We start from the raw sequence: 280,680 nt of genomic DNA, 5'->3' as shown, positions 1-280,680 counted from the left end.
CGGAGGCCGCTGACCGCGGTGACCGGGGGGCTGGGACGTTGCCACATCTGTGCCAGGCCATCGGAGGCGGCCACAGGGTCAGAGGTGCCCTGCCGCGGGGTCCAGGGTTCAGCATGGATGTCATGGGCCTCTGCCCTGCCAAGCCCTAGAGGTCCCAGGACCTCCACATGTTCCCCACACCAGTGTGGCCAGAGGAATGGCCTAGTCCGCCTGCTCTTCCATCCACCCAACAGCCAGCCCCTCTGTGCCAGACAGCGAGCCGGTGCCTGCCCTCGGGGGGCTCCTGGTTGGCGGCCCCCGAATGCCAGCAGCCTTTATCCCCCCAAAGGGATCCGTGCCCCCCCAAAGACGGTTAACAATCACAGCCTATGGGGCAAGTGCTCCCTCAGGGCAGGGCCAGGACAGCTGTCCACTACGGCCTCCTCGGGGCCTGGCTGGAGCCTGGCTCATGGGGACACCAGTGAACGCCGGCTGGATGTGTCGATGAGTGAATGAATGAAGTCAAAGCGATGACTCAGTGATAAGTACCACTGAGGGGGCAGCAAGAGCTATGGAAACATGAGGAGGAGCCCCTCCTAAACTGGGAGGAGGGCTGAGGAAACAGTCAAGGGAGGCTCCCTGGAGGAGGCGGCATCTAGTTAGGCCAGTGGACGAGGAACAGGAGGAGCGGATGTGTCAGGCTCAGCGTGCAGCCTGTGCAGAGCTGCCGAAGGGGAGCCACCGTGGCAGGTCTGGCTGCAGTAAACCATCTTTTATGTGGGGAGCCCGGGGTGGATGCGCCCCTGGGGCCTGGACAGGTGTGGAGAGAGAGGCCTGGAGCGAGTTGGGGGACAGTGTGTCCCCATCCCTGCAGGTTCAGGCTAAGGCAGTGACGTTCAACCTTGTTCATCTTCACAGCACACATAAACTAATTATTAAAATTCCGCGGCATACAAAAAAAATACTTTTTGCTGATCTGACAAAAAATAGGTACAATTTTGATTGATTTACACACACACACACACACACAATGGTACAGTAATTGATTGATTTACACACACACACACACAATGGTACAGTAATTGATTGATTTACACACACACACACACACACACACACACACAATGGAACAATAATTACCTATCCTTTTTGCTCCAAAGTGACTTTTTAAAAAAATCAGGTGCCTATACTTGTATGTAAGGATTTCTGGTACCAAAAATTAACCAGTCACACACAAACTTATTATTCGACGTGACCAATAGAGGCAACTCTATTATATGACCTACACATGTGTGGGTCAAGGCAGGGCATTCACACCGACAGCTACTGTTGTGTTGGCTTGTGGTCTTTTTTTTTTTTTTTTTTTTGACAATCTAAGGGGAAAAGGTCAGTGCCCCTGACTGGCCAGGCATTGCATGTTTAGGGGATTCTTGCGGCACCCCGGCTGAAAATCGCTGGGCTACGGAATTCTCTCCCTCATCTCGCCAATAGCGCGGGTGGCTTCCTGGGGGTCTGCGTGCCACGGGCCCGGGCCAGGCCGGCAGCACGCTCAGGAGTCCTGCGGCGTTTGCGTTTGCGTTTGTGGCAAAGAGGCGGTCTGCGCTCCCACATTTTCTCACAGTGAGCTCTGTTGTGTGATGCGAGAGGACGCACTCTACGTCACTAAGCAAGCAGGCAAGCTGTCAGTTACAGCTGTGAGGTGCACCCCAACGTCAGAGATGTTAAAATGTGGAAAAAAGAGAGAAGGTGCGCCCGGCACCAGCCACACACAGGAATAGCACTTTCGGTGGGAAATAAAAAACCAGGCGCTTCCCGCTGCTCCGTGCCCGCTGACCAGGAGGCAGTAAAAGCCACTGGTATTCCCTGCCCACGCCCATCGCGCCAGGAGCGGGCCAGGCGCCTCGTGCACTAACTCATTTAAAGATGCACCGAGTCCAGAGAGTTGAAAATGTGGGGAAATTTAGTCTTTAGGGGGCAGGAGGCTGGGGGTCTAGTCTGAGCTCTGCTTCTAATGTGCTGTGTGACCCTGGGCAAGCCCCTGGCCCTCTCTGGTCTCCGTTCACCCATGTGTCAGATGCTCAGTGGCTTTCTCCAAGCTCCCTTTGGGCCGTGACAGACTGGGTCCAGTGAGTCTGGGTTTGCCACTGTGTCTCGGTGCTGCCAGCTGCACTTGGGGCCCAGCTTCCTGTGTGGCCAGCGCCCCCGGCGTCCAGAGCCCAGTTCGAGTTCTTCCCTGGCCCGCCGCCTCCGTCCTGTTCCTGGTCTGGGAGTCACAGCTGCCCTGTCGCCCCAGCCCTGGCCTCTTGAGAAGGAGGGAGGCCTTTCCCCCCTGAGCGGTTCTCTGCCCCGGGGTGTTTGTTCTGTTTATCCTGCTGGGGGCCTGCTCTGTGGAGAGCAGACCCCGAGGGCTCGCTGGGGAGGACGGTCCTGCCCTGAGCCGGCTGAGTGGGGCAGGGCAGGGCAGGGCCAGCGACAGGGCAGGGTCACCCTCTGCTTTGGTGTCCCTGTTCTGCCTCGGTTTCCCTCTCCATCCTCTCCAGCTCTGTGTCCCGGCGTCTCTCGCTCTCGCTCCGTCTTTGGGGTGGCCCTTCTCTGTCTCTCGTCTCTCTCTGTGACTCCCTTCCCTGAGAAGGGCCCTCCCTGAGCCGGGTCCTCACAGGGCGAAGCTACAGGCCTGGGTCTGCCCTGATGCTGCCTCTTCTGTCTCCTGTCTGTCTGTCTGTCTGTCTGTCCGTCCGTCCGTCCGTGCCTGTGTCCGTGTGCCTGGCTGCAGCGGCCGAGCTGTGGCTACGTGCTGTGCACGGTGCTGCTCTCCCTGGCCGTGCTGCTGGCCGTGGCCGTCACCGGGGCCGTGCTCTTCCTGAATCACACACACACGCCCGGCACGGCCCTCCCGCCCGTGGTCAGCACGGGGCCGGCGGGTGCCAACGGCGCCCTGGTCACCGTGGAGAGAGCCGACAGCTCGCGCCTCAGCATCCTCATCGACCCCCGCTGTCCCGACCTTGCCGACGGCTTCGCCCGCCTGGAGGGCGCCCAGGCCTCCGTGCTGCAGGCGCTGACTAAGCGCCAGGCCGAGCCCCCGCTGGTGGGCGAACAGGACCGGGAGCTGCTGGACACGCTGGCTGACCAGCTGCCCCGGCTGCTGGCCCGGGCCTCGGAGCTGCAGGCGGAGTGCGCGGGGCTGCGGAAGAGCCATGGTGCCCTGGGCCAGGGCCTCGGTGCCCTGCAGAGCGAGCAGGCCCACCTCCTCCAGGTAAGGGGCAGGGTCCCAGCTTGGTGGGAGGATGGGGTTATTGCTACTGTGTGCCAGCCAGCCCTGTGCTGGGCACAGGATGCCCTTGGCCGCACTGATTCCCCCAGTGCCCTGGGACCAGGGGCGGTGGTATTCCTGCAGACGGGCAGACGAGGCTCAGAGGGGTTTGCCTCTTGTCCACGGCCACACAGCGGTCTCGGATGTTCGTGTGGCACCCCTGGCACCCAGCAGTCAGGGCTTCTGGGGCCTCCCAGGGGCTCAGTGCAGGTAAGATGCTAGGAGGCTGATCATGACCTTCAGCAGCCAATTGAGGTTCAAGGTCAGTGGCAAGCCCTCTTCCGGTGCTGCCACATGGCCAGAGAGAGAGCGGCACTCACTCCCCAGATCTACCCCATTCACTGCCCAGCTGTCCAGGGAAGGAGGGACCAGTGAGGGGCCCAGCAGCCCCTCAGCCTGCCCACCACACCCCGAGCCAAGCCAGGCCCCAGGCAGCACCGACCGGGTAGAGCTGGGGGAAGAGTTTCCAATGCTGACCGCCTGGAGCTCAGCAGGAACTCCCCGCCTCGGACTGGGGTTTAGGGGCCTCTCATTGGTCTCCCACCTCTTTCATTGGGAAAAACAGGCCCAGAATGGGGCAGGGGTGCCCCCAGGTACAGTGGCCAGGCCAGTCCTGGCCTCTGACCTCCTGGCACCTGGCCCAGCCTCCGCCTGCACCCCGTCGCCCTGTGACTCAGGTCCTTAGAGACTAGGAGACAAGCCCCGCCGCTGACAACAGCCCCAGCCCCTTCCGGACACGGGGAGGGGAGGAGCAGGCGCGCGGTCACCCCACGGCACCCAAGCAGTGGCTCTCTTCCTCCCCCGAGGCTGCAGCTGGAGGAATCACAGTCCTCGTCACCCTGTCTGGGTGACTGAGGGGAAGGCGGCTTCCCTCCCGGGTGAGGGGTGGGGCGCTCAGCTGCCACGACAGCCCTCTGCACATCCCTGCCCCATCAGCAGGGCTCCGGGGACCTCCAGAATTCCGGGTGATCTGGCCCCCCACCTTGCTCTCCATGAGGCTTGGCCCCTGGTCAGCCAGGCCTGGCCCACAAACGCCTCACCTTCGGGCCGGGGTGGAGGCTGGGGACGGGCCTGAGGTGTCCCGCCCACCTGAGAGGCCAGGGTGCTCCTGCGAGACTGATGGCTTTCCTGGGCCCAGGCGGGCTCTGGCCCCTCTGACATGCCCTTCTCGAAGCCACGTTTAATGTGACGCATCTCCCGGGACGCGGGTGGTCGCAGAGAGCGGTGTCCTACAGAGCACGTCGCCTGGCTGCTAGCTCCTCTCCACGCTGCCAGGACCTCAGCCGGTCAGCCCGCACCAGGTTTCTCAAAGCAGTGCCCACGGCCCCCTCAGAGCCGCTGGTGAAAAGGCACATCCGGGACCGCACCCCAAACTCCCAGGTCCCCACGGCCCAGACGCACCAGGGGACACGCGCACACGACTGAGGCCCCTGGCCCGGGAGGTTCGGCTCTCAGGGTCAAGTCCCCGCTGTGGGGCCTTGGGCATGTCAGGTGCCCGCCCAGTGGGTCTCCTCACCTGTAAGATGGGGTAACACAGTCCTCACCTGGGAGGGCGCCAGAGCCCCTGACCCCTGACCCTGCACATCAGCATCGTTACGGTTACGGCGGAAATCTCTGAAGTTGCAGCCACGGGAGCCCTGACTGAAAGCCCCTTTACACAGTCCTGACGGACCCCGCGAGCTAGTTCCGCCCGTGTGCTAACAGGCAGGAGGCAGGGACCGTGGCCCCATTCTAGGGAGGGGCAGACTGAGGCTCCGCCTGACGAGTGCCTCGTCTAAGGGCTGCCGGCAACTCTGATTTCACTGCCGCCAAAAGCTGCCGAGTCCTCCTTAACGCAGCTCGGCCAGCAGGGACCGACTTTCCCCATTAATTCGGGGCATGTTTATATGTACGTTTTAACTTTAATCATTTTCTGGTCTAAACCGAGGGCTTCCCTGCCTTTGGCAAGAGTGGGTCGTGCCTGAGTTTCTCATGAGTTTGCATCGTCTGAGACACATGGGCAGAGCCCTAGGGACGTAACCAATGAGCCGGTGATCTCTGCCCCCCACACCCCTGCTCTCCACCCCCACCCCCGGGGCTGCCCGCATCGCTCTGCGGTTCTGCCAGGAGCCAGCCGTCTACGCTAGCACCCGGGGAGAGACCCGCCAGCAGGAGAAACCTGGCCCGCAGCCCCGCCTGCCCATCCCCGTTGTCCCCCCAGGCCTCGGCCCTCAATCCCCTGCTCAACGAGGAAACTGACAGCAAATAAGAGCTTTGCAGGCCCAGCTTCCGGACAAGCTGGGATCACGCTCAGTAAACTGCCGGCCAGTGTCCTCCTATTTCCCTTCCTCCGACGGCTGTTACCTGGCAGGTGACAGGCTCCTCCCCGCTGGCTGGCTGCTGCCCGGGCCCTGCAGCCTCCTGGAGCCCGGGGTGGGCAGGCGACAGACCCCAGACCCTTCTCGCAGCAGGCCCGGCTGAGGCCCCCGACCTCGGTCGTGGGAAGTGAGGAGCATACCGAGAACACCCGCTGAGCCTCAGGCCCCGACACAGGCTGCCACGAACCCGGAGACACGGGTCCCATTACTCCGCTCACGGGGGGAAGCTGAAGTCGGGGAGGGTGGGCTGCACTCCCAGGTCCTGAGTCAAAACCCAGACTCAGCCCCGGAGCCTCGGCCCAGCCTCTGCCCTCACCCTGGGCCCCGCACAGTGACGGGGACGGGGCCTGAGGTCATTCTCGATCGGGGGCCTCTCCTCCTGGACCTGTTTCCCCACTTGTAACAAGAAGAGGACAACTCCAGTCCTCCCTCCTGGCAGCTGTGGGTGAGGGGAGGTGCTGGACATCGGAGAGCCTGAAGTCACAGCAGGGCTAGTGGGGGATGTTGGGGGGGAGTCCAGGGTCCCCCCTATTGTGTGCGGATCCAGCCCTCTGCCTTCCAGGCCTTGCGGAGATCAGAGGAGAAGTGGGGTGAGGGAATTTGGGGACCTGGAAGGTGCCTGAAGAATTCACGTAAGAGGTGCCCAGTCCTGAGTCCCCTGCTGTGGGCCCCACACTGGGCGGGCATTCCCACAGTCATCACGGTCCCGGTCCCGTAGCGGCTGGGCCAGGGAGGCCTTGTTAGCCGGTTTCAGGGCTCGGTGCCGTCAGTCCCAGTCGCACAGCTGGGAAACGGGAGAGTCGGGGTCTGAGCCCAGCTCTGCCCGAGGCCAGGTGCTGCCTCCACAGGCTTCATTCAGCCCCGGCCGCCTGGGAGGGGCCAGGTGTCGTGCCTTTGCCCCCTCTGATCCCCGCCCCCGTGCCCCACAGCTTGTCTCCGAGAGCCAAGGCCACATGGCGCACCTGGTGAACTTGGTCAGTGACGTCCTGGATGCCCTGCACAGGGACCGGGGGCTGAGCCGGCCCCGAGTCAAGGCCGACCTTCAGAGGGCGCCTGCCCGGGGGTCGCGGCCCCGGGGCTGTGCCAACGGTGAGTGGGGTGAGGGGCCGCCTTCCTTGGGTGACCTGGTGCCCAGCTCTGTCCCCCCCACATCATCCCCCACTGGCCGCACGGATAAGGAAACAGGCTCCATTTGCCAAGGACGTCCTGCTGCCGGCAGCACCGGGAGCCCCAGCCGCACCCCCTGCTGAGCCGTCCCCCAGCCCCACCAGGGGCCCGTTGTGCCCATTTTCCGGATGAGGAAAGCGAGGCTCAGAGGTTGCTCACTCACCCAAACCCACCCAGGGAGTGGCCGAGCCAAGGTCTGACCCCGAGGCGGGGTTCTGGAGCCCAAGGGACACCAGGGGGACAGACAAGGCGAGGCCCCAGGACAGAGGGGCGGGCGGGGGCCCTGGCGGCGGCCAGCCGCCCTGACGGCTCCCCGTCTCAGGCTCTCGGCCCCGCGACTGCCTGGACGTCCTCCTGAGCGGGCGGCAGGAGGACGGCGTGTACTCCGTGTTCCCCACGCACGACCCCGCCGGCTTCCAGGTCTACTGCGACATGCGCACGGACGGCGGCGGCTGGACGGTGAGTGGCCGGCTTCCTGACGGGCCCTGGGGTGACCAAGGCCCTGGACCCCGGCGCTCTGGCCTCCCACCCAGTGCCTTCCGGCCCCTCGGCCCTGCCTGTGCTCTCACCAAGGGGCTCCCCCCCATGACACCTGTGCGTGGAGGCGGTGAGACGACCTCGGAGCTGCTGGGCAGACGACAGACCCCTTACCTGTCAGCGGGTCCCAGAGAGAGGGTGGGGCTGGGTCCCGGGGACCCTGTTGCTGACGGGAGTCCAGGGCGATGTGTGTGGACGCTGACCTTCCTTCGCGTCATCCTCGCGCGCGGAGGAGATTAAAGGGGACGCGGCTGCTGGGAGCAGAGACTGGGGTTCCCTGGCCAGGAGCCGTCTGCCCTCCCCGTGCCTCTGGGTCCTGCCTGGGTGGGACACGATGAAGGGTCTGGACGGGTGGGGGGCGGGGCGGGGCGGGGCAAGGCCGTGGCTGTCGCCAGGGGCGGGAGCGTGGCCGTTGCCCCAGGAGCTCACGCACAGGCCGGGCGTGGCTCTGCTGCCGTGGGGTCGCGGGCAGGTTTCCTGTTCTCTGAGCTTCCGTTTCCTCGGCTGTGAAGTGGGGACACCCGCCTGCCTCACTGCGAGGCCTTACCCTCGAGCAGCCAGAGGCTGATGAAGCAGAAAGGGGTGGGCTGGAGGGAGGCCGGGCCAGGCAACCAGCTGGCGCCCCCCCCCCCCCCCCCCCGCTTCCCCGCCAGGAACAGAGCCCCAGGCCCCGCCAGGCCACCGGGTGGAACCCCGCTGCCTCGGGTGCCATGTGGGGGGGCATTAGGCACCTGAGGGAGCGCGCCGAAGCTCCCCGCAGGCCCAGACAGACGGACGGACGGACCGGCGCCTCCTCGGGCTCCGGGGAGAGATTTACCAGCTGAGAGCGCTTTTGTTTTCCTAACTCAGAGCGTCTGAGTTATGGTGTTTGCCTCTGGGACCCTCAGCGGGACGAGCCGCACCAGCTACCAGCCAGAGCCCGAAAATCAGAGTTAAGGTCAGGACAGACTTAATGAAAGACCAGACGCTGCCGCCGTCTTCACTCCCTGCACTGAGCCAGTCCCGGGCGGGCACTCAGGATGGGCGGAGGGGCAGTTCCTGGGCCGGAGGGGCAGTTCCTGGACTGGCTTCGGGGCCTCAGAGGGGAGGGGATGGGGCGGGCCTCGGCCTCCCACTCAGACACCCGGATGGCCCGGGAGAGAGGCTCAGCTCCGCTGAGAAATGCTTTGGCGCCAATAAACGTTAATATCCATTTGGGCTTCCGTCAAAAACACCCTTTCCCAGGTCCCTCTGGGCATCTGTCGGGATCGCCCCCTGCGGAAGTGCTCAGAGCCCACTGCTGGTGGGAGGGGGCTGGCTGCCCCCCATCAGGTTCCGTGTCCAGCAGCCGAGCCTGGAGGTGCTCCCGGGGGTGGGGTGGGGGCAGGGCGCTGGGGTGGACGCCAACCAAGCTGCTCCCTGGAGCCGGGCAGCGAGGGGGGAATGACCGCTGGCCGCCTCAGGGGCGCCTCACGGTGTATGTGCCATGGCCCTGCCCGCCCTTCCAGCCCCTCCAGCCCCTCCAGCCCCGGGCAGCCGGCCAGCGGCCTCAGAGAGGGCGAGGGCTTTGTCCAAGGGCACCCAGCAAATGAGCAGCCAGCCGGGCACACCCAGGCCTGAGCCACTGCCAGGGGGCCAGCAGGAGCTCCTGGCCTGGGGGGGCTGGACACCCCGCTGCGGGGCTGGGGGCAGGGGGAGCCCAGAGGAGACCTCCTGGGGCGGCCAGGCGAGGCCCCGGTGCGGAGGGATGGGGCGGGCACAGCGTCCCAGGCGAAGGGAGCATGCGTGGGGGCCAGCAGGGCGTTGGGGGGCTTGTGCTGGGACCATGGTGACCCGCTCGGCTGGGGTATGGAGCTTCTGGAGATGAGGCGGGGAGGCAAGGTGGGGGGGGGTAGTGTGGGCTGCGCTGGCGCTGGAGGGTGAGGAGGTGGGCTTTCTCCTGAGGGTGGGAGGGAGGTCCCAGGGCGGGGGGCTGAGAGGCGCGCTGGGTGTGGGAGCAGTTCCAGGAGCGTGAATTCCGTGGGCCCGGCATCCCTGCCGCAGAGTGGGAGCCGCCGCGTGGGAAGGAGGCCGGGCATGGCTCCGTGGGGTGCGAGGGCCACAGGGGCAGATAGACACGCCTCAAGGTGGCCTTTCAGCCGACGTGGCCGCTGCTCTGGCTGAGTCCCAGCCTCCTCTCCACGCTCACGGAGGCCCCCGTGGCCCCGGCCACACACGGTCACGCTGAGCATCAAGGCCCCGTCTGCACCTGGCGTGAGCACCCATCCCCAGCCCTGCCCCAAAAATGGAGGGGGGACGGCAGGAAGGACCCCCCCACCCCGCTAACCTGTGACCCTGGGCTCGGGCCTCCCTCGCTGGGCCCAGCTCAGCCACCACGTCCTTCGGGAGGCCTCCCGACCGCTCGTCCACCCTCCTGCTCCTTGGCACCCGCCACATGTGTCTCCTGTCTGGGCCTGGCCAGGTTTGGGCGCCGCGGCAGCCACCCATCATCTGTTGGCCGCTGTAGCTCAGGGCTCCACGGGGTCCTTGCTGGCTGTCCGCGCTCTCTAAGCCAGTGATGGCAAACCTTCTGAGCTCGGCGTGCCAGCATTTTGAAAAACCCTAACTTAACTCCGGTGCCGTGTCACATATAGAAATTTTTTGATATTTGCAACCACAGTAAAACAAAGACTTCTATTTTTGGTATTTATTTTATATATTTCAATGCCATTTAACAAAGAAAAATCAACCAAAAAAATGAGTTCGCATGTCACCTCTGACACGCGTGTCATAGGTTCGCCATCATTGCTCTAAGTTCTTGCCAAATGAGTGACCCCTGGCATCTCTCGGCAGCGTGACTTCACCTCTCTAAGCCTCGCTCTTCCCGTCTGTTAAATGGGGGTGGCATAGCGCGGCTCACGGTGGGGAGACACAGAGTCCTCTGCAGGCTGCTCACCTGTGAGGGGCCGGAGCGGGGGTGACCAGGGACGTGCGCCGCCTGCAGTGCCCTTGAGGGGAAGATGCGAATAAGTAGAGGCGAAATCTCCTCACTTGGAAGGTGGTGCACGGGACTAGGCTGGTTTCCAGCTCCCCTCCCGCCGCCGTGTGGCGTCCCCTCCTCACTGGCCAGCAGGGTGGCCTGTTGTCTGGCTCAGCCTCCTCGCAGGCCTGGGAGCCCAGTGGCCGGGCCCAGGGCCTGGGCAGGTCTGGGTGGTTGGAAGGCACAGCCTGCCCTCAAGGAGGTCTGCCTGTCGGGCGCTGCCACCCGGGCCCGATTGCTATGCCCTCGTCTTTGCAAGATGACCAGCCGGGGTCCCAGAAATCATCTGGGTCCAGCCTAGCACCTCCCACTGCATCTCAGCCCCTGCGGGGTCCCCAGCGCCAGAACCCAGGGGCCCAAACCCCGTTCTGACGGTGACCGCGCTCTGCAGGCATTTTATGCTGTGCGAGGCCGTCGCTCAGAGCCCCCCGGATGGCTCCATGGAGGGAGAAGCCCTCCCTGCCCCTCCCTCCGAGCCCCATTCCCTTCTGCCTGAGCTGCCCGGGCGGCGGGAGGCAAATCCTTCCTGGGCTTAGGAAACATCAAAGGAGCCACCAGCCAGTCCAGCCGGCAGTGGGATCAGCTCGGGGAGAGATGAGCTGCTCCTGGCCGCCCCAGCGGTGCTGGCCGGGCCCCAGCCTGAGCCCCCAGGGCTGCGGCCAGTCCTCCTCGTCCCGGAGGCTGTGGCCCAGGGAACCTGCTGTGACAGCAGGGGCCCCTGTGTCCCCCAGATGCACCTGCACATGCTCCGGGGAGTCTGGGAGCCTGACCATGGCCGTGACAACACCCCCACCTGCCCTTGACCGACCTGCCTCTGCCCAGAGCAGTTGGGGTATTTCAGACTTTGAAGGTCGCTGGGGTGGTGCCCGCGGAGGCTTGGCGGTGCCTCGCGCTTGGTAAGTGGCAGCGGAGCGGTGTGCGCCAGGCGCTGGCTGCCAAGCCTGGGAAGCGTGACAGGGAGCCAAGCCCAGGGCGGCCATTTTCAGTCAAAACCAAGGCAGGGCGGACTCCGCTTGGCAGCTGGTTCTGAAGGGGAGGGAGGAGATGTTGGTTAGACCTACTGTGTGCCGCCTGCATCCCTGCAGGGCAACAAAGGGGTCGCTAATGGTGCATAGAGAGGGAAGCTGAGGCTCAGAGGGTTGTGACTTCTCTGAGGTCACGCATCCTGGGAGGGGCAGAGCTGGGGTTTGGGCAAGGCCCGCAGGTGTCCAGGCAGGACTGAAGCAGCAGCTGCGTCCCAGGAACGCGGGCAGAGCCTCCCCAGGGGCCGCCTTTGAAGGGCTGCATTCGCTCGCGCATCTGCGGTCTTTGTTCTTTAGAAACGAGAATCCGCCTCTGCCACAGCCCCCCCACTTCCCCCCAGAATCAGAGGCTGGTGGCCGCCACAGCGACACCCCAACACAGTGCTGCCAGGACTTGGTTTCCACAGGTGGCTTCATCAGAGTCGAGGAAAAATCCCGACGCTGCCTCCTGAGGACCCTCCTGAGGTGGCAGGGACCCCTCTCCCAGTCTCCTAGGGTTTGGACCCGCCCAGTGCCCACCCATTGGGCCTCAGCAACTCCAACCGCCTGCCCAGATCTGCTCATCAGCCTTTCAGCTGAGCACCTCCTCCTCCAGGAAGCCCTCCTGGATCCCTCCCAACCCCAGTGGATGGCTCGTCCTCCTCTGCGCTCCCAGCAAATTCAGTCACAGTTGTTACCATGATGGGACACTGTGTATCAGCCAGCACAGCCTACCATCACCAGACCCTGGTGAGCAGGGGCTGCTGCATCCCCACTTTACAGGTGAGGAAAGTGAGGCACAAAGATGGGAACCCGCCACGACCCAGGTGGCTCTACCTGAACCGCTGGCTTGTGCGTCCATGGCTCCTGTACTCTGAGTTGTCGGAGGGCCAGGGTCACCCCTATGAGCCCAGGGACACCGCATGGGGCCGGGAAGGCAGCCCTCTCACAAGCCGGGACTTAGATGGCCACACTGCGCGCCCGTTAACTGGAGTCTGGATAGAAACTGGGCCTCCCCGGCCAGCCCAGGTCGGGGAGGGAGCAGCTAAACGTGCAGCCGGGCTGGCCCGGTTCTGAGATGAGGGCCAGGTGGGCTCACAGGTGGGGGAGCAATGTTCCATCCCCTCGACCACGGGCACCCCTCGGTCTGTACTTGTGCACCTTCAGCCCCCTCTTCTGGCCTCAGTGGGTCCAGCACCCCAGCCTCGAGGCACCCCAACCCTGCAGAGGTCACCTCACCTCTCCAAACCTTCGTTTTCTTACCTGCCTGATGGGAAATGGGAGCACGAACCCCCTCCCGGCCTGAGGTGAGGAGGGCTGTGGGCCCTGCCCGTGCGGGGTGACCCCAGAACCAGGCTCCTGCGCGCTGGCCGCCGCCGCCTGCTCTGGGCACCGAGGGAACCAGGTGAGGAAGGGACCCCGCAGGTGAGGAAGGCCCCGGACCTGGGGAGGTGAGCCGGCTCCCCGGAGCCTGTGTGACAAACAGGGACGGCCAGCTCCGTCCTCCCGCCGCCCAGCCAGTCCTCCCTCGGAAACCGGCAGCACCATCTGCAGGAGCACGTGGCTCCCTTGGCTGAGTCCCCTCGGCGGCGGCGGCACTTGGAAGGCGCCGGGCGGCTGGCTCCAGAGGCTCCGCACCACGGAAACCCGCTGTCTGTCACGTGTGGCACCTGCCACGGGGCCGCGGCGGCCCCAGCGTCTCTCCGTCCGTCGCTTCGCAGCCGGACTCAACGGAGGTGCCCCAGGGGCTGAGCCGATGAATATTTTGCCTCAAAATGAATAACTAATTATTTAGTTCCCCTACATTTCCCCCCTCTTTTTCTGAAGCAGGATCCATGTCCTGTGGGCAGCGGGGGAGGGGGAGGGGACCCGGTTCTTCGCCCGCCTCCCTCTCTGTCCTGCCTCTGTGGCTGACCCTTGCCCCGCGCTGCAGGCCTTGGCCTGGTGACGGCCTGCCACCCAGTGTCCCTGAGACTGAAGCCACAGCTGCAGTCCGCCCTGCGCTTTGAGTAACCTCCCCGCCCACCTGGGAGCCCGGGACCAGCAGGCGCCTGGGCGCTTGGCACTGGCCGGCTCCAGGGCGAGGCCGGGGCCCCGAGTCTGAGAGCCCGGCCCGGCCCGCTGCTCGGCCACTGATTGCGCCCAGGGAGGAGGACAGCCTGCGGCAACGGGCGGCAACGGGTCGGGGTGCGTTGGCCGGCGGTGAGATCCATGTGACGGGCTGTGACCAGCATGACTTTTTCAGTCGGAGTGGAATAGAGTAAAACAGGATGGAAAACACCGGAGCCGTCCCTCCCAGGAGGGCAGGTGCCACCCAGGAAGCTCCCGTTTCGGCAGCAGCTCCAGGGAACGTGTGTCACATGCAAAGCGCACGCCCCGGGTCAGCACGCCGAGCGGCTTCTGCAATTCCTACTTCCTAACAGGAAACAACAACAATGGCAATAATAATACCAGCCGCTGTGCCTTTAACTCCTAGCTGAGGCCTTGGGGGGGCGGGCTTCTCAGTGGGTGAGGCAGTGAGGCCAGAGGGGACAAATGCCTCACTCCGGCCACACCGCGGGGAAAGGCGGCCAGCAGCCTGTCCCTCCTCCAGGGCCGCCTGGAGTCCCTCCCTCCTCACCCCTCCGATCAGTCCTGCTTCCTGCCTGGGGGTCCCCAGAGCCCAGGCTTCTCCCCTGTTCCTCTGCCCCAAGGGCCCTGGGGGGGAAGGGCCCTGACTCAGTTTCCCCAGCCGGCACCTGGTGCAGAGGTGCTCGGTGGGACATTTGAGTGAATGGCAGGGGCCTGGGGCAGCTCAGGGATGAGAGGGTACAGGGCCCAGCTCTGGGAGGAAGAACGAGGGAGGCAGAGGGGAGGAGAGGAGACCCTGCCAGGGCGGGCTGCTGTCTCCAGTGGCATTTTCCTAGGACCGATGTGCCAGGGCCTGAGCTTTCCCTCAGTGAACGGCCACAGCCTGTGCGGGAGGTGCTGTTAGGATCCCATTCTACAGATGAGGAAATTGAGGCTCCGGAGGGGAGTAACTCCCTGGTGCTCTGGAGCCCAGGTCCGGAACCAAGGCCCATCCCTCCTTTCAGATACCACCACCACCCCGCCCCCACCACACACACACAAGCAGGCTGCCTTCTCCTCTTAGGGGAACGGGGCGGGGGAGCCCCTGAGCTGCTGCCTGGATTAGGCCTTGCAGCGCGGGGCGGCGTGCTCAGGGTAGCAAGTCTGCAGCTGTCAATACCCGTCCACGCCTCTCAGATCCCGGGAGCCTGGTGGGCTTCCTTCTGCAGAGCAGGCCCCTCTGACCACGTTCACACGTCAGGGCTGGGCCAGGTTTCAGGCCCTGGAGAAAGAAAAAGATAAAGGGGCGTCCCCTCCCTCCCGCTGCCTGAGGTCAGAGCTGCCCAAATGCTGAGACTGAAGGTCCCCAGGGACAGACAGGAGCGGCGGGGTACACCCGCACCCGGCGGCTCCGTTCCTGTGACGGGAACCAGGCTGCTTAGCAATGAAACTGGCAGGTCGCAGGCTCCGCAGCCAAACCTCACCCCTCAGACGGCCCAGGTGGAGGGGTCGGCGGCCGGGCTGCGGCCTCAGCAAACGAGGAGCGAAGGCTTGTTGGACAGAAACGTGGGTGCGGGAGGGCCTGTCGGCGGATCTGTGCGCACTCGGGCGGCTCCGGCCGGGACCAGCCTGGTACTTATTTCAAAGCAATTTAACCGATGGGACTCGCGACTCCCAAACCAGGAATGTTATTACACGAGGAACAGAAGCCGCCGGCTGCTCACCGGGCACTGAGTCAGCCCTGCGGCTGCGGACCCCCCACCCTCCCCGAGGTGCTGGGGGCTCTCGGTTCCCCAGGCCCCCGCGGAACCCTCCCTGCCCGGGGCGTGGGGGGCGGGTGGGGACGGCAGAGGAGGTTTAAGAGCAGGAGCTCTGGAGGCCAAGCCTGTGTGTGTGTGTGTGTGTGTGTGTGTGTGTGTAGACGGGTGAGAGGACAGGAGGGGCAGGGACAGGAGGGGCGGGGACAGGAGGGGCAGTGGACATCAGGGGCAGGGACAGGAGAGGCGGGGACAGGAGGGGGGACAGGAGGGGCGGGGACAGCAGGGGCAGGGGACAGACCTGGGGCCAGGGCGGGTGGCGCCAGCGCTCCATCCCCACCTCCCGTTGCAGGTGTTCCAGCGGCGCGCAGACGGCTCGGTGAACTTCTTCCGCGGCTGGGAGGCCTACCGGGACGGCTTCGGCAGGCTCACCGGGGAGCACTGGCTAGGTGAGCCCCGCCGCCCGCCGCAGGGGCCCTCCCCCCAGAGCAGCCAGCGGGTGGGTGCGCCAGGCCTGGCCCCCCATGGCCATCACCCGCCTCGCACGGCTGGCTCCCAAAGCTTAGGTTCACGTTGTTACTACTGTTACTCTCTACCTTCAAACTCACTCAGTACTTAAATTTTGAGTGTCTAACATACTTGAATTCTAAAGAATAACATCCATTTAAAGCTCAGAACTGAGTCCCTATATATCTGGGGGCGGTTGTGGCTCCAGGTGAGATTTTTAAAAATTCTTACATGTTTGTATTGATTCTAGAGAGAGAGGAAGGGAGAGGGAGAGAGAGAAACATGGATGGGCTGCCTCCTGCAGGCCCCCACCTGGGGATCAGCCCCGAAACCAGGCCTGTGCCCTGACCAGGAATCGAACCCAACCCTTTGGGGCAGGACCCCCCCGGCAGGGTGGTTTGGGTGTTTTTTGAGCTATAATTCACGGGGTCAAAGTGCACAGGTCAGCAGCTTGTATGTACTCACAGGGTTGTGAGCCAACACCACCATCCAATTCCAACCAGACCCCCGGACCCCCGAGCAGTCGCCCCCATGGGTACTGGCACATAGTAACATGCACACGCGGCATTGGGACAGCACGGCCCGTCCTTGGCATGACCTCCCTCTCGCCCCCACAGCACACCTGCCCCGCCCCGCCTCCCGCACGGGCATCTGGGAACCTCCCCAGCGAGGCTGGGGCGGCCGGGCAGGAGGGGAGGAGGTGGCAGCAAAGGTGTGCGGCAGGTGTGAGGGGTGGCTGGTGGGTGGGGTCCAGGTGTGTGCCCGCTCCCCTGCGTGTGCTGGGTGGTGATTTAAGCTGCCATTTGCTTCATGTCTGTTTCCTTCGACCTCGCTCCCCGCCCCCTGCTGTGCCCTGGCAGCACACAGGCACCCCGCAGGGGAGGCCAGGCACCCGGGGTGGACTTCACGGCCGGTCCCCACTCAGACGCACCCCCTCTGTGCCCGGCCTGGCACCTCACCCCCCCCAGGAGTGGGTGAGGAAACTGAGTGAGGCTCAGTGACACGAAGTGTGTGTGGGGTGTGGGGGGCGGTTGGGGACCTGCACAGGATCCACGTGCTGGAGCCCCCCAGGCTCTGAATGTACCCTGAACTGAATGAATGAAAGCAGGGGCAGGATAGGGATTGGGGAGAGAAGCTTCTAGGTGGGGAGACCTTCCCCCTGCCCCCCCGAGGTGGGTGTGTACAGGGAGAGGGTGGCCAGTTGGAAACCCTGCTGTCACATCACTACCCCCCCCCTCCCCAGGAAAGGCAGGCAGGAGGGATGAACCGTCATGGGTGCTGGCCACTGGCAAGGTGTTTAGCTAAAGGGCCTTTTCATCAGGAGGTAACCAGACGGGCAGGGAGCACCTTGAGTGCGTGAGTGGCAGGGAGAGGGCGGCGGGCGGCCTGAGATCGCAGGGTGGGCACAGGAGAGCTCGGGGCAAGGGGGGGGGGGGCAGAGAGGGGGCAGGAGGAGCTGGGCCAGGTGGTGTGAGTGTGGGGGGGTACAAAGCCAGGCCTGGAGGCGGCAGGAGACAGACACCCCTTCTTCCTCTCCATTCATTGAGCGCCTACTGTGTACGGAGCCCCAGCTCCCTGGTCGTCCCCTTCTGTCACCAGCCACATGCGCTTAGCTGCTGGTTCTCCCTGGTTCTCTCTGGGGGTCACCTCCCAAGCCCCCCCCCCCCACTCCGCATTCTCTCCCCCACTCCAGGGCTCAAGAGGCTCCACGCGCTGACGGCCCAGGCGGCCTACGAGCTGCACGTGGACCTGGAGGACTTCGACAACGGCACGGCCTACGCCCACTACCGCAGCTTCGGGGTGGGCCTGCTCTCCGTGGACCCCGAGGAGGACGGGTACCCGCTCACCGTGGCCGACTACTCGGGCACGGCAGGTAGGGCTCCAGCTGCGGGGGGCGCGGCAGCCCACCCGCCTCCCGGTCCTGCAGGCAAGGCTCCCCCCTCCCCGCCCCCCGCGTCCCAGCTGGTCCGCATCCAGCTGGAGTGCTCCCTGTGCAGACCAGGGGCACCTGGGGTGTGGGCCCCGCTGGCCTCCAGAGCGAGGCGCCCGGTCCTCGGGGCTGGGTCCTCCCCTGAGGCAGAGGCGAGAGAGCGGGAAGGGCGTGTGAGGAGGGACGGGGGGGGGGGGGGGACCCCAGGGTGGCGCCAGGGGCTCCTGGGAGCTGCATGGACACCGCGTGTGAACTGGGGCACGTGTGGACGTGTGTGCACGCGCGCGCGCGCCAGGGGGTGCACCGTGCCCACGGGCCCTGAGCGCGCCCTGTGCCGCAGGGGACTCCCTCCTGAAGCACAGCGGCATGCGCTTCACCACCAAGGACCGCGACAGCGACCACTCGGACAACAACTGCGCCGCCTTCTACCGCGGCGCCTGGTGGTACCGCAACTGCCACACGTCCAACCTCAACGGGCAGTACCTGCGCGGCGCGCACGCCTCCTACGCCGACGGCGTCGAGTGGTCGTCCTGGACCGGCTGGCAGTACTCGCTCAAGTTCTCCGAGATGAAGATCCGGCCGGTCCGGGAGGACCGCTAGCCCCGCCCCGCCCACCTCCCCGCCCGCACCGCCCCCTCCATCCCCCACCCGCCCCCTCCATCCCCCACCCGCCCCCTCCATCCCCCACCCGCCCCCTCCATCCCCCACCCGCCCCGGTCCTGGGTCCTGGGTCCTGGGTCCTGCTCTGTAGTCGCCCGCCCGCCCCGGCTGAGCGCACTGCCTTGGGGTGGACCAGGCCGCCCCCGACACACAGCCCCCTGGGGGTGAGACTGCACATCACCTGCACCCCGTCCCTTCACCCCAGTTTGCCTCTGATGCAGGGCGGGCAAACGGCCCACAGTTCCACCTGCCCAGACTCTGGCTGCTGGGCTGTCTGTCTTCTCCGCCCGGAGTTCGCACCCGCTCCCGGCAGCCCCTCCGCTTTGCCAGTCCAAGCACCCAGCGTTTGGGGGCACAGGGAGGAGGGGACGGCGCCCCTGGAGCGCCCCCCCCCTCACCCCCCCCCCCCCCCCGCAGCAGAGGAATGCTCGGATCTGACCGGTTCGGAGCCAGCCGCCGCTGGTCCTCCCGACCCCCTCCCTCGTTTCCATGGTGCCTGGAGATCCCCCCCCCCCCCAGGAGCCCTGGGGAGCAGCTGGTGCTGAGGGTGCCCATGGCCACCTGTTGGCAGCCACCCACCGCGCCCCAGGCCAGGCTCTGGCTCAGCGCCTGCCAGTACTCATGCCCCAAGATGCTGAGGCCGGTGCCCTGAAGTCCCCACCCAGCCACCCCATGTCCCCTCAGGCCTGGGGGGTCCCCAGTGCCCTTGGCTGCTGTGCCCAGCCTCTTGCCCTTCTGGGAGCCCTGCCCCACTCCCTTCTGCTGGTGGAAGGAGGGGGCAGGTCCCAAACCACTGGTCTGGGCAAGGATGGGCAGGGGCTGTACCTCCCCCAACTTCCAGGGACTCCAGGATCCTGACTCCCGAGGGCCTGGCCTGGAGGGTGGAGGCTGGACTTGGAGGAGTTGGGTGGCTGTTTGCCCTTCCGGCCAGAGACTGCCTTCGCGGGGGGAGGCCGCCCCCTGCTGGTGACTGTTCACGCTGCCACCTCGGGTCAGCAAAGGTTTGTTGGATGGACATCTGCTGCCGCCAAGGCCCACCCTGGTGCTGGCCAAGACCAAGTCCCACCTCTTGGCACTCAGCTCAAAGCAGAGACGGCCGCGAAACGGGCTTATAGCCGGTGTGGCCACTGACAGCAGCTCAGAGACAGGCAGGACGGGGATGGGGGCTCTGAGGACCACACTCGACCTGAAGCGAACCCTCTGCTGCCCCCTTCCCATCCTCTGGATATAGAGAGCCAGCTCCGCCCACCACCACGGGCTGCGGGACCTCCAGCCAAGGAGCAGCGGGGGGGAGGGTGGGGGGGGTGGGGGGGGACCCCGAGGGCTCGAGCTGGGAGCCCCTCCCCAGCAGCCGCCAGCCTCGCAGAGCCAGCCGCTGTGTGCAGAGTGCCAGGTGCTTTCTGATCTGCCATCAAACAAACGCCTGGTGAGTGATGTTCCGGAGGCTCGGGCTCGCCAGGGCCTGGCGGAGGAACTGACGTGCCACAGCTCGGCCTGGCAGAGGGACGGGTGAGGGCGGCCAGCCTGGAGACACCCACCCTCCCTGCTCAAGAGCACCAGCCCCGCTCGCAGCCCAGGCCTGGCATCACCAGGGAACGTGGCCTGGCCAAACGCTGGCTGAACGGGCATGAAGCCCATCGTGGTGGGGACAGCAGGCCAGCGCCCCCCTTTCCAGAGGGCACCCCTACAAGGCTGTGCTGAGCACAGGCGGGCCCTGCGCACCCACTTGGCCAGCAGGCTGCCGTGAGCGAGGCAGGCCAGGGCCCAGGCCTGGAGGAGCCCACGCAGTGTCGTCAGCGGGTGGCCACACAGGAGTGACCACAGGGAAACAGACGCTGGGAGAGCCAGTGGAGGGGGCAGCTCCCCCAGGACCTGAGGGTGACAGACAGACAGACGTGTGCAGATCACCCAGGACTGTGGTCGCCGCGCTAGAACCCCAGTCTGATGGTGGGGAGCCTGTGGCCCTGCTGTCCCCTGTCACCTGCCCCGTGCCTTCCTCCTTCGATGAGAGGAGCTACAGGAAAGGGGTGTCCACACTGGGCTCTGGAGGCAGTGCACACCCCAGATTCTGTAAGCTCCTCCGCGAGCACAGACAGGCTCTGGGGAATCGCCAGTGGCCTCGGGCCTCGCCTCCCGAACTCCGGATGCACCGGAGTCAAACCAGAGGCCACCAGCTGGGCTGAGCTCCGAGTCCCAAGGGTGGACAGACCCGGGTTCCACCCTGACGTCCGCAGCGGTCAGCAGGCGACAAGGACAGCGCTGCGAGCGGTTCTCACGTTGCGTCTGCAGCCGCGTGTAAATAGGTTTTACGTTTGTTTGGGGGAAGAAGTGGTATCGCCAGTGTCCACCCTTCCTGGCCCCCCACCTGCACTGCCTCCCTCAGCGCCCAGGCCTCTGGCTGCCTGGCTGGGCCAGAGACCCGGGAGCCGGGAGGCCTGTCCCCCGGATTCGGAGGACTGGCGAGGAGTGTCCGCAGGAACTGCCGGTTGCATCCGCTGTGCCGGGGGATGTGAGCGAGGCCCGCAAGCTGTCCTGTGGAGTTTGAGGAGCCACGTGCGGGCAGGAGGACACGTCAGGGGACACACTGACCCCAGAACAAAGGACACTACGTCCTGGTCCAAGTGGCCAAGGCACCGGGGCCTCCATTTCTTCATCTGCTGCAGGGAGAGGGCTGTTCCCAATCGCCAGGGGGCCAGGCAGCTGGCAGGACCCACAAACCTGGGGCTGAGCTCTGACTTGGTGGGACTTGGGGGGTGGGCAGCGAGGGCCCTGGGCTGGCTCTGACCACAAGGTGGCTGGGTGGGTGGGAGGGAGCCTGAGGGCCGGCAGAGCTGCCGATGGATGAAGCCTGGTGTGCAGCCAGACGAAGCCAGTCTGGGCCGAGCGCACTTGGCGTTGTGTGTCCCCGTCTTCAGTAAAGTCTTGTGGTGACCTGGCTCGGGCCTCGCCTCTGAGCCAGCTCGGCGCCCACACAGGAGCACGAGGTGGGTCCGGCACAGCGTGGACCCCAGGGGCTGGGCTGCGGGGTGACCCGGGCTGCTCTACCTGTGCATCCCATCAGGGTCCCCAGGGTGACAGATGATCCCTGTGGGTCCCTTGTGGCTGGGGCTGGAGTCCTGAGGAGCTGCGAGTCCTAAGAACAGCCCCTAATGGCTATTTATTCATAAATCAATTTGAGGCTTAAAGACAAAACAGTGCCCTGAGCTTATTTAATAAAAGCCAGGACTTCCCGAGTGCCTGCGCAGGAGGCCCCGAGTGGGTCCAGGCCCCGGGCCGCCCGCGCACCCAGTGTGTGTCTGCTCGTCCCTGCGTGGCAGGAGCACGAGGCCCCTCCAGTGTCCTCGGCCACAGGCACACGGTCCCGCCCGCTCAGGCAGCTCCGTGTCGGGCCCACAGAACACCTGGGGAAGAGCCAGGCCACGGGCAGTGACCGCGGCGACCATGGCCGCCTGCCTCTCCACAGGCCACACGGGCCCCAGGTGACAGCCTTGCCCAGCTCGGTCCCTTCCCGGTGGCCGTACCCCCGTCAGGGTGCTGCTCCGGCTCGGTTCGCGGGGCCACCTGGGAAGATGCAGTGATTCGGTCACAGGTCTTCAGGGCTGACGGGGTGCGTGTGGTTTAGCCACACACAGTGCCAAACACAGACGGGAGGGGTGCCCATGACAGGGGGAGCCAGCACCCCTGGAAGGCCGGGCCCACAGAGGGCACCGTCCAGGCTCCTGAACCCCAGCAGCCGCCACCTCCCCTGCCTCCCCGTAGCTCACCACCCTCCGGGTGTGGGCAGCACTGTTACCCCGTCAGGGAGAAGCGGAGGCTCAGAGAGTGACCGGAGTTGCTGGGGCCACAGCTGGTGGGGGCTGGGCAGGCGTGGACCCAGTTCGCGGCGCGCGTGTGGGGCTGAGAGTGGGGGCGATCTGAGAGCTGAGTGGGGCCGGGGCTTGGCAGCACCGGGCTGTCACCCGCCAGGCCCTGACCTGGCCCAGTCTCAGCCCACACTTTCCGAGGTGAGGACAGCTGTGGGTCAGTGTGGGCCTCCTAGACCCTCCTCCGATGGCTTCCCAGGAGCCCCCTCTCCCAATGCCGCAGCGCCCCCTGTGCCCTGAGCCCCGAAGCGCCTGGGCTGCAGAAGCCGGCCTGAAAGGCGACGTCCTGAGACCCAGCTGCAGGCGACGCCCCCCCCTCCCTCCACCCCCCGCCCCTGCTGGAGGCCCTGAGTCTCGGGGTGGTAGAAAGTGTCACAGTTGCCACCCCCCAGCTACTTGAGTGGGGAGCTAATTCCCGAGGGGGGGGGGACCCCGGAGGCTCTGAGGAGCAGGAAGTGCACGGGAAAACCCTCTTGGGCCCGGTGCTCTGGGGGGACCTGGGAAACCCGCAGCTGTGACGTTTGGCACCAAATCCGACTTGGCTCCAGACACCTCCACCGGGTGGAGGCTGGGGCTGGGCTGAGGAATCAGGGGGCCACATGGGGGCCTCCGCATGTCTCCCCCAAACTGGCCCCCACCCCAAACCTGTGCCCAACACTCGGGACTTTCAGAGGCCACATCCCAGAGTTCCTGTTCCCAGTCCCAGTCCTGAAAGGGACCCCGGACGAGCGGCTGTTCTCACAGCAGAGCCTCGTCCTGAGCCCCTGGGTCTCACAGCCCAGGGAGCTTTCTCCTGTGCAGGGAGGTGCCCTCGGGTCTGACCCCACAGCTCCCCTCCTCCCCTCCGCAGCTGTCCCGAAGACTCTGAAGAGCACAGCTGGGGGAACTGAGGCCCAGAGAGGGCAAGTGTCTGGCCCAAGGCCTCACAGCGAGTTAGGGCCTCACCCATCTTTAACCAGCACCCAATGTCATGACCAACCAGCGCTAAGTATGCAGATCAAGTGACGGCCCCGCCCCAACCCCTCCGTGCACATACACACGCACACGTGGATGCACACACCGGGCCAGCCCCTCAGAGCAGCCCCTCCGGCCTAAAGGTGCAGGCGCTGAGCCAGGCACGGGGTGATGGGAGGGCTCGCCCGGGCTGGGGCTCCGGGCCCCTTGCGCTGCCTCTCATGGGGCTCCCACTTCTGGCTCGGCCTCTGGGCACCGACGCCTCAGGGCCTCCAGAGCCAGTGACCTATGGCTCCCAGCAACTCTCACCTAACAAGTGAGAGGCCATCTTGGTTCACAAGGGCCTGGATTCCTGAGCCCAGGGAGCGGCACAGGCCAGGCAGCTGGTGTGTGAGGCGTAGTTTCTCAGAAAGGTGAGCAGCCCTGACCAAGGCGGGGTGCTGGGGTCATTAAGGTGGGCACCGACGCCGCCTGCAGGGGACTCCAGGGCCTGTGCCCTGACTCAGTTAATGCTGCTGCCCACTCCCCGCCTGTTATGGGGCAACCCGTAAGAGACGACCACCAGAGCCAAAGGGTAGAATTTAGGAGCCTTGATTAGCTGGCCAGTGACTACAGTTACAGCTCCCCGCCGGAGCAAGGACCGAACTGCAGCCCCGACCAGATGTAGAAGTGAGCTTTTATTCACAAAAACCACAAAACGGTTGGCTAAACACACACAAAGTTCGTCACTCCATTTCTCAACACAGGTCACAGACTCATACCTTTGAAAGGCCACAGGTTACAGATTCATACCTTTGAAAGGTCACAGACTCATACCTTTGAAAGGTCACAGGCTCATACCTTTGAAAGGTCACAGGTCACAGGCTCATACCTTTGAAAGGTCACAGGCTCATACCTTTGAAAGGTCACAGGTCACAGGCTCATACCTTTGAAAGGTCACAGGTCACAGGCTCGTACCTTAGAAAGGTTAGGCTCCTCACCCCTGGCTAAACCGTAACCTGCTTGTAAAAAATGTTAAGAGGGAGCTGTGGTCTTTGCCACAGAGCCAGAGACGGCGATGACCTAATTTAACTGTAACCTTCTATTGTTCCTAAGGCCTGGGGCGTTTATTACATTCCCTACTGGTCTTTACGGGAATCAAATCCTCGATTCAGCGTCCTCCTCTAAGATTCTGGAGTATTGGGTGTGTAAAACGATCAACTTTACAGCCTGTATTCGATTTTGTATGAAACTGAGGAGGCATTTGGCGATGCAGGGGCCAAAAAGGAGACCTAGCCACAGGAGGACTACCGGGCGCTAGGGGCGACAGGAGGGTGGTCAGCCAAGGGGCCCAGGAGGAAAGGTTTCCATACCGGTTGCCCTCCGCCCGCTGGGCCTCCTCCCGATCTGCCAGTCTTTTCCGGAGCTGACTGAGACTTTCTCTAATGGCCCCTGAGTGGTTGGTGTCAAAAACAGCAGGTTTCTCCTAAGGCGAGACATAGTCCACCTTGCTTTAAGAACAGAAGGTCCAGCCCTCTTCTGTTCTGAAGGACCACTGAGTTGACAGAAACATTACCTGGAACCCTCAGGTCTTGAGACAATTGTGCAGTCCTGGTTCCCAGGTACAGAGGAATTTTCTTTCTAAAAGCAGTAAGATCACAATCAATGGGATGTTCACATTACAATCAATAAGGCATTCAATCGAATGGGATGATTTATATAATTCAGAAAATCAAAATAACTTTTCTATGGTTAAGCCAAACAGCAGGGTTAGAGTTAAATTACAGTTTCTACCTGAGATGATTGCTACCATACTTCATTCCCCACTGGTTTTATGTACACGAGTCAAATCTTGGACTCATCCTTATTAGTTAGGGAATTGTACTGCCCCCCTAACTACAAGTAGTTTGACTGAATTAATTTTTCTAAACTGCCTGCGTGGCACATTTTAGTTCTATTCACTCACCCCACGTCTTTTAGGGGCATTCTCTATTCTGTTCCTGCTCTCCTGTCCCCTAGCACATCTAGCCCCACTTGGCCCTGGACTTTCTCACTGGCTAGTAAAAATGTTCTTACATTTATCAAGTCCCCTAGTGCCACGGTCCCCGTCAGTACTGTCCTCACTGAAGTCCAGTTCCCCTCCTGCGGGCGTCGAGCCTCCTCCTGGCCTGCGTGGAGCTCAGGCTAGGGATCTCATGGGTGAGGCCGCTGGCTGCCGGGATCCAGGCCGCTTCCTGGTGCAGGAGCTGGGAGTGGTGTAGCCAGGTCTGGATGCCGTCAACAGGGTGACATTGTATAATCCTTTCCAAGTTGGGGTGAGTCCTTGGGTAGTGAACTTCTTTGCCCACACCGAGTCCCCAGGCTGGAAAGGATGTAAGGGTCCGAGGTGGGCACCGGCAGGGCGTCTCACACAAGCTTATGGGTGGCTCTCTGGGTATACTGCAGAGCCTGCAAGGACTTGAGCAAGGAATGGTTATGACTTTTAGCTTTCAATTCCTCCCCTAACTTTGGGCAGGATCGGGGGAGGTCTACCAAACATGATTTCAAAAGGAGAGAACCCCTCCCGGTTGGGGGTACACCTGGCCTGTAAGTGGGCAAAGGGCAGGAGGTTGGTCCCGTTTTCACCGGTTTCTGGGATAAATTTACATAAAGTCCTTTTAGAGTCCTGTTCAAACCTGCCCTGAATCTGTGGCTGGTATGCACAATGGAGTTTCCAATTCATGCCTAAGACCTGAGCCATACTTTGCTACCAAGGAGTGGCTGTTATCTGATCCTATGGCTGCTGGTAGCCCAAATCTAGGTAACATCTCCTGGAGTAATTTCTTGGCCATTATAGAGGCAGTTTCTGTCCTGGTGGATAGGGTTCAACCCATCCCGAGAAGGAGTCCATACTTATACCTCCCAATGCTCTCCTGGAGAGTTTTCCTGGGTCCGAATTCCCAGGGGGACCCCCCTACCTTGCTTAGCATTTACCTGTACACAGACAGTACATCTGGTGACTATGCTTTTAATTATCTTATCTAAGCTTTGTATATAGTACCTGCCTCTCAGACGTTCAGAAGTCTTGGTGACGCCTCGGTGGGTAGCCTGGTGTAACTGGGCAACTAAAGTCCGACCTAGAGCCTCTGGGACCAGCAGTCTGCCATCTGGTGGAGTCCACCACCCGTTTGGTCCTCTGGTAGCTTGCTTCTGTTCTGCCAATTCCTCCTCGTGTAAAGGCCCCACTGGTTTTTGGGCGGCTTCCTTGGCAGCTTGGTCTGCAGCTGGTTTCCTTGGGTGGTCTAGGGTGACTACCACCGCCCACTGTATACCAGATTTCATCCTGTACATAACTGCTCCCATCTTGTACATAACAGTACCTTGTCTGGTGATAATAGCGGGACATCTGACAAGTCTGGGCGAGCTGTCTGTACTGCGTCTGTTACCTCTATGCAGTCATGGATGGGCTCCTCCGAATCATCATCTGGGAACAGGCTAGCAGGGTTGATGGCCAGTGTCTTATGGAATCGGATGCAGGGCTGGTCCAGGAGAAGAGCTTGGTACTGGGTGACTCTGGTGTTTGAAATCCATCTCTCCGGAGCATCTCGAAGAAGGGCTTCCACAGCATGGGGTGTTGTCAGGGCTAGTTCCTAGCCCCAAATCAGCTTATCTGCCCCCTTTTCCAGCAATGCTGTGGTGGCCACTGCCCGAAGGCACGTCTCTTAGACAGATAGGCCACAGGTCTCTTCCAGGGACCTAGAGTCTGGGTGAGAACCCCTTTGGCAATGCCCCTTACCTCACTCACGTAGAGGTGGAAGGGCTTCCTGACGTCTGGCAAGGCTAGGGCAGGTGCTGAGACGAGAGCCTTCTTTAGCTCCTCAAAAGCCCGTTGTTCCACTGCGGTTCAGTTTAGCAGCTGCATTCCCCAAGTACTTGAGTATAAAGGTTTAGCAATCTCCGCGAACCCCGGTATCCACAGGTGGCAGTATCCAACTGCCCCTAAGAATTCCCGAACCTGCTTCTTGGTTGTAGGCATGGGGATCCGTAAGATTGCCTCTATTCGACTGAGGGAGAGGGTCCGTCTGCCTTTGCTAATGTTGTACCCCAGGTACGTGACATCAGAGGAGCACAACTGTGCCCTCTTCGCTGAACCCCGGGAGCCTAATGCTTGTAAGGTGCCTAACAGGCCCCAGTGGCTTGTGGACGATTTTCCTCAGTATCTGCTGCCAGCAGAAGATCACCTACATACTGGAGTAGGGTACATTCTGGATTCTCCTGCCTAAAGGCAAGTCGGTCCGAGCTCAAGGCTTTATCAAAAAGGCAATTACAACCCCAGTGAGCAGAGGGCTCGGGAGATGGGAGCTGGATAGGTGGAGGCAGCTCCCATGAGTGGAGGTGCTCCCGCCACGGGGGGAGCCTGGGGGGAAAGCATTGTCATCTGGCAGTCCTTTTCTCTCTGCTCCCCCTGGAAAAAGCGCTTGCCTCCAGCCAGCGACGGTGGCATGGTGGGGGCCAGCGGCCCTTATGCTGGCCAGGGAAAACATGCCCTGCATATTACGAAGCGCTCCTGTGGCAGTGGGTTGGGTACCAGGCCCCTGCCATCGTACCAGTCCCCTGTGGCAGAGCAGCGATCAGACCTCTCCCAAGGAGTGCACTGGAAGGGGATATCAGCCCCTCCTCTGCTAGCAACAACAGGTACCGAACCCTTTCAGTACATTTGACCAGCTTTATTCCCGCCCACCCTTACAGATTCCAGGGCCCATTGTCTTCCTTTAACCAGCAAGCCAAATGACACTGGCCTGTATTATTTCCTATTGTGAGTTAGAGGAAGACAATCCCTGTGGAGGTAAATGACTCTTAGTCGACCTGGAAAAGAAGGCAGAGGATGACAAGGGTGCAGGGGAATTTTACTAAAAGCCTGGAGGGTCTCCTGAAAGAAAAGATCCTTAATTCAGCACAGGCAGGGGGCGGGGCCCATAAAAATCTCTCTGCCCTGAGGAGCTGTGAGCCCACCCCTGAATGTCCCAATCAGACTAGAAAAGCCACAAATACCTTTAAATCTACCCCAGAATCCCAAATTCTCAACCCAACACAGCAAAATCACAGAGCAAATCCAAGTCCCTAGTAAACAAACATAGACAGAAATTCTTACGAGTTAGGCGGGCCCACTCCACCTCTGACAGAGAGCAAGCACCCTTGGGAAAAGAACCCAGAGGCCGCTCGGGGCGTTTTGCTACCAGTCAGAGCACTCCGCCCTAAATTACATGTGTGTTGTTGTGTGTTTTCTCTCTCGCAGACTTCCATACTTACATGAACAAATCATTATACCCAGGTAGACATACAAACATCAAATAAACATCTGCACTTACACCCTTTCAGTGAACAAGTACTCTTACAGCCTTGGGATCTTGAGCAGATAACAGGAACACTGCCCAAGTCCCCTGATGGGGGCCTGACAAGAACAGATGTGGGGCCTCCCTTTCCCACATCCCAGGACAGGATTCTTGACCCATGTCTCGTCCAGAGAGAAACGGTCCTCATACTGAACAAAGAAAACAAGACTAAATAGACACGACAACTAGATACATCCCCCATTAACAACTTTGAATCACCACGGAAACTCAGGAGATGTTTAGAAGGGTTTTTTTTAAAAAAAAGAAAATAAAACAAAACAGAAACAAACATAAAAACAATTTTACATCGGCGCATGCCACATTTACACCACAAAATACCAACAAATCAGTTTCAGTTGTGCAGAGATACAGAACAAGTCCCTGAACAGAGGCAGTAGAAAACCCCCTAGGAACGCTTCTCTTTTACCTTTTTTAAAAGACAGGTCAGACTCGAACCCTTAGCCGGTCTGAGTTTTGACTTCCCTCCTGGAAGTCCCAGAGACGGTGAATAACATCTAGAAGCCATTCCTCCAGATACAGGACAAGTCCCTTAGAGATCCTTGATAACCAAGATCAGTAATCCATTCACACAATCCCTGACCCATTTTGACAAAGACAACAAAGAACAAAGACAAAACAAACCAGACAAATGCAACCAAAGGTTGCCCAGACCAGGACCCCCAGACGCCGTTGCGTCCGGGCAGTCGGACTCCGAGGTTCTGCTGCGTCCAGCCCTCTTTTGAGTACTAAAGGGAACGTTCCACAACCAGAAACCAGAAACCAGATTCTCACCTCCCCACTGGAGGTCCAGGTGGCTCGCTCTTTCGGATCACAATTTAGAGGAAAACACTCTTTTTCCCTGGAACCTGGGCCAGAGACCGGAGGTTCCTTTACTGGGGCAGCCACTGGCAACAAGGCTGGATTTTTAACTCGCTGGGGCCTCCAAATGTTATTGGGCAACCCGTAAGAGACGACCACCAGAGCCAAAGGGTAGAATTTAGGAGCTTTGATTAACTGGCCAGCGACTGCAGTTACAGCTCCCCGCCGGAGCAAGGACTGAACTGCAGCCCCGACCAGATGTAGAAGTGAGCTTTTATTCACAAAAACCACAAAAACGGTTGGCTAAACACACACAAAGTTCGTCGCTCCATTTCTCAACACAGGTCACAGGCTCATACCTTTGAAAGGTCACAGACTCATACCTTTGAAAGGTCACAGGTTACAGACTCATACCTTTGAAAGGTCACAGGCTCATACCTTAGAAAGGTTAGGCTCCTCACCCCTGGCTAAGCCATGACCTGCTTGTAAAAAATGTTAAGAGGGAGCTGTGGTCTTTGCCACAGAGCCAGAGACGGCGATGACCTAATTTAACTGTAACCTTCTATTGTTCCTAAGCCCTGGGGCGTTTATTACACGCCAACGAGGAGGCTCTTCACCACATCTGTGTCAGTCTTTCGTCAATGCAGCGGACACTGCCCGCCTCTCCCCGCCATCAGCGATCCCAATGGAATCCCAGGGCCAGGAATGTGCGGCAATCAGGGCGCGGGCGGCCGTCACGAGCGCAGGCGGAAGTCCCGCAGAGCTACATAAAGCAGGGAGGCCCAGGCACACCTGCACCAGAGCCCGCAGCCTCCAGGGAGCAGCCCGCAGCGGTGAGTACAGCCTCTGCTCCCACAGGAGCCCCTTGGGCCAGGCAGGGGGACAGCCCTCACCCTGCAGCCAGAGCTCACACTCGCCCGCCCGGGCTCCCACCCCAGGCCCCTCCAGCCACACCCTGGAAGTTGGGACCCAATTTCGAGCGTCCCAACCTTCCATCAGGTTCTTAAAAGGGTCCATGACCCCAAAAGCTGAGAAGGGCCACTTCCTTCTGTGCATTGAGGGGTCCCCCTTCCGGCGGCCCAGGCCATCCCCCAGCGGATCCATCCACCATTCAGGGCGCCTCCAGTTCAAGCAGCTGCAGCAGTGCTTCCTGTAGGAGGGGCACCTGTGGGAAGCAGGGTCACCCAGGCCCAGGGGAGGGGCTCCCTGAAGCTGGCCTGAGGCGGCTCCAGCCCCAGGCTGCTTTGGGACTTCTGTAAGGCTTGCTCACACAGTTCACTCGGGATGTCTTGGAGGGAACCGCCTGGAGAGAGCCCTGGAAGCCGGGTGTCCTCTCCCATCCAGCTCTTTATTCCAGCCTCGGTTCTCAGAGGGCCAGCCAACCTGACTCCCACGGTCATTACCGAAAAGGCTTCCTTTGCGAGGGACCCAGCAATCACGGCTGAGGCAGGAGCATGTCTGGAAGTTCTAATCCGGGTTCAAACCCCCCTCGTATCACCACCCATGTAGCAATTCCTGAGCCAAGCCCAGTTAGGCATGGGCTTGCCCCCACCCCCACCCCCGCTGTCACAGTAAAGCTGTGAGATTGGGGCCAGTCACTGGTGTGGGCCTGCTGCCTCCCTGAAAAGGGATAAGGAAAACCATGAGGGAGGTGGCAAGGGCAGACTGAGCCGTGGACAGAAAGCAATGCCCACAGGCCACGAGTCAGGAGCCTTTCACTTTCTGTGTGACCTGGCACAATCTCCTAGCCCCGTGGTCGGCAATCTCAGCTCGCGAGCCACATGCAGCTCTTTGGCCCCTTGAGTGTGGCTCTTCCACAAAATACCACGTGTGGGTGCGCACGTACAGTGCGATTGAAACTTCGTGGCCCATGCTCAGAAGTCGGTATTTTGTGGAAGAGCCACACTCAAGGGGCCAAAGAGCTACATGTGGCTCGCGAGCCGTGGTTTGCCGACCACTGGCCTAGCCTTTCTGACTGTTTTCTTGGTGGGAAAATGGAAATAACAGTGCCTAAAAGTGAGGTTTATTGTGAAGATGAAGTGGGGACCGCCGGTGCCCCAGCCACGCTCCTCTCCGGGCGGGTGTCTGAGTTAGACGCTCCTCTCCGGGTGGGTGTCTGAGTTAGACCAGGTTCATCAAATCCGCTTCCTGCTTTTGGGAGCAACTGGTTTCCAAGGGAGAGACATTAGCAGCGTCCCAGCTGAACAGTTTCACGGGACCCATTTATTTCCAAGTTGGAACCGAGAGGTTGTGCTATAAACTTGCTGCTCCGAGGCTGAGAGGATATGGCTCAAGAGTCAATACTTACAATGAGAGAAGAACGAACCCAAATTCGCACAGCTCTCCCGGGCTGCCTGTGTGCTGCTGGGAGCCACTCCGCGCGGTGGGATTAGACCTCCACGGTTACTGCCGCCAAACCCAGAGATGGCAGGAGAGGGAGACCAGCTAGCTGGGGCAACCAGCGCCTACACCTGCTATGGAATACAAGCCCGGTCCCCCGGCGCAGTGACACTTCTTCCCGCTGCGTGCAAGCTGGGCCCCGCTGAGCCCCCAGCTTACGCCTCTGATGGCTGCCCGGGCCCTGGGAAGTAGCTGACCAGTGCTGTGCGGGGTCCACGGGAGCAGCCTGTAACTTTTCCCTCTTTCCTCTGGGCCAGATGGTGCGCCTTCACTTGCTGTCCTGCCTCCTCCTCCTGCCGCTGGCCGCCTGCTTTCCTCTCCTGGACAGAGAAGCGCCCATGGACACCACGGGGGGCACTGGAGGCGGAATGAGCTGGGCCGACCTGGCGGGGGGACACGCAGCCCCCTTCCCGTGGGGGTCCTCGCAGTGGCCGAGAGCTCCACACCCACAAGCCCGGCTCGTCGTGGCCAAGGAGCTGCAGATGTCGGGCCGAGCGCGTGCCGACTTCAGGCTCCGGTTCAGGAGGCAGGATGACGGCCGTGGGGTCGCCGGCTTCCTCCAGGCTGATGGCGAGAAGGCTAATAGCCCGTTAGGGACGCTGGCCGACGAGTTCAGCGGCTACGGCAAGAAGAAAGGCGGCTTCAGCTTCCGCTTCGGCCGGCGGTGAAGGGCCCGGGGCAGCCTGCCCAGGGTTTCCCCTCGGCCCCCTCCCCGCCTCAAAGAGCCTGCAAAGGGGTGGTGTCACTGTAATAAATGATTAGCTGGAGGCCTGGTTAGGTGGTGCTTTTGATTTCCAACTTTGCTGAAGCAAAAACCCGCGTCGTGTCCAAAAGGAGGTGACCAAAAGCAAGCTGCCCCCTGCGGCGGTTCTCAGGGCCCTCGGGCCCTGCTGGTCGTGAACTTGCACAGGCAGCTGGCTGCGCGGGCTGCGAGCTGCAGGTAGGAAGGCTGATCAGTGGGGCAATCAAAGCTTTAACAGTCTCCATGGTGATGTCTGGAGCGGACATCCAAGTGCAATGGCGGATGAGTGCATTCCACTGGGCCGAGTATGGCTCTGAAAGTTAGAAATGAGAATCTTGTTCTTCACCCCATTAACACACGTTCCCTCCGGCAAGAATCCTGCTGCGGTGCCGCGACGCCCTTCCGGACCAGCTGCCCCCTCCCTCCTGATGACCGCCCTGCTCGGTGGCACCGCCTTTGTCCAGTCTCTCGTGGGAGACGGACAAGAAATACGTTTCTGCTGCAGCAAGGCTGCATTGCAAAGGCTCCGAATATGAAATGTGGCGTGTGCACCTTTTGAAATAAAAGCTGTAACAACTGCAAACGCTAAGGGAAAGCTTGCCTGCCTCTCGCCTCGAGGTCCTCTGTGCCCTGGGCACTTGGCCTTCCTGGGCTGCCAGTGCCTGCACTTTGGGGAGATGGCAGCTGCACACCTCCAGCACCCCCTAATTGGCTGCTGGTAAATGCCTGTGGTCAGAGGGAGAGGGGAACACACGCGGTGCACTTCCTCCTGCACTCGGCTGCCCCTCCCTGGCCTCCTCCAAGCGGGGAGCACTCTGAAAGCCAGCTCTCTGCCCGGGAAGCCTGCTCCGCTGGAGGGGCTGCAGCTTGGGGCGAGGTGGGGCATCGCTACTAACGCAGCTCTGGTGTTTCTCCCCCCCCCGCCACCCCCCCCCCCACACACACACACCTGTCTTGTCAGACTCCGCAGTCTGACGCTTCTCACTCCCTGGCTGCTTCAACCGCTGAGAAGACCTGTATTGATGTTACCATGACAACATCTCCCTTCCTCTTTGGGAGCTGCTGCTTGCCCCTGTTCGCAACTGAATAATTTTCCATTGAGCTGTCACAATTAATTGGTGGATTTTTATTGGCCTTTTAGGACCACGCTGGGCTGGACCCAGCTTGGCACCGTGGCGCATTTCGCCGTGTTTTCCAGCCTATTAGCGACTTACATTCCCCAGCAGCCGCGCTCCGTCCTTGGCAGCTAGAGAGCGACTTCACTGAGTTCGCCGAGTGGGGCAAACTGGGTGGTACAATGGGATGGGCTAGGCTGCGGCCAGCGGCCTCCCCCTGGCGCGCATGCTCCTCCAGGTGCCCTGGGGCTCCGGGCGGCTGAGGGACCAGACCGAGCGTGGGAGGCACATGGTCCTCTCACCTCCACCACGTCCACGGAGGGGGCGATCCAGGGCTCCTGCTGCTAACGTAATGGTCCGATGGGGATGGAACACACACCCCCCACCTTCGCCGCCCGGGCCTCTGTCTGCTGGTAACAGAGGCAGACACTCAGGCCTCACCCACAGAGGACAAACCTCAAAACAAGCCGCGTGTCCATAAAGGACAGCTTCGCGCTCAGATCCTGTCCTAGGGTGGCAGCTGGGACAAGCACCATGGCAGCCCAGCCGTCTCACCGTGGGTGCGCGTTCCCACCTGGCCAAAGCGGGGGTGGGAGACGGCAACCTGGATCACCATTAGCTCATGCACACACCCACACGGGACCCAGGGAGCGTGCTCCCGAGACCAGGTCAGACAGACCAAGGGCCAACGGCGGCAGGGGCCCCTGGCCGGCCCTCACTTGCCGATTCCCACCCGAGAACCTGGAAACGCGCACCTTAAAAGAAGAGGCATTATTAGCCGTGGAGTCACCAAGGCTGCGACGCTCCTGTGGGATCAGAGGAACCTCCACGAGGAGAGCAGAGGTGAAGGGAGAGGCGGCCTTCAAGGCTATGGGTGTCCTGTCACTAGGCTCCCACCCTTAAACAGGAATCAACAACAGGGCTACCCTTCCCAGGTGCCAGGACATCCGCGCCCAATAACCCTGAAAATCAGCACAACCCAGCTGCTAAAGGCACTCGCCCGTCAAATCCACTCCCGATCTGTGTGGCTAAATCTCCTCTCTCACCCAGCCCACTCGACCCCACGGGCTCTGTGGAGGTTTGGGGCCTCCCACGCTACTCCCGCGCCCGCCACTCTCTCCTTGGTGGGGAAGGTTCCTCTCCAGACGGACAGGCTCCTGGCCAACAGCTCTGGAAGCAGAGTGGCTCCCCTCCAGCGCAGGCTCCCCGAGCAGTTGGCATCGCTCACCAAGTTTACTTAAAACACAAAAAAGTCTTCATCTTGGGTGTAGGTCTAAAGGTCTTTATTTAGCTACAAACCTGCATGGGGAATATTTCCGTCTATGTTTTCCCATGTGTTTGAAATATTAATTAAACTGCTTAAGAGAAGAGGCTCCTGGGGGCAGGAAGCCATCAGGCAGCTGCTGCAGTGGACAAGGGGCCGCTGCGTCCCAACTGGCCCCAGTGCCCAAGACGCTGCCTGACACGTTCCACCCAGATGGGGCGCTGTGACCCTCCGAGCGGGGAGCTGGAGCCCCACCCTCGAGGCTGGGTGAGCACCAGGGATGAGGGCCGGCTCGGACAGGGACAGTGGTCGGTCAGGCTTGTCCCACTGAGTGTCTTCTGGGCCAAGACACCTGGAAACTGATCTCCCAGAGCACCCGATTTGGGAACGGCTCCTATAAAACACCTTGACACCCAAGAACTCGAGGGAGCTAATTCGTAACGCTTCTCTGCCACGCGGGAGGGAGGGAGGGAGGGAGGGAGGGAGGAGCTGGCCCCGGAGCACAGGTCTCTGCCAGTCGTGCAGTGGCCACCTGCCCCGCCAGAACGTCAGTCCCGCACAGCAGCGCTAGGCCGGCTAGGCCGCACGTGCTGGGTGACCCCGGGTGAGCTCCTCGCATCCCTGAGCCGCAGCTTCCTCACCCATCAGAGGAGCCCGGCCACAGAGCCTCCCTCACCAGACACGGGCGTGAGGGCTGCACGTGGGAACGGAGGGCACATCTGTAAGCTGCTGGGGTGCTCACGTGAGCGGGGATGTTGAGAAAGCTCCCACTGAAACATAGCACCTGGAGAATGGGCTCCAACTGGCAGTGTCCAGCCTGAGGGACTTTCACCAGGGGACACCCCGGCGGCCAGCACCACTCCAAGCAGAGCACCGTCTGCTCCCAGAGCTGCCTGTGCTCGAGCCTGGCATGACCCTCCCCTCAGGTTACCCTCCACCCTGACACCACACCCCACCCGCAGATGAGCCGCGCCCACCGAAGCGACGAAAGCTCCGGCATCACCAGTGCGCGTGGCTACCCCTGCTCAGCATTACGTTTGTGGTGTGGCAGTGCCGAGTTCAGTCTCATTGTTCCAGAACATTCCACTACATGAACACCATGTGCCTATCCTAATTGACGCTGTAGGCTTTTTCGTGGTAACAATGGCAACAGCGTTGGCCCTACGGGCAGGGTTGGCCCTTGGGTCCTCCTTGGTCCTGGACTTCGAGGGCAGAACTCACAATTACCTGTGAACTGTTGTGTGCGCACACATGCGCCTTTCTCTGGGGCTAGGGTCAGTGTGCATTAAGCTCTCAAGGGGTTCTGTGACCCAAACAAGCTCAGACCCAAGTTTAAGTTCAGGTGATTACAAGGAAGAATCTTATTTGGGAGAAGGGTCTTACAACACACTGTCAAAGAGGCTGCTGTGTCAATTCCGCGACCAGTCCACGTCCCACACACAGGCTGTCGTTTCAACCATTCCACCCTCTCTCAGACCTGAGAGCTGTCATTCATGCCCGTGGAGAAGCTGGACTTAGGCGAGCGGGTGCCCAGTGATGGTTCAACCACTACAGACTCTGCAGCCTGGACTCAGCCTTCTCCTCGGTGAAGTGAGGGGAGACCTGACCTCGGCTTGCGCAGGCGCAGGTGGCTTCCTGCAAACCCATCCCAGGCAGCGTCTTCACCTCTACCACGTGGCGCGCACCCTTCCTGCGCCCCAGGCCTCGGGGGGAGGAGGTTCACGCATCGCTGTGCCTTATGAGCAGGATCCGCACCCCCGACAAGCCTGCTGGCTTAATAAGTATCATTACCACAGGGCGCCGCTCACTTCCCCGACTCCACTTCCTGGCTGTCAGCGGGTGTCAGATGGAGACCCAGATGAGAGCAGTCAGCCCCTGGCTGGGGGCTGGGAGAGGCCAAGGCAGGGCCCAGGGTGGTATTTCCATGCCCTCGCAGGCAGCAGGCCCTGCTTGTCCTCATACACACAAAGCAATGGCGCCTGGCGTGGGGAACACAGCGAGGGGTGTCTCGGGGCTGAGGGCAGCGGCAGAAAGTGAGCTCAAAGGCGAAGGGAGAGAGCACCCGCGGAGGGATGAACTCTCTCAGGCCAGCGAGGAACTGGGACGTGACACCTCCCATTTCCATGATGCTGGCCTGACAGTGGGCTCAGCCCTCGGGCTGGTCTTCCTTGCCATGCCAGTCAGCAGTGGCCCGAAGAGCACCACTGCCAAGAGCTGGGCTGCTGGCAAGGAAGTGTCAAGGGCACAGGAAGGGCTGGACACGAGGGCAGGGCAAGTGCCTGAGAACGGCCGGCCGAGGTGACACAGGCCGCAGGATCCTGCCATTGTTCTGCCCCATAAAACCCAACACGGGGCCTCCAGCCCCTCCAGAAAGCAAGGGCGCCCTCCCTCCGACCCACACCACAGCTCTGGACAACAGGAAAGATTACAGACCAAAGCAATCCGCTCACATTCTAATGTAAACATTTATTTAAAAAATACTACGGAGGAGAGATGTGGATTCAAAAAACAAAGTCATATACAGAAACAAAATGTACTGGACCAAAAACAAGAGAGAGAGAGAGACCATAGGCATTGGGGCAGAGAGGGGAGTGGAAAACTATTTACACGTCATTTATAAAAGAGCAAGTCTACAAGAGTGTAATACCAACGTATAAATGCAAAATATAGTGGCACGTCACGTGAAGAGGCGGCCAGTGCCTCGCAGAAACGGGAGGCTAGGGGCCGGGGGCCGGTTTGCTTTGTCTGCAAGGCCGCTGGCGGTGTGCTAGCACCTCCCTCAGGCTGTGCAGAACAGCAGTCTGAGGGGGCAAAGAGGTGATGCGCTGTGAGAACAGGATCAAACAATCCAGAGAAATAAAATACAGGTTCGGGTGATTAGTGTGAAAACAGGGCCTGTGTGAGGTCACGGGCAGGTGTGGGGCGCAGAGGGTGGGTTTCTCCTGGTTTCTCCAAGGGCTGCTTCTGGGCCTGGAGTGAGACCCAGCAGGTACCTGCCCACGCCTCAGTAGCTGCTCTGGGTCACTGTCAAGGAGGCGTGGGCCCCTGCCCCGAGCCTGGTCCTGGGCAGCGCAGGGGGAGATTACACCACACCGGCTCTTCGAGACACTCTAGGGTTTCATTTCTTTGTGGTTTTCTTCATCCCTGATGGCTAAGTGTTGCTTGTGGTCATTAAATAAGACATTTGCCCACGAGGGTGCAGCCAACACGAGTGGGGCTTTGGTGGCCCGGGCCTGCTCCTCCTGTCTGTGTGCTGGTGCCCACGTCTGTATTGGCTGTGCTGAGAGCAGAGCTTTGAAACGCTTCAAGAACCCCAGAAAACTGAAGGCTGGCTTGTCACAAAGGAGAAAGTCCTGTAAGAATCTACTTTGTCTTAGGGGAGTACAAGGGAGGGAATGGAGATCCGTCAGAAATCAAGATCAAGCGCCTTTTCCGGGCACCTGCAAGTTCAAAGGGAAGGTAACACTGGGCCACCAAAGACCTGCCTAGGCCGGGGCCGGGCCATCTCAGCACCAGTGTTCGTACCAGCCAGCCCTCCGCCCCGCCCCACCCCTGCGTGCTGGACAGCAACCCTGCTCCCCGCAGGCCTGGGCTTTCCATCCAGAATGAGCAGTGTCACAGAGAACTGGGACTGGGCTCGCGGGCACGCGGCAGGATGACAGGACAGTCCCCCTCCTTCCTGCGACCCAGAGGCTGGCTTGTGCTAGCACCTGTTTCACCCCCCAGGCAAGAGCTGTCCTTCACGGGAGGAAATGGGGAGGCCCAGCCCCGGCAGAGCTTCCCAGGATGCAGAGCTGGAACATGTCTGGAGCACAGGAGGTGTGAGGAGGATGAGGGTACAGGCTCCCTCCACCAGGTGAGTGAAGGCCACAGTTCCCAAGGCCTGGTGACACAGCTCCCGTTCGGGGCACTTCTTGTTGGGAAAGACGGAGGCGAAGGCATAGCCAGAGGAAATCCCCCAGAAAGACAGACAGAGAGGAAGCGCGCACCCACCTTCACAGCTGGCCGGAGGGCAGGCCTGACGCCCCGTGGGGAGGGGCTGGTGTGCCGACTGCAGTCCACCAGGCGGAACCCACAGACAGAACTGACAGAGGCTCAGAGAGCGGGCTGAGGAGGAGGAAAGTGCAGGGGGCAGTTGGTGCACAGTGTAGGTAGTAGGGCGGTACACTCCATGGTGGCCCCCAGCTCCGGGGCCAAGGTCCCAGCTCAGTCCGGTATCAGCCACCGTCATGGGCACGGGAGCCCTCACACACTGCAGGCGGCTCTGGCCGGCCTGACGCTGGCTTCTGCTACCTCTGTACGATGTCACTGATCTCTTTCACGGAGCTGAGGAGTTTGCTGAAGTCCTGAGTGGCCGCCGGGCCACTCCCTGCGGTTGCCGGGCAGATCTGAAGCTCCCGGAGGTTGTTCTCCAGCTTGTTGATGGCCTCGCGGAAAGCGAATTTGTTCCTCATTTGCTGGATGGAGTCCACGTAGCTCACGCAGAACGTGTAGAGGTTTTTGCCGGCTTCTAGCACGGCGCTGTGGCTGGCCATCTGCTCCGAGTTCTTGGAGATGGCGAGGCACAGGGCCTCGGTGCTGTCCAGGACCACACCCTTGGTGATGGTGCCACTGGCGATGCGCTCGGGAGGCTGGCGGGTTTTCCGAAGAGACACACGGGTCGATATGAGAGGGATGAAGGCGGTGGAGGACAGCTGGTCCCCTGCCAGGGCGGAGGATGCTGATGGCAAAGTGGAGGGAGTGGGGACTGGGCTGGTCGGGGTCCCCGCTGGCTTGGTGGATGACTGAGGCTTTGGCATGGACAGGAGCACAGGCTTTTTGACGCCCTCCCCCAGCTGGCTGGGTTTGGCAGCGTCACTGTTTACAGCATCCACAACCACAGCCGTGGATTTTGCTTTTCCGCTGGCGCCGGCCTCCCCAGCTGCTTCCTGGCTCAGGCTCGGAGAGGGCCTCCCGGCTTTCCCAACAGAGGCTGGAAGTGGGGGTGGCGGGGCAGGCTTGAGCTTGGACAACTTCCCTTTGTCTCTCCCTGGGGACTCGGAGGAGGGCTTGTGCCTCCTCATTCGAGATTCCTCTGCGGGGGCCTTGCTGGTCCCTCCAGATGCACCTGGTCCTGCTCTGCTGGTGGCGGGCACTGGCTCAGCTGTGGCAGGGGTCCCCAAGGCACTGGACTTCCCGGCCTCGTCCTTGTGGGGCAAACCAGAGGAAGGAACCACCACCACCTGCCTACGGAGAAGTTTTGGAGTCAGACTGGGAGGGCTGGAGCCCGGGCTGGACTCCGCTGTGTCTTTGAAAACCTCATCAGCCAACTCCTCCATCTTCTTCACCAGCCTTGGTGGGGGCGTCACCGTGCCTCTGGCCACCTGGTCAGACCTGGTCTCACTCGCCCGCTTCCGAGGCAGAGCTGGCTTCTCGCTTTTGTGCCCTCCGAAAGTGGACGAGTCAAACTGTCTTCCCGTGGACTGCAGGTCCCGAGGCAGCGTGACCGACCTCCACTCTGTGTCCTTGGCCCCGTGGGGCACGCAGGAGGCAGAGCAAGACCTCAGGAAGCGCTTGCTGGCGCTGCTGCCACTCTCCTCTTCACTGGCGGCTAGTCGGCTGCTGGTCAGCGTGCTGGACTTCTTCCACAGGTGGGGAGACCGGAAGCCTGCGCCTCCCGACTCCCGGAAGGCTCCATTGGGGACACCAGCCCCACTGCTGGGCTTTGGGGACTTGGCTGGCTCGGCTGTGTCCGAGGGTGTGACAGCAGGCGCCCCGTTGCTGACTTCACGGCCCTCTTCCTCTCCGGCCCCCTTGCGCTCTGGCTGGCCGTCCATCTCCCGGAAGGAGCTGCTGCGTTTGGGAGGGGTTGGGGCCGTTTTCTTCTTCTTCTTGATCAAGGCGCTAAACAAATTGGTCTTTTTGTCTTTGGGGAGAAGGCGTTCATCTTCATTTAGGCAACCATCCTGGGGACCTCGTTCTTTTCGAGGGAGCAATGGAGACACAGCAGGCTCGTGGTCCAGAGGATCTGAAACACATGGGGAAGGTTCGACAAGTCCGAACTAAAGACCCCTGAGCGGCAAGACCCCTCGAGCGAGCCTCCTACTCTCTAAGAGGCCTGGGCTCTGGGCTCAGAAAGGCCTGGGCAAGCTACTTCTTGTTGCTCACCCTCAGCTTTCTCATCTGTAGAACAGAGGATGTGCCCTGGCTGGCATTCTCAGTGGTTAGAGCATCAGCCTGCACACCCAAGGGTTGCAGGTTCGATTCTGGTCAAGGGCACATACCTGGGTTGCAGGTTTGAACCCCGGCCCCAGTCGGGGTGCATGTGGGAGGCAACCAATCAATGTGTCTCTCTCACATAGATGTTTCTTTCTCTCCCTCTCCTTCCCTCTTCAGAATCAATAAAAATATTTAAAATACACACACACAAAAAAAAAACACACAAAAAACACGGGAATCATGGTTCTATAGGTCCTGCTGTGGCAACACATCCCCTATTGCCAGCTCGCCCCGTCCCTTCCCACTTCGTGTGTGACCCATCAGAGCAGATGCTGGCCCACCTCTGGCACTTTGGTTCCACGGTCTGCAGGAGGACCCAGGCTTCTAGGGTTGGGGGGCAGGGGGACAACTGCTATATCAGAGCAGCCTGGCTCCAAATAGAGCCTGGCACACAGGAGGCACCAGACCCAGCCCCTGACCATATTGACAATCCTCCTGAACCACTCCCACCTCCCTCTCACTTCTCAGAGACCAGACAGGACAGGATGCTCGCTCGGGGCCACAGCTGTGAGTACATGAAACGGTGGCTTCTTCCTCAGGTTTCATCCGCATCCCTGCCTGCTTGACTGGACCGACTGCTGAAGCCAATGCTCGATGGCTCACGGGGGGTGGGGGAGGGGTGCTTCCGGGGGAGATGACTAACGTGGGATTTGCCTGCCCTTCTGTGCGGGTCCCACTCACTGCTTCCCATGTGCCACGCTGGCCCTGGGCCTCGGTGGGGAGGGGCAGGGACATACCAGGCTCTCCCGGGCCCTTGGCGTGGGGCGCCTCAGGCAGGTCGGTGGCGTCTCTGTGTTCCGCGGCTCTCCTGGAGGTCCGTGTCTTGGTGGGCAGCTCTGGGGCCTGCAGCAACGTGCCCGCAACCCCTCGCACGCCCTTCTTCCCCAGCTCCTTTTCCACTTCTAAGAAACACCAAGAACACAACACACACACACACACACACACACACACACACACACACACACCAGCAGCCATCAGGACGGTGTCACTGTCGGTGTGCTGGTTTTCTTTTTAAAATAACAGTGGTCATCTACACACGTTTACAGAAAAGAGATACAAATGATAAGGAAACACTTATAGTTTGCAGAATTCTGCATGGCTACGAAGGACAGAGCTCCACACTCAACACTTCTGTCCAGCTTTCTGGTCTCAGATAACTTGTTGGCCCGCGCACTTCTCCCTGGAAGTGAACTAAAGGACCAGGGCTGGAGTCCCCTACAACCATCCCTCCTACCCCAACCTTCCACCCAGGCAGGCCCCCCAGGACGGGCACTTTACCATCTGATATGCTGGACTCCTGAAACATTGTTTCAAAGGCTTGGTGGATTTCAGCAAAGGAGGGCCGGTCAGAGGGGTTCCACTGCCAACCTGGACAGATGAGACCGAGTCAGACCACCCAAGAGGCCTTGCTAACAATAACAAGTGTGTGGTTAGCAATTCTGAAGGAAAAGTCTAGAATGGAAAGAAGCATTCCACTCCTGCTACCCACCTTTTAGTGTGACAAGTTAAGTGATGAAGGCCATTGTGTCCTATTAGACATTAAGAATTTAAAAAGACTAGACACTAGCAGGAATATAGATTGTAAAACCCCAGAGAGATGTTGACAGCTGGAACTGCTTTTACAAATATTTGTCTCCCAACCCCACTCTAGCAAGTGCACAGATTTACTAAGCCAAATAGGTCGTCTTCGTCTTTACCCTTACTTCACCATTATCAAAGCCCCAAATCCTCATTAGTAAACAAATGCTAGCCAACGAGATTAAAGGAGGATGAAGGACTGATCAAGGTGAGGATGTAGCCTGGTGGGAGTATAAGTTGGTACAACTTTTTCTGAAAAACAATTTGGCAAAATCTGTCAAAACTTAAAATGCACATAGCCCTTTGAGCCAACAGTTCAACTTTTAGCAATCCCAGTACAATGCAGGTGTGTGGAGGTACTCACTCCCGCCTTGCTTATGGCAAAATCCTAAACAAATGTGTAATTAAATGTTCATGAAAAGAGCAATGAATAAATCACCTAATGGGATGCTAAACAGTTATAGATAAAATTAAGTGGGGAGGAGAGACATTTCCAAACTATGGACATGGAAAGATTTGTCTGTTACACAGCTAAGTGCAAAGAAAGTTGCAGGAATGGTTTTATATATATACTAAAACCAACCAGATAAATGTCTCCTGGAGTATCTACCTACTACTACAGATGTGTGAAGGTAGGCCCAGGAGTTGGTATTTATTAAAAAGAAATCCAAGTATGCATCAATCCCAATTTTGTATTAAAAAATGAAAAAACCCTCATACATAAAAGGATAGAGAAAAACTGAGAGGAAAAAAAAGTGCAAAAATATGTATCAAATTCGTTCATTCACTGCTTTACATACACACTCCCACAGTGGAATGCTTTACAAAGCCCACATGTAATCTTTGGAACTGGCAGGGGAAGGCTCACATGCTCGCATGAGTTCGTAGACCTTCTCTGGGCAGCCTTCCGGACGCTCCATGCGGTAGTCTTTCTCTAGCAGCTCATACACCTGGGACAGGTCAATTCCCGGGTAGGGCGACATGCCGTAGGTAGCAATCTCCCAAAGCAATACTCCAAATGCTAGGGAAAAAAGAATAAGAAAGGTTATTTGAAATGTGCAGAATTTAAGTATTCTGCATTTAAAATTGGTTTCCTGTGTAGAAGACAGAAGCTACGCTTTCAGAAACAGGCCAGGCACTGACATTTTACCAGGCTCTTAATTACTAACAGCCCAGGACAGAATGAAACTTTCAGTTCACTCACCCCCACAGACCAGAACACGCTGAAGGGGAGAAGAGGGCTGCACTGAGGAGCCCCTCCAGGGTCTTGTAGGTAACATGACCATCTTGCTGGGACATGTGTGGAAGGAATCCAGGGCTAGATGTCAGGAAGCCATGTCTACTCCTAACTCTGTGACCAACTAGTTATGTGCTTAAGGCAGGCTGCCTCCCCTTTCTGGAGTATGAGATATTGCTAAGGTCCCTTCCAACTCTTCACAAGAATCTTACAAAATCTTTGCCCGCCAACATGGCTCAGTGGTTGAGTATCAACCTATGAACCAGGAGGTCAAGGTTCGATTCCCGGTCAGGGTACATGCCCAGGTATGGGCTCGATTCCTAGTGTGGGGCATGCAGGAGGCAGCCGATCAGTGATTCTCTCTCATCATGTTTCTTTCTCTCCCTCTCCCTTCCTGTCTGAAATCAATAAAAATATATTCAAAATCTTTGAAAGTTTTGCAGGCCCTTAGTACAGCCTTGACATTCCTAATCCCATTAAAGGAAGCAGAACTGACTCCTCCCTAGAGAAATGGATGGCTCAGGTCTAGGGCAGGGAATGAAGGGGAAACATCACAGGTGCTATCGAAAGCTACAAGGGTCTTGTCAAAGGGACTAGGAGCACTGTGAATTTCCCACCAGCAAAGATGAGACAGCCTGAGTATCAACAAGGAAAATAACTGTGAACCCGCAACCCAGTTACTTGCCCTTGACAGGAATCGAACCCGAGACCTTCGGTGCGCAGGCCAACGCTCTAACCACTGAGGGACGGTGGTCAGGGCAAAAAGTATGACTTTTATGATTTAATGGGAAAGTTGTACACTAACTGGATATTTGATAATATTTGGAAATTACTGTCAATTTTTGGAGGGGGACATTGTAGTTATGAGGCTGAAAATGCCATCTTTAAGAGGCTCACACTGAAATACTTATGGACAAAGTAATATGATGCCTGGAATTTGATTCAAAATAAGGTGTTGGTGGAGTGGGCGGGGCACAGAGGATGCAAGAGCAGCATGAGGTGGTGACCAGCAGGCCGGGTGATGGGGCAACGGCGCTCATCAGGCAGCTCTGTCTTCTTTAGGGTATGCTTACAATTTGCCAGAAGAAGTTCTTTAAAAAAGTAAAAATACAATACTCTCACGAGGCTTTAGAGGGTAACAGCCTATTGAAAGCCCAAACCAAACTACAGAGCATTCCCTGCAGGGCTGGCTAGGTGCCCCGAAAAACCAAGCGGCAAACTTAGAATGAAGATAAAGGGTAAGTTAACCTAAATTATTTTGGAAGAAAAAGCTCATTCTAACTTCATTTTGGAGAGAGAACAGGAAAAAACGACTTTTAAATAAAAAAGAAACAAGCAAAAAAGAGAATTAAATAATGGGGGAGGGAAAGGTAAAAGAGCAAGAAAGAGACAATGAAAAAGCAAGAGAAAAACAAAACGAACAAAACAGGAAAGCAGCCACACCCTGGGCGGGCGAGGAGGGAGCGGAGGGCCCTTACCCCAGACGTCGGACTTGATGGAGAATTTGTTGTAGGCCAAGCTTTCAGGCGCGGTCCACTTGATCGGGAATTTGGCCCCGGCGTGGGCTGTGTAGGTGTCCCCTGTCATTAACCTGCTCAGGCCGAAATCAGCCACCTTCACCAAGTGGTTTTCCCCTACCAGGCAGTTCCGGGCAGCAAGGTCTCTGGGAAAGAGAAGAGTTCATCCATGAGAGGTGCTGGCTTGCCTTCCAGCCTCACAAATACACCACCGACAATGGAAAAAGGGAGTCCGGTCCCCAGGAAACTTACACTAACTTCCGCCAGGGAGCAGTGCCTGGCCCTCAGAACCACCTGGGGTCCCAACATGGGGAGAGGCTGCAGGGGGCACTGGAGCGGCCCCGGCCCTGCGGCCTGGAGCAAGGTAATTACGCTGCGACTCAAGTTACCTTCTTCATAAATGAAAAGGATAATCACAGCGCCTACTTCTTAGGGTTGTTGTGAGTGATAATTCATTACTATGTAAAGTGCTTCCACTGGTGCCTAGAGAATGGTCAGTGTCACCTAAAGCGTCTGTCTGGCTGTCTCTGCTCTATGCCAGGAACAAAACCAAAGGCCGGTCCTCAGCCGGGAGAAACGGATAGCCGAGTGAGTCTCCGCTTGTACTCTCCAGACTTGGAGGACAGAATCAAATAAAGCCCGCAGCATCCTTCACCCAGATTGTGTTTTCTACTTTCCTCTTTCTTCCTGATGCTTATCCAATGCTTCCTGAAACTTCTCTCCCGTTCAATCGGCTTCCTCTTGCCTCCTGATTCTACCAGGGAGTTAGGAGTCTAATCTTTGGTTCAAGGACATTAGCGATAAAATCACAGGCAAACAGGAATGGAGCAATGAGACGAGGCAGCAGCTACAGCCATGGCTGCACAGGACAGCGTCATCAGCAGCATCAGAGGGAAATTAAATACAGAAGAGTTGTGCCTAGCAGGATTTTGGGAAAGGACTTTAAGTTTGCCTGAATGAAGAGGGAATGGACCTTGCTGTGCAAGGCAAACCAGAAGTCAGGAAATCTCAATTTGCAGCCTCAGAGGGTTCACATTCTTGAGTGACAAGCGCATCTGAATCAGGGTCTCGTGGAGCATAGAAAATCCGTCGTACAAGGAAGCGCAGCACTTCACACATGCTCCTCTTGTCCCTCACTGTGAAATCTCCTGTGCGGGTTTCGTACTCGTTAATTGGGTAGGAAAGGTCACCACGGTGGCATGGAGAGCATCCTGCATAAAAGACTCCGGCAAAGCCCATCAGCTCTGTCCTGCACTGGCTGTCACTTTGCTAGGAAGCCATTTCCACCACCAAAGAATGCGAAGACCAAGATAATTGTGGCACACTTGAAGGTCAAAACACTCCAGGCTTTAAAACAGTAAAGGCGCTTCATTTAGAACCACAGACACACAATTCTGACAATTGTGGAAACACTGCTGACCCAGATGACAGCAACTTAAGTGGAGAATGAAATGATAATAGAGCAGGGAGGGGGAAAACCAACCCCACGCAGAAACAAAACCCACGCACTGGCTATTACCGCCAATGTGTGTACAAGCAATGCCCGCTGCCTCAGGAAGAGGCCATTAGGACGCACGTCCGGCTTGAGGAACAACGAGCATCCACTTCAGAGGGAGCTGCGACTGCTCGGAAGGACGCCTTTTATGAATCATTTAATCTTCTAGTTAGCTCAAAACGGTTCCAAAGTGAGGTGTTTCTTAGGCCTGGCCTTCCGCCGGGTGTGTCAGGACTCAGTGTTTGCCTTTGTTTCAAGGTCTACTGTGTTGCCAGCCAGAAGAGGCTGGGCTTTTCTAGAAGGATGCCTGCCCCCCCCCCCTCACTCCCTGGCTCTGGGGGGAGGCTGCCTGGCCCCCGCTCACTCCCTGGCTCTGGGGGGAGGCTGCCTGACCCCCCGCTCACGCCCTGGCTGGGGGGAGGCTGCCCGGCCCCCGCTCACGCCCTGGCTGGGGGGAGGCTGCCCGCCCCGCTCACTCCCTGGCTCTGGGGGGAGGCTGCTGGAGGGGAGGCTGCCCGGCGCCTACCTGTGGAGGAAGTTCCTCTTCTCCAGGTACTCCATGGCGGACGAGATCTGCGTGGCCATGTACAGCAGCACCACGGCCGTCACCTCCTGGCGGTTACACTCTCTCAGGTAGTCCAGCAGGTTCCCATAGGTCATGAACTCAGTGATTATATAGAACGGGGGCTCCCGGGTGCAGACCCCTGGCAACAAGACATTGAGGGCTTCAGGGTGCTGCTCTACTCCCCGCTGAACGAGGGTCAGAAAGGACTGGCACTGAAGGAAAACGCTTCCGAAACGGATGCTGACTCTGCTGCAGCTTCTAACATGACTTGAGGCCGTGCTGCTGGGGGGGGGGGGGGGGGGGGCGTGCTCATGCTCTTGTCTCCCTCCCAAGCCAATGAACTCACAGGAAGAGGCTATCAGTGAGCTCAGAAGCAAAGCCAGGCCCACATCCAACAGCCTAAATCGTTGTTAGTTTACCCTCAATGGTTATGTCTGATGGCTATGTCTACTTACAGAATCACTTCAGTGGAGAAACGTTAAAAATTCTTAAGTTTTGCCAGACCAGTGTGGCTCAGTGGTAGAGCATCAACCTATGAACCAGGAGGTCACGGTTTGATTCCGGACAGGGCACATGCCCAGGTTTCAGGCTAGATCCCCAAAAGGGGGCGTGCAGGAGGCAGCCAAGCAATGATTCTTATTATTGATGATTCTATCTCTCTCTCCTTCTCCACTCCTCTCTGACATCAATACAAACATACTTCAAAAAAAATTCTTAAGTTTCAGAAGCCAATTTGAGATTTGAATGCTTTTAGGTATCAATTTAAAGCAATAACATTCTCTCTTTCACAAACCCCCCGACACACACAATCCCACAAAGGCCTCCTTTACCAATGGCTGAATGCTGGCAGGGAACAGATGTCCAAACCAAACTCTCGCCAGCCACTCACCTCTGCTCTAACGGCACCTGCACCACCCCGAGGGTTTATCGCGCGCACTCACCAAGTAACTGTACCAGATTCGGGTGCTTGATCTCTTTCATCACTGCGGCTTCTTTCAAGAACTCTTCCACCTCCATGGTGTCCTCCTGCAGGAAAAAAAGTGGTGAAATGATCTCCGCAAGGAACGTGTCTGAGTGGGAAGGTGCGGCGTGAATGGTCAGTACGAGCTGGAGCTTCGATGAACAATCCCCTGGCCAGTCAGTTTCAACCCCACACTGCTCTGGACAGGTTCCACCGCTGCTGCTGATCCCCTCAACAGCACCAAGAAGTCCCCGCCTCGGTGCTGAACTTCTGGATTCCCCCAGGGCAGCACATCTGGGCTGGCCTGTTTATGTTGGTGACTTGCTTCTGGTGGCACAGGCCATATTTGTCTCCATCACCTCGTGGAGTTTGTGGGGGTAAGGGAGATGTGTACAGGCAAATGCCACAAACGTGGTACTAGTTCCCTAAGGAACGGCGAGTTTTCAAGGGGTCCTAACATGCATAATGTAAAAAAAAAAAAAAGAATCTGAAATGTGTCTTTGATTTAAGAGAAGAGACCCTGGTGATACAAAAGGTGCCGGGTTACCAAAGAAGAACGATGTCTCAAAATACGGCAGAAACAGAGCACGTGACGCTGTGAAAGAATGCGGTGTCGTGGGCTCTTAATGAAGCAGCCACCGCTCTGCCAGGTCCATTACTCAGATTCCAAAACCATCCTCAGGGCAGCAAGCTCGCAGCATCCGAATGCCGAGGGGAGACAGACATCAGCAAATGCCCAGAGCAAACGTAAGACACTTCTGCATTTCCTCACATATTCTGAGTCTAGGCTGGCGATTTTCAACCGGTGTGCTGCAAGAATTCTTAAAACATGCAATACCTGACTATTTAGTCAAGGGCACAGACCTCTATTCCCTTAGACTGTCAAATAAAAAAATGACAAACAACAACCAATACAAAAATAGCTGTCTGGTGTGAATGAATCAAAATTATACCTTTTTTGGGTCAGATTGGCAGAAAAATATGCTTTTTGGTGTGCTGAATTCAGTAATCTGGTTATGTGTGAGATGGAAAGGGTTGAAATCGCTGCTCTGAGCTGCAGTGCGGAGCGCTGCGGCGCCTGGCCCTGTGGTAGACCCTATTGGACCAGAGCCTTGTTGTGGCTTCTGTCCGGTAAACCTCTTTTTCACTTAAAGAACCCACTGTCTACAACACAGGAAGCAGGTGGCGGTAAAGGACATGGTCTGTTTGCTGTGAGAACCTGGCTATAAAGGCAATGACGCCACCCTCCCAGTTTCAACATGGAGTGTGAGTTTTACTGAAGAGAAAGCGTGCGTGGGAGATGGGGGTGACTTCTTGAAAACTAGATTCCTCCTGCCCCTTCGGGAGACCAAGATCTGATGCCATCCTCACCTGACTGCACATTCCTGAGGGCAGACTTCCAGAGGACAGCCGGCCTCTCAGCGCTCCCTTGCTTTGGGTCTACTGTGTTCACAAGTGAAGCGTGGCCGATGAGTTATGTGCCAGCCCATTATCACTGTGCTTAATTAGGGCCGTGAGAATGAAACTCCGAAACAACTTATTGCTCTTTAAGAATGGCGAGCTGCTCTAAATGTCAATTAAACATGGTTGGTAGTCTCTGTGTCAAGCTATCTGGGGAAAGGGACTCATCCCTGCTGCCACCCCATTAGCTGTTTAATTCTTCCGAGTCCTCTCTACTCCTTAACATGCTCAGCCGACCGTGCTGTTCTGGGCGTGAAGTGCTCTGATTTACCCGCTGACAGGCTCATGGCAAAGAGCGAATGCCTGCCAGAACCGGAGACTCAATGCTGCTCATGTAGGACCAGGGTCTTTAAGAATCTTGCTTGGCCAACAATATGTTCAAAAAGTAGCTCTCCCATGAAGTTTTCTAGACACGCAGAGTTTTTTATTTTAAAATGCCATGTAAAAAACCACGCACAGGGAAAATAATTTCAGAGACATCACTTGCTCTTATAGCTACTGGCTTGTCTCTAAAAGAACCATGTTCTAGATCCTGAGACTTGGGCATGAACAAAAGAACAACACAACTTCCAAAGGCTGTATTGTTCCCTCCTCTCTGCCAGCCTTTCTCTCTTCATTCACTCAAACACACGCTTGCACCTGTGTGGACAGTACACGTCAATCCCGGGCTGTTTTCCTTTCAGGACAGTCAGTGTGAACCTGTCTCCCTCTGCTGGTTCACCTGCTTCAACTCCATGGAAACTGCTAACGCACACTGCATGACGCTATGGTAAGGTGACCTGTCCCTGATGCTATCCTGCCACATTTACATTCCTTCAATTCCATTAAAAACTTCCCACCATGTTTCTGAAGAGAATTCTTCCATTTATATAGTAAAATAAAACTTGCTCAGATTAATTAGGGTGAATTTCAGGCTCATCTGTTAGGGAGGAGGGTCACCCGGCCTCTCTTCACAAGGACTGCTGGCCCGGCCCAGGTGCGCGTGAACTTTTGGTTAAGAGACGCTGGCGAGTTCTGCCGACCAGGCTCTGCCTCTGTGGACCCATGACAAGTGACTTACAGACAGATCCCACGGAGGCCAGCACGCACTGCCGTGTTCGCGTCTACAGGAGGAGAGAACAGCAGCGTCCTCTCATGCAGTGCCCCGTGCAGTGCCCAGGCCGCGGTCAGCACTCCGCCAGCGGAACGCTCATTACTATGAAAACAGCTGGCCTCCACTCCTGAGAAGGAGACTGAATACACTGCTTGTCTCTACGACGGGCTGGCTCTTTAACCCTGTTTCTGTCTTTCTCACAGGTACATTCTCCCAGACTCACCCTCTCTCAGGTACGTTCTAACCGCTTCATCTGTGTGCTCACTGGCTCACCTCCATGAGTGCGTATTCTACGTCATTAAAAATAAGTTTTAAAAATGGCTCCACGTCCTGCTGCTGCAGCTTTTAGGGCGCTCACTGCTTCCCTGAGTGAGGACCCCGGCCCTGGCCCAGGGCTTCTTTCTGTCTGAGATCCGTTTCCACATATTTCTGGCGCGTTAGGTGAGCAGGGTGACAACCACAGGGAGGACCATCCTTCACCCATCAGGTGGACTGGGGTCAACACGTTTAAAACGCTGGCAGGCTGGGGCAGGCGGCTCTATGAGGAAGGTGGGGCACAAAGCAGATAGGGGACTTGAAGCCCAAGCGAACACCCACAGGAAAGCACCTCACAGAGGAAGCCCAGGGCGCTGGTCCCCACAGGCTGCCGCCGCATCCAGGCTAGCTCGCAGCCAGGAGAGACGCCGCCCAGGCCCAGTGCGCACGGCAACAGTGGGCGCCGCTGCGCGGCCTCTCCAGGTGCACGGCCCCTGGAGAAGCCAGAGAGCCACTGCGAGGACTGTCCTGTGTTAGTGCTGCCGGAGAGCCCTTCCTCCCGCTCGTTCCTGGAGCTCTCCAATAGAACCGATTTCCTGGGGGGAAATGACACACATACAACCCAACACACTGAGCTGGTGAGGGGACAGGAGGCCCGCGCATCCTCAACACCGCCGGCAGCGTGCAAAAGAGCGTGCTCCTTGGGAGCCCCTGGGAGTAGGTCACCACCGTAAATGCACGTGGCCCTCGATCCAGTGGTTCTACTCGAGCTGACCCAGCAGGCCGTTCAGCCGCATGTGCAAACAGGAAGCATGTGTGGCACTACTTGTAACAGTCAAGTCCTGGAAAGAACACAAATGCCCGCCGAGATCGGTACGTCCTGAAACACAGCCACACAAGGCGACAACCTGACGTGCATGACAAGGAACAGCCGTCAAGTTACGAGAAGTCGACACAGAAGGTGCGGGGCAGCGTCTACAGCATGCCGCCACATGGCTGAAAATCATGCACACGCGGACTATTTCTGGAAAGACACAAAAATCAAGGAGGAGGCTGTGCATACCTTACCTGTTTGAAAAATAGGTAAAGAACTGGGTACAATTTTAAGTCAACATATAACAACATTATGTTCCACTATTTTAATGGTAAATTAGTTAGCTTATGATTCAATCATAACATCCGAACTAGACTAACAGCAGTCTTTTCCAAATTCTATAACTTACACAACTGTTTCACAGGAAAAAACTGACTTCCAAACTAACTTGGAACACAACTCCTGTGAAACTTGGGGCTTTTTGTACCTGACAATTGGTCCTCTTAGGCACATCCTGCCATTAACAAGGGTAAAGTCAAGCCTATGACCTACTGAATATTGTCAAAATTCAAACTAGTAGTTCCCCATCAGTAAGCCTTCTCTGTATTTCCAGTTTCCCACCCATAGGGGTCAACCTAGTACCTCCTTTTTTTCTCCTGCTTTCTTCTGGTCTTCCTTATGCCTGAAGGTATAGGGGCCAAGGTTCAGTGAGGAGTCATGGTTAAATGTAGGGCCTTGCTCCCCCTGCGGGTTGTGCCCTTTGAGGGGCCAACAATACAACAACACATCCCTGGCAGGACAGGGATGAGGGAAGAGACTGACTTAGGGGCCCACTGGGGTCTGGCACGAAGAGGCACTGAGCGGAGGACCACCTGGTTGAGGGCGGCAAGGTTTTCCAAGGAGTCTTGAAGAGAAAGGCAGATCATGGCTACCGTCTATGAGGGAAGTGAATGGGGAGAGGGAAAGGTGATTTTTAAGATGCATAACCGTGGTTTATGTATGTATTTTGTGGTATATGGAGAATAAGAGCCTGAGTGCCAACATCGTCATCACTGGGCTTGGAAGCAGGATGTCTGGGTTTCAAGCCCGGCTCTGCCCCTCCTGACTGTGTGATCCAGCCCAGTTACTTAAACTCCCTCTGCTTCAGTTTTTTCAATCTTTAAATGGTGGAAATAGTACTACCCTTTTCTTAAAGTTGTTGTAAGGTTTAACTGAGATGATATATGCAAGGCACTCGGAACTCTTCCAGGCACGTGGTAAGAGCTCAGTAAATGTCAGCCAGCACTGCCACTTAGAGTCCACTCCAAGTCCTCAACTTCTACAGTGGAGATAAATGCTCGAAGTACTGACACTAATCTTATCTGATAAGTGGGGGACATAGAGATGTTTTATGCAGTGTGAGGGGGAGGGAGGGACCATTTATTTAGTCACTTAGTACCATGTTTTGGGTTAACATCCCTCAAGATAATGATGCATTTTCCTTTCCCCAAATGGCTACCACTGGGATGACTGCTCACAGAACTCCATGCAACTGGATCCTGTACCTTGGGACCATAAGTTAATAAGGCTCTTGGGGAAAATCATTAAAAGCATATAATAAAGTTTAAAAATAAGTCATTAGACAAGCACATTCCAGATCATTCTGATTGACTGGCATAAGAAACTACCAGCACCACCGAGTTACAGAAGTCCCTCCTCTGAAACCCTCTCTTCCGCTGCTCAGAAACCACCAGCACAGCACCAGCTGGGCTTCCCTCACATTTCAAGTTGCAGGCGTGCTACCTCTTTTTAAAGTTTTCACGCAAGCCTTGCCTGGACTGAAATCCAGCGTATTTTGTACTTTTAGTCTTCCTTGTTTCATTCTGCAAATCCTGGCAAATGTGTGGGTGACACCCTGGCTTTTAACAGGTCAAGGCCCAGTGTCCCTGGCCCAAGTCCGCAACTGAGTGCTAAATGGAGGTGCTGCAGCACAAGCACACACCCCTTTCTGTGCTCCCTGGTCTGTAAGCGGCAGGGCAATGGCTGTTTAGTTCTTTCTAGGGCTCACCAATGTCGCCATCTCTGTGAAACACAAATCCTATCGTCCTACTCCTGTGCATCAAGCCCTTCAAGGGGCCCCACTGCCTCCAGGATAGTAGCCCAGCTCCTCAGCCGGGTTCGAGCCCCCTGGCTGTGCCCTCTCTGCCCTCCACCTGTCTCTCCTGACCTTTGCTCCCTTGGCCAGGGCTTGCACCTCCACTATGGCCCCAGCTCCCGATTCCCTCCATGCTTCCTCCCCGCCAAGCAGAGCTCACTCCTGTGAAGTGACACAGTGCCACGCTCATACCTTACGTGGTCCTTGTCACACTCACTACGATTACTGATATACTTGCTCATTTCTCCTACTAACTAGATTGCCTACTACTAACTAGACCATCCTAACTACCTAGACTAGCCTGAAGTGAAGACCTCTGTCTAATTCATTTCACAACCCCAGTGTTAAGCGCAGGGTCTGGCAAACAAAAGTAAGGAACTCATAAATGCTTATTAAATTTTAAAAATCCCACCTGGAAAATACACAGGAGTCCACAAGGTGACCCTGAACCACACCACCACCACCCCACACCCAAATGTCAGTCTCGGCCCCAGGACAGATCTCAGGGGTCACACTGAATAGTGTCAGGAAGCTCTTTTGGCTGCTAGGCCTAAAGAATGTGACCTTTTTTCTAAAGCATCGCTTTTTATTAATCAGAAATCGTCATTTCCACCTTCCTGTGCCTCTGAGTGAGGCTATCAGGAGAGTGCCGGAGTCCCTGAAAGGCGAGTGCTTGGGCTGCACAGTCTCGCTGCGTGCGCCTGACGGCCGTTTGAGGAGCATACACATAGTGGGTCCATTTTCTCAGCAGTGGATGTTTCAGTTCTTTTCCTTTCCTTTAGCTGCAAAAGGGGCTGACTCTCAGTTTCTGTGCACACGTCCGCCCGCGTAGTCGGAGTTCACTTAAAACAAGTGAAAATCATGCAGGTCAACACTAGGGGACACTCTCGCCATAGGTAAAGCGCGGATCACACAGGGAAGAAGGCTGCAAGTTAAACTTCCTTCCCTGGGCATCCTAAAGATTTCCAAAAGGAAAACAGCTGCCTGGAAACGCCACAGATTTCACATTAGCAGAGAGGATGAAAGTCACAGATAACAAGAAAGAAGGGGGCGGGGCAGGTGATCCACGTTAGTAAGAAGCCTTAATGCAGTGGTTCTCAACCTTCTGGCCCTTTAAATACAGTTCCTCATGTTGCGACCCAACCATAAAATTATTTTCGTTGCTACTTCGTACCTGTCATGTTGTTACTGTTATGAATCATCATGTAAATATCTGATCTGCAGGATGGTCTTAGGCGACCCCTGTGAAAGGGTTGTTCGACCGCCAAAGGGGTCGTGACCCACAGGTTGAGAACCGCTGCCTTAATGTGTCCTTAATTCCGTAAGTCCGGACACACAATAAAGAGAACTAGAACCTGCTTAGAAACAAATAGCACTTGCTTTTCAAAGCTGCCAACAAAAACCCACAGAAATGTCAAATGCATTTTGGTTAAATCTCCTTTCAAAACTAGGTTTTTATTTCCTTCCTTCCTTCCCTTAACTCTCAATAGGAAGTGATTCAAATGCCACACAAACAGAACGGAAACCCACGGCTTTAAAAGACTCTGGCCATCGAATGAAAAAAACTTCTCCAAATGACTCATCTTTTTACACCAAAAACCACAGCCCTTCTCAGCCCTCACCATATGTGGAAACACACTGAGATTATGAGCGTGACTCAAAGTGCAAAGAAACAGATAACAGACTCACGCGTCAACTCCTCGGCACCCACGGACCCCTCAGCCCTGTGTGCAGCCGGCAGCCCCCTGGAAAGGGCCCCTCCGCACACCTGCAGACAACGCGCCGTCTCTCTGAGCCCCGCGGAGGAGGCTCTCGGCCTCCCAGCCCGCGGCCCCAGCCTACCTTCAAGGTCTTCACGGCCACCGTGAGGCTGTATTTCTTCCACACGCCTTCGTACACCTCCCCGTACTGGCCTCCTCCCAGCTTGTGCTTCATGGTGATGTCTGTGCGCTCCATTTCCCACTTGTCGTAGTTGGGGGACACGCCGTACACGGTGGGCTTGTTGCGCTTGGGGGCTGGGTAGTGGAGAGTGGTGATGAGCCCGTCTGCCACAGTGGAGTGATGATGAACCAACTCGGCCAAGGTGTTGAAGCGGCTCTCTGAGGACACGTAGAGCTGAGGAAAAGAGCCCACAGAATAAATACAAACTCCGCTCCAGCAAACCGGCTTTGTGAGCCTTAATGTATGCACAGCAAACCCGCAGATAATGGGCTCTCCACAGAGGACCAAGAGCTACCCAGGCTATCACGTGCATGACAATTCCGGCTAACGCAGAATGATGCAATAAGATGCCCCCGGGCCACTGCATCCGCTTCCTGAGTGAAACCCTCCACCTGCCTACCTTCACTAGCACATGCCTGGTTCTCTTGCCATCCTGAGCCCAGTGTAAACGTCCAAACATTCTTCCCTGAGCACCAGACCTAAAGTCACCACCCAGCACTACCACATCCCCTGTCTTACTCCTCTGCACCACACTCACCACTGACTGATAATTCTGTTTTATCGGCTTGTTGATGGTCTGTCTCCACTTACTAGAATGCCAGCTACATGAGAGCAAAGCCCTAAAATTTTTATCCATTTTTATCCTGTAGCCCCAATGTTGAGAACAAGAATGAGCACCTAATAGGTACTTGATAATAGTTGTTGATTATAGTAGTGAAGGATAGAACTTTAAAAGTATTGATTAGAAAATATTTAAAAACTAGAGGTTCGGTGCACGAATTCATGCATGGGTGGGGTCCGGCCAGCCTGCCCTGATGGGGACCCATCTGGCCAGGGGAGGAAATGGGGGAGGTTGGCTGGCTGGCTCCACCCCCTGGTTGAACTGCCGAACTCCCGGTTGAGGGGACAATTTGCATATTAGCCTTATTATATAGGATAATTATGCTTATTAAAACCTATCATTATTACCTATAATTATATAAGTATCTAGAACTAAACAGTGATCAGAGATGAAAATTACTGAACAAAGCATAAATGTCCTCTCATTCCTACTTCCTGGATTTGGGCCGAGTAAGAAGCATCAGAGGCCCAGCCCCGCGAGGCCCAGCCCCGGGCCCCGTGGGGTGCTGGTCAGCGCGCCTCAGGAGAGCCAGGCCGCGGAGGGCCGCACGGGCTTTTCCACACAGGAAGTCAGGCGGCTTTCAGACACCAGTGCACGCGAGTCCCTCTCTGAGATGTGCAGCGGTGAGCAGCTGTGCAGGGAACCCGCCACCAGGAGTTCTCATCTAGACACAAGAGATGGGGGAGGCAAAGGAAGGAGGCAGAGGGCCACGTGGATGGCGACAGCTGTCTTTTTCTTCTCTCTGCTTCAGTGATGTGGTGAGGGAATCAATTCCACATTAAAATCCCCACAGAACATGTGGACTCCAGGCACACAACTGAATCTACTGGCTCACCCAGGCCAGCCCACCATCCTGAAGAAGGCAGAGAGAATACTCAAAATCACGACTAGGTGTTCGTAAGACTTGCTCAAATTGCAAAGGTGTGGGAGGGAGGACTGAAGACTTGGAACAGAGATGATGCCTGGGGCAGGAGAGAGAAAGAGGAGCAGGACCAGTCGGCTGTGGCTGTAACCTCTGGTTACTTCAAGGAAGGAAAGGGAAGGAAAGGCTTGAGCACACAGGGCAAGGCCAAGGCCTTGGCTGCTGGTTACGGTCGCTCCACTCCTTTCGGATGTTGTGATACCAGAGAAAGTGCTTTAAAGGAAGGAAATGACAAATACACAAGCTGATCCCTTCCATCACCCTCAACAGGATATTAAATAAGATTCATCAACAAGGAGATTTTCTCTTTTTGCTGCTTAGAGAGGTAACGTAAACGAAGTGTTAAAACTCAGGCAAACCAATGGCAAACTTTAGCTTACAGGTTTATAATTTACAATCTTTGGGTAGCAACCCCACAAAGATAAAATTCTGAGCAACTCAGGAATTATCCAGAAAGACTCCACAGGTCTGGGGAGCTTGTCCCTCTGCGAGATGGTGCCTCGAATGGCAGGACCTTGGAGGGTAAGGAGGCGGCCCACCAGAAGCCCCACTGTTATGCCTGAGAGCACCTCGAAGTGACCTGCTCTAGGGACATGCCGTGTGACACGCTCAGACGCCTGAACAGATCAGTGCTGCCGGGGCTGGGGAGCGCAGTCCGCCTGCTGAGCCTCCCCTCAGCCTGCACAGCACCATCAGTGTTAGTCCCGACCCAAGTGCAGGTCACAGACCCAATGGGACGTGGGGACAGCTCTTAAAGCCCCACCCCTCTCTGGAAAAGTCTGCCAGGCGTGCAAATACTTTACTTCAGGTTGCGAGGCTCCACGCCCTCCTCTCTCGGCTTAGCTCAGCGTACAGTGCCCTCCCTACCAAGCAATGGTGAGAAGAGAGCGCGCCGTTCGAGAAGGCACTCCCTGGACTCAGAGCACCCCCACCTTGGACATCACTGGCACAGCACAGGCAGGTCACCTGGGGCCCGGCTCATTACCTCTCTCTCCGCCTCGGCTCAAAAGGAGTGCTCCCCAACCCGAAGATCACACTCCCTCAATTGCCAGAATGCTAATGGCTCCCGAAGCCCTAGTTCATGTATAATTTGTTCTTGGTGTCATTTGATTCCCTCACAGGCTCCTTGGTTAGACATTTCAGAGTTATGGGAGCTTTCAATGACTGGACAAACTTCACCCTTTTCAATAATTAAATTTACAGACCCTGTGACTCAGTTCATCTTTCAACATAAAATTTATATACCGACACTTATCAAGTATTAAAATTATTCTTCCTTAAATGCACTGCACAGCCATCTTCTAACAGTCAAGAAGTCTGATGGCTTCCTTCTGATTAGTTCTAGTTTTTTAGCAGCTTTTGCTAGTGACCCGAGTAATCTCCATCAGGAATTCATGGCATGTTCAGAGAAGGGAAATTAGCATTATGAATGGCACGTCACTATGCTATGCAGCCGGTTACATAAACCTCTGGGTGCTCAGCCAGGGCTAGGCTTCTTCCGGATCATCAGGAACCCGACAGACAGGGCTTGTCAAAGAAACTCAACGGGAACGGCTTTCCTCCTGACAGCCGTCTCCCAGGCTTATCAGAGCTTAGACTCGCGTACCCTTGCGGCGCCTGACCCTGGAGTCCCACCGTAGGTGTCCTGTTCACAGGCTCTCGGCCAGGAGCGCCCTTCCCCTGAGAGCCTCTCGCGGGCAGTGTTAATAATTCAGCAGTGCTCAGCATCGCTCCCAGGCTCCTCCAAAAGGGAAGGCCAGCCAGGTTCAGCAGGCTTCTCACCAAGAGGCCTGCACCTGCCAAGCCTCTGTCAAGGGACATAAATCTTAAAATTCTAGAAATTACATATTGGCCCATCCTGCCACCTCCGCTAAAGCGTGAGCCCAAATTCCACTCCTGTCACCCTGCACCTGCCACTCCAGCAGGCTGAGAAAATAAGTGTCATTGGGCATCTCTTCAAAGAAAAGACTCCATCAAGGGCTGTAAGAAATTGGGGAACCTGACAGGGCACCTCACAGAACTAACGTGAAGACACAACCAGAAGCACTAAGGAGGATTTGGAGGGGGTGGTGAATAAAAATCAGTGTCTAATTCCACATCGTTGGCAGAGGATCACAAATTCTGAGGAAGCATGGAAGAATGACATCCCAGGCCCAGGAGATCTGAAGATTTTGAAGCTGTCAAGACTAAGGAAACAGCAGTGACTCAGTCTGGTGGGGGCCTTTCAAGAGTCTAGCTCTAAGTCCCCTGGCCCTGGGCGCTGGGCCGAGCTGGTGGCCCTGGGCTGCCTGGCTGCGACTGCTGCGGAGAGCTCAGCACACGGAGAGGCAAATCGGAGCCAAGAGGGTGGAGACGGAAGAAACCCTCTGGAGTCTTACAGAAGAATCTTTGAAATTCAGTTGTTTTCTGAAGATCAAGATTAAACTTATTCAGCCCCAGCCTGTCCCTCCTACCAACCTTCCATGTTCTTCTTGGAAATCCAGAAAGGACTGCAGCAACGCTCTGCGCGAGCAGCGTTGTCAGTGCCTAGCCACAGTCGGGCACTGCGAAACCTCCCTCCCTGTTCTGATGCTGCTCCACGCATTCCAGGAGCAGGACCCCACCCAACACAGCCCCCAGGTGCAGCCCTCAGAGCGGAGCCTCTGCAGATGGCTGCCCAATACCCTGGGAGCCAAGATGCCTCCAGGTGCAAACAGCTAAAGGGAGGTCTTTGTCAGGGAGGGAGAAGGGCCAGAGGCCGAGGCCTTTGATGAGCTGCCCAGTGGTGGGTAGTGCCTGATCAAATGAGTGTCCTGTGCTGCACCTGCAGTGAAAGGAACCCCTGGCGCACACCAGCTTTTAGAACAGCGGTTCTCAACCTGTGGGTCACGACCCCTTTGGGGGTAGAACGACCCTTTCACAGGGGTCGCTTAAGACCATCGGAAAACACATATATAAGTACATGTTGTTTTTGTGATTAATCACTATGCTTTAATTATGTTCAATTTGTAACAATGAAAATACACCCTGCATATCAGATATTTACATGACGATTCATAACAGTAGCAAAATTACAGTTATGAAGTAGCAACGAAGATAATGTTATGGTTGGGGGTCACCACAACATGAGGAACTGTATTAAAGGGTCGCGGCATCAGGAAGGTTGAGAACCACTGTTCTAGACGGAGGGCTGTCTTCATCGGCTGACTCTCAGAGTCTGCAAGTCATGCATCCTACACGTAGGCCTTGCTCTCTCCCTTTGAATTGTCAAACTAGATCATGCCTGCCTGCATCTGCCAGCAAGGGTGCTGACTAAACATCCAGGGAGAAGAGACCACTGCCCTGTTCAATACAAACCTCAACGGATGACCATGCAGCATGGCCTGCCTTGGATGAACAGCACAGATGGGAAGCAACGTGTCAGTTGCAAGAAATCACCTCCTTTAGGTGCACTCTGCTGTTCTAACTCATTAAAAAGGCACCCGTGTGGTCTGAAGGCAAGGTTTCCAAGGGCCTACATCTGTAGAATGGAAGGTCCTAGCTCCACATCTGGGACAAGTCCCGAAAAACAAGCTGATGAGACTGATCTCGTCGCACATCAACAGCGACTATGCTGTCTGCCACACAAACCACAGTGCTGGCACAAAGATGTCTGCCGGGATGAAAAGCATCAGAAACTGGCAGCAGGACTTTGGTCAAAGGACTTTAACACATGCGAAAAGTACAGGTAGAAAAATTAAATATGCATATATATGTATACACTATATGCATTTGTATGGATGGTACAAATGAACATTTGAGAATAATCATAAAAATGCTAAAAAGATTAAGAAGAGGGGACTAGCTCTACCAGACATTAAAACATTATAAAGCACTACAAAGTAAAAGTCTGGTATTGGCACATGTACAGAAAGACCAATGGAAGAAGAGAGATCAACAGACCTAAATATATATGTAAATTTGGTGTATTTCAGAAATGTAGGAAAAGATGCATTTAGTAAAAGGCATAGGAATCATTCAAAATGTGACACTTGCATATTAAATGTAACAAGATACCAGCTTTACCAATCAGAGAGATGTTTTTACACGTGTGCTGCTGAGGAGGGTGAGGAAAAACATGTTCTCTTATACCCTGCTGGTAAGAAAGCACATTTGTACAATCTCCACAGAAGGTAAGTGGGTGATATCCACACAAATGTATATATACATTCCCTTCCACCAGTTCTAGCAACAACTTGCATATGCTCCACTGTACACAAAGTAGTACGTGCAGTGTTTTTCCAAACTGCAAGGCATGACCCACTAGGGAGTCTATGGAATCAATTTAGTAGATTATGACCAGAATTTAAGAAAAAAAGAAACAGAAGCATACAAAATATCAGAGTGCATTACATATATTAGGAGTAAGCAGGGTTTCATGAGTATGTTACAAATGTATTTGGTAGTGATTTTACAGCAAGCCAAGTTTTTTTTTAAAGGTTTAAAAGCCACCTTATAAGAAAATCCTATCCTATATAATAAAAGCCTAATATGCAAACCGACTGAACGGTAGACCGACAGGTTGCTATGAGGTGCACTGACCACCAGGGGGCAGATGCTCAATGCAGGAGCTGACCCAGCCCGCGGGGTCCAGGCCGGCCAAGGTGGGTGCCAGCGAGGGCCCCCCCAATTGCCCCTCCAGTCACCCTACAGATGGGCCCTGATCGCTGGCCAGGCCTAAGGACCCTACCCATGCTCAAATTTCGTGCATCAGGCCTCTAATTATTTATAATAGCACTAGTGGCCCAGTGCATGGATTCGTGCACATTGAAAGGAAATTAATTAGAAGAAATATTTTAATATCGCTATTCGCCCTTTCTCTATAATAGAAGTGTCAACCAAATTCATGATGGACAATGACAGATCGAAACACACATGTGCGATTGGTGCCAGCAAGTGCTTTATATGTATCGCACTTGCGTGAGTCAACTTAGCCTTTTCTAGATATGGAATAAACTTGCTTAATTAGACCTGCTTTCTGATGTAGCTAAACTTTTTCCACCCAGTGAAGCACCCCAACTTGTCTTTCAGGTAATTGTCAGCAACACAGCAGTAAGTATCAACACAAAGCAGATTATTATTGTAGATCACGCAGGGAGAACAAAGTGTAGAATATTTAACTGCAGCAGCGTTTGACTATATTCTGCACAGTGAGAAAACCTAAAGTCATTTTCAAGGTCCACCATTTCTTAATTCTTTTCAGTCAGGTCAAATTTCTAAACTTTCTAAATCTCTGTTTTCCAGCTAATGAAAAGAAAATAGGATTTTACCAAGTCTCCTACCTACCTACTCCAGCACTTCTGTGAGGATCAAATGAGATGAGGCACGGGAAAATGCTTCACAGACATTTGGTTAAAGTGTAAAATGTTTGCACCTGGCTATAAAGCAAGTCATGTTCCTGGGCTGAAGAAACTGCAGGGAGGCTAGTCGTTGCTAGAGAGAGGAAGCCGGGCGCTGCTACGTGATGTCATTACCCGGCTCCCACAGTGACCGTTTTCGGGCTGGGCTGGGCTGTGGGCCGCATTTTGTGCCATGGGGTCTTGGCAGCATCAGCTGCGATTTGGTGGGTTGTCGCTCCTGAGTGGTGGTGGTGCCTGTGTCCCACTTGGGGGAAGCCAGGTGTTGTTTTGTGGGTGCCAGGTCTGCATTGCCAGTGCACCGATGCGCACTGACCACCAGTGTGCAGACGCTCAATGCCGGAGCTGCGGTGATGCGAACTGGCCATTTACAAAGAAATGGCACCACGGACCTGGCGCGGACAAAGCAACACTCGGCTTCCCCCAAGTGGGACACAGGCCCTGCCACCACCCAGGAGTGACAGCCCACCAAGTAAATCACAGCCAACACTGCCGAGACCCCACAGAGACCCCACGGCGTAAAATTTGGCCCACAGCCCAGCCCAGCCCGAAAACGGTCGCTATGGGAGCTGGGTAATGATGTCACGTAGCAGCGCCCGGCTTCCTCTCTCCAGCAACGACTAGCCTCCCTGCAGTTTCTTCAGCCCAGGAACATGACTTGCTTTATAGCCAGGTGCAAACATTTTACACTTTAACCAAATGTCTGTGAAGCATTTTCCCGTGCCTCATCTCATTTGATCCTCACAGAAGTGCTGGAGTAGGTAGGTAGGAGACTTGGTAAAATCCTATTTTCTTTTCATTAGCTGGAAAACAGAGATTTAGAAAGTTTAGAAATTTGACCTGACTGAAAAGAATTAAGAAATGGTGGACCTTGAAAATGACTTTAGGTTTTCTCACTGTGCAGAATATAGTCAAACGCTGCTGCAGTTAAATATTCTACACTTTGTTCTCCCTGCGTGATCTACAATAATAATCTGCTTTGTGTTGATACTTACTGCTGTGTTGCTGACAATTACCTGAAAGACAAGTTGGGGTGCTTCACTGGGTGGAAAAAGTTTAGCTACATCAGAAAGCAGGTCTAATTAAGCAAGTTTATTCCATATCTATAAAAGGCTAAGTTGACTCACGCAAGTGCGATACATATAAAGCACTTGCTGGCACCAATCGCACATGAGTGTTTCGATCTGTCATTGTCCATCATGAATTTGGTTGACACTTCTATTATAGAGAAAGGGCAAATAGCGATATTAAAATATTTCTTCTAATTAATTTCCTTTCAATGAGCATGAATCTGTGCACCAGGCCACTAGTATATAGATAAGATTGAAAACAACCTAAACATCCACCAGCAGGGACTACTTAAATATATGATGGTCCATCCATGCTAGTAATCATTAATAAGGATGAAGCAGCTCTAAAATGTGCTGCCATAAACAATCTCCAAAACATATTATCAGGTGGGAAAAGCAAGATGCAGAACACCGTGCAATATGCATGGTTTGTTTTATTTTTCAAATGTAAACATACATACATCAGGTAACTCTGGAAGGAACTGGTTACAGTGTTTGCCTCTGGGTAGGGTACTAAATTAGGAGACAAAATTACTTTTCATTGTAATTCATTTTGTTCAAACCATGTGCATGTATTACATATAATTAAAGAATACATACACCATCTGGACCCACCCCCACAATTCATCTATCTACCCTCAACAACTGAGCAAACAGTGGAGTTGCAGCCTAATTCCATCAATTAATCTTGGGCAAGAAATGTCATCCCTCTGACCATCCATTCATAATGCAAAAATGCAGATTACAGCAATATCTGTCCTGAAGATTGACTACGAGATGAAATGCCCCAGCACACAGCAGGAACTGCTGAGTGTTCATCCTCCCTTCCCTTTGTGGGCTCTTAAACCCTTTGTATGAAGATGACAAAACCATCTAGTATGTCAACCTCTTTACAAAACCAGTCTGGGTTTGCAAATCTACGGTATGTGATCCCGTTTTTGTATAAAAACTTTGTCTATACACAAACATGATTTTATCCATAGACAGAAGGCTATGGACCAGACTTATTTTGGGGAGGTGCTATTAAGGTGGCTTTTGACTTTTAAAATATCCATCTTTATCTAATCTTTCCTCAGTGAGGATAAATTACCATCATAAGAGATTTGTTACAAAGAGGAGTCTTAATGTAAGAGGTATGTACGAAATCCAACAGATATTCCACTTATCTTATGAAACTGCTAACAACAAAAGTCCAGCAAGAAAATTAGAGAACCACACCAGTCCTTATAATATCATGTGATTGGTCCTCAATAGAGGGTCTTTCATAAGAGGCTAATAAATTGATACCTACTGTTTACTTGAAAGCTTCTTCAAACACCTTCTTGGTTGAGTTTTGTTGCAATAACTATCAACCCAGCCATCAGGACACCTCTGGGTTCTCCTGGCCAAAGAATAACCCCCTCACCTGCCCATCAGCTCCCCTGGCCGGGCCCCTACCTTGCCATCAGAAGCAGTGTTGATCCTGTAGTGGTACACCCTGCCTTCGTATCTCAGCGAGATGGACCTCTGCCCCGGGCTGCTCTCGCTCTCCCGCACCAGGAAGCTGCCGTTGATCCCACTGCTCAGCAGGTACTCAGCAGCGTTGCGGGACACGGGCCCATGATACCAGGAGTGTTTCTCCAGGCTGTTGACGGGTGTGATGTAGTTGCTTGGGACCCACCCTTGGCCATTTTTGGTTTGGGCTTCACACCATTCCCCATTGTGATTGTAGCCTAAAACCCGGAGCTTCTCACCTTAGAAGAAAAGAAGCAAATCAGACACATCAGCTTCACAGGCTAATTCGCGCATTCTCACTTAGTCTTGTATGATTACTAAAAATCTCCAAATTCCTAAATACCTACTTCATTTCAACAAGTCCACATAAATGGATGCATTTTAAGTGTATAAGAGTACATTTTATATGAAGCTTCCTGTTTGTACTGAAAGCCAAGATAAATGTATAGCCTCAGTTTTTAGAGATCTATTATGTTTTGTTTACTCAAGTGCCTTAATACAAGAAGCTTTTTAGGAAAAAAATACCTTTTCTTTAAAAAAAAAAGTGTTTTGCCCAGTTGGTGTGACTCAGCAGTTAAGCATCAACCAGGAACCAAGAGGTCACTGGTTCAATTCCAGGTCAGGACACATAAAAGGCTTTCAGGCTCAATCGCCAGCAGGGGACTTGCAGGAGGCAGCCGATCCAAGATGCTCTCTCATCACTGATGTTTCTTTCTCTCTCTATCCCTCTCCCTTCCTCTCTGAAATCAATAAAAACTTTTTTTAAGTGTTTTTCTGGGTCTGGTATCTTTTTCAGGATAGAAGAAGGAAAGCTCTGTTTTGTGAAGGACAACTGCACAGGAACTCCTCTCACGAGAAGTGACTATTTTGGGGATCTCTGCATTCCAAACTTTAAATCTGCTCTTTTAATCAGCAAAGGGGTGAACAATCAAGCCACAACTTCACCCAATTTCTGGCTCTTGCAACTACCACCTCTGCCCACAGCCCTTTTACCTTTAGTGATACTTAGAGTGTTATCCCCACTGGCCACAAAATCATACAGTGCAACAAAAAGGTTGGGGTCATTTTCACTGGGACCAGCGAGGAGGTTTTCCTTAGAGTTCCAACGAGCTGCTTCGCTCAGACCTTGGGGCTCGAAGTCAGATGCTACTGGCCTTTGGAGGGCTTCTGAAAGAGAAATAGGGAATAGAAGAAATTTTAAAAAATAATTAGGGAAAATAATTTTATTCTCATGAGCAAAAAATTCTGTTATTTCCAAAATTATACATTCCTAATTTATTTTGTTTAACGCCTGTGCACTTTACATATGAAAAGAAAGGTGGTGTAAAGAATGGACTCTTCTTTTCCCAAATCTTGCGAAAAACACTACGTATTTGCACTCCAAGGTGGTGTTCCCAAATAGTGTAAGCCATTTAAATGCACCAATTCAAAGTGAACTGGAAATAATCCATCCTCGTAAGTCTGCCTCTGCTTATGTTATAATATGGAGGGGAAGTTTCTTGCCTTAAAACATTCTTAAATTTAAAAACATATGCACATCATTTAAAAACCAAATATTACAGAAGGGTTTATAATGAAAAACAAGTATTTTCCATCCACTCTCCTTCACACCTGGAGGCAACAGCTCTTTTTTTGGCCATCATTTCCATCTCTCTACACATAAGCTGTATAACCCTGCGCCCCTCCCCCATCTCTCCTGTGCTATCCACTACTGGTTACCTTTGTATTTTCAGTAACAGACTTGCACATTTCTTTTTCTGCCAGCTGGAGACCTATCTCTCAACTATCTGCTTCATAACCTATGTTAACATCCTCGCCTTCCTTCCAGCTTTCCTCACTCTGTGCTCACTCTCCAAAAGGGCCTTCTTTCCTCTTTCTTTTACCTTGTGAAAGCTGGCTGTCTTCTATTCTGTAATAATAAAATCTTCCTTGTTTTGTCTATAGGTAGATTCTAAAGGTTGGAAACCAATAAACATCTTTTAATAATTTACGATTAGTCACTACAGGGTCAAATAATTCATTGTTTTCTCCTGAAGTTTTTTTCTGCCTTTCTTTTTCTTGAACTACACTCAGCCGCTCTAGAACTTCTCTGTGATGATGACAAACATGCACAAGGGTTCTTTGAAACCAGCAAATCTACTCCAAGTGGACCTTAACAGCTGTAAGGATATTATGGAATGAAATATGAGCACTCATTTCAGGAAACTACAATAAGAAATCAAACTAAAAAAAGGGGGGGGGGGCGGATTCTAATTTGAAAGAATGAAAGGATCTACCACATACTTAAGCCAAACCCAAATGGTAACAAAACAAACCTGTTTTAACTTTCTCTCTTTATGGAATTAGAGGACACCCAAATATCTTTTCTTGGGCAATAACACCCATCTAGAGAATAGGCCTGCCCTAGATGGTTTGGCTCGATGGATAGAGCATCAGCCTGCAGACTTGAATTCAGGGTCCTGGGTTCAATTCCACTCAAGGTCACATACCTCCGTTGCAGGCTCAATCCTGGCCCCAGTTAGGGAATGTGCAGGAGGCAACCAATCGATGTGTCTCTCTCATATTGATGTTTCTTTCTCTGCCTCTCCCCCTCCCTTCCACACTTTCTAAAAATCAATAGAAAAATATCCCCAAGTGAGGATTAAGAACAACAAAAAAAAGGAATAGGCCTGATTCTTCAGCGTTCACTTAAAAACAAAACAAAAAACCCACTGGAGGCAACCAGGACTAAGGGACTAAGCTAAACTTCCAGAAACATGACTGGAGAACTTTCAAAAATGGGCATTCTTTAAAAACTCTCTGGAATAACCCAACAGAACATAGATAATGAAGATCTTTCAATTCTAGCTTTTGTATACTGACTGAAGTAAACTTCAGGAATCGTTTTTCTAAAAGAATGCATCCCAAATTATGTCATTACTATGCTTGGTAATTTTATCTTATGAATCACAGGGACACAGATAATTTAAAGGAGGGTCTAATAACACTGCCACCCCCTAAAATGTGGAAAAGGCTTAGTGATGTGTTAGGCCCTGCTCTCTGAGTATTTAAACTGGCTCTAAAGCAGCGGTTCTCAACCTGTGGGTCGCGACCCCTTTGGCGGTTGAACGACCCTTTCACAGGGGTCGCCTGAGACCATCCTGCATATCAGATATTTACATTATGATTCATAACCGTAGCAACATTACAGTTATGAAGTAGCAACAAAAATAATTTTATGGTTGGGTCACAACATGAGGAACTGTATTTAAAGGGCCAGAAGGTTGAGAACCACTGCTCCAAAGTGTATTTAGTGCCGTCGTGATGAGGGATTGATCAATTAACAATAACAAAAAAAAAGCTCATTAAAGCAGGGAATTATTATTTTTTATTAAAATACTAGAGGCCTGATGCACGAAGATTCGTGCAAGAATGGGCCTTCCTTCCCCTGGCTGCTGGTACCGCCTTCACTCCGGCCAGGAGCTGCCTTTCTGCCTTCGTTAGGCCCCAGAGCCGCCTTTCTGCCTTCGTTAGGGCCCGGAGCAGCCTTTCTGCCTTCGTTAGGGCCCGGAGCCGCCTTTCTGCCTTCGTTAGGGCCAGGAGCTGCCTTTCCGCCTTTCCACCTTCCCACACTGCCTAGAAACCCGGAGCAGCTGGGGCAGTGTGGACGCCTGCCCTGGCCGCTTGGCGTCTGTGTATGCAAATTAACCTGCCATCTTTGTTGGGTTAATTTGCATGTTCACTCCTGATTGGCTGGTGGGCATTGTGAAGGTACGGTCAGTTTGCATCTTTCTCTTTTATTAGTGTAGATGTGACCTCCTCCCCCTACTGGAATATGCATTGGTTTGCTGGTCTTGGCTATAGGGCCAAGGACTAACCTTTTGGTGTGGCTATGCACTCAGAGCTGGCTGTTGTCTTCTTCTGTAAGTCCTACCTGTAATGCACTCTCATCTCCAGATCACTTTCCTGCAGGTGGAGGGAGAACTCAGAGCCATTTGCTATGGAATCCAGTACATCCCCTCCAATTATGCACAGGTGCCTTACTCACCTCACCTCTAGCCCAGTAGCAATTTTTAAAAAGTGACCTGCCTTTACTGAGTCTGTCTAAAGCATTCATTTTCATAGAAAGAATTATCTTTTCACATTGGATTTCATTGGTTTCATATTAACCAAGTAATTAAAACAACAAGAATATCTAAAAAAAAACCAACAAAACAGATTCAGAAAGAAACACAACTGGCTTTGCTGTGGCTGCAACTCCAGGGGGCAGGGGCAGTGCTCACAGCAGACATGAGGTGTGGCAGCCCTGTACCTGAGCCATGGCAAGGGTAGTTGAGCCCGAGTCAGTTAAGTGGGAGCAAGTCAAAAGAGCATCTACGATCGTTACATTAAATAAAACTACTAGACAAAGGATGATTCTTCACATAAAAGAACTTTTGCATATCAAAAAACAAGACAAATCCCTCCACTATGGAAAAATAGACCAAAACCGTGAATAAGCAACCAATGGACTCAGACAGTAGGGGGTGAGGGCATGTGCTGGGGGGTGGGAGTGGCTGGGGAGAGGTCAATGGCGGAAAAAGAGACTTATGTAATACAGTGGGGCCTTGATTTACAAGTGTCCCGACTAACGAGTTTTGCAAGATATAAGCCATCTCTTGGCCGATTTTTTGCTTTGAGTTGCGAGCTAAAATTCGGGTTACGAGCCAGCTTCAGATACCCCACTGCTAGTTGGCACAGCGAACGTCACAGTGAACGCCACAACATCAGCCCAGCATCACGTGTCATTGTAATTGTGAAAATTGATTTGACATACGAGTAATTTGAGTTAAGAGCTCCGTCACGGGACAAATTAAACTTGTAAGTCAAGGCCCCACTGTACTTGAAACAATAAAGAATTTAAATTTTTAAAAAACCAAACATGAATAAGCAATTCACAGAAAACTTATATTACCATTAAAATGGAAAGCAGATTAACCTTCTAGTAATCAAAGAGATACAAATTCTCCATTAAATTGGCAGGTACATTTTCTTGAGGCTAATAGTGTGAGACTTCAATGAAATGGGCACTCTCATACTATGCTTGTACTTGGTGTAGAAACTGCTGTAATATTTTAGAAGGCCAACTGGAAATATGAACCGAGTCTTTTAAAAATTCCATAACCTTTGCCCTACCTCTAGGAATTTATACTACAAGAGCCACACAATGATCTGTATAGAGTGATTTTTAAATAGCGAAACATAAAGGTACAAAATATTTACCAACACAAGATAAGCTAGTTTGTGGTCCCATCCATAAAACAAAATCCTATATAATAAAACACTAATATGTCAAGTGTCTGTTTGCCCATTCAACCAATCAAAACATAGTATGCTAATGATATGCTAAGGCTGCTCAACTGCCCACTATGACGTGCACTGACCACCAGGGGGCAGACAGTCGACTGGTCGATCAGTCACTATGACATGCATTGACCACCAGGGGGCACATGCTCCAACTGGGAGGTTAGCTTGCTGGGGACTGAGCGAGATGGAGCCCTCCTGCCGGCCCAGCCCCCACCCATGCACAAAATCATGCACTGGGCCTCTAGTATACTCATAAAGCTGTTCAAAATACTTTTGGAGAAAACAGAGAAAAGTCCAGAAGGAACTACACCAAAATGTGAACAGTATGTTAACTCAGGGTGGTATGTTAACAGTACCATTAAAAGTAGTTAAAAAGTGGTTAATTTAGGGTAGGTAAGATTACAAACATTTAGAATTTTCTTTAATTTTTTCCTGTATTTTGACATATTTCTCAGAATGAATGTGGATTGTTTTTATCATCAAAAACAATTACAAAAATAGGAAAAAATTTATAAACGGAAGCCAGCCGGTGCTTATATAACTGATAATCTAACATTAAAAAGTACACGGGGGAGGAGGGCATCTTCTCAAGTTGTCCTTAAAAAGTATTTGCTCCTTTCCCTCGGTGTCCCACCCCGTGGCCATGAGTGTACAAGCTTAACCTTGGCAGACCAGGCCCATACAGGAAATTAAACCAAAGTCATGAATACAGTAATGCTTTTCTTTTCAAATGCCATTTGACCTCTTCTATCAAGCATTCTGCAGCATCTGGATTTGATCAAAGAACGTTACATAATCAGGGGAAGTGGCCTGGAAAACACCTGGAATAGGCAGAAGGCAGATACCCAGGGGTGACCATCGGTTTAAAGTATGGGTTAAAGAGGGACTGTCCCGAACATGGAGACAGATGCTGGGAATTCCATGTGAAGGGATGAGGCCTTTGTCAGGAAGGAAAGGGCCTCCCACTGTTTTTTTTTTTTTTATTCAACAGGATGTGAGGAAATCCAAGGCAGTCTCTCCATTTTCCTCTCCAGTTCTTGCTCCATTCCACAAATTAATGGCCAAAGCCCAAAGGGAAGTATTGCTCATGCATGCCTCTGGACCGAGACACTGAAGCGTAGCCACAGTCCAACCCCAAAACCTTCCAGTCAATTCCCAATCCAGGCTGATGTCAAAATTGACTCACAATGTACAAATGCCAAATTCCTTGCTCCATTTCATAGTGAACTATGCTCGTCAACCTTAAAAATGATTACAGCTTACAAGGCCAAAGTTGCAGAATGTACTTAAAGCTTCCTTGCTTAATACATGAACTTTCTGACAGTCTCACTGTCAGGAAGTTAAATCCCTAAAGAAGCCTGTCACCTTCATTAAAAAAAGATGCCCAAAACAGCACCCCTCCTCCATCCTTCCAATGGATCTTTTGGCTATTGTTAAAATCTCAGGAAATAAAAGTTTAGCATCTGCTATTATTCTTGATTTTGTGTGTGTGTGTGTGTGTGAACATTTTCTGCAGCATCCTTTCTGGGTCATATTTATTTTAAATATATTTATATTTGTATCATCAAAAGTGCCTCACATCCCATTTAGAAGTCTACTGTTATTTCACCATAGTGTTAATGAAAAGGTTTCCATCACCAACAAAACTCAGGAAAAGTAATTAATAGGCCATTTTAAGCACAAGAATTATGACATCTACAAACCTCTAGAAAGCTAGGGTTCCAATTATGAGAATATCAAACGTTTGGAAATGCCACAAAATTCACTGGACCTGTGCATGATTAACTTAGTATTCTAAGAAAATGGGTTGGGTCTTTACAGTACAATTTAGATAGTTTGATACAAAAGAATCCTTTCTTAAAGTTGTGAGTCACTGATCAAAAATGTTTACAAAAGATTCCCTGATATGGCATATCTGGTCTAGACTTCCAGGGGCTGTGCTGCTGAACCCGCCGCTGGCAAGCAGAAGGAAACGCTCTCCCCAGCGCCTGGCAGGGGAGACTTCACCTCCAGGAAAAACCTCCCTGGGAAGCTTTCCGCCTTCCTGTTGACACTGTGCCCAAGGCCAGGGTTCCCTCTGCAATTCCCTAAGCCAGTGGTTCTCAACCTTCCGAATGCCGCGACCCTTTAATACAGTTCCTCATGTTGTGGTGTTGAACATAAAGCATAGTGATTAATCACAAAAACAGTATGTAATTATGTATGTGTTTTCCGATGGTCTTAGGCGACCCCCAGGTTGAGAACCGCTGCCCTAAGCAGTGTTTCCTGAACAGAGGGCACTTCACCATTTCAGAGCTGGGGAGGGGCGAGAGGGCCGGTGTGTCAGATGCGATAAGCATTCCCTTTACTTTTAGTCACGTGCAATGATTTACCCATGCTGCTTTATTCCTAGTTCCTTTGTGGGCCCTTCACTATTATCCTCCAGTTCAAGGAATCTCTGTAATTTAAAAATCTATAAAACAGACCCTTCAAAAAAGAGGGAAGGCTTCGTGTTTTATTTCCTACTCTGTTCCAACTGATGAGATCATGCTCAGACTATTCTCAAGTCAGTTTGTAACCGTCTCATACATCTTTTTATGAGTTTAGAGGAAAAGTATTGTTTCCCACAATTTGAACTTGATGAAAGTAATTTTATCTACAGTCTACATGGCCCTTTATTTTGTCATTTACACCCTCAGCCAGAGCAGTTAAAATTATTTTAAAAACAAGTTTATTAGCTAAATACAGCTTTGGCATTAACTTCAATCTGAAAAGAATGTCCCAGCTCCCCCAAATACCGTGTCAGCAGCTGGAGAGCAGGGGTATGGCACAGTGGTAATGATGCAAGGAATCATGCGTGGCCCTGCTCCAGGGGGAGAAACACGGTTGATAGATATGCACAGGCCTTAAAGCAAAAGTCCAATAAGAGGACAGTGCTGCCCTGTGGATGGATGTATAAGAACACAGACACTGAGGGCCAGGAGCTGCGAGGGGCTGAGGAGGAGGTGACCCAGAACAAGACCGTGCCCAGCAAGGGACAGGAGTCACAGGGACCCAAGGCCAGCCTGACCCACCAAGGCCACTAAGGTCTTTATCTGTGCTGTGCAGTGGACCCTGTGGTGAGGCCCAAGGACTCCTCCTCAGAATAAAGTTTGCAAATGCATAAAATAAGTATGAAGAATTGCAAAGGAAAACAACTATATTGAAACAGTCCCCAAACCTTTTTTAAAATGTGTGATAGTGCTTTTTATGAATGCACTTGGTATATGCTTCTTTATTAACATATTAATGCTTTTTATTAACACATTAAATAACAAGATCCAGTGGTAACTACTGTCATTTCAAAGTAGTGATGAGTGTGAGTAATGATCAAAACTGTTACATGATGGGAAAATATCTGATTTCTACTGGTGACAAAATCACAAGTACTGCTAATATTGCTGTAGTTTATCTTGTAAGTTCTTAAAAAATACAATACTGATTTTCAATTAGAGGTTAGTAAAATAAAGTTTTAATGTTTTCCCATCCAAGAACAAGATCCCCTGAATTCTATCCCAGAACCCACGGGCCTCCCCGGCTGCCAACTCCAGCACTTCAGATTTGGTTCCGTGTAACCCCTGTGATCTGACAGGGAGAGGGGTCAAGAAAGAAGGCTGCTACAAATTAGTGAGAAGTCCAAATGAGACTATTTTCTTTTCTAAATAATGCAGTTTTATCACGTTATAGGCAAAAAGTTAGTTTCCTAGAGAAATCTCCTTTAAAAAGCAAGAAGTTAAAAAAAAAAAAATAATCAAGTCATTTAACTTAGCCTAAGGCTTAAATATTTTCCCTGGAATCTTTTTACAATGTAATGTCCCTAGCCAGTCAATTTTAGAAATTAAAATTCTCTGTCCTAACCTATTCACAGTCTACATGTTAACTTTTCTGAAGATAAACAGTCCCTATAATCCCCTCCCCCTCCACCAAAATTGGAAAAAAAAAAGGAATTTTGTATCACCTTTTAAGAATCTGTTGCAAAGAAGTCTACAATTACTGGAAATGGAGCACAAAGACCTATGTAAAATGAGGACCACCATCTTCAAAACACTGAACACCTGTCATTTGTGCCCGCTTCTCTCCCGCTCATCCCATCTAGTTCACACCCACATCCTGGCCACTTTTCCTCCTAATCTCTTTAGTCAGTCCTGTCCTCCCCCTACCCCACCATACCCGCGGTCTGGTTCCCCTCTGACCCTGCCCATACCAGAAGGGTCCTTCTAAATGGCAAATCTGACCAAATCACTCTGTCAAAATCCCATCCAGATGTCGGGGTGGCGGCCCTGCCTGTCAATCATCAGTCACCATTCACTACAAGTGCACCTATGGCCACCTAAGCACAGGTGCCTGGCCAGGCAGCGGGCAGCTTGCAGATGAAGTGGGAGGCACTGCTCCTAGCATGTAACGGGTCCTCACAGCGTGTTACGGTTGTTCTTGGTGCCACCACTGCAGAAGCCCGAGCTCCTAAAGCGGGCACACAGGCCCTTGGGGTCCGGTCAGGGACCATCTTCTCCAATGACCCCTACTTTCCACTCCAGCCCCCCAAATGCCTTGCAGTTTCCCCCAAGCAAACCCTGTTTCTGCCGCATCTGTGTGCACTTTGACAAGGGCTCTATACTTTCCCTGGAATTCATCCTCCCGACCTCACTGCCTCTATACACCTCTGATTTGTCCTTCCTCCCCCTCCCGCCTCAAACTCAGGTTTACTTACCCTTCACCTCACGTGGAATCTGGTGTCTGTTCCTATTACCGCCCTAAGGACTCCGTGTCCCTTGCAGTATCATCAGCCCAGGCTCAGGGGTGGGCAGGCCTTGTTCAAACCTCAGCCCACCACATCTGGGAGATGTTCATTTCTGAGCCTCGGCGACTCAAATGCACAATAGGACAACGGTATGGACCTAGTCCAGCCGTGGGCAAACTACGGCCCACGGGCCGGATCCGGCCACTTGAAATGAATAAAACTATTGAAAAAAAAGACCGTACCCTTTTATGTAATCATGTTTACTTTGAATTTATATTAGTTCACACAAACACTCCATCCATACTTTTGTTCCGGCCCTCCGGTCCAGTTTAAGAACCCATTGTGGCCCTCGAGTCAAAAAGTTTGCCCACCCCTGGTCTAGTCCCTGGTCGGGCTGTCGGGAGGGCTCAATGCACACTCATGCAGACAATTTTTGTATGGATGTCAGGTGTGGTACCTGGCACTAGGGCACTACAGGGCAATTACTCCTTCTCTTGTTACTGTCACCACAAACATCAGCTCCTTTTGGGCAGAGACCAAGCATTTTCAGAGTCCTAGGCACTGCCCCGCGTTTATTTAAATTACCTCCTACTCAGAACACCTGCATTTGCTGGCCTTTAGCAACAAGGTAAAACACTGCCTTACGCCTTAAGAGTGCACCTTCACTCCCCGATAACCTCTAACAGAACAGAGATAATAGATAGTAAAGATGAGAAGCACATGAACCCTGGCCAGGAAAGCCTTCGTGAAGATTTAGGAAATGCAGTATTTGTTAATGGAATGTAAAGCGTGGCCAGGCTCCTAAATTACACCTTGGTGTGACACAAGTCCACTTCTCGATGCTTCCTAACGGGCGGACAACATGGTGAGAGGCACTCTCCACGCACGCTGTGTTTGTGGGGAGAAAAGCTGCACGGGCTGGAAAACAGCTGTCTCCGGCCACAGGCCGCCTGCGACCGACGAAAGACTCTGCTCTGCCTGCCAGACCCGAGCCGGTTTGAAAGCACTCACTTCTCATCTCCTGCTCTCCTTTAAGCATCATCCAGGACCCCTGCGTCAGTTCAGACCCCAGTCACTGAAGCAGAGGGTTACCCAATGGCAGGCAACTTTCCCAGAATGTCCCATTAGCCATTATTATTTCTATTGCTAACCTGAGTAGCTGAACGTGAACGGAAAACGATTCTTTTGGCTCCTAAAAGCAATGGCTAATTCTATTCATGGCCTGCCTTTAGATTCAATTTTCAGGTACTCAATGAACAATGCTATTAGCCAAATTTGAGGACTGGTAAGAATTAGGTCTCTAAAGAGAAATTAAGAGTAATGAGGTTAAAGTTTATGCAACGAAATGCAATACAATGGGTGATAGGTATTGATCCCTTAGTGAGGACCAGCACTGTGCCACGCACTTTATGTGCACTAAATCTGAGCTACCTTCTCCCGCAAACTCCATTATTACTGCACTTGAGGGCAGGAAACAGAAGCAGAGAGAGAAGGTACTCCCCTCACCCTCCCTCCAGGGATCCTACTCAGCTGCCAGCCCTGCCGCTCGCTCATGATCTTGCTTTTTCTTCCTCTCAGGCCACCCTCCCTCTGTCCCAGTCCCCTCTCTCTGTCTTCCTTCCCTCTCGTCTTGGTTTCCCTTTCCCGTCCCAGCCTACTGTCTGTCTCCCAGTCTGTCTGTATCGCCCCCTCTGTCTCTACCTCCCTTTCCTGCTCCTCCCCCCCCCCTTCCCTCTCTAATTCCCACCTGTTTCTCCTCGGCCTCATCTGTCTGTCTTCCCTATCACCACCACCCAACACAGAGAGGATAACAAATCACCTACAGTGTGGGTTAGGAAAGGACTTGAAAAGCAATTGTGGAGAACTCTTACTATCTGAGGACAAAGTTAGACTCTCAAAAGTCAGTAACTAGCAAAGCTATTCAAAGGCTTTGGAACTGTAACTTCACTAGGAAAGAAAACAAGATGGACCAAAAGTTGGTAATATTACAGCTGGGTAATAAGTACCAGGGAGTTCATTATGTTGTCTGCTTTTGTCATAGGTTTAAAACTTTCCACTGTAAAAAAAAGTGAAAAAGAAAGACTAACTTAAGCATTTGTTTTAGAATTGTTCTGTGTTCTATTACAATCCACCATTACAGAAGAAAGTTATATTCTTCCGATGTCCCATTTGATCTTTAGTTCTTGTTACATATATTTTCCCAGTTTTAAGGTATAATGATACTGTATAAGTTAAAGGTTAATAATCTGATATATGTATATATTGTGAAAGGATTATCATAAGTTAACATCCATTACCACACATAGCTATAACTTTTTTCTTGGAAGGAGAAACTTTATAAAGATCTATTCTTTGCAACTTTCAAATATACAATACAGTATTTGTTAACCATAATCATCACATTGTACAATATTGTTATATATTTTTAAAGCCTAACCATTGACAATTTTCCCTGTTTCTGTTTCGGATCAGTGTTTAATTACACTGGCAAAATTACTTTTGCAACAAAGTAGTAAGCAATATGAGATTTTTAGCTTTCACATGTTTGGAGCTATGAACATACTCCCTCTGGAGAGAAGAAAGAAGATGCCAACCATGAACCAACAGGATTTTTTCTTCCACAATTAACATTTTCACCATGGGAATAAGATAGAATCAGAGGAAGGGAAGATACTTTTCCTTAAAACCAAGGACAGGAAATATTAATTATATGCATCAAAACAAACTTGGAAAAATTTTGTTTTGTTAACAAGAAAAACTATCGGGGGGAAAAAAGAAAGAGAAACTATGGATGAGTTCAACTCAATTCTATCATACTTCAGCCACTAGAAAAACTGGCAACACCAACATTTCAGACTAAGTAATTGTTTAAAATAACAACATCTAACATATGCTAACATCTTGCTCCGTGCCCCGCTCTGTGCTCAACAATTTAAATGAAATCTCTCATGTGAATCTACCAACTCAACAAGACAGGGACTACTCACAGCCCGTTTTAGAAATGAGAACACCCAGGCTCAGAAAGCAATGTGCCCAAGATCCCTGGGCAACATGGGTGGCATCTGGGTCCACGCTGGCCGGCTCCAGAGCTGCGGGCCTCACATAGGAATGGGACCTTAGCATACACATCCAGGCCAGAGAACTCTGGACCTAAGGACATCTCCAAGGAACCTCGTACCGGTAAATACATATATTAAGCATTTTATTCGTTTCAAAACTTTCACCTGAATCATCTCATATGTTCTCAAAACGATCCTCTAAGGTGAGCTGGACAGAGGGTGCTTGTTCTGTCTTAGAGGTAATGGACCAGAAAAGCTGAGAGAAGTCGGACAAAAGCCGGATCTCCTGACTCCAAATTCAAAAGTGTTTCTAACCAAAGTGAGTGGGCCCTTCTTCCTTCTCTTCTCTGAAGACCTCGGGGCACTGGTACGAGAATTAGTGAGGATGCCAATGAAGTGCTTGGTGCCAAGGCCTGTCCCATCAGAAATGCTCCACGATTTTAACACAACCCCAAGTGAAATGGACCGACTGGCGATCCGGCTCCAGAAGGAGCCTCAGATTTTCTTTGTTACTAAACAAGAGAAGTAGTTGATGAGCTCAGGAGCGAGTGTTTAGAAAGAGTACAAGCATCTCTGAGGCAGAAGTACTAAAAGTGTCTGTGTGGCTGGACCACATAAAGCACACGCCAGAAAGTGAACTGCTGACAAGAAGCGTAAAAGAGGGCCCTTAAAATAAAATTTGAAAGTTCAACAAGAGTTCACTTCACACACATTCGTTTTTTATTCCACCACACGGAACTTACAGGTCCCTGTACAACATCCATGCACAATGTATACAAATACAAACATATGAACAAGTAAAAATAAACTGGAGGAAAGGTGAATTCAAATGGCTAATGTTCATGTTTTCTTTCACATCTCTAGAGGTGAGGAATAACAGAAAGTTCAGTGAAGTAGACCGAAGATTATAAAGATAAACATGAGCATGGTAAATCGATGCAGCTATAAAGATACTTTCACAAAGTTGATGAACAAAATTCAAATGCTATAAATGCTTACGTATGCAAAAATGTTTCTAGAACAACGGTCGCCAACCGGTGGTCCGTGAGGTGTGAAAGGTTGGCGACCACTGTTCTAGGAGGACACACAAGAAACTCCCGAGTGCCTCTGGGTAGGGAAACTGCACAGGAGACAGAATCACTGTTCACTAAATACCCTTTTAGAATTCGTTATCATGTACAGTTATTTTTTTAAATGTTTTTATTGATTTCAGAGAGGAATCAATATGGCTAAAGGTAAGCATTCTTATCAGTATCAGGTTTCCAGAAGAGAAAGAAAGAATACCCCCTTTTGAGGCATTAGTGTTTCTGAAGATACCATTTTAACATCCACGGAGAGTTCCAAAGAAGATAAACAGTCATAGTCCATAAAGCAGAGTAGCTAAACTGGGCTCTTTGGGGATAGACAGCACAGGTTCAAATCCCAGCACCACCACTTGCTAGCTCTGTTACCTTAGACTAGTTTCCTAATCTTTCGGTGCCTCGGTTTCCTCATCAATAAAATGGAAATAACCACAAGGCCATCATGAGAAGTAAGCAAATGAAATCACAGAATGTTGAAACAGTGGTTGGCACACAGTAAGCATTTAATAATTGCTTTGACAGCTAGGCCCGAATAGCAAAGTCGATGCACGATCAAGTTTTACAGCTGACCCTTCTTTGATAGGATGGAAAACTTGACCATATTTACTTCGCTCCATGACGTGTGATGACTGGGCCCCAGTGGCTGTCAATAAGCACTGATTGATTGATTTAGATGTCAGTAAAAACAGAAAGGCTGGATGACTTACCCAGATGTTGGCAATTATTCTTCCCAAGAGACTAATAGCACATCCAGTCCTTAAGAAAGGACCACTGACGTTTGTTAAATTCTCTAAACTACAAAATAATAATTTCATTTACTTTCCCCAATAAAACATAACAATGACATCAGGTAAACTCAGTAACAATAAAGAATTCCTATAGTGATAGCTTTCCAGATAAAGCCTTAACCTAAAGCAGTCTGTTGTACCAGAATCCTTTTTTTTTTTTTAGTCTTGAGAGCCAACATTATTTCAAGACATAGTAAGTCACTTTAGATTCCCCCTCCCCCGAAAAAAAAATTAAACCAGCCAGGTACTACTAAATCTTCCCGCCCCCCCCCTCCCCGAAAACAAAACAGTTGTGACCTAAACTTTTCCTCCAGCTCTGCAGTTACAAAAGTCCATTCATCTACTCAGCCTTAGGCATCCATCTGCAAAATGGAGATGATAATGCCTGACACTAACTCGTTACAGATGTAAATGAGAATGTGTTCAGAATTTTGAGCAACTTGGAAAACAAGCCACGTATTAACTGAAGCTGATTTTGGCTGTTCAGATAAGAACTTTTAGGGGACAAATAAACCATCTCTCTCCTAATGTTAGATTCTGTGAGCCCCCTTCAGCTGGGTGGGCCTTCTCTCGGGCCCCAAATCCCAGAGAGGGAAAGGCACCCATGGACGCCTACTGTGGCAAAATGGCAAACAGGTTTTGCCTATATCACTGGCGTTTATGGTTTGAGCTACACATATGATTCTAGGCAGGCCCTCAAATCAAAAAGTGAAAAGAAAAACAGTTTAGACAATTAATGAGGCCTCTGTTTATTTCTCCTTCATTTAAAAAAGAAAAACATTACAACTTCCTGGCACTATAGTAGAAATCCTACTTGTTCTAAAATGAGCTGTACATCTCTATTCCTATTTTAAGCCCTCAATGAAACTGATGGAGAAATGCAAGCAGGATTACTTCTCTTAAGTACAATCAGCCTTTTCAGCTGAAAGCAAAAAGCCTGGGAGGACAGTACCAAAAGCAGATGAATTTCAGATCCATCTTGAAGCTATCAAATGATAACCGCGCATCCTCAATTCACTTTTTCTCAGACGTCACCTTACTAGGACGGAAAATGAAAGGCAAGTAACAGGAAAGGGGGGAGGGGAGGGTTAGATAAGAAAAAGAGCAGAACGGAAAGAAGGCAGAAGTGAGCGGCTCTTGGCTCTCAGCTTTTTTGAAGCGACCTAACGTGGTTCCTCCGCCCTCGCCCCAGACACTCTGGACTCATCCACATGCCTTCTTAGCACTCGCTGTGATCGCTCTTTGCTCCATGGAAAAGGGAGAGAATGCGTGTCTAAGGCTTCCTCGTGGCCTGTTTGGGGTAGGGACGGGGAGTGGAAAGAGCGCTTGAAATTCTGTATCCATAAATGGTAGAGCGCGTTCTCTTTGTAGTACACGATACCTAATGAAAATCCTATCTTTCACAAACACAGGGCGACCTTTTTGACACATAATTTCCAGTTAACGGTGGAAATTCCACAACGTGGGCCGTCCAGGCCCGCAGAGTTCGCTTTCTCAAACTTTTTCGGGTCGAAGCCCGCAGTCGGGGGGGCCCCCTCGACACCGCCATCCCAACGCGGGCTCCCCAGGGGCCAGAGTCCGGCCCCTTCCCCCTCGGCTGGCGCCGCCGCGCAGGGGCTGCGAGAGGAGGAAACAGAAAAGGGGGGACGGAGAGGGAGAGAAAGGGAGAGGGAGAGGGAGAGAAAAGGAGAGGGAGAGGGAAAGGGAGGGACGGAGAGGGGGAGCGGAGGGAGCGCAGGCGGGAAAGGCCTGGGAAGGCCGGGCGGCGGCCCGCGGCCCCCTCGCCCACCCCCGCCGCGGGCCCGGGCTCACCTTCCAGGTAGCAGCTGGAGGACGAGGAGAGCCCCTTCTTGGACTTGCAGCCCACCAGCTTCAAGCAGATCTCCAACATCTTCGTGTGCGGAGCCGTGAGGGCCGGCGCCCCCTTCCCTTCCGCGGCGCGGCTCAGGCTCGGCTCGCCCCCCTGGCTCCGTGCGCCCTCCCGGGCCCCCGCGGCCCCGCCATGCGGCCTCCCCGCCGCCCCGCGCGCCCGCCCGTGGCCGCGGCCGGGTCTCGTCTCCGCGCAGGACGCGCCTGTTAACAAAGGGCCCCGAGCCCGGCCCGCGAGGCCCGCCCCCGCCTCCTGAACGGCCTTAACCCCCTCCGCGCCGCGCCGGGACCCTCTCTAGGCGATGGCCAGGCCCAGGCCGTCCTGCACCATCACCGCGGCCCAAAACCAATCCCACTTCTGAATCAACAGCATTTCTTACACGCAGAGCGTTTACGCACATGCGATCCTAACACCCCAAGAAAGGAACAGCTGCGCCAGCTGCTCTGTAGACCGCAGGTGCTCCGCGCCACTTGGGAAACCATGAGAAGTTCCCAACCTGCACTGCTCAGGCCACTGTGCTCCGGGCCCTGGCAAACCCGATGTCCCCACAACGCTGGTGAATAATGCAAATTCCTTTGGAATTACCAACACTGGTCTCATTTCTATTCAGTGAGCTTACTGTGATTAAGGCTAAACTCAATGGGTGGGTAAGGAATGAATAATCAAGAGATCTGGAAGCCACATAACAGCTACAAGTGTGCAACACATTTGTCAAATCAGACATTCAGGCGAGGAGACGGTTGGCAGAATGAAGAGACGTGCGAGTTCACATTCAAACATAATCTCTGGTTATCCGTAAGGGGCTGAGGTCTCCACACCGAGAACTCTTCAGAGGCAGGGCCTGAGCCCTTCTTTGCCTCATTTTCTTCAACAGAGAACTTTCCCCTTGTTTGTCAGGTGTCATGGCACCATTGTTTAAAACCCATTTCATTGCCGTGTTGGGCTCAAATCTGTGTATAACTCAGGACTGATAATAGACAATGTCATAACATAATAATCACAAGAGTGTGTAACTTGGCATAAAACCAGAAATCCAGGTCAACAGGAAACAATAAGGTCCCCAATCATACCAAATAATTTAATAAAAATCAGATAAATATCAGTAACAATAGAAAACAAAATTTAACAATAGTATCAAAGCAACAGGCAGAAAAACTAAGTTAGTCCAGTCCTGGCTGGTGTGGCTCAGTTGGCTGGGCATCATCCTGTGCACCAAAAAGTTGCTGGTTTGATTCCAGGCCAGGGCACATGCCCAGGTTGTAGGCTCGATCCCTGGTGGAAATCATGCAGGAAGCAGCTGATCAATGTTATGCTTTCACATGTTTGTCTCTTTCCCTCTCTCTAAAAATCAAAAACTATTCTTTAAAAAAACAAAACACCTAAGTTAGTCCATATCTTAGAGCACATGAATAATAAGCACTAACATGTATTACCCTGGTCAGGTAGCTCCGTTGGTTAGAGCATCGTCCTGATATGCCAAGGCTGCAGGTTCCATCCCAGATCAGAGCACATACAAGAATCAACCAATGAACGCAAAAGTAAGTGGAACAACAAATTGATGTTTCTCTCTCTCCCTTCCTCTCTCTCTCTCTCTCAAATCAATACACACACACACACACACACACACACACACGAGTGGCCAGATTATTATGACCACCTGACGTTTGTAGGCAAATTAGTCGTACACTGCATCGTATGGGATATGGAAGCCAAAGCTCTGTTCGAACACCTTTGCTGTCTGTAGTTACCAAGATAAAACGTCTCCAACTCGCACAGGAACACAAGGATTGGACAGTTGAGCATTGGGAAAAAGTCATGTGGTCCGATGAATCACATTTCCAGTTGCATCATGCAGATGGCAGAGTGAGAATTTGGCGGAAACAGCATGAAAGCATGCACCCCGCATGCATGAGTACAACCCTTCAAGCTGGTGGGGGCAGTGTTATGGTTTGGGGCATGTTTTCCTGGCATGATTTGGGCCCTTTAATTTGTGTGGAACAATGTCTGAATAGCACAGCATACCTAAGTATCATTGCTGATCAACTTCATCCTATCATGTTGATGGCGTATCCCAATGGAGACGGCTTCTTCCAACAAGACAATGTGCCATGCCATGGTGCTCGTATTGTGCAGGAGTGGTTCCAAGAACATGAGGGAGACTTTACCTTGCTTAGGTGGCCCCCACAATCACCAGATCTCAATCCAATTGAGCACTTGTGGGACGAAGTTAAAAGAGCCATCAGGCAGCTGGTTCCACAACCATCAAATCTCATAGAACTGGACAGTGCTATTCATCAGGCATGGTGTCAGATTCCTCGCATCACCTTTCAACATCTCATGGAATCAATGCCAAGAAGAATCGCTATAGTATTGAAGGCAAAAGGTGGCTCAACGAAATACTGATGGGGTGGTCATAATAATCTGGCCACTCAGTGTACACACACACACACACACCCCTAACATGTACTGAGATCTCACTATGTGTCGGAGTCTTGTGAAAAGCATGGTCTGTCCACACTACTACACTGCATTTGCACAATGGTCCTGTAAGGAAAACAGTATTATTACCCCAATTCTTGGAGCTCAGAGAAGTCAAGCACTTTGCCAAAGGTCCTACATATGGAAACAGGCAGAGCTGGACTCCACGCAGGTCCACCTGGATCCAAGGATCAGGCTCCTGACCAGTAAATTAATACACAGCCACATCTGACCAAGAATAGATTATAAGTAGATTAAAGCTTTGAATATCTATACCTTTGCTTAAATAACTAAGGTTGACATATGTTTCAGAGGAAGCCTTAGTTAAGAGATCCTAGCCCTAGTTGGTTTGGCTCAGTGGATAGAGCATCGGCCTGCGGACTGAAGGGTCCCAGGTTCGATTCCAGTCAAGGGTACATGCCTGGGTTGCAGGCTCGATCCCCAGTAGGGAGCGTGCAGGAGGCAACCTATCAATGACTCTCTCTCATCATTGATGTTTCTATCTCTCTCTCCCTCTTCCTTTCTCTCTGAAATCAATAAAAATATATTTTAAAAAAAAGAGAGCAAGAGAGAGATCCTGGCTATGGTGGTCAGCCCCAGAGACAAAGCTGGATTCATTTGTTTTACTTTCCGGCCTACAGGGTAATGACCAAAGCATGGGTATCTTCAGTACACCAGGAATGGCTAAGAAGATCTTCATTTAGGTCTGCCATGAATAACACATAAAATTCAAGATGTGACTGGATGTGACTAGTGTATATCACAGGGGTTCTCAGCAAAGGCATCATTAACTTTACAAATTCTCATCAATGTACAAAATGTTTTTACTGTAATAGAGTGAACCTGCGGTTAGTGTTGGAGTGCCAGGTCAGGCCTCATGAGTAGCTAAGAAGGCCCAGTCCCCTGGAGACACAGGGCTACAGGGCTACAAGGTAACAAGTACAGTGCCTGTGGATGCTATCTAGACTCCGGGCGACACTGTCTCACTAGAGAGCCTTCAGGAAATGACTGCTGACTTGGTTAGTGTTGTCTTAAACCTTTCAACCTCCAAGTGTAAAGTCAAAAATAAAATTCAAAAGGGTGACACCAGTTTAAACAAGCTGAAAAATACAATAATCTGTTTGGTGCTATTCTGGAAAGTTCAAGAGCTTTGGACCAGACTATGATAAACCTGTCATTATAGAGCATTTCATATTTAAAAGGCTACATATTCAAATTGGCAAGTAATGCCAAGAATTATATATACATTAGTGGGTATTTTTGCAATTCTAACTATACCCTTGAATACTATCAGTTAATACAGACCCAGATATTTGTTTGCATGTTCTGTGCTTTATATTGGGATGTAAATTTATTTTAAAAAGCTAATGACTATTACTAATATTCTGCTCTTAAGTCTAAAATGACTTTATCCTCTTAAAATGAGTAATGCTTGCCCTAACCGGTTTGGCTCAGTGGATAAGAGCGTTGGCCTGCAGACTGAAGGGTCCCAGGTTCAGTTTTGGTCAAGGGCATGTACCTTGGTTGCGGGCACATCTCCAGCAGAGGATGTGCAGAAGGCAGCTGATCCATGTTTCTCACCGATGTTTCTAACTCTCTGTAAAAAATGTCCCTTCCTCTCTGTAAAAAATCAATAAAATATATTTTTTAAAAATGAGTAATGCTTGCTTACAAACTGTGTCTAAAACTGAATTAGCAGCAACGAATATTGAAACTATCACCAAACTGTACACCACCATATCAAACCTGTACTATCCTTTCCAGATCCAGTGTTGATCCTTATGAAACTCACTTGCAAGATACAAAAGGCATTCTGTTACAAGCAAGTAGAGCCTGTCTTCTTACTATGCTGAAGAAAGGCCCAAGGATTCCCTCCAAGCCAGTGGTTCTCAACCTAATGCCACGACCCTTTAATACAGTTCCTCATGTTGTAGTGACCCCCAATATCATTGTTACAAATTGAACATAATTAAAGCATAGTGATTCATCACAAAAACAATATGTAATTATATATGTGTTTCCCGATGGTCTTAGGCGACCCCTGTGAAAGGGTCGTTCGACCCCCAAAAGGGTCGCAACCCACAGGTTGAGAACCGCTGCTCTAAGCACTCTTAAGCCTCAAAGGTATTAACTTAAAAAAAAAAATAAAGAAAAACAACAACAAAGAAATAAAAAAGACTGTGACCTACTTAACCTGTTTGTCATGCTGCATTCCGTTTGGGGAAGGATAGACATTTACTGTGCACCTAATGTGTCCCGGCACAAGCCTCACAGCAATCCTGTAAATACTGTATAATGTCATTTCATTTCACAGGTAAGGAAACTGGGAAAGGAGGGGAAGAGAGAGGAAATATTCTTGTCCAAACATACAAAGCTAGGAAGTAGTAAGGTCCAAAGTCTTTGAATTTTCCAAAATGGCACATAATTTGCAATTTAAGTGAAAAGTGGACAATATGTGTAAAGCCAGAGAATGAAAAAGAAATTGGAAGAATAAGTCTTTAAAAAAAATAGTTCTGGGAATCAGAACTAATAAGAATATTTTAAAACACATAAAGAATAGAAGAACGAAAAAATAAAGGTCCTTAATTAGATTAAAGTATGTAATAGAGCATGTTTCCAAAAGTACGGTGCAGGGGTAGCTTACTTAGAACCACCTGTGGTACCTGCCGAACAGGCAGACTTACCAGCAGTGCGCACTAGGCCTCCAGCACCAGAGTATGTGGGACGCACGGCATGAGCTGCGTGGGTGCTGAAGTTTGAAAAACCACCGTTTTAGAAGAGGAAAGATTTGCTTCTTATTTTCACTGGGAATAGACAAATATCAATGGATATTTCTACAATTTACTCATTTGAAAGCAATTTCTGAATTTAAGAAAGGTACAACTCTAGAAAAAGTTGCCAAAAGGGTACTCTTTTCTGAAGAGTATTTTAGGATAAACAAAAAATTGAATTTTTTAAAAGTTTGGAATTCAGTCCTAGTTTTAAGGGGTGGGGGAGGAGACGGGCGGTGAAGGGAAGGAGGAAGACAGGTCGCCAAGAAGGAAGAGGCAGGATGCGGCAGGCGTGGAAGGCGGGTAGGTCAATCTGATGTGGGGCCTGGTGTGGGACCCTTAGGACCAGATAATCCCAGATCTGACCGACCCTTTTACTGTTTCCAGCCCAGCCAATAATTTTAGTGGGAAAGGGCAAAAAACTTGAAGTATGTGCATGCTATTTCACATGACATGCCAACAAACCCACTTCCTTTGATTCTGCAAACACTGTCCAGTGAGAGCCTGCGAGGTTCCCTAGCTTTCTGGGTCCCCTGTGTGTCCAACTGAAAGAGAATGCCGCTTAGAAAAGCACATCAAGCCCTAACCGGTTTGGCTCAGTGGATAGAGCGTCGGCCTGCGGACTGAAGGGTCCCAGGTTCGATTCCAGTCAAGGGCATGTACCTTGGTTGTGGGCACATCCCCTGTTGGAGGGTGTGCAGGACGCAGCTGATCGATGTTTCTCTCTCATCGATGTTTCTGACTCTCTATCACTCTCCCTTCCTCTCTGTAAAAAAATCAATAAAATACATTTTTTTAAAAAAAAGCACATCAGTCACACCCACGTTTGCCACTAGTGGATAAGGACACATTCATCTCTACGTCTCACACATTTTCAGTGAGATGGCACCGTTTACCAGCCACGTGTCACAAGGCCCGATGACTCTAGCTGGGCACTCACTGTGGTGGTGTGGGCAAGTGACGACGCTCAGCTCAGTTTTTCATCTGTAAAATTGGGGTGGGGTGGTAACACGAGTAGCTATGTCACAGGGTTATGAGGGTTAGAAATAATGTATGGAAAGTGCTCAATAAACAGGAGCTATTTGTTATTTCCAAATGAGGGCTCTTAGTATGGCAGGTAATGGATTGTGTTCCTGCCTAAGTCTTACTGGGACTAAGTTAAGAGCTAAAATTAACAAATGTGATGTGTGAAAATGGTTCAGAAAGTACAGTCCGAGGGAGTGGAAGCAGTCTGGAGGTTTTCCAAGGGAAGAGGAAAGCAGTTCATTTTATTAAGGGAAAGAAGTATTAGCTATGGGCAGGAGTACCAACTAAAACCGAAATGCCACAGAGTCTTACTTTTTAATCCTAAAGCCAAGGTTTTGCAACCATGCTTTACGGCAAATCACAAACTCCTCACCCCACATCCTTACTGGGGCTATTTCAGGCCCAGGACGGGATGTGCAGACTGCACGCAGGACCGTCTTTCAAATAACACTGACTGTTCGTTAGTGCCCTGGTTACTCCCACGGCTACGATTCTCACTGACCTATCTTTGAGTAAATCCACTTTCTAGAAAATATCATTATAGTAAGACTCCACTATATTATTATAATTAACAAGTTAACATGACTATTAAACAATTTTCCTCCAGGAGGAAACTAGTATTATTGATTATTTTTAACTTTTTATATTTTTTAATTTTTATTTTTTTAATCGAAGTAATATATACACATGGATAAAAGGCAAATAGTGCTAAAAGTCTTATAATAAAAACAGCAGCCCCTGTTTCTTATTGTCCATGTTTTTGTCTTTATATTCTGCTTTCTAAGATAGGCTATTTTCCAAGTCTTCTGTTGAATTTAAAATTTTGGCTATAATGTTTTCAGTATTAACGAGTTCATTCTTGTTCGGATTGTTATTGTTTTTAGCAACATACTCTTGTTTGATGTTTGCAACCTCTCTCTCTCTGAGGACTAGCAAAGAAAGGTTCTGAATTCTTCTGCTTCCTACACTGTCTTTATTTCCACCAAGTTGTTTTTCCTGTGACGTTGTTTTACCCTTTATCTATCACGTTAGAGACTTTTCTCTAACGTTTAAAGAAATGTGGCTGTCCATTTATTATGTACAAGTGAGGAACTAAACAGTAAGCATGAAATGGGCATGACAACTGGTGGGCTTTAATGATGGGAGGTGGTGAGCTATCCACTAAAAGAATCCCCAAATGGGCTTTTCTCTAGAGCCATTCAATTTGGTTTTCTACCCCCAACAAGAATCTTTACATCTCCTATAGTCCAGGCCCTGGCTAGCCGGAAATGTGAGAGGGCTGAGAATCGCACTATCCAGTGGGCAGCCTTTAAAAAAAAAACCTTCTCTTGCCCACCTCACTGTTTTCAGCCCAATAGCTTACCTGCACCCCTGCTGGGGGTGCATGCCCTGGTCCAGAGACTTTAGAGGGCAATTTATCAATATAAAATCTCTAGTCTCATGGAGGTGGGAAGGGAGGTGATCTGGCTGTACAGGGCTGGGGAGGGGTGTGGAAAATCTCAACATCCCTTTTACAGACTTTTAATTGGTCCTTTTGATTTCAATTACAGGCCTCACCACCCCCCGCTTTCTATGGTACTAATGCCTCTAATTTCTGATTTTTCCCCTTAGGTTCTTATAAGCAAACAGGCTCACTTCTAACCAATGTCTCTCTCAGAAGATGTTGGACTTCATCTTCCTCAATTCTGCTAAGTCTAGCACCATGCTTTTGACTGCCATTTTCTAAAAATGTATCCACCTCTCTTATCCATTTATCCTTTTGAATTCTTTTAGTCCTTATATATTTTCACTTTTAAAAAATCTTTTTACTGTAATTTTAGTGCAGCTGGGAGGGAATAGTGATAAAGACAGGTCTGTAATCTTTAATAATTTTAAATAAAAATCTACTTTGTCCATTTACAGATGAGATAGCTGAAGCACAGGCAGGTTAAATAACGTGCACAAAAGTCTCAGAGCAAGTTAATGGCAGCATCAGGAATAGAACCCAGATTTCCAAACTCCCTTGTTAGATATTTTTTCATTATATGACACCCACTAGTTACCCATACTTAAGACCAGTTTTAGGACATGCGAGTGAAAAACATTTTTTTTAATCCTCACCTGATGATATTTGGGCGGGGGGGGGGGGGAGGGGACAAACATCAATGTGAGAGGGAAACATGGATTAGTTGCCTCATGAATGCGCGACCAGGAATCAAACCTGAAACCTAGGCATGTGCCCTGACCAGGAATCAAACCCACAACCCTTTGGTGCACAGGCAATACCCTAACCATTGAGACACACCAGCCGGGGCAAGAGAGTGAAAAACTATTTAAAATTTGTTGTAAACTATAGGTCTCAAATCTTAACAATGTTGTGAAGAAACAACCAAACCCCAAATTCTTAAATCCAGTCACACAGCTTAGTTAAGCTATAAACATATATTATGGAACAAAAATCGTTTGGGATATTCTTATTAAATTCTAAGTACTTGAATTCAACTTAAAGACATTTTGCATGTTTTCATGAATTGTTTTTGTCCCTTTACTTGGGTTAACTTTTAAAAAAAATGCCACAGAATTTTATTTTAAATCACAAAAATCTTATTTTGTTTGCTTTTAATCTGAATATTAAATAAAGATTAAGATATCTACAAAAGAAACAAAAATAGCAAGTTGCAATAATCCTAAAGACCTCTTACTATCTTTATAAGAGGATAACCTTGAGTACACTTTAATATAAACGATTAAAATATAAACAATTAATAAAGGCACTGGTTATTTATAAGCAATACACTCATTTTCAAACACTGGCACTGTTTTGGGCGTTTATGGTTTTGTTAACTTTGAACTGGGAAACCAATGGTTAATTTTTTTCCTCTCTTTCTCTAAGACTAAAAGAATCTGCGAGAGCAGCAGACCAGGCCTGGGAGATCACATTACTCTGGGGGTGGGGGAAGAAGGCAGCTGGAGGGGAGTGTAGAGAGAAGGCCCAGAAGGGAAAGAAAACAAGTTGTCTGAACCTCCCCACAGGGGGAGGCCAGCGGGGATCAGGAGGTTCTGGGGGAGCCCGTGTTTACCCACCGCACCTCTGGGGCAGCTGAAATGGGCTGCACAAGAACGGATTCCCCCCGCCCTTAAGAGCCTCTCAGCAGACTAGAGCTAGAAACCTAGAAATTACTGCTTGTTTCTTCAAAACATTTAGTACCAATTTCTGTTGTCAAGGTTTTAAACACACAGAGAACAAGTGGATCCAGACAGTTTCTTGCCTACACTTATTAGAAATCCCTGCTGCCCTTAGAGCAATGACAACTCTAAATGCTCTTTTCGCTCTATAGCGCAGATCTGGCATGTTAATGCAGAAGTTCATATGGACCAGAGGAGAATGGCTACAGTTAACTGCTCAGTGAGGGGCTGTGGTGACATCAGGAGGAAACAGCCGCTTGAAAAGAAAACTACAAAACAAAGAGTTCTGCTTTCAAAGTCCACCTGGCAGGAGCTGTCCTCTTATTTGCCACCCTTCCTACCAGCTGGTATATAAAAATCTATATTCAGTATAGCAACTCCAAAATCAGATTTAATCACTAAGTTATTTTCAAATTCCCTGAGCAGTAATAATTTATACTTATGACTACTTCACCATGAAGAACATTCTAGTGTGATTCTAAAGACAATAGTAAAAGTAACTCTTCAATAAGGCTTAGGCCAATAACGGCCTATCAACTAGTCTTTCTTTAATGAAAAATGAATGAGAATCCCACACAGACTGGTTACAGGAGCCCCCCACATCTGTTCTCTTCTCTTACCCTCAACCTTAAGTTTTAGGCCTTAACCCCTAAGTTTCAGATGGACACATTGCCTCAAAATAAAGAACACATTTTCCAGACTCTCTTACATCAGGGCATTACCACATGACTAAGTTTAACCAATAGTGTGTGAGTAGAAATGATACTTGAACTTCGGTGTCAACTTCTTAAAAGGAATGGGCTCCCTCACTATGGAAAACAGTATGGAAGGTCCTCAAAAAATGACAAATGGAAATGCCTTATGACTCAGCGATTCCACTTCTGGATATGTATCCAAAGAAACCCCAAACACTAGTTCAAAAGAACACATGCACCCCTATGTTCACTGCAGCGTTATTTACAGTAGCCAAGATACAGCAACCCAAGTGCCTATCAAGAGATGAGTGGATAAAAAAAGCTGTGGTACATACATACAATGGAATATTACTCAGCCATAAAAAAAGAATGAAATCTTACCAATTACGACAGCATGGATGGACCTAGAGGGTATTATGCTAAGTGAAATAAGTCAGAGAGAGAAAGGCAAACACTACATGATTTCACTTATATGTAAAGTCTAAAGAACAAAATAAGCAAACAAACAAAACTGAAACAGACTCACAGACACAAAGGAGGAGGAGGGAGTTGAGGGGCCGTGTGAGAAGGGAGCATTAAGAACTACAAATTGGTAGGTACAGAAGAGTCACGGGTATGCAAAGCACAGCACAGGAAATATAGTCAATAATACTGTAATAACTGTGTATGGTGCCAGGAAGGGTATTGGAAATATCAGGGAGAACACTTTGTAAAGAATATGACTGTATTAACCACTATGCTATACACCTGAAACTAATGTAAGACAATATTGAATGTAAACTCTAATTGAAAACTAAGATTTTAAATTAAAAAAAAAAAAGGAATGGGATCCCTCTCCTCTTTTCTACTTCCCACTGCTTGCAAGGGGTCAGGACAACTGGAATGGCCTTTTGGATCCTGAAGCAGAATTGCATCTTAAAGAATAACAGGATATAAGGTGTTTCACCCTGTGGAGTCCCCACACACATCCAGGTTGGCTAATGTCAGCCAGTTATAGGAGAGAGAAATAAACATCTAGCTTGTAATTCACTGGCAATCAGGATCTGTATTATCACTATTTAGTCTTAATGGTAATAATATTAAAAGACCAGTTCTAACTCGCAAAAAATATAAGAATTCTCCAAATCAACTGTTTCTATTGTTTATCTATGAAAAACTGTTAATTGCAGAACAAGTATATGAAACAGTTCTATAAGCTTTAGAAAATGACAAAATGGTTTAAATAATCCATGTGAAACACATAGCCCAGTGTCCAACTCACAACACACAAATAATACAAACTATTTTTGCTATTGCCCCTTCCCCTTTCCACAGTCTACGGTGCTGATATGAGGAAAATTAAAAACCCATGTGCTCTATCATATTCCTGGTAAAGAACTTATATCCAGAATAGAGAGAGCTCTTACCACTCAATAATAAGACAGTACACAAACCAACTTAAAATTTTTGAATTGACATGTCACCAAATAAGAAATATGAATGGCTAACAAGCACATAAAAAATTGTTCAGCATATTAGTTATTCAAGAAATAGAAACTAAACCACAGTGAGATGCCACTTCACAGCCACGTGAATAACTACAATTAAAAAAGACAGATAAAACCATGTGTTGGTGAGAATGTGGAGAGCTTACTACCAGACCCAGCAGTTCCACTCCTAGGAATCTACCCTAAAGAAATGAAAACATGTACAAGCACCATCCTACATAATAAAAGGCTAATATGCAAATTGACTGAACAGCAGAATGACCAGTCATTCCACACAGGAGCCGCCCTTTGGTGGTCATTGTACTCCCACAGGGGGAGCACTGCTCAGCCAGAAGCCAGGCTCACAGCTGGCGAGCATAGCGGCTGTGGCGGGAGCCTCTCCCACCTCCACAGCAGCGCTAAGGATGTCCAACTGCGGGCTTAGGCCCGTTCCCCACAGGAAGCAGGCCTAAGCCATCAGTTGGACATCTCCCGAGGGCTCCCGGACTATGAGAGGGCGCAGGCCAGGCTGAGGGACTCCCGCCCAAGTGCACGAATTTCACGCACCGGGCCTCTAGTTATTCATAAGGACCAAAAATTGGAAACAATCCAAATGTCCATCAATTGGTGAATGGATAAACAAAATGTATTTCCAAAGAATGGAATAATATTAAACAATAAAAAGGAACACAGTACTGACATGTGCAACAATTTAGATAAACCTCAAAAACATGCTGTGAAGTGAAAGAAGCCAGTTACAAAAGAGCACATGTTATATGATTCCACTCATGAAATGTGCAGAAAAGGCAAATCTATAAAGATGGACAGTAGATGAGTGGCTACCTGGGGTTGGGGGTGGGATTGACTGCAAAGGGGATCTTCATTAGATGACAGAAATGTCCTAGAACTGATTGTGGTGACCTGCTAAAGAAGTGAAAATCAGCCCTGGTTGGGTGGCCCAGTGAGTTGGAACATCATCCCGTACACCAAAAAGCTGTGGGTTCAATTCCAGGTTAGGGCACACACCTAGGTTGTGGATTCGATCCCCAGTCAGGGCGTGTACAAGAGGCAACCAACCGATGTTTCTCTCTCACATCGATGTCTCTCTCTCTCTCTCTCTCCCTCTCCTTCTCTTTCCTTCTCCCTCCCTCTCCCTCTCCTCTCTCTAAAATTAATAAAAATATTAAAAAGAAAAAGAAAATGAAATGAAAATCAAAGAGGGAAAAAAAGGAGAGAAAAAGAGGGATAAAAGGAAAAGGCACCAGCTCTTATCTCTGAAGCAGTGTTTAAACTTGAGAATAGGTCCATGGCTCCTGCCAACAGAGATTTGCACCTGGAATCACAAATGCAATAGTCCTGGAAGTAAAAGAGTATCTTGTGTTATTTTATTGCCAAAATATGCCTATGTGGAAAATGCCTGAAATAACTGTCAAACACAAAAAAATAAAGGTCTTGGCAACAAAGACTTAAATGTTATCAAGCATGCTATTGAAGGCTGTGTATTCACCACCCAATACTTAATAAATATGGAATTAAAGATGTAAAGCACTCAGAACAGTGCCTGACATAGTTAAGAGTAATGTACATGGCTTGCTATTATCATCATACTGCACTCCGTGTGAAAAGTGTTCACGGATTCATTTATTCATTCGCTCATTAACTTTCTACTAAACATCTACTATGTGTCAGGTTATATGATGTGCAAAAGAGTTGATAAAGCACAGATGGGCATGGTCTCCATGCTAAGAGAGCTTACAGTCAGGAAGGGAGAGACAGTAAACAAAGTATCACTTTAATTAGTGTATGATTTATAAACTAAGTTCTCCAAAGACAAAAATAAATCCTATGACAATATGACGAACTTTCTGTTAAAAAGTTCTTAATGAGTTGCATATATGCTTTATAAATTCCTATTTTTAAAAGGTTCTCTCATTAAAATTTTTAAAATAAAAATACAAATTTGTTTTAGAAAAGTCAGAGTACCTTATTTTGTATTTTCATCCAGTTTTTTTCTGAATTTAATTTTAATATTGTGGCATCATACCTAAAATTAAAATGTACTAGTATATTCCATTTGAAAATATACTAATTATGTAATTAGCTCAGTCCTTGCTTTTTGTTAAAAATTTTTCATGTTAAAAAAAAATTTTTTTCATGTTTACAAAGTGAAAAGTACTCATTCCCTAATTTATCTGTTTTGTCAGTGGAGATTTCTGCACGAGTCCCTTAAAGGGGGATATACCTAAACAACAAAGGAATTTGGTCAATTTTGCAAAATAAAGGTACCAAACTAAATCAGTAAGGTACTGAATAAGAACCAACCTATTATATCTGGATTCAACACTATTCATAAATGCAACAACTTAAACAGAATTTTTGAATCTGTTGTGCTCATGCACTCATGATATCGTTGGGAACACATTTTTAAAAATAAAGGCAAAGGAACAGCTACAAGGAACAGACTATTCTGAAACCATTTCCAGGAACAGGGTTTGTTTAAACAAAACGTATTAAGTGAAACCAGCTGCATTAAGGGTTGATGCCATCTGAGGTGGAATTCTAAAACCACCCACTTTATAATAAGAAATTCTCAGTGGCCAACTAGCCATAGAATAGCGCAGCAATGAGCAGTGCACCAGTGAACAGAAGGCCCGCAGTGCAAAACAGGTGCTCGGAAGAAACCCGTGCCTCACCACTCTTCAAACACAGTGTTTAAGAAATGTGAAGGGAGTTACTCTTTTTCTTTTTTTTAATTGATTTTTTAAATATATTTTTATTGATTTCAGAGAGGAAGGGAGAGGGAGAGATAGAAACATCAATGATAAGAGAGAATCATTGACTGGCTGCCTCCTGCACACCCCCTACTGGGGATCAAGTTCGAAACCCGAGCATGTGCCCTTGACTGAAATCAAACCCGGGACCCTTTAGTCTGCAGGCCGACCCTCTTATCCACTGAGCCAAACCAGCTAGGGCTTTTTATTGATTTTTTTGAGAGAAAGGAAGAGGAAGAGAGAAAGAGAAACAGCAATGTGAGAGTGTAACATCAATCTTCTGCCTCCTGCATGCCCATACCAAGGATCGAGCCCGCAACCCGGGCATGTGCCCTGACTGGGAACTGAACCAGCAAGTTTTTGGTGCACTAGACGACACCCAACCAAGTGAGCCACAGCAGCCAGGGTGGGAGTTCCCCTTTTGAGGGCACCAGGAAAAGGGGACCTGAAGTCAGGAATAATCAGCATATTCTGCCAGAGGGCCAGCTGGTGCTGCTTTCATGCAAACTAATGGTCTAACACAGCGGTGGGCAAACTACAGCCCATGGGCCGGATCTGGCCCATTTGAAATGAATAAAAGTAAACCTTACCCTTTTATGTAATGATGTTTACTTTGAATTTATATTAGTTCACACAAACACTCCATCCATGCTTTTGTTCCGGCCCTCCGGTCCAGTTTAAGAACCCATTGTGGCCCTCCAGTCAAAAAGTTTGCCCACCCCTGGCTTAGTGGATAGAGCATCAGCCTGTGGACTGAAGTGTCCCGGGTTTGATTCCCATCAAGGGTGCATGCCCGGGTTGCAGGCTAGATCCCCAGTAGGGGGCATGCAGGAGGCAGCCGATCAGTGATTCTCTCTCATCCCTGATGTTTCTCTCTCTCTCTCTCTCTCTCTCTCTCTCTCTCTCTCCCTCCCTCCCTCCCTCTGAAATCAATAAAAATATTTAAAAAAAACAACAGAGCCCTAACCGTAACTAAGTTGTCATTATTTAACATCATTTTCCTTAACTTACAAAAAAAGCCTGCTTGCTTCTTTGAAGACTTCCTAGTGGCAACATATCCGGGACCCTTGGTGAAGTCATGTGACCTAGTCAGGAACAATCACCCATTTTGAAAATGTTTCCCAATGATCACCAGCACTGCCAGTATGACTGTAATCAAAACAATACAATTGAGAAACTCAGCCATTAATCATTTTATTTTGGAAACCAATTAGGGGATGATGAAAGAAGAAAAAACAGTGATTCATTTATTTTGATGCAATCTGGCCTTCAAAAGATAGAACAGGCCAGGAAATACACATATTTTTATATTCTAAGGTATCTTAAACTTAGCCTCAAAAAAAAATCTTTCCAAGCTCACTAAATGAACAAAATAAATCAGCTAGTTTAAGAACTTGACATGAAAAAAAAGAACTTGACTATGACATATTCTAACTTTTGGAGTTAAGCTTGCAGGTAAAAAAAAAAAAAAATGACTGGAGGGCAGTCACAAACTTTGCAATTTGAAGCACCTAAATCAACAAGATAGCAATGCACCATGATCCCATGTCACCCGCAGGATAATGATGGCTTAGTTTTGAAACTTCACTCATTAGCTGGGTTTGCTGCCTCTTTTAAGAGCAGGCAAAGCCCAGTACTAAAATTCAACTCAAAGGATGCATTTCACAATACAGCTTCTATGAACTCAATTTGTTTCTCAGAAGAAATAGTCCAAAAGTTCTAAACTGCAATGAGAGGATAATATCAACAATGTCTTGAAGAGTACAAAGGGCAATCCATTTACAGGAAAGTCCAATTAGCCTGGAGACTAGTTAATAAGTAGAGCTTTACAATACTTACGAAGAGCATTTCCATCCAGGAAGTATGCCTTGGTGTTCACTTCTGAGGCAAGTCCTACATTTTCACCAGAAAATGTCATTGCTTGCCCTCGCTGGTTTGGCTCAGTGGATAGGCATTGGCCTGCGGACTAAAGGGTCCCAGGTTTGATTCTGGCCAAGGGCACCGGCCCGGGTTATGAGCTCGATCCCCAGTAGGGGGCGTGCAAGAGGCAGCCAATCAATGATTCTCTCTCATCATTGATGTTTCCATCTCTCTCTCCCTCTCCCTTCTCTAAAATCAATAAAACTATACATTTTTTAAAGTGAAAAATTCTCAAAAAAGAAAAGAAAACATTATTGCTTAAACTCAGTCTTGACAACCTTTGGAAATTTGCAAGTCAAGGTATATCTTTCTGGTCCCGTTTTATTACCAGAACAAATCTGTGTGAACTGGCAAAGTAAAGGATACAATCTCTAAAGCAGGCGAGCTGATTGCCCAGCTACCTGGCTCACATGGGGCAGGCAACCACAAGCTCTACCTCATCTTGTCAGTTCTCTGGAGTTTACATTAAAGAGGCCGAAAAGATACACCATCATTTTATTTTTATTTTTAATGATTTCAGAGAAGAAGGGAGAGGGGGAGAGAGATAGAAACATCAATAATGAGAATCATTGATCGGCTGCCTCCTGCACGCCCCCTACTGGGGATCGAGCCCGCAACCCAGGCATGTGCTCTTGACTGGAATCGAACCTGGGACCCTTCAGTCCGCAGGCTGATGCCCTATCCACTGAGCCAAACCAGCTAGGGCTACACCATCATTTTAATATTTTAAACTCCGCAGGAGTCTTTAGCTCTATGACGAACTTCATAGGCTATCTAGTTCATCCTAAATTCTTTGAATGATTCCAGTTTAAAATGTTACTGAGACTTGGGAAATTTTGAATATGGATCCCATGTTATACAATGTTATTGGGCTAATGCTCATTTTCTTATCCGCGCTGATAGTGCTGTGGTGGTGTAAGAGAATGTCCCTGTTCTTGGCTGTTGTGAGCCTACAGCCAATTTCTAGGAGGTTTGGCAGAAGGAAAGTATTTGTATGTAAAGCGAGAGATGGAGAGTAGAAGTGTTAAAAGTTGATGAATCTAGATGAGGGATATACTAGTGATTCTTTGCACTGTTTTTTCAACTTTTTATACGTTTAAAATTTTTCACTAAAAAATAAAGAAAAGAAAATAATAATGAATGCTCTTGACAAGTACAATCTCTCTTCCTCAATATCCTCAGGGAATGAAATTCCATGACTTCTCATGAAGCCAACACAGCTGTGCAGCATCTTTAGGGACAGCCACGACCACCGCTGCCACAGCTGAGAGGTACGAAGACTCTGGACAGGCACTTCGCTAAGAGCTTTAGTTCAGTATCTCCTCAAATCCTCTCAGAAATCCCAGGCGGTGGGGGTGTGTGCTGCCACCATTGGTATTCACAGGAGTCAGAGCCAAAGCTTGAGGTAGGGGACAGCCAGGATTTAAACGTGGGTAGACAAACTCTGGAGCCCACAGTCTTTACATGACCAGTCTTTAAACTTGGGTCAGGACTCATTCTTGGTCATGACATCCACTAGTAAGTCACTGCAAGTATTTTCCAAAAATGAGTTAAAATAGAAAACATCACTGTGCTCCATAATAAGGGTATGTGTTAATTCACAGGCTTTTTTCAGACTGTCTTTACACACACACACACACACACACACACACACACACACACACACGGGGGTCACAGTAGAGTATATACTCATGCACGTCACACATGTTAAAGCCATTCTGAATTATTCTATATTGCCTCCTCCTCTTTCATTTCCTGCCCAGAAGCCTCACTATTTAGTAGGACACTACAGAAAGAAAAAAAAAAAAGCAATAAGCAATACAGATTTAGATGGTTAAGGGGAAAATTCCACTGGGAATTCTCTAATCTCAAAATAATATACTTTTGGTACACACTAACAGATAATAATGCAGCTGGCAAATCTGCTAATATAAAAGACATTTTCAAGTAAGAATCTGGATATCCCCTTGCTGTTTGTTAACCTGTAATTCTATTAAAAGATATCCATTTAAAAATCAGGCTGAAATAGTATATATGGTCAATGGTTAAAATTAAATGAAAAGATTCTTCTCTGATTATTCTTCTCCATTAAAAATCCCATGCATGTAAATATGACTGAAGGTCAAGAAAGACCAAGAAAAGCCATAGTGACATTTTTTGAGAAGTCCAAAAACAGCTGGGGGCGGCAACATGGATGGCAAGTGCGTGCTGGAGAATTATTTTAATAAGTGCCCCCAAACCAAACACCTAACTGTATGTCCTATTTTAAAAGGTTAAATAGGAAAAGTGAAGGACAACAATCATTCCACATGCGTTTAAGGTCCACCATTAAAGAGGGTTGTCTGTGAATTAATCTTCATATTACCAAATGAAATCATAGGAAGAAAGTACTATGTCTTTAAAACCACAGCTATTTTTCATCCCAAGTTTCTGTTTGAGGCCATTACTGCTCCCGTGGGACTGCGTTGACTCATTGCATCTTCAGAATGACGCAAGTGAGCTTCTCTGCACAACTTCAAAACAGACTGTGACTATATCCAGGCAAAGGCTGCCTTCGAAGCCAAAAGATCAGTCAGGTACCCATTCACAGAATCGCTAGGACCAGGGAGGTAACGCGAATGTTCTCCTCACCTTTGATCGCATCATGGTCTGCTCACTTTTTCCAACTGGTAATATAGGTTGACCATTTTTTCACAATCTTTTCTTAACTTGCTCATCTCTTAGAACTTCATATCCACCTTCTCTGCCCACTCAGAGTCCAACCTACCTTCTGGACTTACTTGGTCGTGTAAGTAAGTAAGAAATCTAGTTCCAGTTTCTCCAGTGCTGAATATCCCACACATCTAGAGTTCCCTCCTCTAATCTTTTTATTGAAAAATGGGAAACCTCCCCATGTTCTCCTACCCCATTTTCAGAAATAATTCTGTATTTCTCCCAGTCCTAATACAGATAACATCCAATGGCTCACCTAAATCCGTCCCCCTGTGCACCCACCAAAGATGGTGAGCATGAGTGGATAACTGATGGATGGGCAAAGGCAGACCATCCACCCAGTCATTCAAAGTGAACAGCATCAGCCCATGGCATGTGCCAGGCTCAATGCAGGCACTGCAGACAGAGCAGACTGACCAAGACAGACAGCTCTTCCCTGCATGGAGCCCACAGTCTAGTGGAGGAGGGAGGCTTTAAATACCTACCACACTAACAGACTTTACCATAACTATAAAAGGTGCCAGCAGGGATGAATACAGACCAAGGATGAATACTGACCAACACTGGAAAGGTCTCTGTGAGAGTGACATGTAAGATGAGACAGGAGGATGAGCCCTGTCAACCAAGGAGAGGAAAGCATGAGATATGGGAAGTGGAGGGAACTATTCACTTAAAAATGGCAGGTGAGGTCTAAAGCAAGAAGTATTGATAGGGAGTGAGCAAAATTCCAAAACGGAAGCTACAAGGTTTCCCCCAGACCACCACCAACATGATAAAAGCAAACAAGGCTATACAGACCTGCATGACCTGAAACCAGGTAACTTCAGTGTTACCTGATCCATTCCATTTCCAAAAGGCCCCACAGCTTCCCTCCTACCAGGTAAAAGGGACAGCCAAAAACCACAGGATGAGCCAACATAAACTGTGTTTGCTTTCTTAAAAGTAGCTTACATTTGCTGCTGACCATTCTCAGCGTTCCTCTGAGAATACAGACATTAAAAAAGGCACCGAGGTGTCAGGAGGCAGAGTGGGCTCTATTAATACAAAAAGCAGAGCTGCTGGAAAAGATTATAAAAAACCTCTACCCATCAAGCTAAATGTCAGTTTGCTAGTAGTATCTCTCAAGATCAAGTGCAACTTCACCTTATTTCTATTTTATCTTTACCAAGCAAGACATTAGTCACCTAAAGGCATCAAGAGTATGACACTGTCTTAAACCCAAAGTGCCCTGGCCAGGTGGCTCAGGATTGGAGCATTGTCCCATGCACCAAAAGGCTGCAGGTTCCATTCCCGGTCAGGGTACACACCTAAGTTTAAGATGCAGTTTGTTTTAGGTTCATCTCAGATCAGAGCATGTATGGGAGACAACTGACCCATGTCTGTCTGTCTCTCAAAAAAAAAAAAAAATCAATAAAACATATCTTTAGGTGAGGAATTAAAAAACACAAAGTAACTCCCCACATAATACTACTTACATGGTATATATATATAGTTTTTCTTGAAGTGGCCATGTTTGCCTAGTTGAGGCAGTTCATTGTCAAATGCACCATCACATGCCCACTTCTCTATATAAATGTATAAGCTGCCCCTCCCCAAGCATAAAAGGTTAAACAGTATAAGGGCCTTTCATGACTTACTGTTGGGGACTAAAGTCTTTAATATGTCTCGAGACTTTAGAGACTTCGTTTGAGAGGTGAAATTTACTGCACTAGGCTATAAGTCAGCAAGCTCTAACAAAGTAAAAATGGTGGAGGACAGCAAAGAGCAAAGAAGGATGGAATTTTTATAGTAAACAACTTTGCCATTATGAATAATGGCTGTTACTAAAATGTGCTGCTGCTTTTCCAGTATCTCTCTCTTTCTCCCTCTGTTGCTCTTTGTTACCATGACTACCATTTGAATCATTTTAACAAACTGCATACATATCTCCAGTGCTGTTACTGCCACTCCATCACTCCAGATGGCATTCATTCATCTGGTAGCTGCAGCCGTGGGCAAACTACGGCCCACGGGCCAGATCCGGCCCATTTGAAATGAATAAAACTAAAAAAAAACTAAAAAAAAAAAAGACCGTACCCTTTTATGTAATGATGTTTACTTTGAATTTATATTAGTTCACACAAACACTCCATCCATGCTTTTGTTCCGGCCCTCTGGTCCAGTTTAAGAACCCATTGTGGCCCTGAGTCAAAAAGTTTGCCCACCCCTGTGCTAAGGCCAAAGGCCATTCTCACATGACACAGGGGGCTGTTTCTCAAACAAGTAATTAGAAATCAAGTCTTATATTTGTTTTTTAAAAGTCATAGTTCTCATCAATATATGCTAATACTAAAATCTTGCTTAATCATAATTCTCAATTAACTAGAAAGGTTTTTTTTTCCTATTTCTCACAAACCTTTTTTTTTGAGAAAATGACAAATTTTCAAAATGCAAGAAACTTTTAAAAAAATTCTAAATAAGCTCTAGGTAATACTTAGGAGTTGATATATACTTGGCTTAATGGCCTGTTTTCTTAAGTCTGCAGTAACCCACCATCATCAGAGGTATTAAAATAATGACTGGGTTTCTGGAACAAGGGGGAGACTGAGCACATGTGCTATACCCTCTCCTTCCTGTGACCCCTTTCAATTACAATAAAGGAATAAAAAGTCTACCCAGGACAATGAAGAAAAGAGAAAGGGGGCTGTCATCAGATAAGAAATTTCAACAAGCGTTTGGAATCTGGAAGCGGAGGGGCAATTGCACTGAGGAGAGTCTTGGAAGAGCAGCGACAGAGGGAGCCCATCTGCCAGGAACGGAGGGGGCGAGTGAGCCACGGGGTAAAAACTGAGGAGTATAAATTTGTCTGTGAAATGGCAGAGAGCCGAACACACACCTGACCCCACTCCACACCCAGACACTTACCGTGGTAAGGAGGGGCCTTTCCTACAGAAATACAGGAACGTCTGGGAAAAACGAAGGCAGCATGTTGCTGCCCCAATGGTAAAGCCTTGGAGAGGGTTTCTTGATTCCCCTACTCATTCTTCCAGAAATGTAGCAATCCATAATCCCACCCACATACACAGAACTCCCAATCAGCCTTCCTATTCCACTTGCTTAAATATGGACAACCAGGATCACCAGACTTTGGAGGAAAGCCTAGAGCATCACAAAAAATGACCAAGACAAACAGATTAACCCTGAAGGAAACAGATAATTCAGGAAACTAGATACAATTGAGAGAGAGAGAGAGAGAGAGAAAGAGAACCTACCCACAACTTCTAATTCATAGCCTCAGAGACACCATAAAGATTATCTGTCTCAGAAATCAAGAATGTGGTTTGATATGAAAAATATATTTTAAATAAGAGGTTCAGTAGTTAAAATATGACTGCCAAATAAAAATTAATAAAAAATGAATGAAAAATAGTTAAGAAAAGTCTTCAGAACCTGTCTCTCCTTCCTGCACCTACTACTCCTTTCAACAGCCATATTTTGGGTAGGGTGGAAATCGGCCTCATTAACTCTGGCTCTTCATATGCCCAAATGTTCGCTCTCATTTCCCCCACCAAATGCTACTCCTATATTTCTCCCTGACCAGCCACCGTTGTAAGGCACAATCTCTCCTCTCAACCACTGTCATTCTGCTCGCCTATATCATTAATGTGAACCAAATAATGCCGAACACTTGAATGTTTGGGTGTTTCATCTTCTTGATTCGATTCCTGAAAATGCGTATCATGTTTGACTCTTCAATAGCTCTAGCACAATGCCTTGTCTGAATAAACAATAAAAACCTGTAAATAAATCAATGAACATATACAGGAGTAAAAATTATTAAGGGAAATTAGTAAGATGAGAGATAGTTCCTCTCCCTCCAAAGGTGCACAAGGGTCACCCAGCCTGATAATAATTTAGTTATTCAGCCCTAACCGGTTTGGCTCAGTAGATAGAGCATCAGCCTGCGGACTCAAGGGTCCCAGGTTCGATTCAGGTCAAGGGCATGTACCTTGGTTGCAGGCACATTCCCAGTAGGGGGTGTGCAGAAGGCAGCTGATCGATGTTTCTCTCTCATCGATGTTTCTAGCTCTCTATCCCTCTCCCTTCCTCTCTGTAAAAAATCAATAAAATATATTTTAAAAAATTTTTAAAAAAATTTAGTTATTCTGATAAAATAACCTAAATCCAGCCAGTCACAGCAATAACTGCTTGGAGGTATCCATTTCAAATCAGTAAGGCAGGTATGCTTTGCATCAAGAGAACCACAAAATGTTAAAATTGTACTTCCTATAGTAATTATCAGGCAACATATGTTTAAAACATTTGTGAAGAAGTGTCTATGATGTTCTCTTTACAGGTATATTTTTCCCTGTTAAGCATACAAGCTTCTGAATGACAATATCTAGACGATTTTAAAAATAAAGCATAAGTTAATATACAATGAATATGTCATAGTGCTTAAGAAAGAACAAATATTCCTATATTCTGACATCTGCATAACTTACTGAGCCAATAGAATGAAAGCACTTGATTTCCTTATTTGTCCAAACCTCGAAGCACAATTGTATAGAATATAAATTGGCACTCTAGCTGCCTCTACTCAATTCCATGTCTAAAACTCAATGTGGACCTATCATCTTTTGTTCCTTTTTTTTAAGAGTGCCACCTTGTGGTGAATGTTTTTAGTACACTTTCAACATAGATACCAATAGCATGTGTTATATACAGCATCACCCCTTCTTGGTGGTTTCGCTTTCTGTAGTTTCAGTTACCTGTGGTCAACCACAGTCTGAAAATATTAAATGGAAAATCCAGAAATAAACAATTAATAAGTTCTAAACTGTACATCATTCTGAGTAGCGTGATGAAACCTCAAGCCCTCCCGCTTCATCCTGCCCCGAGATGTGAACCATCCCTTTGTCCAGCATCTCAATGCTCTATACACTGGTTGCCCCTCAGTCACTTAGCAGCCATCTAGGTTATCAGATCAACTGTTGAGGAATTGCAGTGCCCGTGTTCAAGTTACTCTTATTGTACTTACTAATGACCCTAAAGTGCAGGAGTAAAGATGGTGGCGACCCAGATATGCCAATGAGAAGTTATAAAGTGCTTGTGTTCAGTGAAAAGGTAAAAGTTCTCAACTTAAGAGTATTGCACAGAATGGTGGCCACAATTAATTTTGTCGTTCCTTGTTAATGAACATTTAATTGCTCTATGTTAGGTTTTTCACAGAGGTGCTCATTTAATTCTCCCAATGACCTATGGAGTGGGTCTATTATAGATAAGTCCCCAAGGCTTGGAAAGACTCACTAATTTGTTCCTTCAGCAAACACTGCACTGCCAGGAACACAATACCCCCCAGGTCAGAAAACCATGGCCATCTTACCTCTCACTGCCTTTCTCCGCTGGCTATAACAAGCAACAATCCCCTTGACCAGTGCAAGTTGACACTGACTTGAGGAGGGCTGTGGGGGCTGCAGAGGAGCTCTCAGCCCTGACAGTAGGCAGGTGGTCTCAGGTAAAAGCTTCCTATTTCTGCCACTTGGTGCTGCCTCGCCTCCATTCCCATGAGGCTGAGGTCCCCACTGGCTCTAGTGTAGGAAGGCTTCGCTCATGCCAGTGAGTCGTCCATAAGCTCCACATCACTCCTAAAGGCCAGGTCACGCCAAGCCTCCCATGAAGTTGTAGACTTAGCAAAGCATGGATTAATTTATATGCTCACAAATGTGGCAACCAAGTAAATCCCGCCACCAGTCTTTCCATCAAGAAGGAAACAGAAAAAGAGGAAGCTAACTCTCAGATGGGACTGGGCAGTTGTACACATGAATTAAATGTACAGGGAGGGTTCTCCCATTTAAAAAGATGCTCCTGAGGAGAGCAGCAGCCACTCAGCTCCAGCAGACAGCTGGCATGTGAAAATCAGGGTTTTGGAGGTACAACCTCCTAGTTTAAAATGTTATTATGGAAATTAAAAATATGTATCTCAAAGTAGAGAGAGCAGTTTAAGGACCCCAAGAACCCCCATGTGCCACCCCACCTGGTCTACTCAGAGCCGATCGGCTTTCCCTACATTCCCACTCACTCCTCCTGCCCAGATTATTCTGAAGCAAATATCTGATACTAGAGGCCAGATGCATGAAACTCATGCACAGGTAGGGTCCCTAGGCCTGGCCGGCGATCAGAGCCTTCTGGCTGCTGGCCAGGGCCTTCCTTCATTTTGCGCCACCCCCTGGTGGTCAGCGCACGTCATAGCGAGCAATCGAACTCCTGGTCTCCCGGTCAGACTCCGGAGGGGACACTTTGCATACTAGCCTTTTATATATATATATAGATTACAGCATTTCATTTGGAAATATTTCAATATGACTCTAAAAGATAAAAACTATTTTCTTTTTTAATTGGTTTTCTAGAGGGAGAGAAGAAGGGAAAGAGAGAGAAACATCGATTTGCTGCCATGTTTATGCATGCATTGGCTGCTTCTTGTATATGCCCTGACCAGAGACCAAACCCTCAACCTTGGTGCATCAGGATGATGCTCTAATTAACTCAGCTACCCAGACAGGGCTGTAAGACTAACTTTTAAAAATAATGACTCTTTTGGTTATCACATCTAAAAAAAATTAACAATTGCCGAAACCGGTTTGGCTCAGTGGATAGAGCGTCAGCCTGCGGACGGAAGGGTCCCGGGTTCGATTCCGGTCAAGGGCATGTACCTGGGTTGCGGGCACATCCCCAGTGGGAGATGTGCAGGAGGCAGCTGATCGATGTTTCTCTCTCATCGATGTTTCTAGCTCTCTATCTCTCTCCCTTCCTCTCTGTAAAAAATCAATAAAATATATTTTTTTAAAAAATAAAAAAAATAAAAAAATTAACAATAAATCTTAAATATCATCCAATATTCAGTCAGTTCAAAGTTCTCCAATCAGCTCATAAATGAACTTCCCCAATTTTTCTAGTTTGTGTGGAATCAGATCTTAATAAGTTCCACACATTGCAATTATGTCTCCTTTAATTTACAAATTCCACTTATTTTTTTTCAATTTACCCATTAATGAAGCCAAGTTATTTGTTCTACAGAGTTCCCCTCGGCCTAAATTTTGATGACTGAGTAATTTGTTAGGAGCTACATTTTAATGTTTCCCTCTGTCTGAAACTTTCTTTGCTCAAATACAGATGACCATTTCTGTTTAAAAGAGATGCCTCTGTGTGTGTGTGTGTGTGCGCGCGTGCGCACTCTCAGTTTTGAAAGTTGTGCTGTGGCTGGTTTGAGAAATCAAATGCGTTTCTTTCTCATACAACCTGAAGCTGTTCCAGAACTAAAAGGTAATATTCCCATCGGGGGTCAGACTCCCCAGGACATTCCGAGGCCAGGTGAGCCTTCAGAACAGGGGTGGGGAACCTTTTGCTGCCAAGGGCCATTTGAATATTTTTAACATCATTCGGTGGGCCATACAAAATTATCAACTTAAAACTCAGCCTGCTATATTTGATTAAACATGTAATTAACACATCCCTGATGCCTTGGCAGGCCCAGACCAAATGATTGCACAGGCCTTATACAGCCTGTGGGCATGACGTTCCCCACCCTGCTTTAGAAGAAGGAGATCACTGAGGGGCTCTTGGGCTCCAGGAGGAGAGCAAACAACTATATCCATAAACACATGCGGTGATTGCAGGTGGCATGTGCTGTGGAGAAATCACAAGGGGAAGAGATACAGAAGTGGTGCTGGCGTGGGTACTCTGGACTGGATGTCAGGGAAGGACTTTCCTAAAAGGTGCCACGGGAGCTGGGGCCTGCATGGTGTGAATGAGCCAGGCACAGAAGATGTGGTATAAGAGTGCCCCACAGAGGCAGGGCAGAGCCTGGGGCAGGCACTAACAGGGAAAAGCACCCCAGTAAACAAAGGGAGTGATGGGAAGTGAAGTACGAGAGGAAAACCAGGCTCAGACCATGCGGGGCCACAGGCTGTGGAGAGAAGCTGGGAATTCTATTCTAACTGAGATGGGCACCGGCTGGAAGGAACCTGGGCAGGGAAAAGGGTGATGTCGATGCCTGAGGAAAGGTTTCTCAGGGCAGCCGGAGAGCAGACTGACAGGAACAGACCAGGCTGGGAGGCGGGGAGTCTCTCAGGACAGAGACGGCCATGCACAGGCAGAGAGGGCCAGGCGGTTGACTTACTCTGGGATTTATTCTGGAGCGTTTGCTGCTAGATCAGATGTGGGGAGTGAGGGGAAGGGAGGAATCCAGGAGAACACCTGGAGGGGGTGGCAGGGCATCTGAGAAGATGATGCCATGGTCACAGGCTAAGCCACCAAGAACAGGACAGGACTGGATGTGAAGACCAGGTTTAGTGAGATCCCATTAACTTGGGGGAAAAGCCTTTGAAAGCACCTGTGCTTCTCCATCTTGCTAACCACAGGGGACATTCTCCTCTGTGCCCTCGTGAGCAACATCTAACACAGCACCGGGTGAGCCACCTACGCGACACTCCGGTTTCCTGTCAGAAGGGCCACATTCACTGCGCTTTTCCCATTCTTTTCTCAGGGTCCTACTCAGAAGTCTGTCTACCATCACCCTTTCTCTCCCTGCGCCCACAGTCAGGCCTCTGTCCTGCCTGGCTAGACCCACTTTCCATGTTGTGGTCGCGTGGGTTGCTCTGGTTGTTCAGCATGACGGGGAGCAAGCTGGCAGAGGCGCTGGGGGAGGCCAAGTGTGCTTGGTATGTGTCTGTGGAATGCCACGGCCGCATTCCTCAGAGCGACCAACGCAAGCCATGGCCCCAGGGTCCTCCCAGTCGGAAGCTCTGGGCAGCAGTCTCTCCACCACCCTGGGAACCGTGTCGTGGGCGACGACCTGCACCCACTTGGTCTCCATGCTGCCAAATACAATCTGATGAACTCACCCATTGCTGGGGACCCCTCGGAAGGAGAGCAGTTCACCAAGCCTGCTGGCGAACGCATTCTCCACCACAGCACCGCTACCACCGACTGGCGCGCCTGGTCAGTGCCAGGACTGGGAAAACCTGTTGACTCTTATGCCCCAACAGATTTGTGTAACTTGCAAAAATGTCAGCATTTGTTGAAATATTAAACCTGTGGCATAAAGAAGAAAGCCAAAGGGGCTCAGGGGGGCCTAACAGACAGATTAGAAACACGGGGTCTGTGGGGTTGAATTTCGTCTCTAGGCCACCAAATAACTGGATTTCCTCCCTTATAAAAGCTAAATAAAGACTGATCTGTTATTGTCAGAGCACAAGTAACTGATCTAATTAGATACTCCTTCCAGAGGGGCAGTTAGAAATATGTTCAAAGGCTTTTAACAGGACCTATTCTTTTGATGCAGAAATCCCACGTGTAGGAATTTATCCTAAGGAAATAATAAGAACGTACAAAAATGGATCACAAAGATGATTCTGGGGAGAAAAACGTCGAACCACTTAGTGTCCAGCAATAGAGGGCCAGGGGACTGAACCATGGCGTATCCGCATCTGTCACATGGACTCAGTGTCCACCCTGCTACATTTTTGCATGGCGCTCCCTCCTCCTGTAAGACTCCACAGAAGTGGGTGAGCAGCACCCAGGTGCCCCCCAGCTGGGTGCCGATAGCACTATCATAACTGCATCAAAGCCTCCCCTTGCACCTCTGACCCCTTGAGAAGCTGAAAAGGCTTTGAACTTCCTCACCAAAAAAAAACCCATAAAACAAAAACCATGGGAAGCCCCTTTTGCTTTCTTCTCTATGCCACAGGTTTACTGTTTTAACAAACGCTGAAATTTTTGCAAGTTACACAAAGCTGCTGGGGCATGAGAGCCGGCCGGTTTTCCCAATCCTGGCACTGACCGAACGAATCCATCGCTGGTAGTGGTGTCGTGGTGGAAAAAACGTTCGGGACGGCCTAGAAAGTCTGAAGAGAAGCGTATCAGTCACATTTAACAATAAAAAATCACCCTGCAAAGTCACGTTCATCAGAACAAGCATCTGATCCTGCTAAATAAAAGGAAGACACACGTGAAACAAGAGAGGCACGGCCCCTGAAGGGAGAGGAAGTCTGCCACCCGTGAGAAGGCAGTACCAGGGCTGGTCTGGACCAGAAGACCCAGGTCCATGCCCCCGTGGGAAAGAAGTAAAACAACTTGGAGAAGAGTTCTGGGAAGCCTGTGGCACACGAACCCCACTTCACAGGATGAATGCACTCCCGAGACCTTGGCTCCTGCTTTCCTGTGGTTTCTGGGTAAGCCCGGCTATATTCCCCTACGGGCACAGTGACGACCGCTTCCTGGCCCCTGCCCCCTCACTGCTTCCCTCGCTGCCACTCCTGCTCCAGCCAGCTGCCTGCCCACTCGGGACCTTCGCGGTCACTGCTCCTTTGCCTGGAATGTTCTTAACTTCTCCAAAGCCTGCTTGTAGTCCAGTCTTCTCAGCATCAATGTCCCCTCCCTGGAGAAGCCTTTCCCGCCGTCTTCCTGCCCCCTTTCTGCTAGGTTCATTTTCCCCTTGTGCTGTGGGAGGAGGTGGTATAAGTGTAATGACAACACAATCCCAACTAAGATATTTGAGTGCTTACTATGTACGAGAACTTTTTTGCATTCACTTATATGTATTATCTCATTTAATCCTCATTATAAACCAAGGATGTGTTACCACTTTGACGCTGCAGCCAGCATAGTAGCCAGCATCCAAAACGGCCCCCAGGGATTTCCACCTGCCTGTGCAGTCCCCTCCCTCACTGACCTGCATAACTACTAGGACACTGCAGACATGACGGTGTCCTTAGGATTTCTGCAGCCAGGTCACAAGACACTGAATGTAGCCTCTGCCTTGTGGTGGTCTCTTAGATTCTTGTTCTGGGGACACTCAAGCAACCGGTGGAGATGTCTGTGTGGCAAGGAACCAAGGCCTCCTGCCAACAGCCAGCACCGCCTTGCCAGCCCGGTGACTGAGCCACCCTTTGGTGGATCCTCCAACCCAGTCAAGCGGTCAGATGACTGCAGCCCCAGTCCACATCTAGGCTGCAGTCTCAGTGGAGACCACAAGCCAGAACCCCCCGGCTAAGCCACTTCTGAATTCCTGGCCCACAGACACTGTGAGGTAATACATATTCGCTGTTTTAAGCAACTACATTTTGAGGCAATTTGTCATACAGAAATAGATAACTAACACCGGTGGGAAACTGACTGAGAATGTAAGTAACGAGCTCACCGAAGTTTTTGAATCCTGCCTGCCAGTCTGACTCTAGAGTCTGAGTTCTTTTTTTTTTTTTTTTTTTTTTTAATATATTTTATTGATTTTTTACAGAGAGGAAGGGAGAGAGATAGAGAGTTAGAAACATCAATGAGAGAGAAACATCGATCAGCTGCCTCCTGCACATCTCCCACTGGGGATGTGCCCGCAACCCAGGTACATGCCCTTGACCGGAATCGAACCTGGGACCTTTCAGTCTGCAGGCCGATGCTCTATCCACTGAGCCAAACCGGTTTCGGCAAGAGTCTGAGTTCTTGACTATTACAGCATGCAACCTCCTCCACAGAAGATGAATGCCCCCAACAGACCTCACAAAGGCAAGAATCATCGTCTGGTTTAAGCTGTAACCTCCCCAAACACTCGTACAATACACCTGCCATAGTGCAGACATTTTGTCAAAAGAATGAATAAATGAAGCAAATGTAAGAAAAAGAATTTCAAAAATGTTAAGAGTGAATGGTGAGATTATAAGTGACATGTTCTATTCTATACTTTGCTAAATTTTTAAAATTTTCTACAAAGTATATGTGTAATGGGGTTTGCCTTATGTGAATTCAATTTGAACTGGAGCCTGAATGAAAAGAGTCAGTTATCCAAATGTCCCAGGGCAGAGGAACTAGAAAGCAGTGCAAAGGCCCTGTGGTTAAAACAGATTTGTCATATTTAAGGAATAGAAAGCTAGGCCAACGTGGCTGTGAGGGGCTGCTGGGGACATAGGCCAGACCTCAGTTAGGCATCTGGCTTTTAGTTACAGTGAAATAAGAAGCTACTGCAGGGCTGTAAGGAGAGGAGCAATATGATCTCATTTGCATTCCTAAAAGATTATTCAGGTTTCTGTATGAAAAAGAAGTTATAAAGCAGAAAGACTGAAAGCAGGACTATTAGTAAGGAGGGTACTGCATAAATCCAGAGGAAGTGATGGATTCGATGAGATGATTCCTATAAAGTGCCTGGCACACTATGCACCCAACAACCGCAAATTGTTTTCTTTGTAAATACTCAAGTTTGAAAATCATCCTAAACATATACAATCACTATGAACTATAAAATTCACACAACACAAAATAAAAAATTACCATCGACATTCAGCGGCATGGAAACATGTGTACAATCTGTTGTAAGGTGAGCTTTTTAAAGCAATGAACAGAAACTGCTTATCTAATATGAACCCTTCTGTGTAAGTGGGGTGTGGCTATAAGCAGAGAAATAAATCTGAAAGGTTGCCACAAAATAAACAGTAGTTATCTCTAAGTAGTGGGATTGTGGTGATTTATACTACTTTCTTCAGTATCCCTTACCATACACTTCTGAATTTTCTTTTTGAATAATGAGCATTTAGCTCTTTTACGGAGATAAATATAAAATTTCATTTGTGGGAAAAAATTAACTTTTACATTACTAAAAAAAAAAAAAATTAAAGAAATGGCTGGATAGTCCACTAAATGAAGACTTAACCTATTTCAGAGGAAACAGAATATTAACAGAGTGAGTCTCCTGATCATACTGCAGCAGCGTTTGTGAGGTGATGTGGAAGAAAGGCCCTCATGCTTGGTAACGGTAAATGGATTCTCACTGCATAATGCCTAACAATGAATTTTAAAAGAGGAGGGGGGTTTAAAACAGGATATTTCGGCAATTCTTGATCTTGTTCTCCTAGTCCTAATAATGCTTCAAAAGAGAGACCTTTCCTTCACAAAGAAAAGAAAAAAGGCTGTGAGAGGCTTCAGGGCAGGGAAGGACTGGCAGGTTAGAGAAAGGGCAGATGCCACCCTCCCATCCAGAAGTCAATTAGCAGATCTGAATGATCTGTAAAAGATCATGAATGGTTATAAAAGGGGAGGGAAATAAATTTAGCTCCCCCAAATTTTGTGAGAAATTTTCTTCCTTAAAAAGTACAGAAGCAGTATAAGGACTTTTTACCCTAACGTTTAAGCAGAAAAGTCATTTCCTAGTTTTTACAAGGATCAGTTAGTTATACAGCCACTTAGAGAAGATCACAGTATTTCCTGCTTCCCAGAGTCCCTGATATTTGTAAGACTTGGAAGGATCTATATGTTAAGAGAACAGAAAGAAATGCAGGAACACAGACCTCTTGTTACAGGACAGGGGTTTTTATTACAAACCCCGGAGGAACAGGAATCGTAATTGATAACAACAGTCCAGTTCTTATAAGTCCCCACAGTAAAGGGCTGACTTTAAGGAGGGACAAGACCAAACACTGCTACTGTCCATCCTTGGTGCAGCGAAATGACATCCTGTGGGCAAAGATATAACAAACTTAACCCCAATCACTCAGTGACCAAGCGTAAAGTGACACCAGGTTAAATCTTTGAAACTAAACACAGCGTGGCCTGGGGGTGAGCATTCTGAGGTTGACAGGAGCTTGGGCGCCAATCCTGTCCACCACTGACACAAGCCAGTTTGTATGAGAAGTGTGGCTAGGAATGCAGGCCCTGTGGGGCTATATGGGAGGCTTAAGCAAAGAGACTGATTGCAAACCCCTAGGAGAATCCCAGACACACAACATCCACTCAACAATTACAGTAAATGGCTGGTATCCTGGGAAACAGGAGAGCCTGCAAGGTGTGCAGCTGCCCCCAGGCCTCCTCAGCCCTGGAGAACCTTTGCAAAGTGTCTTATCAGTCTTCCTCCACTCTGATGAACAAGATAATGCCCTTGCCTTCCAAATCCAATGAAATAGGTATGATTTTGGCTGAGATAACTACTAGATCTCTATAGTTAGAAAAGCTACTATTAGATCTCTATAGTTAGTAAAGCTACTACTACATCTCTATAGTTAGAAAAGCTACTACTACATCTCTATAGCTGGAAAAGCTACTACTACATCTCTACTAGTATAGTTAGAAAAGCTAGTAAAGACTGAGTCAGAACCCCATCCCAGGTCTGTCTTTCGTAGCCGCTCTGTAAATCGAGCACACAGCACAGCATCCCGCTCAGAAGCACTTAATATAAGTCAGCAGAACATCTAAGCGATATTGCAACAGCCCTTCAAGGAAGGCACTATTAGTCCCATTTTACAGTTGAAGGAACTGAGGTAAAACTCCTGAGGGAAAGAGACAGTGCTTGGGGGTGGGACAGGCGGGTTGCCTTGGTGGGGCCATAGCTTATTAGCTTTCTCAGAACCTTAATCAAGCTCCTGCAGTTTTTTGCATGAAGTTTAGCTTCTCAACAGGAAAGCGGGGCCTGTGCACTTCCCACCATCTGGCGTTCTCCTGCAGGACCAAGCCCTTCCCAGATGGGCTGGTCCCAGAGCCTGTCTTAGGACAGCTTGTTCTGTGTTCTGAGCGTGTACACGTGAGGCAGCCTCAGTTTCTTCATCTCTAAAGCATGCTCCTCAAAGGGCTCCAGGCTGCCTTCTCGCAGAATAAAGTGATCTGAGTCCCCCTTTGCACCCAGTGTTCAGAGCTGCCCTCATCCCCGGCAGGCAGCACCAGGGAAGCCAGCTCTGCCCAGGCTGAGGGCCTGGAGGACTCCAAACGCCCAATTCCACAACCATGTGCACAAGGCAAGAAGGAGCTTTGTTGCCGAAGCCGGTTTGGCTCAGTGGATGGAGTGTCGGCCTGCGGACTGAAAGGTCCCAGGTTCGATTCCGGTCAAGCGCATGTACCTGGGTTGTGGGCACATCCCCAGTAGGGGGTGTGCAGAAGGCAGCTGATCGATGTTTCTCTCTCATCGATGTTTCTAACTCTCTATCTCTCTCCCTTCCTCTCTGTAAAAAATCAATAAAATATATTTAAAAAAAAAAAAAAAAGAAGGAGCTTTGTTTTCACTCCCTGTTAAAACACTCCCAGACACACACACCTCAAAACCTTCTCGCAATCATGTCAAAGTGGATTCAAATCCGTTACCACATAGCAGAACCGCAGGCAGCCACTGCTGACGCTGCAAAGGCCAGCAGCAGACTGGCACCGTGTACAAAAGTTTATTTTAGTTTCTTTTAGACATCCGAAGATAACTCTAACTTGGCAAGTAGCAACAACAGAAACAGCAACTTTCCTCTCAACTCCCACAGCCCTTACTTTTTTTCTTTTTTGGCAAAACACTATCGGGTTGCCTTAGACACTGTCAAGATGATCCCAAAGGCGAAGAGAAAATGCTAGAGTAAAATGTATCTCTATGGCTTAGAAAAGAAAAGCGCCCATTTATAGCATGGCTGAAAAACAGCTGATCAAGGCACCAATGTTATTGTGTTGGAAGATGTAAAATGTTTTAAAAGTCGGGAAGAATTAAGTGACCTACTGAACTAATTTGAAATCTAAAGATTGTTGCAATAGCATGTAAGAAACCCGAGGCAAATGTCTATCCTTCATTTGACCAATCAATCATTCATTAAAATACCCACCCAAATGCAGAAAGCCGGGGAAGCAGTTCTCTCCAGGAGAACTGCATGGGAAAAAGCCTCAGTGCTAACTCAGTTTGTCAAAAGTCACAGCGCAAGGAAGTGAGAAACCACGAAGCCTCCCAAATTCAGCTGCTTTTCTAAGGCAGTGTAACTTGGGAAGCAGGCTACGGCAGGAAACCAATGTGTATGTGTTGACCTTTGCACTGCTAGACCTGTTCTTCTTTGTAAGAAAAGTGGTTGCCCCTTTTCTCACAGAGACGTGCTTCTGTGAAATACTGATTTACATAATGCGACAACTGCAATCCTTACAAGTCGTTTGTTTAATGAATGAGAAGTGTAATCACTTTTCTGAGTTCTGACAAAAACTTATCCATGATACTGAAGAGCGCTCTTCCTGCACAATGAAGCTCCTGACAGGCACAGGTCCTGGCAAGTGTCCTTGCCCTCAGTCACTACCTTCAGAGCTAGAGCACACCTCTAAGACGGAGGTCGCAGACCAGGGAGGGCTCTGGGAGACCAGAGAGAGCAGCATTCAAGCAGAGGCCCCTGGAGCGGGGTCTGCACACACTACCATTACCCCACAATCCCCACAAACCCCGGGAAAGGAGCATTAGGCCTGCGGCAAGGTCTCGAGAAAACAGGGCTTTGGTTATGCCAAGATGGGGAAACGGGAGCTGATCAAAAGGGCTTCCTAACTGACACATTATTACACTTGATCTTAGCCAAAAGGCCGAGAATTGATCTAACTGACACATTATTACAGCTAACACATCACACACCTTAGGTGTGAACAGGAAAGCTACATGAAGAGGTGTGTCCTGCTGAACCCACAGGAAATAACCCCTACCAGGCAGTTATTCTGATCATTACAGTGGATTCTCTCTAGAGACCTAAACTTCCAAGTCACCGTGAGAAGCATGAATGACATGCAAATAAGTGATAAGTGAGGGACACAAAAATACAAACCACTGGGGGAAAGGGTAAATGGAGACTGACAGCCCAATCCCATTACTAAAGCACCAGAACCACAAGCTTCACCTTCTGCGTAAGGAACAACCACAAAGAATCGCCCTACTTCTGTGAATGTCACTCCCACTTCCAGTCATCAGACTGAAGTTCATGGAACCATCTTTACCTCCTCCCCGTCTCTGCCAAGTCTAGTCACTCCCATATCCAAGATGGCTTTTGGTGTCATCTCCCTTTCTTCAAGCTCTCCTCACCTCCTATTTAAACATCTTCCCTTCTACTCCCAATCTAAACTCAAACTACAGATTAATTTTGCTAAATCATAGCTCTGATCCTTAATGAGTTCCTTCAACAAATATTTACTGAGCATCTACTACGTGCCAAGAACTGTTCTAAGTGCTGGGGATACTTTCAAAGTGCAATCATCCCCCTGGGAATTATCTTAACTCCCAATGCCCACCAAACAGCTTCAAAATCTTGGGCTTAGTACTCCAGGTCATCTCTAAATAGCCCAAACATGCCTTTCTTGCCATAATCCGTGGACTCCCCTGAATATCCCAGCCCAAGTATTCCTAAAGTACCCTCTCTCCTAGGTAATAACCCCCTGAACCCTCCCTCGTGCATTCAATAAAGGCACTTAGAAAAGGAAGAGTCCCGAGAGCATTAGAAGAGACCCCCAGAGTTGGATCCCATCCTTCTATCTTGCCTCCTCTTGAATATCCTCAATGACAGATCAATCACTGCCTTCCCAGACACCCGTCCTGCTGCTTCATCGCTCTCATGGTCTGCAAGCTCTTTTCACACGGAGCCCAACAGGCCTTATTTTGTGACTTCCACCCACTAGTCCTAATTCTGCCATCCAAAGCAGTGCAGTGAGACCGCTTCCCTTTTACATATGCTAGCTCTTTAACTATTTTCAGAGGGCTAACACATCTTCCCTTAGTCTCCTCTTCAAGCTAAAAACATCACCCAGTTTTTTAACCATTCACTATTCATTCATTCATTAATATTACCGAACATGTACTATGTGACAGGCACAGCACAACCTCTAAAGACATTTCAGAGGAAGTAACAGAGACACAAGTATTTAAAAATGTAATAAATACTACAGTGAGAAGCACAAGACACAGTGGGAATAGAGGAAGTGACATCCTCTTAAGTTTAATAAGGTTATCACACATAGGCGTTACCAGGGGGTATTCTTAACAGAGGCAGCAGCACAACAAAATGTTCATGTTGCCACCTTCTTCTAAAGAATGAATGAATGAAACTGCTAGTTACTGGTTATTCTGAGCTAGCCAGTATAGTAGGCAGTTAATATGCATGCATTCTATACTTCACCCTCATAACAACCCCAGGAGGTAAGCACCAATATCCCCATTTTAAAGATGAGAAAGCTAAGGCTTACAGAAGTGAAATAACATGTCCAAGATCTCATACCAAGTAAGTAGCGGAGACAGGATTCAAACCCAGGTCTGCCTGATTTCAGAATCTGAGTGCTTCATCACTAAACTATCTGGGCAATGGTGTTTGCCCTCTGTTCGATCATTGTCCCTTTGAGAATCTAATGGAAGCATTGGCTCCTTTCAAAGGAGAATGTTCTCATGCACATTCACAAAGGGTACATAAAACTCCAGGAGTCAAAGACTCACTAAATTCTATGCTGCATCTTACTGCCAGGGTAAGAACCTGTGATGAGAAGGTGGATGATGCTTGGTATCCACTCCATCCTCCTCCTGGCGTCCTTGCCAGTATACTGCAGGGCTGGGAAGTGAAAAACGCCTCACCGCTTTCTTAGCAGCTAGGGTCTGGGCATGCTTTAGGTTTCACCAACTGGATACAATCACATGAGATTTGGAAAGCAGATGAGAAGCAGAGCACACTTCTGCTGCTGCCAGAGGCAAGTCCTGCTGTGGCAGCCACTGGCTTTCTGGGGTGGAATTAGAGGTCCTGTGTCAGGCATTAGCTTCATGGGTATTAAGTGGCAGCAGGGAGGACGTCTATTTTGCTCTGGAGCCAGGAACATAATGTTCTTGACTGTAGCAATGGTTCTAGAGCTGGCAACTTCCCAATGACCAAGAGGCTACAGCTTCTTTGGTGGCCCAGGTCTGTGGAGTGGCCTTGGGAATCATTCATGATTTGACCTAGCACCCTCTACCTCCTAATAACTCTGTTGTTATATAATACTCTACAATAAATCCCTTCCCATTAAAACTAGCTATACAGCAGGAAATCTTCGTTCTAGATTTTTGTTGTTGTTGTTAATCCTCATCCGGGAATACTTTTTACATTGATTTTAGAGAGAGTAGAGGGAGGTGGGTAAGAGGAAGGGAGGGAGGAAGAGAAACATCGAAATGAGAGAGAGACATCAATTGGTTGCTTCCTGCATGTGCCCTGACCTGGGGCCGGGGATCGAACTTACAACCCAGGTATGTGCTCAGATAATTATTAATCTCGGCATTCATGTAATTAACCCTCATAACTCTACAAGAATTCAAGTAATAAATGATACTATGTTAGACTTAATCAAGGACCAAAAAAGAATTCTGCATAATTTATTACTATAAATCACTGCTTCAAGACAAAATAAATGGTTAGTGCTTAAAATCTAATCTAAAAGATGGCTAAATGTCCCTAAAAGTGACCTACAGCAACATTAACCAGTGCGAACTGCAGCCTGACAGCAGACAAAAAGATACATCGTATCATGCGTGGGGTCATCGGTCATGGTGGTGGGGCTTGTTAAAGATTTTTCATTTAAAAAGATCATTTAAAAGAGAATCGGCATGATATGGATTTTTTATTACTCATTATAAAGCTCTATAACCGTCACTTCTTAAATTAGAATCAAGAATATCATTAACTCAAGCAAAACTTTATGAAGAAATTAAAGGAGATAAAATGGAATAAAAGAGATTTATAATGTGTACTACACTGTATAACAATGCTGTTAGAAATATTCTACTGTAAAAGAGTAATGTTCTTTTTTAGCTATGATTCAGTTCATTCTTTTCTTCCTCATACTAATGAAGGTAATAAAAAAGGAAACTTACACGCATAATGTTTTCATGTGACAGGATGGTCAAAATCATCAGCCAGCAGGGAAATGTAAATTAAACACAATGTGGTGCCCACCAGACCAGTTAAAATAAAAAATACTGATAATATTAAGTTCTGGCAAGGATACCTTAATTCTGGCTTGCAAGGGTGCTGGTAGGGATGTAAATGACAGTCACTCTACAGAACAGCTGGGCAGCTTCTTATAAAATTAAATGTAAACTTATCATCTGACCCAGTAGTAACATGCCTAGGTCTTTACCCAAGTGTGGTAAGCTGAAAAGGCCCTCCCAAAGACATATTCACCCCACTCGCTGGAACTGGTGATGCTACCTTATACGGCAAAAAGGGGTCTTTGCAGGTGTGCTTAAGTTAAGGATCTTGAGATAAAAAGATTATCCTGGTAGGCCCTATAATCACAAGTGTCCTTATAAGAGGGAGGGAGATTTGACTACAAAACAGAAGAAGAGTAACAATGGAAGTGAGAGGTTGGAGGGATTAGAGCAGTGGTTTCCAACCTTTTTTTGTCCATGCCCCACCCTAAGCATCTCTAAAATCCTGATGCCCCGCCCCCACCCTGTGACAAAAAGTGAGCTCCTATTCACATGGAGGAAGCCTAAACGGCCATTAACTGGGTCTAAGCAAGCTTCCAAAGAAGATGGCAGCCATGAAAGAGAAAAAACAAAAGAACGAAAGAACAGTTGAAGTACTGAGGAAGAAATCACTAAGAAACTGTTAAAAAATAATATGAAGTGATATGAAAAAATAGCAAATAAAGTTTCAAAACAATGGAGAACTGAAATGCATAAATATGTCACAATACATATTTTTTTAAATATATTTTATTGATTTTTTACAGAGAGGAAGGGAGAGGGATAGAGAGCTAGAAACATCGATGAGAGAGAAACATCGATCAGCTGCCTCCTGCACACCCCCTACTGGGAATGTGCCCGCATCAAGGTACATGCCTTTGACCGGAATTGAACCCGGGACCTTTCAGTCCGCAGGCCGACGCTCCACCCACTCAGCCAAACCAGTTAGGGCCACAATACATATTTATATACTGTATATGAGGCCCCTAGAACCATAAAAAATGCAAAAAAAATTCAGTTAACTCATTCTTGAATTATCCCCCCTTCAAAATCAAATCCTCCCTATGGAGCGGGTGCCCACATTGGGAACCACTGGATTAGAGGAAGGGGTCACAGGCCAAGGAATGCTGGTGGCCTCTGGAGGGAGCGAGGTCCTGCTGACACCACGACTTTCCCCAGTGATACTAATTTCAGGCTTCTGGCTTTTAGTGCAGTGAAAAATAAATTTCTATTGTTTTAAGCGATCCACTTTGTGGTAATTTCTTACAGCAAACATAGAAAACTAATATGCTAAGTGAATTGAAAATTTATGTTCACACAAAATGATACACAAAGATTTACAACAACTCTTTCATAATCATCAATAACTGGAAATAATCCAATGTCCTTCAATAGATAAATGAATAGTCCTGGTTGGGTAACTCAGCTGGTTAGAGCCTTGTCCTGATGCACCAAGGTTGCGGGTTCAATACTTAACCAATGAATGCATAAAAAGGTGGAACAGCAAAACTCTCTCTCTCTCTCTCTCTCTCTCTCTCTCTCTCTCTCTCTCTCTCTCTCTCTCCCTTCTGCTCTCTAAACACGATTAAAAAGATAAGAATTTAAAAAAATAATAACCCGGTTAAATGACGTAAGAAGGAAGACCAAAAGCAAGAGCTGGAAAACCAATCACCAAATAACTAGCACAGCATAAGATTTACTTTAAATTCCTTTAACTGACAGATTCCCAGAAAGTCATGAGGAGAATTATCCATCATACAACATAAAGGAAAAGTAATGCAAATAGTCTGGTGGAACAGTAACCTTAGGCTTTTGTCCGTACAGTGAATCCTTCCTTCTGACCAGGGAAAATTGAAAGTTTGCTTTACTGTGTAATTCTAGATTGGACTGATGGCGACACACACATAAACCTCAGAACTTACCTCTAGCAAACTAACCTCAATGTATTACAAACTGTGCTTCACAGATTCACACAGGTTCATAAAGGAAACCTATGCAGACTCTAACAAAAGAGCCTAAACAATGAAGTGTGCAGTAGATTTAAAGATTAGATAACTTCACCCTAAAGACACAGTAAATTACAGGAGGAAAGAGGAGTCTGGTCAGAGGCTGCTGCCTCTCTCAGCACCAACAGCCTGAAGGCCCAGACAAGGAAACCCTCAGGGACATCATCAGAAGTGCTGAGTTCATGCCCCAGGGATGGAAAGATCTCTACAGCTCAGGTCCTCCAACCACCTTATAGAAAGTAGTTTAAAAAAAAAAAAAAGTGTTGACAGTTCAAGCAAGTTTCTCTGGAATTTTTTTGAACAGTTGCATTCCAGTGTCATCATATGTTCAGATATAACCCACAGGTTTTATGGATAATCCTTAATTATCAACACTGTACAACCTTATGGCAGGTAAACTGCTCATCTCAATGGTATTACTACTAGAATTTATTTCTGAATTGTCCTCTGGTTTAATTCTTTTCAGCCTGCTTATTACTGACAGGTATATTATTCTAGAATTGTAAACAATAATAGCAGCAATGATTATTTTTTGTTAAGGGGGCTAACCACGTGGCAGGCACTGTAAAACACATTTTATTCGTTATTTAATTCCCTCATCAATTGTACAATCAAAGGAAGCACTAAGATTGCCATCTTGCAAATCAGGAACCAGGGACGCAGAGGGTAAAAAGACGTGCTGTACTCCCCATACCTAGCGAAGTGTGTGCAGAGGATGTGTTCAGCCAGTATCTACTAAGTTAATGCCGGTCACACTGCTAGGAAGTGGTAAGCTGGGATCTGAATTCAGATAAAACCATGATTCACCCCTGTCTTCTGTTTGACTAGGAGATAGACCCAGAGGAGGAAACTGTCAAGGGACAAAAGAACTCCTCTACAGCCTGGGAAGATTTGGTTTACCATACACTGTCACGCTGTCAAGGCTTACTTGTCCAGGTCCTCTTTATTTATTTGATCTTCAATTTGCTGGGAGTACGTTCTACTCTTTTAAAAATAGGATTTTAGCCACAAACAAGTAGAAATTTAAAAATCAATTCTGGAGTTCCATGAGATCAAAAATGTCAAATTTCAACAGTGATAAACATTTTTCCACATGCATTTCAAAGAATAAGCGCTCAGGTCTGTTATCAAAGAATCAAGGCTGAAATCTAGAATTTTAGAATTAGAAACCAAAATGTGGAAGTCATTTCCCCTCGCTCCGGGAGTGAAAAGGAAAATTTCCTATCAGAAGCCATATAAGTCGAAGGAAGGGAGGGAGAACAGGAGGTATGGAGAGCTGTGCTATTGTTTGTGTGATATTTTTTTCCTTCTACAGAAAACTGCAAACCTAGCGGCAGGGTGCTCCATTAGGCAGGCAGCACAACACCGCCAAGGCACCACATAATGAGGCTCCAAGGAAGGGACAGTACCCTTCTCACCACCTTACCTTGTCCTTGCCCACTTTGTCTCCATAAAATCAAAAACATTCAACTCCCAAACTTCAAACACAACTTTCCCATATGCATGTGCATATGTGTGTGTGTGTGCGTGTGTGTGTGTAATTTGCTTGCTCAAAATTTTTTTAGGAATAAGGATACAAAAATATTGTTTCTGTACATAATGGGAACTACCAGAGGGTTTCAAAAGACAGACTGCATTGTAGAGCAATGCAGCCAGAAGGCCTTCATCAGCCCTGATCACTGCCCAGGCCTACAGACCCTACCCATGCACAAATTTTGTGCACCAGGCCTCTAGTTACTCATAATATCATGTTATAACTTTTTAAATTACTTTTCTTTTGATTTTTAGAGAGAGAGGGAGAGAAAAAACAAACATGGATTTGTTGTTCCACTTATTTATGCATTCACTGATTAATTCTTGTATGTGTCCTGACTGGGGATCAAACCCACAACCTGGGTGTATCAGAATGATGCTCTAACCAACTGAGCTACCTGGCCAGGGCATGTTTTAACATTTTTATGTTAAGATAAAAATGCATTCATCTTTGTCCTCAGAAATCACCTCATCCCAGCAGCTACCTCAATTATGCTTCTCAAACAAAATAAACTCTCCAGATGTACTAATAATGATGAATTCTTAATTTTCCTTTTTCCTTGTTAAAAATACCTACAATTGTTGTTGTATTAAATAACTTAATATATTAAAAGTGATTGGACCCTGGCTGGTATGGCTCAGTCAGTTGGGCATTATCCCACACACAAAACAGGTGCCAGTTAGATTCCTGATCAGGGCACACGCCAGGGTTCAAGGCTCGATCTGCAGTAGGGGGCATGCAGGAAGCAGCCGATCGCTATTTCATTATCACATCAATGTGTTCTTCTCTCTCTCTAAAAGTCACCTTTAAAATCTGGACTAGTGCCTGAATACAGAAAGCACTAACAATGTTACCTGTGGTTATTACCAGCCTAGATAAGGAAAGGCAATTGAAAGGAAACACTATCATGACACTTCTTTCCCCTTAGGCAATGTTCTTTCTTAGGTAGGAGGTTCTTTGCATTGGGACTTATTTTTTTGTTTTCTTCCTAATCCACCATCATTCCTCAAGGATGGACAGGTTCTGAGGTCAAAGCTATTTGAACAGTGGCCACAGCAGGCTTCAAGGAAGACTCGAACTGAGTTTTTCACCACTCTGCTCCCTGGGCAGCAAGAACCAGCACTGGCATTCAGTAGCTCTGCCTCTGGCTTCCTAGCAATGCAGTCTGCAGCAATAAAAGCGCCCTAAGCCACAGGTCCTGTGTTCTCTAAACATGGCCTGGGGCTTAGCACATTAACTTGAGGTGCCAAGTGCAGGAACAAGCCAAAATCTAGGAGAAGCAGGAGGGCTGGTACTGGCCAATCCAGTCCATCGCCAGAAGAGGCAGCAGCAATGACTAGGACACACTATCTCAGGACTGTCCTTCAAGGCAATATAAAGACCTTATTATCTCTAACAACTGATGCTATCACAAGGTCACCCAACAATATACCTTGGGGATATGATTGTTCACTGTGGTAGGAAGAAGTAAGGTTATCTTCAGAAAACAGGATTTTGCCAATTTTACAAAAAAAAAAAAATGTGTGAAAGTGGTATGAAACTAAAGAGCCAAACACAGATAAAAAGAATTGGTAATATCAGCCCTAACCGGTTTGGCTCAGCAGATAGAGTGTTGGCCTGCGGACTCAAGGGTCCCAGGTTTGATTGCGGTCAAGGGCATGTACCTTGGTTGTGGGCACATCCCCAGTGTGTAGAGGGGGGGGTGTGCAGGAGGCAGCTGATCGATGTTTCTTCGATGTTTCTGACTCTGTCCCTCTCCCTTCCTCTCTGTAAAAATCAATATAATGTATTAAAAAAAAAGAATTGGTAATGTCATTTGCCAATGGAAGCTGCCATTTTTCTTTCAAAAAATGGGAGGTAGAAAAAACTGATTAGGTTAAAATGTATTACTTTTTCGATAAAAACTGGTGGTGCAAGTAATAATCAATTCAAATCGAAATGGCTTAAACAACAAGGGAAATGCATCATGTCACCTAATTCAAAGTCCATAGGGGAGGTGGCTGCAGCAGCCCCAGCATTTCCGCTCCAGCCTGAGGCCAGCTGCCCTCATGGCTTCCGTTGGCCTCCAGAAGCAAAGACCCCCAAGCCCAACACAAGAAAAAAGGCCTATGCCTAGCCTGTGTGGCTCCGTGGATAGAGCTGAAAGGTCCCAGGTTCTATTCCAGTCAAGGGCACATGCCCAGGTTGTGGGCTTGATCCCCAGTAGGGGGCTTGCAGGAGGCAGTCGATCAATGATTCTCTCTCATCATGAATATATCTCTCTCTCCCTCTCCCTTCCTCTCTGAAATAAAAAAAAATATTAAAAAGAAAAGTAAAAAAGGCCTAGATTTCCGTCAGACTGAAGCAGTCTAGGATGCCTATGACTGGCTCACGCCAGTGATGCTCAATCCAGGCTGCCTGTTAGAATAACCGGGAAAGTTAAAAAAAAAAAAGATACAAAAACAAAACAAGGAGACACTTGCAGACCTTATGGTCAGAGTGCTCTCCCTCTGCAACAGGCCCTCCCCTCCTTGCGATCTTCCTTTTGAATGAAGTCACTCCTTACTAAACAACAAAACACTGAAGCACAGGCATCTCCCCAGACCAGTTAAGTCGCTCCCTGGGAGTAGGACCTGAAGTACAGCCAGGGCTGAAAACGACCTCCTCAGGACACCTCGAGAGGCTGGGGTGGGTCGTTCCTTGTGAGACACAGGGGTGAAGGGCCATTACCCTGCACAGGTGCCTATTTAAGTATCTGGCACACAAAGAACCCGGAGAGATGGTTCACAAAAAGATAAATATATGTGTTCCTTCAAAATATTAAAAATGCTCAACCTCATTCATAAGAGAGCTACTAATCAGAACCATACTAAGATGTTATTTCTTATCAGATTGGTAAAAGTCCCAAAGTTTGACAACACACTCTCTTGGCTAGGCTCTTGTGCATTACTAGCAATGGGAGTATAACCTAGTACAAGACAGGAGGGAACTTGGAGTAATATCTACCAACCAGTATCCATATCAATATCTGCTACTATTAGTCTACAAAGTCACATCTACCTACTCATAAAAATTACAAATGCATTAACCCTTTAGCCCAGCATTCCCACTTGTAGCAAGCTCTCCCACACCTAAACTTGCACAAGTTAAAATGACAGATATGCCGGAACCGGTTTGGCTCAGTGGATAGAGCGTCGGCCTGTGGACTGAAAGGTCCCAGGTTCGATTTCCGGTCAAGGGCATGTGCCTTGGTTGCGGGCACATCTCCGGTGGGGGGTGTGCAGGAGGCAGCTGATCGAAGTTTCTCTCTCATTGATGTTTCTAACTCTCTATCCCTCTCCCTTCCTCTCTGTAAAAAATCAATAAAATATATTTTTTTAAAAATGACATATATAAGGTTATTCTTGCAGCACTGTAACAGCTCAAAAATGTCCAGAAAGAAGGGACTAGTTGAAAAATTAATGACACTTGCAATATAGTGGGGTACAATGCAGCCATAAGAAAAACTAAGATACCCATATTCCCATATGGGAGATCCTGAGGATATATTGAAAGACAAAAAAAAGTAAAGTACAGAACAGTATATATCGTATGCTATCTTTTATATAATAAATGCATAACTGCTTGTATTAGCAAAAAAAAACAACAACCACACACACACAAAAAAAACCCACGCTGGAATGCTGAAAAAACAACCATCTCCAAACACCCAAACACCAACGAATAAGAATATTCAATAGACTATCAAAAACATGATGAGTTCCAGGGCAGCATGGCTCAGTGGTTGAGTGTCAACCTATGAAACAGGAGGTCACAGTTCGATTCCCAGTCATAGGGCATGCAGGAGGCAGCCAATCAATGATTTTCTCTCATCACTGATGTTTCTATCTCTCTCTCCTTTTCCCTTCCTCTCTCTGAAATCAATAAAAACAGTCTACGGCCATACCACCCTAAATGCGCCCAATCTCGTCTAAAATCAATAAAAACATATATATATATATGGAGAGAGAGAGCCACACCATGCAGACTGACCTTCAAATTTCCCTCTGCCACTACATGGACATCTTTCAGTATTAGTACTTTACAGTATGTCGATACATATCCTTATGTGCCCTCTTTATAAAGTCTCTATAGCAGCAGTTCTCAAACTTTTTTAAATATATTTTTATTGATTTCAGAGAGGAAGGGAGAGGGAGAGAGAGAGAGAAACATCAATGATGAGAGAGAATCACGGGTCGGCTGCCTATTGCATGCTCCCTACTGGGGATTGAGCCCGCAACCCTGGCATATGCCCTTGACCGGAATTGAACCTGGGAACATTCAGTCAGCAGGCCGATGCTCTATCCACTGAGCCAAACCAGCTAGGGCAAACTTTTTTTTCTCAAGGCCTCTTTGATACTCTGGAAAATTATTGAGGACCCTGAAGAGTTTTTGTTTATATAGCTTATATAGCTTATTTATATAGCTTATCATTATTTACCATACTAGAAGTTTAAACTGAAAAATTGTAATTATTCATTTAAAAATAAATGTTTTTGTTATAACTGGAAAATAACTGTTTCAACCTACTTTTAGATAACTATAGATGTTCTTTGAAACTACACCAAAACTTGGTAACTGGTAGTTTCCTAAGGTTAGCTGTAATGTAGAATCTAAAACTGTATCAATGAACTTTTGTATTCTGTTACATAAAAATTCATTGGTTCATCTTGCACCTTGAATGAATCTTTTACCTGTAATTTTATAATATCACATGTTGATCATTTAGAAAAGAGTGATTCACTGAATTATGTAGATCTTCCAAATAACACATTTCATTATAAGATTAGAGGCCCGGTGCACGAATTTGTACACCAGTGAGGTCCCTCAGCCTGGCCTGCGGGATTGAGCCAAAACTGGCTCTCCGACATCCCCTGAGAGGTCCCGGATTATGAGAGGGCGCAGGCCAGGCCAAGGGACCCCACCAGTGCACGAATGGGGCCCAGGGAGGGACGTGGGATGTTAGCCAGCCAGGGAGGGACCTCGGGAGGGCTCCAGGGCGTGTCTGGCCCATCTCATTCAGTCCTAATCAGCTGGACCCCAGCAGCAAGCTAATCTACCAGTCGGAGCACCTGCCCCCTGGTGGTCAGTGCATGTCATAGCAACTGGTCAACCAGTCGACTGTCTGCCCCCTGGTGGTTAGTGCACATCACAGCAAGCGGTTGAGCGGTCTTAGCATATCATTAGCATATTACACTTTGATTGGTTGAACAGCCATCGGTCAACCAGACACTTAGCATATTAGGTTTTTATTATATAGGAGGATATCAAAATAGCACATTTATAAATATTACCACCAATCTCTACAAAATAAGATTATTTCCATGGCGGGGGAGGGGGGGGGACGACACATATGTAATACTCTAAGCAATAAAACAAAATTAAAATTTAAAAAAGTAAAAAAAAAAAAAAAAAAGATTATTTCCACAATCTATTTTTTGCTGGAAAGCTAAAATTTTATCTTTGACAACAGATACTACCAGTTGTTTTCTTTGAAAGATTCCTTTATATGTTAACTCTGAATAAACCATTGTCTGTCAGTCGTAGTTTTCCATCATAGTTTCAAGTAAAAGTGATAGTCCATGATATAAGCACTAGTTCAGCTTCCTACTCAAACAACTGCCCCAGTGCTCTGCCTAGAGATAATCAATACACAACAGAAAAGTGCTATGCATTCTTACCATTTCATCCCATAGGATATTAAACACATACACACAAGGGTCAAGAGTTAATAAAATTAATAGTTTTTGCTACTTCACCAAGGACATTCTTAAGTGAAAGCCCTTTTTTTTAACTATGGGTGCATAGCATGCATACATCGCTACCAGTATACTAGTAGTTAGGTACCACAGCCTTGATTCATGCATTATTTTTGCACCATTCATGCAAAGAGTACAAATAACATCTTGGTATTGCATTAATATGCAAACAGTTTTAACCCCGGACCCCCAAAGGGGTATGTCAGGAACATCTAGGGGACTACACTGTTCTATACCAGGATAGCTTCCCAAGAGTGAGATTTTACTGGGTCACTGCTATGTACATTTTAAATTCTAAGTCTGGTCAAAGCTCTCCTGAAATCTGAACCAATTTTCCTATTTCACTAGCAATTTAAAATGTAAATAATTCACTTTACAAATGCTGAATTTGGGAAGCACCAGAACATATTACCATATTTGCCTGTCTAAAACCAATGCTAAAATATAACCAAATGTTTTAAGGCAAAGTAAAATCCAAGTACCCAGAACATTCAGATGAGGTGGATATTCTCAACTGTCAAATGCAAGTTCACTGAACAGAGACCTTTGTTTATTGTAGTCATCTATTGTTAAGAGGTATTTATGCTTGAATATTAAAGTTTATGTCGCTTGCACACATCTTTGCTTATAGAATTGGTGGGCTCAACCAATATCTATAATAATAAAAGCGTAATATGTTAATTAGACCGGACATCCTTCCAGATGTCCTTCCGGACGAAGCTGGGGCTGTGAGGGAAGCCTGGGTCCCAGGTGCCTGCAGGGGGGCCGGAGGGAAGCCCAGGTCCAGGGTGCAGGGCGGGAAGGGGGGGGGGGGGTTGGTAAGGAAGGCCTACTCTTGCACAAATTTCATGCATTATATAAAATTAGTTTTAATACAAAGTACCCAGTCTGAAAAATGTCAGGCTGCAAGTGTACAAAGAGGACCCTAATTAATTGGTTCGTGGTCCACTCATTACAAACATCTTCTAAGCTGACCCTTACTTAAAACTTCACGCAGAATTACTAGAAGTGAACAGTGTAACATGTACTGTCAGAACTCAATGCCAACTATGTCCATGAAAATGTCAAAGACCACTTTTTTGCCCCAAATGTCATCTGAAGCAGGGAGAGTGGAGGAGGAACTCTCGCTGCATCCATGGGAAAGGATTACCCCGGTATAGAGTAAAACAACGGGAGCCGGGTAACCATTCACATGCAATGCTGCTTCCCTGCCTGGTTCTCCCACAGCAGCTCCGGAGTGAGCACTTGTGACTGAAAAGGGCAAGAATATGGGTGCCAACGGGGACCCGCGGTTCTGCCGCTTTGGGGGGAGGACTGACAAACGCTCTCTGTGGATACAGTGGCACAGGCTCTGTGCACCTGCGGGGACCGGCCCAGCCGCAGGTTGGAGCAGAATCGTGGGCGGCGGATCCTGGGAAAGCGCTGAAGTCCAACCTCCTCAGGAAACTGGGAGAGTGAAATGGCTTGTCCAAGGTCAACCGACAGCCGGTGAGAGTCAGACAAGAAATAAGCAACTCAAAAACACCAACCAACCAACCACCGAATAGTGACGAACCGTCACCACGCAACTTTTTCTTCTGCAGAGAAACCAAGAAAGCTGCAGCAACAAGTTTTGGGGAGAAAGGGAAGGAGCCAACACCGGCGCCGTGGCTCCCGGCCCTCGTGCCTGCCTCCCCCCAGCTGTACACCGAGGGGAACGGCCCGGAGCGCGGGGCAAGCACTCACCATGCTCCACGAACACATTGCAGGGCGGGCCCCCGTGCCGGGAGGACTCCTTCTTCCCTGCGACCTTGATGAAGTGCAGGGCAGGCAAGCTCGGCCTCCGCTGGTCCCCAAGCACTTTTCCAGGCTGCTGCCCCATAAAGCCAGGACGGGGCCCCTTTCCGGAGGAGGGTCCACCACCTTGCAGACTGGCCCGGGCGCGGGCCGAGGACAACGGCCCACGTCCACGTGGGACTTCACAGCCACCGCCTGTCCGCGGGCCGGGAACTGAGGGCAGTCGCGGGGGGACCCCTTCCCTCACCCCGCGAGGGAGCCGGCCCGGCCGCCTTCTGGCTGACACGTGTCAGCAGGGGGTCCGCCTATCTTCGCGGTTTGTCAATCCGAAGTCATGGCAATGCCCCCCCAAAAAAGTTTCCTGGCCGTTCAGTGCCTTTGTACTGGCTGAAGAGCCGACGTCTTTCCAGGAGAAACACCTACACCAGGAAGATTCGCCGGAGACGCGGGAAAAGGGTCGGTGACACCCCGAGTCGTCGCGATGGTTCCCACACATCAAGGAAATGTCCACCGTCTTTGGAGGCGTCCCCGGAACTTTCCCCGTGGAAGTCACCCACCCGCTCGGTTCTTCTTCATTTTCCGACCAATTTCCTGACCAACCAGCTGCCGCGGCGGCTTGCCGACCCTGCTCCCCGGAAAAGGGCCCGCACGGGGCGCCCCGACTTCAGCGAGCGCGCGCCCCCGGCTCCGCGGAGGAGGAAGGCATGGCCGGCAGCTCCTAAGTCCGCTTTTTAAACGGCCGGTGAAACGAGTCCAGACTTCTCCTCCGCATGGAAGTTTGGGGCAGGGCTGGGACGAGGGGCGCCGTCGGTGACATTGGGAGAAGTCAGGGCATGAAGAGGCTCCCGGGAGCAACCTGGGGGAGGGGAGGCCCCCTGACAGCAGGGAGGGGGTTTTAATGGGGGGAGGGGGAGACGGGGGGCTCCGAGGCCAAACTTGGGGCTGCGAGTCGGACGGTCCGGCGCAGGGGCGGCTCGAGGTGAGAGGGAGGCTGCCGGTCGCGGCGCGGGCGGCTTACTCGGGCGACGCTCCTCCGCGTCGGGAAGCCGGGCGCCCCAGGTCCAGGGGGAAGAGACCACCCCCGGGGTCCCAGAGCCGGCGCAGGGCGGTGAGGGACCAAAGACTCTCGGGGCTCCGCAGCGGGGAGGCGGCGAAGGGGGGAGGAGGCCCGGCCGCCTCGGCTGCCCCGAGCCCGGGGGTCTCTGCCCGAGACACCCCCTCCCCCGGCCCCGGACGTTGCCGCAGCCGCCGGGCAGTCACATCCCCCGAGCTCCGCCGCGGGGCCCAGCCGTCCCCCGCAGGTAGGGGCCGTGGACAACGGCGGTGCTCCTCAGCCGCAGGACCTGGGAACCGGCTCCAGCTCCGGCGCTGCTCAGGAACGGACACTGACCCCCGCGGCCGCCATGATGGATTACGAGCCGCTCCACAACGAGGCCAGGCCCCGCCTCCGGCCCCGCCCCCAGCGGCGTCCGGCGCGCGCCTCGCGGGGACCGGGACCCTCCTGGCGCCGTTTTCGCGGCGCCGCCGCACCTTCCGGCTCTGTTCTTCTTGCCCACCAGAGCCCGCCCCGGCCCAACCTTTGAAATAGGATTTTTCTGAGGGCAAGATGAGTAGTAAGGAAGCACCCGCCTCCCCTGCCCCACCATTGGTCCCCGAGAATCCGGGTCATGTCTCCCTCCTGCGTCCTATTGGCCGATAAGGGCAATAAAGCTAGAGCTCCCAGCCAACCGTTTTCGGCGCAGCCCGCAGGGCATGTCGGGAGTTGTGGTCCGTAGCTTTCCCCCCTTGTCCGCGTGCACCCGCGACTTCTTGCCCTCTGCCCAGGCTCCTGAGTTTCGGTCCCACCCTCCTGGGAGCGGGTGGACTCTAGGCGGTCTCGCTTGGGGCTGACCAACGTCTACCCTGCGCGGGTTGCGAGACCCGCGAGGAGCCAAAGCAAGGAGAAAACTACGGTTTGGATTTTCCAAGAACCGGAGTTGAATTACTTCCTTGAGGCTCTTTAAGGGAGAAAATTTGGCTCGCTCCTGGAAACCAAGGTTTTTGGTGCCCACTCCCCAATCCTAAATTTCCACCTTTCCATCCCCAAGAAGCATAAATATGAGAACTAGAGAAAAATAAATGTCTGGAAAGCATCCGACATATTGCTAGAGAATTCTGTTTCTTTGGGGCATCAGGAGGCTAAGCCAGGCGCAATCATAGATGCTGAGCGGAACCTTGACGATAAAACCTCATTTCACAGGTGTACATGTATTCACATGAAAACATCCACTGTGTAAAGCCAAGGAATTGTACGGACTGTTGGCTACCAGGCCTACAGAGCTGACCAATGACCCAGACACAAACCCACACCTGTCAGAACCCATGTTCTGCAACTAAAAAGCACCCTGGTTCCCTACCCTTTACTCTCCATGTCTCCCAAAGTGCACCTGGCCAGGATATACCCATTTCTAATAGGATCCACTCACCGCAGCGCCTACTCTACACCAGGCACTGCTATGCTTTTCATACACAGTATTATCTCATTTAATCCTCACTAGAGCCCGATGAGGCATGAACTAGTCCCCGTTAAACAGCTGGGAAGAGCTTCAGAAACGTGACTTACTCAAGGTCACTTGCTTAGTATGTGACAAAGTCACGATTTGAGTCCAGTTGATGTTGCTCCAAAACCCATGGTTTTCTACTGTGCCACTCAGTATCAAATAACTGTTGGCCTAATTAGACACTGATTTTTTAATAAGTTGCTACTAATATTAGGGGAAAACCACAGCCAAATTATAGGTCTTATACATTATCTTGTTATATATTTTGGAAATATTTCTGTTGGATTGGGAAATGTTTTACATAGGCTTCAAGAGTCACCTGGAGGAAGTGAATATGAAGCACATGAAAGAAAATTTGTGCACAGATTCAGAGCTGGAATTTATATTCAGATGTTAACTGGTTTATCTTTGCTCTGTCACAAAACAATCTGGCTGACAAACTTGGTCCTGGCTTATAGATCACTCTTAAAACTTCAAGACCTGTATTCCTTTATTTACCCATTATCTCATCCTGAGTAGTACCACCCTAATTTTTCTTTTTGGAGACTTGCTTTCTTTCTTTTTTTTTTTTTAATATATTTTATTGATTTTTTTACAGAGAGGAAGGGAGAGAGATAGAGAGCTAGAAACATCGACAAGAGAGAAACATCGATCAGCTGCCTCCTGCACATCTCCCACTGGGGATATGCCCGCAACCCAGGTACACGCCCTTGACCAGAATCGAACCCGGGACCCTTCAGTCTGCAGGTCGACACTCTATCCACTGAGCCAAACCGGTTTCGGCAACTTGCTTTCTTTTTATTTCTATTCATGTTTTCACAATTTCCTGCTCATCTTCATTCTCTAGTTTAAAATTGGACAATCAGGTAACTCTTTTTAACACACACTTCTTGAACTAACAATTCATTCAGGACGCACATTTATTGAGCCCCTGTGTATCAAGCACTGTTCTAGGGGCTAAGATACAATACAGGAGGGTAGAGGAGAGATGACAACTCATCCCTGTTCTCCAAGAGCACACTTGGAGGGAATGACAGGAAATAAGCAAAATGAGTAACAATCCAAAGTATGTCTTAATGCTGGAATAAAATTTCTAGACCCATTCCTTTCACAATCAGTCCAGCCCATTCTCTGGATTGCTCTGACACCTCTCTAGAGCTTAAAGCTATTCCTCATTCAGTTGTTAATGGGCTTAATCCAGTCTTCTAACTCCCTGAATCGCTTTTTTCACTTTTAGGTGGAGTCATAACTGCCAACTTTACAAGGTTATCAGGAGGATCAAATGAGATCTTGGTTTTCCACAAAGATTGAAATTATGCTTTATTAAAGTCAGTATAGAGGTCAGCTGTACTTAACCAAAACACTTATCCCAAATCTCCATTTCCTACTTTAACCATTTTCTAATTTTAGGTGAGCCCCAAGCCCAGGCTATATTTTTAGAGATTGACTATACTTTTTCACTCTGTGTATAACACTGTAGAATATTTTTGAGGACTTAAAACTAGAATCCAGAGCCCAGGTAATCCTGACAGATCCACCAAGTTGCTAAAGGGTTTCAGTACCATTATAATTCATCTATCCAGTGGTCGGCAAACTGCAGCTCGCGAGTCACATTGAGGCTCTCTGGCCCCTTGAGTGTGGCTCTTCCACAAAATACCGACTTCTGCGCATGGGCCACAAAGTTCAATCGCACTGTACATGTGCGCCCACACGTGGTATTTTGTGGAAGAGCCACATTCAAGGGGCCAAAGAGCCGCAGTTTTGCCGACCACTGATCTATCCTATTCCATTCAGTTTATTCCATTTCTTCTGCCCGCTGGAATAGTACATTTAACAAGGGCGCCCTCTAGTGGGCCACAGGAAATAACTACTAAACCGCGCTTTTAGCCTTCTGTTATTTCTACTTTGTAGGTACCACCCTTCAGCAGATACTGAATGAACAGCACAGGTAGGCAGCTTGAGAGAGAGAATTGAGGATAACTTTCAACAAACTTACATATGGCCCTGGTTAAAACCAAACCAGGGACTCGGGTTCCCATCTTTTCTTATTCCCTTCTCTCAAGAGGCATATGGCCTGGCCTGCGTTCTCAAAAATTCTATAGGCTGTTGCAAATCTCAAAGTTGCAACAACCTATAGAATATTCAGTTGTCTGCAAACTCCTCAAAACAACTGATACACTTGGAATGAAAAAGAATAAGATTTTTTAAAAAGCTATTGAGTATTATATACGAGAAATATACCCTTTATGCCTGGCTGATGTGGCTCTGTGATTGTCGACCTATGAACCAGGAAGTAACTGTTCAATTCCCCGTCAAGGCACTTGCCCAGACTGTGGGCTCAATCCCCAGTAGGGGGTGTGCAGGAGGCAGCCTATCAATGATTCTCTCTCATTATTGATGTTTCTATCTCCCCTATCCCTTCCTCTCTGAAAATAAAAAAAATTAATTTTATATAATATATATAAAATATTTATATATCGGATCATATATGTGTGTATGTGTGTGTGTGTGTATACACACACATATACACACCTCTTAATTCAAAAACAGCCAAATTGTATTTCAAAATTGTCAAAAACAGTATTCCATGTTACTACCATTGAAACTATCCAAGGTTTAAATTTTACTAGGTGAGCCAAGTAGAGTAGTTAGGGCCTCTGGCAGAATTTATATCTGCTATGCCCTCCTTCAACTGTACTCAGTTCTCAAGTATTACAAAAAACACAAGAACAGAAAGTGCCTTTAAACCATTTTTTTGACATCAGACAAACCAATGCACAGGAATTCTGGCATTTCTTAGTAACTCGGCATCTTGCCCTGGCCAGTGTGGCTCATTGGTGATCTCTAAAGCTGGGAGATCACCTCTCGATCAGTAAGGGAGACAGGCTGCTGGGGGATGCTGGACACCAACAGGTGGCAGGTCCCATGCCCAGTCAGGACACATACCCAGGTTGGGGCAAATGTGGGAGGCAACAGATCGACATTTCTCTCTCACATCAGTATTCTATCCCCCTTCCTCTCTAAAAATCAATTTTTTTAAAAAAAAGTTAATGCATTGCTACTTTAATTATATAGGAGGAACATCCAAAATATTCATTCTATTATCGATAATTCAACTTCTTACAAATCACCCTCAATGGCAGGACAGAGTAAGGCAGCCTGGTGTGGATGCACTTGAATCTATCACTAGAAGGAACATGCGAAGGGAAGATTCCAACCCAGCAAAAGGCTGCTTGGTTAAGTTTATTCTTCCGACTGCTGGGTTAACCTTACCAACTACATTCAATGTTGTACTTGTGCTGCAGAGGGAGTGGGAGCGGAAGCCAAAACAGACAATTTAGGGTCAAGGAGCCATTTTTGTTGTTGTTGCTGCTTTATTGATTTTAGAGAGAGGGATAGACAGAAACATTGATGAGAGAGGGAGACATCAATCGGCTGCCTCCTGCACGCCCCCTACTGAGGATCAAACCTGCAACCTGGACATGTGCCCTGACCAGGAATCGAACCAGGGACCTCTTGGTTCATGGGTCGATGCTCAACCACTGAGCCATACAGCCAAGCTATAAAGGCAATTTCTTGATGCACTGTGCTTTGTGAAGTGATGTTTAAGTAGAAAAGGAAAGATTCTTCGTATTATTCCAGATGGAAGCCCACTTGGAACACTGCGTACTTTTGAAGATGCAAAACCAGCCAAGTGCTGGGATGTGCAAGCGGCCCAAGCGGCCAGCAGCGCAGTTCGCCTCGCCCAGGTCGGGCCTTCGAACAGAAGAAAGCAGGCCTGTGGTGGAGGCAGCCCAGTGTAGGTCCCTGATGAGGTTCGGAGCCACACACGGAACTACAACTCAGATTCTTCACTTTCAAGAGCTGCTCTGTCAGGCACAGTCCTGTCCTTCAGACACTTCGCCTAGCCCTCCTGTTCTAAAAGTCTCTGACGCGTTTCCATCACAATCTCTTCCATTATTTCTGGCTTTAAGATGTCTTTAATCTGAAAAAGAAAGGAAAAAGTATTTATTCAGAAAAGAAACCAATCACAGCAGACCATCAAATCAGGCCAAATGCAGAAAGCAAGCATGGTTAACATAAGCCTTCCATCTTTCTTTCTATGTTTCATTTACCAGAGGCTAAGTAATACCGGCTATGATCTGCTAGAAAACTCTCTGGGATACAGTTGACAAGAATAAGATAGGTTTCCAGCACTCACTAAAGAGAGAGCTGAAATCGGAATGGGCAAGATGAAGTCCAGGGGTTGCTGTCTTACCTTCATGCCCCAAACCCTTATACTGACACTACACACTGAGACTATTACAAGTATCTTGGGGAAAGAGCTCCCAGACGCTCATTAAGGCTGTCCACCCGATCGGTTCACACTGCTGGACACAGCAAAGGCATCTGGGGGATGTGCTTGCCATCACCGAGTAAACGCTGGAGCCAATGGATAAATATGCAATACCTGCTCCCAGACCAGTGAGGAGAAGGGAAGCTCTGGGAGGAGTACCTGATGTGGAAGGGATGCCTCATAGCAATACAGGATGCTGGTATCATACAGCATCATCCTCTGAGTTACCAGCGAGACGATACAGTTCCGAAGCCGGGAGATCACCTCTCGATCGGTAAGGGAGACAGGCTGCCGGCGGATGCAAAGGGAAAGGGGAGGGAAATAGAAACAGGACCAAAATAAGTGAACGGTCACAGCAAACCATAGAAATTGTTTATAACTCAGTTATCACTCTGGGACTCCAAACCAATCAAATGGCTAACTCCAAGCAGGATTCACAAAAATGGCTCCTTGCCCTGCCCAGTGTGGCTCAGTTGGTTGGCAAATCATCCCATACAACGAAAGGTCGCTGGTTCTATTCCTGCTAAAGGCGAGTACAGGAAGAACCTATCGATGTTTCTCTCTTTCTCTCTCTCTTTCTCCCTCCTCCGTCCCCCTCCCCTCCCTAAAATCATTTTTAAAGCATATCCTCAGGCAAGGATTTAAAAAAGGATGGCTTCTTCAGTGGCTCTTCATTCAGCGACTACCCTACCACTGTGCCATCTGTTGCGGACCTCATCTCTTCAGAAAGAGGGCAATACAATGTTCACGAAACACTTCACACTAACAGACGACAGCAATAATAGAGCTAAACACAGCAAGCCCCACCCGCCGCAGCAGCAGAAGGGAGACCAAGTGCCACTCCACCCCCGCGGCTGCTGTGGTGTTCACGCACCTCCAGGTTTGCAACGAAGCCCCCTGCATCTTCTTCTTTGTGCTCAGGTGTAGGGTAGATCCAGATGAAGCCATTGTTACCCAGAATCACCGAGGCACCACAAGGCAAGTCATGGAAGTGAGTCTTCTGCCGCTTCACCAGGGAGGGGGAAACCTGGACCAATACACCCTGACCTAGCTAGAGAAATACATCACAGATCAGGTCACTGTGGATCATCAGTGAGGCGGAGGAAAAGCAGGTTACAGAACGCATGTCCCAGTTACAGTGGAATCAGGGTCCTTCTTGTTAGTAGCTTGTGGCTGGTCACCCATCCGCACACACACAGTGATTATTCAGAGAACACTTCTAGGTGCACAGGTTGCTGACATATCCCGAGAGAAGGTGACTTTCAATATCCTTCTCTGCCACTGTCCCACTCTAAGCTAGGGCTGGGGCGCTGGCTGTTAGAGAAGCTGGAGCCAGTGAGGACCTGGCTCGAGTCTCTTGTAGGCCAAGAAGCCCTGTTCTGCTGCACCCCGACCCCGACCACCTATCTCGCCCACAAGATGTGTAACACTGGGCCTAGGGGACCGACCAAGGGCGCACATCCACCCCTGGTTCTGATAGGACAGCCCAAATCCCACACCCGGCTGAGGGAGGGTCAGCAGTACCCAGGCCCAAAAGGTCAGCGCATGCAGGGCAACCATTTCACCTCCTACTTGAAGGACATGAACATGGTTGGCTGTAGCCACTCCATTAAGGGAAGGAAATGAAAAGGTTCATTCCGATAAAGCCAAGACACTAACAAGTTATAATTTGTTTTGGGAAGTATGCTGTCATTTTAAAAAATAGCCTCAATAATGTAACCTCATAGAAGCAAAGCAGTAAAACTTCATTTAGAGGCTCAAGTGAACAATCGTTCCTAGCGATAATATCCATTTTATTGATTAGACATTTGTCCGAGTTGGACAGTCCTGTTTCGTCAGTCCGAGACTTTCCTTTGTGCCACGGCTGCCTCTCAGCCCTGGCCCAATGCAGAGCTGCAGCGCCCAGGGGGAGGGAGCAGACAGCAGGGCCTCAGGGTCCTCGGTCATAGGGGCTCCTGCCAGAACAATCTCGTCAGTAAAAAAAGGTAAGAATTGTCATTCACCACAACGCTACTGACCCATGGCTGTGTGAGGCAATCACTAGGGGGACGCCAGCCTGGGGCCCTAACTTCTGGGGTTCTTCAGGTCAGAATCCCAGAGAGCGCCGAGGATTCAGAAATGGACCTGAAGTCTCGGTCAGCAAACAGGACCAGCAAGGGCCCAGCTTACCTTTCCGTATTTCAGGCTCCTCGTGTGCAGGGAAACAGCTCCGTCAGAGAACACTGCCTGCACCTCAGCCTGGCCAGGGCGATGAAGGAACACACATTCTTCATGCCATCTGCATCCCGTGTCTATGCCCGCACCGCCCCCCATCCTTTCCTCCCACCCAACTGTCCCGCGTGGCAGTCCTGGGCCGGGAGGACATCGCTGTGACCCAACCTCTCCCTCTTACTTGTCATGAGTATCTTGCTATGAACAACTTTTCCTACTCCCTGGGATAAAAGCTAATGTCATTAAGAAAATGTGAGTAAGCTTAAAGCACAGGCCACCATTAGCTATAAGCAGTGACTTAGCCGCCCAGATGTGAACAAGAGCTGCAGAGCCCGCCTGCGTGAATACTGGAGCAGGGCTGCGGCAGAGCCCCTGACACTCCATCTGGGACTCAGATGTGTCTCCTGTGGGAAACACAGTTTAAGCCCCACTTCCCAGCCCCACAGAAGCACAGAGGCTGCAGTGCACGGTGCAGGATACACTGATGAGGTCCCCTTCCTGCAAGAAACCTCTCATGGCCAGCTCATCCTCTGCCGATCTTCTCCTCTGAAACACACACAGGCAGGACGTTACTAAGTCAGCTCCTACAGAGGGGCCTCTCTGCTTCCTTTTCCTCACTCGCTTCGAGATCTCCGAAAGCAGTCACAGCACCCAAACACCCACGTAGGTCACCCGTGCCCCTCAAGGAGACGAGAGAGACAACCACTTACAACCTTCCACGGCTCTTCTCCTTCTCCCTCCTCTGAAAGTATTCAAGCTCCGGACATGATATTCAGAACCCTCCGAATACAGCCCAGCCTCCTTTCCCAGCGACCTGCCCCGGCAGCCCTGCTCGCTCCAGCAGGAACCGACCGCCTCCAGCCTGTGTCTTTGCTCACACATTCCCCTTCCTCTCAGATATCCTGAGTTCATCCTGAAATTCTACCCATCCTTCAAGGACCCACTCTAGTGCCCACTTTCCTACGCATTTCCTTCACTGAAATCAATCCTCTTTCTGTACAACCCACACTGGCTTGTGCTTCGGCTGCCAGTATTTGGATGTCATCGCACTCCCCTGGTGGTCTGTAAGCTTTCAGGACTCAATCATGCCTCCTTTGTCCTGCACTCTCCACAGAACCCAGCACAGGGCGGAGGGAAAGGGAAACCATGGCATTTTACAAAAGGCTGCAGTTGCCTGGAGTAACCCAATGCCACCCAATTCCTGGAATCAAATCTAAACGCAAAACACACTTTTCAAGAAACACTTCTGTGCAAAGCTGATGTTCCCAGAAGGAAAACGGTTAGCACCAAGCCTGAGCGCTGCCTTTTCCAACTCTCTTTTGGGGGTTCCTCCCCATGGACACTCCGGATCCTACTACACCCCAACTGCTGCCTATGTGGGGAGGCCTGGGCCAAGTGAAAAGCCTGCGTGTACATCGGGCAGCAAACTTCACAGCAGACCAGGGGTCCTCAAACTTTTTAAACAGGGCCAGTTCACTGTCCCTCAGATCGTTGGAGGGCCGGACTATAGTTTAAAAAAAAACTATGAACCAATTCCTATGAACACTGCACATATCTTATTTTGAAGTAAAAAAACAAAACGGGAACAAATACAATATTTGTATTTGCATGTGGCCCGCGGGCCGTAGTTTGAGGACCCCTGCAGCAGACCAACAGGAGTAAACGGGGCCACCTCAAGGTAAAGCAGAGTCCTCTGGTGGAGCAAAAGACCAGAGCTCCCGGCAGCAGAGTACACAGGCCCAGCTGCGGCCCCTCACCAGCTCTCCTCCTGGAAGGTTCATGGATGACAGAAGCAAGACTGAATCCAGCCTGGAGTTCGTCTCCACCTTCCACCTCTTCTGTTGAACCTAGAAACAGAAAGAAATTCCACGCCTGGACACATACTCCAGGGCCAAGACCTCACAACATGAGTGACCAATAATCCCCCAAATAACAAGCCACCTGTTTACGTCTCAGGTCACAAGCAAGGGCCAAACACAGTGACTGCTTCGTTCAGGTAACTGCACACAGAATGCCCGTCCCGCTCGTTAAGTCACCAGGGTGCTTTTACTACGAAAAGACCAAGATGACAGCGACTTTACCTCTGTGATCCTCCCCACTACGATGTCACCCACTTCACCATTGTATCTGAAAGATAAAACAAATGGTGATCCATCAGTGGACTTGAGTACAAAGCCAGGCACTACTTGAGATTTCAGTTAGACAGGACGAGGGCCTCGAGTCGGTCCCACATTTAGTGACTTCCAACACCTATGCTGCTGGGACTTATTCTCGGGCACTGGTCACTTCCAACATTCCTAGGAGACACAGTCTTCGTTAACTATTCTCAAGCAAACATTTACTACAAGCAGTTCATGAAGCCTGAACCTCTATTTTGTCACCTACATGACAATGATAATGGGATATTTTATCATGGAATACCTTCCGGTGGGCTACGGAACACAGGCGGGTTCTGCATCAGCCAAGGGAGGAGAGAGGAGAGTGAGACCGCACACCCCCCAAACCCGTCTACCCACTGTCTCCCCCACCCACTGGCTGCCCGTCCCGGCCTCTTTGCTAGCTCTTCACTCCAATCCCAGTGACATGCTGAAGGCTCCGTCCCTGGGCCTTCTCTTTCCAGCCCACACTCACCCCTTTGTGAGCTCATCCAACCTAAAGGCACGGGACTGTACCATTCCCCTGAATTCCAGACTCCCCAGCACCTCTAGTAGGCATGACTAATAGGCATTTTCAAATGTAACAGACCTAAAACAAAGCTTCCCAGCAGTCACCCTCCTCCATGACAAACTGATCCCCTCCCAGTGTCACCATCTCAGTAAATGACAACTCATCCTCCAGCTGCTCAAGCCAAAAACCTTAGGATCTTAAGAGGAGTTCTTGAAAGATAGAAATCTCAATATCAGTGTCTCTGTCTCTCTCGGACAAGTCCAGCAAATCCTGGCTCTACCTTCAAAATACACACAGAAAATAAAGGGCATCCCACTTGGAAAGGAAGAAGCAAAGCTATCTTTACTCACAGACATGGTCTCATATTTAAAAAACAACAACACTGAAAAATAAAATATCCAACACCCTTTCATGATAAAAACACCCAGGACACAAAATACATACAGAATTAATCACTCTCCACTTCTACTGCTACCACCTTAGTCCAAGCCACCATCACTTCAGCTGGTAAGCCCCAGCTATCTCTGCAAGCCTGTCCCTGTCCCCCTTCAATCTCCCCACAGCAGCCGGAGTGATTTCATCAAAACAGAAGTCAGATCATGTCCTTCTTCTGCTCCACCCCCTCCAGGGGCTTCCTGGATTACACAAGTGAAGTCAAAATGCTTTTCAGGGCTGCAGGGCAGGCCAACCACCAGCTCAGCTCCTACTCTCTCTTGCTCACTGTTCCAACCCCAGTGGTCTCCCTTCTGGGCGGGGCTGGCCTACACTGAGCCCTGGGCTGAGTACTTTACATGCACCTTTTCAATGGGCTCTAATAAAAACCGTAGGAGCGCCCTGGCTGGTTTGGCTCAGTGGATAGAGCGCCAGCCTGTGGACTGAAGGGTCCCGGGTTTGATTCCAGCCAAGGGCACACGCCTGAGTTGCAGGCTCGATCCCCAGTAGGGGGTGTGCAGGAGGCAGCCGATCAATGATTCCCTCATCACTGATGTTTCTCTCTCCCCCTTTCCCTTCCTCTCTGAAATCAATAAAAATACATTTAAAAAAACCCACAAAAAAAACGCAGGTGCTAGGTTGTGATCTTACCCTCCTTTTACAGAGGAGGTAGCAAAGGTTTGGAAAGGCCAGGCACTGTGGGGGAATCTTCGAAGCCCGCACTTTCCTAGCCACCTATGCATGTTCCAAATCGCAGACCCCCAGAATGACAGGGCAGGCGGGTGAGGGGGGGGGGGGCAGAAAAGGCCTGGCTGTGCAAGGTGGGCGCCACAAGACAGAGAATACACACCTTTTGTTCTCACCTGGTTTTCAAAGCTTTCACACAGATCAACTTGTTTACTCTTTCCACAGAACCAGCCACAGAGGCAATCAGTTTCTCTTCCCCCATGTAAGTCCCATGGCCCCTGTTGCAAGAAGAAGACATCGAGGATACCAGGGTCACACCTGAGATGCGCTCTCCCGTCAGGAACAATGTATTCCCCCAGCTAACAGGCTCCTCCCCGCTCGGAGACCGGCTTTTGTGCGACTGCTCTCTCTGCCTAGCACACTTCCTCCTCTAGAGAGCTCCGTGGACATGCCCCTCACCTCACTCAGGTCTACACACACGGCGCTTTTTCCATCAGGCCTAGCTGACTGCCCCCGTTAAAATCGTCCCCTACCCCACGGCTACCAGCCCACCATATTCCCAACCACACGCCACTTCGTCTGCTCAACTTTTCATTTTTTTCCCCCACTGGATTCACCACCAAACATCCTGAATAACTTGTTTGTTGTGCTTATGGTTTATCATGTCTCTCCCGGTTAGAATATAAACTCCACCACCAGATTTCTCAGGATCCAATAAGCTCAAACTAAAAGGTGAATGGGCAATTCTGTAAATGCTGTACCCTTCTTAGATGTGCAGGTGCACTTCTCCCCAGAAAATAAAAGGGGAAACACCATTAGTGTTTATCTACGATGGTGGTATCATGGTGGGCTTTGCTTCTTCACATAAGGATCTTATTTAATCCTCGTTACCCTATCAAATAGTTACTGTTATTAGCACTATTTTCCAGATGAGGAAACCGACTTTTGGAGAGGAGGTACAATTCATGGGGTGGCAGGACTGGAACCCACACTGTCGGACTCCAGGGCCTCCCCTCTTAACGACGACATACTGCACTGCGCTCAGCTTCGAAGGGGTACCCTTGGGTGCCTGTAGCACAATACACGTGTTTGCCCTCAGCCCAAACAAGTGCTGATTCCGAAATGGTGCACCTGGGTAGGAGATGACGCCAAATCAGGAGTCCGCTGTCCCCACTAAGAGGCCCCTGCTCCGAACCCTCCCCGTTTTCCAGGTCTCCGGCGAGGAAGGCTCAGAGAATTGGGCCTCAGGCCGAGGAACCAAGACCCATGGCCAGCAGAGGACGGGAGAGAAGGGCCCCAAGGGTCTGGGACAAACGCACACGGGGACACACAGGATGCGGGGAGCAGCAGCCCAAGGCCTTGTAAAGCGGGGATGCTCGTGAGATGCATTCGGGGTTCCGAGGGCGCTTCATCACCGGGGACAGGGGCCCAGGTTGTGGCCAGCGGGCCACGTGCAGAGCCCAGCAACCGCCCTTCGTGGCCCCGAGCCCCCAGGTCCCCACGCACCGCATGAAGCCCGTGTCCGTGGTGATGGTGTCCCCCGGCACCACCAGATGTTTCTTAGTCTCGCGGCCCAGGCTCTCGCTAAGAGGCTTGCGAGGGACCGGGAGCCTCATCTCCATCGCCATCTTGGCGCCAATGAATTGCGCAGGCGCGACCGGGCCGAGAGCCACGAGATCTCGTTCCGCAATTCCCGGCCGACGCTCGGGGAGGGGGCGGGGCCTCGGAGCAGCAGCCAATGGGAACGCGTGCTCTGGCGTCCATGATCACTATTGGCAACAGTTAGGCTCACATTAAGGGAAGGAGGGAGCAGCATCGCCATTTTTACTACGGGAAGCCTGCACCTGGGTAATAAAAGCTCATGTACGGTGTTGGACTTCTTGCCAAAACGGCCTCGCAGTCATCGTCCAGTTTATGGTTTTCCAGGGTCAGAGATAATTGAGAAATGGCCCTCTGAGTTTCCTTCCAGCTCATTGTGTGAATGAGCGCAGGAGGACCACACTATGGACGGAAAGAAGAGCCCGCTTTCGTGCTGCTCCTACTAGTAGTGCCGCCAGAATTCCACATCACAGCCGCCCCGTGGGGCTGGCTCAGCACCCACCATCATCTTCACCCCCGAACGGTGCTCTGGGTGCCGCTTCGTTCTTTCATGGCGACTTTTGAATGAGCTGATTTACTCTAACACTTCTTTTGTAAAAACAAGAAACTGAGAAAACATTCAAACCTTGCAAGGCAGGTACATTTGGTAGGCAAGTGGGCACATAATGCGAAGATCTTCGCTGATATTTCCTCAGACCTGAATTGAGTGCTCTCTGTGTTCTAAGGATTCAGTGGTGGAGAGAGAGATACGTGTGTGTGGCTCTGTCTTCAAGTCCTGTTTAACAGGAGCACTTCCCCCTCCATTCTCCCCACCCTCTACCCTTCCCCCTCACCCTTGCCCTGCGCGGTTTATAGCATTCACACCAAACGTCAGGGAATTGGAGATGATCATTCTTCAGGCACATGGACCCTAAAGAGGATTGAATGAAATAAGTTGCATCAGTCCTGTGCACTGTGTTCACAAAATCAGGCTTGCTGCCTCCTGAAGACCCATAGACTAATTGTTTGCTAAATCTCTAAAGAGACAGCATTTTTTTCACCTAAGCAAAGCTCATGACTGCGAGTGTGAGAAGGGTCCACCTGTTGAGTCCAGCCTCGACCATAAGAGGGCGGTAGTGTCCTTTGAGCGGCTAGGGAGGTAGGCCTGGGAGTTCCAGTTGGCCAAGGAAGGGGTATAGTCTTCACATTATTCAGTTTCATCCTCGGAGGGATAGACATAACCTTAATCCCTCCCATTCTCACAGCACTCGCATTTACAGAGCCTGACACGATGGCATTATGGATACTGTTCAGTCTGTTTTGGCAGCTATAACAAAATACCCTCGGCTGAGTGGCTTATAAACAACAGAAATTTACTCCTGACAGTTTGGGAGTTTGAGAAGTCCAAGATCAAGACATTGGCAGATTGGGTATCTGGTGAGGGTTCGCTTCCTGGTTCATAGATAGCTGTCTTTTCACTGTGTCCTCACTTGGCTTGAGGAGTGAGGGAAGGCTCTGGGGTCTGTGTTATAGACACTAATGGAATTCATGAGGGCTCTTTCCACCTTTTCCTCTTGCTCCTCCGCCTCCTAATTGACCGCACTGCTTCCCCGTGTGGCCCTGTGTGCTATGCCCTGCCTCCAGATTCTAGGGAATTGTGAGTATTGCAAATTTTTCATGACCAGATTCCTGCCGGCTCATCCTTGTACCTCCAGCAGGGGGAAATGTCTGCAGCTGACTTATTATATGCATTTAGACTGCAATTACAGCCTACTGACACCAGGTGGGTTCTGGTTCCTGTGATCTGTAGGGTTGGGGTGGGGGAGAGCGCTTAATGCTACGTCACCCATTTGGTTAGATGCCTGGGTGGGGGCTGCAGTGGGAGGATGGTAATGCCAGGGGCCACCAGAGGCATCAGAAACCTGGGGGTGAGGTATCAAAGCAAAGGCAAGGTTTGTGATGGGAGCGGGAGGAGGAGAACCAAGGGTGACTTCCCCCACGGCCCCCCTGGAAGGAAACCCCAGATGGGATATGCAAATGAATACATTAAATGTACATTTCTGCCCATGCCTCTGCCTGCTAGGGTGCAGTCCCCAAAGTACGGGGATCTTTGGGAGTACACACCTGAAACTCCAAAGGGGGGTGTCCTGTGTGAGCCAGTGTGCATTCAGCGTCTACAGTTGCGTGTGTATATGTGCGCACGCGTGTGGCTAGATGAGGATGTCAGTAGCCTAAAAGGGTGACACCCTCACGGCTGGCGTGTGCTGGAACACAGGTGTGAACTCACTGCCCGGCGTCATACGCCCCTGGAGGGAGGAGCCAAGGCCTGGCCCTGCATGGATGGCCTCTCTCCTCTTTGGTCCTCCTCAAGGAAGCTCTGAAGTGGGTGTCTGAGCATTTGGGAATTCTATGCATTGGGAGGGCACTTGGTGTCCATCTTGGTCTCCCCCCACTGGCTGCTTGAATTCCTTCAAGTTGTCCATGAACATGGGGGCAAGGGGTGGAGGGAAAGTAAGTAAAAATGTTGGGGAAGTGACAAAGTGGGACCCTATATTTGAGAGTCAGCTGGAAAGTGGGAGTCAGCCCAGCTCCTCCTGAGGTGTCCTAGAATCTGGAGGCAGGTTGCTTTGCCTGTGGGAGTTGACACCCCATTTGCGACAGGAAGATTCTTCCTTATAGATGGCACAATGGACAACTCCTCCCACCCCCTCTCCAGCTTCCAGGCACTCTCCATATTTCCTTTTCATGTAGACAAAAGCGTCAGCCCATTCAGATGCTAAGTGATAAATGCTCCAAGTAATTTTTATTTTAGAATACAAGAGAGGTACAAATGTATTTACAGTTATACATATACAATCAAATAATATATACCACAGTTTTTGTAAATATCATTTTAGGTAAATATTTACAAAGTTAAAGTGACCATTTTCTGGAAGTAGAACACAGTTTCTTGAAAACTCTATACATTTTATACTTTTCATTAATATTATTATAGTTTCTTTATCTTACAAAACGCCCTACGGAAATACTGGTAAGTGCCTGGAAGGTGGGAGAGATGACACCAGAGGGCGCTCAGGGCCGAACTCGGGGAAACTTGGGACAGAGCAAGGGAGAGCGTGGGCAGCAGGGTGGACCCCCACCCCACGCACACCCCCACTCCGCGCAGACAGCCAGTCTGTCCCTCCTCCTGCTGGAGTGTGGCGAGGACGGGCAGGAAAACTTCCCTTTCCCAACCATGATGTCAGAGCTGAAGGGGAGGGGGCCTCGGCCCAATTCTCTCATTTTATAAATGGAGGAAGGGGAAACAGGCCCAAAGAGGGGCAGAGTCTTTCCCGGGTCCCACAGTGGATTTCCGTTTGCCTGCACCCTCCGCATTGCCAAGTACTCGTGCCTCATCCATCCTCTGGGAGCCGCGTAGGGGTTGGAGAAGGAAGGTGGCCTGAAAGTGACCGGCCCCGCAAGGGCAGTGCGGGTCTCTGTGGGCCTCCTCGGGCTGCCACGCTCTCAAGTGACTGCGGACACTGAAGACAACAGCCCCAAGAGGCAGGATGGGGAGACAGCTGGGCGAGCGCCAGCCACACTGGGACAGGGGGTCGCTCTCCTTCCATTGCCAGCACACCGTTCTCGGTGGGGGAGGTGGAGGTCCCTTCCCCGCTTGGGGCCCTCGGAGACCTGCAGTCCCTTCTCCTGCCACCCACGAGGGGGATGCCAGCTTGGACGCCCGGCTCGATAGGAGGAGGGACACTGGGGAGTTAGGGCTTGGGGACCACCCACCCCAACGGGAGGCGGCCGAGCCGCTGCAACCCATGGGCGGCCCCGGGAAAGGAACGTCGTCCCCAGGGTCCTCATCTGAAAAACGGGCGAAAAGTGTACGCCCGGGGCTCACTGTTGGCGCGCACCGACACTGCGGGGTCCCCCGGCCGCTTCCGGCCCGGAGATTCAGTCCGAAGGGCCCGCAGCTGGGCGCGGGGGCGCTGCTGGCGGGAAGGCGGGGGGGGGGGGGCGGGGGAGGGCGGACACCACGGCCGGCAGGTGGGGGCGCGGGCGGGTGCGGGCGGCGCTCACAGCACCACGGCCGGCAGGTGGTGCGCGTGGGGTGCGGGCGGCGCTCACAGCACCATGGCCGGCAGGTGGGGGTGCGGGCGGCGCTCACAGCACCATGGCCGGCAGGTGGGGGTGCGGGCGGCGCTCACAGCACCATGGCCGGCAGGTGGGGGTGCGGGCGGCGCTCACAGCACCATGGCCGGCAGGTGGGGCGCGTGGGGTGCGGGCGGCGCTCACAGCACCATGGCCGGCAGGTGGGGGTGCGGGCGGCGCTCACAGCACCATGGCCGGCAGGTGGGGGTGCGGGCGGCGCTCACAGCACCATGGCCGGCAGGTGGGGCGCGTGGGGTGCGGGCGGCGCTCACAGCACCACGGCCGGCAGGTGGGGGCGCGGGCGGCGCTCACAGCACCACGGCCGGCAGGTGGGGCGCGTGGGGTGCGGGCGGCGCTCACAGCACCATGGCCGGCAGGTGGTGCGCGGCGGCGGCGGCGGCGGCGAGCGCGGGCGCGTGCGGGTGCGGCGCGGGCAGGGCGGGCGAGTGCGCCTGCAGCGCGGCGCTGGGCGGCCGGTGGCGCGCGCTCTTCTGGTGGGCACGCAGGCCGGCCAGCTGCGAGTAGGCGCTCTGGCACACCTGGCACTTGTAGGGGCGCTCGCCCGTGTGCAGGCGCACGTGGTTCCGCAGCGTGGACGACTGGCTGAAGCGGCGGTTGCAGAAGCGGCACACGAACGGCTTGTCCAGCGTGTGGATGCGCATGTGCGAGCGCAGGTTGCTGCGCGAGTTGAAGCCGCGGTGGCAGATGACGCAGCGCATGCGGCCTGCGGTGCCCGCCGCCGAGTCCGCCGGGTGGAAGTCCTCTGGCCGCGAGCGGCGGGAGGGAGAGCGGGGTCCCGGGGGAGGGGGGGGGTGGCGGGGGGGAGGGCGGGGGCAGAGAGAGCAGCCTCGTTAGAACCGCGCGGCCAAAGCCCAACACCCACGCTCCCCACGCACGTGGTCCTCCCGGGATCTGCCCACCTTAATCCCCCGACGGTTCTCGGGCAACTGCTGGGGAGCGCTGGCAGGGGGATGGGAGGGGTAGCAAGGGCCCTGGCTTAGGGGCCATGCAGGAGCTGGACTCCACGCCACGCTGTGAGATTCGGAGACTTGGCCTCACCAAACCTCAACTTTCTCACCTGTAAAATGGGAGCCTACTACACCTCAGGGGGGCTCTGCAGGACCAGAGGGGACGGTCACCAAAGCTGAAGGCTAGTGAATGCACTCTGCTGAGCACTACCTGCCGGAGCCGCGCATGGAAAGTGCCGCTCACGGTAGCCTTCCATAAGCGGAAGTAACTATTATAACCCGCCCCCCCACCTCCCCAAGAAAAACTCCTTTCATTTATTATCCCCGCAAACATTTACTGATGCCTACTATGTGCCAGGGAACTGCGCTCACTTTCCTCACCTCAAACGGAGGTAATGATAGCATCACCGCCATGAGCCTGCTGTAAGGACTAGAGAAAGTTCTGTTTGCAAACAGCTGCAGAGTAAGGGCTCAGTGAGCATAGTTCATGAGCCTCAGATTCATCCTCCAGAAATAAGGGTAATCAGATTTCACAAGGATTTTCTGAGGACCCGAGTGGGATAAAGGTTTAGCCCAATACTTGGCACAAAATAGATCAGCGACCCTCCAACACACGGAGGCAATGCCCCACCTCCATTCCACAGGTTTACACGGGGCACCAGCGGCAGAGCAGGGAAGGCACAGAGCCTCAGGGCCGGAGGCGGCTTAGAGATCATCTTACCCAACCTTCCTTTAAAGATGGGGAAACTGAGTCACAGGGCCATTCCCAAGATTGCACAGCAGACCTGGAACCTCATCCAGGCTCCCTCGGCCTGGCCGCTGGCTCATCCTGCCAAGCCAGGCTGCCTGTGGTGGGCCCTCCCCCATCACCTGCCCCTACTCTGTTCTGGCCAGAAAGCAGAAGGACTGCCTCTCACTCCTGCCTGGGCCCAGGTGGTGGCTCCAGAGGCATCGGCCTCCTTGAACCAGTAGGTCCCCTGTGCTCAGTGGTGCTGGAGGTTGAGCCGGGTGCCTCCCCACCACACACACACACACGCACACACACGCATGCACACACGCATACACACACTGGGCTCATGGAGAGTACCTACCGTGCTTGTTCTTTTTCTGCTCCTCCTCCAACCCGGGCACTCCGGGGATCCCCAGGAAGGTGTTGTGCGAGTTCCCGTACCACACCAGCAGCTCCTGGTCAGGAGGGATCATCTGCAGAGAAGGAGGCCAGGGGAGGTCAGGGAGGCAGTGGCCTGTGTGTGTGTGTGTGTGTGTGTGTGAGAGAGAGAGAGAGAGAGAGAGAGAGAGGCAGAACTCTGCACACCACCTCACAGCCAGGAGGCATCTGTCCTGGCACTTGCCATGGAGATGTGTCTCCAGTGGGTCCTGTTCCACAGGCCATCCCCAACAAGCTGCAGGGTCACGGAGACCCTGGGGTGCTCTGCTCCCCTCTTTCTGCCCAGGCTTCCCGCCATTTGCTGGGAACAGCGCTGCCTCCCAGACTCCCAAGCGCTCCCAAGCGGATGGCAACAGAACCGCAGCCTCACAGCGAGCAGAAGTGACAGCCACCCAAAGTGAGAAGACTTTCTGTTTCTTACGTGGGGGGGTGGGGGAGCAGTCAGCCAGCCCTCAAGTCTGCAGGGCAGAGCCGGATGCTCCCAAGGAGCCTGCGTTGCAGGGCGCCCCCTGGCACTTGGCTACCCCCTGCCCGATAATGCTCTCGTCTGGAAACAGCTCTCATCCAAAGCACCCCAGGCAGCACCACACCACAGGCCATCCTCCCCCATCACAGGGCTCTGTATGGCTCCATGCACGAAAGGACCTCCCGGATTCTTTCCACCTGAGGAAATACTGGGCCCTGGGCCTTACACAATCCACTGCGCGTGCCCTGGGCCTCTGGCACAGAACGCCAGAGACAGTGCAGGGCTCCGCTGCTCCCTGGGGAGGACCTGCCCCTGGGCGTGGCCGTCAGGAGGGAGGACTTGCAGTGATCATCCAGGGAGCTGTGGGAGGCCTGCTCCTGCGTGGAGCTGACCATATGCACACTCTCCGGGTCATCTCAAGGGGCCACCAGTACCCCTGCCGAGCGGGGAGCCGTCAGGCCCAAATGAGAGAGGCGCGGCCCATCACCCTCCTGAGGCCTGCACCCCAGAAGAGCTGGCTTTGGCACCCACCCCGGGGGCACTCTGATCTGCCCAGAGAAAATGGACACCCCAGGCCACAGCTGGTTTTTTTCCTGGTGGGTCCTCTTTTTTTAAAAAAATGTTTTTATTGATTTTTTTTTTTTATAGCAAAAGGAAAGGAGAAAGAGAAACAGATACTGGTTGCCTCCCTCATGCACTCAGCCAGGGATCAAGCCTGCACCCTGGGCATGTGCTCTGATCCGGAATCGAACCGGTGACCTTCTGGTGCATGTGGGACGACACTCAACCAACTGAGCCACACCAGCCAGGGCCCTGGCCTTTTAGTGACGCAAAAGATCCGATGGGATTCCATGTAGGGGTGTCTGGTATCAGCCGGGCAGGGCCCTCCCGTGGCTTCTGTGGTCACAGCGAAGGCCCACCCCTTCCCTGCGGTTCTGGCCCGCAGGCCCCCTCCATACTGCAAACCTACTGTCTCGCACACCTTCTTCCTCTGGTCAGAGCCAGGAAGACTCTCAGGCATCACAGCCGGCTCTGTTCCTTCCCCAGAAGCAGAGGGACCAGGGAGCGGCAGGTGGGAGAAGGAACGTGCAGTGCGAGGCGGCCCAGTGACTGAATCCTCCTGAGACGCAGCCAGGGGTCACCGTAGCCAGGGGTCACCGTGCCCCTCTCCCCCGGCCACAGGGCCCAGAGCACGTGGCCTTGGGCCTCAGGGAAAGCAAGGGCTGAGAACAGGCAGAGGGTGGCGCCAGCTCAGAGGGACGGGGCTGGATATGGGGCAGGGGTCCCTCAAACTTTTTAAACGGGGCCAGTTCACTGTCCCTCAGACCGTTGGAGGGCCGGACTATAGTTTAAAAAAAAAACTATGAACCAATTCCTATGCACACTGCACATACCTTATTTGGAAGTAAAAAAAGAAAACAAAAAAAGGGAACAAATACAATGTTTGTATTTGCATGTGGCCCGCGGGCCGTAGTTTGAGGACCCCTGATATGGAGGAACCGAGTGCAGTCAGAACCCACGGAAAAGTGGGCGGTGCCTCAAAGAAAGCAGGAACCACCGGGAAAGTTCTGGAGGCCTCTGGTCATTCACAGCCGTGGCCACTGAGCAGGGGCCAGCAGGTCAGACCCAGAGGCCCTGCTGGGAAAGGGGCGGCGAAGAGAGGGGTTTGGCGAGCCCTTTAGAAAACAGGAGGATGGAAGTAAAATACTTCAAATGAACTCACTGTGAAAGCAGCCACTCTCCACGAGACAGCGCACATGGGACCTCCGTCATGAGGGCCCTGGGTGACCTTACATAAGTCACTTTGCCTCAAATGAGGGAACTGGGGTGTCTGAGGTCCCCCAACTTTAGGACTCTGGCTGGAAGCCACCTGCAACATTGCCCCAACCCCTGGCTGCAGTCCTCAGATGTACTGACATGTATCCATCCTGGATTTTCTAAAGCAACCGGCCCCCCGCAGACGGTCTCAATCTGCCTCTGCCTCTGTCTCTTTCCTTCAGGAGACGCACGGCACAGGCTTCCAGCTCAGTCAGGTTGGGGTCCACCTGGGCTCCCCACGTGCTGACCACCTGGCCTTGGGCCAGTCTCTGGGCCTCGGTTCCCTCCACCATAACGCGGGGCAGCAACACTGCCCGGGCCTCACTGGGTGCTTGTCGGGGTGCAGAGGAGCCAGGCACACAACGCTCTTTACGCGATCGATACACAGGAGAGCTTGCTATGACCCCCCCCCCGCCCCCCCCTCCAGAGCTTGCCAACCTCTCAGAGAAGCTGGCAGTGATCTCAGGCGCGGGGGAGTCCCCCAGTCGCCGCCGCCGCAGAGCTGGCGGTGTGGTGCGGGCCGCCGGCACCTGGCACCGTTAAAGCCCAGCGTGACCGTGGCTTTGCTTTCACTGTCTGACAAGAGCATCGGCTGGGCCCCCACTACTTCCCACAAACAAGGGGTGAGAGGTTCAGCAAGCCCCCCCCCTTCCCTCCCTCCCCCGTGATGGCGCCCTGAGCCCTGAGCTGCAGCAGCTCCACCTCCAGACTAAGTCAGCACTGGCCTTTTTAATTGACGATAAGAATTACTAATTAAGCATAACAACAACAAGAAGGGTGACGATGACTGAGGAGCCAAGAACTCTGAGACTGCACAAAATTTGAAAATTAGTATTCCAGAGCTTCAACATTAACTGTTTCAATACAATGCTCAGTCGTTTATTTACTAACGTTTTTTAAATGGACAAAAATTGGCCCTGGCCGCTGTGGCTCGGCTGGTTGCAGCATGGTCCCGTGAACCATACAGGATCGATGTTTCTCTCTCTTTCTCTAAAATCAATCTTTAAAATGTACTAAAGGTCATTTTACTAAAATTAATTATAAGATTAAAATAGTGATGCGCACATCCATGCAAACAGATATTTTTGTTCTAAGTGCTTTATAGTTTACTAAAATTTTACTTTTGTTGGATAAAAAAAAAAAAAGAGTGATGCAGACCCACGGACAAAAATGTGTAGACGCGTAAAAGGGTAGAGAATGAGCAGCCAGTCTCTCTCCCACGCTGGGGGCCAGGCACTACACCGGGTTTCTGCGCAGTGAAGGGCCTGTCATTTTGAGACAATTAACGAAGCTGATTCAGGTTCCTGGGGAGCAACGTGATGGGCAGAGTGACTTCCATTTTCTACATGACGCATCTAATTTTTTAAAAAATGAGCCGCTCTCGTACTATTTTGATACAAAAAAATATTTTTTTAAAGAAAGAAAATCCATTAGGAAGAACCTACTGGAATTGAGAATGACGCACATCCCCGCCAGCAAGAAGCCAGCAGCCCTCTGAGCCCCACCGGGGAAGGCAGCCTGGCCTGCACCGACGCCAAGCCTTCTGAGCCCTGGGTCTGGACCTCGCAGCCTCTTCCTGAGATCCTGGTCCTATTGTCTGGAGCCCCCCCGAGCTCCCACCAGCTGCCACCTAAGAGCAAAGACCAGCCATAGTCCCCTGCAGGCCCCCTCATCCCCTCACTAGCACTGTTTCTTTAAGGCCAACCCTTCAGCCTGGCCCAGCCAGGCTCTCCCTGGGGCTCAGAACCAGAATCAGCTGCTCCTTCACTTTCCTGGGAGCAGGGACTGGCTCGGGACATGCGATCAACCACACAGTTTCCAGAGCAACTGAGTCCCACACCCGTCACCCAGACTGGAGGGGAGGGCGGAATATCAGTGCCCGAGTCTTCCATGGACAAATTACACCATCTCTCAGCGCCTGCTTCTTAACCTTCTCGATCAGCCCACAAGTTTTGTCCTGCCCCATTTCCATTTCTGAATTTTTATAAATGGAAGTGATAGGGTTTGGGGTTTGTTTTCCTAATACAAATCCACGCCACACCATTGAACATGCTCCCAGGGGCTCCGCGGCCCTCCCTTCCCCAGGCGGTGCAGCAGCCCCGTCTAGAAGGATCTCGGTGACATCTGGGCGGATATCAATTTCCATTGTACCACAGATGTCCTGACACACCAATTAATAGAGTTCCAGCAAATAGATATTGGCCAGGGAGGCCCCGTGGTGGCCAAAGGCTCGGCTCTGGGGTCGGACAGGCCTGGACTCAAATCACAGCCCAGCAACCTCCCTCAATCTCCCTGAACCCTAGTTTCATCGTCATTAAAATGGGGAGAGTGATGGAGAGCACCTCACAGGGTGGAGAGGATTCTATTTCTAAAAGGTTGCTAAGCCTTAGCAAGGCGCCGCCGGCACGGGGTAAGGGCCCACATGGGTGGCAGGGTCATTAATGCTGCTCATTAATAAGCAGAGCCCCTTACCTGCACCCACCGATGAACAGGGTCGAAGGAAAACCGACCTTATCCCCACGGGGCCAAAGAAAGGAGAGATGGGGCTATGGGCTCCGGGGGGGGGGGGGGGGCGGGGGGGGGAGCTCAACTCCCTGAAATGAGAAGGAAAGTAGCAAAAAGACAAGCCCACATTTCAGGGCCAGTAATGTGTCAAAAACCAGGGTGGGGAAAAAACTGGGAATTTTCTCCCTCGTTCCCAATTCCAAAAAACACCACTATCTCTTATTCCTACATCCTTTTCTTTTTTTTTTTTAAAAAAAATATATTTTTATTAATTTTTTACAGAGAGGAAGGGAGAGAGATAGAGAGTCAGAAACATCGATGAGAGAGAAACATCGATCAGCTGCCTCCTGCACACCCCCCACCAGGGATGTGCCCGCAACCCAGGTACATGCCCTTGACCGGAATCGAACCTGGGACCTTTCAGTCCACAAGCCGACGCTCTATCCACTGAGCCAAACCGGTTTCGGCCCTACATCCTTTTCTTGTGCTGAGTTTTGGAGTCAAAGGTCTTGCTTGGGGCGGGGGTGGGGGGTGGGGGGGGAGGTGTTTTCCTGGGAGAACTGGGTCCATGTGTCCCCATTTCAACTGAGCCCCCCTCACCTACAGAAAGAAGCACTCAGTCAACACTGAGCTCCCACTTGCTATGTATGGGCTGGGAACTTTCTAGAAGTGTCATTTTAGGCACCTGAGGCTATAGTAAATTCCTCCTGCTTGCAATGAGCAAGGAGGGTGGGTGCCCCAGGGGTAACATGCCAGTAGATAAGCCAGATGCAAAACAGGCCTGGGCGCTCTCCACTGACTGGCGGCCTTGACACTCCCACCCTCCTCTCCTGTGGAGGGCTGAAAATTGTGGAGCAGCAGTAGTATATCCCACTTACTGAATAAAGATCTTCCTTCTTATTTTTATTTTTTATTTTTGGCAAGTAATGGGTTACTGTTATGAAATATAAATAGTTCCGAGTGACAGAAAGATTAAGAAAACCGATCACGCAGGGGGCTCTCTCCTGGGCTCACTTGCACACGGGCCCAGAACAAAGGGCCGCCTCTCCCGGGGCGCCTGGGGAGAGGTCTGGGTGCACCCGTTGCTTCCGGTGGAGCCTAGGAGGGCGGTGTGAGCTGCGGCCTTGGACCTGCTGCCCGATGGTCACACACACCCACACACGCACTTGGCCTGGTAGGTGGAATCTGACATTACAACACAATTTGAGAAAATTGTCACCACGGAAAAATGTGCCCAACTTCACTTAGTAAAAAATAAAGTGAGTTGGCCCTGGCTGCGTTGCTCAGTTGGTTGGAGCGTCGTCCTGATACGCCAAGGTTTCAGGTTCGATCCCCAGTCAGGGCACTTACAAGTAAGTGGAACAACAAATTAATCTCTCTCTTTCTCTAAAAAACCAAGTAAAAAGCCAAACCTAATAAAAATAAAATGGGTGATGCTTTGTGTTTCCTTGCCCCTCCCTCAAAAGGCCCGTCTTCGTACACGTGCTACTCGACGAAGTTAGAGCATTCCTGGCCACACGGGCTCTCTAGCTACCAATATCATAAATGATCAGACTTTTCCTAATCTTTTACCAACTTAAACTCCTGATCAAATGTGGATGACTTTTTCAAACTCTCATAAACCAGGTCCCTCCTTGGAGAGTTCTTCGGCCGCCGGCCCTCTGACCCTGAACGTCTGTATAAATGTCTATTAACATGCGTGTCCCGGCTCCGTTCAGCTTCCAGCCGCAGGAGAGATGGTGCACAGCGAGATGAAACCTAGCCCCTTTGCCCCCATCCCCCGCTGTCTGCCCGAGCCTTCTGCCAAAACCACCAGGCGTCCCTGTTGGTCTCCTCTGTGCGTGTGCGTGTCTGCGTGGGAGGGATGGGGTGGGTGTGGGTCCCCAGGCTCATCTGAATGGGGATGGCTGGGTAGCCGTGTACACATGTGAGGGGGTGTGTGAGGCTGAGAGGGGTGAGGATCTGGAAGGGTGCTCTCTATCAGAAGTGGGGTTCGGCCACCCCTGAGGCCGATTCCAGGATGTCTGCTCTCACAGGTGTTAGCCCAGCTGGATGGTCACAAGAACCACCTCTGTCCTGGGCCTGGCCACCTCCATCCTCCGTCACACTGCCTCACACTGTCCCACCTCACCTGAACCCCAGTCTAGGAATGCTCACCTTCCTTATCTCCCAGGGTCCCCCCCACACACCTCAGCTGGGGCCCAATCCCCGGCCACACCAGGCAAATACCATTCTGTGGTCATCCCTAGGAGATTTCTAAGGCCTAGTTACTCAGGGACAATCGGACCTCAATTCCAGAAGCTTCTAGGCCCCAATGCCCCTTGGGCCTTGGGCGGACTTGGGGATCTGAGTCCCCGGGAGAAAAGGGAGCTAGGGTAACAAGAAGTCACTCCCAGGCTCTGGCGAGGCTCCTTCAGACCACCCTAAAACTCAGCCCAGCCCAGCCCCACCCACGGGGCACCGTGCCTCTCCCCACCTGCAAGCAGAAGCAGGGGGTCCGGAAAAGTGGGGGGCAGACAACCCCATTACCCTGAACAGCGCTCCCTGACAACCTGCAGCCTGCCGCCGGGAGGCCAAACAGCATGCCCCGTCCTGGGCCAGATGCTGAGTGAATTTCCTTCCAGGGGACACTGCCCAGGAAGGTCCCGACAGGGTGGTCCTCCTTGGCCACCACCCCTCAGCTGGCCATCAGCTCCTGCCCAAACACTGTGAGCTTGTCTGCCTCTGCCCGAGCCTCTCTCCCATCTTCTTGAACCTTCTCATGCCCTGGGCCTGGCTTAGCACCCCTTTCCCCCCCCCCCCCAGGAGCATGGGAAGTGATATTTACCTGTCTGCTATCGCCCCCTTTCTCTCCTGAGAAGCTTCGCCCACCGCAGGCATTAGTGTAAACATCGCCCCCATGCCCTGTAAGCGATGCCCTGTAAGCACTCCTGAGCCTGCCTGCCACCGACTGAGATCCAGTTCCCATGTCTGTAAACTGCAGCAATGGCAGAGCCTCCCTTGTGGATTAAATACGTGAGGATTAAATGGGATAATGCGGTACAGCGGCTGGGAGAAGCCTGACACCCGGGGCGACCGGTATGTGACAGCTGAGACTCGATCGTGACCCACATGTCATCAGTGTCCCACGCAGGCAGGAGGAGGGACAACACACGGCTAAACCGCTGGCTGCAGACACAACCCCCTCTCCCACCCGGACGCTTTCCCCGGGCTGCCTTCCTCTGTCCGGCTCTCCGTATTGCTATGGCTTCTGAACCCCAGGACACCCTCAGCAGCTGCCCAGGGGCCTCCCTGTTGAGGTGCTCATGACATTCACAATGGCATCAAAAGTCCCGTCCTGCCCTAACCGGTTTGGCTCAGTGGAGAGAGCTTCGACCTGCAGACTGAAGGGTCCCAGGTTCGATTCCGGTCAAGGGCATGTACCTTGGTTGCGGGCATATCCCCAGTAAGGGGGTGTGCAGGAGGCAGCTGATCCATGTTTCTTTCTCTATCCTTCTCCCTTCCTCTCTGTAAAAATATCAATAAAATGTATTTAAAAAAATAAATAAATAAAAGTCCTGTCCTTTCTGATCTGATCTGCGGCAGCAAGGTGCCTGGAGGTCGTGCTCCTGAAGACCATGATGCATGGGCCTCAGCCCCACAGCCTGGGCAGGGCTGCGGTCAGGGCCCCTCCCTCCAGAGCAGACCTCAAACACAGCTGCCCTGCACCCCGCACCCAGCTGCTCCCGCTGCTCCCTCCACGGCAGCACACACACACACACACACACACACACGCACGCGCGCACCTCGATGGCCTTGTAGAAGATGCTGGTGCCAATCTGGACGACCTCCAGGTTCTGCTCCTGCTCGTTACGTGCGCACTTGATGTAGGTCATCCAGCTGCGGTGGTCCTCCTGGCTGGCGTCGATAAAGTAGCGCACTGTGCCGTCCTCATTGAACACCTGGGCACAGGGAGTCAGGGACCAGGTGAGGCAGGGCTCTGCCAGGTGTGCCACCTGTGTCCAGGCCCTGGCTCCATGCCAGGCACTCTCTCTCCATCCTCACAGCAGCCCAGGAAGGGGGCACAGCTCTTACTGTCTCCGTTTTCCCGCTGAGAAAAGAGACGCTCAGCCTGGCACAGCGACTTGCCTGGGGCCCGCTGGCTAGGAGTGGCCAACAGGGAGTCTGAGGCCCCACAGGCTCCTTCCTGCTGCCGTGTGCTCCCCATCCCCAGTAGAGAAGGGTCTCCAAGGGATCACCGATGAGACAAAGCAGCACACAGCGAGCTCTCCGGGAATGGAGAGGTTTCCCCAAAGCCGGAGGGGGCTGGCCACAGCACAGAGGGCACACAGGAGCCCAGAGAGGTAAGGCTGGCTCCCTGTGGCGCCTGGCCCAGCCTAAGCCTCTTTGGGAGAGCAGCCAGGGATACTCAGAGCTCAACCTGGACCCCAACTTCCTAACCCAGCAACAAGGAGAGAAAGTAACCAGGGGCTTGGGCCTCCAGGCGCGGGAGGAGGTGAGGTTAGGAGGGGCGAGGGGGAATGCAGGTGGCGAGGAGAAGGCTCCCAGATCGCCATGGGCCCTGCGCAAGCCACACAGCCTCCCGGCTCTCAGTGTGCCGTCTTCTGTGAAGTGAGCCAACAGCAGGCATGCTCCATAGGTTTGACCAGAGGAAAGAGGATCAGATTTGGGGGGAAGAGGGGAAGCGTACTGGGGCAGGTTGTGGGGATCCAGCAGCATAGGGTCCTGCCTTGAGGAATGGCCGTCCCTCCCCACAAGGGCAGAAGCAGCTGCGGGGCGTTGGAGGTGCCCCCCCACCCCCCACCCCCCACCCTGACCCCGAGCCTACCTCCCACATGAGGTTGTTGTTCTTGCAGATGTCTACGTGCTCCGGGGCGATGAGGCGGCCGGTGAAGGGGCCCATCTCGGTGCCAGCCTTGATCCACGTCTTGGAGAAGATGCCGAGGCCCTCGCCAGGGATGGAGCTCTGCGCGATGATCACCTCCGCCGGCAGCACCAGGCTGGACAGCTTCTGCACCTCTGGAGCCGCAGGGGCGCGGGCAGGGTCAGCGCCCAGGAGCCCTTCCCGCCGCCCTGACCAACCCCAACCGCCCGGGTGACTCCCGCGTGTGCAGAGGGACTGCGGCTGTGGGGGCTCCGTGCGCTGTTTGCAACCCTGGAACCCCCAGTGGCCTTGAAAGCTGTGCTTTGGGTTTATTTCTAGTTTGTTTGTTTGTTTAGTCTCTCCGCGCTCCGCGAATTCTCAAAGCACCCGTCATTTCCCCTGCCCTCGCCCGGTAAAGTTTAAGAACGACTTAACCGACCGTAGTGAGTGGTTTCACACTTGGGTAAACTGAAGCCAGCTCCTTTGAGGAGGTGATGGCCACGACGACACTGCTGGCCCAAGTCCGGTTTTGTGTTCTTCCACCCGCCCTGTCTCCCACGGAGCTCACCGCACTGCCAGCTCATAGCGCTTCGCTCCGAGGCGCCAGCACGGTGGCCCCAGGGTGCGGCCAGGGGTCTGACTCCTGCCCGGTGCGTGCGGGAGGCCCCTTTCCCGGGGCGGGCTGGCAGCACTGGGAACAGACCTCGGACTGCGGGGCCAAGGGGGCCCAAGAGAACGCGGGATGCGCCGCTCCCTGCGTGACCCCGGGCGCGCCGGTGTCCCTCTACGCATCCATCCAGAATCGGGGGCGCCGGGAAGGGCGGCTCCCCAACCCAGGCGAGCCCTGCAGTCGCCATTCTGGGTCTGGAAGAGCGGGGCGGCCCGCAGTCCCTGGGGGTCCCCCGGCCGCAGAGCCTGGCAGCCGATGTGGGAACGGAGAGGCGCACAGGAGCGGCCTCCATGTCTTACAAGATTCCCCTCTAAGCTACCTGGGAAAATGCCCGGCCAGCCGGCGGCTGAAAGGGGGGTTAAACGGTGTCCGTTGCAGCGCGGCGGCAATTTGTCACGCTGTTAACGTGAGCGCATTCACCCGGCTCCATTCGCAAGAAATGGCTAATTCTAAATTCATTAGCCCTGGAAGAATGCTGTAGCAGTAAATTGTAGCTCAATGCGGAGGGGACTTGTTTAAAAGGGGCCGAGGAATTCCCCTTACAAAGAGGGGGGATTAGATGGTTGACATAGCGTGAATGGCGGTGGAATTAGTCTGCACGGTAAATTAAGAGAGGAACAGAGACCGTCCGGGGGAAGGGAGGGCGCGCGCGGGGATGCCAGCGCCGGGAGGGATTGTTCGCGGGGTGATGAATGAGGAGCGAGAACTTGAGACATCTTAAAGAAAAGAAACTTTCCTCGCTCCCTTCTCCCCCTGGCTCCCGGCGAGGCCTTCTCCCCCCGCCCGTCCGCCCCCCGCCCCCGCGCCGGCCCCCGCCGCCTTTTAAAGTTCTCGGTTTAAGTGGGAACTTGAGCGGGTCAAGCCCAAGTTAACCAAATGAATTTAAAACCCCTTCTTCTTGAGTCAAGTGCTATTACACGCCGAGTAAGGCTGTAGATGCCAGGAGCCCGCCGGCTCAAGGGGGCGAGGGGCGGGCCGGGGAGCGCGGGGGGCCGCCGGCTCCGCAGCCTCGGCGCCGCGATCCTGCTCCCGACCCTTCCCGGGGCCGCGGGGTGGGGAGCTGTCCGCCGCCCGCTCGCTCCCGCCCGGGCTGGGCTGCTCGCGTCCGGGCTCGGCTTCTGGGAAACCGAGGCACGCGGAGCAGCTGGGCCGCTCAGGTCCCCGCCGCCGCCCGCGCGTCGCCGGGGAGGAATCTGTCCGCCCGGAGGAGGGGACGCGGCCGCCCGACGGCGAGACTCACCGCCGGAGAAGGACTGCGCCAGGACCTCGGCGGTGAAGGCCGTCTTGGGGCTGGCGTGGTGGCTCTTGTCCTCGAAGAGCTGCTCGCCCAGCACGTTGCGCCAGCGGCCGTACAGGAAGCTGTGCAGGATGTCGGAGGTGATGACCTCGGCCAGCGCGAGCCCCGGACCCTTCAGCCCCGTCTTGAGCACCAGGGCCTCCGCCGGGAGCACGGAGCCCATCATGGGCGGCCCAGGGCTCGCCGGCGCCGGGGACGGACGGCCGGGCAGACGCGAAGATGTGTCGGGCGAGAGGGGAGCGGAGGAGCGAGAGGAGAGGGCTGGGGGGCAGAAGGAGAAGGCAGAGGAGCCGGGAAGGAGGAGGCTGCAGGAGGGAGGCGAGGGGGTGGCGGGGAGGACGGGGAACGAGGGGGAGCAAGGCGGAGAGGAAGGGAGACGGGGAAAGCAGCGGAGACGCCAGAGGCGGCGCGGAGGGCGGCAGAGACGGGCTGGAAGCGAAGGCGGGCGGGTGCGGGCGGGTGCGGGTGGGTGCGGGTGGGAGGCGGGTGGCTGTAGAGAATCGGCGGCGGCCAGCGGCTCTCGGACGTGCGCTTGCCTCGCGCACACGGGCCCGGTCGGTCTTCGCCTTGGCAAAGCCTCAGCGCCTTTATAAGATTCCCAGTGACCCTCCTAATTGGTTATTAATGACGCCCTGACGTCGGAGGACAGACTTGTTGGACCCGGCCGGCTCGAGGAGCCTTCGCCACCACAGCTCCCCATTCGCTCCTCCCGCCCCTCCCCGGCCCTTCCTCCCCCGCCCTCCTCTTCCTCCTCCTCTCCCCTTGGGAAGCCGGGCGGGGAGGGAGGCTCCGCTCGCCTCCGAGAGAGGAGGGGATGGAGCTGGGGAGGGGGCTCAGCGAAGTTCAGTTTGCTTGGACCCCAGAGACTCTACTGGGTGGGAGGAGACGCTGGCCTCGGGCAGGGCCGGGCTCGCCCATTGTCCCAGGCCCGGACAGGCCCCAAGCTCCTGGGCCCGACCTTGGGCTCTGGGCACCACGTCCTGGACTGTGTAGTCGCCCCAGAACCCGCAGGCCCAGCGCGCAGATGGATCTGCCTGAGCGCTTCGCTTCAAACGGGCGCTCCAATCCCTCTTCTTGCTGCTCACAGTCGGTGTGAAACCATCCCTGGGCGAAGAGGGCTGCTTGATGGGCTGCAGGCGCTGTCCGGGCTGGGCCGTGACGGACACGGATGGGCGCGGGGCTCCTGGCCGTGGGGGGGCGGGGGACAGACCGAAATCCGCACTAGCCACGGGTGGCTCGGAAAAGGCTTTCCAGCCGGATACAGGGGAGGTGCGGGAGGAAAGGGTTTCCGGACCGTACTGAGTGGGAGCAGCCGTGCCCGCCCGGAGCGATGTCCTCCCAAACGGCAGGCAGTCCCTGGCCAGCCCCCGAGGGCTCGGGGCTCCATACTCAGGCCTCCTGGCTCCTCCGCTCAGTTGCGATCTTGGGAAACCCGTTGCCCTCCGGCACTCCTTCCTTCTTGCCTTCCACCTCTCTTTCTCCTGCAACCTCCATCTTCTCCCTTTCCTCCCTCCTCCTCTGCCCCCACCCTGCCCGGAGACCTTCTGCTCTGAGGCTCCGAGGCACCTGAGCGCCAGCGCAGCCTCTCTCTTGGCCTCTCTCGGGGACGGGAGCTGCTGAGCCCACAGCCAAGGCGGGAAGGCCACGGCTTCCTGCAGGGTCTGCTGACTCCTGGGGTTAGTTTCAGGTCCCCAACTCCAGTGCCAGACAAGGGAGGGAGGCATGGGGACACCTCCCCCAACCTGCAGAGCTCCTCAGCGCCTCTCCCCACCCACATTATGTCAGATTCCGTTAACAGCATCGGGTTAGCTGGAGGAAGCCGACGCCCCAGGCTTCTCCGCAGGGTGGGAACTCGGTGGAGAGGCAGGGGGACAGGCCTTCCCACCAGGCCTGGTTGTCCTCAGGCTCCTTGGCAAAGAGGCCCCTCCACCATGGGGGTCCGGCCTTTACTAAGCCATCCTCACACCTGGCAGCTCTGCATGCTGGGTTCTGGCCAGTGATCTCTGACGTCCCAGGTCGCATCCGCGGGGAGGCCAGGACGTGGGCAAACCTCCGGCTTTCAGACCGGGGTCCAGAGCCGCCCGGAGGCTGATGCCTGGGAGGTTGCACCGGGCAGAAGGCGCGACCTTCGGGCCTACGCCAGCAGAGGGCAGCGCTGCGGAGGAGAGAGCGCAGCCCCCGAGTCAGGCTCCCTTCTAGACGCCTCCAGCGAGTCGCAGTGGCTCTGGCTCGAGCCGAGGGCGCTGGCACGGGAGTCTCACCGGCGCCAAGGACTTGGCTTCTGTGAAGACTTGGTAGAGGAGGCAATGCGCCCGAGGAGGAGGAGACTACATCGGGGAGCGCCGCCAGGGGCCACGGGCGCAGCTCCCAAGCCCCGCAGCCACCCTCAGCGCCTCGGGGAGACCAAGGCGATGAGGACCCGGCCCTTCTCCGCTCTGGGCTACAGTGTCCCGGTGCGTGCAGTTGTTTGGGCTGCTCTTTGCGAACGGAGGTTTCTTTCGCCTTGTCTGTCTTTGGGTCAGGTGACTCCTTCTGCAAGCCCTGAGGATTGTGCCAATTCCAGACCACACCCCGCTAAGGAAAGTCCTCTGGCGGGCAACATTTGGATCCTAACCCCGCCTAGGGGTCAGAAGGTGAAAGGATCGAGGTCTCCGACCGCCAGGGAGCCCTATTCCTTTTGCGGAGACCCACAAATCCAGGGAGCGGTGTTGGGGGTTGGGTGGACGCGGCGCCCAGAATAGCCATCCAGCTCGAGCGCCCGCCCGCTAGCCCCACGGGTCTCCACGGTGAGCTCACATTTTGTGCTCCTGGTCTGGCCGCAGACCCACCTGGATCGCGCTCCAGGAGGGAGTCCTATAGGGAGCTGCCCAGTCTCGGGGCCCCTTGAAACTGGGGAGCCAAGAAGCTTGCGTTTTCACCTCCCCTGGCTGAGACTGCCAGGGAGAGCACCGCACCTTCAGGGGGTTCTCCGCGGACGAACCCCGCGGTTTTCCACGGAGCCCAGTGTGCGGGCACGAAAGCCCCCTCCGCTAGCCCGGGCCAGGCCACAGCTCGCAGGCCCGCCCCGCCCCCGCGCCCCGCGGGCCGCTGCTCCGCGATCTCTTTAATATTCATGGGCGTTAATAGAGAGGCCCCCAGTATATCGGTCCTTTGTGGGCAGCTCGTAGGGCTTGAATAGGCTCCGGCCCCTTTCTTCGGTGCCGTTTCCCGAGGGGCCGGGCCAGGAGTGAATGGCCCCGCTTCCCGCCCCGCGCCCCCACCCCCTTGCAGAGAGAACATCTTTATCCCGCAGCCGCCGCCCGGGCCCCCATTCATGCGGCCCGGGCTCCGGGCAGAACGAATCAATCGGCCGCGGCTCTTCGGAGGTCATCCTCATGGCCTGTCTCTCCCTTCTCGCCGAGCCCACGGGAGTGGCGGGAGGCTGAGGCAGGCTGGCGGGCCTACAGATTAGGGGGCACGGGGCTGGGGCGCAGGGCAGCACCGGGCAGGTTGAGAGGAACTCGGGGTCCCGCGGCCCCCCGGGCGGGTGGTTTCTACCTGTTGCCCCGCGCAGGGAGGAGCACGGAGAGAACCAGGGCCGCGCCTAAGCCCCTAGCGCCGTCCTGCCCCCTCTCCAGGCAGCGGTGCGCGCCCCTTCGGCTGAGGGGCCGCACCCCAGAGGCCGGGCGCACAGCGAGGGGCCCCCAGGCCCCGCGGCCAGACCCGCAGGGCACTTCCGTCCCCGCCCGTGCGCCCAGGCCTGGGTCGCGCTGCAGTGGGGTGTCTGGAGGGCACCCTGGCGGAGGGGGTGCGCGTCGGTCAGGCGGCCGAAGCCCACAGGTCCCCGCTCCTCCGCCCCGCCGGCCCTGCGAGGCGCAGAAAGGAGCCATTGTCCGCGGGGAAACACGTTTTTGGGGGCCGAGTGAAAGCCCGTCTTTCTTTTGAACTTTAGAAGAGGCTTCTGCCCTCGCCCTCGGAGGGAGAGATTTGTCCCCCCCGCACCGGCCCGCTCGCCGCCTCCTCCCGAAACATCTGCCGGGGAAAATCCACCCTGGAGGGCAGATCGCGCTCCTCTAAGCCCCGCGAACTCATTAAAAAGATATTAGCGGTGGGGGCGGCTCCCGCGCGGGCATCGATCGGCCGGAATGAGCCCGAGGGGGGAAAGGCGAAGAATGTGGATGCACCGCGCCCCGACCCCGACCCTGGTCCCCGCCGCTGCGCCCCAGCCTTGCGCGTCCTTGCGTCCCATCGTCCGGCTGCTTGGGGCTCCCCAGCCCCTTCCCGGTCCTCCCCTCTCCCGGGGCGCCCCCTCCCCTCCTCGCCCGCCGGCGGGGCCCAGTCTCCCCTCTCCCTTTCCTCCTCGGCGCGCTGGCCGCACCGTCGCGCTCTCCACTTGGCGTCTCTCCCTGTTCCTGCTTCTCACCCTCCTCCCCGGGAGCCCTCCTCGCCGGCCGGCCCCGCGCAGGCTGTCTCGCGTCCCCCCAGCTCCCTGCTCCCGTTTCCCTCGCCGCCCGGGGCTCGGTCTCTCCGGCCCCGTTCCCGGCCTGGCCCGGGGAAGTTTCCTCCCGCCCGGGTCCCGTGTGCTCTCCCTGCCCCCGTCCTCGCAGGCCGGGTCTGGGCGTCAGGGCGCCCACAAAGGCTTGTACAAAGGCTCGACGGCTGCGCCGGTGCGGTGGGCGCGGGCCGCCACGACGGCTTCAATGGACGCGGCCTGCGCGGGGCTGCAGCGCACGGGGAGAGGCGGCGGCACCGCGAACCGGGACAGCGCCCCCCCCCCCCCATCAGCAGCCTCCGAGGCCCGAGACAAAGGCGCGCCCTGGGGCGCCACGTCGGGTTCCTGGGCGCGGAGCCGGCTCCGTGTCGGGCAGGTGACGGGCACGCGAGTCTCGCTGGGCGCCGGGCCTCCCGGAATCTCCCCCACCCCGTCGCCCGCGCCGGGTCCCCAGGCTCCGGGATGCCAGCGCCAACGTCCCGGCAGATCAATGCGGCGGGACGGAGGGAGAGCGGCTCAGGGAGGCTCAGCAGCCAGGGGAGACGCGGCTTCCGGAAGCAGAGGGGGCGGGGAGTGGGAGACTGAGGCAGAGAGAGGCCGCGGGGTGGGGGGGGGGCGGGGGGGTGTGTCCACATGAAAGTCATGGTCTGAGGTGCAGCCACAAGCACGCGGGGGGCGGGGGGGGGGTGCAGCGTTGAGAGACAGGGGTTCCTAGAGACCTGTGGAGGCTTTTGAAGTTACAGAGTTGGCCAGGAGGCAGGGAGCCAGAGGGAGGAATGGGGGCGCTTCAGGCACAGAGATTGGGAGGTGGGGGGAGGTGGTGGTGGGGGGAGGAGTGGGGAGAAAGCATGCAGGAGGGTGAAGAGAGAAGGAGTTTGGGGGGTAGGGGAGTGAAGGGTGGCGCCCCTCCCTGCCCCCTTTTCTTCGGGCCTCAGCCTTCCTGTGAGTCTCCGAGCCCCTTCCTTCTCCAGAGGCCCTTCCCACCCCACAGTCACCTGGTCTCCTCGCCATCCCCACTGCCCGGCCTTCCTGCCCCAGCCCTGCTCCTGCCCATCCATCCCCACTGCCCGGCCTTCCTGCCCCAGCCCTGCTCCTGCCCATCCATCCCCACTGCCCGGCCTTCCTGCCCCAGCCCTGCTCCTGCCCATCCGTCCACCTGCCCGGCCTTCCTGCCCCAGCCCTGCTCCTGCCCATCCGTCCACCTGCCCGGCCTTCCTGCCCCAGCCCTGCTCCTGCCCATCCGTCCACCTGCCCGTGTCCCAGAGCGGGGAGGAGGTTGCACAGGGAGTGGCAGCCTAGTTCTGGACTCAGCCCCTGCTCCGTCCACACCATCACCGCTTCTCAGGGAGTCCTGGAGGCTCGGACTGTTTCCCTGTTCAACAAACACTTACTGAGCACCTACTGTGTGTCAGGCCCTGTACAAGGCCCTGGGGGCACCAGACCCAGTCCTTGCCCTCTCAGGCCAGCTTCCAGAAGTGCAGGCCTGGTCCTGGTGGGGCTAGAGGGGGTGGCAGCCTCTCTGAGGGCTCTGTGAAGTGGAAACAGTAGCCTTGCCTGTCGCATGAAGCCTGATGTGCCCGGTGAGTACGCTCATTCTGAAGGGACACCCGTGGCTGTCATTCCTATCGCTGCCTCCTCTCCACTTGGCCCCACATGTAAAGGTCCCCTGATCCCTTCAGGAGACACCCCCGGGGCCCAGGGCAGTCCGATCCTGCCCTAGCCAGTTTTGCTCAGTGGATAGAGGGTTGGCCTGCAGACCAAAGGGTCCCGGGTTCGATTCCAGTCAAGGGCACATACCTGGGTTGCAGGTTCCTCCCTGGCCTGGGTCCTGGTCGGGCTCATGCAGGAGGCAACCAATTGATGTGTTTCTCTCACATCGATGTTTCTCTCTGTCTCTTCCTCTCTCTTCCACTCTCCCTAAAAATCAATGGAAAAATATTCTCGGGTAAGGATTTAAAAATAAAATGAATAATAATAATGATAAATTTTTAAAAAATGAGTCCAATCCCGGCTCCAGTAGGTACTGCTGGAAGCCAAGGCACCCATTCCCCTTCTCGGAGCCTCAGTTTCTTTATCTGCAAAATGGGGATAATGATAGAACCTCCATTGGGAGGGATGTCATAAGGAAAAGAAACAATAAAGCATGAAAAACTCATAGAACAGTGAATGTACTTGGAATATGGAAAATATGAGCAGGTCATTACATTTAAGAAGTAACACATGACCATGCTTGGAAATTTGTGAAATATGAAAGTATGAAGGAAGGTAGGTACCAAATATTGCTTACAAAGGGATATTGAAAAGCAAAACCATATGCGAAGGAAGCTGACCAGTATGCTAAAGAGAGTGTGGTCCGTGTCTTACAAAGAGTGGTTGGAAAGGAAAAAAAAACAACTATTATTATTATTATTATCAACATTTGCTAGGCACTCACTAAATACCAGTACTTTTAAGTACTTGACAAGGATTTTCTCAATCTATCCTCATCCAACACACTGAGGCACCTGCTCTAATTATTCCCATTTCTCAGAAGAGGAAACGGAGCCACAGAAAAGTGACCTCAATGGCTGCTGTGACAAGGGGTTTATTTTCTTTCTTTTTTTTAAAAAAAAAATATATTTTATTGATTTTTTACAGAGAGGAAGGGGGAGGGATAGAGAGTTAGAAACATCAATGAGAGAGAAACATCGATCAGCTGCCTCCTGCACACTCCCTACTGGGGATGTGCCCACAACCAAGGCACATGCCCTTGACCGGAATCGAACCTGGGACCCTTGAGTCCGCAGGCCGACGCTCTATCCACTGAGCCAAACCGGTTAGGGCTATTTTCTTTATTTTTAAAATATATTTTTATTGATTTCAGAGAGGAAGGGAGAGGGATAGAGAGATAGAAACATCAATGATGAGAGAGAATCATTGATCGGCTGCATCCTGCACGCCCCCTACTGGGGATCGAGCCTGCAACCTAGGCATGTGCCCTTGACCAAAATCGAACCTGGGACCCTTCAGTCTGCAGGCTGAAGCTCTATCCACTGAGCCACACCGGCTACAGCAAGGCGTTTATTTTCTCACATAAAGGACTACAGAGATAGGTATGTGTCTGTGGGCCTTGGCTCAGCAGTTCAAAGATGAGAGGCCCGAGGTGCCCTCTGTTCTCATGATCACAAAATGGCTGCTACAGCCCTGCCATCACAACCGAGGAAGGAAGGAGAAAGGGCAAGCTTCATCGGCATCCCCATGTAACACACCGTGAGCGACGAGCAGAGCTGAGACTCCACCCGGCGCCCTGACTCCGGGGCAGGGCCGTAACCACTGTCCAGTCCAGCCTCCTGGCTGGGGCTGCTGTGGACGAAGGCCCTGTGACTGAGGAGGCCCCGTCCGCCGCCTGCCAACTCCCAGCGGCTGTTCCGGCGGGTGGGAGGGCAGCTTTCACTTGCTGCGGACGAACGAGGCATGAGGTGAGCAGACATGAACTCTGCGGTGCCTTCCGGCCCGGCTCAGCAGCCTGGTGACTGGACTGGGAGCTTCCCGAGGGCAGAGGCCTTGTCCTAGTCGTCCTTTCTCCAAGGCCAGCTGTGGGGCCTGGCACACAGTGGGTGCCCAGCCAGTGAGTGAACAGCGGGGTGGGTAGAGGCAGGAGGGCATGAACAGGCTGTGAAGAGCAACAAGGCCTCGGACTTGCCTGCCTCCTCTGGGTGCCACAAAGAAGCCTCTGTTCCCAGCTAAGTAGCACCTGGGGCCTCCAGCCCCTATCACCCGGGCAGAGCCAACAGGCCAGGGCAGCCCAGACCTCCAAACCCTGGGGCCCAGGCAAGGTGTGGGAAGAGATGCTAAGGCCCAGCCACAAATGCTCCCACCGAAGTCACGTGAGCAAGTGGGGCATGGTCTCACACCCGAAAGCCAGAGGCAGAGGGACCCACTGCAGGCAGCTGGCCCATTCAAGGCCCGTCTTCCCTCCCACTGTCCCAGCCAGGGCCTCAGACTCCCTGGGCCTCCCTGCCTCCAGCCTGTATGCCGTCCACACTGCAAGATGCCTCTCCGATAGCACCTTTATCATCACTGCAGTCCTGGTTCCAAAGCCGCCAACAGCACCACGGATAAAGGGGTGATGGCTCCCACTCTCCGAGAGCCCCTCTTTGCTCCCATGCTGAGCACTGGGTCACACACGTGTACATATGACAATTCATAGCAAGTCTGCGAGATGTGTTCCAACATTCACCCCATTTTATAGCAAAGGACGCTGAGGCCCCGGGAGAGTAAGGAAAGCCCTCTAAGCCAGTGCCCTTCCTCTCTCTCCCTTCCTTGGCTCTCTACAGCCGGAGAGGAGACCCTCAGACACTGTATCTTCAAATCCATGTGCCCTGTGCAAGCCCAATTCTGAACAGGTGTCAGGCAGTGTGTTAAACTGGGCTGAATAAAGACTTAATTTTAGACTCATTTACCCCTCCCACCTACCTATACCTGTGCCTACCCCTCCCCTCCTCTGTGCAGAGGCAGACTTTGGACAATCAGGGAAGACAGACTCACTGGGAGACCACTTATGTGAGCTGTAGTTACAATGAAGGGGACATTTGCTGCTCCAAATGTCCAATAAGTCGCAAGTTGCATTTATTCTGTAGCCTTCTGGATACTCCAGACTCTCAGATCATCGTGCATTTATTTTAATTATGCAAATATTGATTGCAAACCCACAATGTGCCAGACTGGACCTGGAGTGTGGGGGCACGGAGCAAAGGCAAGTCGTGCCCTGAAACCTCAGCCCAGCCCTGGCAGCTTCTGGTCCCTGGGAACAGCAGTTCAAGGTGAATTAGTTCAGGCGGCAGCTACCGAGAGCTTGCAGCGTGCCAGCCTTGTCTGAGCACTGAGGAGATGCCAAGGAGGAGCCATCAGGTCTCTATCTTTGAGACGCTGCTGTTTGCCGAGCAAGCCGGCATGGCCGCCATACCCAGGCCACACCGAAGGATGTGAGCCAGAGTCACCGGGTTCTTCTCTGTGGACTTTCAAGGAGAAAAGCCTCACACCCTTGCTCTGCAGCTGGTCGGGAGGTCCTCTTGTTCCCCGGCCCACTGTGCTGTCCATCTACCCACCGCGCCACCTCGGCAGCCGGACCAGCGGGCGAACACGGGCCAGAGCTGAAAGAGCTGCAGGACTCAGGCTCGGTCTGAGGAGGGCTCAGTGAAGCCCAAAGTCAAGAGGGGAAACCAAAAGCGAATTTGAAGTCTCTGGCACTTGTAGCAAACTTCACACACAGCCTAATTGCTAGGCAGATTAACATGCATCATCACACTAAATGCCTATTTCCCGCAGATCCTGATGCCACACGTTCCCATTTCAACGAAAATGGCAAGGAATGCTAAGAGGTAAAAAACCAAACACACAAAAACAAAACCCACAAACAAACAAAAAACCTCTAGAGACAAAGCAGTAATCAGAACTAGACTCATGTGACTTCAGTGCTGGAGTGATCAGACGGAATTTAAAGTAACTATGATTACTATGGTAAGGGCTCTAATTGGAAAAGCGGGCACCATGCAAGAACAGATGGGTAATGTACGCAGAGAGAGGGAAACTCGAAGAAAAGATGCAGGGAAACGCTAGAAACAAAAAACACCGTAACAGAAATGAAAAGTGTCTTTGACAAGCTGATCAATAGACCAGACACAGCTGAGAGGAGAACCAGTGAGCCTGAGGATATGTCAATGGAAATGTCCCAAACTGAAGTGCGAAGAGAAGAGATTGAAAGAAACAAGAGGTAGCCAATAACTGTGGGACAGTGTCCAGGTGTGACACACACGTGACTGGATTACCAGAAGGAGAAGAAAACGAGACAGAGCAGGAGAAATATTTGAAGCACTAATGGCCAAGAACTTTCAAAAAGTAATGAGCCCTGACCAGTTTGGCTCAGTGGATAGAGCATCGGCCTGCGGACTGAAGGGTCCCAGGTTCGATTACGGTCAAGGGCACATGCCTGGGTTGCGGGCTTGATCCCAGGTTGGGGGAGTGCAGGAGAAAGCCAATCAATGATTCTCTCTCATCACTGATGTTTCTCTCTCTCTTCCTTCCTCTCTGAAATCAATGAAAATATTTTTAAAGAAACGGAATAATGATAGGCAGCAAACCACACATCCAGGAATCTCAGAGAACACCAAGCAGGGTAAGGAATAATAAATTCTGCCCAACTGACATGGCTCAGTGGTTGAGTGCGACCTATGAACCAGGAGGTCACCGTTCAATTCCCAGTCAGGGCACATGCCCGGGTTGCGGGCTCGGTCCCTGGTGGGGGGTGTGCAGAAGGCAGCCAATCAATGCTTCTCTCTCATCATTGATGTTTCTATCTCTCTCTCCCGTCCTCTCTGAAATCAATAAAAATATATTTTTTAAAAAAAGAATAATAAATGTTAAAAGCCCAGGAAAAGAAAAAAACAATAAAAAACACACAAAAAGTACCACATCCAGGCATAACATATTCAAACTGCAGAAAATAAAAGGAAACAGATAGAGGTGGCATTTACCCTTCCTTTTTATTTTTTTGGGGGGCGGTTGGGGGAAGAGGAGGAGGGGAGGTAAGAGGAGAGGAAGTGGGGAGATGGGGGAAGCACAGGCATGCTCCTGGGGAGGAGCGCATTTAAATCGCAATGGATTTAAAAGTTCATGTCGACAGGGTCTACTTGCTAGAGAGTCAGCCAATCAATAGCCGCAGTGAGGCTGATGACAGATTCAAAACGAGGGGTTTGGCAATGACGGTTTCCCATGAGCCTCAGCAGCCAGGTTATTCCTAAATCAGCTGCACAGTCTGTGTACGATCCCCGTTCAGACAAAGCAGCAGTTGTAAATGACCACAGTGTTTGAACTGCTTACCTGGTTAACACTTGAAAATAAAAAATAATTCCAAAGACTCAGAGAGAATGAATCATTACCACCCCCTCCCTGAGCAAGCCCCTGTTCTGGAAGGCAAGCTCCCCTCCTGGAGCAGGGGCTGTGCCCCATCCCCCGGCCCTGAGCACAGTGCCTTGACTATGGCCGGTGCTCCAGCAACGTGAGTTGTGGGTTTAACTGCACAGTGGCATCTAACGAAGCGCGGAATGCAGTGATGAACGGAGTACTGAACCTCTGGGTGCGGTCTGGCTGGAGCAGATGCCCGCGTGCAGCCTGAATTCAAACACCGGTCCAGAGTGAGAGCATCCCTCATCGGGAATGTGAGCAGTGACAACACACGTGCACAGAAAGGAGTGAAGCGAGTAACACAAGCTGACATGTTGCAGGTCTTCAATGGGTGAGAGTTCGGTACAGATTACAGACCAACGGCTCCCATGAATATACATGCAAAAATTCTAAACAAAAATATTAGTAAACTAATCCCAACGCTATATGAAAATGACAGGTAATACTTTACAACCAAATGAGGTTTATTCTAGGAAGGCCAGGCTGGTTTAACATGTGGGAAACCAAAATGGAACCACTATTATTAAAATAAAAAAGGAGCTACATCGTCTGATGATCTCTGTAGATGCAGAAAACGCACTCGAAAACTGCAACACCCATTTATGATAAAACTGTGGCAAACAGAAGCAGGAGGGAACTCCCTCATCTGACCCTGGGTATGTACAACAAATGCAGAACAAACATAATTAATGGTGAATTATTGAAAGTGTTCCCTCTGATAAGGCCAGGATGACCACCCTCACTACTCTCAGTCAACAGTGTACTGGTAGACTAGGCCGGTGCAATAAAAAGAAACAGATGGCGTAAGGATTTGGAAGGGAAAATGATATCATCATTATTCATCAATGATATGATTCTTAATATTAGAAATCCATATGAATCTATATGCTATTACAACTAAAAAGGAATTTAAGTAAGGCCATTAGAATCAGGTCACTATATAAAAATAAATTGTATTTCTACAACCAGTAACAAAAAAAATAAAAAAAAAATTTAAAATATACCATTTTCAATAACATCAAAAACCCAAGAATAAATGGAAAGAAAGCTGTGCAACCCCTATACTGAAAACTACTAAAATTATAGAAAGAAATCAAAGAACTAAACAGAAGAAGGGATATACCATGTTCATGGATTAGAAGACTCGTGTTGGGTTGTCAATTCTTACCAAATTGACCAATAGATTCCATGTAATCCTAATAAAAATCCCAGATTGGAAACATTTTTGTGAGGAGTAGGGAACTGATAAACTGATTTTAAGATTTATATGGAAATGCAAAAGGCTGAGAAGAGCCAAGGTAATCTTGAAGAACAACAGAGCTGACTTACTGTAAAGGTATCATAATGAAGGTAGTGTTGTATTGACACAAAGACAGACGAGCCGATTGAAAAAATGGAAAGTTGCATATAGTCCCACCAGTGTGGCTCAGTGGTTGAGTGTTGACCTATGAACTTGGGAGGTCACAGTTTGATTCCTGGTCAGGGCACATGCCCAGGTTGTGGGCTCAATCCCCAGGGGTGGGTGTGCAGGAATTGTTATCATTGGCGTTTCTATCTCTTTCTCTTTCTTCCTCTCTGAAATCAATTAAAAAAAAAATTTTTTTTAAGGGAGCATATAGAAACCTTAAGTGCATGGTATTTTTTAAAAAAAATTAGAAGGTTTTAAAAACATTTACTGTTTTTTATTGGAATTTGATCAGACAGCTGTAGAACGCTAGACCCCAGCCTAACACAGTTTGGAAACGGCTGCTGTGGCCAGTTCTCAAGGAGGGGAACTGACAGGAAGAGATGGGCCCCGTTCAAGTCACAGAGGAGGTTAGCGTGGGAACAGGGAACGAACGCCAGGCCTCGGACTCCCCCGGTGACTGTTCTCTCCCTCAACTCAAGGGAAGGCAGGGTTGGGGAAGAACCTTCCCACATGTGCCCTCAGGTGACCTAGGCCCGTGGTCGGCAAACCTTGGCTCGCGAGCCACACGCGGCTCTTTGGCCTCTTGAGCGTGGCTCTTCCACAAAATACCACGTGCGGGCACACAAGTACAGTGTGATTGAAACTTCGTGGCCCATGCGCAGAAGTCAGTATTTTGTGGAAGAGCCGGTATTTTGTGGAAGAGCCACACTCAAGGGGCCAAAGAGCCGAATGTGGCTCGCGATCCACGGTTTGCCAACCACGGACCTAGGGCAGCGGTTCTCAACCTGTGGGTCGCGACCCCTTTGGCGGTCGAATGACCCTTTCACAGGGGTCGCCTGAGACCATCCTGCAGATCAGATATTTACATGACAATTCATAACAGTAGCAACATGACAGTTATGAAGTAGCAACGAAATAATTTTATGGTTGGGTCACACCCTGAGGAACTGTATTTAAAGGGCCAGAAGGTTGAGAACCACTGCCCTAGGGGATGACATCAATCCGAAGAACAACACCACTACCCCAGTCCCGTCACCACCCAATCTTGGCCGTCACCCTTTCCTTATACACAGCTGCACTGAGAGCATCCCGCGAATGGAAGGCATGTGGCGCTCTGGGCGAGTGGAACTGGCAGAGTGGCTGCAGTGAGTGACGGCGGGACCCGACTCGGGAAGGGAAGCGGAGATGAGAGAACCTGATGTAAGGAGAGACCCGCAGGACCACAGACTCCTTTGCAATGTGCCGGAAATAGGGTTTCCTTAAATGTTATCATGTGGCTAGAACTGAGCAGCCTTACCCCACCCCACGGCCGGCCAAAGGCATTCCCCGCACACCTGTGTGCGTATTGGCTTCTCCCATAGTTGCCTCACCTGCCCCTCGGGGGCGGGGCTGTTCTTTACTAACGGCCTCGCTGCCTTGACCTCAGGAGACAAACGAGCTGGACCTGGGGCCAGTGTGTCCTGGGGGGGCCAGTGTGTCCTGGGGGGACCAGTGTGTCCTGGGGGGGCCAGTGTGTCCTGGGGGGGCCAGTGTGTCCTGGGGGGGGGCCAGTGTGTCCTGGGGGGGCCAGTGTGTCCTGGGGGGGGGGCCAGTGTGTCCTGGGGGGGAGGCCAGTGTGTCCTGGGGGGGGGCCAGTGTGTCCTGGGGGGGTCAGTGTGTCCTGGGGGGGGACCAGTGTGTCCTGGGGGGGCCAGTGTGTCCTGGGGGGGCCAGTGTGTCCTGGGGGGGGGCCAGTGTGTCCTGGGGGGGCCAGTGTGTCCTGGGGGGGGCAGTGTGTCCTGGGGGGGCCAGTGTGTCCTGGGGGGGCCAGTGTGTCCTGGGGAGGCCAGTGTGTCCTGGGGGGGGCCAGTGTGTCCTGGGGGGGCCAGTGTGTCCTGGGGGGGGCCAGTGTGTCCTGGGGGGGCCAGTGTGTCCTTGGGGGGGGCAGTGTGTCCTGGGGGGGCCAGTGTGTCCTGGGGGGACCAGTGTGTCCTGGGGGGACCAGAAGAGCCCAGGAGAAGCGAGAGGGCAGTGGTGAGGCCGACATTTTTTTGCAGATCACGCAGTCTGTCCTTGTGCTCACAGTGGAGCAGGACAAGCCCCCCAAAGCCGTCAGAAGCCCTGAACTCAATGATCACCATCAGCTGCCATTTTCTAAGCACTCACGATGAGCCAGGCATCAAGCACGTTATAGGCAGGTCACTGAATCCTGCCTCAGACCTCTGATCAGGGAGGTAGCTATTATGCCCATCCTGCAGATAAGCAAATGGAGGCCCAGAGTGTCAGTAACTTGCCTCAGGTCACACAGCTGTTGAGGGGTGAAGACAGGACTCAGACCCAAGCCTGTGTGTCCGAACGTTTGTTCCTCCCACTCTGCTGCCCAGGTGGGCTGGGCCCGCTGGGTCCCTCCATAACCAACTGAGGTGTCCCTGGCACAGGAAAAGTGGGCAGCCTGAGGCCTGAGCCCTGGCTACAGAGTCCTGGCACGACGCTGGCAAGAACCTCTTCAAAGCTAAAATGGGTCTCAAGAGTCGTGGGCCCTCAGAGGAAAGCAAAACATGGTCGGCTCGCGCTGTCGGTGGTAGCTGTGCTCCACCACGTCCCTGTGAACCTGAACCTGGACCATCATCGCTCCGCGGGGAACACCGGGCGAGCTCCTTCCAGCTGTGGTCGCAACATCTTCATCAACCAATCGACACAGAGCAATGACATCGCTCACCTGCGCTTGTACTTACAGACACCCTGCTGAATGCGTGCTGTCCATTCACTGACACTGAATTTATGGCAAGGGCGAGACGGATGCTGGCAGAACAGAGCTTAGCTCACACCTGCATCTCCCCCTCAGGCTGTCACAGCCTTCTTGCGCTTAGGGACAGCGACAGCACTGTGCTGGGGCCATTCCCAACAGCGACGTCAGCAACAGAAAGTGTAAAACCGGCGAAAGCGAGGCTCTGGGCGACGAGGTCACCTGCGGACAGCACAGCGTGAGCGGGGAAACCAGAAGGCAGGGAGGGCTGTCTCGCTCGCCTCCGGAGGAACTCGCGCATCAGGCAACTCAGATGTGCTGTGAATGTCCGCAGAGGTGCGGTGAGTATTGGTTTCGGGGTGCAGGCGGATTTGCATGTGCCGGAGGTAATGCCTGGCGGAGGCCCCGTGAAGTCTTCACCTGCAGGAGACAACCTCTCTCATTCCGCTTGCAGCCCGTCTGCCCTCGAGGAGGCCTCCATCTCCTCCCCCTGCCCTCACAGCCCCTCCATCTCCTCCCCCTGCCCTCACAGCCTGCGGGGCCCTCTCCCAGGAGGAAAACTCCGCCCAGAGAAGGGGTGCTGCCTCAGCACACCCTCCCCGGCTCGCAGCTGCCACCAGAGCCAATATCTCATCACGTGACTCGGGGCAGCCGGATTTCCGGTCCTGGGGGCCACGTGGTGGAAGCGAAGGGAGTTGAAAGCTTTGTTAACGTTAGTCACTGCCTTCGCTGCTAATGGTTCCCCACAGATGAAAACGTCAGAAGAAAATGGGTATCAGCAAAGAAAAGACTTAAAGTGAATGCGCCAGGCACGGGGGAGCCTGCAAGAGATGTGTTGTGTTCAGGCCCTTTAAGAAGACAGGTTCTGATAGAAGTGCCCCGTCCATCAAACCGAGACCTGGGGTGATACTCTCGATGCCCCAGCTCACCAGATGGTTTATGAGATACTGTTTACAGTGGGTACTCGCTGTTTGTTACTGTTGAGGACCCTTTGCCACATTGCTCACATTTCCATTGTTTGCTTACTCATTGAAGTCCATTTGAAATGTGTAAGCTGATGCTTCAGCCGTTGTAGTATGTGACAGGCGTATGTAAGCAGCAGGCGCTCAGAAATATGTGTGCATTACTCATGTGTAGTGAAGTGGGGGTGACCTTAGGTGTTGGCATAACTCAGGATTTCTGTTTAAAAGCTGGAGGGGAAAAAAAAGAAAAAGAAAAACTGGAGGAACCTAAGAGAGTTGAACTGAAGTTCCAAGTTGGCAGCCCTCCTCATGTTAGTCTAAGTCAGTGGTTCTCAACCTTCTGGCCCTTTAAATACAGTTCCTCATGTGGTGACCCAACCATAGAATTATTTCTGTTGCTACTTCATAACTGTCATGTTGCTACTGTTATGACTCGTCACGTAAATATCTGATCTGCAGGATGGTCTTAGGTGACCCCTGTGAAAGGGTCGTTCGACCGCCAAAGGGGTCGCGACCCACAGGTTGAGAACCGCTGGTCTAAGTCAAGAGCACGCAGCATTAACCTTTCAGAGCCGTTTCTCCGTCCTGTCAACTACTTCACTTCCTGTCAACCTCCTTCTGCTCTCGATGGAAACCCCAAAGTGCAGCACAGAACTCGGCACAAAACTGGCCCCCACCCACTTAGCTTCTGACTCTGAACCCTCATTTGTAAGAGGAGGAGAATAGTCCCGTCTGCCTCCCAAGGTGTGGAGAGCCCCCTGCCACCCCCCAATCAAAGGAGAGGCCTGGAAAGGGCCAGAACGCCCCTGGTAGATGCTTCCTCACAGAGGCCCGCAAGGACTCCCATTGTCTCAGTGGTTCCTTTTCACTTCCCTTTCCACCCCACACGAGACGCAGACCCGGGGCCAGCACTCTCTGTGGAATTGAGTGTCACTTTCTGGCCATTAATCTCTAAGAGTCTATCAGGACCATTTGCATTAGCCCCTCTTACAAAACCCCAGCTGGGCCCTCGTGGGCCAGAAGTGGGGCTCAGGAAGCTGCACGCTGGAGCCAGCTGGAAGCGGAGTCCATGGTGTCCCCATGCCCTCTTGGACCGGGCCCTGCAATGTGCCATCTATGCCCCAGCCAACCCTACCATGGGGGCTGCAGGACATCGTGGATGGTCACCATTTGAGAGGGACAAGTGCCTCCTATCTCGTGACAGGCCAGGGGGACTGATGGAGGCACATTGGCTGGAAAACTCCCTACCCCTGGCCCAAACTCGAGTGGGTTTGAAACAGCACAGCTGGGCCCTGGACTAGTGAACTTGGGCAGCTGGCCGCGACCAAGTGTGCATGTGCGGTGGAGCGTGGGAGGTGGGGCAAGAACTCGGAAGACAGACTGGGCACCTGCCCCGCCCCCTGCCTCCCAAACACACAGACTGTCCTTTCCGTGATGACCATGCAGCTTTCCTAATGGAACACAATCGCTGAACTTGGTACATTTCAAGCACTTTAGCCTTCCAGGACACCAGACTGCTGATGAGAACCATCTTCCGTGGGCGCCATGTTAATGAGGCCAAATTTCATACGCTTGCAAACTTTCCCCCCCTGCCTCCTGCTGTATTACCCCCCGCCTTCCCCCTCAATAAAAGGTTGCATCAGAGAGAGAGAGAGAGAGAGATCTCCATAATTTATAGTATGGGCATTTCACTAGGGACAGGCGCTAATCTGTACTTACCGATACATTTAAGAAAATGCATCCTCCCGCAAGCCTGCGCCATTTATGACTCTTGGCACAAACCACAATGCTCCCTCTTCAATTAAGGGACACCTTAGGGTTCATTATCACACAATCGCTCCCTGAGAACCATGCCAAATGCTGTTTTGGCACAGAGCTTGGAAGATGAATTAGAAGGAAGTCTTCTCTGTAATGCCCTCTCCCTAATTCCCACCCCCATCATCAGCGTTTATGCCCTCCTCTGGCTCAACCCCCTCCTTCTCAAGTGGCTTTTACTATTCAATTTCTCAACGTCAAACTCGATTCTCTAGAGGTGTAGTTAAAGACGCCCTATCTCCTTTTTGTTTTCCGGCTCTCACAGGCCTCAGAATGGCTGCAGATGGGCTGCTCTCCACACCCCTTTTGGGCCTAAAGGAGCCACAGATGCTTTTCCCCCTCCTCTTAGAGCTTGGGGTCGAGAAAAGAAAAAGAACCAGAATTGGAAACACACACGAGTATGAGCCATAAGGAGGACCCACACGAGCGCATCTAAATGAAGGGATGACGCATGCATGCAGCCAGCGGCAGAGGCAGGCGTGTTCAAATATTAAAGCGGGGAGCTGGGTCCAAAGCCAGTTGCTTCCATCAACAGGGAAGGAAGGAGGGAAAAAAGAGCTGAAGGCCGATCTTTATTCCTCAGTATCCTAGCCCAGGGCCCACATTGTCATAATGTGTCCTGAAACCGCAGGCCCCTCTAGAATTTAAACCATGGGTAAGGACACCCCCTTTTTGTTTCCTTATTGAAAAAACAGAATGAGCACCTTCCCAGCTCTCCCAGCACCGTGGCCCGCAGCAGGCCGGGGCTGTGAACAAATGCCACCCAGGATACAGCCAGAGGCTGAGCAGTGGGGCAGGGAGGGAGTGGGTCACAGGCAGCTGCAGCCAAAGCAGGTACCTGGCCACCATGGAAGGCAGCAGCCAACCCACCAGGCCAAGACCAGTTTGGTCCTAATTTATTTACTTTTTAAAAAATATATTTTATTGATTTTTTACAGAGAGGAAGGGAGAGGGATAGAGTTTGAAACATCGATGAGAGAGAAACATTGATCAGCGGCCTCCTGCACAACCCCCCAGTGGGGATGTGCCCGCAACCAAGGTACATGCCCTTGACTGGAATCGAACCCAGGACCCTTTAGTCCGTAAGCCGACGCTCTATCCACTGAGCCAAACCGGTCAGGGCCCAATTTATTTACTTTTCAAATAGGAAACACTTCATGCGTCTGCATGACACCCTGGCGCAGGGGCCATGCTAATCTCCATATTTCTCATTCCAATTTTAGTGCATGAGCTGCCCAAGCGAGCAGCCCGTTTCTCAGGGGTGCTGGGGGAGCGTGCTGAGGGGTGAGGGGCGCGGTGCTGACTCAGTTACTGGAAAGTGTGCTTACCCAGCGGCAGAGCTGACCACGCCTCTTTACTGAGACTCCCTTAAATGAATCTTCCAGCTGCACGCCCAATGACAGCGCCTCTGGGAGGAGCCGCGATTGATTTCTGTGTTGCACCCACAGCAAGAGATGTTTAGATGTGACAGGTAAGAAAGAGGGAGGGACTGACGGTGACCCACGCTCTCAAGGCAAACTGTGAAATTCTACAAAACCATTAGAAGGAACTTAACGAAGGAAGTAGCTGGGAATCTAGGTTGTGCACCAAGTGGGGCTGACGTAGAGCAAGGGGATCGGCTATGAACTCTTGCTTTTATTTCAGTGGGCAGCGGGCTGAGGGTGGAGGGTGGGACAAGAGAATGGAAGGCAAACAGACTCAAAATATTTCACCCACAAGATGTCTTGTGGAAATTTTATTACATAGAGTGTAAAATGAATTGTCAGTCAAATAAAAAGAACACTTTTCTTTTTAAAAACATGCATAACATTCTTCAAATATTTATTTTTAATAGTTAGACATTTCAAGCATTTTAAAGAAAATAAAGACAAAAAACCGAAAGGTTAACTTCAGTACATTTCAAACGGAATGTCCCCCAGGTCAATTAAAAATGCAAGAAAAAATAGCTTTAATTCCGTTTTTCTTTCCTTTAAAAATACATGTTATCTGTACAAGACACACTAACGTAAACATTGGAAATCATAATATCCCTTTTATTAAATCAAAATCATTTAATTCATATTGTGGTTAATACTAGATTTATTTATTCATCTAGTTAATTTGACAAATATTAAAAAATATTTAAAAGAGAAAAGCAAAAAATGCCTCGGAATTAAAAAATAGTTACTACATTTTTATGCGGTTTAATGTACCACAGTGTTTGTTAAAAGTTATATCAACTTCCTCTTAATATTAAAAATAACAGGATTTATATTTCTGAGAGAATAGAGAAAGGTTTTTTGTTTTGTTTTTAAAACAAGCTTGGAGGTCTTAGATACACAATTGCAACTGGTAATGAGACATGAAAAAAAAAGTATGCTAGACACATGAAAACATTTTTATATTACCCTTTAGAACTCTAGAAATTATACAAACCCTACAAATGCCCTTCCCGATCCCTTTGGACAGCAATACAATTCTCTGTCTCAATTCAGAATTCACATAATTACAATACAGAATAGTTCAGTTTTAAAAAAAATGCAAAACCAGACAGCCAAGATACAAGAAATTAGAAGTAAAACATTTAATGAATTTACACATTTAAATACTGTTTAAAATTTTTTAAAAATAATTTGTTACACACCTCCTAAGACTTCCAAGCCACTTTCTGTTGCAACAGAAACAACTGTAAATAAAAAGACACGAAACAAAAAAAAACAAAACAAAACGAACAAGAACACACCAGTTGAAATGTCACTGCTATGAGGCACATTCTGGTGCCTGGATTTGCAGATATTGCTCCAAAAAAAAAATCCCAGAGCTTCCACATTTGAAGTAACGAAAGTATTGAAATAAGAATAATCAACAGTCTTTAGTAACTAATTTCCCGATTTTTAGAAAAATTCTGTTAATCTAAATATAGTGTTTCACAGAACAAAGGTTCTTCATCAAAAGGTTTGAAAATCTAAAAACCTCTGTTACAAATAGGCTTTCGCTCACAATGATTTCGGGGAGGGGTCACAGGTCGCCGTCCTACTGCTCCTGTGGAAGGAAGGGGAGAGAGGTCAGCCTGTGGCCAGCGCTCAAGCGCTTGCTGGTGGGAGGTGGCAGGTCACCCTCTCTCCTCGGCTCCATCGCAGGCGCTGACACACAGGAAGCAGCCAGTGTCTCAGCACCTCCCCGCCTCCCCGCCAGGGTCTCTGGCCCAGACAGAGCCTCCCTTGAAGGAGGTCCCGGGCATCTCTTTCTGTGGGGGACACTGGGAAGGGGAGAGCGGAGTGAGCTCGCGATACTTCTTGGTCACCCACCAGCCTGGACACCTGTTCCCACTGCGCCAGGCCCAAAAGGGCCCATTTGGCAGTGAGATGGCCAGTCAGCTTTAGGCCCGGGCTTCTGGTAACTGCCGTGCCGCCCATGGCGATCCGAGCGGCATCAGGTGAGCTGAAACACGCCCTGCGGGAGCTCTTGGCCCTCTTCCCTCCGTCAGAAGGAAATCCGTTTTGGCCTCTGACTGGACAGAGCCCTCCAGCTTTCTGTGCAGGACGAAGAGCTGGCGCTCTGCCCCGCCCAGCTTCCGAGGGTGTGGCCTGGCCCTGCCCCCGCCCCCTCGCTGCTGACGGAGGCAAGGGCAACAGCCTGGCCCAGCACCCCAAGAGCAGCAGTGGGCGTGAGCTCCGGTCCCCGCCTGCAGTGCCAAGCTTGTCCAGAATCATTCGAGCCCGGTGCTCTCACTCACAGCTGGGAAACTGAGGCCACTCAGCACTGTGGTCTGGGGCCTGGATCTGAGGGAGGATCAGGTACTGTCTTGGAGGGACTGCCCAGCCCGTTCCTCTCCCACTTGGCCCACACTTACTCTCTCGGGCAAGAAGGGGCCGGGCGGGCCGCTGGGCTCTGAGCAGATGGCGGCCACGCTGAGCAGCACTGGGCCTGTGCTGCCCCCTCCACCCCCCTCCTGGAGCCGGTGTTCTTGCCCCAGGAGCAGGCACCGACGCCTGGGAGAAAGGGCGGGAGGGACGGCTGGTCTGGGAGGTCCCAGCAGAGCTGGCACTGGCTACACACCTGGCTGTGGGCCTGAGCTTGCCCTAACGTCTGGCCGTAGAACGCAACCTGCTGTCTGTAATACTCCGCCCAGGCCATGGTGTAGTCCGGTGGGGAGCTGGCCTGAGGAGCGGCGCTGGCAGCATGACCTGAGGGACAGAGGGAAACAGCTCGTCAGGCGGGATGTGCTAGGGGACGTGAAGGACGCTTGGAGACGCTTCCTGAGACCTGGGCATCCGGAACTAGTGCCCACTGGTGTCCGTGAGGCGGGGCCCGAGCGCTGGCTGCAAAAAACACGGTTAGCTTTTCCCTGCCCTCCTGCTCCGTCCCTGCGGGGCTTTCCCCGCTGTCTCTTCAGAATCACATGCTCTGCGTAGGTCACCTGACTCGTAGGTCACCTGACTCGTAGGTCACCTGACTCGTAGGCGCCCAGGGAGAGGGGACGGGGGAGGGGTGCCTGGCCCCCGTGTCTGGGAGCCTGGGTGTGGGAGGTGTGGGGGAGACGGGCACCTGGACCCTCACCAGGCACCTCGGGTGATGGCCTCCCGGGCCCAGTGAGGACTCCCCCACCTGGTGACCGTTTCTTCGATGGCCTTTGGCCTGAGCTCTTCCAACCAGCCAGTCACGCCCCTCAGCTGCAGCCACACGACAGCCCCCCCCCCCCGCCCCCCCCCTTGCCGGCCACCTGCTCGGCAGCCGTGGGAGACCCACGGAGGACTGAGGGCTCGTTTGAAATTTTTCGCTGGGGTTTTGGTTGCTAGTTTTTCCCCTCCTCTTTTTTAAAAGACTGGTTTAGTGTCTTCAGAAAATCAAACACCTCCCCACCCACTCCAACTGTAGGCTCCCTTCCCCGAGTCCCACCATTCCCTTCTCTTCACCTGCCCTGACAGAGCCAGAAAGAGCCAGGCGACGGCAAGACAGCCAGGGAACAAGAGACGGCTGGTCTGCGTCCTGGCCACGCAGCTCTAAAAGGGACCAGGACAGCGGTCCGGGGTCCCCGAGTGGCGGTGCCACGCCCTTTGGAGTTCAGAAGGGGGAGGAAAATGGGGGCGGAGGGGAAAGCAAATGGCTACACCATGTCTCCTCCGTGAGACGCAGAGGGCCAGACGGGGCCAGGGAACCATGCGCAGTGAAGGCTACAGGCGAGGGGCTCTGGCTGGGGACCTGGTTGTTGGGACGGCCATTGCACTCACTCTGTTTTTTGTAATAGTCTTCCCAGGCCTTGCTGTAGTCGGGCTGGCTGCTCTGCGGCTGGCTCTGCTGGCCTGTGCAAAGAACACAAAAGCAGTCAGGCCCCCAGCCTGGCGACTCCAGGCCCTGCTCTGCACTGGCTCGCTCGCCCCTGCGCCACACCCGCTCTACAGCTGCTCCGGACCCTGTGGCCTGGGAAGAAGGTGGCAGCAGATGGCGGTGGAGGAGATATGTCAACACCCAAGAGGGCCTGTGCTCAGGCCCCACGTGTGTGTGTGCAACTAAGATCCCCGTGAGGCTGGGCGTGGGCAGACTGATGCCCTTCCAGGGCGACCACCGGGAACACTCCACCCCCTTCAGACGGGTGCTGTGGGTGAGCCGAGCCTGAGGGCCAGAATGACTGTTGTCTAAGCTTCCTGGAGGGGCTTCAAGTGGGACACGGAGTCCAAACGGCACCGAGCACACTCTCCACCCGAGCTGAGCCTTCTGCTCCAAGACCGCCGGCTGCGCCTCTGCACAAGCAGAGCCGTAGAGCAAACCCTCGGGAAACTATCCGGACACTGAGCTCACGGTGATGACAAAGATGAGGTCCACAAAGCAAGGGGCTGTGGCCACAACATGCATCCGACACAGGCCGCCAGCCTTTTGCCTTTGGGGCAGGAGCAGGAGAGAGGATGTGTGGGCTCGCTCCCCGCCTCCTCCTCCGTACACAAGCCGGTGCCTTCTCTATGCAGCAGGGGCAGTAAAGACGGGCTAGGGGTGGAGTAGATATGCCTGCCCAGGCGCATAAAGAGCATAAAATGAACTCAGCAAGCCCTGGCCCGGTGGCTCAGTTAGTTGGGATCTTTGTGCCGAGGCCAGACTGGCTGCAGGGAGAAGCGTCTGCAGCAGCACAGAGGGCCTGCCCGCAGCCACCTCCCAGCATCCCTCCTGCTGGTGAACTCACTGAGGACAAAGGGGCCTGGGGCCTGGCTGTGGGCGGGGGACAGAAAAGCGGGGGGAGGCTAAGAGAGGGGAGAAGCCCCCTTCCCCTTCCTCTCCCACCAGGGCAGGAAGACACGCAGACCAGGACACTAGGAGTAAAGGACCTGGTTGGGGGAAGGCTAGGCGTGAGGAATGTGGACAAGCAGGGTTTTTCTTCCAAACCGATTTCACTGACCAACACCAACTCAATTCCTAAACCCTCCGAATAAAGCAACAAAACTCAACACAAGTTCCAGGCTGGTGCCCGGCCGGCGTGACTCAGTGGTTGAGCGTCAACCTGTGAACAGGAGGTCATGGTTCAATTCCCAGTCAGGGCACATGCCCAGGCTATGGGCTCCATCCCCAGTGGGGGGTGTGCAGGAGGCAGCCGGTCAATGGTTCTCATCATTGATGTTTCTATCTCTCTCTCCCTCTCTCCCTTCCTCTCTGACATCAATAAAAATAAATTAAAAAAAAAAGAAAAAAGATGCAGGCTGCTGCACAGAGGAAGAAACCAGGCATCGCCCTGTCTTCTTCCTCCTCCCGATGCTCCTCCCAACTCCTCCGGGCCTGCCTGGGCGCGGGCAAGCAGCAGGCTGGGCCCTATGGCCGATGTCCCCTGGGCAGAAGAACACGTTCCCTTGGGCTTCAGTGTAAAGACATTTTCCCGTCCTGCCCTGGACAATGGGACAAATGTGAGGCCACCCAGGTCACCTCACATCTTGGGGTCGCCCTCCAATGGTCAGAACAGGAGGAAACACAACAGACCAGCTCCAGGGTAAAGCAAGTCAGTGCAACAGGAATGGTAGGGTCTAGGTCAGTGGTCAGCAAACTGCGGCTCGCGAGCCACATGCGGCTCTTTGGCCCCTTGAGTGTGGCTCATCCACAAAATACCACGTGCAGGCGCGCACGTACAGTGCGATTGGAACTTCATGGCCCATGCGCAGAAGTCGGTATTTTGTGGAAGAGCCGGTGTTTTGTGGAAGAGACACACTCAAGGGGCCGAAGAGCCGCATGTGGCTCGCAAGCCGCGGTTTGCTGACCACGGGTCTAGGTAGTGTTAGGTGTTCATGTTGAAGTTCTTTAAAACCTTCTGTATATTTAATATGTTTCATAAGAAAACACTGCAGAAGAAGAGGAAAAAATACCACTGTGCAATTTCAGAGCTTGCCGTTACTTTAGAAATCAAATCCAAACCCTTCATTTCAGACCAGGAGACTGGAGCTCAGAGAAGGGGGAATGTGCCCGAGGCTGCACAGCACGGCCTCCAGACCCCGTGGTGTCATCTGTGCCCATGACCAGGGCCCGGGGCAGCGCTGTCAGGCAGCACTCTGCTCCAGGGGAGGGGGCACACCAGGCCCTGGGCTCGGTCCCCGTGCGCAAAGCTGTGATGCCTGGTCCTGCAGCAGGTGTGCAGGGGGGACACGCGCAGATACACTGGAGACCGCCTTCCACGCAGTCCGGCTTGGGAGGGTCAGAAAGAGCCAGGTCCGGGTTGTGTTCTGTTTTGCAGGTTATGCAGGGTGGGCTCCCCCAGCCATAAAACGTAAGAATGGCTCCTAACCGAGAGTGGGGCCGGAGAGTGGGGCCGGACCGATCCCCATGGAACCCCGCTCTTCCAATCAGCTTTCTCCCAGGTGCCACCGGGCAGAGCCCTCTCATGTGTGCTTTCCCGAACGCCCAGAGACAGAGAGCCCGAGGCGGTGCTGGAAAGGGGAGATGGTCACCTTGCGGCCAAGGGAGGGGCAAGCCCAGCGAGCAGGGGCTGCTCAGAATGCAGAGCGAGAGGCAGAGCGCAGGCAGGAGGAACCGAGGGGCTCGGCAAACCACGCCCGTGGCCACAGGCTTTCTGACCCAGAGCTCTGAGGGCAGAGTGGATGGGAAAGAAAGGTCTGAGAAGGTGGGCCAGCCCCTCTGCCCCTGCCTGGCTGGAGGCCAGGGCCATCTGCACAGAAGCCTCCTCTGCCGACAGCTCCTGAGGCCCCAGGAGGCTCCCTGCCATCCCGGGAGGGGCACCCTGGGCCTGTGGGCAGCGTTGGGAGGAGAGCATTTCAGGCCCATCCCCCTCGAGCCTTCCATGGGGGCGGGGGGTGCCCAGGCCCACCTCCTCCGGAGAAACTTACTTGGGACTTGCTGTGCGGGCTGCTGCCATGCCTGGTAGGTGCTGCCCCAGCCCTGGGTCAGGAAGGCCGGAGGGCCACTGCAGAGGACAAAGAGAGTCACCTTTTCTGGTGCAGGTCACACCCCCCCCTCCGCACCGGGGTCCACCCCCCCGTAATCCCGCTGTCTCTTTGTCACTCACCCTCCACCCCAGGCAAGCGCAACGGTCCCCCCAGCAGTGGCCAGGTGACCACGACCCCAGTTCTGACTGAGAACTACACGGACGAGTAGGAGCAGGCCACCCACCTGACAGGGGTGCTGTGCGGGTTTCCGTTCACCTTAGCAGCAATGTTCGGGAAGCACCCTGAGCTCCGTGGAGGAAAGGTGCTGAGAGAAAGTGAAAAACGAAGTTAAAGGGCGAACAGAAAGACTTCTGCTAAAACCTCCCCTCAGTCCCAGGATGGTGAGTGCTCCTCGGGGATGCTGCCCCTGGGAGGCCCTCATCCCAGCACTGGTCAGTGAGCTACAAATGGGCCGGAGGGACCACTGGTCAGAGGTGGGAGGAGCCCTGCCCACAGGATGTGCCCTCCCAGCAGCTGGAAAGGAGGGCCTGTTGGGAGGCAGGGAGGGAGCTTGCAGTCGGGGTGGACGTTAGACTCACTTTTGATGAGGTGCGGCAGGGGGCTGGCTGAAGGGGCTCTGTCCGTAGGCTCCAGGTGCTCCCAGACTGGTACCCTGTCATGGCACAGAGGGAACGCTCACTTCCTGCTGGGGGCATCTCTGCCCTCTGCCCAGGCCCCCCAAGGCAGACCACAGCTTTTGGGGAGACAGAGCCAAGTGAAGGAAAGACGCCCTATGGCACTCACACTAGCCTTCCTTCCCCACAGTGGACTTGATTTCCAGAAATGGCTTCTGCCCCCTGAGTGACCAAAACCACCACAGCCACTGCTGGCACCACCACATTTGCCCTGGCACGTCACCCTGGGGGAGGGACCAACCTGCTTGACTCTCCGTCAATTAGGCTGCCCACGGCTCTGTCTGCCCTTCTACGTCCCCTCTGAGGTGAGCAGTGGCCCTCTGTCCTCCATCAACACTCCCTTTCTTTCTTTATCTGCTTTGAGGTGCCTGAAACTAAAGCCAGAGTCAATGAGCGCTGCCTGCAGGGCTGGCCCACGGCAGTGTCCGGGGCAGTACTGGGGGGAGGGTGCTGCCCGCTGCTCATCTAAGCCTGCAGGGGACACGGCTCTAGGGCCTGAGCTGGTGGCCTTGGTGAGTCCTGCCAGAAGGCTTCCTTCATCGCCTGGGCCTGGCCCTGGGATCCCTGGACCCCGACCTTCCCCCTCGGCAAAGTGAGAGGAGGGGCCCTCACGTGATGCGAGGATGAAAAAGGTTCAGGAAGTACAAGGTTCTGGGGAAAAACAGGTACCTTGGACATCCACCAGAAAATCCAGCTATTAGTAAGCCCGGTGGGGAAAGGGCCTTGTACGTACGCCAACTTTCTCATCTATGAGATGTCTGGCCACCTCGATCTGCTGAGGAATCCCCCTGATGGTGAATATTCGCAGGTTGGGGTCGGTGTTGGGAGGGGGGTTGCGCTGCAGCTCCACGTGTGCTCCTGACTGCTGGTTTATGCTTTTGATGTTCTCACCCCCTGTGGGCAGGAGGACACGAGACGGAAGGATGAGTAGCAGCCCAAAGGCTGTGCGGGGCTCCGCTCCGGAAGACAAGGAAAGGGGGTTTTCTGCACCTGCCTTCTCACACCAGGCTCAGGCTGCGAAGCTGGTCCTTGTCTCCAGCCAGGCTGACACTACGGGCACCACACCACGGGCACCTGCACCTGCTGGCTTCCTCCTCCAAGAGGCCAGGAGCCAGGCACCGAGGCCCAGGGATTTGCACACAATGGAGCTCAGCCCTAGAGGCCAGTGCCCAGTTCCCACTCCAGCCAGAGGCCTTGCCGGAAAAGGCACTCCATCCTTCTCAGCACAAGAATGGCGACCTGATGGCTCCTCTATGGCACAATGGGGTCCTTCAGCCCTGCGTGGGCCACCGCACTGCTGCTCTCCCTCCCTCCACAGGTCAAACAGACGGCCACAGGCCCCAACAATGCCTGAAGCCCACTCGGGCCTTTAATATCCCATCTCATCCTGTCACTCTCAAGTCCCTGCCTCCTCCATGGGGGTTGGGGGGAGGTCTAGACAGAGAGGCAGCCAGAGGATGGGGTCACAGCGGCCTGGGTGGAGCTGGGCTAATGAAAATTTAGTTGGACTCTTTGAAAACCTGTGAGAGTCCCAGTCTCTTAATGAAATCTGTGTAACAAAAGCTCCACCAGGGTAACAATGGTTTGATTCTTCTTTTGAGATTTCACAGAATTTACAGACCAGCACGGCTCAATTGGGGGGGAGCCAGAATACAAGGAAAATGCCTAGTAGAGTTTTTGCAAAATCAGAAAAAGACAATCTGTGGAAAATCGGGTGCAGGGGACCAGGGAGCCCCAAATGATCAAAAGCAAATACTGAAGGCCAGTCTGTGACACTCTAACCTCACATGACATGTGCCATTTCCTTGTAACATGCCCACAGCCCTTCAACACTCTACCTGCCTCCACCCGCACTGAGGGAGGCCTGGGCTGAACAGCCTGTCAAGAAGAAATGAGCAGTGGACACCTGTCCCCTCCGAGGGACTCTACAGGGTCAAGAAGCAAAGCTGGAGCCCGGGTCCAGCCGTTGCTGGCGGCGTTCACACAGGGGAAGGAAACCGAGGATTGGATAAAGCTTTGTTCAACATCAGCTTGGATAGGTGGGGTGGCTTTACATTTAAAAGCAAATTAGAAAAAGAACGCAGCGGACCAAAGTCTTGCGTGTACATGGTTTTCGTAAAGCTGCGACAGTTTAAGGAAAGTGTCGGGATAGCAGTGACCAATGCAGAAAGTCCCGAGGTTGTCCCTACTGCCCCGCACTCCCAGGGGTGAATCTGATCTTTGCATCGTGAAAAGTGAGCAGCTCTGCTCCTTGGCAATAGCGCTTCTGTAGAGCAGTGAAGAGCCAAGACTCAGCGGAGACCTTTCCACGGCACTGCCAGCCGCCGCCCGGCTGTGCGCAGGAGCACAAAGGGTGCGCATGTCTGCCTGAGCCAGAGACCCTGCAGCCCCTCCATCCGGCGGGCACGCAGCCCAGCGGACCCACAGCCCCTCTCCCGAGGCCTTGGGAGCATGCTAATAAGGCGAGGAGGCCCCACAAAACTGCATGGGGCCGGAAGGAGTTAATTTAAGTTTATCTTCCTTCAAAATGAGGTCACCAGCTTGGCACATGGTGGCTGTCTATAGACTCATTCAGCAGCCTGCTCCATTCTTCCACCTGATGGGGGGCAGAAGCCACCCACCAGTGGCCCCCCTGGCTGGTTGTGAAATCGTAAAGCAATTAATCAAACCTGCTAAAAGGCCTGGTGACAAGAGCAGGGCTGGCCACACTATCTGTCACTATTGCTGTATTTATCATGGAAATCCAGCAGGGGCCTGGGAGGCGCAGCGTCTGCCCAAGGGCTGGCGCAGGGGGAGCAGGGCCCACTGAGTGGGGCTCCCTCCACTCTCCCCCTCCTCCCCATGCGTCTTTCCCAAGGGGGAGGAGCACCTCATACCCAGCCCTGTGGGTATGGAAAGCCCCCCGACCCCCAACAAAACTTTTCCTGGGCTTGTCTGGGCTGCAACTGGAGCACTGGCCACGGTACCCATGACTGCGTCCTCTGCTGTCCCTGTCCTCTGGGCGTCACTGGGATGACGGGTGGGTGCGCTGACAGAGGCTGTCCTGTGAACGAGCCCTCACGACCACGAGGGCTGTCCCAGCGGAGGCAGCCCGGCTCGAGAGGAGACTCACGTTCACAGGAAAACCTCGTTGGTAAAAACGGTTTTCACGAGGCCCAGAAGCCCAGAGCTGACTCTCGACCTACGGCATCAACAGAACCGATGCTCAGGCAGCCAGGTGTAGGGCTGGGGGGCGTCTGGCTTATCACGCATTTGGGCAGCTACCAGTATCTGCCAAGCACTTCTCAGCAGGGACACCCGCCACAGAGGAAAACAAGCCCCCATTGTTCCTACCACTTCTGAGCATCTCAGACCGACAGTCACAGGAGATCAGGTTTGAAAAGAGCAAAACACTGCCTAGGGGCAGGGCCCATGCCGACTCTGGGAGGTGAGTGACAGCGCAGGAGGGATGCCCACCCCACGCCAGCTCGTGAAGATGTGCCGCTTCGGTCCCAACTTTCTGTTGCTGGAGACATTTCCAAGTGACGTTCTGTGGAGACTAGCACCCCTCCCATAGTGAACACATGCCTGGGGATCACAAACTGCAGACCCTCTGGGAGAAGACTACCATTTCCTCAAACACAACACCCAACGCTAACTCCGAGTCTCCTGTTGGCACAGACGGTCTGGAGCTGAGAGAAGCTGCGCCGGCGGCTGGGGAAGGGCCCGGTGAGCCACAGGCCTGCTCTCAGCGGCCTTTCTTGGTTCCCAGGCCAGGCCAGCCCCATGAACCAGCCTGACAGCCTAGCAATCCGCCTGCTCCCTCCTGCGCTTTTCACTAACAGGTGGGCAGGAGCACACCAGCCAGTCACGATGGGCCCGCCTCCTGCTCTCTAAAATGCCTAGAAACAACTAGCAAACCTATTTTTATTTCACCGCAGGGTGTTGTAGTAAAAGTGTTGAAAGGATAAAACCATTTTCACATGTTGTGACAAAGGCCAAATACCCAAACCCAGTACGTGACCCCCTCAGAAAGCATCTTTGCTGGAGGAGATCATCTTAACTGTTCCTCTAAGTTCCTTGGAGGCATGTTCATTACTGATCAGTCGATCCACAAACATCCAAAGGCAAACATTTCGCCTTTTCAACAACGAAGCTGCTTCATCAGGCCGTGGGCCCTACGGATCATCTGTCGCACGCCCTGCCCCATTCACAAGAAGGCCCCCGCACAGCAGGCCCCGCAGAAGGCAGCTGATGCTACAGACCTGGTGCCTTCAGGCAAGCGCAGCAGCCAGGCTCCACACCCTGCGTGGGAGGTATGTGACCCATGTGCTCTCGGGTTAACTAGCGGAGAGGGAACATGAACGCCAGCAGCTGCCTCTCACCTTTGCCTATGACGAGGCCACACTTATCTGCGGGCACCGTGTACGTTATCTCCTGGATGCCGCCAGGGGTTCCCATGCTCCAGTCGCCGCGGCCACGGCCTCGTCCTCGGGCTACTGCGAGGCCTCCAAAGCCATCCCTTTCCTGGGAGAGGAGCAAAGCTCAGGTGAAGATTCCTGCCACTGCCGCCAGCACCACTTTCATGCCCAGGGAGGAGGTGCAGTGACAGGATGTAATCAGTGCCACAAATCAGGGCCTGAGCATCATTCCACATTTCAAATTGTGAAGGCTCTTTAAAAGCAGAATTAACACAAATCACAGGTGTACTCAAGGAGCACACATGATGATAAATGCATGTACGACATAAACAGCACAAACAGACCTGATGAAACAGGGCAGATATGAACTCCTAGGTCCGAAGCCCAGTGCCCTTTTCCCTAGAGTTTGCATTACGGGGCCCTAATCTACAGGGTCAGAGGTGACTTTCTTTTCAATGAAGCTGCCCTTTCCCGGGGGCTAACACATGGTGGGCCTACCAGAAACCAGATACTAGATGCTGAAGAGCTACGGCCATTTGCAGTGACACATGAGTGACAATGGATGACTTCTGACCTTCCCTGACTAGACTGCTGTAAGGAACTATTCAGATACTGCTACATGAGTCAGAACACCTTGCAACCCAACCAGCAAAAAGGACAAAAGGATTTTAAAGAAAAACCGGCCCTAGCTGGTTTGGCTCAGTGGATAGAGTGTCGGCCTGTGGACTGCTGGGTCCTGGGTTCGATTCCAGTCAAAGGCACATGCCTGGGTTGCGGTCTTGATCCCCAGTAGGGGGCATGCAGGAGGCAGCCAATGGATGATTCTCTCTCATCATTGATGTTTCTATCTTTCTCTTCCTCTCCCTCCCTCTCTGAAATCAATAAAAAATATATTTAAAAGAAAAGAAAAACCGGTTGTCCCACTCCCCAGAGGAGGGAGGGACCAAGCCAAGCTGTGCATGGTTGAGGCTGGAGAAGTCTCTGACTCATTCTCGCGCCCCCCTCCCCAGAGAGCAAAACCCACATCGGGCACCTAACAGAGAAAGCTCATACCCGAGCCCCTCTGGAGGGGCAGCATTTAACCCCTTTAAACTCAAAGGGAAAGCCCAGCTCCTTTCATGGGAGGGAGAAGCTGAAAGGTTCAATATGGTGAAGAAACGTGTTGGCAAAACCTGCCCATATCAATTACAAGAAAACTGAACACTTAACCAGAATCTACACCAGCAGAAAGCAGAGGTCACTGGAGTGCTTTCTCCTTGCATTCTGCTTTTATGAGACCCAGGACAAACACACAGGTGATCTAGAGACTTACGTTAAAACACACACACACACACACACACACACACAGCCATTGCTGGGTGTGCCACAGGGTCTCGTGGACAAGACCGCCCCCTCCTCCTCTCACAGCCTCTGCAGTTCTGGCTCACGCCCTCTCACTAGTAAAGAGGATGTGAGAGGTCCCTTAGTGACTCTTTTTAGAACTTGTCTAATCCTACGAATGGCCTGGGATTTAGCTACAGCCGAGACCCAAACCCCTGCCTTGGGTATTTTGGTTCTACAGATCCTGGTAGATTCTACAAACTCGCTACTCCCGCCTGTCCTCCCAGGTGACTTGGGGGACCACCTGGTGCGAAACCGCCTGCTGCTGAGAATACTTGGCCTAGACAGGCTCAAAGCCTCACCCAAGGTCCCGCGGCCAATGGCAGAGCCGGACAACAGCTTCTCATGCTTTCTTCAGCTCCAATCATCCTCAAACTTCCTCAGCCCTACACCTGGGGGACATGCCAATCTACTGTCCGCTACAGCGGTTCCCAGGGCTACTAGCAAGCGGGGCAGGAGGAGATGCTAACAACAGCACAAGGTCGCTCCCTTTCCAGATGAGGAGCCCGGAATCCAGGGCGTGAAGACAGCTGGAAGCCTCTGTGGGCCTGACGTGCTTTCTAAAGCTAAGGTGGTACTTGGCTTACAGTCTTAAGTGCTCAGCTACTTGAAACTTGGGGTCTGCACTGCATTTCCCCCAGTTAACTAGTCAGAAAACCTAACTTCTGGGACAACCAAGGCAGCAGAGTCACACACCAGCAGGAAGGAGCAGCTGTGGAGCAGCCCCAGAGCCCCACAGGCTAGAGCCCCGTGGGGCACCTGCCCCTATGGCCAGTGAGGTGAACCCACACAGCCAGACCCACCTGGGCTGTAAGAATCAGCTCGTTGATGACATGCGCTGCGTGCTGACATCGGTCCGGGGGTCCCATGACCTGTGCCGCTCGCTCTGGACTAATCCCATCGTCTGTGGAACAAGGCAAGTGGTGGGATTAGGACGCCCAGCTTCAGAGACGAAGGGCAGTCTGATCTGCCATCAACATTCCTCCCAGTGCCAGGGGGCCGGCCCATCACCAGGTTTCCCCTCTTCCGCTGGGGAAGGTGTATGACTACGCCTTTGTACGTGGCCCCTGCCAATACTTACGCAATTGCAGACATTTACAGGAGACATCATTAAAGAAGAAAACAAAACAAAAAACATAAAGACCCCAAGGAAAATAGAGTTGAGCTATAGCAATATTTTCCCAAAATTAGCCCATCACCATGTTTTATCATCTTTAGAGAAATAAAGAAAATAAAGACACTGTAGATAAGTTTGCTTATAAAGATAAACTTACAAAACTTAAAGACTTGTTTTTTATTCCAAAATGTCCCTTTTTTAATGGTTTTATCTTTAATTTTATAAAATTACAATAACAGATTTTTTTAGAAGTTTTTAATTGGCAAAATTAAAAACTGGAAATGCTATGTTGATTTCCCCCAATTTTATTAGTCTAAGGGGGGTGGGTGGAGAAGCCCTGGACACCCGGGTGCAGAGTGTTCAGGCACAAGGGTAACCAAACCGACAAATTCAAAGAAAGACATGAGGGCCTGGAGGAGAGCCCTAGAACCGGGCATTTGGTAACAGAATGTTGCAAAAGACAGAAAAAGAAACAGAGGTAGAGAAAGGGAGAAAAGAACACAAATGGGCTGGTTACAAAGTCCTGTTTATGAGGTGTTTTCTAATTAAAGGATTTCTTAAACATTTATCTTTACTGTTGAAAGTATTACAGATGTCCCCTTTGTCCCCCCACTGACCTCCACACCCCCCTCAGGCCTTTCCCTCACTATTGTCTGTGTCCATGGGTTATGCACCTATGCATGTAAGTTCTTTGGTTAATTTCTTCCTGCACCCCCCTCCCCGCCTCCCCCCCCCCCCCATGAGAGGATTTTTGATAACTATCAAAACCAACCTGGTTTGAACTGAATCCTCACACCAGCGTCATTCTGGATCTTTTTGATCATCTCCCCATTTCTTCCTATGACGATCCCGACAGCAAACCTAGGCACAGACACCTGAGCAATGAGAAAGAGCCTCATCAGATTTTGGCAACCCTGTCTGTTCTCAATGGACGTGTGTGTGACTTGATTTGTGTTACAGGGCATTCCTGGAAGTGATGTAATAAACCATATTTTTTCCCTTTTAAGAACAATTTTGTGGTTAATGATTGCATTTCTGTCTGCTAAATGCATCCAGTAAGTGTGAGATTTGATCAAAATAGTTATAAAAATGAAGAAAAGCAAGAATAAACTGTATACATAGATAAAAGATTTAAAATGACAAATTTTTCTTCTAAACTCTATGAAATAAGCATAAGTATGTCATAAACATTCATAGTGGTCCTTCAAAATATGTTTTTCAGCCCTAGCCTCTTTGGCACAGTGGATAAAGTGTTGGCCTGCGGACTGAAGGGTCCCGGGTTTAATTCCAGTCAAGGGCACATACCTCGGTTGCAAGATCGATCAGGGCCCTGGTCGGGGCGTGTGCAGGAGGCAGCCAATTGATGTGCTACTCTCACATCGATGTTTCTCTGTGTCTCTCCCCATGCCCCCATACCCCCCATTCTCTTTAAAAATCCATGGAAAAATATCCTCGGGTGAGGATTAACAAAAAAGATACATATAACATTTATCATCTTAACCATTCATAATTACACGATTCAGTGGTATTAAATATATTCACAATATTGTGTAACCATCCCAGATATCTATACCCTAGACCAGCGTGGGCAAACTACGGCCCGTTTGAAATGAATAAAACTATTGACATAAAAGACCGTACCCTTTTATGTAATGATGTTTACTTTGAATTTATATTAGTTCACACAAACACTCCATCCATGCTTTTGTTCCGGCCCTCCGGTCCAGTTTAAGAACCCATTGTGGCCCTCGAGTCAAAAGTTTGCCCACCCCTGCCTAGACCAAATGGTCGGCAAACTCATTAGTCAACAGAGCCAAATATCAACAGTACAATGACTAAAATTTCTTTTGAGAGCCAAATTTTTTAAACTTAAACTATATAGATAGGTACATTGTTATTAACTTAATTAGGGTACTCCTAAGCTGGCCTTTGCTAAAAACATCCTCAACCTGATTGAGATACATTCGCTGAGGTCGACCCCTTCCAACTCTCCCATCCACACTCGTCTTGTATACTTGTTTCAGATAGATGAGTGTGGATGGGAGAGTTAGAAGGGGTCGACCTCAGAGAACGTACCTCAAAACAAAACCTCCCCCGCGTATCCTATCTATCGACCAACCGACTGACCCACCGACCGACACCCCCCACTTCTTCTAATGCCACTTCTTCAAAATAGACTTGCCCAGGCCCAAAACGGACTTCTGCGCAAGGGCCACGAAATTTCAATCGCACTGTACGTGCGCGCCCACACGTGGTATTTTGTGGAAGAGCCACACTCAAGGGGCCAAAGAGCCACATGTGGCTCGTGAGCCACAGTTTTCTGACCATTGCCCTAGACCTTTTCATCATCCCCAATAAAAACTCTCTATCCATTAAGTAGTAGCTCCTGCTTTGCCCAGCCTCTGGTAACCTCCATGCTATTTTCTGACTCCAGATGTGCCCACTCTAGGTATAAGTGGAATCACACAAGATCTACCCCTCTGTATCTGGCTTGTTTTACAAGCATAATGATGGCAAGGTCCATCCATATTGTAGCATGATCCAAACTTCCTTCTGAAGGGTAGATGCTGGTCCCATTCCATCTCACCAATAAACGTGGTTCCCAAGTTTGATACAAGCACAGCACAGGCCACCGAGAAAACGTGGCCTCTGGTCCCCACCTGGGCAGTGGGAAAGCTTTGAAGCAAAACTTCAAACCAAGGGGTGGCCCAGCCCCAGGAGCATGCCGCGGCTCCCTCACTCTGGCTGTCTGCCTCACGCCCACCCTGAGGAGTACGCGTCCCGGTGGATTTCACAGATGAGACACAAATGAAATAGCCTGCTCAAGATTAAAGAGCCAGCAGACGTGTGACCTACGACCTTAATCCTAATCCCGTTTGCCTACTAACCTGGGACTCAAGCATACCTCTATACTGCCTCCTCCCATTCGGGAGGCGAAGTCACCGCGCACACCTCGAAAGTCAGCTTGGTCTTTTTCTCGGATGATCTCTAACACCATTTCTCTTGCTTGCTGTGTAAACACAGATAAAAGACGTTATGGAACACAAAATCCTAAAAAAAGGCATGACACCACGTACAACTTCAACACCAGGCCCTCTTATGTTGGGCTTAAAGACGCAGATGGTGCTCAGCAATACTCCCTTATTCCATTATTATTATACGGGACGGGCAGGCTGCTGCCTAGGGTCGCATATATCAGTTCTTAAATGACATGGTTTTCTTACACTGCCCCAAATACCCAGGGAAGGGTCCACTGTCTTGAAAGCCATAGTAGGACCGGCACATCTGTGCTGGTTTGAACTTGCTTCCTGTGGCCTCGAGGTGTTTCCAGCAGCCATTTGTTAGTGAGGGGAGGGTTCTTCTGAGAGCTCTGACTGTGGGCAGGTTCCAGGAGAAAGACACTCCCCAGGCGGCTATCACAACGGAGCTCCAGGAAGGTGAAGGGAAAAGGCCAGCCCTGGAGCCCAGAGAACCTCCCAGCATTCAGAGATCAAATATCCGACTACTGCCTGGCAAGACGACCCCCAGGCCTGACTCTCTCCAAGGCACACGCAGTGTCCTCTCCCCAAAGGACACACGTGTTAGTTTACCTGTCCACGCCAGCCCCGCCCCACAGGAATCTGCACTAAGGATCGCCTGTACCTAACAACTCAAGGCCATGTGGCAACTCAGACTGAGTCTTCGTTCTGGAAAAACCAAACCAAACCAAACCAAACCAAATCTAAACAACCGCCTCCCCTGACCAACCCCAAACAGGAATTAGGGTCTCAGGACACTCAGAGAACTCTGAATATGGACTGGCTAAGAGATATTATGGGGTCACTCATTTTCTCTGGCCTGGGTACAGAGCAGAAAGTTCTTATTCTTAGCAGACACATGCTGTAGGATTTAGGGGTGGAGAGTCACAATACCTGCCACTTACATATAAATGGTAAAACAAAATAAACAAATGCATGCATATGAATGGCAATGACAAGTAGGATGAGGTTATACAGATATTTGCTATACTAGCTTTTCAAATTTTCTAGATGTTTGAAGTTTCTCATAATAAAAAGTTGGAGAAAGAAAAAATACAATAACAATTTACCCTAAATACAATAGCTGTTCCCCCCCCCCCCCCAAAATGTGGAGTACATGAAATAAACACCAGTACTAAAAACCTCTTGTTACAATTATTTTCCTGCAAATTCATGAAATATCAATGAGAGAAGCTCTTTGCTCAGGTATTTTTTCCTACCACAGATAAAACCATAGGTTCCAGAAGAGAAGGCAGTGGAGAGCTGCTGGGAGACAGGCTCTGTTGCCAGCATTCTCGGGGAACGTCCGCCCTCCAGTTTCTTCCAGACTTCCCCATATCACGCATGGAGCCCGCCAGCCGGACTGGATAAGCCAACTGAAGAAAGCTTAGATGCCATCTGACTTTTTAAAAGCCCACCTGTTCCCATGCAAAGAGGCTAGGGACCCTGGGGGAGGAAAGCCAGGGGGTCCTGGCTTGCAGGAGGGGGTGAAGGGCTGCAGCACTGCCTGGGCCTAAGGCAGTGGTTGGCAAACTCATTAGTCAACAGAGCCAAATATCAACAGTACGACTGAAATTTCTTTTGAGAGCTAAATTTTTTACACTTAAACTCTATAGGTAGGTACATTGTTATTAACTTAATTAGGGTACTCCTGAGCTGGCCTTTGCTGAAAACGTCCTCAATCTGATTGAGGTACATTTGCTGAGGTCGACCCCTTCCAACTCTCCCATCCACACCCATCTTGTATACTTGTTTCGTCTATCTCCTTTCCGAAAACCGGCTTCTGCGCATGGGCCACGAAGTTTCAATTGCACTGTACGTGCGTGCCTGCATGTGGTATTTTGTGGAAAAGCCACACTCAAGGGGCCAAAGAGCCTCATGTGGCTCCAAAGCCGTGGTTTGCTGACCACTGGCCTAAGGGAAGAAGCCATTGTAATCACTGCCTTCCACTGTTTTGAAACCACTGTTTTACATATGTTCCTTGAAAAAGCAACAATGATACCAATTTGAGTTTGACTGACAGTGTTAAGAACTGGGGGAAGTATTTTCCTGAGTCAGGTAACCTCCACTTCATCCACGCCCCAAAGCTCCTGCAGAGGAACAGCTGCCTGATGGGCGGGCTCACCCAGGAGCGTCACCCTGGAGCTACACTAAGTGCAGCAAAGACAAGGAGGGTCGCAGAGGCAGAAGAGAGTGTTCCTATTTCACAGGCACAGACACGCTACACCACAGCCCACACACGTTCCTGCTAACAGTGAGGGTAAAACCACCCCAGGTGACATAAAGCCAAGTCCCTCACTGCTCTTAGCAACTGGGACTGTCCTCTGTGGCCAGGAGCTCAGACACAGGATGCTTGCTAGATGGGCACACATGCCTCAGGGGTTGCTGGCACCTTTGCTTACTTCCCACACCAGCTGGAGCTCTTGCAAAAATGGGTTGAGCATCAACCCATGAACTAAGAGGTCACTGGTTCGATTCCCAGTCAGGGCACATGCCCAGGGTTGTGGGCTGGATCCCTGGTGGGGGGCGTGCAGGAGGCAGCCAATTGATGTTTCTCTCTCATAGATGTTTCTTTCTATCCCTCTCCCTTCTTCTCTCTAAAATCAATTAAAAAAATTTTTTTTAAGAGTTGAGAGAACAAGCAAATAAAAGCCAAATGGAGCCTGCATCTGAGCTGATAGGTAATAAGTCGAAAATTGCATCTGAGCAGTACTATGCCATCCAACAAAATCTGCATTTACGGAAATGTTCCAAATATACACTGCCCATGACATGTAGCCCGAGCACTTGAAATATAGCCAGTGTCAACGAAGAACTCATTGTCTACTTAATCTTAATTATAGCCACACGTGGCCAGTGGCTCTGACATTGAGCAACACAACCCTAGATTCTTTCATCACACCCAGGACCTGCCCGCTCGCTTCTTGCCTACCTGTACTTTAAAGGGGTCTCCAGTGATGCGAAGAGGCTTGTCTGCTCCCGTAGGCAGCGGGCCGTCCTGGATCATGACCATTTTCACACCCGTCCGCTCCTGTGGACACACACATAGGTACAATCCTCACCGCCATGGATGAACATGCAGGAGGGTACAAGACGCTGCTGGGGGCCGGATCACGTCCTCAGAAGACATGTCTTTCCTACCACAGAGCATTGCCCTCTGACCCGGCCATGAGGCTGGCCTCTGAGACTGTGGACATCCAGGCCATGCTAGAGAGCTTCCAAGTGTGACACAGAAACATTCCCCACTCTCCTCCTGTCCAGTCTCTAGAACATCTAGATACAAATGAGCCTTTTCTATGCAATGCCAGGCCCTCAGCTGAGCACTCCATCGAATATCACCCAGTAAGGGCTTGTGCCCAGCACGCGAGGCCAGTGTGCTATCCCCGGTGAGGAGGCTGGGACAGGAAGCTGCCCAAGAGCGGTCCAGAGCTGATGAGTGGAGGCCACAATTTGGATTCTGGGAGTCCAAACCCTGAACTCTTCAAGCACACACTAGAGCACCGGTTCTCAACCTGTGGGTCGCGCACAATGAAAGTACATCCTGCATATCAGATATTTACATTATGATTCATAACAGGAGCGAAATTACAGTTATGTAGTAGCAATGAAAATAATGTTATGGTTGGGGGTCACCACCACATGAGGAACTGTATTAAAGGGTCGCGGTGTCAGGAAGGTTGAGAACCACTGCACTAGAGTGTCTTCGCAGTCCGAGGCCTGGGCTAGGAGGGAGCACAGAGGCGGGCCACACCCCCTGCTCTGCAACTTCAACAGCCCCAGAGCTTGGAAATAAAAGTTTGTTCATAACTGACTTGGCAGCAAAACTGACCTGAACTCACGGAAGCATATTTCTAGTCACTGTCCTGAGTGTGGCTACTGTTCTGTCTGGCGATGGAAATGAGCACGTGGCTACAGGGTGCAGCGCGGGACTGGCTGGGGTGTTAAATTCTGAGCCGCGTTCGGCCCCACGAGTCTCAGATGAGGGATTCTACAGCCAACAGCAGCTCATGTTCACGGAGCACTTGCTCAGTGAGAGGCTCGCTGCTAAGGGTCTCATTTAAATATGAAATAACGGGTATTACTTCAGCTTCATTACAAGTGAGGCTGGCACGTCCCTGCGCTCACAGACGAGGACCCAGCCCTTTGAAAAACGCATGAACACATTTAAGCTCCCACGACTGGCGCAGGCAGTGCTGTGGCTCTGGATGCAGACTCTTCACCCGAGATGTTGTCACGTGATGGTGCCAGAGCTTCACCACCACAATGGCTGCTACGAGTTCACGAAGCCCCAGGACCGACATCATCGCTGGCACCAGGCCTGGCTACAGTGTGTCCAGAAAACAGCGGTCGAAAGGAGGAAGCATGGAACCACTCGGGCAGGGGCTGAGGGGAGCTCTGGCCCGAGGCAGGCACAGCCAGGTCAACCGGGGGGAGTGAGTTAACGACAAAACCTCCCAAACCAGGAAGGTGAGGAAGACAAGGCCTCTGCTCAGGGTTCACATACCTGCAACTGCTTTATAGTCTCCCCTCCTTTGCCGATGACCAGACCCACTTTGGACGCGGGGATGAGGATCTCCTGGATTGTGCTGCTGCCGTCGGTGTCATTATGAAAGCCAGGCCCATTCCGACAGCGGTCCACGATCTGCCCCAGGAGTCGCTTGGCTTGTCTTTGGGAGGGAAGAGAACCACAAGGACCGTGGCATTAAGCGAACGCTGCCCCGGGGAGCACACGAAGGAGTCAAGGCAGCCCTCGTCCAGCTCCAGCTCCTGCCCCCACAACCCGGGACGTCTCTGCCATCCGCCAAGCTACTGGGCTGGAATTTAAAAGCAATGCACACAATACCACGTCCCGACACGGCCCCCTTTCAACTGTGCCCTCTGCTTGTGCCCGGGCCTGGTATTCACTCCACCACCGTGACTCTTCTCCTGTTGGAATGCCCGCTGCACCGGTGGCAGGGACCACGCTGAACCCTCTGCATCTCGCTGTTCCCCAATCCACAGCGTATACACTCAACAGATATTTGTTAAGTAAGGACATGAGAGAAAGAAATGAGAAAGATGGGAAGAAAGAAAGCAAGGGTTAGTAGTCATTTGAATGCCCAAATGCCAAATTTCTCCATCACCAACCAGACTGCCCTGATTTCTGAGCCGATTTTAAGGCTACGCATCACCAGGTGGGTTTCACGGGAGGAAAAAGGAGGCGGCGGTGCCCTGGCGCAGTTCCACAGCCACACACACCTGCTTTGCGCTTTTCCCGCTGGATGTGCGGGCCCCGCATCTCATATGCACTGCTATTTTGTGCTGATTTATCAGGAGGTGGAGGAAAGCTACAATGTTGAAACAGCACATCTCAGCCTAAGGAGGTCATCTGTCAGGCCAATTTCCTTTTCTGCACCAGAATCTCCCCTGGCTGTGACGTGCATTATTTATTCTTCAAATCACCAGCACAATCTATTTTTTGGTTCCTCTAATAGGAAACATTTCTGCTACTAAACAGACTGGCTGGACTGTGCACTGAAAAAAGCAAAATTGTTTCTTCCTTAAGTTATAATCCGTGGTCTCCACTGCCTGGGCAGGACAGGAAGCAGGACTAGAAGAGTGGGAGGAAAGAAGAAAAGGCAGGAAATAGATGTTGCCCTTTGTGGTCTTGAGTCTTTGTGTGCAGGATCGGCCTCGTGTGTCTTCCCAGTTACTGCAGCTTCTTAATATTTCGCTTGTGTACTAGATTAACCTGTGCCGGAAGCAAAGTGCCTGGACACCAGAAACCATCTTGCTTGCCCTGTAATGCACACCTGCCAGTCTGATTTATTCTGGCCCACTGCTTGCACTGTTATAGCAAAACACGAGAGTTTAAACTCATCTCGACTCCCTGAGAAATGGAAACAAGAAAAGAGCCCTACCTATTGAGCTGGACATAATCTCAGCGCCCCTACCCCCAAATGCAATGCTGCTCAACAGACTGAAAGAGGAAAGTGAGCAGAAGCGAAGTTAGTGCATCCCTCTCCCCAGGAGGCTCTTGGGGTTATGAGGCCTCCACCTGGCACGAGGCTCCACCACGCAGGAATGCAACGCTAGATTCCAGGCGGTCACAAGGGCCCCCAAAGCCGGAACACGCCCTGGCCGGTCCATGTGGCCCTCTGAGTGGAGCAATGGCCAGGAAGTCAATTCATTGGGCTCACAAGTGTCAGAAGAGCAATGGGTCACACTCAGGCGGAGGACCTGGCACCAGGATGCCCAAAGGCTCACCACGTGAGAGCCTCGCTGCTCCACACCTGTTCAGGTAAAGGAGGTATTATGAGGAAAAAGTGGGGTGATTAGAGCAGTCAGGCGGGTGGAGGCACACTCTTTAGAACCCGGTGTATGAAGTAGGTGTTATGACAGCTGTGAGGATTCTGCAGGGTTTTTAAAAAGGTGATACCGTGTGTGTTTAGGTCACAGAAAAACTCCCCTGGTGTGGCAGCCTCCTAGATCCTTCTCTACAGAAGCACCTGCTTTTGTGGCCAGACTGTAGCACAGATCGAAAGTGTTCAATAACAGTTTGCCCTTCCATTTCTCCCCATTTGGGGAAGGAGGAAGAAGAGTGAAAGGAGAAAGTAAATAAAATAAACTTACTCAATACTTTCTGGGGTTCCGGTAAGTACACAGGGCCTCTCTGGAATCCCAGAACTCTCTATAAGAAGAATCAAGAAGACGAGGTGTGTTGGTGGGCATCAGGCAACCATGCACCTTGCCTCTGTGTAAGGCGGTCTCTGGGCTGGTGCCTACACCGGCCCCACAGAAGCCCAGGCTCCCAGAAAAAGACAGTTTGCTTCTGCTTGTGGACAGAGTGTTAACTGGTAGCTGTACCCTAAGATTCTCAAAGTAGAAACGAGTCCCTAGGGGAAGGTGGGAGAATGCAGCAGAGGTTTGTGAGTTGATCCTAATTCCCAGCTTCAACTTCACTTCTGACCCACTGTGTGCTAATAAATGTGTGAGTCACTTAACCCGCTACTCCCCAGTTTCTCTATTTGCAGAGTAGTTTACTGGTGATTATTTGCAAACAGCTCTGAGGCACACTAGTAAGAAATGTCATGGGCTCGTATCCCACCGCTGCCACCAAAGGGGAAAAAAAAGCAATGTCATGGTATGCACACTGGACTACTGCCAGTTACTGTGTGATATCCTGATCAGTGACATCGATGTAGAACTGGTTCTGGGCCATTTGACAAGAAAGGGAAGTCTTACTTTCCGACACCACACATGACACGTTACTTTGTTCCTAAAAACATTGCCTCTTAACATTTTTACTCAAAAAAGAGAGAAATAGCTAACACCAGTTACTGCCTTCAAGACATTATCCTTTAAAATGACAAACATTTCTCTAGTCAAATGTCCTTTAAATGCCCTCCTTCACTATGGAAAGAGATGAAACTCAAATTAGATAAAACGATAAATAAAATATAAGCTCTTCTTCTCAATCTGCCTCTCTCCATAATGCAGTCAAGACGGACCCAGCTGGGAAAGGTCCTCAACTGTGTTCAACATGTGCTAATTCAGCCAGAGCCGCCAGTGCCTCTTTCCACAAAGGGCAGGGACGGCGCGAGCCAGGGGAGCCGGTGAGCAATCCCCAGGAGTGACCCCATAGCCACAGGCCCCCTGCAGCCCCACTGTGTCTGGCATAACATTCTGGTGCAGAAAACAGAGGTGCCAGAGTGGTGGGCGTTTGGGAGGGGCCACGCCAGGCCACAGAACTGTGGAGGGTCTCCAACGAGGTCAGAGCGGCAGCCTCGCCTCCGAGCCTGCTTCTGCTCTGGTTCCCTCCTGGGAGTCCAGCTCCAGAAGTGCAAGGAGAGCAGCAATCACATATACTTACCCAGGTTCCTACACTTCTAGCAACAAGCAAAGTACTGAACCTGGAAAACTTTGCATAATACTCATTTCTACCAAACTGAGATCTATGAAAAAAGCAGCCCTTACCTGAAGCAATCTGAATTTTGCAACCAGATTCTGTTTGAATCCGTGAAATCTGCTCACCTCCCCTGCCAATAACTGAAACAAATTGAACAGGGTCAGAATATGCCCCCCATCCATATTTAACCATGCATGGATGACTTACTTCAACCAACATTCACACATGGCTCACAGCTAGGCAAATCAGGCTGCTTCAGCAAGCCCACAGCAACCAAATGGGGAACACAGCAGACAGAGGGTGCCCGAGCTCGAGGAAGGAGAGTGGGGTGGTGAGAGAGTGCAGGGTGACCTCCGCCTGGACAGAGGCCTGCAGCGCTAGGGAACTGGAAAACAGTGTGCAAAAGCATTCTACTAAAGGTGATGCTTATGCTGAGAGGGGGAGGGAAATAAAAGGGACAGACAGGAATTAGGGGGAAAGTGCAACACGTGGATACTTACTGAATCCAACCATTTTATCAGGCACTTTGAATTCTTCTGTTATTACTGCCCTAAAACAAAGAACATTTTGGAAAACTGTATAGAAGAATTCTGAAGCCACTTTAGGTTCCCCAAATTTCCCATGCTGACCATGTTGGAAGATAAGGCTTAAAGAAATCGTGCCAACTTGGCCAACAGGTCCATACCCATCTACGAGGGGCACCATCCGATGAATCTCTTGGTCAATCCCTCTTTGAAAAGATCAAGCCTCGCCCTGGCCGGGCAGCTCAGTTGGTTAGAGCATCATCCCGAAATGCCAAGGTTGTGGGTTCGATCCCCAGTGCGGGTGCAGACAAGAATCAACCAATGAATGCATGAATAAGTGGGACAACAAATCCATGTTTCCCTCTCTCTCAAAAAAAAGAAAAGAAAAAAGATCCAAGCTTCCATCACCTTGTGCCAGCAGAAGAAACCTCTGGGCGTTCATTGAAACCACCCACTCCTCTCACACTGCCTTTTCTTCATACAGCGACAGTGTCCAGGCGTGGGGCTCAGCGCTGAAAGGTCATCAAGGCCAGGACCCTTAAAGGTCCTTTGGGAAGTGGGGGGAACTGAGACTTCTTGCTGGTGTCCTTTCCAGATGGAGAAATACCCAGCTTTTCCTCAGCACCCGTTTCCCTATCTTTGTGTTGCTTTCTGGCCTCCCTCTAATTTTTCTGTCTTTTAGGGTGAGACGCCCCAAATGGAGCCAGTATCCAGCGGAGGCCTAATCAGTGTTGACCAGGACAGAATAATGACCTGTTACTCTGCAAAGTACTCCTGTTAAATGCTATCCCCTCCATTATGTGCTTGCTTTTTTTTTTTTAAACAACTATTGCACTGGCTCTTTCAAACAAACCGTCAAATTTGCCATATAGAGTATTGTGGACAATATCCAATTTGCCCAACACCCCGGGAAGCAATTAAATCTAAACATTTATCTTAGGAGGAAGCTAAATGCAAGTAGTTTTTTTTTAAAAAAAGATAAGCATTTTTAAACATCTCGCACACAGCTGGATTTTTACCCATCATGGAAAGAATTGAATAAAGTGCATGTTTTTAGGGAAAGTGCAGCACTTAGAAGAAATGCAATAGCATAAATAGCACTTGTCACTGTACCATCATGATGAGAGCAAACTGTCTTTTCCTCGTGGAGTTTACATCCTCAGGTTTATATATGCCCAGAGATTCTCTCTGCCTCTTGGGATCTTCAGTTCACCCCGAAATCAGGCAAGCCTGGGCTTCCTAACCAGTAACCGTGGATGCTGGCGCTGAACCTTAGCGGGCCTAACACCCTGCAAGGGTCCCTGTTCCAGGTGAAAGGCCACAGCGTTCCTGTCTGCGTAGCCAAGAGACGGCTGCTCACGTGTGTAGCGCAAACTATTCTCAAAAACAATACTGGGGAATTTACTAGAAGAGGTTCAACACTATCACAATACAAAATGTCACAAAACTCAGCCCCGGGAACAATTTTAGCAGACTCTCACTGAGGAGGAAACATATCAAGATGAACTGCTTTGGGCCTCTAGCAAGACAAAGCTCTACTTTAAATGCAAGGCTGAAACCTGTCTAATGCACAAAGTATTATCACTTTGAAAAGTAAAATCCTGATTAATTAAGGTCTTATAGGAAAGTTACATTTGATACTAACAACTTCATTTAAATTACTTTAATTCATTAAAAAACAAAGCAAACAAGGGAATAACAAAAAACCCAGGATAAATCTTCTGATTACCTGATGCCTGGTGATTTCTAGAAACTCCCTAAGAACTGTGTAGCATACAAGAGGACATAACTATCCTTGCTGGTGAAGGTTAAGGATATGCTGCAGTGACGGGCACAAAACACACAAGTTCATCCATTACAAGGAGAAGCTAAGGCACAGTTTCCAGCACACTTTATCCTTTTTAAAGGATAACAATGTGACCACAATACCCTACCTTATAGACTGATCTTTTTTGAGCCCAGAGGTCTTTTCATTTTTCTAATCCTCAATGTTTAAGGGAAGGCTGTGAGAGGCAACTGAGGCAGGGATCAACTGGGTACTTATCTAAGGTTCTCTGGCAAGTCCCTAGCACTATGGCGGGGTGCGGGGGGTGGGGGGGGACACTAGGTTCCTGGCCTCCCAGGCTCCTGATTCCTTGAGGACCAAAAGCTGTACCTTCACTTGGAAAAGGACCTGTTTTCTGAAGTGAAGAGGTTAAGGGTTCATAAAACACCGAGAAAAACGTGAAAACAAGAGGGAAAATGTCATTGTCTCATTTTAAGTGAAATGTATGTGAGCAGAACGAACAGCTCCAACATTCTAGAAGTCTTTTAAGCTTACACGCACTAACGGCTGATCTTTAATGCGCTGTGTTAGTTTATCCTTTGAGCTTAAAAAGGGCTACAAAAACTTAAGTCTTAAAGATTAGCCCATGGTTTTCCACACTCTCAACCTCTGACTTTCTAACACTCTAGTACAGATGGTGGATCAATAAACAATTAGAAATGATCAATAAATAATAAAACATAACCCACTGCTTACCTTTGATGTACCAAGGCCCCTAACTGGTTACCTACTGTGGCAAAGAGAAAGAGAAAAGAAAAATCAAAGCATTAGCACGGATAAACTAACTTCATCCTTACACAAGTTCTTACCATTTCAAGGGGAAAAAAAGAAAGGCAGAAAGAAAGCAAATAGTAATTTAGGCTCAGTGGCTGAAATGAATGCGTTATATGATATGAAACAGGAGGGGACGTCTTGATCAGCACAGTCTCTAACCCAGAGTCCAGCTGAACGCAGGATAAGAAATTGATCTGTGTGTCCACATGCTGAGAAGCCTGGGAGAAAATCCTGCTTGCCTAAATCCCTCTCACTTCCTACCTCCCTCCTGCTCTGGATCCAAACTCAATGTAAAGATACCGAGGGTTCCTTCTTTCTCTTTTTAAAACAAATGAGAAGATCTGACCCGCCAGCTCAGGAGCTTTGTTAGGGACGGCCCCACGGCAGCTGCGTCACTAAGACCATGCACATATGCTCCTGACGGCCATCGGGTGCCCCCATTCGCCCCACCCTCCCAGGAGCATAAACTCAAGGAGAGGATCTGGCTTCCTCCCTCCTCCGGCCTCTTCACTGACCCATCCAGCAATCTGTGAGACGCTCAAAATGAACAACTCCTGCCTTTCAAGCCCATTTCACAGGGACAACAGTGCCAAACAGCCTCTGATTGTGAAAACCGGCTCTGTAGTCACATCCCCACAGAAGCACCCCAGCTCTGCTTTTTATTTCAGTTCCTCCTCTTTCAGTTGTCGTTGAGTGTCTCCGTCACTGCTTAGCAAAAACGATTCTGTGGCGTTTCTCTCCTGGCAAATGCAGCCCAGGAAACACCGTCAGCAGACAGTGTCACAGTATAAATCCTACACATATTACAAGAAACGGAATGAGCCTTATAATGTGCTAACGAGAGCATTCAAAAACATGACCAGGGAAAGTTCTAAGCAGGACAGATAGGAGATAAGTGCGAAGGATCAATGACATGAACCTCAGAACAAAGAGTGACATGGTTTAGCATCTGAAATACAGGACTCCAATAGCTCTTTCTTTTTCTAAAACTTGACCGTCTTTCTCTGACTGGACAGGAACTGGCCGTAAAAAGAAGCCAGATGCTGCTATTTTAAAAGGAGAAGAAACACCTAGAGAAACAATGCCAGCAAAAGTAAATGAAGCTACTGAGTCAATACCATACTTCTTCTGGATCAATAGCAAGATAATGGTCTGCAGCCAAAATATTGACATTATATACTATTAACCTGCTTATCTCAGGGATAAGAGTTGTTTTTCATCAACTCTTAAATTTTTCTTTTTGCATTCCAGTTTGCATATGATAAACACTCTGGCTTGGGGACTCTCACTCCACATGAAAACTGGACAATTAGCAGCTTAGGGAAAAAATCCTCACCGCACACTCAGCCCCTGAATGTGTGAGAGAGGAAGGTCCATCACCTAGGCAGTGGGAATGACAGAAAAAGCCCAGACAGTGCCCTCCAGCTGGGTTAGCTGTCCCGTTGAAGGTCAAGCTCAGCTTCCCTGCTACTGCCAGAATCCTCCTCTTAGGGGCACAGAATCCACTGAAGACTGAGGAACTAAAATGGCTGGAAATGATGAGAACACAGGAGAGGTGCCTGTTCCCTAAACAGAGCACCTCGGCCAGATCGTGCCTCCTGGCCTGCGTGCTGTGCAGTGAAGACTTGTCAAAAGGCTGACGATCGTCAGCTATTTCAGACAGAAACACAAAGAAACAGAGTAAAGGGCAAGGCTCCCGTAAGGAACTCCATGAGATCTGGGGAGCATTTGAAGGCTCCTGGTCAGAAAGGCATTTGAAATTTTGTACTTATCACAGAAAAGGAAATTTCTTTTTGGTGACAAAAGTGTGTGTCACAGGTACCACGCACGGTGTCTTTTCTGATGGCCAACTGCTCTGCTGACAAGTGAAGGTGCTTACAAACCAAAAACATGAGTGCACACACCATCAGCACACAAACGGATGGACTGCTGAGAGCCACACCACCCAGGAAGGAAATCAATTCAAATCCAGACCCAACTCAGTTAGTGGACTCTTAAGAATAAATGCTCTCCATCCTCCATGCCCATGCCGTAGCCAAGGCTGAAACGCTTGGTTTAAAGTTGTACTCCCTTCAAAAACATTCCCATTTGGTGCCTAAAAATGAAAAGCAGCAGTTAGGCAAGGGGCACTGGGCACTCACTCAGCATACACTGATAACGTCCAACTCCACGAAAGGGGGGTGAGGGACTGGGGGGTTCTGCTCAGTCTTCATGATGAAGGGGGTCAAATGAGGGAGGCATATGGGAACACCTATAAAGCTCAATTTAATGGTAACTACCATCATTTTACTGCAAAAAGAAAACTGCTGAAATATCAGCCCTATTTCCCCTAATGGCGCATGCTGGCTGACAACAGTTCCTCTTGCCTCGAAAATTCACCTGCACTCAATTCTAGCACACATGCGTAAACACACACACAGGTGTAGTTCTCATTTATCTTGCACACTACATAATGGGAAGCCCCCTGGGCTATGGAAAAATGAGCTCCCCATAAAAAATATTCACACTACAATAAGAGAAATTCTTTCTGAAGAGTAATACTCTGCCAATTTCAATAATGATTTTTTTGGGGGAAAAAAGGCAGCTGGACACATGTTTACCCATCAGTGAGGAGAAAGTCTTCTTCCCCCAAAAGAAACGCTAACAAGTGTCGCTGGGGAACACACCCAATTTTATAACAGGTATCAAATGTAATAGTTAACCCCGCCCCCTCAAAAAAGCCCAAGAACAAAAGCACCCTCACTCCTCTGCCAGCACAGACAGCACGCTGGCCTCGCGCACAGCAGGGACCAGAGGCAGGTGAGTGGCGGTCAGCAGAGAAATGTCAGCTGTTTTTGCAGAACTGACAAAAATAATAAACAAGCCAGACCTTCCTCTTCAGGTTTTGAAAACAATCCTCCCGTGCTTGGCTTGGATTCCAGACTCCTCTGACTCTGAAGCTCGCTGCAGCCATTTCTGCAGTTTTCCAAGCGATTTTAAAAAGCTTTTCTCCCGAGGACAATACAAAGGCTTCCTGTGTTCTAAGCAGCAACTCTCGCCCCAGGGCCGCCAAACACTGACAGGCCGAGCTCAGCTGCAAGTCCCTAGACAAGTAATCTGTTACTAATTCTGCAAATTATTATTTTTAAAAGTGAGAATTCAAGTTGCTCTCAATAAGGCCCCTCGCTTGCAGTCTCATATGCTCCTGCGAGCGGCAAAGAGCACCAGCTCTGCTTCCCAAGGCGCCTTCCCAGGTGCCGCAGCGGCGTGCACCCCCTTAGTCCTGCCGAGCCCCGAGAGGCGGCGCTGTTATTACCAGTCCCACTGCGCCCACCAGGAAGGTGCGCACACACCCAAGCCCTCAGAACAGTGCGCGCGAGTGCCTGTGCCCACGTGCACTCTGTTCCTAGCGCGCCTTCCAGCGGCTGGGAGCTGGGCCCCGTGCCAGGTGCCGGGGAAAAATGGTGAGCAAGATCATCTCTGCCCTCAAGAAGCTTCAGAGTCCAGCCGGGAGAGCAGAAAGCTCCATGATGAGCAGAAACCTGACCTGGCCCTCCAGGGATGTGGAGGTGTTAGGAACCCCAGTTCAAGTGCCCACTGAAGGCCTGACCCAAGGGTCTCTGTAGTCCAATTAAGAGGAAAAGTACGTCTACACCACCGATTTGCAGCACTATGCCTATTTTCATTTAATCCAGTGGTTATGACATTCATTTCGAGGGTCATGACCAACAGTTACACATGTTTTAACATATGTTGGCTAACTAGTTCTGGTGGAAATATGAACTTTTGTCACATGGTAAGTAATATTTAAAAAGTTTGATAATAACTTGTTATAATCCTGACGATAACCTCATTAAGCAGGTATGATCTCACTGTGAGGTAAGAAAACAAAGGCAGAGGTTAAACAATATGCCCCAAGTCACACAGTGATCAGGCAGAGCTAGGATTCAAGCCCTGACCCACCAGACTTTGGAGTCCACATTTTCAAGCAGACACTATCGTGGCCTTTGAGACAGAGACCCCAGGTTTGAAGTCTTTCTGGTTCTATCAGGTATCAGCTTGGTCAGATCATTTCTCAACATCAGCTTCCTTAGCTATACAATAAGGAATTTAAGCACCAACGTTCCTTCCAGCAGCGAAGGAACCGAACAGATTAACCGATCTATACAGGGGCCCCCAGCACTCCATCTCTAAACCTGGCAATCACTCATCTCTTCTTCATTCCAAAGGGTTATATAAATGAGCTCATACAGTATGAACCATTGGGTTGGCTTTTTCACTTGGCACAACTCCCTGGAGATGCGGCCAAGCTCTATGTGTATCACCAGTTTGTTCCTTTTTACTGCCGAGTAGCAGTGGGTGGACCAGTTTGTTAACCATCACCTGCTGAAGGACATCTGGGCTGTTTTCTGTGTGGGGCTATTATGAAGATTTGTGGATAGGTTTTGTGTAAATATAAGTTTTCTCTTCTCAGGAATAAATGCCCAGGAGTAGAACTGTGGACCAAAAATGTAAATGCGTGTTTCGTTTTATAAATTTTCTAGAGAGGCTGATGTGGTTTTAAAAGCTCCTCAGGTGCTGATATGAGCATAACCAATGGACACAGACAGTAGGGGGGTGAGGGCATGTGCTGGGGGATGGGAGCAGCTGGGGAGAGATCAATGGGGGGAAAAGGAGACTCATGTAATACTTTAAACAATAAAAATTTTAAGTTAAAAAAAAAAAGGAGTTTTACCAGATGTACAAACACACAAACAAGCTCTTCAGGTGGTTCTCACACTCAGCCAGGGTAGAGAGCCACTCTGGGTCACATACTTTCTAAAAGGATTTTGAAAAAACTATAAATCTCCTTTTAATTTGATATCTAAAATTTCCCCCTAGATTAATAATTGCAAACAGGTCTAGATCATTCATTTTTGTGGAAAATGTCTACTATTTGACCTAGTTGGCTAAGCCAATTGTCAGACCAACCAGTAAGATCATACTTTACCAAGAAAAACCCCCTCACTTCATTTCCCATTACACATATGTGTTAATATACATCCACATGATGACCACTTACTTCTGAATTATAATCCTAAAATGAATGGATGGATGAAAGGGGAGGTGACTGCATGAGCCTTTGCCATGAGTTACATGGATAAAATCAAAATCCAATCCTGTCACTACTTTTCTTTTTTCTTTAAAAAAAAAAAAATGATTTCAGAGAAGGGACAGGGAGAGAGAGAAATAGAAACATCAATGATGAGAATCACTGATCAGCTGCCTTCTACTGGGGATCGAGCCTGCAACCTAGGCATGTGACCTTGACCGGAATCAAATCCGGGACCCTTCAGCCCAAAGGCTGATGCTCTATCCACTGAGCCATATCGACTAGGGCCTGTATTTCTTTCTTTCTTCTTTTTTTTAAAAAAAATATATTTTATTGATTTTTTTACAGAGAGGAAGGGAGAGGGATAGAGAGTTAGAAACATCGGATCAGAGAGAAACATCAATCAGCTGCCTCCTGTACATCCCCTACCGGGGATGTGCCCACAACCAAGGTACATGCCCTTGACTGGAATCGAACCTGGGACCCTTCAGTCCACAGGCCGACACTCTATCCACTGAGCCAAACTGGTTAGGGCGGGCCTGCATTTCTTAACAAGACTCTCATGCTTTGTTACCTTGGGGTTCCCCACCCTTTGAGGTGTTTGAGGAGTTTATACCCCAGGTGAAAAGGGCACGTCTCCAGCACAGACACAAGTCTCAGAGAGCTCCACTTTAGGGAAGAGTGTGCACAGAAGGAAGAGCTGGAAAAGGGTTGCTATAAACTCCCAGGCCCACCGAACCCCTGGTGGGTCTTCATTCACTCAGCGAAAGACTGCTGCTTGAGAGCTAGGGCTCTGGTTTACTTTATCTACTTCATAAAAGGCCAATCTGCCCCTCCCCCTACACCTCCCCACCTCCCAGGAACTGAGTTTCCGTCCTGGCTCTTTCTCCCTGCAGCAACCATCATTACCCTCCACTGAGGGAAAATGCCAACATCTCTGAGATTCATTTTTCTCTCTTTCCAAAGCAGACACTCTGGTACTTGCGGGCTCCTGCCTGAGTGGTGTGGGCTACAGGCAGTCTGGGTGCCCCTTGCCCACTGGCAGCAAGAACTTCGGCTCTCACTGCTGCCCTCCTAGAAAGTCTGGAATTTTAGAAATCGTTCTTCCTCACTCTCTGTCTTTGCCCTATGCCACAAGTGCTGGAAAAAAAATAAAAAAACACCACTCGGAAAGGGCCACAGAAACCTTCTATTCCAGGTGGGTGGAGGCCAGGCTAGTGGGGCGCCTCGAGTAGGAATTCCGGGTCCCAGCCACAAGATGAGGACCCTGCGGCCGTGAGAGGTGAAATGGTCACCTAAGGCCCACAGCTAATTAAGTAGCAGAGCTGGGATTAGAACTCAGCTGTCCCACCTCCCAGATTTCTGATCAGGATTAAAGTAAGTCTGCAGGAGCAAGCCCCCAGCGACTTCTTAAGGCACATCACTGGATGCCAGTGGTGGTAAAAGGAGATTCTGGACTAGATTATCCAGGGGTCCTGGCTTGCCTGGGTGGCTACATGAATATAGCCTTGGAATATATGAAGACTTTGAAAACGGATAACTGAGGAATGAGTATGGAGATGCATTTATCCGAGGAAACAACGTGTTGTAACACAGAAGAGGAGAAAGTGACAGCATCAAGAGTACAGTACTTCTGCCCTAACTCAGTGGTTCTCAACCTGTGGGTCACGACCCCTTTGGCGGTCGAATGACCCTTTCACAGGGGTCACCTAAGACCATCCTGCGTATCAGATATTTACATTACGATTCAAAACAGTAGTAACATTACAGTTATGAAGTAGCAACGAAAATAATTTTATGGTTGGGGGTCACCACAACATGAGGAGCTGTATTTAAAGGGCCAGAAGGTTGAGAACCACTGCCCTAACTGGTTTGGCTCAGTAGATAGAGTGTTGGCCTGCAGACTGAAGGGTCCCAGGTTCGATTCCAGTCAAAGGCATGTACCTTGGTTACGGGCACATCCCTAGTAGGGGGTGTGTAGGAGGCAGCTGATCAATGTTTCTAATTCTCTATCCCTCTCCCTTCCTCTCTGTAAAAACTCAATAAAATATATTTAAAAAAAAAAAACAGACAACAGAGTACAGTACTTTTCATCCGTGGATATATTTTTTATGAGACCTTTTTGTTTTTTAAATGTAATTTGTCATTTCATAATAGTTGGTGATTTCTCACTGACATGTAAGATAAATATATGAAACTGTGGACTTAATTGTAAAGAATATTTCATTTGCCCTGCTGGTGTGGATCAGTAGTTGAGCATCAACCTATGAACCAAGAGGTCACGGTTTGATTCCCGGTCAGGGCACATGCCCAGGTTGCGGGCTCCATCCCCAGTAGGGGGTGTGCATGAGGCAACTGATCAATGATTCTCTATCATTGATGTTTCTCTCTCTCCTTCTCTGAAATAAATAAAAAATACACTTTTAAAAAAAAAATTTTTTTTCATCTAAATGTTTCAGTCATTTTCTTTTTACCTCTATGTCAATGTGCAGAATTTTTTTTTAAAGTATTCTTTTTTATTGATTTCAGAGAGGGAGAGGGAAAGATAGAAACATCAATGAGAGAGAATCATTGATCGGCTGCCTCCTGCATGCTCCCCACTGGGGATCGAGCCCGCAACCTGGGCATGTGCCCTTGATGGGAATCAAACCTGGGACCCTTCAGTCCACAGGCTGACACTCTATCCACTGAGCCAGACAGGCTAGGGCCGTGGTCGGCAAACCGCAGCTCACGAGCCACATGCGGTTCTTTGGCCCCTTGAGTGTGGCTCTTCCACAAAATACCATGTGCGGGCGTGGACGTACAGTGCAACTGAAACTTCGTGGCCCATGCGCAGATGTCGGTATTTTGTGGAAGAGCCACACTCAAGGGGCCAAAGAGCCACATGTGGCTCGCGAGCCGCAGTTTGCCGAGCCGCAGTTTGCCTACCATTGGGCTAGGGCAAAATGGATTTTTTTAAAAAGAAAAAAAAATTCTATTCCAATTTTCCTGTAAATACTTCATTTAATAGTACACCCAAAAATTCTTCTTCCGTCACCACAGAAACATCATGGAGATAGGAGCAGAAGGTGTGGGACTACTAAAAAGGTACTTGCACCCATCTCAGAGAGAAGCCTTTGGCAGAAAAGGCAGGCACGTTTCAAAGTTGCTTGTGCATGCTCCCCGCCCCCAGCAATGGCAGAAACAGTGCTGCATTCACCGAAGTTCTGATTCTGGTGTCGCATTTTACAGAGAGGGCAGGGACAGTGAGGTTTGTTTGATTCAAGTAAAATGCTCAAGAGGCCATAATTACCTCAGACTCTCCCGGGGTAGAAACCTGGAGAAGATGCTCCCACTGCCCCTAGAAAGACGGAGGGGACGATGAGAAGAGCGGCTTTGCCATCTGTCAGCCAGCTCTGGGCTAAACATTAGAAATCGCTCGTTTTCTCAGCAAGGCAGTTAGACAGCAGAACCTGAGACAGGGAGACTTGTCTAAGGAAATCAGGGGTGGGGGGAACCCTCTGTACACCTCTCTCTGACTGCAGATTAAGAAAGAGTTAGAGTTAATCATTTGACAAGGCTGGTTTGAGATCAGAGGTTGGCAAACTGAGCCTGAGGGCCAGCTGCCTATTTCTGTAAACAAGAAGGCCCTGGAGCTCAGCCACCGCATTTGTTTACGTGTGCCCATGGCTGCTTCCAAGCTCATGGCAGGGCTGAGCAGGTGGGGCAGAGACCAGGTCCTGATTTAGATTAAACTGAAATTCACAGTTTTAAAACACTTCGCTGTTCTCTTACATGTGGAGCTTACTTTTCAGAAATTTTTCTAAATGCAAATCACAGGAGACAAAGGAGAATTAAGCATTGAGCATCTATTCCCTCCCGCTGTAAGGCAGGCTAGAAATAGAGAACGCCTCTATGGTGAGTGAGGGCATGTAGGATCTGGCCGGAGAGGGACACCTGGGATCTGCAGAATAAAGCAGGAGAGGACAGGTACCCTAAGGGACAAATGAACCTTGGAAGTTCAGGGCAGAAGGAGAGGACTGGTGAGGGGACTGCAGGGAAAAGGGAGGAAGAGAGGGAAAGGAGAACAGGAGACAAGAGAAGATAAAGTGCTGGGGGCACCTGAGCCAGCACTGAAGCAAGTCAGAAGATGAGGATGAGGACAGGCTGCTAGGAGGAGGTCTCACCTGCCAATTAGAGACCTATGGGCTGAGTAGGAATCAGCCAGGTAAGAGCTGGGACGGAGGACATGTTTCTGGGAGAGCCAAGTGAACAGATGATTAGGCTGTGAATGGGGAGAGACAGAAGGGCAGGGAGGTGACGGCCAGGTTAGGCTGGACCTCCCTGGCACTGGAACCTGCCCCAGGCCTCACAGGAGAGGCAGCAACTGGTCAGACTGGCTCCAGTAGTGGCAAGAAGAAAGTATTGGACGGAAAGGGTGCCACACCCGACACCAGCAGGGAGATTCCCGAATTGGAGATTCTACACCTCAAAGACTGTTAGAGAGCGTGGGTGCCAAGACTGAAGACGCTACCAATTAAAGTTATGTGACCCCAAGCTGGAGGGCAGGGCGCCAAGAAAGGCTCTGAAGGCTGAGCTCGAAACTCTTCCTGCTGGGTTCCAGGCGGCTGCTGACGGGCAGTCTCACGGGCGGCTCAAACTGCAGGAACACCACTCACGCCAATCCCATCTGCACCAGGAATAAACCTGTCCCCTGGCTTTCTTGCCTAGCACTTGTTCTAATCCTCCTATTCATACACCTGTCTGTATACCTCAGTGTCCTGAATAAACGCTGGGTTTAGGTTCTTTGTGGTCAACTTCAAAGCTGAAATACTTTCAAACAGACCTAAGTAACACCTCCAAAACGTCTAGTGGACTGAACTTTAACCTCCTGAAGGTTAAAGAACTCCAACTCACAGGAAAGTTAGAAAGTTCACATTGCTGAAAGTGTTCTGGTGAACTTCTGTCAAAAAAAAAAAACCCCTAGGCCAAACCAAACAAAACACTGCAAGCCTTTGGAAATCTTTATTGCAAAGAAAAAGCGATGGAATTCCTGTTTGTTGTTTGTCTCTGCTTTTCTAACCTTTCATCTCACAAACAGCAAGACTGTGCCCCCTAGAAAGCTGTGGGGCAAACACAAACACTTTCCTTGACAGGATCTGTTTATCCACATATTTATTCAGGAGAACAGAACTGGCCCAGTGACCTATCCCCATCAGAAGACAGCTGACAACAGAGGCTGAGGCAGGCCCCACTGCCCAGGGTTCTCACTAAGATCAACAGCAAATCTCAAACTCTGTATGTGACCAACGTGAAGGAAAACAATTCCCGTGATTCTGTTATGGAAACGGTGCTCACAAGAAGAGGATTGACCTCATCAAACTGTAATGCAGAATGCAAAAAGCCGGAGGGACATTTCCTGTTCTCCGAATACATCTGTTGTGTAAGACACAGGCATCCAGAGATGCCAGAGGCTGGACATAGTGCCAAAAGGTTCTCTCTCGGTTCTTTCCTACTATAAAGATGGCTTACTATTTAGAAGAAGGAAAGAGAGAACTTGTGTTCATTTTCTGATTACAAGGATTTAGTCCCCAAAAGGCAGACATGCAAAAAATCATGGTTCTCAAAAGGGAGGTGAGGGAGCTGGGTGGAGGAGGGCAAAGGGGAGAAAATGAAGGTCCTCTGTAAAAGGGTCAACAACCACAAAATGTGAAAATAAACAATATGATAATGAACTGAACTTTCAAGGGAGGCCCTGCACTTACTGGTGACTTACTAACTACAGCTTGCTTCCTAGGTCTCTTTATCATTAAGTTCAGAACCTTTCGCTAATTTCTTTCAAATGGGTATCAAAGGATAAATGGGAGAAAAATGTCTGCGAAATGCCAATGGCTACAATTTGCAAACATTTGGGTGTTCCCATGCAAAGAACACAGTGAATACTCGTCACTGGGTGCAGTTTCCACTGCAACTCGACTCCACACAGTGGGTGAAAACAAGGCCAAGAGTTGTGAAATGTATTGATCTTAGTTTCTGGAAATGGTGAGCCAGGGAGGCTCTGTCCATTAACAAGATACGTGTTCAGTGCCAGACAACTTAGTTCTACTTTCCTATTGATGTCTCATAGGAGAAACAGAAGCATAATTGCCCTAAAAAGGTAAAAAGCTTTTTGCTAAGGCAAAATGCAGATAATGCCATTAGTCATATTTGGTCTAAGAAATCACTAACACCAGTCAAATAAAAGAAGATCATGGGGTACTATTTGGAAGCAGCAGTTTAAATGGTCACCGTAGTTCCAATGACCTGGAGTAGACTTTTTATGTGTGTGTGACCATAAACATAAACATAAACCATTGTTTTTAACAGAGAAGAACTTTTACACCCAAATGTTATCCCCTTAAAATCTTCACAATTAGTGTGAATCTATACAATTATTGCAAAAAGGTTCCCACATCCTATATAATAAAAGCCCAGTGACCATAACGGCACAAGAACCAGAATGATTGCTCGACCAGTCGCTATGAGGTGCATTGACCACCTCTCGGTCCCTCCCCACCCGGCCCGCAGGCTCCGAACACAGGATGGCGAACGGGGAACCAGGGTGGGTGGCGGCGGGGCGGGACTGGGGACTGGCGAGCGGGCGGAAGATGGCCCTGATCACAGGCTAGGCCTAGGGACCCTACCTGTGCACAATTTCGTGCGCTGGGCCTCTAGTCTAAAAAATAATGGCGATCTCCTTTTAGAATCCCAAGGAGATCAGAGAAAAATCAATCACTCAATCAAGCCAAATTACATTTTTCCTATATATGTAAAAACATGCATTTTTTTAGAAAAAGGGATTACATAATACATACTGTTGCACACCTTGATTTTTTTCACTTAATGTATCAGAGAAATGTGTACATGCATACACGGTTGGATGCATATGCAGACTGACAGGGCAAAGGAGAAGACACTGGCCCACCACTATGTGAACATTCATGTACCATCTAGTATATTTCACAATCCCTGTTATAGGCCTACTGTATGGAAGACCAAATCAGACAAAGGAAGGCCAAGTTCTCTACAGAAGCACATTTGGTATATTCTCTGCCAGGGTCCTGGTGATAGGCACTGCTAATTGGTTTTAAACTTTGGGGGATGGAGTGGAGTTGAATATATAAGCCAACCAGCAAAATAACAAATGAATGAATGAATGAAAGAAAAATGTTTCTAGAAAGAACTTGTCACAAATGGGAATGATGAAAAACCAGCAGATAGAACAGAGAAAGGTCATCTCCCTCCCCTCTTTCCTTTCTTTAAGGTCAAGATACAGCCACGGCTTCCTCAAAGCTATGCATCAAAACTTAGCTTTATTTTGGAGGAAAGTGGAAACTTCAATTCTTACATGTGTACTGGAAGAACGGAGGGCTGAATCCAGCAAAACTATCAAATCTGTCAAATTACTTCCAAGCTGATGCTCAAAGGCCAAGTCTTTCCCTGAGAGCAGCTAAGAAGATTCCTGTATTATCAAGGCAAATAAGAACTCAAATGCCGGAGAATTGCTGAGAAAAATCACCCTAAATACGTCCCCTCAGCCATTCCGCTGCAGAGTGGTGCTGGAGAGAGCTGTTAAGGAAATGGCTGGCACAAACTGCACTGACAGGTTCACTACCACCTGAAAGGCAAAGATACCGACAACAACTTACCTCCATCATCCAGGGGCCGTTTTTGTACTCCATATCCATACACGGAGGGGTCCACTAGAGGTGTGGAATTATTCAAGTGAGGAATTGAATCAATTTTAGCAGCAATCTACAGAAGAAGCAGATTTAAATATTCAGGAACAAATCATGGCTCTATTCGAGGGAGAAAGACGAGTCCTCTTTAGAGGGCTGTTTTTTCACTGTCTCTCCCTGCCCCCGCCCCAATCGACATTAATGTAAGGCAATGTCATGGTAGTATAAACACTTTTCACTGTTAGCTGAGTTTTCTTTTGGTCTTAATAATAATGTGTCTTTAGAAATAAAATAGTACCAAAAATGTGTCTTTTACAAGCAATTAGTATTTCTAAGCCATCACTTAAAATAGAGGCATACTGCATTTGAAGGAAAAAAGCAGGCCAAAAATAAGAAAAACTTTGCTCAAAAGGTTTTATCACAGGATTCCTTTAAGAAATGAATTCCCCAACAATATTTAAAAGGCCATGTTTGCTCAACTGACAACGCTTTAGGAATATATCCATCCTATTAACTGTAACATCTATAAAAGTGATGATGCAATCTACAGATATAAGGCAATAAGCTGCTCTTCGCTGGAAGTGTCCGAACAGCAGGGGGATGATTGTCCAGGCTATGATAAGATTCCTGCACTTGAGAAAGTAAGATAATCTCTGAGATCTGTTTCAACTTTTAACATTTTATTTATCATCAGTTAAAGAACAGAACATAGCTATTAAAACATTTCCCCCCAAAACAAATGCTACATAGACTCCTTACTTATTTACTTTGTTCTCATGAGGAAATTATTGTGATCTTCACAATAAATCAACTCTTTGATTTAATCAAAGGAATGTCTATAGCAGTTGCTCTTGATGTTACTCCCTGAATTAAGCCTAGCACACCTGCCTCAGAGAGCAAAGTCTGTAGTGGAAATCTGAACTTGTCCCAATGTGCCCAGAAGTGTGAGACCTTCCAGGACCAACATAAAGATAAATTACCTTAAACAAACAACTAAAGACAATCGCGAAAACCCCAGGCAAGACTTAAATGTCCTGGAGTTAGGGCCTGTCCCTTCCGTTTACTGGTTCTGTGATATTGGGCAAGTCCGATTCTTCTCTGCTTAAGATCCTCTGGGTATAATACCACCTGCTTCATAGTTTTTGAAAAGATAACAACATACTCTGAACACAAAAGGGCTTTGTACACTGAAAAGCACTTCACAAATACCAGGGCTGTAAAACAAGGCAAACCACCCAACAAATGGTGATTGCCTACTATGTGCTAGGCTGTTCCAGGCACCAACATTCCTGTGGCGAACAAGAATAACCAAGCCCCTGTTCCCTGGAGTCAGCAGTCGGTGGGGAGTCACAGGTACATAATAAACTGAGCATTTCAGGTGGCAATGAGCATGATGCCAATAAAAGACAATGACATATAGAGTGCTTGGGAGAGCTACTTTATATAGGGCGATGAGGGCAGGACACTAGGAGGTGACGTGTAACCTGAGACCTAAATGAGGAGTAGCAGCTGGCTACACAAAAATCTGAGGAAGAGCTGTCCAGGAAGAAGAAACAGCTTATACAAAGGCCTGAGGCAGGAGCAAGTTCGGTAGGTATAAGCCTAAAAGAAAGAAGTGAATGTCACTGGAGTAGAAGGAATTAGATGTGTTCTAAGAAGTGGGCAAGAGCCAGCTCACACAGGGCTTTACTGATCCTGGTAAGGGGCTTGGATTTTATAGGAAGGGTGATCAGAAGCAACTATAAGGCTTTCTAAGGGAAGTAATGTGCTAATTTGTTTTTAAAAGATCCTCTTGGCCAAGACAAATAGATTCTAAGTGGACAAGAACAGGAACACCATTAGGTGTGCTAATAGGAGGTATTCTAAACCAGGGCAAACTATGGTTGGTGAGCCACCTGCTTTTGTAAGGAAAGCTTTATTAGAACAGAGCTACACCCATTTGTTATCGGTAAGGAGTTGCAGAGACCATATAGTGTGCAAAGCCATACTATCTGGACCTTTAAAGAAAAAGTTTGACAATCTCAAATACTAAAGATAGACAGCCGATAGAAACTCCACCTCCTATATCCAAGCAAGCCTCTACGGGCAAGTGGCCATTTGCCCTTAAACAAAAGGCCATATACATCCTGCCTAACAGCATTCTATTATCTACTTGCCAGCTTGCTCCCTTATTTGTTTTGGATCAGCTTGCAGAGGTTGGCTACTTAAGATGCAAAAGTTACTTGTAAGGACTCAGCTGGTAAAGCAGGTGGGTTAAAAGGTGAAAACACGCAAGAGCTTATGTCCACAGAGACCCTCTCGTCTGCCACAATAAACTGGCTAATGTAAGGGTTTTCAAAATTGGCCTAGTTGCCCTAGCTGGTTTGGCTCAGTGGATAGAGCATTGGTCTGCAGACTGAAGGGTCCCAGGTTCAATTCCTGCCAAGGGCACGTGCTTGGGTTGCAGGCTCAATCACCAGTAGGGGGCGTGCAGGAGGCAGCCAATCAATGATTCTGTCATCATTGATGTTTCTATCTCTCCCTCTCCCTTCCTCTCTGAAATCAATAAAAATATGTAAGAAAAAAAAAAAAGACTGCTCTAGTTGTTTTTAAAAGACCGACCAAAACATTCTCAGAAGACATGATTACCCCAAAACACAAAAGAAAAGGGTATGACTATCAGTGGAGTCCCTCAATAGTGTGCATGTGACCTCACTCTCAAAGACGGGGCCTCAAAATGTGCACTCTACCCGTCAGGCACTCTCCCTGCTCCCTTCTGCTGAAGCCTCATCTTCCAAATCTTTTTCCTTCCTGCCAAACTAGCTAAATGCTATTCCTGAGTCCTCGGGCTTCCTTATTTTCCTCCCACAGCCAATATGGTAAACGTGCTACAATAGTTTCCTGTTCCTAATATTGATTATATCAGTAAGTGTCCTTCCAAATTTGTGACTGGGACTTTCAAATGTTTTTTTAATCCACTATTTTATTTTATTTTATTTTTTAATTGTCTTAGAGAGAGAGGGAGAAGGAGGGACGGAGGGACAGAGACAGGGAGGGAAGGAGGGAGAGACAGACATTGATTTGTTGTTCCACTTATTTGTGCATTCACTGGTTGATTTTGCATGTGCCCTGACCAGGGATTGAACCTGCAACCTTGGCCTGTTGGTGCAACGCTCTAACCTACTGAACTATCTGGCCAGGCCAGATTTGTTCTTAAGTCATGTTTGCTTCAGGCATCTATAACTAGGGAAATTTGTAATAATGGTTAAGAGGTGTAGCTCTGAAGTCAATAGACTGCATTTAAACTTTGGCTAAACAAATGTTAGATACAAGTTTAACATTAAAATATACAATTGCATCACAATTTACATTGGTATTTCAGTGTATATTACAATATACCATAAAATTCAACGTGTTCGTTTCTTCATATAAATGTAACTTTATCCTAGGAAATATGAAATATCTACTAAAATAGTCAGTTGAAATGTAATGAGTGCTCACTATGCGCTAGGTACTCTAGGAGCATTTTAAACATGCTATCTCATTTATTCCTTACAATGATTCTCTAGGAGGCTGGTGTTATTTCCATTTTTTAAAAAAATATATTTTTATTGATTTCAGAGAGGAAGGGAGAGAAAGAGAGAGATAGAAACATCAATGATGAGAGGGAATCATTGATTGGCTGCCTCCTGCACGTTGGACTGAGCCTGCAACCCAGGCATGTGCCCCTGACGGGAGTCGAACCTGGGACCCTTTGGTCCGCAGGCGGACACTCTATCTACTGAGCCAAACAGTCTAGGGCAGCGGTTCTCAACCTGTGGGTCGCAACCCCTTTGGGGGTCGAACGACCCTTTCACAGGGGTGGCCTAAGACCATCGGAAAACACATATATAATTACATATTGTTTTTGTGATTATTCACTATGCTTTAATTATGTTCAATTTGTAACAATGAAAATACATCCTGCATATCAGGTATTTACATTACGATTCATAACAGTAGTAAAGTTACAGTTATGAAGTAGCAACGAAAATAATTTTATAGTTCAGGGTCACCACAACATGAGGAACTGTATTAAAGGGTCGCGGCATTAGGAAGGTTGAGAACCACTGGTCTAGGGCATTACTTCCACTTTTAAGATAAAGAAAAGTGAGGTTCAGAGAAGCTGAGTGACCTGTCAAAAATCATGCATCTTGTAAGTAGCAGAAATGGTATTTAAGCCCAGGCATGCCTGACTCAAGTCTATAACCACAGCACTAAGCTACCTCTCTTTCCTCCACCTAATACTTTCTTAAACATATTTCACTTCTCAAGGACTTAAACCTAGTGGTTCACAGTGCACAGACCTCAAGCAATTCCTCACATCGCAACTGATCATTCTGAGCAGCAGCTGCTAAGGAAAGTAGGGTACATTCTCAGTTAATGGCATGGGCCAGAAAACAAGCCACCGAAGCCAGAATATCCCTACAAAACCAAGGCCACTTCAGTTCTTATCTGAAAGCATGACCTTGAGGGGACTCTGCTACCGATTTTCTACCACTTCCATTACTTTTCCCGCTTTGGAGCGTAGGTGGGGAAGAGAATGGGTTATCTCACGACCTGCGCTATTTTAAGCACAGAAAAAGATGAAATATAAACGTGATAGACTTAATTTAACCTCCACTGCCGGTAACCAGCGAAAATACGAAGGAAGGGAGCACTGGCCCAGGAGTCAGTCAAGAGTTAGGTTTTCCAGCCAGATCTTCCTGTGTATGACCCTGGGCAAGACCCTCAATGGCCTTGCTCCTCGGTGTACACACCTGTGAAATGCAGGGACGAACTAAACCAGTGTGTTCCACAGAGGGGTACACAGGTGATTTTGAAAGGTGCATGGATGGATATATATATTTTTTACAGTTACCTTCAATACATGGCAAAGTTTTTCATTTATGACAATGCTTTAGCTTCCTTTTTGAAAAATATTTCAAACAAATCCAAATTTTAAAATGATTTTAAAATATTAACAGAATATTGAAGGTTCACTGCTATGGCAAAAATCACAAAGATAGGACACAAATGACTGAAGTTCACAAACATGGCGATTAATTATTCCCAGTGCACACCTTTAGAACTAAATTTCTCTGTTGACAGGTTTTGTAATCAAAGCTCATCCTATAAACCCAAATAGGAAGCTGTGACTGTGTCCACAACTTTACACTGATTAGAACTTTATCTTAAATGGAAACGGGCAAAGCCATCGAGCACCACCAAGTCTTCCACATACGATGTCCATGCTATCAAAATAGCTACTGATGATTTTCAGGGATCCAATAAGTAGAGGTGGAAGCTCACACCACCCAGGGAGCAGGAACCCAACTTACCGCCCTGAAACCCCTTTTCTACAGTTCCCCAGAGTGGCCTTGCTCGGGACCTGGAGAATGCACGGGCTGGACTGAGAGTCTCTGCTCCCCACGGCCGAGCCGGGGGCTAAGAGAAGTTCAGAGGGCAGGGGCTGGAGTCAGTGCACAGGGGCAAGTCCTAGTTCTGCATCCCACTACCTGGTGGGTCACAGTGAAGACAGCACTATATCAAACTTACTGCACTAAAAGCCTGCTGTTGCCCTCATTTAATCTTCACAGTGACCTTATAAAGTAGCTACTACTCCCATCACTGTGGGTTTGGGGCCTGCCTGGAATTGTATCCATGGGGATAACAGGGTAACAATGTAGAACAATGCCAGGCACATGGTAAGGAACAAGACCGTTTGCTATTTTAACCTTTAACTGAAGAATAATGCTCCAGAAAACTACACGGATACGTTTATAGCTCACTGAATTTTCACTAATGAAAATGCCTGTGCAACTAGCATCCAGGTCAAGAAACAGAACATCACCAGGGCCCCAGAAGCCTGCCTCGGGCCCCCTTCAGTCACTATACAACCCCACCTCCCCTAAGGGTAACCTCCTAACTTCTAATATTAGCTATTTTAAAAAATTATTACTAACATCAATGATCTCCATTTTACACATAAGGAAACTTAGGCTTAAAGAAGGTAGATAACTTGTCCAGTGACTAAGCTAGTAAGTGGCATAACCAGAACTTGAGCTCATATAGTCTGAAGCCAAGCTCTTAATAACCACTTCACTACTTTCCCACCTGGGAATTTTGTGACTATCAAATGAGAAAACATCTATGAAAGCTGTGCCTCGCACCGAGCATAACACAAGCTCAACAAATGGTAGCACAAGTGTTGGCAGAGATGGGGCCCCGGCTGGTCCTGCCCTATTTACTGGCATTGCCAAAACAAGGAATTCTATATACCAATCAAGTAAGATATCAGCTCTTCTTAATACCTTTTCCTGACAACTTGGTGCTGCCCACATTTGGGGAGAATTAAATACCCCCTTATCTGTGATTGCAAAGCACTTGATAACCTAGCTCTAAATAGCAGAATCTCACTGAGAAAGTTACTGGTTCCACTGTCTCCTCACAAGGAACTCTCTGAAGAGTGGACCTTCTCAATCACCTCAGTAACCCTGGGACAAAGAGTCCTTCACTGGGAGCTCCAGGGCTCAGCTTGATAAATTCTTGAATTTATATACAAAACCAATACATATTTCTGAGGAGTTCAAAGTTTTGAAGAGTCTTTAAAAGGTCCATGTTCTGCCCGGCCGATGTGGTTCATGGTTGCAACCCATGAACCAAGAGGCCGCCGGTTTGATACCCGGTCAGGGCACATGCCTGGGTTTTGGCCTGGATCCCCAGTGAGGGGAGTACAGGAGGCAGCTGATCAATGTGTCTCTCTCATCAATGTTTCTACCCCTCTCCTTCTTAAAAAAAAAAAAAAAAAAAAAATCAATCAATAAAAATATATCTTAAAAAAATAAAAAGGTCCATGTTACCAAAGTTAAAGAACAGCTTCCCTAATGCATGGCAAAATGCTTGGTTCTCATTAAACATTTGCTAAATTTGCCCTAGCTGGTTTGGCTCAGTGGATAGAGCCTTGACTTGCGGATCAAAGGGTCCCAGGTTTGATTCCAGTCAAGGGCATATTATACCTTGGCTGCAGGCTCCTTCTCAGCCCAGGCCCTGGTCAGGGCTCACGCAGGAGACAACCAATCGATGTGTTTCTCTCACATCGATATTTCTCTCCGTCTTTCCCTCTTTCTTCCACTTTCCCTAAAAATCAATGGAAAAATATCCTTGGGTGAGGATTAACAAAAAACAAACAAAACATTTGCTAAATTTAAAGTGCACATGGAGAAACCCGTCTGTAGGAAAAATGCTAAGATGACCAGCTGAGGCTGCAAGCCGAAATACTGTTCCAGCTGTTCCCCCACCAAAGACCCTAACAATGGCATGTCCAGTAGCTCTCTCCCCTCCGTTCCATCTAATTCCACCAGCATCCTTTCAATGCTTTGTTCAAAGACTGCTGATGTCTCACTGAAATGAAAACTATGCAACTACCTCTGCAAAGGAACCAAAATCCTTCTTAGAATGCACAAGACATGGGTCCGAGAACAATGTATATACTATTTGTGTGCCTCTGAGAAAACTGCTTTGTTTCCCTTTGGCTTATTTTCAAATATAAAATGAGAGATATAACCCTTGTCCTGAATATCGCACCTGGTTGTTGTGAGAATTTAATCCATAGTAAGATAAAACCAGCTGCAAAGTTGTCTGATTTATCTTTGCACTGTCCCAGCATCCAGCAAGCGGCCCTGGCCTCAGCAGATACTCAAATAAAGGGCAGGTAACCTGAATCACATCACTGCTTCCATTAACACCACTCCATCTTGCCAGTGATTTGTTCTCATCGGGTATTAAGATAAAAGTGCCTCCAATAGAAATATTGGCTATTCTTTCCCAAGTGTCTTTACAACAAAACTCAAAATGCAAAACATTTTCAAGAGAGACAGTTCTTAAGGGTAAAAGGACTGCACAGAAAAGCTAGGGAGAGGAAAGTTTGAACAGACACCCAATACAGTAAGTCCTCACTTAACGTCATAAAAAGGTTCTTGGAACCGCAGGAAATAACATATAAAGAAACTAATTTTACTGTGCTAATTGACATAAGTAAGAGTAAAATTCCTATGGCATCTCATCAACATTATAACAAAACAATATTGAACGAAAAGACGTTATTTGAGGACCTGCTGTATAACGTATTATAAAGCAAAAGAGCCAAAATAATATGACCAATTTTTTTTTTTTTTCAAATCCAGCTCATGGCCTTGAAGGGACCACTGAGATTATTTAGCTCAACATTTCCTAAGTTTGATCCACAGAATGGAATTTGGTTTTATGAAAAGAGGGTATGAAGTGACTTAACTTCAGGACATTTAGGCCTTAGTGCACATAAGCATATTAAAGGCTCTAAGAAGCCTTGTAGTAAAGAAGCCAATTCACCTTTATTTAACCCTGTATTCCCCATGGAAGACATAGTAACAGCCTGTAAATCAAATGTTGGGAAAGACTAACCTAGCCTAAGGTCACCCAGCTACTTGCAGGAGCCTTAGATTGCCCAACTCTCCTCCCAGTTTTTTCCATTATAAATTTCAAATAAAACCTAGAAATGATGGGCTCACAATTGGATAAGAAAAAGGATAAGAAAAATAAAGGCTGTGGATAGGCACCCCAACGGGCAGTGTAAAACATGAGCAAAGTGGTAGGAATGAAGGCCACCAGAGTCAACGCGTGTGCAAAGGGGCAGAGGCCCCCAGTCCTGCCGAATACAGTACTGCCACGGCAAAGTGCGGGAACAGTGCGGGAGCTAGGAATCTCCATGTTTTATGTGAAATCATTCTGGTTCCTAAGTGCTGGCACTGTGTGAGTCGAACAAGGCATGCCTGCAGGCCCACTGGGAGCCTTCCCGAGCCCGTGGGCCATGGGTTTAAGAATTCTGGTCCAGGTAAATCTGAATCTACAAATAATTGGGACTTCAGAGTCATCCCTTCCCGTCTGAAATCAATAAAAAATATATATTTTTTAAAAAATAAAATTTAAAGATAGTCTCAGATGAAAATGAGAAAAGCCTTAGAGGCACACACACTATTCACTCAGAGTCCACCTTTCAATACCAAACATGAGGTTCAGTGCTTGCACTAGTGTAGTGACCCAAAAGGACTCAGTCCCGTCGCCTATTCTTTAATAAGGGCTCACTCTTTGCAGGGTACGCTGCTGGGTCCTATCAGAGATACAGAAGCAGCCCACAGATTTCCTGTAGACACTGGTTTTCTTCAAGTGTCTGAGGAAGCTAACACGAACACACATGCAGGAGTAAGTCCCTGGTGAAATGACTTGAGATACTGAAGCACTGAACTAAGAGATGGTCTCAGTGGAGTATAACTGAAACTGACTGAACAGGCAGCACACTTGACTTTGAGTCAGAAGCGTCATACGTTAAGGCAGGGTGTCTCAGGGAGTATCCAACACCAACGAACAGAGGCTTTTCCTTGTAATGGTGGATGCACATTCCCTGAAGCAGATCTGGTGCTTGTGTACAGCACTCACGCCATATCACCTACTGCCCAGGCTCAAAGTGTGAGCCAGCAGCCCTGGGAGGCATTCTCTGGAGGCCCCTCACTAATCAATGCATTTTTTTAAAGTGCTGGTAAAGAATAGGTTCTAATGTTACTCTCTATTGATTCTACAAGGGCTTGATCACAATCATTTGGGTGCAGAATCAACATAATGCTCAAATCCCTGAGGCACCAATTACACTGTATTCATGTGGATAGAATACTCTGGAGTTACGCAATACAGAGGCACTGACTGGGTCTAGAGAACCTTCAAGTCCTAAAAAGCATTAGCAGTTTGGCCAGATCCTTTCTTCTATTTACTAGTAGTTGATGACCGGCAGACAGTTGGTGGAGCTTATGGAAGGCTGCTGGGAGTCTGTAATACACTGTGATTTCGCACTGTCTTGTTAACATGCAAATGTGCAGGCACTTGATGATGGATGCTCCTAAACCAGCAGTGGGCTTTCTGGAAAGATTTTCTATACTTAGAAAACAAGGTAAAACAGATTTTTATCTCCTCATCCATAATCTCCATGAGGTCCCCTTATAACCTAGAGCAGTGATGGCAAACCTTTTGAGCTCGGCGTGTCAGCATTTTGAAAAACCCTAACTTAACTCTGGTGCCGTGTCACATATAGAAATTTTTTGATATTTGCAACCCTAGTAAAACAAAGACTTATATTTTTATATTTATTTTATATATTTAAATGCCATTTAACAAAGAAAAATCAACCAAAAGAATGAGTTCGCATGTCACCTCTGACACGCGTGTCATAGGTTCGCCATCACTGGCCTAGACAGACAGGGTAGAGGTGCAGCGTAGCTATAGGACAGGATAACCTATTTTGGCTTTGAGTCCACACCCCACCCTTATTAGGATTCTGCCCTCTCTAAACAAGTTGAAAAAATAGTACCTTATTTTTGCTAACCTGCCAATGACAAGAGAACTGAACATGATGGTTTTTTTAAATACCCAGCAGTATTCGATATTCATCTTTGGGACTGCATCAGATCATATTTCCACACTTGTGTACTTCCCTACAGAATGGCTGGATTATCCATTTGTGCCAAACACTGAAGTATAACTGAAACTGACTGAGCATTCAGCACACTGGACTTTGAGTCAGAAACATCATATATTAAGTAAGCAAAAGCACAAGGAGGCTTCTAGATGCTAGCAGGGAAGTTGAGTAGATTGGGTACTGAACCCTAAATACCCAGACTTAACAGAAACTGCAGGTTCAAATCCCAGCAGGATCAACTCATATGCTATTATCATCTTCTAGATAAACTGAGCACCATAGAGCTTCCTGCTCTCTGACAAACTGACGAGGGCCTTATAGACTGTTGCTGGTGTTTATGAGGGCACATAAGAGGGGGAAAGCTTTGCAATCATTTAAATAAATACAGTTTTTACTCCCAGTTACTGTTGGGGGAAAATCGCTGTGTATACTACAAAGAAGTAGAACCACATCATCCAGATGCCCAAGTAACATGAGATCCTTTCAGGTAAGTTTTACTATAAGCATACAACATTTTAGACTTCCAACATGCCATTCTCGCCCAATGTAAACCTATAAATAAATCTAAAATTACCCACAAACCTGTTTTTTTTCTTTAGTTTTTAAAGGCCATCAAATCCTTGGAGATAGTATCGACCTCCAGCAGTTAATATTCAGACGTCACACACTTACAGCAGAGTCTTCATTGGGCTTATTCCTGCTCCAGTCAATGGTGCATTTCAGAGCTGGGAACATTTCCAATGAAGCTCCTCTGCTAGTAGTACAACCACTGCTCCAACAACCCACATTAGGTCAGCATGGAACAGAGGGTCGCCCTCCCGCCTGAGTAGGTTGTCCAAGAATATGAGCTGAACCACTGGCTCAAGAGAAGCAGAAAGTGTTCTCAATGGTTCAAAATTCATTTTACGTTCAACTAGATAGGCCTTCTGCACACCGAGGATCTGAGCTCTGCAGGGTAGGGACTATAATCCTTCCTGGACACAGGAGGCCAACAAGGTGACTGTCCCACATCAGCACTGAGTGAAGCCATTACATATTAGTAGCCAGTGAGAAACAAGGTTCAGGGCCTTGTGCTGGAGAGGAGAGCATGCAACACGCTGGCACGCAGAGAGGTGGAAGGAGAGCGGGAGGGCACGTTCATCCATGACAGCCGCTGGTTGGCTCTGAAGTCTAAGAATGATGGCTACTCACTACTGTACTGGCTGGTGCCTAGGCAGTAAGTAACAGGGCATCAGATAAAATTTTAGGTGGAACCAATAGGTTTGGAAAGTTCTGGGATCCAACATAATGTCTACAGGAGCATCAGTATTAAAATGAAAAGTCAGTATCTGGGACACGGGGAGGGTTCCCTCCCCTGGAATACTGGGAAGAGATGTAAAGACCACATCTTCAAGCGACCGAGTGGATCTTCTAATACAGTGAGTCCTGCGGCTTTCTGTTAGGAATCAAGCAGTAATTAGTTACAGCCCAACTTTTACCACGTCAGTCAGGATGCCTACAATTCAAGAGGAAGAGACGATGAACACAGCAGAAGTTTAGGTGTTAGCGCTACCTTGTACGGTTTACCCACAATACAAGGATGTGTTCTGTTGGAAGTCCCACGCCCGAAGCCCCAGATGGCAGGCCCGATATTCATTCTCCAGGGAAGCATGTAACCTCTTAAAATCAGTTCATTTAACTCTGACAAAATGCACCTCACTGTCAGATGCGCAAGTTTCTCTGCTGGAATGAGCCCACATCACCTTCTCCCCGAGAGTGGAGAAACTATGGCCCAGAAGGGATTTCTACCCCTTACGGGCCACCCACGTCCCCTTCACACTCTCCGTGCTTCCCTCTGCAAGGGGACCCCCCAAAACAAAGTACTCCCGAGTTAGACAAAGTCCCAAGACGATGTTTTCCACGTATAGAAGCTACTGGGCCTGAGACAGCCGCCTCCTGTCTATACCCGGGTCCTCACCGTGAGCTCCCCAATCGCGAGCCTCAGAACCCCGCGCTGGCAGCCGCGAAGGTCCAGCTCCCGCCCCACGCGATGGGGCAGGCGTCCGGGGCAGCCCCGTCCGAGACCCGCCCGACAGGCTGGGCCTGGGCCTCGCGGAGGCGCCTCATGCCCGGGCTCCTCGGGCTGCAGGAGCCCCAAGGATCCGCCAACCCCGACGGAGGCGTCAGCCGGGCTGCCTCCCGCCCCCAGGCCGACCCCCTCCTCCCCTCGGGCTCGGGCCGGCCCCGCCTCGGGCTCCCCTGCTCCCGCCAGCCGGCCGCGCGCGTACCTGCCGGACCCGGTGCAGGGCGTCCACGAAGCCCTCGGCCTTCATCCCCACCGGAGCGCTCTGCCCCTGCACCAGCTCCGCCATTACCGCCCCCGCCGCCGCTCGGCTCCCGGTCCGGCCTCCCCCTCCGCTTGGGGACCCGTAGCCGGAAAGGGAAAGCTGCCCCACTTCCGGCGGAAGGGAAGACGGGACACTCGACGCGAGAGAAGCCGCGTCGCGTCTGAGGGACCGGTCAGGCCACGTGACCGCGGTCCGGCCGGAAGTGGGGGGCGGGGCCGCGGGCGCGGGGGCGGGCCCTACGCGCGAGGCCGCCGTCGGGTCTGGAAGGACAGGTCGCGGCCCCGCCCCCCAGGCGTGATTTGGTCCAGGTTGGTCCATGATGCTAACGGGCTCTTGGGGCTCGGATGGGGCCCGAGGCGTCCGGCTGGCGGCCGCTTGAAAACTGAGAGAGGATGACGTGGCTCTCCCAAGACAGCACCCAGCAGGGCCGGCTCACGGAGAGCCTGCCCCTGGCAGCCCTCCCAGGCGTGGCCATTGGTTTGGGAATATTGGGAACTGAGCGCTTTGAAATGGCACCGTGAGGACCCAAAGGGAGGCTGGAGGACCAAGGACCACAAATGTCAGTGCCCCATGTTTGCAGGGAGTCCCAGGTCTGAGTTCCTGCACCGTCATCGGTTTGCTGGAGGATGGGCTAACAACACACCTGGGGTTGCCTAGCGACACACCTGGGGTTGCCTAGCGACACAGCTGGGGTTGCCTAGCGACACAGCTGGGGGGGGGGGGGACGCTCCCATTGGAAAACCAGCATGGCGTCCTCTTACACATTACTCACTCTGGGACTCGGAGGAAGCAGGAAATACCGCAGGACCACCTTTGCTTCCGTGCCTGTTGAGTCAAGACTGACGTTCTTGCAAGAGGGCTTCTTGGGATGCTTAACGTTTTGTCCACGGTAGTAGCTAGGTATAGATAGTTCAAGGCAAGCGAAGGAGTCCTTGTGCAGGAACACACTGAGCCTTTGAGGTGGACCTTAGAAATGAGCAAACAAAACCCCAGAAAAGAAGCAAGGCTTAGGGGCTTCTAAATACACCTTGTTGGAGGCAAGTATGATACCAAGGAGTTAGATTATAATGGAGAGTCATGTCAAGCATTTTATGCCTAACTTGAAGTTACGAAGGCAGATAGGCACTGAGAAAGGGAAATAAAGAAGTAAAATCCGCCTGGCCGGTGTGACTCAGTGGTTGAGCGTCCACCTATGACCCAGGTCACGGGTGGATTCCCAGTCAGGGTATATGCCTGGGTTGTGGGCTCCATCTCCAGTATGGGGTGTGCAGCCGATCAATGCTTCTCTCTCATCATTGATGTTTCTCTCTCTCTCTCCCTTCCTCTCTGAAATCAATAAAAGTATATATTTTTTTTAAAGAAGTAAAACCCATTGTGACTTCTCTGGATCCCTTGTGTCAGCATGCAGGGCCAATAACTGGCCGATAATTAAGAGCAGTTCTTCATTTGTTAATGACTTCATTACCGGACTGTGAATTCCTTAGGAACAGAGTCTGAGTTTTATTTGTCCCTGTATCTCTAGCGTTTGGCACATAGTAGGTCTGTAGGAAACTTCTTTAGAACTGAGCAATGCCAAATTAGAAAAATTCCTAGATTATGGGAAAATAAAAGAATTTGGCAAAATTGCAACATGGAAGATGATCATTTTCAGACAAAATGTTCCAACCCCTGTGGGAAAGCAGGTAGTGGGTTTGTTGCTGTTACGGTGCTCTCCTGAGGCGGGCTAACACCTGCCAGCACATCTGTTTGTGCCCCAGCCTGGGTGGGTTGACTGTTTTAACTTTGCTTGTAAAAGTCAAGAATATGTCCTCAGCCTTCAGGAACACGGATGGCTTCACTGACCCAATTTTAGTGATACTTGTGTTTTGAATATATATATATTTTTAAATCTTGTATGTTTATTCATCTACATTCTAGCTGGTTCTCTCCCTGAGTATAAATAGTGAAATCAGGGTCATTGGCCCAAATATAAGGTATGTTAACGTTTGCTCCAAAGACCACAGAATGACTGGGTAGGAAGACAAGGTTCTGTTTCTCCCTTTTACTGGTTGACCAGCTTTGGGCAACTCACTTATTTCTTGGGGCACATCACTCAAACCCCTTCAAGTCTGCTGTTATATGTTCTACTATCACCCCGGACTTCATCATCTTAATGTTTATCACCACTGCTTTTACGTCACCATTTAATTATTTGTTTATTATCTGTTTTGTCTATTATGATAAAACCTCTACTGAGACATACTGTGCTTGCCTTTATCATTGCTCTCCCTACCACCTAGCACAATGCCCGGAATTTCGTTGGCACTAATCCATTTCGTGTTCACTTTTGCATGAGGTGTGTAGTATGGGTCAAATGAATTTCCTTTTCATGAGAATATCCTGTTGTTTCTGCACTAATTATAAATGGGATGAGCCTTTCTGCATGGAATTGCCTGTGTGCTTTTGTCAAAAAATCAGTCACATATGTGCAGGTCTATTTCTGTTCTCTCCATTGACATATATGCCTATCTCTTCACCAACACCATGCTGTCTTGATTACTGTAGATTTATAGTAAATCTTAAAATTAGGTAGGATAAGTCCCCCAACTTTATTCTTTATCAAAATTGTTTGGCTATTTAAGCTCCCTTATCTTAGCAAAACATTAGCTTGTTGATATCTACAAAAATCTTACTGAGATTTTGATTGAAATTGTGTTAAATCTATAGATCAGTTTGGGGGAAACTTATCTTAACAATTGCAAGTCATCCAATCAATCTACATTATGTATCTCTGTATTTATTTTCATTTTCTGTTATTCCTTTCACTATTGTTTTGTAGTTTTCAGGATAAAGATCCAGAATATATTTTGTTAGCCATAGACCTAAATTTTTATGTTTTTTTCTACTATTGTAAATGGAACTCTTTTAAAATTTTGATTTTCAATTGTTCATTGCTGGTATACAGATATTGATCTTTTATATTAAACTTTTATCCTTAAACTTTGTTAAACTAAAAACAAAAACAAAACTTTGTTAAACTCACTTATTACTTCTAGTGGCTTTTGGGGGTAGATTTCTTGAGATTTTGCTATGTTGACAATTAGGTCATCTACGAATAGAGATGGTTTTAGTTCTTCCTTTCCAATTTGCATGTTTTTTATACTTATTTCTTGTCTGTGGTGAGAGTGGACATCCTTGGAATGGTCCTGATCTCAGGGAGATGGCACTCATTCTTTTACCATTGTGCATGGCGTCCCTTGGACATTTTTTGGAGACATCCTTTATCAAGTTAAGGAATACCCCTTCTGTTCCTAATCCGTTGAGAATTTTTACCACGAATGAAAAGCATTTGTCAAATGTTTTCTCCATATTTATTAAGGTGATGATAAGCATTTTATTTTTTTAGTCTGTTCATGTGGTGAATTACACTGATTGATTACATTGATTGATTTTCAAATGTTGAATCAGTCTTCCTTTCCCATAACAAACCCTACTGAATCATGATGACTATCCCTTTCATTGCATTTTATCCTTTTAGCTGGATTCGATTTGCTAATATTTTGTTGAGCGTTTTGCATTTATGAGGGATCTTGGTCTATAGTTTACTTGTAATTTATCTGTCTGGCTTGGTGTCAGGGTAATACCGGCCTCATAAAGTGAGTCAAGAGGTATTGCCTTCTCTTCCATTTACTGGAAGATGCACTGGTCTTATTACTTCCCTAAATGTTTTGTAGAATTTGCTAGTGAAGACATCTGGGCCCAGAGGCTTTGTTTGCTTGTGTGTTCGTTGTTATTGTTTTAAAATTTTAACCATGAATTTTAAGAAATCCAATTGGACAATCTCTGCCTTTTCATTGGTGTGCTTAGATCAGTTGTATTTAATGTAATTATTGATTTGGTTTGACTTGGGCTACCCATTTACTGTTTGTTTTCTGTTTGTCCCCTGTCTGTATTGTCACCTGTTCCCCTTTTATGTCTTATTGTGGATTATTTGAAAAATGGTTAGGATTCCAGTTTCATTTACCAATTAGCTTTCCGGCTATATTCGTTGTGTGTGTGTTTTTTAGTGATTGCTCTTATGTGCATAAAAATCAGGTGCTTTTAAACAGTATGTAAGTGAGACCAAGCTCTATGTATCCTTCTGTAATTTGAGTCCTGTTTTGTTTTGTTTTGTTTTGAGGTTTATCTAAGTCCACATATGTAGCCATATTTCAGTTGCCTGTGCTCCATTATTCCACTATCTGAATAAACCAAAAGTTATGTATCCTTTCTCCTGTGTATAACCATTTAGATTGTTTCCATTTTTTCTCCATTACAAATGTTGTTGCAAACAAGCTATCTTGAACTTGTCTCCTGTGTCCTTGCGTGAGAGATCCTCCAGCAAACCATGGCTCGCGAGCCACATGCGGCTCTTTGGCCCCTTGAATGTGGCTCTTCCACAAAATACCATGTGCGGGTGCGCATGTACAGTGCGATTGAAACTTTGTGGCCCACGTGCAGAAGTCGGTATTTTGTGGAAGAGCCGGTATTTTGTGGAAGAGCCACACTCAAGGGGCCAAAGAGCCGCATGTGGCTCGCAAGCTGTGGTTTGCCGAGCCGCAGTTTGCCGACCACTGCATATGTGCCCGGGGGTGAAGTTGCTGGGAGTGGGCGTGAGTAGGGAATACGCCCTCCGCTTTGCTAGAGGTAGCTGACTGCTCTCCAGCGCAGGCAGTATCTCCAAAGTGAGGCACACGTCCCACCAGCTGGAGTGAGCTCTTGCCACTCCTTCTTGCTGACTACTTTTTATTTTTTGAGATCTAATGAACTAAAATGTAAAAAATGAATTTTATTTTATTTTTATTTTTATTTTTTTTGACATTCAAAATGAAAACAACTTTATTGCAAAGTTTAGGACACAATAGACTTCACAGAACAGAAATAAGACAATCCCAAGACACTGGAGTGTAACATCGCAGCTGACAGGTTAGTACTCCTCACCCTCATCCTCTCCCTCAATACTATCTGCTCCAACCTCCTCATAATCCTTCTCAAGGGCAGCCATGTCCTCACGGGCCTCAGAAAACTCTCCTTCCTCCATGCCCTCACCCACGTACCAGTGGACAAAGGCACGCTTGGCATACATCAGGTCAAACTTGTGGTCCAGGCGAGCCCAGGCCTCAGCAATAGCTGTGGTGTTGCTCAGCATGCACACAGCTCGCTGTACTTTGGCCAGGTCTCCACCAGGGACCACAGTGGGAGGCTGGTAGTTAATGCCAACTTTGAAGCCAGTGGGGCACCAGTCCACAAACTGGATGCTGTGCTTGGTCTTGATGGTGGCAATGGCAGCATTGACATCTTTGGGGACCACGTCACCACAGTACAACAGGCAGCAAGCCATGTATTTACCATGGCGAGGGTCACATTTCACCATCTGGTTGGCTGGCTCAAAGCACGCATTGGTGATTTCTGCTACAGTAAGCTGCTCATGGTAGGCTTTCTCAGCAGAGATGACAGGGGCATATGTGGCCAGAGGGAAGTGGATGCGGGGATAGGGCACCAGGTTGGTCTGGAATTCAGTCAGATCAACATTCAGGGCTCCATCAAACCTGAGGGATGCAGTGATGGAGGACACAATCTGGCTAATAAGGCGGTTAAGGTTAGTGTAGGTTGGGCGCTCAATATCGAGGTTTCTACGACAGATGTCATAGATGGCCTCGTTGTCAACCATGAAGGCACAGTCAGAGTGCTCCAGGGTGGTGTGGGTGGTGAGGATGGAGTTGTAGGGCTCAACCACAGCTGTGGAGACCTGGGGGGCCGGGTAAATGGAGAACTCCAGCTTGGACTTCTTGCCATAATCGACGGAGAGACGTTCCATCAGCAGGGAGGTGAACCCAGAACCAGTTCCCCCACCAAAGCTGTGGAAAACCAAGAAGCCCTGAAGGCCTGTGCACTGGTCAGCCAGTTTCTGAATTCGGTCCAGGACCAGGTCAATGATCTCCTTGCCAATGGTGTAGTGTCCACGGGCATAGTTATTGGCAGCATCTTCCTTGCCTGTGATCAGCTGCTCAGGGTGGAAGAGCTGGCGGTAGGTGCCATTTCGAACTTCATCAATGACTGTGGGTTCCAGGTCTACAAACACTGCCCTGGGCACATGCTTGCCAGCGCCCGTCTCACTGAAGAAGGTGTTGAAGGAGTCATCTCCCCCGCCAATGGTCTTGTCACTTGGCATCTGGCCATCGGGCTGGATGCCGTGTTCCAGGCAGTAGAGCTCCCAGCAGGCATTGCCGATCTGGACACCAGCCTGGCCAACATGGATGGAGATGCACTCACGCATAGCTGAGACTTGTAGGTCTCGGCGGGGCTGAAAAATGCGAGGGACCGGGAACAAGGACCTCCCACTGACAGATTACCAAGGAATCCGGGGGAGAAGTGAAAAAAATGAATTTTAAAATTAAAATGTTCTCCTGTGGTAAAATATAGATAACATAAAAACGACCACGTTAACCACTTTTAAGTGGGTAAAGTACAGTTCAGTGGCATTAAGTGCATTCATATTACTGTGCAATCATCACCACCATCCGTCTCCAGAACTTCATCTTTCCAGAATGAAACTGTCCCCGTTAAAACTGAACTCTCTGCTTCCCCGTCTCTGAGGCCCGGCGACCACCATTCTCCTTTCCGTCTCTGTGAATTTGGCTGCTCTCGGGACCTCCTATCAGTGAGTTCACCCTGTTTATCCTTTTGTAACCGGCTAAGTTCACGCAGCATGGTGTCTTCAGGCCCCATCCATATTGCAGCATGCGTCAGACTGTCCTTCCTTCTTAAAACTGAATAATATTTCCTTGGATGAGGAGACCAAATTTTGTTTTTTGCATTTGTGTGTCGATGGACATTTGGGTTGTGAATAATGTTGCTATACACATGGCTGTGCAAGTATCTCTCTGATGCTTCAATAAAAATGAATTGTAATTCGTGCTCTTTTCATACTAGCACATACTAGCTCTCTGGGAAGGTAGTCCCCTTGAGATGTACTCAGAAAAGAAAGATGGGCACCTGGATAGAAAGAGGTCCTATTTCACCCTCATCCAGGCATGGTTAGGTGTCTGGTGGGCAGGCTTCCCTATAATCATTCACAGGGAGGTTCTGAGATAGATCTCACTGAATGCCATGTCCTCCCAGCAACAGGAATTGTCCTAAGGACCATGCTCCCCAAGCCAGACCTGACCCTTTAGGGTTTTGTTCTTATTCACTGCTAGCAAAATAGTTGCCACTTGAGGTAGGAAGAGCTTTGTTCATCAAAGGAAGGTAGTCAAAGCATAGCACAGCCAAGTATTGACCTTTGACCTTGGCTGTTCAAGATTTGCAGGTGCTTAGCTGAGAGCCAGGGATGGTGGAGGGAGTGGATTTCCAAGGATGATGTGAGAATGGGGTGCTGACCTCCTCATTCTATAGATAAGGACATCAAGACTCAGACGGGCCGAGGAACTTGCCACAGCCACTCAGCTTTCTCTTATACGGAAAGGGTGTCCTTTATGGGATGGTATACGTTTTCTTTTATTGTGTGACAGATGACCACAAGTTTAGCATCTTCAAACAAACCTATCACCTTGCCTTCTGTAGGTGAGAATCAGGTCACAGTGTAGCTGGGCTGAAGTCAGGCGTTCACTGGGGCTGAGGTCTACTCTGAGGCTTGGGGTCCAAGCTCACGTGGGTTTTTGATTCATTTCTTTGTGGCTGTCAAACTCGTGGAGGCCAGCGCTCCTGACCCGCAGGAGCACATCTCTCTGACAATTCATTTTCGTTTAAGGCGCACCTGACTAGGTCAGGCTCACCCAGGAGAATCTCTCTTTTGATGAACACAAAACGAAGTCCAGGCTTTGGTAAACGAATCCCAGGAATGCTATCCCACCATATTCGTAGGCCTTGTCTGTCCCTACGGGGGTGGGGGGGAGGGGACGGGGACGGGGGTGGGGGGGGGGGGACAGGGCTCTGCCATCTTAGAATTCTGTCCACCACAGGGACCAATGAAAGTTTCTCTTCCATGTCATAAAATAAGATTTGTGGGTTTGGGAGGAGCAGAGAGGGTGGTCAGCCATTCAGTTTTGCCTGGAAATGGTGTCTAGGGAATGTGCGATTTTTCTGTGCTAAAATCAGGAATATCCTAGGAAAATTGGGGTGAGTTGGCCACTCACGGAGTCAAAGACACAGACCTATGAAAGCTAAAGAGCACCCCCTGTGCACCAGTCTGCCTCCCTTAGCCGCCCCTGATTGAGCTTTGTGCTTTCAGGAGGGAAGGACAACTCGACAAATAAAGTGAAAAGGATGTGAGCAAGTGGGAGGCCAGCAAGGGGGCGCAGAGCACTGGCTGCCTCCCTGCAGAAATCTGGGCGTGGAACTAAAGCTACTGAACGCACTCAGTGGCTAATTCACTCCGTCAATGAGTTTTAAAGTCATATATATATATATTTCTGAATACAAAAGCAACACCTGGCTTTTATAAATCGCCCCAGGAATGCCTCATGCAGAAAACGAAGGTTCCCTGTGCTCCCACCTCCAGAAATCTCTCCCAGTAAATATTCTCAGAGACCACGCTATGAGAAGAAAACCAAGATCAGGACTTATAGGCAAGCATATAGGCCTAACCAATAAACACAGACAACAGGGGGGCGAAGGCATGAGTGGGGTGGGGGGTGGGGGGTAATGTGGGGATAAGGACACATATGTAATAACTTAATCAATAAAAAAAATTTAAAAAAGAAGAAAACCAAGATCAGACATGGATCCAAGCACAAATGAGCTTACAGTTTTGTTTTAAAATAATGCATAATAGGAATAGTACATGGCTGTAAGTAATGCTAAGAGGCATCCATAATATTCAGCACCCAGAAGAGGAGGAAGTCACTTCAGCATGGGCACGCACACACACACACTCACGAGAGAGAGAGAGAGAGAGAGAGAGAGAGAGAGAGAGAGAGAGAGAGAGAGAGGAAGAAAATTGGATGAAAAAGGTGGCATCTCAGATGGGACACGTGGACATTTGCAGACATGGCATCAGGGCAGTCCTGGTGAAGGGGAGAGCGTGAGCAAAAGCAAGAAAAGGTGGCGTCCATGCGGACAGCAGCTTAACTGACCTGGAGCCTGGTGCGGGGACTCAGAGTCACTGAGACCCGCTTTCTCTCTCTGTCTCTGGGCTCCGCTTCCCCGGCTTGATCCATTCCCAGGCCGCTTTTGTAACGCTCAGGTGGGCACTCCACGCTCAGCGGGCATGTGCCTTTCCGGGCTTTCCTGGTGATTATCACAGCTGCCCAAGATTCGGGGCTCAAGAAAAGAGGCCTTGACAACAGGCCTTGCAGTCCCTGAGCTGCCTTCCCATGATCTTGTAGACAAGAAATAAACGCAGCTCCAGAGCCGCCCTCCCGTTGGCCAGAGTTGATGGGTAGCGGGGCTGAGTGGAGAGAAGGATGTTTTAGAAGCCGAGGCTTGAGGGTGATTCAGGCAGCGAAGGGTTGTGGCTTGTTTGCGATGATAAAAGAGATAAGCCACAGGGTGAGCAAAGGTGAGTGTGCCAAAGTCAAGTGCCCCCGCGGACTCACACATAGTGTGTGTCACAGGCCCTGTGTCACGGTCGCAGGGCTTGCCCAGCTCCCAGACCTGGGGTCCTCCTCCTTCCTTTTGTGTAAAAACAAACCCAATGCACCACCCCGACAAACCACTCAGTTTACTAGGTGTTTCGGAGGATGGGTGCACAGACATGCACATGCATGGAGACAGTGAGTGTGGTGGGGAGACGTGGCAGGGAATGTTGATTGTCTAGAGCAGTGATGGCAAACCTTTTGAGCTCGGCGTGTCAGCATTTTGAAAAACCCTAACCTAACTCTGGTGCCGTGTCACATATAGAAATTTTTTTGATATTTGCAACCATAGTAAAACAAAGACTTACATTTTTGACATTTATTTTATATATTTAAATGCCATTTAACAAAGAAAAATCAACCAAAAAAATGGGTTCGCGTGTCACCTCTGACACGCGTGTCATAGGTTTGCCATCACTGGCCTAGGAGCAGCCGGTGTTGGAAACCCTCATCTATATTATCTAATTTAAGCTTATAACCTTATGAATTGGGTACCTTTAGTGATTCCCATTTTTAAAAATATATATTTTATTGATTTTTTTACAGAGAGGAAGGGAGAGAGATAGAGAGTTAGAAACACTGATGAGAGAGAAACATCTATCAGCTGCCTCCTGCACACCTCCCACCGGGGATGTGCCTGCAACCAAGGTACATGCCCTTGAACAGAATCGAACCTGGGACCTTTCAGTCCTCAGGCCAATGCTCTATCGAATGAGCCAAACCAGTTAGGGCAGTGATTCCCATTTTACAGACGAGGAACCTGAGATTCAGAGAGTGAAAGGTAGGTACGTTGCAGAGCTGGGTTTCAAGCTGGAAGTGCCTGTTATTAGGATTGGCATCGCCGGCGGGGCTGAGGGCTGGGTCCCAGCGGCTGAAGCCACCAAACTGCGAGTCCTTCCACCTGTGGCAGGGAGCAAGGTGAGGCGAGGGCAGGTGGCAGCAGCAGGAGGTGCCTGTCCCAGGTCCCAGCCAGGCCTGCCTCTCTCACCTGAGGGTTCTTCCTGGGGCGGAGGTGCCCTGGGGGCAAATCAGTCCTGGCCCAGGCCCAGACCCGGAACACCATCCTTCAACAGAGACAGCAGCTTTGGCCGGTGCCTGGCTCTGCAGCGGCGTCCCCATCAATCACAGGAGGGCCGCGGGGCTGCGGGATTCCTTCTGGAAGGCCCGGGTGGAGGCAGTCCAGGTTGCTAAGCCCTTAACAATTTCTTGGCTCTTACTGAGAAATTGCAGGGGTGTCAGATGACCTGGCACAGTTTAACCCTTTGGAGGCCATGACGCCAGGCACCATGGGGGCCATGGAGAGTGCAGGTGCCTGGCCGGGTAACCCGGGCACAGGAAGGTTAACCTCCGTCGCTTCCTGTAGGCACACTGTCTCAGAGCACAGCCAGCTCAGGGGAGACGATTTGGTTAACTAATTTCCCTGCTGCAGAATGGCCCCTTTATCTCTGTTCTGGTTATTCTCACTAAGTAACCAACTGCCCCAAATGTCCCCACTTTAAAACAACCATTTTGTTTTGCTCATTATTTGCAGGCCAGGGATTTAGGAGAGGCTCAGCTGATGTTTCTGGTGGTGGTGGTGGCCGGGGGGGGGGGCGGGGGAGGGTGGCGGGGGGGTGCGCAGGCAGCTGTAGTCAGAAGCTGGCGAGCTGGAACAGCAGGGGTGGGGACAGGAGCCACTGCCGGGGGTGGGGTGGTGGTTCTGGGATGGAGGGGGGCTACCGAGCATCCTTGTCTCATCATGAAGTCTCAAGTCTCCTCCGTACATCTCTCCACATGGGCTCGATTTGGCTTCCTCACAATATGGCAGCCTCGGGGCCGTTGGACGGGTCACATAGTGGTTGAGGCTTTGAGAACAGATATCCCATGAGGCAGCCCTGCGAGGTAGGCTCTGCCACACATCTGCCCTCCTCTCTGAGCTGCAACAGGAACAGCACCCCACTCAGATCCAAGGGGAGGGGACACACTTCTGGATGGGCGAGTGTCCAAGTCACTTTGTCGGTAAGCACCGGATGAGAGCCATGGTTGGAGGAAGCAATGGCTGACATCCTGCCATAACCTTACCCCCTCTGGGCTGGCCACCTGTTATCCTCCTCAAGGGAGTGGCCAGCCAGCTGCAGGTGAGACTGGGGACCTCGAGCCCGGTGGAGCATCAGTGATTTTTTTTGCGTGGGGACGGGGCTGAAAGGGCGGGCTCTGGCCAAGGCCATAAAACCAGTCACCCCCACAGAGGGTTTTCTCCACGCCAGACACGCTGCTTCACACGCCTCACACTCACTCTGTCATTCAAGCCTCATGCTGACTCTAGGAGGAGGGACCATTTGTGTCCACGTTTATAGCTGAGGAAACTGAGGGTGGGAGAGGTTAGGGGCTTACATGACAAGTAGCCGAGTGGCCCCAGAAATCGACCCTGGGGCAAGGATCTGGGTGCAAATAGAATGGGGGAGAGGCCACAGGGAGCAGGGCAGGAGGAGAGCCAACAGAGCAGCGGTTCTCAGCCTGTGGGTCGCGACCCCTCTGGCGGGCGAATGACCCTTTCACAGGGGTTGCCTAAGACCATCCTGCAGATCAGATATTTACATGACGATTTATAACAGTAGCAACATGACAGTTATGAAGTAGCCACGAAAATAATTTTATGGTTGGGTCACAACCTGAGGAGCTGTATTTAAAGGGCCAGAAGGCTGAGAACCACTGCAATAGAGGCTCCCTGAGCTGGCGATTGTTGACCATGGTCACAAATTCCCACGAAGAGGTGAGATCCACTTCACTAATAAAGCAGAAGTGACACTACACGACCTCTGAAGTGAGGTCATAAAAGGCAATGCACCACCCTGCCTGGGCTCCTGGGACACTTACTTTTGGAGCCTTCAGCCGCCATGTACGAAGCTTGACTGACCCGAAGCCGCCATGCAGTGAGGAAGCCCAAGCTACATGAAGAGGCCACGGAGCTGAGCTTTCCAGTCATCCGGGCTCAGTGCCAGGCCTGTGAGCAAAGACACTGCGGAGGATGTGCCGGGAGCCGGTCCATGCTTGCTGTTTCAAGGGACTTGGCATATATGGCATACTGTTCTTAATATGTTTGCTCACCTTCTTGGCACTATGTGTTTTAACCAAGGTCTCTGAGAAAGGTTGTTTCCCCAGGTAGGGATTTTCCCCTGAAGTTAGGGAGGGAATAAAACCTCTTAACTAAGTGCCAGGTGGGTAATTAATCACTTTAACTACGAACAATCATGCTTAAGCTACATAATCTTTACTCCCTGGAATGGAGATAAGAAACGCCCTAACCTTTGGAATAGAGATTGATAGGATTGGAATCAACCGGTATAAATACAGATGTAAGAAGACAGAACCTACTCAGAAGAGACAGAAGAACTTCGCTGGAGAGAACATGGCAAAAGATCCTGGACTGAACCTGACTACAGAAATTGGCAAGAGAACCTGGACAGAACCTGGCTGGAGAACCTAGTGAGGGAACATGGCTACTGAACCTGGCTGGAGAACCTGGACAGAACCTGGCTAGAGAACCTGGAGAACCTGGCTGGAGAACCTAGCAAGACAACATGGACACAGAACCTGGCTGGAGATCCTAAGCAGAACCTCTCTGGAGATCGAGACCAGAACTTGGCTGGAGATCCTGGCTAGGCTGCTGATCAACTGAACGCTGTCTCCGTGTCATTCCTTCTTCGCCAACTCCGTCCACACCTTTGGGGATGCCTGGACCCGCTGGGGTTGGACCCCGGCAAGGATGCTGATCCCCAGGCACTGAGGTTGCCCCTGGCCGTTCGCTATTCAATCATTCCATCTGTGGAGCCCCAGATACCATGGGGCAGAGTCGAAGTTCCCTCATGTGCTCTGTCTGAACTTCTGGTCCATAAATCTGCGGGCCTGATAAAATGGCTGTTCTGTGTCACTAAGTTTTGGGGTAGTTTGTTCTGCAGCAATGTAACTAGAATAGGGGGGACCTAGGGCGCCATTGTTTTGGGGTCCCCTGAACGACCGTGTAGGGCACACCTCAGAATTGCCCTACCTCCCACCCCTCCGTGGTTTCCGTTTGCCTCTCATGTGGCCGAGCACACTGCCCCAGGCAGGGAGAGGAAAGAAGCCCACGGGTAAGCCTGGGCTGGCTTGGGCTTCCTCACAAGATGGCAGCCCAGGGCGGTTGTGGAGGTGGGGCCTGGGTACGGGCTGGCCAGCCAGGGCTGCTCGGGGTGGAGTCCTTGTCTTCATGGAGCCCAGCCCTGCATGTAGACTCCCGTGGGGATAATGCGAGGCCCGGGACACTGGCTGGAGTTGCTCTGTGACGTTTACACGTTGCATGTGTGGAGCCACACATGAATAAGCAAGGACAAGCGTGTCCCCTGACGTATCTGGAGCTACCCTCTCCCCACCCCTGGCGGCCTGGGACTGTCCCAGTTCCTGCCCAGGCTCACGAGGGCAGGTCACGCCCCAAGATCCCTTCCACATCTGTCCCCCCAACCCAACGGGAGCCTCCTGGTGGGCTAGGAGGGTCGTCAGTCCCTGCGGCCTTGGAGCCCGGCGCCTGGGACGGAGCCCAGCACACAGCAGGTGCTGAGTCATTCTTCTCAGCAAAGGAAGAAGAGTGGGTGCTCAATTATGTTCTCATGTGAACAAATAAATAGTGAGTAAATAAATGGAGACGTCTCTGCACCAGCCCAGTCCGCACCTCCCTCCCGCCCCCAGAGGTCTCAGCATTTCCGCTGACAACAAGGCAAGTCTGTAAGTCTATTTTCTGGTTTATCTCGGCGGCCTTGGCCTTATCTCTGAGCAGCAAGGAGCCTCTACAGCAGCGCCTGCTTCTACACGAGATGGACCGTCATAGAAACTGACAACTTGCATGTTTAAAAATTGATTTGAGAGAGAGAGAGAGAGAGAGAGAGAGAGAGAGAGAGAAACACCTCACCCCCACCTTCTGCCTGCCCCCCACTGGGGATGGAGCCTGAAAACCGGGCATGTGCCTGGACTCAAACCAGCAACCTTTCAGTGAATAGGATGACTCCCAACCCACTGAGCCACATGGGCCAGGACTTCCTTCCTTTTAAAGGTTGAATAATGCTCCATTGTGTGGATCGACCACACTTTGCGCATCACCCATCAGCAGGCATTGGGCTGGTTCCACCCTCCGGCCATTGAGAATAACGCTCCTGCGAACATGGTGTACAAATAGGTAAGCTGCCTTTGAAGCCATTGTCAAGGTGGGGGCAAACCAAGAACTCCTACTGGTCCCTGCCGGGGGAACGGGATTCGGGAACCACTGGCTGGCAGAGACCTTATCCTGCATCTGGGGAAATGGGGCTCAGAGAGGAAGAGCAGCCGGAAGCCACAGAGCCAGGAAGTGGAGGAGGCAGGGTTTGAACCGGAACTGCGGCATGGAGCGCTGCTTCCCAGCCGCGGCCCGTGTCCCCCCTTCCCGAACCCTCGGAACCACGGGATGGGCCTGCCAGCGGCCCGAAGCAATGCCGGGAGGCGGCTCCTGGGCGCGGGGCGAGCGGGCTGTGGGAGCCTGCAGCCATGTTCTTCATCACAAATGAAAAGCAGATGTGGTTTCAAACACGGTGCTTCTGCTGCCCGTGCCGGGTGGACCAGGGCCCGTGGGCAGTCACGGCGAGGAAACATGTTATTTCGGAGCGACTGCGAGGCAGACGAGCTGAAAACACTGTGCACGGAAGGGCTGCCGCTCTGTGCTCCTGGGCATCGGAATCATGGTCCGCAGGCTCACACGTGGATTCACATTTGGGGCAATTTCCCTCACGGTAGCGTAGCCCGCGCGCGTGGGCTCGGGCTGGTGGACGCCATTTCCCAGCCGCACAACTTCCAGCCCTGGCACGGAGCAGCCTGCCCAGGGCCGCCCTGATGCTGCCCGTGGCGACGTCATCTCAGAAGCAGCTCCTGGGCGCTCGCGACTCATCCTCCCAGTGTCTGTTGCCATGAGAAAGGTGGGCAGAGCCTTGACCCCACGCATGGGCTGAGCCCTTACTCTGTGCACCATCACCAACGGGCTGGGCCTCGGAGCAGCCAAGCAGGACACAGGCTCAGAGAGACCATGGCCCAAAGTCACGCCGTTTCCCCGAGGGGCTCCTACAGGCTAGCAAGCAGGGCCGGGAGCAGGGCAGCCCTGTGGGCACCGGCGTCCTTCGCAGAGACATGTAGGGGAGGAGGCAGCTAGCACAGCCCAGGCTATGGCACAGGACGTGGGGGGCAGTGGGGCCCTCTGAAGCCAAGCCCTAGGAGAGCTGCTTTCCCTGCAGAAGACCCGAGCCAGGGCTTGAGGCATGGCCGCGCCGGGGACCCTGGAGGGGATGCTGGCCCATCTTCCTTAACTGGGGGCGGGGCAGGGCTAAGTCTACAGCTCTAGGGGGGAGGGAGGCTGCCGAGGCCAGGGCCACCGGCCGGGGGGCGTCCCGGACACCAGGAGCCCCGCTCTGAGAGACGGAGGCCTGGAGGGGAGCAGTGAGCCAGCACCAGACCAGGCACACGGGCATCCGGTGTGGATCATGGGCGCCGGCACGTGCTGGCTCACCCTGCAGCAGGAGGGAGCTGTGTGACACTCTGGAGAGATTCACTCTTCACTCCTCACGACAGCCCAATGGGGAGTGTGTTCAGAGAGCAGCGGACCGTCTTAACACATCACCCACAGCGAGAGCGCGTTTCCTGCTCACATCACCAGGAACATGGGCGGGCCGAGGAGGAACAAGGGATTGGGAAGCAGCGCCCAGCCTGCCCACGGCGGCGGCTTCTCCTCCAGCAGCCTCGGCTCTCACACCCGGGCAGGGGCGTCCCATCGTGGACACACAGTCACGCGGTGCCCGTGCTCATCAGCGTCCGCAGACCGGGCGCTCAGCGAGGGCTGTCAGCCAGGGGGAAGCAGGAACTGGTCGACCTGTTTCTTGACTCAACAATCCCTGCTTGTGGCCCATGACGGACAGGCCCCGTCCCAGGCCCCAGAACCCACAGCCGAGCCCGCAGTGTGTGTGGCAGGGGGTGGGAAAGCAGGGAAGTGGGGAGAAAAGGATGCCTCCTCCCTCTGGTGCTGTCAGCAGCGTGTGCGTTTAACGATGCTCAGCCGGCCCCACCTCCCTCCTGCCTAAAATGCCCCCCTGCCTTCCCCCCACGCCCCACTGCCCTCCACATCACGCCCCAACTCTGCAGAGTCTGCCCGCTGCCCCCAGCCTCACCCTCTCCCACTCCAAGCACCCGCCTGCTCAATGACATGCGCGCATGGAACATGTTTCCCGTCTCCACGCGTGTTAGTTGCGAGGGCCGCAGTGAAAAGCACCACAAACTGCGCGGCTTCGACAACAGGAATCCACTGTCTCCCAGCTCGGAGTCTAAGGGCTGAGACAGGGTGTCCGCAGGGCTGGTTCCTTCCTTTATTTTTATTTTGGTTAATCCTCACCCAAGGATATTTTCCCATGGAATTTTAGAGAGAGGGACAGAGAGAAACATCGATGTGAGAGAAACACATCAATTGGTTGCCTCCTGCACGCGCCCCCACCAGGGCCCGGGCCAGGGAGGAGCCTGCAACCAAGGTACGTGTCCTTGACCGGAATCGAATTTGGGAGCCTTGGGTCCACAGGCCGAGGCTCTATCCCTGAGCCAAACCGACCAGGCTGGGTTGGTTCCTTCTGAGGGCTGTGGGGAGGGGGTGGGGGCGGGGTGGGAGACCTGTCTTGCTTCCCGTCTTCTTCTGGTTAGCTGGCAATCTTGGCATTTTGGGGCTGTGGCAGCATCATCTCCTCTCCGCCTTCATCTTCCAGGGCCTCCCCCTCTGTGTGTGTCTCTGTCTAGTCCTATTGGATTAGGGTCCCCTCCTGGCCCTGTCTGACCCCGTCTTGACTAATTACCTCTGCAATGATCCCATTCCCAAGTAAGGTCATATTCTGAGGTCCTGGAGGCTAGGACTTGAACATAGGAATGTGGGGGGGGGGGGTACAATTGGACTCCTAACACCAGCCTTTGGCCATGCTGTTCCCTCGGCCTGCAACTCCCTTCCTCAAGCTGTCTAGCAGGCAGCATCCAGTCGCTTCCGAAGTCCGCTCGAGCACGCGTCTTGGCAGAGGCCTCACAGTAAGGAGCTGAGGTAAGTGACCTCCCTCCGTGGGGCCACACTGTCCCTGCACGGCCACCGGCCAGCACGTCAAATGCTCAGTAGCCATCTGTCCGCCTTTGTCCTCATTAGCTCATCATCTCCTCCTGCAGGGCCCGCACACAGGAGGGGCCCTGGGTCAATGCCATGAGGCATGAACTGAGAGGGAAAGAAAGATGGAGAAGCAGGACTGGGCGGCAAACCAATGATGCTTGCCCCCTCTGGCCTTTGCCTCTGCTGAGGAGACTTATGTGGTTCCCCTGGTTCTGATAGAACCTCAAGAATCAGTGTTGTATAGGAAGGAAGGAAGGAAGGAAGGAAGGAAGGCAGGGAGGGAGGAAGGGAGGATTTCATGTTGTGTCTGGCCAGTGTAGCTCAGTGGTTGAGCGTCGATCTATGAACCAGGAGGTCATGGTTCAATTCCCAGGTCAGGGCACATGCCCAGGTTGTGGGCTCCATCCTCAGTGTGGGGTGTGCAGGAGGCAGCCAATCAATGATTCTCTCATCATTGATGTTTCTATCTCTCTCTCCCTCTCACTTCCTCTCTGACATCAATAAAAAAATATTTTTTAAAAAAAAGAATCAGTGTTGTGTGTGAGGCCTAGATTTTCCCTGGTGAATGGTGGGGTGGGGGTGGGGTGGGGCGGGGGTGGGGGGAGGAAGGGAGTGGCGGAGTCCCAGGGCTCAGGGGGCAGAGGTGGGGACATGGGTGGGGGTGGGGATTGCAGTGCGGGGCGGGAAGCTGGACACCGACAGAGCCAGGCCCCACCTCCCGCAGGAGCAAACCGCAGCCCTTAAACACTCTGCAAACAAACGCATGATATAAATCTGTTTTTGAAATAACAACAATGATAAATAAAAAGTGAGTGGATGCAAGAGCCAAGAGCGAAGGAAAGGGGGCTCAGCCGGGCCCTCCCCCCGGGACGCCAAGGGGAAAAGCACGTGGAAAAATTGAAATTAGTTGTGACAGCTGAAATTCTCTGCTCCGCAGACGGCACTGACAGGGGACTGAAAAATAATAAGGAAAGGGAGAGTGGTCCGGGTCGCCGCGGAAGGGGGAGGCCGGGGGATTTCAAGTGACACAAGACGCATAATTCCAGCTTCTTAGATTGCAAAAGCTCTTCTTACCTAAGGGGCCCGCTGCCTTTATTTTTATCCAAATGGCTCAATTACCGCAAAGCCCCACAGAGAAAATTACCGATGTTTGCCTCTATTTTTCTCCTCTTGTCTCGACAACTGTAGATATTTTGTTTTCCTTCTTTCTCTTGCTCTCTCTCTCTCTCTCTCGCTTTTTTTTTTTTTTATCTTGGCTGCTGGGGGTGAAGAGAGAAAGGGGTGTTCAGATGGGCTAAGGGCTGGAGGCTTTTGAATTGCTCCTCAAAGTCCACATCACACACACACACACACACACACACACACACACACACACACACACAATCTTCGGCCACACCACAGCTCATCTTGTGAGGGTCCATTTTGATGTGTGTCGTTTGGGTCTTGAACTTGCCTTTGCTGGACCTTGACCTGACTCCCCACCCCCTCCTGAGGTCTTCCTCCTCCGTCCTGGCTCCTGCTCGCTGTCCGCACAGCAGCTTCCTTCGGCAGCTTCTCGGGGCCTTTGGCCTGTCTGCCCGGCGGGCACCCCCTCCTTGTGACTCTCTTTCATCTCAGCTATTTCCAAACCCTGCAACAGACACAGGCCGGTGCGGAGGTGCCCACTCCCAGCCTTCTTCTCGGGCCTCTGGTTGTCATTTCCTGAATTGGTGCTCCGGGGAGTCCGGCCTGGAGACCGCTATGCGCACACTGGCCAGGCACAGTTCTGAGCCTCAGAACCTGCTGTAGGTTCCTGAAAGTTCTGTTTGCGGGGCTCTGGGGCTCCAAGGAAGTGTCTGAGCTTTCGGCCCCAGGGCCGTGACAGATGGGGACAAAAGGGAGGGGCACTTTTTAATGCATTTTACCTCTACTCACCTGTGGGGCTGTGTCTCTCTGCATCCCACTTCCCTGACCACTCACTACCTGTGCCGGGGACAAGGCCACAGCCCCCCTCTGGCTCCTCCCACCAAGCCAGGCCCCTCCCTTGCCTAGAACCCCTTCTGGATCTTGGGATATAAGCCAAGTCTTGCCCACAAGGTGTTGCAGGTCCAGCGCCAACCTCCCCTCCAGCTTCAGCATGAATTCCCTCCTTCATTCCCAGCTCCTTCCGCCCTGGGCCTCTGCAGCTGTGCACCCTCCCGCCTGCCTCACTCTCCTCACCCACCTACTCCCACTCAGCCCCAGATGTCACCGAAATAAAGGTCCCTTCCTCCAGGAGCCTCGCAGGTCCCTCCTCCCCACCCACCAGGCCAGGGGCGCCCCATTTGAGCTCTCAGAGCCCCTGCACTTGGGGTAACATGCAAGTTATCCAACAATCAGAAGGGATGCTGGCGCCGGTTCCTGTGGCCGCACACCGGGCAGGCTTTACCCTCGCGTGGGTGGGCACGGTGAGGCGTGTGTGGTGGGTCCCTGGTGAGGGACATGGACAGACAAATATCCCAATCGTTTAACAATCGTTGCTGCCGATGACGATCCACTCGCCTGTCCCTGTCCTCCACGGGTCTCCGCCCACTAGTGCTGACGTAAGAATTGTCTAAACACGTAGGGAATTTTTATGAGGTCACTTGAGCCAAATGTAGGAGAGCAAGATTCCAAATGTGCCAAGGAAAAGCAGTTTTGGGGGAAGGCCACGTGGAGACGGGAGAAACTGAGGCGGGGCCTGGCTTACCTCTTGCCCTTTAGAAGGGGGGTCTGAAAAGGTGGTCCAGGGTTGGGGGGGGTGTGAAGAGAGGCATCTCCATGGTGTGCAAACCTAGAGACTCACAGACATGAGGGACAGAGCTTGCTTGAGGCAAAGAGAACTTTTACTAAAGAAGTTACATGCCCTGGTGTGACTCCCCACCTTGACCTGCCCAGGACGCAGCATCCCGGAGCCAGGAGCACACACCCTGCACACACCACACCCTCCCTGCAGCGTGGGGCGGGGGAAGCGGAGGGTGGGGCTCAGCCAAGGCTTTTGAAGAACAAACGCATCCTAAATAGGTCCTGTCACTCAGGGCCGACTGCCCGCAGCCTGCAGGGGCTGTTCCAAACATGCTCGCTGCAGAGCCTTCCAGCGAAATCTTACACGGGAAGCCGAAACGTACAAGCAGCGGCAGATCGGCTCCCTCTCCGGGACCAGCGCGGGGTGGGGAGCTGGGTGCAGGGCTGCGCTGGGGCCACTTGCCTTTGAGTTAGCGTCCTCCAGGTTGCCGGCATGTCTCTGAGGAAGCCCTAGCATTCCAGGACCTCACTTCGAATTGCTGGCCTTTGAATTGTTGGCCTAAAGCTCAAGTTTAAATGCCTGAAGTTCCAGGTGCGCCCTGCCTGGTGCGGCCAGCGGGTCACCCCAGTCCCCTTACCTCCCGGCTTTCCCCCGCTGCACCTGAGTCACTCAGAATGGGTTGTCGTTCTCCAGCTCCCATTGACTCACACCCTTGGGTTGTCCTACACACCGTCCCTTCCTTGTCCAATGCTTTCCACGCAGCTAACTAACTCCTATGCATCCTTCAAAACTCACCTCCCTCAGGGAGCCTTCCCAGGGTCCCCATGGGTGATTGTTAACTGTCCTGCCTGCCCTGGGCATACCTTGTCAAGAGCATTTATCACCTGCCTTGTATGACCACTGAGCCGTACAAACAGGCAGACCTTGGTAGGAATTCAGAACTGGTGCCTCAGTCTCAGGGAACTGGGTTCAAGTCCTGGCTCTCAGCTCAATGCTGTGGTTCCCTGGGCGAGCTTCCCGACTCGCCTGAACTCGGTTTCCCCCTCGGCAGGAATCACAAGGCCCACCGCCCAGAGTCGATGTGAGAGTCAGAGGAGGCTGTATGCGGAGCGCGGCCTGGGGACCAGCATGCGTGGTCCATGCAGCGGCCTTCCTGCAGGTGCCTGGGAAGTCCCATTTGGGAGCAACAGATGCCGAGGGTGGGCTACACAGAGACAGAAGCTGTGGCTCTGCCCTCAAGTGGCTGACAATCCAGGCCGGGGAGCCGAAGTCTAGACGCAGGGCAATGATATCACCCAACACTATTTAAACGCAGGCAGGAGGGGGCGAGTCCATCCGGCTGGATCTGTGTCTTGGTCCCAGACAGACAGATGCTCAATAAATGTTTGTTGAGATGAAAAGAATTGGTTGAGCTCAGTGGAAGGACAGAACACGGGGGCTGTAGAGGTCTAGGGAGCATTTGTGGGGAGCAAGACGCTGAGCTGGGGTTTAGGGGGTGGGCAGGATATGGGTGGGTGAGGGAAGGCACTGCTGGGGGTGGGGGCAGCTGGAGCCAGAGCCCGGGCAGTGCTGGGGGGCAGGCGGGGAGCACCCCGGTTTTATAGACTCTTTATTCCTACTCTGCTGCAAACTACCTGAGCTGCTTCAGAATCATCTCATTATCTTTCTCTTCTCCCGACCTTTCTGTATTGTCTGCATGTTTTTCATAATGAGCTTGTGTTCCTTTGAAAATCTGAAAAAGCAATTAAGCCATTTTCATTTGCGAGGTTTCTCTCCCCTTTAAATCGCCTTCACAAAAGACAGTTAAAGTGAAGTTTACAAAGAAAAAATAGAGGAGGCACTGGAAGCAACATGAAGGGGGCGGTAATTATACCAGGAACCTGGGAAGCGTGATTATTTTGACCAACAGTTCACTTTGACTTTGAACGAACTTCCAAAGACAAGGCCAAAGGGGAGCTGGCAGAGGCGGAAGATGGGATCATAAAAACAGCCCGACTCTCACTGGCATGGCCAGGCAGAGCTCAGGAAGCAGCGAGTCATGCCAGCGGCTCCGTTTGCTGAATGAGGCTCGCCTCTGGCTCTCCGCGCCCCTCGGGGAGGTGCCACCCTGTCCTCACGGCGCAGGTGAGAGAATTGAGGCTCAGAGGGTTTGAGCATCGCATCTGAGGTCCAGGAGCAGGAAGCAGCGGAGGGGGCTTCACACCCGAGCGTCTCAGACCCCTGACCGTGCGTGCCAGCTGCACTGTGGCTCTCCAGCTTCCCGGCGAGGGGCCGGTGGAGCCTGCATGGTGGCCCAGTGGACAGAGCTGTCCTCCGGCGCAGGCGCAGGGGGTGAGGACTTGCACCCTCAGAGGCCCCGGCCTGACAGCTGTGAGCCGCCGCCTGGGCCTCCCTAATGGAGTCCCGGACAGTGCTCTGCGGTGACAGTTGAGCCGAGAGATAGCAGGGTGCGTGGCTGCCCGTGTGACAAACCTGTAATCCTCTGATTTCTGAGACTCTTCCGTGCTTAACCCCTGCCTCTCCAGGCTGGGCAGCGGCCACACCACGAGGCCGGCGAGTGAGTGAGGGGTCCGAGAGCCAGAGCGTCAGAGCAGAGAACACTGGCGTCTCCCTCTTCCCATCGGAGGGAGGGTTGGTCACTCCTGACACCCAGCCAGTGCCCGCGTGGGGGAGAGAGAGCTCCTGCCCTTGACCTCTGCCCCCTAACTCCTTCTCCACCTGGACGCGAGGAGGGGTCTTGGAAAAAGAGAAACAGGCGAGAACGCCTTGCTGGTCCTGTCCTTCCCAGGGCTCCCCACTGCCCTCAGGAGAAAGCCCGGCTCTGCTGTGGCCCAAAGGTCCCTCTGACCCAGCGCTGGCCACTTCCCCGCCTCTGCCCACACCCTGCGCTGGCTCAGTGCTGAGCCCAGGTCTCGGCTCAGCTCGCTCTGACTCCTGGAACTGGGTCAGGCTGCCCCATTATGGGTCCAACCGTCCGAGGCTCTGGATCAGTAACCGTACCAGGCAGCCTTTGGGAGCTGGAAGAGACCTTACAAGCCACAGGCCAAACAGCTCTTGGGGTGAAGGGGAACTGAGGACTAGAGATGGGTCCCATAGCAAGTTGGTTGAGAGATGGGAGAGAATTCTGCCCTCCTGGCCCCACCCAGGAGATACCCCCCAACACCCAGTGATGGCTGCCTCTTTTCTCCTGGGGGAGCCCCCTGGTGCAGAGGCAGGGAGGGAGGCGCTCAGCACCCTTCCCCACGAGCTGGGCTCCACTGGGCGCTGAGGGCTTCTCCCAGAAGTGAGACTCAAGAGCCAGGCTTGAGGTCCCCTCTCCAGCCCTCCCCCACCCCTGCTGGCAGCTGCTTAGCACAATTAGCCAACAAGTGGCTGTTGTGTGGAGTTACTGCTGATGTGTTTTAAGTGGCTTTCTGAGTGGAAAATGTTCGGGAGGAGAGTCGGGCAGACAAAGGGAGTGAGTGCATTAGCCTTTATCGGTCTGTTTTGCACACATCTGACATCACTCTCGGAAGCAAGTCCTGCTCGGCCCTGGGAGGATGATAAAGGGGAAGGAGGGAGAGTGCGGACAGCCCGACAGGCTCGCTCGCACCGCCCGCCCTCCGGTGGAGGCGGAATGGCCAGAGACGCTGAGCAACCTGGGCCACAGATGGGGCCTGCCCTGGCCCGGGGGGCACTTCAGGTGGAACAGAATAACGGACTTAGCCAGCATTGTATGATGAGAGGGTAATGCGGCCGCCTCCTGCTAATGGCTGCCCAGCTGCAGGGAACGCAGCCTCTTCTGACGGCGCAGACAATCCAAGGACAAACGTCAACAGGAGCCATGGCAGAGGGAGCGCCCACCTGGGCTGAGGCCTGGAAAAGGGCCTGGCTCCTCGCCACCCTCACCCAGGGCTTCTGCTCCGGGTTTGGTAAAAGTACCGAGCAAGGAAGTAGCTGCCCCGGGAGGGAGTGCTGGCGGGGTGAGGGTCCTGGGAGCAGGAGGGCGTGGCCGGCAGACAACGGTGACACAGGGGTAGACAGTGGGACAGGCTCGCTCGCACATCTCGCCGCCGCCCCCCCCCCCCGCTCCCCCCCACCAGTAGAGGTGTCATGGCCAGAGTCACTGAGCCACCTGGGCCCAGATGGGGCCTGCCCTGGCCCGGGGGGAGGGTTCCGGTGAAACAGAATAACCGACTTGGCCAAGCATTGCAACGCCTGGGGTCAGAGCAGCTTTCCTTAGCCTCAGTGCAACCCGTTGTAAGCTCCCCTTTCTCGCCAGGCCGCAGTTTCTGCTTCCATGAAAGGAGGAGATTTGATTTAACCCATTGTTTATCCATCCATCTACCTGTTCACCCCCACATCCAATTACCCATCCATCCGTCCACCCTCCCACCCGATTATCCAGCCATCCTGATGAACAGGCATCATTTAAAGGGCTGTTTTGAGAGATGGTGACAACGTCTTGTTTTCCATACAGCTCTGCGTCCCTGCAGCCCACGGACACTTTCCTGCCTCCTGTGTTCTGGCGAGCTCTCTGCTCAGAAACCTCCCTTTCCCATCATGGCTGCCGGCGCTTTCCCTCCTCTGCTCACCTGTGGATTGTGCCAGGGCTTGGTTTCAGGCTGTCCCAGGGCCTGCAGGCTGGCTCCGGGCACGGCCCTTAGTCCCGAGGGGAGACTCTCAGACACCAAAGCTGGGTGCTCCTGATTACGTGAGGCCTCTAAGCCTCTCCTCTCTGGTTGGACCGGAGCACCAAGGCTACCGCCCCCCCCCCCCCCCCCCCCCAGGATCTCGGTTCCCACCTGGAGCCACAGCTCTCAGAGAGACCCACGTAGCCTTATTCCGAGCCCAGAGCTGGACAGACACTCGCTTAGAGGCCCGCCCTGGTGCAGCACCCTCTTCCTCAGCCCACGGTCCCACCTCTGCCTCCCGGCTCAGCCATCCCGCATTCAGCGTGGACTGCAGCGCCCCAATCTGTGGTTGGGGAAGTGGCCTCAGGCAGAGCACGGGGTGGCTGTGGGCTCATCCCACCGTTTCCCATTTCTCGGGGAGCACAGTCTTGTGCTGCCTGAAAGCCGCTGCCTCCTAGATTTTGTCCAGTTTGATGGACGTTTATGGTGGGAGGGCTGGTGGCGCACCCCTACGCCGCCCCGGCCAGTGGCAGACGTTTGCCGGCAGCCATAGAGGGTTGCTTCTTCAATACGGTTTTCATTTCGGAGCCATTTTATTTACTTATTTGGAATCATTGTAGAGCGACAGAAGAGTTGCAGAGAGAGTGCGGAGAGCTCCCCTGTGCCCTTCAGCCAGCTTCCCCGCAGTCACATCGTACAGGCCCACCATGCATTTGCCCAAGCTACGCCAGGAACGTTGTTGGAACAGTAACTACAGATTTCAGCCGTTTTTCCATTCATTTCTCTTTACTGTTCTACAGTCCAATCCAGAATCCCACATGCTAGCTGCTCTATTTTATTTTTTAAAGAACAGTTTATTCATTTTTAGAGAGAGAGGAAGAGAGAAGAAACATCAAGGTGAGAGCGGAACATCTATCAGCTGCCTCCTGCACGCCCCCTATTGGGGATCAAGCCTGCAACCCGGGCATGTACCCTGACCAGGAATCAAACCAGCAACCTTTCTGTGCAAGGGACGGTGCCTAACCCACTGAGCCACATAAGCCAGGGCTAGCAGCTCTATTTTAATAGCAGAAACCGGGAACCACCCAAATATCCATCCACAGAGGATACGGAAATAAATTGTGGTGCGTTCGTGTAATGAAATACTACGCAGCCATGAACAGAAACGAATTACCGAGGCAGGCAACAGCATAGGCACATGTCACAGACACAGTGCTGAGTGAAAGGAGTCTGACACAAGGAGACACTGATCCTCCATTTGTGAGAAGTTCTCAGTGACGATGATGCAGATCAGAACAGTCATTCCCGCTGTGGCAGGCAGGCCGAGGGTAACACGGGGGACTCACAGCCTCCATAATCTCCTCCCCTGGACTGTGGGTGGGACCCGTGAGCTGCTTTTAGCCAACAGAACATGACAGAATGAAGGCGTTTCACATCTATAAGTTAAGGTCCCAAATCAGCTTGATTTTGAGTAGGCCAGACTTAAATCAGATGGAAGCCTTAGAAAGAGACTTCATATATATATGTACATTTCTTTTAAAAAAAAAAAAATTGATTTCAGGAGAGGGAGAGAGAGATAGGTACATCAATAACGAGAGAGAATCATTGACCGGCTGCCTCCTGCACACCCCACACTGGGAGTTGAACCCACAACCTGGGCATATGCCCTGCCCGGGAATCGAACCATGACCTCCTGGTTCATAGGTCAACACTCAACCACTGAACCATGGTGCCTGGGCAAAAAGAAAGGCTTTTCTACTGGTTTGAAGAAGCAAGTTTCTGTGGCAGAAGCTGAGCTGGCCACATGGCAAAAGCAGCCCCTAGCTGACAGCCAGCAAGAAAACTGGGACCCGGGTCCTACAACACAAGGGGCAGAATTCTGCCAACAACTGTGAGATCTTGGAAGATAGCCATGAGCGCCAGCTAGCAACGCAGCTCAGCTGACACCCTGCCCGCAGCCGTGGGAGACCCTGAGTGCAGGACCCAGGAAGCCCAAGCTTGTGACCCACGGAGACTGTGAGATTGTCAGTGGTTGCTGTTTCAAGCAGCTCAGTTTGTGGCCGTTTGTTACGCAGCTTAGGTAACTAATACACCGTTGGATGGAGAGGGACTCAGAGGGGCGTAAGGGGTTTCTGGGATGCTGGGAATGCTCTGTACCTGGATGCGCTTGGTGGTTATTAAGTAGTAAAATGTCATCAAGCTGTACACTTAAGATTTGTGCAATTTACTCTATGTAACTCGATAGAGCATCCGTCCCAGTTTTCCACCTCAGCCTCCCTCCCTCCCTGCACCCACCACCCTCTCTTCCCTATCCAGGCACCTAGGACCACCAAGGCCTCTGTTCGAGGGCCAGACACCCCCTCCCCTTCCCGCAACTCAGGCAGCATTTAGAGGGCAGAAGTGGCTGCTCTTTTCAAATGATCATCTTTCCAAACTATAAATCGGAGCATGTCACTCTCCCTCCGCGTCCCCCCCCCACCCCCCCACCCACATCCAAAGGCCTCCAGTGTCGCAAGAGCCTGCGTGATTGGGGGCCTGCCCAACCCACCGCCCACTGGAGCAGCCCCCGTCCCAGCCACCTGCCTACCTCCGCCTCCTTCAGGTGGGATCTGTTCCGTTTGCTTCTGTTTCGTGAGTTGCCACATGCTGCTCTGAAGTTACTTCAAGTACTTTTTGGACACAGGCGAGTAGCCTTGCCTTCCTCTCCCCTCCTCCCTTCCCTGTCCATTTCCAGGCTCCTTAGGGTGAAGATCTGAAAGTGTGCTCACCTGCGTGCGTGCCGACGTGCACATGCGCACATCCCACCTCGTTTAGCTCTAGGAGGGCGCTTCTCACCCTCAGGTGCATGTGAGCCAGCGGGAGCTTTGTTAAGATGCAGACTCTGGCCCTGGGTCTGGGGAAATGGGCCCGACTCTGCCTGTCTAGCCAGCTCCCAGCTCCCAGCTCCCAGGTCCCCTGCCAGTCACGTGAGGACGGAGAAAACTTCAGACTCAGGATCCTCCAGCTCTTGCAAACTTTCTTCCCTAAATAAAGGCCACCCGGGACTCTTTTCCCCTCCCCATGTGGGAGTCTGTGCTTGTTTCTCAATAAATTTCCACCTTTGCTATACAAAAAAAAAAAAAAAAAAAAAAGCTACTGTTCTCTCTGGGGAGTGCGGGGTCCGAGCACAGGGTGGCTCTGTGCCTCTGGCCCCTGCCTTCTGCCCTGGCAGAGGGGCTGCAGCCGTCCCAAGGCCTGGCACCTGGAGTCAAAGGCAGGGAGCTCAGCCAGGTGGCACCACGGCCCGCTCTGGTCCTGCTGGAAGGCTGTGGGAGAGACAAGCTTGGCTTCCTTCCTCCCTTCCTCCCTTCCTCCCTCCCTTCCTTCCTTCCTCCTCTGAGGATATTTTTTTCATTGATTTCTTAGAGAGAGTGGAATAGAGGGGGAAAGACAGAGAGAAACTTCGATGTGAGAGAAACACGTTGATTGATTGCTTCTTGCACACGCCCTGACCAGGGCCAGGGCTGGGGCCGAGGAGGATCCTGCAACTGAGGTATGTGCCCTTGGCTGGAATTGAACCCGGGACCCTTCGGTCTACAGGCCTACGCTCTACCCACTGAGCCAAACTGGCTAGGGATCTTTTTAAAAAAAATAAATATATCTTTATTGATTTCAGAGAAGAAGGAAGAGGGAGAAGAGATAGAAACATCAATGAAGAGAGAGAATCATTGATCAGCTGCCTCCTGCGTGACCCACACTGGGGATTGAGCCCATAACCTGTGCATGTGCCCTGACTGAGAATCAAACCCATGACCTTCTAGTTTGTAGATCGATGCTACAACAACTGAGCCATGGCCAGCCGGGTAGGCTTGGCCTTCTGAGGTGCCAGCAATACCCCAAGTACCATGATGGCCACCTCTGCCACAGGAGAAGGCAGAAGTGCTGGACAGGGAGAGAGCCCGAGGGGAAACTGGCGACCTCCTTGCATTTGCACTGTGACATGAGGGGCCCCCAGCCTCAGTCTCCCCATCTTAACCGGGGTGGCTGAGCTCAGTAATCCTTGCTCTTGCAGGCTTGTCCCCGAGACGTGTCGGTGGAGGCTGAACACCCAGAGATGCCCCAGCCTGGTGCAGGCAGACCTCAGCTCGGTGGCCGTCACGGTGGGTTTCTGGGGGCGGGGGTCCCTCCCTGCTATCCTAACCGGCCCACATGGGGCTGTTTTTCATGACACCATTGATCCAGCTAAACCAGGGAGATGCATTACATCTTCTCCCGAGGTCAGGGGTTGGGCAGCCCAGCTGGTAAACCGCCCGCGAGCCTGTTTTAAAGCCCTGCCCTGTGTTTGGGCGCCTCGGGGCCTGGCTCAGGAGCAGCCAGGCGGGTGGAGGCCGCTGAAGTTTGATACGGCTCTCAGGGCCGGCAGGGGCAAAGGGCTCCAGCCGAGGGAGGGGCAAATAGATCCACGGCAAACGGCCATGACCTGTGACCTCAGAGATGGCTTCGAACCATGTCCTTAACATGCCCTAGTAAATCTGAGGGTGGACCTGATTCCCAGGGGACGGTGGGGCTGGGGGTGGAGGGAGGCCAGGAAGGGATGGCCTGGGATGAGAGGCCATGGCCCAGCAGGCTAGGCACCTAGCTCCACTGGCCAGCTCGCTTGTCTGCTCTCCTTTGTCATCATGTCATGGGGTGCCGCCTTCACAGCTTGCTTTCCAGGCCCCGTTCCTATTGGATCAGCCCTGACGGGGCGGGTTCCACGGGCCCACCTGGCAGCGGGAGAGTGGGGGGAAGACTGGGCTCAGACTTGGCCCGGGTGGCCCAGCTTACTTATTATTTCAAAAATAAAATTCCTTGGCCCAACTTTTGAGGTGCGCTGTCAAGGAAATACAAATGGGTCAGTCTGGTTGGGGGATGAAATCAGGGGGGTCCGTTCAGGTGGGGGCGGGGCCCCAGAGGTGGCCAGGGGCCGCTCGGTACCCTAAGGAGCTGCAGGTGGGTTTCAGCTCGGGCGGGGCATGACGTGATGCAGTTTGTGTTCAGAAAGCTCACACCGGGAGCCGGGGAAGGGGAGCGGGGACGCTTGCGGGGCCAGAGTGGGCTGGTGTGAGGGAGCCGACCCCTTGAGCTTCCCTCCCAGCACCACTCCCTGCCCCCACCATCTTCCCAGCCACTCACCTCACAGTTCCTGGGGTCGGTCTGTCAGACCTGAGTTCAAATCCCACCCCTGCCCCTCACTGGCTGTGTGGACGTGGGCAAGTGCCTTCGCCTCTCTGAGCCTCATTGTCCCCATCCTCACCGCTCTGTGTTCAAGGCCCAGCAGCACCTGGGGCAGAGCAGTGAGCGTGGCTGCCCGTGTTGTCCGCTCCCCCTGCAGGACCCTCAGCTCCCCGCTGAGGGAGAGAGTACACCTGCCTGGTGCCAGCACCGGCACCGATGGGCCGAGCACAGGTGTGACGCAGGGCGTGGGGCACCTGCCTCCTGCCCTCCTGGCTGCATTCACTGTCCTGGCTGGACCCCCGAGAGGCCTGGCCAGGAGTGAGGTGCAGCCAGAGGCCGACGGCCCAGGCTAGGGCCTGGCTTTGCGACAACTGGCCCTGTATTTGGGAGCTGCCCCTTCTCTCTGGGCCTCTGTCTCCCCGTTTGTACAACGATTGGTGTTTCCCCAAGAGCAACAGGCACGGCTGGCAGAGCCTCCCTTGATGGTTTGGTCTCAGGGGACGCTGGCTTTTGTGTAATAAACAGCCTGGGACCCCTGTGGTCAACGCGCCAGCCTTCCGTTCCCACCATCGCCTCGTTGTGCGGGAGACGTTGGTGTGGGTTTGTCTTTCAGTGCCTCCTCGACGTTCCCTAAACTCGCTTTTTCATGTTGGAACATGAACTTCTTTAAAAACTGTGGTAAAATACACGTAACAAGAAATGTCGCCTTATCCATTTTTAAATGTACAGCTCAGCAGTGTTAATAAACTCACTCTAACAGAGAGCGGAGTCCCTTCAAGGAAAAATAGTAAGTGGGTGATGCTAGTAAGTCGGCTCTCTGCAGGTGGCGTGGCCGAGTCCCTTCCATTTCTTACATCTGGGACAGAGCCGACGTGCCTTCCGCACACACCTGTGGTTGGCAGGCGGGCAGGCCCAGCCCAGCCGGGAGGCATGGCGTTCGGGGCCTGGGCTCTGGCCTCAGATGTTCCTGGGTTCGAATCCTGGCTCTGCAGCTCACCAGCTGGGCGGCTTTAGGCAGGTGTTATAACCTCTCTGGGCCTCTCCCGCCCCCGCCACAAAGGGTCAGTGTGGACATGGGGATCATCCCCAAGGAGGTACTTCATGGGTGTCAGGGTTGCCATTATCAAGGTTAACGAGGGCCAAGCAGGGGTGATGGAGACCCGCTGGGCGGCACCACCCTGCGCACCTGGGAAGAGGTTGCTCAGCACACTCCCGCCTTCCTGACATCACCTCTTCCTGATTCTCACTCTCCAGCCTGTCCCGTGCTGCCTGAGGGCACAGATTTTTCTCGAAGCTCCTTTCCTGTGGAAAGCTGCCTCCCTTGATGGTTTGGTCTCACTCTCTGATGCTTCCCAGGACCAGAGAAAGGGATGGGGGAGCAGGCCCAGGAGGTCCGGTTACAGGTGGCCGGCCTCACCTGTGCCCCTCCTCCCACAGGGCAGGGGCTGCACAAAGGGCCAGGTCATTGACCGCTGCTGCGATGGGGTGACCGGATTGCAGGCATGGCGGGGGGAGGGGGCCTGTGTGGTCCCCTTGTCCTCCTCTGGGCGGGGCTTTGATCAACTGCTCCCCCAGGGCAACCTTTGTCCCGGTTTCTCTTTGTAGCCCCTGAGTCAGGGTTGGGGCGGCTGCCCGCCCGGATCCCAGCCACGGCCGCCCCTTCCCAGCAATCTGGCCGGGACCCAGATAAAGCTGCCTTTCAGAGCTCAGCACCGGCGGCTGCAGGGGGCCTGGGAGGACAAAGCAGCCTTGTTGGGAGGCTGGGGAACAGGGACCCCATTCCCCTGAGACTGTCCCCTCAGGGGCTCTCAGGGTGCAGGGGGCCAGCTGCTCCCAGAAACCGGGCCATCGGCCTCCCTGAGCCCCAGGCACAGGAGGGCAGAGGGTGGGGCTGAGGGCCTGGATCCCCCATAACAGGACTCCTGGGGTTGGGGGTGCCCTGGCTACCTCTCGATCTGACTCTTCTCAACCACAGCCTCACCCATTGCTTCCCGATGGTCTTAGATAAAACCAAGGCCCGTGACACCCTGAGTAAGATGGCTGCACCGCCTCCTCGGGCCCCCTTCATACCCCCCTCCCGCCAGCCCATTCAAGCTCTTCTGGTTCCTTTAACCTCAGGTCTTGGTCATGCTGTTCCCTCTGCCGGGAAGCCCTCCCCTGAGCCTCTCACACGGCTGCCCCTGCTCACCCTCCTGGAGGCGTCCTCACTCCCGCATCCAGTGGCCCCTCCGACCCCACTCACTCCCCTCAGCGGGCCCTGTGCCCTCTAGTGCACGGGGACCTGCATGCTTCCCTTAGCCTGTCCCCAGCACAGAGCAGTGCTGGGTGCCCGGGACCTGCCCCGTGAAAGCAGTGTCCCTGCTCCCCGAGGGGTGTCACGTGGGAGGGGAAGGACTAGGGCCCACCTGTGTTTAATGCCACAGCTTTTCTAGGGCCTCCTGATCTCTCTCCCACAGCTATAGCCCCCCTTGGGCCGCTCCCACCCCGAGAAAGGGGGAGGGGTGCCACACTCTCCGAGTGGTGCAAAGGCTGGGGCTGCCTCCGTGGGACCCAGGGCCCGACATCTGTCTTCATGAACCGGGCCTGGCAGGGGCAGGGCCGGGAAGACCAATGGGAGCTGGGGTGGGCTGTGATCATGAGTAAATGATCGCACTGGGCGTACACAGCCGGCACGGAGGGGGCTCCGGGTCCACAGGGCGATTTCTCAAGCCTCAGGGGGGAGTCGGGGCAGCAGGGTCCCCGAAGGGAAGGCCTCCGGTTTCACAGCCTCTTCATTACCGTCGTGACTGAGTGGCCGCTGTCTCTGGGAGCCCCAGTGGGCGTGGCTCATGTCATGATTAGTCACCATTGGTGCCTGCAGAATTGTAACACCTGAAACCTATATAATTTTATTAACCAATGTCACCCAATCAATCAATCAAACAAACAAGTGAAAAAAGCAATTGGTGCTGCCCCCACCCGGGGTCAGGGTGCAGGGGAGGGGCCCGGGAGGAAGGGGGGGGCTGGTGAGATCTCGATAACTAGCAAGAAGAGAACATCAGTGACCAGGAGCTTGCCCTGCTGTAAGCTCTTTATGCACATACTTTACTCCTCAGGGCGGCCATCAGGCCCCGAAGTTAAGTCACCTGCCTGAGGTCACCCAGCAAGTTAGAGGTAGCAGTTTGGCACTTGCTCGCAGTAACAGGTGTGTGGGATTCTGCTGCAGGGTCAGTGCTGACAGCCAGGGTCCCAGAGGCACATAGGAAGCCACCAACTGAAGGACTTTGTTGCTGTCGCCGATTTGGGCTCCCTGAGTAGAGCATCCGCCTGTGGACTGAAGGGTCCCGGGTTTGATTCTGGTCAAGGGCACATGTCTGGGTTGCGGGCAGCCAATCAATGATTCTCTCTCATCATTGATGTTTCTATCTCTCCCTCTCCCTTCCTCTCTGAGATCAATAAAAATATATTTTAAAAAATAAGTAAGCAAAGGGCTTTGTGTTAGATGTGTCCCCTGAGCCTGGCACATGGCCTGGCGTACAGCAACTGCTCAGTGAGGGTGTTTGAAATCTGCCCTGAGCGTCACCCACAGCACAGGGCAAGACAGAGCAGCCCTGGCCGTCACGGGCTCACAGCTTGAACCTCCATGGTGAGGAAGGGTACGCCGGGGTAAGGAAGCCTGTGCGGGGGACCCCACTTCTCCAGGCGGGGAGGCTGAGTCCCTCCCTCCCCACCCTACTGTGCCAGCGCCTCAGTTTTACTGGTCCAAGGTCAAAATGAGGGAGGCTGGCTGAGGGTGAGACGAAAGAGAGGGGTGGGGACTGGGGCAACATCAATGGCATTTGAAACCTCGTGTTTTCAGGAAATACCGAGCCAGCCAGTAGGAAACCCCGACATACTTGAAGGCCAAGTTTGGCTCACGGCCCTGGGTTTGCCATGGCCAGCATTTTGGGTGCTATTGGATGAGCAGTTTGAAGGCCAGACTCTAGTTTGGCTCTTTTAAAAAAATATATGTATGTATTTATTGATTTCAGAGAGGAAGGGAGAGGGAGAGAGCGATAGAAACACCAGTGACGAGAGAGAATCATGGATCGGCTGCCTCCTGCACTCCCCACACTGGGATGGAGCCCGCAACCCGGGCCTGTGCCCAGATGAGAATCGAAGCGTGACCTCCTGGTTCATAGGTCGATGCTCAACCCCTGAGCCAGGCCGGCCGGGTTGGCTCTCTTCTGACTGCGGGTGTGACCTTGGGCAGATCACTGGCTTCGGTCTCCCAGTGCGCGCTCAGAAGGGCTGGGTCGGGCCCCCTCTGAGGCTCTGTGCCAGGAAGGTGCTGGGAGAGACACCAGCACGCAGCGAGGCCACTGCGGCTTTAAAAGCGCCTCCACAGTCCGGGTTGGGGGCGGCGAGCCGCACGGGCCACCTGCGGAGCCCTCCTCAGCTGGGAAGATTAGTCTCTTCCACTAGACAACACCCATTACCGTGTTCCAATAGCCATCACTTCCGCTAGGAGAGCTGCAGATGAGATATCGATTGTGCTGACCCCTTTCCCCAGCCTGAGAGGCGTGCAGATCAGCTCTGAGCCCGGCCCAGGCCCAGCCGCTGGGGCTGCAGCTCCTCCACAGCCGCCAGGCACTTCCAGATCCCGGTGGAAGGACAGCAGGCCCCACCGGGTGGGCGGGTCTAGGCTGGCTGAGGCCCAGCCCCTGAATCTCGATTCCACACGCTCTTTGCTTCCAAGAGGGGGCGTGGGGAAAGGGCTTGTGCAATAAACAACTGCCCATGAGAGGGGAGTTTCACGTGGGCCAGGTGTGAAGCTGAGAAACGACGGTCAGCTTGCAGCGGTTCTCAACCTGAGGGTCGCGACCCCTTTGGGGGTCCAACGACCCTTTCACAGGGGTCGCCTAAGACCATCGGAAAACACATATATAATTACATATTGTTTTTGTGATTAATCACTATGCTTTCATTATGTTCAATTTGTAACAATGAAAATTCATCCTGCATATCAGATATTTACATGACGATTCATAACAGTAGCAAAATGACAGTGATGAAGTAGCAACGAAAATAATTTTATGGTTGGGGGGTCACCACAACATGAGGAACTGTGTTAAAGGGTCGCGGCATTAGAAAGGTTGAGAACCACTGGCTTAGAGTCTCCAGAGGGGCCATCGGGCCGGGCCCTGGGAGTGGGGAGTGAGAGGCGAGGCCGCTGTTGGGGCAGGACGGTCTGATGTCAGCCTTTGGGTGGACAGGAGGAGCTTTGGGGCCAGGAAGTGACAGATCTCAACGCCACCCTTGTCCCCTTGAGACGTTAGCCTCTCCCACAGCAGCCTGGCTCCTGGCAGCTCCAGAGGGCTGCTCCCTCTCCCTCTAGTCCGGCACAGGAGAACTGGAAATGGGAAGGCCTGGGCCTGGGGGCAGAGGCTGTGTGCGCCCCTCCCTTCCCACGCTGCCCCCCCCTCCCCCACAGCCCGGGGCAGGGCTCATTGCCCACGTGTGAGCTGCAGACCTTCATGGAAATCAGCTGAGAGCGAGGGAGCAGGGACAGGTGCAGCCTCCTTCGTTCATGCCCGCCTTCCTCATTCAGAGAACCTGCAGGGCCGGGAGCAGTCCCAGCCCAGAGCTCGCAGCAGACAAGCAAGCTGCCCCCGCCGGCCCTGCCATCAGTGCTGTGATGGGGGCAGCCCCGGTGCCTCTGAGCTTCCTCCTTTACCCAACGTGCCCTCATAGGTTTTTTAAAGGGAAGGCATGATTCTCCTTTTCCTTCTTGAACCTGTGATGTCCAAGCAGCCTCACCGTGGTGCCAGGCAGCCTCGGGGGCACGGAAAACGCTCCGCCTTCATCTGAGTGTTGGTGACCCGGGGGAAGACTCACCCAGCCGTCCGCCCAAGGTTCATGTATTTTTCCCTGAGAAATGGGGTTCTCCCTTCCTCACGTGACAGCTGTGAGGCTCCCGAGGCATAAAAGAGGGAAGAAGGGCCTTCTGAACTGTCCGCCAAGGCGTGTGCGAAGGGCGCTGTCATCAGCGGCTGCTGCGACGGGCGGTGCCTCTCCGCGGAGGAGCGATGACCCTGGCTCTGCCCGGATGGCGCACCCGGAGCCTCAGTGGGCTCTCCAACATCCCTGGGCGGAAGGGCCCACATGCTCCCATCCTACAAACGGAGGAACTCGGGCTCAGGGCGGCGGAGGTCTCACAGGGAAGGGGAAGCAGCCAGGATGCAGTCAGGTAGCTCGTCTGGTCCCTGAACGGCTCACGCTGCCCCTCCCGCCTGCCGCCGCTGGAGAAGCCTTTGCTCCTCTGGCCAGCGCTGCCACCGCCCCAGCCTCGCGCTCTCCTGGCCCATGCTCTTCTCAGTCCTTTCCCACTGGCCACCCCTCCCCCCAACAATTACATCAGGAAACAGTATTTAACAGCTTTATTAAGATATAACTTAGGCCGGCCATGGTGGCTCAGTGGTTGAGCGTTGACCTATGAACCAGGAGGTCATGGTTCGATTCCCAGTCAGGGCACATGCCTGGATTGTGGGCTCGATCCCAGTGGGGGGCGTGCAGGAGGCAAGCCGGTCATTGATTCTCTCATCATAGAGGTGTCTCTCTCTCTCCCTTTTGGAAATCAATACAAATATTTTAAAAAGCCCTGCCCGGTTTCGCTCAGTGGCTAGAGCAGTGATGGCGAACCTTTTGAGCTCGGCGCGTCAGCATTTTGAAAAACCCTAACTGAACTCTGGTGCCGTGTCACATATAGAAATTTTTTGATATTTGCAACCATAGTAAAACAAAGACTTATATTTTTGATATTTATTTTATATATTTAAGTGCCATTTAACAAAGAAAAAATCAACCAAAAAAAATGAGTTCGCGTGTCACCTCTGACACGCGTGACATAGGTTCGCCATCACTGGGCTAGAGCAGGCCTGCAGACTAAGGGTCCTGGGTTCGAGTCCGGTCAAGGGCATGTACCTTGGTTTCAGGCACATACCCAGTAGGGGGTGTGCAAGAGGCAGCTGATTGATGTTTCTAACTATCCCTCTTCCTTCCTCTCTGTAAAAAATCAATAAAATATATTTTTAAAAATACTTCAACCTAATAACTCTGCAAAAATATTTGTAAGCCTAGAAATATGTGACTGAGAAGAAATACACTAAGTTTAAGCAGTGCTTGTAACTAAGTGGTAAGATGAAGGGTGGTAGTTATTTTTATAGGATTATTATTTTTTTAAGGATGATGAGCATGTCACAATGGTTAAAGACATAAACACACAGGATTTGGGGGGTCAGCGAGGCCAGGACTTGGTTCTTGGCTCTGTCACTTGCTGGCTGAGTGAACACTGGCAAGTCAGTTTCTCTGCAGAATGGAGATAAAAGCATCTCCATGGTACTGTTTTGAAGATTCAATGAAATAATGTGAACAAAGTGTGTAGCTTTGTGCCTGACACAAAGTTAATATGAAGTAATTCCTTTATAACTTCTGTAATCAGAGAAAAAGTTTTGAAGGCAAAGCTTTTTTGGAAAGAAACCCTCATTGACAAAGGCTGTGGAGTGGAGGTCAGAGCCAGGGTAGGGCCCAGAGCAACCAGCGCTCAAGTCTTCCCGGTAAAGATGCTTTTGGTTGTAAGTAGCAGCAACTCTCTCACCAAGCTTAAGTCCTAAATCCCATTTCCAGAAGGGTGGGGAATGACCGGCCTGCGGGCCGTATAAGGCCCTCGAAATCGTTTGGTCTGGCCTTGCCAAGGCATTAAGGGTGAGTTAATTCAATGTTTGACCAAATATATAGCCTTGCTTTTGGCCATTTTTCCAGGTGCAATTCCTGGGAGTGAGATTCTGATTGGCCCAGCTCTGGGTAGGTGTCCATCGTGTTCCAATCAGACACGACCAAGGGGGCGGGGTCACAGCACACACGTGGCTAGTGGGGCCCAGTTTTGGGAAGGAGATAGAGGGAAGCTTGTAGGCCAGGTGGACACCCTAAGCGCCCACTCAGTTCTGCGCCTGCTTTTTCTCTCCCTTCCCCTGGGGCTTCTTTTTACTGCGGGTTCTTCCTCCTCCATTCTCAGGAGCTCGCTGGGCACTGTGGGCTGGACAGCTCCCAAGCGTCACCTAAACGCTTCTTGGTTTCCCTGGCACGTGCCACAGGGCCACAGCTGGGGACAAATGCCAGGCTGCTGGATATAGTTGGACCCAGGTGGGCATTTCTGGATCCCCCATTTCTTGCCGGAGGAGAGAGGGGTCGATTCTTCCACATAAACAGATTCTCACGCAGAAGGCGGCCTTCGGGGGCACTTCAATCACAACACACAAAGGCATGACGGACTACACACGTGCGCACACACGCTCTCACACTCTTGCCTCTGTCTCTGCAGAAATAAAGAAACAAAAGACTAATGTACCTTGTTTTTTATTTGTCATCTTATAGCTCCCCACCACAGCCACCCCCTCCCTTCCCCTCACTGGCCACTTCTGTAGGCTACAGGGGACTAGGGAACAAAGCTGGGGCCTGGCACCCCCACGAGGCTGCCAGCCCCGCCCCGAGAACAAGTCACAGCTACAAATTATCACGACAATTAGCGCCTGTACTTGGGAGATGGGCGAAGTGAGGAGGCCCAGCCTCATTGTCAGCTGGTCTATTTGCCAGCGACCTTGCTCTGGAGGCGATGATATTCCTTCAGCCTGTAGACCAGATTGGAAACAAAGAGAAATGTAAATGAACAATAACAACACGCACTCCCCTCAATTAATGCAGGCAGAGCTGGGGCCTGGGGGCAGCTGTTTGTTAAGACGTGTGTGAAGTCCTTTTTCCTCCCTCCGTTCCCTCTGCCCTCCAATCAGGATAATGTAATTAATTTATTTTAAGCGGGGGACGGGACTGCTTGTCATTGTTAAAGACAAAACATTTAACTGGCAATGGGAGACAGGAAGAGGCCATTATGAAAACCCACTGTGTTTGGAGACATTTAAAAGGTTTGTAGTCATAAAACACAAAGAGAGGGCAAAGGAGGCAGGGAGGTGGAGGTAGCTGACTCTCGGAGGGAAGAGTGTCCGGGGTGGTGGGGCTGGATCTGAAGACTCTCCCATCTTGCCTGGCTCTGGGAGGAAATGGTGGTGTGTTCCTGGCGCATGTGTCCAACGCCAAGCCCCGTGAGAAGGAAGTTGGTGATTAAAACCCTTCTGGACTCAGCATCCCGGCTTCCTAGCTGTGTGACCATGGGCAAGTTACCTAACCTCTCTGGGCCCGTTCCCAGAGCTGCATTTTGTGTAAGAATTAAATGAGACAACCTAGGCGATGCCTGGACGTGGCTTAGTCTTTGGTAGCTGCTGGCAATCAATGCCCCCGCTTGCCCCTGTGCAGGCCAGCCCCAGGGTCACGCCCAGGCGGAGGGCCCGCTGCCCGGCTCTCCCCGCGTGCTTGATTTCCATGAGCTCCTACCCCGCTTTCCCTGCACCTGTGAGCAGGCACAGTTCACCACTCCACGTGGGATTCCCGCGTTCTGAAGGGGTCTGAGAGCACACCGCAGTCAGGGTCTGAACCCAGGTCTGAGGTTCAGATGTGTGCCACCCCCTTGGGTCACGGAGAGCCACGTGGCTAAGATGGCTCCCAGCTGGACCTGCAGCTCAGGTATGGCGACCTGAAGGCAGGAGCTGGCCAGGTAACCTGCTGGGGCTCCCAGGGGAGTCCCTGCAGGTGGAGAGGGTGTCAGTAAACATCAGATTCAAAGGGTAGGGCCCCAGAATTGGGAACCCACGTGCCCAGGACCCTTTTGGCTGTTATAGGTGTGCCTTCTGGCCCCGCTGAGAACGGGAGCAGGCCCCGAGGATGCCGTGGACCCAGGGACGGGAAGGCGGGGCTTGTCCAGGGCAGGCAGCAGCCAGAGTGGTCAGGCCTCAGAAAGTCTGCTCCCCACACCTGGGGCGCTGAGGACCCGTCAGGGCCCAGAGCTCCTCACCTCAGGGAGTTGATGTTGATAAAACCGGTGGCATCGATCGGCTCGTAATCGCCCTGCACGTTCATGCTGCAAGGAGAGAGCAAAGCCTGTCAGCACCCCGGCCTTGTCCCTGCACCCGGGGGACCCCTGGGGCTGCACAGATGGGAAGAGCAGGTCCTCCAACAGCCAGAGCACCACGTGGGTAAACCGAGGACATGTGCTTGAGCCGGCTCCGCCCTTGGGGCTGTGGGGGGTCCAAGAACAGCGATGGAGTCCAGGGGCTGAGGGCCGGGGAGCCCCGGGCGCACACGGGAACAGCCTGGGATCTGGATTTGCCCAGTCACCTTCCACCTGTGTGTCCAACCAGCCAGACCCCGTCTACTCCACCCTCACATGGGACCCCCACCCCACGCCAGGGTCATGGAAAGTGAGGGTCAACCGCAGCTGTACGCACGGGACAGATGTTTACCTTCGTTCCCCACCTTCGCTTCCACCCCCAGAGTCGGTAGTTGGGAGCTCCCCCTAGTTGCCCTCGGAAACCCTTCTGAGCCGCAGTCCTGCAGGTTTGCTACCTCCTTGTGCGTCCTAGCACCCCGCTCCCCACCACAGAGCTCAGGCCAGCACCCTGCCTGCGCCCCGGGCTGCGGCCTTTCACTTGGAAATGGGGCTCCACGTGAAACCATTCGGCTGGCACCTGGCACCTGGCGTATGGAACGGGCAGACTATTGCACCATTCGTTCATCCGCTCATTCATTCATTCATTCATTCATATATTCATGAGGCACCGACTGCCTGCCTGCCAGGAGCCGTGCCAGGCACCGAGGAACCGGAGCTAGATAAGCAGAGTGCCCATGGGCGGGCAGACGGAAGCCACCGATCACCTGTCAGCTCATCAGGACTGTGGTAAGCTCTTTGAGGACAAGTTCAGGGCGCTGTGGTCTCAGGTCTGACTCCACAGGGCCTCCCTCCATCCTCTGCGGGAAGGGGGACCCTCCCATTTCTCACGGGCCCCTTCTCAGGCCCTGCCCTGAATCAGCCCCTTGTCCTCCTGTCTGCCAAACTCCAGCCTCAGGACACAGCCGGTTCAAGGTTCTCCGTGACAAGGAGGCGGCCTGTCCCCTCAGGAGCCTTCTCCGGGAGAGGTGGGGCCGGGAGGGGAGGGGACAGGGAGTGCACGCCATGTTGAGCCCCCCGAGGCTGTGCCTCTGACTGGCTCTTTGTGGACTTTTTACAACAACAAAAATGGGATCTCTAGCCTGCCCCCCACCCCAAACTTGTTCCCCCTCTGCCCTTGCCCTGACCTTCATGGGGCTTGAAGCTGGCACACAGAACTCCCACGCCCCCACCCCCCTCCTCTCCGCCTCTGCCGGCCCTGCCAGGGCCCAGCTGGCTGAAGCGTCCAGCCACCAACCAGCACCTTCCCTGTGAAGGGACAGGATGTCAGACTTCAGAGGGGCTGCAGCGTGGCACCCCTCCCCGGGCAGAGGAAAAACTGGGCCAAACCAAAGCAGCAGCCTAGGGACACTGGCCTCGCTTCCGCTGTCCGAGGGTCCCTGTGCTCAGCCTGGGGGCGGGGGCTGGGGGAGAAGGCAGGAGCCCTTCCCCACCCCCAGCCTGTGCATCTGTCCTTCCACCCCGTCTCCTGTGGCAAAACACCCCCCCCCCCTTCCCCAAATGGGCCCTCTGGACCACCCCACAGCCTCGCCAGGTGAGGGCCCCGGCCGGGGCAGACTTGTCCTGCGAGGCCGAGGCTGCCGAAACGTTCCCAGGGACGTTTCTCAGGCACCGACAAACCTCTTTTTCAAACCGAGGTCTGGGGTTGGGGGGTGGAAAAGAGTTTACAATGATTTTTTTTTTTACCTCCCCTGACAGTCTACAGAAAACCTCTGTGCTTTTATTTCTGTTCATTCGAGTGGCTCTGACCTGCTCTATAATTACGTTACTTTCTACCTACTGTGCGCGGCATTTCCAGTTCTGCTACCTCTCGCGGCTTCCTCGCGGGGCCCTGTGACGCTGTCACTCACGGGCTTTCAAG

The 280,680-nt window shown here is 51.3% G+C and overlaps 9 protein-coding genes across 10 annotated transcripts in view; 2 read left to right on the top strand and 7 right to left on the bottom strand.

Moving 5' to 3' along the window:
• The window catches only part of FIBCD1 (fibrinogen C domain containing 1), a 24,108-nt gene extending 5,903 nt beyond the window's left edge, over window positions 1-18,205 (top strand). The window contains exons 2-7 of the mRNA XM_081103970.1: window positions 2,753-3,232; window positions 6,576-6,735; window positions 7,136-7,272; window positions 15,508-15,604; window positions 17,356-17,535; window positions 17,933-18,205. Of these exons, the coding sequence (XP_080960096.1) occupies window positions 2,753-3,232; window positions 6,576-6,735; window positions 7,136-7,272; window positions 15,508-15,604; window positions 17,356-17,535; window positions 17,933-18,192 (1,314 nt within the window). The 3' untranslated portion in view covers window positions 18,193-18,205. The remainder of the gene's footprint in view (window positions 1-2,752; window positions 3,233-6,575; window positions 6,736-7,135; window positions 7,273-15,507; window positions 15,605-17,355; window positions 17,536-17,932) is intronic.
• An 11,840-nt stretch (window positions 18,206-30,045) lies between these two features.
• Window positions 30,046-32,307, top strand: QRFP (pyroglutamylated RFamide peptide; the record flags this gene model as incomplete). Its single annotated transcript, XM_081103969.1, has 2 exons — window positions 30,046-30,072; window positions 31,897-32,307. Exon 2 carries the CDS (start codon window positions 31,897-31,899, stop codon window positions 32,305-32,307), a length of 411 nt encoding a protein of 136 aa, XP_080960095.1. The 5' UTR covers window positions 30,046-30,072.
• Window positions 32,308-37,206: 4,899 nt separating this feature from the next.
• Window positions 37,207-132,313, bottom strand: ABL1 (ABL proto-oncogene 1, non-receptor tyrosine kinase; the record flags this gene model as incomplete). Of its 2 annotated transcripts, none has more annotated exons than XM_081103967.1 (11): window positions 37,207-40,767; window positions 41,756-41,920; window positions 42,297-42,386; window positions 43,465-43,617; window positions 45,312-45,496; window positions 47,372-47,549; window positions 48,352-48,436; window positions 55,971-56,243; window positions 65,496-65,791; window positions 66,546-66,719; window positions 132,178-132,313. In XM_081103967.1, 11 exons carry the CDS (start codon window positions 132,311-132,313, stop codon window positions 39,050-39,052), a joined length of 3,453 nt encoding a protein of 1,150 aa, XP_080960093.1. In that variant the 3' UTR covers window positions 37,207-39,049. The 2 variants fall into 2 exon arrangements, with proteins under 2 accessions (XP_080960093.1, XP_080960094.1); XM_081103968.1 differs by lacking the exon at window positions 132,178-132,313 and adding an exon at window positions 82,375-82,555.
• A 633-nt stretch (window positions 132,314-132,946) lies between these two features.
• Window positions 132,947-133,045, bottom strand: LOC308528353 (uncharacterized protein; the record flags this gene model as incomplete). Its single annotated transcript, XM_081103966.1, has 1 exon — window positions 132,947-133,045. One exon carries the CDS (start codon window positions 133,043-133,045, stop codon window positions 132,947-132,949), a length of 99 nt encoding a protein of 32 aa, XP_080960092.1.
• Window positions 133,046-137,506: 4,461 nt separating this feature from the next.
• Window positions 137,507-146,732, bottom strand: EXOSC2 (exosome component 2). The gene is made up of 9 exons (XM_081102853.1): window positions 146,608-146,732; window positions 145,278-145,379; window positions 143,397-143,442; window positions 143,073-143,162; window positions 141,796-141,861; window positions 141,274-141,342; window positions 139,979-140,155; window positions 139,264-139,392; window positions 137,507-138,753 (listed from the first exon to the last, which is right to left on the bottom strand). Exons 1-9 carry the CDS (start codon window positions 146,727-146,729, stop codon window positions 138,673-138,675), a joined length of 882 nt encoding a protein of 293 aa, XP_080958979.1. The 5' UTR covers window positions 146,730-146,732; the 3' UTR covers window positions 137,507-138,672.
• A 4,440-nt stretch (window positions 146,733-151,172) lies between these two features.
• PRDM12 (PR/SET domain 12) lies at window positions 151,173-164,738 on the bottom strand (the record flags this gene model as incomplete). Its single annotated transcript, XM_081104185.1, has 5 exons — window positions 151,173-151,579; window positions 152,876-152,987; window positions 161,527-161,682; window positions 162,570-162,760; window positions 164,516-164,738. 5 exons carry the CDS (start codon window positions 164,736-164,738, stop codon window positions 151,173-151,175), a joined length of 1,089 nt encoding a protein of 362 aa, XP_080960311.1.
• Window positions 164,739-184,593: 19,855 nt separating this feature from the next.
• Window positions 184,594-238,506, bottom strand: FUBP3 (far upstream element binding protein 3). Its single transcript, XM_081103816.1, has 19 exons — window positions 238,385-238,506; window positions 225,587-225,692; window positions 212,771-212,804; window positions 210,226-210,275; window positions 209,794-209,865; window positions 208,450-208,507; window positions 206,342-206,504; window positions 204,770-204,868; window positions 201,726-201,830; window positions 199,593-199,695; window positions 198,507-198,607; window positions 196,288-196,429; window positions 192,657-192,817; window positions 191,828-191,901; window positions 191,473-191,553; window positions 191,190-191,266; window positions 188,106-188,177; window positions 186,934-187,061; window positions 184,594-185,916 (listed from the first exon to the last, which is right to left on the bottom strand). Exons 1-19 carry the CDS (start codon window positions 238,466-238,468, stop codon window positions 185,908-185,910), a joined length of 1,719 nt encoding a protein of 572 aa, XP_080959942.1. The 5' UTR covers window positions 238,469-238,506; the 3' UTR covers window positions 184,594-185,907.
• Window positions 238,507-243,278: 4,772 nt separating this feature from the next.
• Window positions 243,279-244,739, bottom strand: LOC308528252 (tubulin alpha-1C chain-like; the record flags this gene model as incomplete). Its single annotated transcript, XM_081103815.1, has 1 exon — window positions 243,279-244,739. The coding sequence occupies one exon, from the start codon at window positions 244,737-244,739 to the stop codon at window positions 243,390-243,392; it is 1,350 nt and encodes a 449-aa protein (XP_080959941.1). The 3' UTR covers window positions 243,279-243,389.
• A 32,366-nt stretch (window positions 244,740-277,105) lies between these two features.
• The window catches only part of ASS1 (argininosuccinate synthase 1), a 43,174-nt gene continuing 39,599 nt past the window's right edge, over window positions 277,106-280,680 (bottom strand). Inside the window, exons 15-16 of the mRNA XM_081103122.1 lie at window positions 278,667-278,732; window positions 277,106-277,392 (exon numbers count right to left, since the gene is read on the bottom strand). Coding sequence (XP_080959248.1) covers window positions 277,347-277,392; window positions 278,667-278,732 — 112 coding nt within the window. The 3' untranslated portion in view covers window positions 277,106-277,346. The remainder of the gene's footprint in view (window positions 277,393-278,666; window positions 278,733-280,680) is intronic.

Source organism: Myotis nattereri (genome assembly GCF_964212035.1).
Source record: "Myotis nattereri genome assembly, chromosome: 12".
NCBI lineage: Eukaryota > Metazoa > Chordata > Mammalia > Chiroptera > Vespertilionidae > Myotis > Myotis nattereri.
The sequence above is the reverse complement of the archived record's forward strand: the minus strand, read 5'-3'. Positions and strand labels throughout refer to the sequence as shown.

Bases quoted from the DNA above. Each gene is read 5' to 3' on its own strand.
- EXOSC2 (XM_081102853.1), bottom strand. From the start codon at position 146,729: ATGGCGATGGAGATGAGGCTCCCGGTCCCTCGCAAGCCTCTTAGCGAG. The intron at 139,393-139,978 runs GTGCGTGAACAC...ATCCGCCGGCAG, and splicing joins GCTTCGTTGCAAACCTGGAG to CCTGTCTCCCTTACCGATCG. The intron at 138,754-139,263 runs GTACTCCTCCCA...TTTCTTTTTCAG, and splicing joins AGGCATCCCTTCCACATCAG to ATTAAAGACATCTTAAAGCC.
- FUBP3 (XM_081103816.1), bottom strand. From the start codon at position 238,468: ATGGCGGAGCTGGTGCAGGGGCAGAGCGCTCCGGTGGGGATGAAGGCC. The intron at 206,505-208,449 runs GTAAGTTTATTT...TCCCTCCCAAAG, and splicing joins GGAACCCCAGAAAGTATTGA to ACAAGCCAAGCGACTCCTGG. The intron at 192,818-196,287 runs GTGAGAGGCAGC...TCCTGCCCACAG, and splicing joins TGGCCTCGTCATAGGCAAAG to GGGGTGAGAACATCAAAAGC.